This window comes from Gopherus evgoodei, chromosome 2 (assembly GCF_007399415.2).
Source record: "Gopherus evgoodei ecotype Sinaloan lineage chromosome 2, rGopEvg1_v1.p, whole genome shotgun sequence".
Classification (NCBI taxonomy): Eukaryota; Metazoa; Chordata; order Testudines; family Testudinidae; genus Gopherus; species Gopherus evgoodei.
This window is the reverse complement of record NC_044323.1, coordinates 63,715,737-63,959,529: the sequence shown is the minus strand read 5'-3', so window position 1 is coordinate 63,959,529 and position 243,793 is coordinate 63,715,737. Positions and strand designations below refer to the sequence as shown.

The 243,793-nt window shown below is 40.9% G+C and overlaps 1 protein-coding gene across 1 annotated transcript; it reads left to right on the top strand.

Annotated features, from left to right (window-relative positions):
• Window positions 1–324: 324 nt before the first annotated feature.
• HIBADH (3-hydroxyisobutyrate dehydrogenase) lies at window positions 325–129,149 on the top strand. The gene is made up of 8 exons (XM_030550847.1): window positions 325–506; window positions 10,121–10,281; window positions 18,707–18,816; window positions 26,356–26,477; window positions 110,652–110,770; window positions 111,372–111,466; window positions 120,796–120,952; window positions 128,124–129,149. The coding sequence occupies exons 1-8, from the start codon at window positions 425–427 to the stop codon at window positions 128,280–128,282; spliced, it is 1,005 nt and encodes a 334-aa protein (XP_030406707.1). The 5' UTR covers window positions 325–424; the 3' UTR covers window positions 128,283–129,149.
• Window positions 129,150–243,793: the final 114,644 nt, after the last annotated feature.

Below are 243,793 nucleotides of genomic sequence, written 5' to 3'. Positions count from 1 at the left end.
TGGCATGGGGGGGGGTGGGAAATGGGAGTAGGAGGGGATAAATTAAGGGTAAGTGAAGGAGGCACAGAGGGGGGTGGAGAAAACCTCGCCTTGTCCCCAGGTGCTTCAGCAGCAGCTGCCCACGAGCGGGCGCCGCCCAGCAGAACAGCCCGGCCCTTCTCCTTCGGTTTTAGAGCAGAGAAGGGAAGCAGGCGGCTCCCCTGTCTATCATGAGTCTGGAGGCGAACGCGGCGCGTCACCGACAGGGGGCTGTCCCCTCTCATTGGCGTGCGGCTGCCGAGGCCAAGCTGTGGTTGGCTACCTTGGCCGTCACTCGTCTCCTCTCTCTCCTCCCCATCCACGGTCACAGGCAGAGAGGGCAGCCCGGGGAGGCAGGGGTGGTGTTTAAGCGGTGGTCACGCAGAGTGGAGCTCGGGGAAGCGGCATGGCCGCAGTTTTAATGCTCAGAGGCTCCGCCAGGCTGTTATACAAGCACAGGAAGGTGCGTGCTGCCAGCGTTGCAATGGGTAAGGACCCGCCTCTCCCTCTTTGCCTTGGGTGTTTTGGTGACATTTTAACAGCGCGAGCTGGGGTTGCAAATCGTTGCCCAGTTGCGTTGAAAGGCTGAGGCCTCCTTGTTGAACCGGAGAAATGCTGCTGCTGCTGCTTCTTGCTGCCCCCCTCACTAAATTAGCGTGAGTCATTCAAGTGACAGCAGCTCCCTAGAACTTCTTATCACGTGAAAACAGTGGAGGTGGGGTTGGGGGGGTTGCAAGCATACAGGAGCTGTACTCGGGATTTAAGTGCAGTTGGAGGACTCCCCACCCCTGACAAACTTCTAATTCTTCAGATGAAACATGCATTGGGTTTTGAAACCCCCTGATAAATGTGCTTCATAGCACGAGAGGATTATCACTTGTGTTTTGCACCTTTTACAAGTATTGTGCACCCTATTAAAGCCATGTAGGTTGTAAAATTATATGAGGCTCATATCAATACTTACTTAATCTTGTGAGTACCTTAGTGTAATAAATATTTTAACATGTTTATTTAAAATATCATATGTAGAGTTTAAAACAGCCCACAGAAGTTTATGTGAAGCTAGTGACTTAAAACAGCCTGTTATTCATACCTGTAATCTGTACTCATACTTTGCTTGCTTTGTGATTTATATTTCATTATTTTTGAGCCAAAGCTGAATCCAGCAGCACTTTTTTATATTCAAGACCCTGTTACTGCATATATTTGCTTCACTTTACGCACAGAGGAAGGCCAGTTGAATGCAAAGTTAAGCAAGCGTATATGCAGGTTTAGGGCCTTAATTATAACCTTTTCCCTGTCTCCGATCTTTCCTTTTAAAGGGACACTGGTGATTTAAATATCATACTTTTGTTTGAAGTTGTTCTACCTTGTGTTGCTACAAGTAACACCTCAGATTACTATAAGTGAAATAAATTGTAGAATCTTTTTCTACAGTCTTTCTAATGTTTATTTTGTGCATTTGACAGCGCTTCATTTTATAGACAATTTTACTGTTCTCCTTGTGTAGCTCAGTCAGTTCCCCCTGTGTTTATTAGGGGTCTCTCGCATAGTAACAGAAGAGAAATATATGTGTGTGTTTTTTTTTTTTTTTAAAAAAAGGGGGGGAATGTGACTTTAAAACCACAAAATTTGACAGGGGACTCGGCAAAGGATGCACTTGAAACTACTCTATTATTTAAAAAGTATTTTTTAAGCTTCTAGTGCCTTTTCATTGATCTGTAAAATAAAAGTATAAAACAAATGTCTGACTCTTAATTTTATTTTAAAATGAACTTTTAGTGGCATTGTTTTGCTTTTAATACCTCTCTTCCACTAGCACAATCCATTAAAGCTTTTCACACTTCTGAGTCTGACTTTTAAAAAAAGGTTTTAGTTGTTCAGGTGGAATACAGATTTATGGATGCACTTAGTCATATGTTAGTGAAGTTAAATTAAATACACAAATGGTACAGAGAATAGGTCTATCTGGTGTTTTTTGCCACAATATTATCAGTAGTAATTGTCACTATGTTTCATACTTGCTGTCTATGCTACTCATAAAGATGTTTCTGTAAAAGCTTTGAAGTAGCATTATGATTTTGTTTACTGTCTTAAACATGACAGCTTGAATGTTGTCAACACATGCAAGAGAGAGGAGATCCAGAATGCAGTTCTCCTGAAGTACCACAAAGTAACTTTAATTGTTTCTTTGAGATCTATAATCTTTGATGGAGAAGGGAGAGAACAAACCATTACTTCAGGTTTTAAGGTTGGCGCAAATATGCTTTATTTTTGCATAGAGACCCAAGAGAGCAATGACTACCGTCTGAGCTGAAATTCTGGCTCTATTGAAGTAAATGGCAAAATTTCCACTGATTTAACTGAAGCCAGGATTTCACTCTAAGGTTATGTCTACTCTGCAATGTAAGGCGAGGGTTAGTGGGATTTGAGTCATCTGGCCTGTGTTAGGGAACTCTGAGCTTGAATGTCTACACTGTTTTGTTTGTTTGTTTGCTGGTTTTAACCCTGCATTAAGATTTTTCTAACCCGTGTTGAACCTGGAGTCTAGCATCCACACTGCAGCACGCAGACCTAAGTCAGACCAGCCATATCCCAGAGTCTCTTGCGCCCTCCTGAAATGTGGTTACTCTACCCTATGACTGTGATGTGCTGTGGGGAAAACTTTCCTGGCCACCTTGCATGTTACAGGAAGTTTGAACAGCCTGCCAGCACAGTCTGCTGAGCAGTCATTTTGGTCTCTGTGCTCCCAGCTACTGGAGCCAGCAGCATGGAGGAGGCAACTTTTGAAGAACTTGTCTTGCTTGTGTTTTCACTCTTGTGTCAGGAACTGGCATAGTATCTGTGAGGCACCGATGGACATTTTGGCGATGTTTTCTGCCCCACCGAAGGTACCTATTAGATTTCCTGATAGAGGAGGAGGAGGAGGTGGTGGCAGAAGAGAATGAAGAATAACCTGACATGGCATGATAAACTTACACTGACAGAAGCTGCTCAGTACAATTGGCATAGCCACGGATGCTCTCTATGTAGACTGGTGCTTCTGGTGCAGGGCCACAAACACAGACTGGTGGGAACACGCCATCATGCAGACCTGGGATGACCAGCAGTGGGTCCAGAACTTTTGCATGAAGAAAGCTCCAGAAATGTAGCTTTGTGAGCAGCTTGCTCCTACCATTCAATATTAAGAGGGACAACTGAGGTCAGCTTTGCTGGTCCAGAAGTGGGTTGCTATAAGTGTCTGGAAGCTGGCTACTCTGGACTGCTACAGGTTCATTGACGAACAATAAGCTGTGGGTAAAATGGTGGCAGAGGTATCTGAGGTGACGGGCATTAAAGATATTCTGGAGGTAACTGCTGGCTTTAAGAGAATGGGGGTTCCTAACTGTGCTGGGACCGTTGATGGTTGCCAACAGTTTGCCCTCCTCAAGGAGTACATAAACTGTAAAGGGTACTACTACATTATTATGCAGATCCTCCTGGACCGTAGGGACTTAGGAGTATCAATGTGGGCTGTACTGGAAATGTTCATAATGTCAGGTTTTTTGCCGCTCAGGAATCTACATTCGTGGACAGACTGACACTATTCCCACCAAATGACATTGACATAAACAGAGTTTCTGTCCCCATCATTTTTCTGGAGGACCCTGCATAACCACTTTTGCCTTGGCTTATGAAACCATACCCTGACTTCATAAGCCCTGATAAAAGATGGGTTTAATTACTCTCTCAGCAGGTGTAGAATAGTTGTTGAATGTGCTTTTGTCAAATTAAAATCACGTTGGAGATGTCTACAGACCTATTTGGATGCCAGTGTAATCAGTGCTGTCTCCTGACCAGAGATTAACCAAAAGCTGGCTGTGCTCCCATGACCGCAAAGCAGCATGCTTTGCAGAAGACTTCCTCTGCTCAGTCTCCATTGCAAACCCAGGAGGCTCACTAATCAGCTTGCAGCTCAGTGATCAGAAGAGAATGGGTTAACGTTGACAGGAGCAGCTGCCATACTCCAAGGAGTGGGCGTGGCTTCCGTTTTCAATGGAGTCAATTACAGATTATTGGGATAGAGACGACTAAGAAAGTTGGTCCATTGTGTAATACTTCTGGCAGACTCCCAGGACACGAGTCAAGTGTCTACAGTACAAAGCAGTAGGGCTCAAACCCTGGGCCCCGGCTTGACTCGTGCTTGGACCCTGGGTCAGAGCCCTGGGTTGGTGCAAAGCAGTGTAGATGCAAGGAGGGTTAGGCTTGAACCCGAGCTTAAGGGCTGTCTTATAGTGCAGTGTAGACATACCCTAGGTGCTTAAATTGATTCTGCTGCAAGCACTTGTATGTTATCATAAAGTCCCATTGACTGTGAGAAGTGTCTGCAGGATTGGGTGCCTTAAATGTAACATACAGTTGCCTATTAAAGGCAGTGCCAGTCATCCGTATGTTCTCCCCTTTTCTTTCTTTCTACACTCATATCAGTCTTGTCATCCTCCCTCGTTAATTCTGGTTAGTCTAAGGGTTTGCCTGGTTTTAGAGAGGTCAGTTGATTGTAATGTCCACAGTGTCATGACTGGTTCAGTCAACTCTGACAGTTCTCCGATCTGACAGCTCCCTCAGCCAGTGAACCTCCTTAGCACACTTGCTATGAGTTCCTTAGTGGCTTGTTTGCCAGCTGCAAGTAGCGGTTCAAACCACACTTGCATTGCTGACTTCGTACGTTTGTACAGGAGGCATAAATTTAGCTAAGAGAGAAACATGTAGGGAGAGTATTTGTGATTGTGGACATGTCTGTATGAGGGTATCGGATGGCCAAGGTGTGCAGTTCCATCTGGTAATTTCCAGATGGATGGATTGGGGTCGAGGGGAGAGAGATTGAGATTAAACTATGTAGGGTCATGATGGGGAGGGGGGAACCCTTCCTGGGAGGCACTTCTGGGATAGGACTGCTGATTGCTGAAGGAGGTATGGTGGGTTAGTGGAGAGGCTTTCTGGCAAAGCAAGAAGTTTTGCTAACTGAGGGAGTGCTGTTGTTTTTGACAAAGATGACAGCCCTCTCCCCATTCCCACTGAATCTGTGTTAGGCAGCCCTGTTGTGGACACAAACAAACCTTATATCAATTCAGGGTTGGTAACATGGACCTCCTCAACTGGTTGATAATGTGTATCTACCCAATTGGTTGGTGCTTCTGTTGATGCCGTACAGTTGACTGAAGCACCACGAACTTTAGTGTTCTAATGCAGATTAGCTCTATTAGCCTATTGACAAGTGGGATGAAAAGAGAACAAATCCAATATAGTATTTAATCACAGGGTCAAATATGAATTGTAACATTAAATGCATGTTTGGGAAAAAAAATTTAGGAGTTTTTTATTTTTATCTTTAAAGTACAAACATTGTTTATTAATCCTCCCAACAGCCCAGTGTCTGTAAAATAATACTTACCTTCATGAGGAAATTACCCATTGATCAGCAATTGCCTGTTTAATGTTAATCAAGGAACAGGCATTCAGAGATTCACTCAGTTTTATAGAATTCTTCAGCAAAACTGTGAAATCATATTTTAGTAGTTCTCTTATAGACTCATTTTAAAAGAGAGACATTTAAATTTATAGTCTTGAAATCCTTCTATTCTAAGGCCCTGATCCTGCAACTGAATCAGCACAGGTAGATCCTCGATGTAAACGGGCGAAAGGATCTGCCTGCACAGATTTGATTGCAGGATGAGAGTTTCTGTTTGTGAGTAAAATGAAGGGAAGGCCTAGCCAAGAATTTCTTCATGACAACAGAGCAATTGCAAGTATTTCAGGTATTGAGCCTGAAGACATTATAACCAAGCCAAGTTAACTTCTGATGTACGTAGGCACAATTCTGCCAGAATTAACAAAGTTATATCTATGCTTATGCAGTCTGACCCATATGCTTAACCAATGTTTGTGGTTCTATTCCTGATAAGTGAAGGGTAGATTAACTTGGTTAGGAGCTGTGTAAAAAATTTGCACAAATAGTTTATTTGCCAAAATCTGCAGTGTGGTCAGCTCAAAACTACACCTCTACCTTGATATAACGCTGTCCTTGTACCACGTTATGGGTGAAACCGTGTTATATTGTACTTGCTTTGATCCACCAGAGTGAGCAGCTGCCCCCTCCTCCCCCAGCGCACTGCTTTACCACATTATATCCAAATCTATGTTCTATTGGGTGGCGTTATATTGAGGTAGCGGTGTATTCACAAACTGGCCCTAAACTATTTGACACAACTTTTTTTTTCTTTTTTTTTTCTTTTTTTTAATTGAGGACTCAGAAGAGGAGGAAGTGGCCTCCCTTAAAACCTTAGCACAGTGATTAGAGCAGTCATCTGGGCTGTGAGAGACCTTTCTGTTTCTCCCTTTTCCTGATTGTAAAGAAGGGATTTAAATTTGAGTTTCCTCATTAGAGGCGAGTGCCTCAACCACTAAGCTATGGGGTATTCTGGGGACAGGGCTTGCTCTATTTCTCCTATTGAAGCTGTTCCACTTTCTAGGACTATCTGGTCATTAGAGCAGGAACTTGAATTTGAGTCTCCAGTGTACTAGATGAGTGCCCTAACCACCAGGGTATAGGTCCATTCTTTCTCTGTTTAGCTCAGGGCAGATCTACACTGCCACTTACCTCGATATAACTTGTGTTGCTCGGGAGTGAAAAAGCCACCACCCTGAGCGACGCAAATTACAGCAACCTAAGCACTGTCCGCACCAAGGCTGTCGGCGGGAGATGTTCTCCTGACCCCCGCTACCTCTGGCATTCCCCTGCAACTCCCAGCTGCCAGCTTCCATTCGCTGCAGGCAGTGTGGGAACCCCCAAGCTCCCAGCTGCCATGGGCTGTGGGAGAAACCCCAAGCTCCCGGACTCTGCAGGCAGTGGGGAACCCCCCTGCAGCTCCTGGCCATGGCGGGGTAACCCCTGAGCTCCCAGCTGCTGTAGGTCCCTGGAGCTGTGGGCGGCAGGGGCACCCCACACTCTCCGGCTGCTGCAGGCGGCTCCTAGCCCCTGTGCAGCTACCCTGCTTCTGGTGGTGTGGGGACCTGCAGATCCCCATTTTGTCACAATATTTTTAATAAAAGTCACAGACAGTTCATGGCTTCTGTGAATTTTTCTTTTTTGCATGTAAGCTGTCCGTGACTTTTTTACTAAAAATATCCATGACAAAATCTTAGCCTTAGTCAACAGCATAGAGACTGTCCTTGAATTTGTGGATGAGATTACCCAGAGATAATGTATAGCGAGAAAAGAGAAGGGGACTAGGGATAGAGCCCTGTGAAATCCCCACAGAAAGTTGCGGGGAGGGGGATATGAGGCAGATCCTTTGAAGGACATGCTGAAGGAGCAATTAAAAAGACAAGAGGAGAACCAAGAGAGGTCAGAATCACAGAAGCCAAGAGAGGACTAGATTTCAGGAAGGGTATGGTCAGGGGTGTATGTTGGCTCTTTGTTCAGTTGTTTACTATGTTTGGCATGTTTAACGTGTTTTATAGAGATTTGCTCTTTGCATACTTGGACATATAGATAGTAGAACATGTATATAAATTATAGTGTAATCTTCTTCTTTTTTTTTTGTTTTTAAGCTGACTATTTATTCAGCCAGATAATTGTTGTTGGCATTTGTGGAAACCAAGGCTTAACAGCAGTCCTCTTGATACACCTGACTTATAAAATATGATGCTAACAAAATAGTGATGTAAATAAGAACCTGACTGTTCTTAGCTAAGAAGGCACTTTAATGTCAGAAAAAAACTTTAAAATAATTAATGAAGTGTTTTCTGAACTAAGAAAAATTCTGCTTTAAGCAATGAGACATTTCAAAGGCGAAGTATAGGATATGCAATTTTGAGTTTGGATAGTTTAATTTGAATGAGATTTTCTCTTCGTTTCAAAGAAAAATTGTCTTCTGTAACTGGCAGTGAGACCTAAAAACTGGCGTCTGCCCTAGCATTGAGCTAGGATTATTTTAATTTAGAATGATTAGAAAGGAATTATTGTACATTGGTATTTATGGGAATTATGCATTGCCTGACCTTATATACTCATACACAGTAGCTTGTGCTAAAAATGGCTGAAAACTACATTATTTTCCATTTATCCATAAACTGCCATAGCACATGGTATTAGTATATTGTACATCATGTTATATTTTTGTCATTTTTTGTATTTTATGAAAGTTGTTCCTACAGTGAAGACTTTAGCATTTTATAAATAATCTTTGTCATTGTTCAAGGGACTCATAATGTGTAGTTGAGACTTTCTCTTTCAGTGGCTTACATTTGGCCACAGACAGTAGTGGCCAGTCACCATTTGATAGTGGTTTGGCAACCTATGTGAAATGAATTGGTGGTTTTCACAGAACCACAGGGTCTGGTCTATGCCCTAGCCTAACCAGTCTCTTGGGAGTAATCCCTTTAGTGTGCCAAGCCCTAGTGGTTCTCACAGTTCTGAAGGGGCAGTCCTGTGGCTTCCATGACTGGACCTTTCTGCTGTGAATTCAGCCAAGTTAGACATGTGCAGGAGGCTTGTACTGTACCCCTTCAGGATGCAATGCTCTCAGTGAGTATTTGCAGCTACAATAGGTAGCCTTTTCAAAACAAGGTAATATATTAGTCACCTGGCATACAGAATCTGAAAGTCCTCAGGTTAGCAAAGAGAGGCAAAGGTTATAGTCCATCCTGGCCAAGCCAGTGCACTCAGCCAACCAAGCTGGAATCCGTTTCTGGCTCCAGCTCTCCCCCTTTGTCCTTAATCCCAAGTGAGAGCCCTCTGTGTCTCTGAGAAGCAGGCTTTATTTCAGCCACCTGACACCTTTCCCCTTTGTTGTATGCAGTGGTGGTGTAGCCGTGTTGGTCCCGGGATATTAGAGAGACAAGGTGGGTGAGGTAATATCTTTTATTGGACCAACTTCTTTTGGTGAGAAAGACAAGGTTTTGAGCTACATGGAGCTCTTCCTCAGGTCTGAGAAAGGTACTCTGCGAAAGAAATCTTTCCTTAACCTCTTCTGACCTTCAAACAACCCGCCCAACCTAATCATCAGAAGCAGGCTCCCCACAGAGCAGGATATACCAACTCAGAGTGGCATCAGACCCTGCCACAATAACAGTTGCAAAACCAGCAAACATGTCTCTGCTGCAGTGATCAACACCCCCCACAAAATACCTTTCGAGATCCATGGGTCTTACACATTCCTATCACAACGTGTGGTGTACCTCATCCAGTGCACTAAATGGCCAAATAACAACTATGTGGGAGAAACCAGATAATCGGTACACTCTCAGATGAATTCACACAGGAAAATGACAAAAGACAAAATGCCAAATCATCTGTGGGTGAACACTTTTCAAAAAGTAATCACTCTTTATCTGATCTATCAGTCCTCATCTTCAAAGGATATCTGCACAACACTTTCAAAAGACAAGCCTGGGAGTTAAATTCATAACTTTTGCTAGATGCTATGTACCATTGTCTTAAAAAAGACACTGGATTTATGGTTTATTAAAACAATCTGTAATCCACTAACTCCTCTTTTTGTCCTGTGACTACAGGGGTGTTAACCGGCCATGCCACCTTGAACAGTCCTTTAGAATATATGCTAACTACTTAAGCTGTGACCTTATACTTAATACCTTTCCCAGGCCTGAGGAAGAGCTCTGTATAGCATGAAAGCTTGTCTCTTTCACCAACAGAAGTTGGTCCAATAAAAGCTATTACCTCATCCACCTTATCTGTTCTGTGGCTGAATGGGATTTCTGTCTCCAGGGTTATTGATTAGATATCATTCATTAAGATTCAATTAAAAAATGTCCAATATTTAAGCTGGAGAAATGTTTTTAAAATTAAATTAAAATGTAAAATTGCTTTGTCTCAGATTGAGATTATATTGGTAAAAAGTAATGGGACACTGTTTACGGTTTACCTGAATAGGATTTAAATCTGTCCACTTAATGAAATTTATATATAACTGGGTTTGAAGTTACTCCTCTTCCCCCCCCCCCATGTTTAAATGATGCCAGCTAAATTGCTCACTAGATTTTACTCTTTATGTTTTAAGGTGTATTTCTCCAGAATATTCATTTATTGTATTGAAATCAGTGTGTTCTAGGGCAATGGCCTCCAAAACCCCAGTTGGATTCATTGGGCTTGGTAACATGGGAAATCCAATGGCAAAAAACCTGGTAAAACACGGATATCCTGTTGTTGCATTTGATATATTCCCAGAAGCGTGCAAAGAATTTCAAGACTCAGGGGCACAGGTATAGTAACCAACTTTCTTTATTTTAATGTTAACTGTGCATTTGTTAAAATGATTTTCCTTCTTAGATGTTCTGACTTTAGTACACATCACTTAGTGATGTGATTATTTATTTTGATGTGTTATAGTGGGAGAAAAAGGAGGGAAGGAAAGTAAATGATGGATATGTGTTGCTAATTATAAAGCTAATATGCTGTTCTTCTCCCTCTCCCCACCTCGCACTTGTACAGCTTGTGATAGCCTGACCTGTTGCAGTCAATGGCAATACTCTCGTTGCTTTTTAATGGGCCTTGGATTCTAACCACTATCCTGCATGATTGTATGGTTTACACTTCAGAGCAAGTGTCAGATTTAAAAATTACAGGGCTCTAATAGTCTTGGCACTTACCCATTATTTGTAGGCGGATTAATGGGCACAGAAGAGCTAAAGACAAAAGATATTGCAAGAGTAATTGGAAATCAGAACAGAAATAATATTGTGGCTACTCAGCATGTGATATGATGAACAGTGGGGGAAAAATATTCAGCAGTTATAAGGGAAGTGTGAGTAGGTGTAGGGAATACAGTTCTAACTAAAGATCTTTAATTCTTAGAGCTGATTGTAATTGTATTCTTAAATAGTGAAAGTTACTATCAAGATGTTCTGCAGGGCAAAACACTCTAGTAAGTGGACATCTAATTCCATCTGGTTTTGAATAATTTAAAGCTAAAAGCCTGTAAGTGGATCAGTAACCTTTACAGCCTGTTTCTTGGCTTTTATTATTTTTGTTTTGTGATAGCACATAGGTACCCTATGCATGGAGCAGGGCACTATTGTACTAGGTACTATACAAACACACAACAACAAAAAAGACTTTGTAGTTGATTGTATTCTGGATATCCTTTGTTCAATGGGACTTGTCAAGGCTGACCATTCATACAGTTCATTGTAATAGAATCCTTGGCATCAGCTGCAAGACTTAACGTGAGATATTAAGTGACTTGAAAGGTGAGCAGAAATGCTTTTAAAAGTAAGTAAAGCCAAAAGCCTGTTTATGCTCCTGAACACTATATTTATAGTCTCAAATACAAATAACACACTTTAAAAAAAACCTTGAAAATAATTTCCTCCTTTTCTTCCATAGGTGTAAATCCTACACCAGCAGTTTTTGCAGGACATGGAAACTTGAGTCCAGGGGGCCTTGTAGAAGCTATTGCAAAAGGAACATTGAGTGGCAAGGGCTGCTTTTCCTTTGATCTGGGGTGTGGGGTAGAACCAGTAGGAGTGCCAGAGAAGAGAGCAGGGAGCCGTGAAGGCTGTCAAATATCTGTGTTCACTGCCGGTGGTTCCTGCTGCTGCTAGGAACTGTTCAGTGGGGAGGGGATGCTGTGTCTTTGCCTGTCCGCTGCCTCATTTGCCTGTCTGCTGCCTCATTCCCCAATTACTACAGTAGTCTCGGAAGCAGTCAACTGGGGAAGCAACATATGTAGGAAATAGGGTGGCCAATTACGCATCCTCAAAATACTGGATGTTCCGCTGCTTCCAGGAATGTCACACTGCTGGGGTACATGTGAGGTCATGCTGGTTGGGGGCAGAGCAGTGCTCTCTTCAAAATGGTGTCCCTGGTTGTCTGTGCTACCAGACAAAATCAGATGTAGTTTTGTCTCAGTACCAGACATGGGACGTGTATTACAATAGCAGGACTGTGTGGTTTAAAACTGGAAAAATGGCCTACCTAGCAGGAAGGTGGCCACCTTCCTGCTTGTGATGAATAGCAGGTAGTAACAGACTCTTTTTTTCTAAACGCAGGTACCTGTAGTAGAGGGTGAAAGGCAGATAGGTAAGGAAAAGGGCAGAGGCATCTGAGTGTAGGGGAGGAGCTACAAGAGACTTGGGAAAAGTGCTCTGAGGCAGGATGGCTTAGGATGGGCTTCTGTGATGGGTGGCAGAAGGAGTAATCACAGGAAAAGGCATATTTCAGAATGATTTAGAGGTGACCCAGTTGTGGGAATTTGGAAGTCTATCCAATTATGACTCCTTTTACATACCTTCTAGGACCTGCATTTGTAGGGGGTGTTCACTAAAATAGTTGAAGATGCTAGAGGCTCATCAAAAAGCCTAAAAAAATTGAGTTTTCCGTGCTGTTTTGGGTATATGCAATGGTGTCAGCCTTGCAGGAGAAACACAGAACTGTGAATTGAGTTATAATAGTAAATTTTTTTTTTAATTATTAAACAAGAACTTTAGAAGGGATGCAAACCTCCATGCTTCTGGGCATCAACCAACTTACAACCATTGGCTGTTGTTATATGATAACCAAACCCCAGAAAAGTTTCCTTCTAACTGCCTACTTCTGCAGAGTTTCTTCCAAAACATCTGGCACTGGCCACTGTTGGAGGCAGAATCTAAACTAGGTGGGCCACTACTCTGCTCCAGTATGGCAATTCCTATGTTGACAGTTTTTTTTGTTTTTGTTTTTAAATTAACTCTTACAGTATTTACTTGTACTTTTTAAAGTAAAGCAAGTATTCCCAATTACTTACAACTTTAAACATTTTTTATTTCTTTCAAAGTATTTTAGTTGACTTCTGACAGTGCAAATACTAAATGAGATGTATACTGCCAATAGAAGTGGTTTGTGCTGGAAATATTACGCAGATTTATTTTAGTGTCTGAGGGACAAGTGTGAGGGTTTCCCCTCTTTTAAAAATAGCAAAAAATCTTTTAGATATGTGAAGAGGCTGTCCACTCTTCATGATTGTGCATAATTTTCCTCTTCCCATTCTTTTCTGGATTTAAAGGAATGTAATTGAATAACTATTTCACATATACGCATGGCCAGTAGACTTCCAGCTTTTCTGAGGCTTGGTACAGTTTCTCCTGTCAGATCATATGCATTCTAGAGCTTTCTCCGTCAGAAGTATTTGATGAATTCTTGTCTTAGACTGCAAACTCTGAGACAGGGACCATCTTTGGGTTCTGTATTTGGATAGCACCTAGCACAGTGGGGTTGTGATCCATGAGTATGGCTCTTAGGCACTATGATAAATAATAATAGATTAGTGGCACTTGTGTTTCCCACTATTTTTGAAAAAAGAAGGCTTTTCCATGGACAGAATGAATAAGCACCTATAGAAAGAAATATTGTTCATCTGTTTTCTATACCTCTGTCTATCCGAATACAGGCTTTGTCTGCACAGGAAATATGTATTACTGGACCAGTTCTAAAACTTACTCAGGTTTTTCTGGATAGTGTGAGTGGGGGAAAAAGTTTTAGTTTTGGACTTTTATTTATTTATTGGGGGGGAGGTGTTTTTACTGTATCAGTCTGTCTTAACGCAGCATTGTTCTGCAACCATAACATCCAGGTAAACTATTAAACTGAAGTGATTTTAACTTATGTTCCCAATACAGTGTAGATAGTGACTTTATAATGTCTGTAAAAGGATGGAAATAGGCTGCTTAATTTTCAGCTGTACAATCAGTATAAATAACTGATATTTTCACCCCTATCAGTAGGGTTGCCAGTCCTCCCGGTTTCAGGCCCTATCTCCTTGGAGGCTACTGAAGCCAAATCAGGAGATTTTAGGCCACTGAAAGTCTGGTGGTGCTGCAGGGCTAAGGCAGGTTCTCTGCCTGCCCAGGTCCCGTGATGCTCCTGGAAGCAGCCGGCACATCCCCGTGACTGGTGGCAGAGGGGGTGGGGGATCTCTGTGCACTGCTCTCACCCCCAGCGCTGACTCCGCAGCTCCTGTCGGCCAGGAAGTGTGGCCAATGGGAGCTGTGGGATCGGCTCCTATTAGTGCGGGCAGCACATGGAGCCACCTGCCCCTCTCTGCTCCAGGTGCCGCAGAGATGTGCTGACTGCTTCTGGAATGGTGTGGGGAGCCCCCTGGCCCCGCTTACCTTGGGCGGCTCCTGGTCCGTGGCACAGTAGGCTCTGTCCCCGCAGCTCCCCTGGGCTGCAATTCCAGGCCAATGGGAACTGTGGCATTGGTGCTCAGAGTGGGGGCAGCACATGGAGCCCCCTGCCCCCCCCCGGGGGCTGCAGAGACATGCTGGCCACTTCCAGGAGTGACGTGGAGCCTGGACAGGCAGGGAGCCTGCCTTAGCCCTGCTACGCTGCGACCTGGGAGCCGTCTGAAGTAAGCACCTCCCAGCTGAAGCCCGCATCCCTCACCCATCCTGCACCCCAGCCCTGAGCCCCATCTTGCACCCAACTTGCTCACAGAGCCTGCACCCCGCATTCCCTCCCACACTCCAGTCTCCTACTCAGCCAGGAGTCCCCTCCAGCACTCAAACTCCTTCCCAGAGCTTGTACCCCACACCCCCTCCTGCACCCCAACCTCCCTGCCCCAGGCTCAGCCCAGAGTCCCCTTCTGCACTCCAACCTGCTGCCCCAGCCCGGTGAAAGTGAGTGAGGGTGGAGGAGAGCAAGCGATTGAGGGATGCGGGATGGGACTCTGGGGAGGGGCAGGGCAAGGGTGTTTTGGGTTTGTGTGATTAAACAGTTGTCAACCCTACCTGTCAGAAAACTGGAAATAGTTATTTAAAATAAGAAGCTGCATGCAAGTCCAGATTAAAATTCTGGCATAGCCCCCACTTATGTGATGGCTCTCATCTGGACTAGCACTGGGGATTGAATTGGAGACCCCCCAGAACTAAAAGCATGAGTTTCTACATCTTGAGGTAAAGAAGGAAAGACTGAAAGACTCCCATCATCTGGGGATTGGGCACAGAGGGAACACATCCTACATACTAATCAGTAGTAAGCCTTTCTGCTGATATTACTTCATTCTACCTAGTGTCAATTTTGTGTTTTGGAACCTGTCTACCTCCTTTCACCTTTTGCAACTTTGTCTTACCGCTCAGCACATACTGTATTCTGTATTTAAAACAAAAAGGGAAAAGAAAGATAATTATTCTTTTGGGTAAACCCAGCTACCCAAACTGTCCCATTTTTCCTCTTTCAACTTCTCTCTCATGGTCACTGTTTAAAAGCAAGGAAAAAGCCTACCATCCTAAATAAAAGGCGATGGGCTCTTTTTGAGGTTTAGAGCTTCATAAATACATTGTGTATATGAGAGTCATATTTATATGTCCTTTTATGTGTTTACTTATTGTGTAAACTCATAGATATCCCTTGTGTAGGGATGGTTGGACTGGTTTAGGGTCAAATAAACATGGACCCATATTTTCATTTTTAACCAAACTTTTTTTTCCCTTAACATGAACAATGCCTTGTGATGTGGAAAGCCTTAATTAATTTTTTTTTTAAAAAAAAAGGTCTAAAAAGCAAATCTTTTATTTTATGCTTTGTGATTCAGAGTTTATATGGAAATAGACAACCATACTATCAAGGATATTCTTTAGCATGAATATGTGATATTTAGGCTCTTGAATAGATGAAAAAATTATAAAAGATCTCCCTTCACCTTATTCCTGCAAGTGATCCTACTATAATCAAAAGAACTACTTGTGTGAGTAAGGTAAGCAGGATTGGAACCCTAATGGTTTAGGATTGGCTGAAAGATTAAAAATTGTGTTTCACAGTCTTTAACACATTCACTAACTCAAAAACGAAGATGATTGGATGTGAAGGAAAAGAGACACAAGTATTTTATCTTTACTGTTGTATCTCTTTTTCAAACTCGCAACTTCAGTTTTTAAAGAAATTTGAAGGCACACAGAAATATTATTGGAAAGCATGGAAAAACCTTATGGATGAAATTCCCCCCCCCCGCCCCCACTGAAATCAATGGGAGTTCTGCCATTGACTTCAGTGGGGCCAGGATTTCACCTGCAGTGTGTGTATTTTGTCTCCTGAAGATGCCATATCTCTGACAAAGCATGCTGTTGATGGTCAGCAGGAGCAGCGCCAGGGTTTTTGGCGCCCTAGGTGGGGGGGTCCTTCCACGCTACAGTTTGGCAGCAGGAGGGGTCCTTCCGCACTCCCAGTCTTCGGGGCACTTCAGCTGCGGGTCTCGGAGCGAGTGAAGGACCTGCCGCCAAATTGCTGCCGAAGACCTGGAGTGCAGAAGGACCTCCCGCCGCCGAATTGCTGCCGAGGACCGCAAAATGCCGCCCTCCCAAATCCTGGCGTCCTAGGCAACCGCCTAGGTCGCCTAAATGGAAGTGCCGGCCCTGATGGTCAGTCTGATATCTTTTGTAACAGCTCAATAATTAGCAGGGTGGTCATGTTTGAAACCTGTATAGCAGTTTCCGGAGAGGGGCATTTGAGCCGTTAACTTTTTACTTAAAAACAAAAACGGTTGTCAGAAATGCGTCATTTTGACTGTGCTTTTTTTTTTTTTGTTCCTTTGTAACAACTCCTTTCTGTTCATTGTTGCTGTAACTGTGCCAAGTAAAATGTGAGATTGTTGTTGTGGTCAGCAAATAAACTGTTGCCTTTGGACACCAAAACGTATTCATTTTTAGGTTTGGTGGCTTTGGCTGATTTTTAATGTTGCAACACTTCTCCAAAGATTAATTTCCATCCAGTCCGTCTTTGTGATGTAAGAAGCCTCCTACTATGAAAAAGGGAGTTAATGTATTGAAAATAAGCACAAGTCTCTTAGAACTTATTTTAAAACGTCTTTTCTCTCTATACATTTAAAATAATTTTATTAGCAGTTATCAACTGAATTCAATATTTAAATTGTGAATATTTTTTTAACATTTTCTGCAATGTTTCAAATGAATACAATGACTCAAATAGCAATGAAGTTTGTGTCATTTTTTCTCTGTCTTTTATGTGGTTTTGACTTTTATTGTTGTCTGAACTTGTGTTTTTAAGTGTGTGATACGTCCGTTATTTTTCTCATGTTGCTTTTCTCAAAACACAACTCTTAAGTTCCATCAGTAAGAAACTTTTCATGTAATAAATTATATTTTGAGGTTAGACTATATGAATGCAGCTATACTTATGTTAACTTATTTTGCATTATAATAGGTCATAACAATATCAGTCAAGCATATCTGTGCTGTAAATTTGATTTTTAATTAAATTTATTCTTGCACGCTATAGAAAACTTAAAGTATAATTTTATTTTCCTAATCTCTCATCTTGTCAAGTTTATTTTATTTTGCTTGCTGGCCTTAATAGGCAGAAGATATTTAGTGTGTTGCTTGTCCTTCGGAATATTTTACTTTTTCTCTGCAGCGTGCGTTATGGTTTGCTTAGTCATCTGGGCATATCTCGCCAATCAATTTCCTGTTATTTCAGGGGCCTCGGAAATTGGTAGCACCTTGGTCTCTCCTATCCTCTGCCTGTGGCACACAACAGCTTAGGGCTAGTTTACACTTAAAATGCTGCAGAAGCACTGCTGTAGCGCTTCAGTGAAAACGCTGCATATGCCAGTGAGGGGGGTTCTTCTGTCGGTGTAGGTAAACCACCTCCCCAGGAGGCAGTAGCTAGCTTAACACTGTGGGTTAGGTCTCAGTGGCATAATTATGACCTAATATAACCAGGCTTTTATCTCTTGAGGACTAAAGTCATGGAGGTGCATATAGAGCTATTGGGGTGAAATTTAGTGGCCCATGATGTAGAGGTGGTCAGACTACATGATCTGATGGTCCCTTCTTGCCTTAAAGTCTGTGTCACTCCAGGAATTACACTTCCCGTGACAGTCTTGTCCAGGCTGGTCTAGTCATTCTAATAGGTCTCTGTTTCTAATGTCTAATAATGTATATTGTTGTTGGCTGCATTTACCTGTTCACCCGACTTCATTTGTAGGCGACAATATGATTATGGCAAGGTGGAAACAAAAAGTCTGAAGATTTCATTCTTTTCACTGTGTGTATCAATTGTGCTGTTGCAGGTAATTTAAGATTGGCTAGGATGGCTTTGCTGTCAGAACTTTTCCAGGACCAACTGCTCTTTTTACAGAGGGCCTTGGCCTTTGGAAACCTCCCTGGCAGTCAGCCAGAACACACATAATGCTGCCAATATGTTCCTGCTGGCAGCATTGGTTAGCTTTAAAGCTAACCGCAGTATGTTGCTCTAAAATTAAATACATCTGTGGAAAGGGGGGGTCTTTTCCTGTCCCTCCCAGTATCTATAGAAGGGACCTAGGGGCAGTCATCCATGTGGGACTAATTCTCTGGTATTATGGGACCACCCCAGAGACAGTGTGGAGATGCATTTTGCATAGATGGCCTTGTGTTTGCAGTAGATCATTAGTTAGCCCTCAGTCTTGGAGGATCCATGGATAGCATGATGATCACACCCCGGGATGGAGAATTTGGAGGAATCTCTGTGACAGGATCCTCATCAAATTTTTCTCCCTGTGTCACTAGAGCTTGTCTAATGGTGTGGTCTGTTTCCTGTGTTTTCATTTTTGTCTAGCTGTTAGGGTGTGGTGCTTTACAAGTCATTAAAGAAGATGTATTTTCTTTCTGTCTTTCAACAGCAGCTATATTATTTATTTATTTATTTATTTTAAAGGTAATGGATTCCCCAGCAGATGTAGCAGAAAGAGCAGACAGGATTATTACTATGCTACCCTCCAGCCCCAATGCCGTAGAAGTGTACACAGGAGCAAATGGAATTCTAAAGTAAGAATTTGCTCTATGCTAATTAGTTGCCATTTATGATCAAGACAATATTGATTTTTATCAAGTGATTTTTCTATTGTTTTAACTAAATTCTATGCCAGACATGCATTTAACTGACTGGTTGGTTGTTTTTTTGCTAAATGTAGGATTCTTTCAATAGTAAATATTGGTTAAATGTCATTGACTAAAATAAATCTTGTGCTAATAAAAGATAACTTTATCTGTGAAGTTTATAGGAGGGACACAATTTAAACTTCATGTTTTTCTAAAAAGAAGTACATATTCCTATTAATATTAAACCTGTAAAAACAGCTATGTATCATAAGTACACCAGGTAAAGTGTAAAAGGATTTACTCTGCTCCTCTTATTGGGTATTTGGCAAATACCTTTGAAAATATGCATATCATTTAAACTGTGCCTTGAAGATGTTAAGATTTGGAGCCAGATTCTCAGCTGTTGTAAATCAGCACAGCTCCATCTGTCCTTCTGGTTCACCTATACTCCAATCCATAATCAGATGGCACTCCATTAGGAAAACTCTACCCCCTAATTCATGTGTGGACAAATCAGGGCTTTACTATTCAGGGATGCTCCAACATGTTGGTATACAAAGCTCTAGGCAGTCACTGAGATGTTGCTTCCTAATCCGTTTAGAGTTTTAAAGAGAAGGACCAGCACCTTCAAATGAATCGGAGATTGTAATTGTAGCTGGTTGGGTTCGGAGCACTGGTATGATCTGTTTTAATCAGGAGTTTGGCTGCTACATGCATAACTCTCTGAAGTTATTGGGTGGCCTTTAGGATCTTCCCCAGGCAGAATTAATTGAAGTTGTCTCATTTGGTGGTGGTTTGCTTATAGGTGACCATAGTTAGCTCTGCATCTGATAGGAAGACCCAGAGTCTCTTGGCTAGCCAAAGACACTTCTGGCCATTGCTGCAATGAAAACATCAAGGATTAGCATCATCCCTAGCAGAATTCCAAGCTTCTGCACCATTTTGATTGGTGGGGGAAACCCTTGGTGTGTGAGGGCAGGGGCGGGAAGGGGTGAGTTCTAGCCAGCTCCTTGAGGTTCTTCCTTTTTCTGATCAGTACCTCAATCTTGTTTTGTTTTGAGCTTGAACCAGCTATTTTCACCTAGGCCCTCAGTTTTGTCAGGCATTTTAACATGAATAGAGAATCATTGCTCTACACATGTTGAAGGAAGAGTGCTTGTCTAATATTGATGATATTAGAGTCCATAGGATATCTGTGCTACATCTACACTTGCAATTGTACATGTTTAGATGTGCAGTGTTGTGTGATAACCCTCCCCACTCCCTTGTCTATATTTGAAGACCTGAAGCACGTTCTTGAAGGAGAGTGCACAGCAAGAAAGCTAACACGCATGAGGGATGTGGTTATATACATGGCTCTGCTGTGGCATGGCCCATACGTGTTCTACAGTGCAGTATGGACAGGAAAAAGGGGCATGTACAAGGTCACGAGTCTCAATAGTCCTTCAGGGCCATTCCCACAATGTACTGATCCCTTTGCTGCCAGACCCTTATCTCCGTTTGCCGCCATTAGTAGCAGCCTGCGCTGAGCACTTCAGAACAGTTTTCTGGGGAACTGCTCTGTTAATCAGCACAGACCATTGTGGATCATGTTCCAAGAGCTGCCAACTGGTCTCAGGAGCATACCAGTGTGCTCATCAAGATGTGTTCAGAGCACACTGTCATCAGCTTCAACTGAAGTAGCAGGAACATACACCTCTACTGGTAGACTTCACAGAAGCTGGAAGAGTTGGGCATTCACCAAACTGTGTCCCAGTGCTGGGATTTCTGGAAGTGCCTGAGGTTCCTATACACGGAGAGTGATGGACTCGAACAATTATTCCAGGACCTAGCACATGTCCATGTTATGATGAGCTGAACTGGGTGCTACCCAGGGCTCCAAATACAGACTCTGAAGTGACTCGTGACCACCTTCTCAAACTCTCTGGCCTCATATGATGGCACTGAGGGGCAGGGCAAGAAGAGAGTGAGAACTGCTGAGGAAGCCCTGGGAGACCCGAAGTATGAGAAGCATGTGATTCTGTGCCTTTTGCCTAGTAGACCTGGGTGAGGAAGCCTTTCCCTGAAGAACCTGAGGAGGACCGAGAGCTGCTGCAGGAACCAGAACCTGAAACTAGTAAGTTGCAATATACCCCCGTGTTCCCCTCTTGCTCTGGTGATACATGCCTGAAGCTGCCCCACCTCCCCGCTCCACCTCGACATGGTCCCCAAGCAGGGCATAGCTGTAAATCAGTGATTACAGTGGTTCATGGGATTTCACTGAAATGCATTTAGCAGAAGCCATAACAAAAGATTATTAACGAGCAGTCCCTATGTCTCTTCATTTCACTGCCAACACTGTGAACAGTGATAGTCCCTGGGCCATATGAACTGGAGGGAAAAGGAGTGTATGTAAAGGGTCCGAGTGGGTAGAAGAACAGTTTTGACACTTATGGCTGGTCAAAGACCCCATATCATCCCTCTGCCCTACCCCCTTCTGCAGGCTCCCATTTGGAAAGGAAAGGGAAGTGGTTGGAGACTTGGTGCAGGCCTTGTTAGATCTGGAAACAGGGAACACTTTGGTTGTCCGAGGAATATCAGAGCAGTCCATTCTCCTGATGACCTTTTTCAGATGTTTATGACCGTTCCCAGTCTCCGGTGTGTGGCCTCTCTGGTGCTGAATCACTCTGCAGGAGCCGGGTGAAGAGGAAGTGGGTGAAGAGTCCTCTCTGGTAGTTGCACAAACACAATGCTGTGTCCTTTAGCAGTGGAGAGGTGACAGGCTTGCAGTGTTAATCAGAAAGTTCAGGGAAGAAAATACACTTGCAGTGTGACTCTCTTCCCCTTTCAGTGCTGTTTACTGGACACAGGGGCTGGACTTCCTAGTGCTGTAGAGTTGGCTAGGGGATGGGTGAACATTCTTAGTGATTCGTTCCTCTTGTGTCTGGGAACTGTCTGCTAGCTTGGAATATGGTCAATTGCCTCTCAGATTGCCTCCCAGTCCTATAATCATAATTCAACAAATTTTTCCTGCAGCTGAAATTCAAACTGGTTCTTCAGGTTTAAGGACAGGGCAAATGTTCTTGTTCCACCTTCATAGCTCACCAAACCCCTCCACTCAGCAATACATAGCTAGGTGGCCATTAGTAAAAACTTCTTTCTGACATAGCTGGCTGGAGCCCCTCCACAGCACTGGAAGTACACCTTTATTTTTTCATGTTGGTACCTTGAAAAGTACTATGTTCTCCAAATGGTGTCCAGCCTTTAAAGAACAAATAAATAAGCGGTGATGTACCCCTGGAAAGGAACTAAACCCCATCCCAACCAGCCCCTCCACGTATTGTAAACATTACAGCATTTTAATAATAGTACTGTAGGTATAATCCCATTATTACCCTTGGCACCTTCCTCGTGGGCTGCAAAAGTGGTCTGAGAAGGAAGGAGACTAACAGTTGCATTCCTGAGATGCTAAAAAGTATCAATATTGTGGCCTTTGGCAGCACAGTTATATTATGGGGGCAAAGGGGTTCCTTCGGTTCCTTCAAAGAAGAAATAAAATATGATGCAACCCACTCCACTGGGTTAGGGCAGGAGCAGTGTCCCAGAGATAGCAGATGATGGAGGGCCATGGGGGACCTGGTCATTGGCAGTGACAGAAGGAGCAGGAGCCGTTTGAGTTCCTTAGGGTGAGGGAGAATTGGACCTTTAGGCAGGATGAGGCACTGATGAACTGGTTCCTGGATCTGGAGTCACACCACAGTGAGCAGGAGTATGCCCAGAGAGAATGGGATTGTGAACTCGCGCAGCCACTAGAACAACTGGCGGCAGAACATTTTCGGGGCCTGCCCGCCTCTGTGACCACTGCTCCTCCCCAGCAACAGTCACTGCTCCTCCAGCTGCCAAGCAGGCTGCTGCTGATGTGGTAGATCCAATCCACTGGCCTCTCCTGATGGTGGGAAGGAGCATGCTGGACACCTGTCACAACATCCTCCATCGGCACTTGAAACCCCTTGCAGGGGAATTCCCCAGAACACGCCGGAATGGAACAGTGAGCATGAGCTGGTGGCTGTATCCCAGGAGTCATCCCAAACTCCACCCAGGAGTCATCGTTGTTTGCCCCCTTGCACAATATTCTGCATCTGTTTTCCCCTCCCCCCGCCCCTTCTGAGGGTGAGGGGGAATGGAAGGACAAGGAAATGGGTCCACAGACAGTAATGTTTGGGAATTTGATCTTTTTGTTGTTCATTTGTAATGCCTGTTAATATTGTAGTTTTGTGCTCCATGTATCTCTTTAAATAAAAGTTTCTGTTCACTTCACTTGTGTGTGCACTTGGTTTTCTGAGTATGGGATATTTCCCACACGTTTGGGATGGGTCAGTGGGACTCGCAGCACAACTGAGAGTTCTGTAACTGTGGTGCCACAGAAATGCAATTCATTCTCCATCTCTTTTTCCCCTAGCTGCTTTTTTTTTAAAGAAAAGCAGGGTTCGTGACAGTGAGCTAAGCTGTGAAATAACTGTTGCTGTCCAAAGCACCAGAATGGAAAACTGAAAACAGAAGAGAAGTTAACTGAAATGTCTTTACGCTTTTGTTGATAACTTGAGTGATAATACAAACAGAAGAAACCAAACTAAATTAACACTGAAGATATGACACTGAGCTGTGTTTTTATGACTCATCCTGCCTCACCACCTGCACCCGGGGTGTACTCATTCGTAAGAGCGAAGTGCTGGAAGCACAGCTTCAGAAAACATTGTGAAGAAGAAATGTGGGAAGCCCTCCCCCCAAAACCTTACATAACATCAGTTATTTAAGAATGATTAAGTGCTCTCCATAAAGCATGCAGTTTCTTGGTCAGCCATCTTTGGTGTTTCAAATAGTTTTGGATCCATTCCATCCAGTAACTGGTACTGCACTGCATGAACATTTGTCCTGCCAGCAGGAGCAGAACCACATCATCGTACACTTGCTCCATGCCTTCCATGCAGTTTGGCAGAGGTGAGAGGGAACTGCCATTGCCAAAAGTGTGACGGTGCCATACCATACCAGCAATTCGCAACAAGGTGGTTCCCAGAGTGTTTCCTGTTATGCACAAGACTCTGGGTTACAGATCCTGAAGTGGTAGCACTAACATTGTTTACCACAAAGGGACATTGTGGATGTGGGTATATGCCTGTCACAGTTTATACCCTGGCCAAGCGTAGTGTGTGTGGACACTCAGTGTGGGTACAGAGTGGATTACTGCACTAGGCAAGGAGGAGGAGAAACCATGGGGAAGCACTCTTTACCCAAACCAGAGAGAGGAGGGGGAGCTCCCCTCTGTGTTCAGCAGAGGAGTGGGACATTTTTCTCCCTGCATTCTATTGCCTTAATCACTGGCAAGATGGAAGGACAGACTAGGTCCTTGAAGGAATCTGTAGATTAGAACCTTTGGAGAAGAGTAGTTGCCCCATGGTTTGGGACCTGTTCAGGTAAAACCTGATGAGTTTACAGCATGGCTCTCTCCACAGTGGCTGCCTTCCGTGGGTGGATCAGTAGCACTTAATCATGTATCAAAGGCAGCCAGTAGTCTAAGAGTACTCTAACAGTGAGTTCAAGCTGTAGGGAACCTAGAATCCTGAAAGCAGTTAAACGCTGCTGGAATTTCCTTCTCTCCTGTTTCAAGATGTCGGTTGGATGTTTCACCCCAACCTGAAGATCTGCCTTCTCAATTCCTACACTCGATAAAGGAAAGCTAGAGACTAGCAGTAACTGCCAGATTGTGTGTTGGGTTTTTTTTGTATCATTTTTTTGATAATAGGTTGGACTTTGACCATTTTTAAGGATTCTTCACTCTTGTCAAGAAAGCATTGATCCCAAGAGCTTAAGAATGATCCTAGTCATACTCCAGAAGTTTCCATTTGCCAGAAGAGGTGTGGGTCTACATCAGTGGTTTGCAAACTTTTTTGTGAGCTGAGCCCTCCCCACTGAGTTACAATTTTTAGTTGTGTTTTCTCTGGGGCCAGGGCTCCTCTGTGTCATTGCTCCCCTCTGCCCCCCCCCCCCCGGAGTGTGCCCCACAGTTTGAAAACCTCTGGTCTATATTCGGTGTGGTGGCACAGACTTCCATCAGTCCCCTATTTGAGGGCTGCTTGTGAACCTGGAGGAAGGTAACCCAATCATATCTTCATAATTACTTAGCCTTTTGTTAGGCTGCATCCAATCTCCCCAGTCCGTTTCTTCTGTTAAGTAGGATGAGAACTTCATATGTTGGGTAATGTTTGAGTCTGGAATTGTAGTATGGGCTAGAAGTCAAAAATGTTTGTATCTGTATATCCAAGAGCAAAATTTAACCATTTATGTTAAACAACAAGATGTGTTTGTTTACTTGCAACAATGTTGCATTGATACAGAAATAACACATTGATACAGAAATACATTTAATTTTATTTGCACTGTACTCTAAATAGAAATTGGATGCAACATCATAGAATGGGTTTTTATTGCCTAATATATAGCTTTAAATTATCTTTTTTTTAATTGGAAGTATGTGCTGTGTGAGCTGAGTGTTATGGGTTGTTTGAGCAAGAATTGCATATGGGGTGGGGAGGAAGGAGGCAAAGAAGCAGTCTGAATTTGATTTTTGACCCCAATGTGGGTCGCTGCCATTTAAAGATATATTTTGTGTGTGATATCTACATTTTACTTTGTGTACATTTAAAGGTGCAATATGAAAAATGAACTTTTCCATGCTACATACATTTACCAGACCCCAGTAGGAAAAAAACCAACAACCCCACAACTTTTTTCCATGTTGCTTCACATTTCTCTTACCTATTTCAGTCTGCTGGATTTACAATTCGTAATTATAGTTTTTAGTTAGAGCAAGTTTGGGTGGGAAATAAAAGGAGGTTGCTACATTGAAAGGAATAGGTAATTGTCATCAGATACTTTTATATGAAAGAAATTGCTTATGGAAAAAAGGTCCGTTGTGTATGTAACTTTAAAAGTTTGAAGGGAGTTGCATCTATATACCTGTATACAATACTCTACCATTCATTGTATAAATGTATTTTAACTCTGCCACATATAGAACTATATATAATCTTGTTTGATAGAATTTGTACCTAAACAATGCAAGTCATCTTGATCCTTTGTGTTATAGCAGGGTTTAGGCAGAACATCCATTTTCTGTTCAGTTTCATAAGGGTTTTGTGTATCTGTTAGTCCATTTTAGGTGACTGGTTTTGGATTATCAAAACCAAACTTACAAATAAACAAAAAACCCCAAACAAACCCATAACTTTGTATAGTGAAGTTCAAGAGGAACAGGTTTATATGTTGGTACCTTAGCAGGTCTCACTCACTAGGATTTTAAGACTGTGATCTGAAAAGGATCGATGGCCACTTTTTTGCATGGAGTGCATTGGCTTTACTAGCCAGTGACAGGAGTCAGAGATGTCATCATGCAGTTTCTACTTAGCTACAAATATTTTATTTATTGATATTGTGTTTTTTTTTTTTTAGGAAAGTGAAGAAAGGTTCATTGTTAATAGACTCCAGTACTATTGACCCTACCGTTTCAAAAGAACTAGCTAAAGCAGTTGAAAAAATGGGAGCTGTTTTCATGGATGCCCCTGTTTCTGGTGGTAAGTCTCTTTGCTAAATATATAATCCTGTGTGTTGTACGAGACATTTCTTTCTTGGTGCATCCTATCCTCTCTCTTGCCTCCCCCCCCCCTTTTTTTTTCTTTCTTGTTATTGCTATGAACAACTTTGTGCCATATCCTGGCACAGTTGCTACCCCTTTTTGTTAATGTTTTCTTTTCCCCTCCTATCCTTTGTTTGTCCAGTTATATATTTTTCTTGGTTTTGTTAATTTTTTTTTATTGCTCTTGGGCTGCTTGCCTCCCTTAACACATGCACTGGCACATACAGTTGCTTCAGGGTATGGTGTTTGGCCCTCTCTAAAGGCTGAGGCATGTTACTTGTGCTCTCTTGGCTGAGAGGAGTTCTGCAGCAGCAGAGAAAGGTAGCTTGGGCATGTAGGCTTCTGCCTGATCTTGCAGCCTGGTACATTTCAAGTGTTTCCACAGCCAGCAGCATTAGAGTCTCCTGCAGCAATAGGGGGGAAGGCTGATGGCCTTCAAGAAGCTGCCTATGACTTTACCTAAAGCCTTAGCTGCACACTTTGCAGCAGTGGTTGTAGACTGGATCTGAACTCACAGAGCCTTCTCTCAGCACTCTGGTCCTTTCTTTTGCCCAAGTTTCCTAGGACAGCACTATTAGTAAGCAAACTATTTGCACACACACCCCCCCCCCCCCGCCAAACAAAAACCAAACCTGTTTGGGAAATATTAGCTTAAAGTTTAGAGCATCAGCTAAATGATTTAAAAATAAAAAGGCAGGACAATTTTTTAAAATGATTTTTCAAATGTTTTCAGTGTTTATGTAGAACATACTAAATGTATCCCATAATGGCTAACGGTGAGATGTAGCAAACTTTCTCCTGTCTCTGGTTTGGAAATGATTGGAATGTGTATATGTAATATTTGTATACTCTTGAAGTTGGAGACAGCTCTAGACCTTAGTATTGCATGTGTCAGGAGACACTTCTTAAAATATGCAAATCTTTTCCATTTTCTTGGGTAAAATTAGATGTAAAAAAAAAAAAAAAAAGTCTCACTAACGGATCATTATTAAAGCCTAATTCTTGTCTAAATTTTTTACAACCTGCAACATAGCAAAGGTGGTCTTGAAATTTTAAAACAAAAAATACCAGACAGTTTTATTGAACTATTTGGGACAATCATTCTTGGCCATCCAGAGTTTAATTGCAGTTCTACTCTAAAAATAACTCTGTAAATGGCATTGTGTGGTTTCATATTTATTATCTTTTACTGACTTCAGATAAAAACTTTCTCAGTTTACAAGTAAAAAGATGTTCCTTCTCCCTCTTCCTCGCCCCCCAACCTCTCCAAGCTGGCAGTCCTGCAAACTGGCCCTAGGAGCTGAAGTTCAAACTGGGTTCTTCTAATTTGTGTATCATGATGATGATAGAGAGTCTGCAAGGGCAAATTCTGATTCTAATCTGTGCAGTTTCATTCACTTCAAGAGCTAACTGAGGCTGAATTTGGCCAGGCAATTGAAGTTTGGGGGACAAGGTTTTTCTCTGTTTCTGTGAACAGAAGGTAGAAAAACTCCGAAGATACCAGCTGACAGGATGTGGAAGGAAAGGTTCTTACTCCACAGCCAAAATATCTGTTTCTGATTTGTAAAATTAAATTGTTAGCCTGGGAATAGATTCTACCATATTTTTTTCCTATAGCAGTGGTTCTCAACCTATTTACCATTATGGGCCGCATATGCAGCTCTCTTTGTGGTGTGGGCCGTATCCACACAATATATATACTACCTGTCTGGCCCTGAGGATGTCACATGGGCCGCAGCTGTGTGCTGACCGGGCCGTAGGCAGATTGAGAACCACTGAAACATAGTATGTCATATTTATCTATTTGGCAGCATTGAGACCTTTTATGTGGTTCCCTTTGTTACACCACTCCAGGTATAATTTCACAAATTGTTTGCCTGCTCGGATTGGTTATCTTCTGAAAGTGTTCCCTGTTCTCTTTCTACCCAGAACTCACTGAGTTAATTTATTTTAAAACATTCCCTTCGAACCATTGTATTGGCTGCTTTTTTGTTGCTTAGGAATATAAAATGGAGATTCGATTAAAGCAATAACAGACATAGTTGCCTTATCTGAATAAAATTCTCTCACTTAGTTTGTAATGCCAATAAAATGCAAAATATCATCAGCAACTTAGCATTTTGGGGGGAAGGGAAATCAATATTTAGCTTTCTAGTAGATAAAGATAACATTAACTGTACAAGAGATAACTTGTCCACTTTCATTTGGTTTAGTGCCAGTTGCAGGGTATGTTCTGTGTTAAGTGTCGCATTAGAAGAATTAAAAAGATAAAACATTCAGTAATAAAACATAACATTAAGCAGTAAGTCATAAAAGGATCTTTTATGTTTTGAAATGCAGTGGTGTGGGGGCTAGAGATGAACAATCATCCTTGTATCTGTACATTTACAGAGCATTGTTGACAGATGGTTACACTTGTGCCCAGAGTAATGCTGTTTCCTAATGGAAGTTAAATATTTGTCTGTTTTGTGAAAGCATATGTTTACATTCCAAATAATCTTTTGGAAATCATTTGGGCTGTAGAGCTCATGGAGAAAGTGCTGGCGTCCAGTGTATGAGGTTCATGGTTCCAAATGAAATGAATACATATGACCTCCAGTTTGCAACATTAATTTGACAATTTGCATTTTTTACTCTCTCTTATAAGGCTTATTTCAGGACAGACCTAGAATTCCATGGTATAATTACACCGTTTCTTGGTTGGTGTGAAATTGTCATGTTGTACACCAGTTATACACAGATCTCAGTGGTTCAGGAGCCACCTTGGCAATCAAAAGAGCCACAGTAGTGGTAATTCATTGTTTCATTTACTATAGTACTTTATATTGTAGTTGATACAATAATAATGATGATAATAATTGGGCAGTCAGTGTGTGTGAGATATAATATCGCTTCTCGGCTCTGAGCTAAGATGTGAAAAAATTATCTATATTAGAGAGAGAGAATTTGTGTACTATTCTCACTGCAGAATGACTCACAATTTTATTTTATTTTCAACTACAAGTGGTTAATGCAGGGGTCTCAAACATGTGGCTCGTGGGGTTATTTCCTGTGGCCTGCCAAGCTCCCTGTGACTCCCCTCGTCCCACCTAGAGTTATTTCCTGTGGGCTGCGTTGCTCCCTCTTTCCCACCCCCAGTGTGCCATGTCCCCACTCCTCTGCCTACCTCCAGGCACTTTCTGCTGCCAAACAGCTGTTTGGTAGCACTTTCCAGGAAGGAGGGGGGAGGAGCGGGGAGCCACGCACTCAGGGGAGGAGGCAGAGAAGAGGTGGGACAGGAGTAGGGATTTGGGGAAAGGGTTGGAAAGGGGGAAGAGTTGGGGTGGGGCCTTTGGGGAAGGGGTGGGAAGAGGCAGAGTAGGGATGGGGCTTCATGGAAGGGGGGCCCAGAATTGGGGGGCTTTTGTACCTTTATATGAAAAGGTGGCAGTGTTGCGGCTCTCAGGCCAATGTACTTGTCCTCATGTGGCCCTCCTGGTGATTCAAGTTTGAGATGCCTGGGTTAATGACATAATAAAAGCATCCTTATTGGTTAATAACTTAGAGTGGTTAATAATTAAAACACTGTGTGATTTAATATCTCGTGCTGCAAAGAGCCACAGGAGATGCATTAAAGAGCAAATTGCAGCTTGAGAGCTTCAGTCTGAGTATCACTGTTATATACACTTGTTGCCTAGATTCAGGAGTTTCTAATTGGAAATTAATACACAAACCCGCTACAGTGTTGTATTAACTAACTTTGGAAAATACTTCTCATTCCCACTGTTGCATTCAGATTTTAACTATTAATACTGTCTAGAGATGGCAATCACTTTACATTGGGGATTAGGATCGTTGGCAGGTCTATGTGAGAGAGTTTGTACCATCGTCAGCACTATATTGATGTGATTAAAAACAGGAGATTAGTTCTACTGCTTGCTCTTCGTGAATATAAATATTCCATGCCTAATGAGGATACAATGAAAACCAATAAATGTCTATTAAAATTAGACTAATAATAAATTGATCCTTTTTTTTGGTTGGATTCAGTTTTGGCTCAGCAAAAATTTTTGGTTTGGCAACTTTACAACAGCCTCCTATAAATACAAATTATCACACAAAGAAGCTTATATATGTAGCATATTAAAATTAACTTCCTTTGGAATCAGTGGGGCTTTGCGCAGGGTAGAATATCTCCTCATGAGTCAAGGAATAGATTTTGACACCCTAATAGGGATAAAATCCTGACCCCAATGACTTCAGTGGAGGCAAGATATAGTCTCGGGGTGTAATACTGATTTAACTCTAAGTAAATATTTTACTACAGTAAGCCACAGATAAACTCTTCTCCCATTGTGTCATATATATAAAGGAAAGTATTCAATGTATATCAGAAACAACAGAACAAAACCAAAATAGTTTGTTTTATGAAGTTACAGGATTCTGATTTGACTGTCATAGAACATTTTAGGCTTGCAGCTCACAGTAATACTTCTTTAATATATTGAATTTAGTATGTTTGCCTATTTTATGCTGTGTCTAAAATGACAGCTGATCTGTTCATGTAAAATTTTTTTTATAATTTTAAGAGCAATGTATGTTTCATTATCAGTGTTGTGAACCTTTACATTTAACTTTTGTCCTACAAGAATATAATTATTTTAAAGACTAGTGGAAAAAATCCAGGATACAATATCCATCAGCTCTTCTACTCAAAATACTTGGTATTGCAGTCTCTTAAAGATGGTATATAAAAACAAAATCTGTGAGCTTGTTTGGTTTTTAACTTCCCAGAGCTGTAGCAAAACTGTCTCCAGGAATATCTGAAGTATTGTCAGTCTGACTATGAGACTTTAATGGGTTTTCCTTCACCACATAATGCAGCCATGACATTTTTATGTGTCTTGTGAGACTCCGTGGAAGATGGTGGTCTGATGCTGCCTAAAAAGGGCTGTGATGTATAGAACAATTCTCGTGCTAACTTGGTGATTAAGGAGGGGGCAAACCACCCATATACTGGAACAGCTCATTGTGCATCTCCAGGCTGAAAATGGTCACACAAGGACAGAGTTCCTTTCTCCACAACCATCCCAAAATTGATGTTGTGGATTTCCCTTTTCTTTGCCTTCCACCAGCTTCTACTAACCATTAAACAATGTATGGTGCTCTTACTGCAGCACCTGAAATCTGAACTTTTTTACTTTATAATGCTTTTGCCAAATAGAAGAAGTTAATATTTATAGGGGATGGCATGATCATAGCATCCAAGGCAGCAGATTGGCATGGTCAAATCCAGACTAGCCATAATGTCAGCTGTAGAAAAGATCCAGTATGTATTTTTCCCAAGTGAAGCAAAGCTGATTGTACCATTGCAGTAACTGCTAAAAATTATGTGCTGTATCAGTGGATGCCAGAGCAGAGAGCCTTTGTGGTAGTGAGGTTAGCCCTACCCGAAGCAGCTATGCCTCAGTATAGCTGTCCAGTTCAGTAGTTGTGCAAGCTGTTGCCTTCATAAATGGCTTAGGGATATGCTTAATACAAGCAAACAGGCCAGCAGAGTATACTTCAAGAGGACTCAAAGCAGAACAAAATTATGCACAAGTTAAAAGAGAGATGTGTGCATACAATATGAAAGGTTCAGCAATATGTTTTGAACAACACTCCTGGTTCAATTTTTTGTTTCGTTAGACAAACTTCCAGAGATGTGATGATTTTTGTTTTCTAAAAACTAATAATTTTTTGAGTGCTTGTGCCCTATTTCTGATGCCACTGTCTACATATGGTCCTTTAAGCTCCATAATTTTTGGATTTGTCATTTCTGCTGTGAGAGAGACAGTACTCTTTGTTCTAGCATATGGAGAGGGGAGGCACTTCAGCTGTCTCCTCAGAGAGAGAGAGAGAGAGAGAGATGTTTGTTTTGTTTGTTTGTTGTAGAAACTAAGTAGGATCCTTGGAACAATACCCAGAAAATGGAACATCTTCAAAACTCCCCCCCCGCCCCCAGTCATGATCTCTAACCCTTCTACTCATTGGCAAGCCTATTATAAGATGATGCTCCTCTGCCCACTTCCACTTCTTGCACCACTGATATTTTTGGGTTTATGCCTTTTTATAACTCTCATGGACGTGCTCCAGCCCTCTTCACAAACCTTGCCCCTTATATAGTATAATCTGTACTGCTCCTGACATCGGGAAGAGCTTTCCCATCACTGTCTACTTCCTCTGCTCTCCCCTTTCCATTTCATGTCTTGTCCATTGTTTTCTTCCTTGACTGTACTGCTTGTTTTTCTCTCTCCCTATTTGTGTTAGTAGCTGAATTCTTTAATATAGTCTACATATATTGTTTTGCAATGCTGCTTTTGTCATTCAGACTACAGTATAGATCATTTTATGTGACTGTTTATATTAAAGATGGTATGCAAAACATTGTGATAGTATTCTGAAAGCCAAATGAGGTATTGATAATCAAAGAGGTAGGTGGTAATATAAAGGAGGTTTACAGGTGAATTGGGAGTGGAGCAGGCAGGCGTGAAGGAAGAAGAAATATTAGAATGAAAGTTGGGCCACTAAAATTGAGGGTTATAAATTATTTTAAAAGTTTCTGAATTACTGACTATTTCTGAAGTCTTTAACAAGAAGTAAGTGCAATCTGGACAACCAGAAAGTATTGAAAATCTTGGAAATCTAGCTATTTATAAAATGCAAGTTTTTGAACACATGAAAATATATAAACTTTCAGTATAAATATATCAACAGGCTTGGACAATATGCTGCAAAAGAATTTGGGTAACAAATTTACTCACCTGACTTTTGTTTTCTGGTTTTACATATTATAGAGTCAAAGACTTTAAGGTCAGAAGGGACCATTATGATCATCTAGTCTGACCTCCTGCACAATGCAGGCCACAGAATCTCATTCATCCACTCCTGTAATAAACCCCTTGTAGTAAGAGGAGGCCCTGGAGCATAAACCCTTGGTATCAGAGGCCTGGTCTGAGGCCTGAACTGAAGTAATGATCAAGACATTGCTAACATAAAGCAAAGTTAGGCTGTGAGCCAGAGGCAGGCCCTGTTCACAGACATTGGCAAGAGTGTATACACATGTAAGTACTAATAAGATGAACGTATGCCAGGATGGCACCCACACAGATAACAAGGAACAGGCAGACCCAGTCTAAAGACGACCATATAAAAGGACAATATGATGGATAAACAATACGAAAGAACAATGCAATGTATAAACAATATGCTGTTTAGACAATATGAAAGGACAATATGATGAATAGACAGTATGATGGATAGACTTATTTGTTAGAACCAATCCGCACCATGAGAGAGGCAACGCCGTAATGCATAGAAGAGATGTACCTCAGTGTGTTCAATGATGCAAAATTTGTTTGTACTTGTGTATAAGAACGCATCCCTGAGTGGATGTCTTTGTCTGGCCTAGGGGGCAGTGGAGAGTGCCACCACTGACTGAGCCAGTTGGAGAACTGGAGAGGTATTAGAAGACCGAGAATGGGTAAACAAAGTTTGAATCAATATGTTTAAAAAGGTGGGGTGGGGAGAGAAATAGGGATGGAGGGATTGATTTATTCAAGTTGAACATATAGTGTGGCTATAGTAGGAACTTTGTTTTTTGGCCAAGAAGTCACAGGTGTTCAGAGGGAAGTATTCATCTTCATATATTTGAAGGTGTAAATGATAAGGAGAGAAGAGAATCATTAGAATCATTTAGATGGTCCAGTGGGATAGAACTAGTAGTAATGGGCTGGAAATTTTTATATATATATATATAATTTTTTCTTAAAGAAAAATGTAGGCTGAATACACCAGGAAAAACTTCTTAACAATGTTCTTAATAGATTATGAAATGCTTTTCCAAGGAGGGATGGGAGATAGAAGCCAATCTTCTTGATATGCTTAAAAATAGACTGGGCAAAGCACTAGAAAGTATTCTGTAGGGAAAAATATTTAATGGGCAAGAGGATGGGTTACATGATCTAATAGCCCTTTTCCTATTTTCTACAATTCTATTGTGTTTTCACAAATGATGTTCAAAAACGGTTAAAGGAAAACTGTCCAGAGGGAAGTTCATGATCCCCACGTCACCCTTTGAAAAGAATAGGGGATAACCCTGGAATTATGCTCCATTTCTTTTCTCAATAAAACTGGTTCTAATGTGAGCTATTACTGAATTTCTAATGGCTGCTCTATTTGTCTGCAGTCGCTTTAATGCCAGTGTCTAACTCACCCCTTAGTGAAGTGCTTTGGGATACACAAAGTGAGAAAAAGGCTACAGAAATTCAAACTCTAGTCTATTGTAATAGAAAACCTTATTTCTTTTTAATTTATTCCCGTGATTGGCCTTTTATAAGTGCTTTAACTTTTAAGGGGATGCAGGTGGTGTAGGCTGGTGCCTCTGGAATGCAAAGGCTGCTGTGAAGCTATATACAATTGTTCGTTCTTTTTTATTTTTAAATGTTATGGGGAATTTTTTTTTAATGAAGCCTTTAGTTTAAAGAAAAGTATACTAGATTTTTCTGTTTCATCTAGCATACAAAAATAATGTAGTCAAAATCTTTCTCAAGTAAAAGCAATTACTGTGACTGAGAAAACCCATTAGATGTTTTCAAAGATGCTTCAAAAGAGACTTTAATTTAACATATGTATAACCACTTGTTCAACAAGACAATCTGCATTAACATTTTAAATTGCATTTGCAAACTTTGACCCTGATCCAGGAAGGTACTTAAGCATATGTCTGATTTTTAGACATGCAAGTAGTCCCATTGACATCCGTGAGACTATTGTACCTCAGTGCCTTGCTTCTTAAATACTCCAATCTTGTTAGCTCCTGTGCCTGTGTGCAGCCCCACTGAAATCTTATGCTATTTTAAAAAATAAATAAACTTTGAAGGTGCAGGGGTCCACCAGCACAAACATCTTGCAGAGTAGGGGCTTTGAAGCTCACTTCTGAAAATGTCACTTATTGATCTTTTAAATGGATTTAGTCAAGATCAATAGGTCTGAAACTGAACCTATTGTTGGGTCCTATCTGAATGATGTTTGCATTAGGATTCTTTCCATTTATTTCTTAAAACTATGAAGCTGGTTGGGCAAGGAAGGAGATTTTATTTTATATATTTAAAAATGCATCTGATTCCAAGAGACACTGCAAGAAGCCAATTTGTTTGAGACTACTAGCCCCATAATGGAGGGCACCTCTGTTTTTACTTTTCTCTTTTTAAGTGGGGCTTATAAAAAGGGAACATGTTCTAACAGAAGCTAAAAATCTTTATTTAAAAAAAAGAAGAAAAATAAATTGTGAAAGTAGTACAGTCTGCACTAATTATGTCAGTTTTTCATTGATTCAGCATCTTAGATCGTTCTCCTTGATCTTGGATTACCTGAAACTATGTGTGAGCTCTGGATTAACTTGATTAAATTTGTTCCTCTTCCAATCAGGTAGAAGTACCACTCCTTTGTATTAAATGAAAGTGCATAACCAAATGAAACTGCATAGCCCTGTACTGCTCATGAGATGTGAATATAAGACTTATGCCAAGGTTCGCACAGTCTGACAAGTAATGTTTGGTTTGGTGGACAGGAAGCATAGAGTTCACTGTAACACAGAGAATATGGAAGACTCATTTAACTCCATTCCTGGGTTAAAAGAGGATTATTGCGGTAACTAAGATTCCTCCATGCCAAGTATAATATAAAACTGAAATGAAAGCAAAATGGTTTGCTGCGTTAGAAGTTTGACCTGAGATCTTAACTCTTAACTGGGGAGGGAAAAAAAAACTTTGCATTTTTTACATTGCTTCATTAATCTTTGTAGTTCACTTAGCTTGGACGCTGAGTGTGGGATTTTATAAAGCACACCCAGCATTGGCTTAACTCTTCTCCTAAGACGAATAAAAGGGAATTTTACCATTGGCTTCAATGGAGCAGAGTTAGGCCAACATAGAGTGCTTTTGAAAACCATGCCCTAAAACTAGTATGTTTTGCTTCAAGTTTGTGTTTCTGTTTCTCAGCACAGTGCAGTTGTTTGGCTTTTCAGTACTCCAGGGGAATGTTAAAATAAAAATATCTCCACTGAAATGAAAAAAAAAAGTGGTGAAAACATTGTATAAAATTTTATTAAACCCTTTAGGTGTTTAAAAAATACTGATGTCAATTATTTGAGGATGGCCCTTTAAGTTGAGTAGAATGTCGGCAAACTTTTCTTTCTTTCTTCTGTTAATGTTTAGCTGCAATATTCTTGCCAATGAGATATCTGATGCTTAGTGTTGTGGGTTTTTTTTGTTTTTTTGTTTAAAAGATATGGCTTGCTGGATTCTGTACTTCGTTGTAAGACACTGGTTATTGGGTAACCACACAGTATGATGACTTGTGTGTTGTCAAAGATAACATGCATTCTTGCTGTCATATTGTCTTCAGTTTCTGTATACTTCCTCTGCTTCATGAAAAGCCACAGTTGTTGGGTATGTCTGGTCACACCCACCAATATGTTTGCAAACCCACAGATATTGAAGAATCCTTCTTTCGACTTTATCTTGTTCTGGCAATATTTTTGGATTGAGTGTACATGACATGTAAGTGGTTGGCAAGGTTGCACTATGACCTATGTTTTTATTTTTAAAAAATTAATTACATATCAGAAAGGAGTGGACATATAATTTGAAGCTTGGATTAATCTGAATGCATGAAGGGTTAGCTGTGTTAATTCATAAGGTTTACTGGTTTCTGAAAACTTGTGGTGAATAATGCAATGATTGCCTCCTATTACTAAAATTGCCAGTAGTCAAAAACACAAGTGATGATTTTGGAGACAACTGAGTGAAATACATTTGGAGTTTCCAAACAAGGCATTTGAGATGGAATACACTGGAAAAAATGTAGACTTTTCCAGGAGGAAAAAGTATTTTTCATACTAGCAACCGGTAAACCTTGTTAGATTAATATTTCAAATATTTCACAACAAATGAAACAAAAGCACCACCATCACCATAAAACCATCATCTGGCTAGACAACATGCATAAGAAATTTTGAGTAGAAACCAGCTTTTCGTGGAATTTAAATAGTGGTGGGGGGGAAGAGGGAGGAATTCAGAATCAAGCTAGTAATGGTTATGCTATTTACAACCTTAAGTGTGTCATGTTCCCCAGCAAAGGCATTTCTTGGCAGTTATTGTCACTTTTGTGATGACACACTACTTATTACGTCTTCTCTAAAAGATATACACACACCTCAAGTTAAGTAGAGTTCTGGCTACTGGAGAGAACCAAACTTTTAGTAAAAATTAGATAGTCTTTCTGTATCTCTAATGAATGAGGCATTCAAGAAAAAACACGATTATCACAGTAGACTCTTGCCAACTTGCACTGGTGACTGGGAGACTTACTGCTGGTAAATTAACACAAAACACAAAATCCTCAGCCTTTATTTTATCTGAAAATGTACACTGTTTATTTAAGATCAGATTGATTTGGACTCTACCTTGAATATGGGATGGTATGTTGCTTCAAGACCCCAGAAAAAAATTGTGACTCACTGAAAACTTCCTCTTCCCAGAAGCAAGAAGACAACATGGGAGGAGTAATTTATGTCACTTCCTCTTCAGAGTGCAGTTTCTCCTGCCCCTCTGGTGCTTTCCATGTGGCTGGCATGTAGAAAAATAGTGGCATGGCTCCACCATCTCCCTGTCATCTTGCTTGAGTGGGTATTGGGTGTGCAGTACCTGCCACTCCCACACCCCAGCTGCATTTTTGAATATGTTTACACTGCAGCTGGGACAGTGTTTCCCAGCTTGAGTAGACAGTCATGCGGTAGTTCTGCTTGAGTGAGCACTCTAGAAATAGCAGTATAGCTGGGTGTAGCCACTTCAGTACACACCCAGGAGTCTGGGAGGGTTTATACTCAGGCAACTAGCCTAAGCTTCTGCCCCTCCTACTCTGGTTACCTTGCTGATTTTAGCAGGTTAGCTAGAACAGAGCTAGTGCACGTCTGCTCACCTGAGCTGGGCAGCACGCTCCCAGCTGCAGTGTAGACATACTCTTTGAGTAAGCCATGTGTGGACAGTTTGGGCAGGGTTTTATTCAGTGTACTGGGGCACAATCTTGTCTTTTAGTTTAAATATAATTCAGTGTTTGTTTGTTTTGTAATACTTCTGGGTAGAATAGTAAATCTTAGTATACTTTGTGAAACTGTTCAACTCACTATAGCACTCTTACGGGTCTGCTGAGAGAATATGTGAATATTACCAGCTTGGTGGAATAATGAGCTAGTTAGGCTCTGGTCAATAGTGCCTACATCTGATTTTCTTTGGGATACATTCAGCCCAGGATACACCTCAGCAGAGGGTTCTGAGAGTGATCTGGTGTCAGAGTAAATCTGCTGTAACTATCACTTTTAGGGCAGTCCTGACTAGGAAGGCGGCATGGATGAGCCAACTAAGAACATTCACTGAAGTAGGGCATCCTCTTGGGTAGCCTCTGCTTAAATCCTGGCTGTAACTTAGAGCTCCCACATTCTCCCATATGGAAACTTAAATGGGGTGTGTTGGTGGTACCACTGGTTACCCCTCCTACCCATCTTGTCAAGGGCATAGGAGACGAGGCTGCCTTAAAGAGAATTTAGATTTCCCCATGCCAGCATGAGTATATCTGATCCTCACTTCCACTGAGACAAACTAGGATATGCCAAACCATTTATTAATGATGTAACAAGCACCAGTGTAAATTGAGTAACAAAGCAAGTGACTCTAATGAGACATTGTGTAGCCATCACATGCTCCTTTTTTTGCAGAAGGTGCTCACGTATATATTGTATTCAGCGATTGCTTGTGTCCAGTATGAGTAATTGTGCTTTATACTGTGTGTGCACGCTTTGAATTTTCTGAAGAGACAATTTATGAAAAGGTTGAATGGAGCTTTTTTGGTAACTTGCTTAAAGGATTCCTAGAAGATTGAAACAGTAGGCAGCAGAGCTTGTTAGAGAGCTGTTACTTTACAGGCTCTCAAGAATTTAGAACATGGCTTGCTTACTAAAATTTTTTTTATTCAACAGCCCCTTATAGACTTCATTTCAGAGCCAATGTCGTATCTATGCTATGCTTGTCTTAAAATACAAACATGCACTCTTGGTCTTTACTGTTTACTGAATCAGAACCCTACTGTTTCTACTAGCACTGTATCTAATTTATGGTGAGGTGACCACAAAAACTAAAGTTATTTATATGTTGCCCCCTAACAGCACTACTATAGTTAAAGTTCTGTTGGCATTTCCATTATAAACCTTCTGTTTGAGAGGTTTATAACTTGGTGATTTTAGTTTGCTTTGGGCTCAGACATGCCATTTCTTTCCAAGCACAAATTCTTTTACAGATTTCGTTTAAATCAGTTTGGCCACTGTTTATTAGAGAAAGGGAGTGGGAGTCTGAGTATTTGGAGTGGAAGGGAATACAGGGTTTAATTTTAGTTTCAGAAGCTTTTTGGTCAACCTATGTAATGAAAGAAAAATTGTGTTTTTATTTTATTTTGTAGTCGTTTAACCCTTCCTTAGTTATATCTAATTACCTAAAACCACTTTTTAAAGTTGCTGCTAACACTTTCTCTTCTGCCCATACCCAAAGGCACAGTTTGCTTTAACTAGCAGAAGAACCAGACTGGATCCCAGTAGTAAAAGTCCATCTTGGAGGGACAAATTGCCCAGCTCCACTTGGAGGTCTGAAGCTGGTCATTGCAATCCACAAAATGGGTGGAACTCACCAGGAAAGAGATGGGGCTAGGAGATCTGTCAGAGTAACTGATTCATCACAACCCTTGTGCTTGGTAAAGCTGCATTCCCCAACTGTCTGCTCTTTCCTGGAGGGTGCTTGTGAATTGCCTTTTTTTTGGATGCAGCTTGCCCTTTGAGTCAAGGTTGGTGTGAATTGCATTTTCCTCCATTCCAGCATGCCATGGTCAGAGTAAATTTAACTCATTTCATTCTCGTAGATTGCTCTACTGTAATACTAAGCAAAGTGAGCAAAGTATGTTTTACTACACATCAATATGTATGTTTTTGCTAGAATAATATGCATAAATAATACACATTGATGTGATGCATGGCAAGACCCAGAAATAATAGTCATAACTGTGAAAACAGTAGTAAAATAGCTTGTCTTTTATCCTTAGTTTTTCTAATGACTGGATTCAATTAGAAAAAAAGTGTAAACTACTCAGTGCAAAACTGAAAACAGAATAAACGATTTTGTAACTTTGCATAGAGTTTCTCTGGATATATTTTTGTTTTGCTCTAGGTCTGCATTTTAAAAAAAGTGTACCACCTTATGTTTTTTAAAAAGGTGTATTCTTCGACATGAAACCTAAACTAGTCTAAAGTAATGGAGGTGATAACGTATGAATTTCAGGATGAAAAGAAACCTAATTTCTTTCTTCAGACAGTGTTTCATTCTGTCTTTTTATGCATATCAAAAACCCAGTAAAGGGGAGGTTTTCAAAGGCATGTTTAGGGGAGATGGGCTCCCATTTGTGCCCTTGAAAATCAAACCATACATCACAGTATTCCCAGTCACAAGCATCCAAAACTCATGAGTCAGACCCCCCAAAATCATGAGATTGGCTTAAAAAAAAATCATGATTTTTTTTTTTAAAATACGCATTTGGGTGCTCTTTCTCTTCTTTGCTTTTTGAGCTTGTTAGGATTCTTGTTTTCAAGATTTTTTGCTCACGACTATGAGGGCTAGCATTTTTTTTTTTTTTAATGAAACCCAAGATCTTCACAAATGCATGACTCCAGGAGGCAGGGACATTAATGAAAACACTAAATATCAGAATAAAATTGCAAGGTTTGTTAACGCTGAAATCATTTCAGGCGTTACTGTCACTGGTATCCAAATATCACCAAAGACCAAGAAATGTATACTCAACTACACCAGGAAAAGAGAACCTTCCACCTCTCGTGTAAGCATACACAGGTAGTATGTGCACTCATTGAGGGCTCCAGTTCAGCAAAACACTTTAGATGCTTAAGTCCCATTGACAGCAGTGGGAATTAAGCATGATGTTAACATATGTGCTGAACTGGGTTTTAAGGCTATGATATTGCAATCTGTTCTGCATGTGTGGACCCTCATTCTCAGAAGTTCATGTATTCCTGGATTATAAAGACAGACAGTGATTGTGATCATCTGGTCTGACCTCTTATATAACACAAGCCATAGGACTTCCCTGAATTGGTTTCCTGTTTTGAACTAGACCATATATTTTAGAAAACCATCTAATCACTCCCTTGCCCCAGTCCCGAGCCCCCTCGCACACTCAAACTCGCTCCCAGAGTCCACACTCCAGCCCCTTGAACCAGCCCTGATCCCCCTCCCACCCTCCAACCCCTTGGCTTCAGCTTATAGTCCCCCTCCTGCAGCTCAAACCCCTCATCCCCAGCCCCACCCCAGAGCCTGAATCCCAATCCCTTTCCCCAGCCTGGAACCCCCTCCTGCAGCCTGAATCCCTCATTTCTGGCCCCATCCTGGATGGAGCTCTCACCCCCCATACCCCAGCCCAGTAAAAATGAGCGAGAGCAAGTAACAGAGGGAGGGAGGATGGAGTGAGGGGAGCAGGGCCTTGGAGGAGGGGCAGGACCTCAGAGAAAGGGCAGGGGCAGACTCTCAGGGAAGAGGTGGGGCAGGGGCAGGGCAAGGGTATTCGGTTTTGTGTGATTGGAAAGTTGGCAACCCCGTTGTATTTTGAGACTGTATTTGTCTATCTTCAATTTCCAGCCATTGGATCTTGTTGGACCTTTGTCTGCTAGATTTAAGAGCTAATTATCCGATTTTTGTTCCTCATGTAGATATTTAATCAAGTCACCCCTGAACTTTTTCTTTGTTAAACTAAATAGATTGAGCTCCTTAAGTTTTTTTTACTAAAAGGCCTGATCATTCTCATTGTTCTTTTCTGGACCCTCTCAAACGTAAAAAGAACAGGAGTACTTGTGGCACCTTAGAGACTAACAAATTTATTTGAGCATAAGCTTTCATGGGCTTCTTCGGAAATGGACTGTAGCCCACGAAAGCTTATGCTTAAATAAATTTGTTAGTCTCTAAGGTGCCACAAGTACTCCTGTTCTTTTTGCAGATACAGACTAACTCGGCTGCTACTCTGAAACCTCAAATGTATCCACATTCTTCTTGAATTATGTGTTAGTAATGCTCAATGAGGGCCTAGGGGTCCACCTACACTGAACAGTTTGCAGAATGGGTGCTCAGAGTTTTATTATTTAGCTATAGTGTTGTTAAACACTAAGACCTTCATCTTGTAATGAATCTCATGCAGGCACTGTGGTTTGCCTCACAGAACATCTCACAGGACCACAGGTATTTCAAAGCAGTGCAGGTGTTAATGGAAGATGTTTAGCTTAATCTCTTGCATTTCTTTCAAAAATGTCATCCTTTTTAGATGAAATTGTGTTTGAATTAAGCCTAAAGGAATTGGTGTTGGTATCAATTAAATCTTAGTAGCAAAGGGAGGTGTTACTTTCAATTTAATATCAAAAACCTCATTGGAAATATAACTTGAACACAAATTCAGACTGCTTGTTTGCTATTCTTGGAAAGGTAGTAATAAATTTCACTTATGTAATTGACTTCTGCAAATATGACCGTGAACCAATGTATGTATTTAGACTTCATAAACCGTAGTCTTTATTATTAGTATTGATGATTTTTCAAATGCAACTTTGACTGACTCTTTTAAATACTGCTCCTTACTTTTCAGTTCACTGACTGAGGCAGAAATGCTGTCCAGTTTTTTCCTCATTCAAGCTAGAGCTCAGATTGCTGTTTCCAGTGAAATCTCAGCTGGGAAAGAACTGCATTCTTGAATCCTTATCAGTTGATTCTTTAACAACTTGAATGTTTTCCACACAAGTTAATAGGATAAAAGATAATATGACCTAAATTCCCATTATAGTCTGGATGTCTCATGACAAATCCAAAAGTATAGGATTCTTTGGGAAGTGGGGGAAAGGGAGAGGAGAAAATTGGTTTATTAGCTGCTGTATAGTTGTCTGTAAGTACTTGACTAGGTAGTTTCTCTTGCTATTGCAGTCCAAGTGTTTTTATAGCCATGTGTTTTTAGTCTAAAATTCTAACTTCACATCCAAATGCTTATGTGCATTACCAATAAATGGGGATTGTCTTTAATACCATTTGGTAAAACACTTATGTGGCTATTCTTGCATTTGGATATCCACCTGATGTTTCACCACCTTCCTTTCCAACATATGCATTCCTCTGCATGACTATATTACACATTTCCCTGAAATACTGGAAGTGAAGTTTAATGTAATTCAGTCACTTTGCAACCTTGCAGTGAAATGCAACTCTTACGCACATGGATGTACTCTTAGCAATTCCCATTGAAGCCAATGGGCTAACCACGTGAATAAGTGCTCACCAGAGTGAGTCAGGCTTCATAATCTCTCCCCTTATAATTATATGTCTTCCTTTTTAAGTCATTTTGAGGCTGCCAGGCCACTTGGACATTTTGCAGGAGAAAGGAAAACTAGGCTGGAAGAGGAGAATTGAACTAAGGGATTAGGTTCATTTAGCAGTGCTGCTGTTGTTCAGTCATAAATGACTCACTGGAGTCCTGCATATACATTTTGTAGGCAAAAGATAAAATGCTAAATTAGGATGATGTAGTCTGGACAAATAGTTTTAATCATTAGATTTTTGGGCTCTGATCTTGCATTTGGATCCCTGTGGGGGGGGCGGGGGGCAGGAGAACCCCTGAGCCTATAGAGAATTTGATGACAGTGGGACTCTGTGCAGATGTAATGATCTTGGTATTGCAGCCTCTTGTGATTTTTATTGCAAACCTTGCGATAGTAGGTGGGATATTTGTTTGTCTGAAACACCTGCTGCTGGAATCAAGAGAGGACATGAAAATACCAGCGTCTGTTTAAAATTCTCCTAGCCTTTATGGTTGGAGAAAAGATTGAAAACATAAACGGAGGTGTATCTTAGAGACTCAAAAACTAGAAAACAAATTCCCTGCGCCCCTCCCCACCCCAATTTGGGGCTCTGTTCACACACATCTGAGTGCATTGTCCGGGTCTAAGTGGATGTACATCCCGTGTATGCACACACAATAGTGCACAAAATATATTTTCTACTAGAAATTTTGTGTGCACAACCAGAGGCTTCGTTTTGAATGCTTGGTTTGTAAACAAAAGTGGAATGGACAGGATTGACATTTTAAAATAAAAATAATTTATTTAATTGATGTAAGTTCATTTCTAAAAACGGTGAAGTTTTGTTCCGTGTATAGAGGTAGCTGAATGTCACTTTTAAAGTATTTACCTTATATCTATTTAGTACTGTCATCTTTTAGCGGTAGTCATATCACTTTAAACATATGACTTACTGGTAATATGTTTTGTGATCAGTACTGTGTCATCCAATGATCTCTTATCGCCACCTTTCTGAATACTTTTTGACACAGTAAACAAATTATTTTAGTAAATTGACATTGCAAAATGAGAAGGTATGTGAAGCTTTACATGACTTCTATGGAAAACAGAAGTCTTATTTATTTTGGACTTCCCTTTTCTTTTGGAAATGTAAATAAGAATTTAATTGCAGTCCATTCATTGCTAAACCAGATACTTGGCAGACAAGTGCAGTATGGGCTTCATTTGCTGCCTTGCAATGACCTTAACCTGACCTGAAATGACTCACTTCTGTAAGGGTTGCATTTTCTCAGGCTTTCTGCTGATGGTCTTAGATTGGTAACTGCTTGAACTGTGTGTTATTTTTTAAATTATCTGGATTATTGTCCTGTTTGGTAAGAACAGAGATGGAAAAACTCTTAAAAATCAGTTTGTTTTAAATTGTTTTCACAAATGTGTACAGCAACCCTAATAATTGTTTCCTACATCTTTTTAAGGTATGTAATTTCAAATATAGGAGGCCAGTCTTTTTTAGCATATACTGGAAGAATAATAGTTTTAAGACACTTGTCCACACAATGCAAATCCTTTTTTAAATGTTGATCATAATTCATTTTCCTCTCATTCTTTCCCATATTTAGGGGTATTACCTGTTTTTAGAATAGCCAGCTGTTTTAAATGCTGTCCTCATTTTAAAGGAATAAGAAAGTCTTGGCAGAAACTGGAACTATTAATTGCCTTTTTCAGCCAAGTCAGGTTAGGAAAGAATTTTGGGGGGAGTGTGGTGATGGGGAAACCGAACCTCCTGGTTTAAAGTGCAAGCTATATTAACCCTTAAGGGATGAAAGTCAGAGTGTTCCCTTTGCTAAGCATAACTGTATTGGTCTGTAGTACTTGTAAAATTTCTAGTAACCAGGCATTAAATCAAATTATGCAATGTAAAACTTACAGGTCTTGTTAGGAGGAGAGGGACCAAAATGACCATTGCTGAATCAGAAAATGGTTTGTATAACTTCATACAAACACCCTAAGATGAAATAAACATTTGGATGTACATGCCTACATCTACTTAGATTTCTTTTAGTATGCAGGTGATGAGGGCATAGAATGATTCCCTCTTTTCACTTCTCCATGATAGAAGTATTTTATCTTGGAATTTCTCCTGCATTCATCACCCTAGTTGGAGCCTCTCGGAGCTTTTACCAAAAATGCTTAATTGATGTTTATGCTTAAATTTGACAATTTGCTTTCCTTTGCTTAAAAGCTACAACTGGTACTGAGCTGAGAATTTTAATTTTTATATCTCTGTGTAAATATTGGGATTATACTTCAGAAATGTGTCTGAAGTAGTTGTGTTTAAAATTTTACCTTTCAAAAGTCTGCAGAGTTTTCAAAACTGAAAAACTGATCCATAGCAAAGAATTCCCAAAAGTTGTTGCATGTAGCATTATGGTGTTCTTGTGCAGAGAGAGAGGAATTTTTGTTTCAGTTGTCCTTTACGGATATATGCTACTTGTAGTTTGGACTGGAAACTGTAAAGTTAAACTTTTTGGACTTGTTACTGCTCCAAGTGGGAATATAAACCATAGTGAACAAAATTTATTTAGCCTATTAAAAAGTCAGCCTAAAACTACAGTTAATTAGTTTACACTATTACATCACTTCTAGTGGAGACTAAAACTTATGCAGAGTAAAAGGAGCTGTATCAGGTGAGCTGACTGTTGCCCATATGGGGCTTTCAGATAATGATGAGTTTAAATTTCCTCTTAGACCTAAGTGAGAATAAAACTGGAGGCAATAAATACTCTTGGCCAAAGCCATTAAATGAAAAAGCTGGGAATTCTCCAGCTCTTGACTTAAATTGTTTGTTTATCAGCTGGCGCCTAGTCTGGAGTCAAGAGCTGGAGATTTCTATCTGTGACAGAACTTTGAAACTTTTGCAGGACACTTTCATTTTAACTTAAGGTAACTTGAGTTTATAGCTTTGGCTTTAAAGATTACTAATGATTTACTCATTTCCTTACCATTTAACCAGAGTGGACTTTTTCCCAGGAAGGGATCTGTGTTTATTTAGGGCTTTTGTCTGCGGAGGGATTAAAAGGCAGCCCACCAGCATTGTGAACTTGATGGTAATAAAAGGTCACCAAAACACACCATAAAAACGTTCTTACTATGGAATTAATTATACAGTGTAATTTTACAAAGCAGTTCAGTAACCCTTCTTTAAGACCTATGCAGCATTTCATTTTTCCTCAGATGGAAAAATTCAACTTTTGGGGGCTACTTCTAAGAAGCCTGAAGTGTGTATACATTCTGATCCAGGAGTTCAATTTACAGGACTCAAAACAATTGTAAAATCCCAGTTTAGTTTGTGCTGTATGTATGCATTTTAAAAATTCCTCTAGAATGCAGAGCACTGACAAATCAATATGAAAGAAATTTTATACTAATAAATGCAAATGATTAACTTAAATAATTTTTTCTAGGTTTAGTATTTTATAGAACACTGCATATTTGCCAAACCATTAAGCACAGTTCAAACAGAATCTATTAGTTTTCTAAACCACCAGGTGGCATTGCAACCAAACTTGCTCAGAATAGTCAATGAATGGAATTGGAAATTTGGACAGAAGTGTGCATTTTCTTTTTATTATGTTCCGTAACTTTTTAAAACCTGTTTTAAAAACCTTTCTGGTAGTGGTAACAAATAAGATAAAAGATAACTTTTAAAGCATCTCTAGGAAACAGTAAGGGATTTTACTTATTTTATTAGGAGGGCCAGATAAAAATGTTAAAATTGCCAGGTCAAAGCTTTGGTGAGGTGGTGTGGTATTTGCTGTGGTGCACTGATAATACAGTTGAATGTATGAGTTGAACTTAATGAGTCAACTTGGATTCATTCATTCATGTAATTATTTTCTTAAAGTGTGTGTGTTCGTGGCGGGGGGTGGTGGTGGTGGGTGGTTGGAAGGGAAGTATGCATTTTCCTTTTACCAAGTGTAAGGGAGTCTGTCCATCCCTTCGACATTCTCTTCAATTCTAAGTGCAAAAAAAATGATGATTGGAAAATTTACTTCTCTCCTCTCTTTAAGGAGAATTTTAATTGACATCTTAATGATTCATTTGAAATTATTTTGTAACTTACTTTTTAGTTGTGTTTTTTTCCCCTTAACTAGACAAAAACGGTTTCTGCCCATTGTGTGACTATAAAATTTTCACCATTTAACAAAATGAAATAGCTAATAACATTTGTCATCTGGTCTGACAAGTTTTAATATAATTTGATAAAATACAATCAGAAAATCATAGAATAAAGAAGGCAATTTTTTTCATACTGTACCTTCTGGTTTTTTGAGTCTACCCATTGGTTTTATGCTTTTACTATATAGGGAGTACTTTAATGTGCTACTCTGGTAATTTATCTACAATTTTATGAAGTGTCACTCATCTTGTACCATTGCCCCTTCTCTTACTTAGATTATTTAATGTGCGTAACCTGTTTTAAGAAATCTATATGTTTTTAAAGTATGTGTCTGTGACCTCCCACCTTGTTGAAGTCCAAGTGTGTATGTTGTCTCAGTCTTAGAGTATCTGCAATACAACTTAACCAAAAATCTAAAAGCTCAAGTATTAAGAGGATAAAGAGGAAATATTATAATTTAGATAGTGTTTTACTATTTGTTTAAAACTGACCTTGATTTCCCTTGAAAATAGTGTTAGTATATGGTAATTGTGACTTTTGACCCTGGATATTACACTTTTAAACTTGATACAACAGTCTGCCTCTAAGCTTTGTTGTATGCTGATATTGCTACTTAACATCAAAAAGCTGTGGTAGTTTGCCTTTATAGATTGCGCCTGTGTTCTGGAATTGCCTCCTGCTGTCCTTGAACTGTTTCTTGGTTTAACGTGTTAGATTTTCTCATCAAAGCTTTTAAGCAAGGCATTTAGTTAACACTTGTTTTATCAAATCTGATACAGTAGACTGGTTTAGAATAACTGTTCTTTTCATTAACAAATGCAATAGTTTGATGGGCCTCTCTTCTAGCACATCGTGATTTTTTGTGGCATAATGATATGCACATGCAGATTTTACATTGCGTGTAATCTTTATATTTGCTCATTTTGCAATCATTGCTCTAGGACTGGAGTAAATGACTGTTTGTTGCCAAGATTCCAAAAGTAAACTAGCCTCATTAAAAATAATGGTTGCTGAGGGTGGAGGTGGTGGGAAAATCTCTACATGTTAAATTGTTCACTTATAGAACTATTTAATCATATCACAGTTTTGATTCTGGCTCTACTGATTTCAGCTAGGAATGGCACCAGTACTAGTGGAAGTAGCTGTGGGAACCTTGCATGGGGTGAAAAACAAAGAGGACTGGGTGAAAGCGAAAAAAAATGGAATAATCATTACCATCCTAAGACATTAGGCACTGATGGGAAATGGGAAGAAAGCAAACAACTTACTAAAATATGACTTTTTTTCATTGAGTTGCAGAGTCCTCTTTGGACTCTGCAACTCAATGAAAAAAATATAGTAATGTCTATATTAGTAATGTCTATATTTTGTCACACCCATATCAAAGTTGTATACCACATTGCTAATTTTATAAGCACCTGGAAAAATACATTTCTTTGTTAAACACCAATTTTACCGTGTGTTGAAATTGTTTAATTACTAAAATCTGTTCCAGTAAGCTACAATTTAGAATAAAATATCTGTAGAAAAGATGTCCCCCTCAGCCTTGCTGTAAAATTTACAGGATTAAGATTTATTTCCTACTTGGACAGTTTTTGACTTAACATTTTCTTTCCTTTGTTGTCCTGGGTCAGTGAAAATGGAAAAAAAAATTATACAGCATATAGTGTTAGCTAAGAGCTTTAAAAAACTTTCTACTATACATAATAGGATTTAAAAGATGCATCTTTACAGATGAAGTGTAGCTGTGTATGCAGTAGAGGTATACCTGTGTGCATGAGTGTTCGTGCACATTTGCTTCTTAATATTCTGCACTGGCCAAACATTAAGGTAATGGTTAAAAATACAGCCTGTTAGGAAAGATGGAAATAAAAAAAGGATTTTTAGTTTAAAAAACCCAAGCTAACTATAGATAGATATATTTCAAACTCAGATATTTATTTTTTTAAACAACATAAAAATATAACTTTATTAAACACAAGTCAATGCAGCAAAATAAAGACAAGACGCTACACTGACAATGATTAACATCATTTTCTGTAATAGATACAAATAGTGTATAACAATGTCTAGAAGGGCGGCATTTCAAGATCAATTTATACTTACCTTAGTAGTAAATATAGAGGAAAAATTAACACTGCCTCTGTGGAAAACACCCCAAAGCTTTTAAATTACAAACTCTTTGTAGCATTAGTTCCAACACTCCCAGGAATGATGAAATTTGAAATGAACAGAATGACTAGTGGAATTATACACTATTTTAACTCTTCTTGCAAACATAGCTGTCTTTTAGGATCATCAGTCTGTATATTAAAAAGAATGGAGAGAGAGTGTATACAGTAAAGTGTTAAAAGCCCCAAAGTAGTGTTTAGAAATGAAATCTGCAGAAATTCAAGTGATCCACTGTAGAATCTGAGTTCACAGCTGGGATGCATTGGGCAATAGAGCATAAGTGAGAACATTTAAGAACAATCATGTTGAAGGGAGGTCATTTTAACCGAAATGCAGCAATTTTTAAGGGTGCAGACATCTCTTCTATAGCTGTAATGTATTTCAGAAGGCTTATTCAAGTAAATTCATTTCCTTGTATTCTGAACTATATTTCATTGCAGTGTAAACTGTGGGTGATTTATGTGACGTCCTCCTGTGTTCCAAAGAAAATGAATAACAGTAACAGGAAAATCTTCATTCACAAGATTGTGGTTCTCAGGAATGTATTGTTCCTCCTTGATTCTGACAAATGTTAAATTTGTACTAATCACAAAATCCTGAGGTGAGGGAAAAGAAGAATTAAGCCGTGAAAGAAGGGTGTGTTATTGACATGTGTTTGTAACCAGGAAATCAGAAGAATGTTTATTCCTCTGGAGAAATAAAAAATGGAAGAAGAAAAAATACAATTGAAATAGCAGGGGGTAGCATGGAGAGTATGTGAAATGAATAAAGGGAGTGTGCATGTTGAAAAGTGAGATGAAGCATACATAGTTATTAGGTTAAGGGATTTAAGGTCCTTACTATATTTAGTTTCCTTATAGTTATCCTGTGTCTCTGTATGCTTGATAAAAAGGAGAGAGGTAGACATGGCAGAAAATGATTGGTAGAAAATGAGGGGTAGTCATATAGCTGGTTACTATTGGGCATGTCATTCAGTTAATGGATTAAAAATTATTTGCTAGAGCAATAGAGGTGTTCTCCCCTCTGTTTCCCTGAATCTCAAGTCATTTTTCTGCCATGGCTTTTACTATTTCATAATCAATGAGTCTAATCAAGAAGGTTTTTGATCTTTTTATTCCCTTTTAAAAATGAAACCTTAATACATCAACTAATAAACAAGATAACTGAATTAATGTGGTCCTAAGTTTTTCATTTTAAATATGAAACAAATCAGGGAAGGTGTACGTTGGGTTGAGGGGGATGAGGAATGACAAACGTTTTGAGGAAGAGGACAGGGCCCTGCAAGTATTTAGAACTCTCCAGTTTAGTTTAAAGCCTGCAGTATTAGGGAGACAGTGGAGAGGACAAATATTAAATCAAGTATTTTCTTTTTAAACCTCTTCTCCCTCATCTTTTTTATCCTACGGTGTCCTGTTTCTCATATCAGAGAAGTTCAATAAAATGAAAAACAAAAAGCTTTTAAAACTTGCTTACAACAAAAAAAAATACCCATTTTATAATACCAACGAGGCACTTCAGGGTGTGCATTATTGGGTAATAATCCATTATCTGATATGTTTATTGCACTCGACCTTCAGCCTCATGCCTAACAATGTATCACAGCCATAAAAGTGGCAGTAAAATCCAGTAGCACACCTCTTCTTTTCTTATTGCTTAATTATTTAAATTACATTAATGATTATTCTAATTTTGTTGGCAATGCTGCTGTAATGCAGTATAGAAAGCATTAATTCTTCTACTGTAAGAATTGAGTAGTTTTTCAACTTGTCTGAAATTATTAAACTTTGACAAAGGTTGTGAAAGCATGACAATCTGAAGCCCTTCAGAGACTCTTAAGTGCTGTGAACCACCATAGTGTAATGGCTGCGAGAGAGGGCTTTAAATCTTATATTTGGGTGAAATGATTTTTCTAATAATTTTTAGAAAAATTATTTCACAACTTTTTCACAGGAATTTAAGTACAATAATTAATAGGGCTGTCAATCGCAGTTAACTCACACGATTAACTAAAAAATTAATTGCGATTAAAAAAATTAATTGCAATTATAACAATAGAATACAAAATTTATTAAATAGTTTTGGATGTTTTTCTACATTTTCAATATTGATTTCAATTACAACACAGAATACAAAGTGCGCAGTGCTCACTTTATATTTTTGATTACAAATATGTGCACTGTAAAAATGGTAGATAAAAGAAATAGTACTTTTAGTTCACCTCGTACAAAGTGCAGTCTTTTATTGTGAAAGTGTAACTTGCAAATACAGATTTTTTTTTTTTGGTTACATAACTGGACTCAAAAACAAAACAGTGTAAAACTGCAGAGCCTACATGTCCACTCAGTCCTACTTTTTATTCTGCCAATCGCTAAGACAAACAAGTTTGTTTACATTGATGGGAGATACTGCTGCCTGTTTCTTATTTACAATGTCACCTGAAAGTGACAACAGGCATTCACATGGCACTTTTGTAGCCAGCATTGCAAGGTATTTACACGCCAGATTTGCTAAATGTTCATATGCCCCTTCCATGCTTTGGCCACCGTTCCAGAGGACATGCTTCCATGCTAATGATGCTTGTTAAAAAAAAAAAATGCGTCAGTTAAATTTGTGATTGTACTCCTTGGGGGGAGAATTGTATGTCTCCTGCTCTGTTTTGCCTGCATTCTGCATATTATCATTCATATTATAGCAGTCTCAGATGATGACCGAGCACATGTTCGTTTAAGAACCCTTTCACAACAGATTTAACAAAATGCAAAGAAGGTACTAATGTGAGATCTCTAAAAATAGCTACAGCACTTGACCCAAGGTTTAAGAATCTGAGGAGCCATCCAAAATCTGAGAGGGAAGAGGTCTTAAAAGAGCAACATTCTGATGTGGAAACTACAGAACCTGAACTACCAAAAAAAGAAAATCAACCTTCTTCTGGTGGCATCTGATTCAGATGATGATGAAAATGAATGTGTATCAGTCCGCACTGCTTTGGATCGTTATCAAGCAGAAGCCATCATCAGCATGGAAGCATGTGCTCTGGAATGGTGGTTGAAGCATGAAGGGATATATGAAGCTTCAGTGCATCTGGCATATAAATATCTTACAATGCCAGTTACAGCAGTGCCCTGCGAATGCCTGTTCTGACTTTCAGGTGACACTGTAAACAAGAAGCAGGCAGCATTATCTCCTGTAAATTGTAACCAACCTTGTTTGTCTGAGTGATTGGCTGATCAAATCCACTCAGTCCTATTTCTTGTAGTCTCGAATGTTTTACATTGTGTTTATTTTTGAATGCAAGTTTTTTGTACAGAATTCTACATTTGTAAGTTCAGCTTTCATGGTAGAGATTGCACTACAGTACTTGTATGAGGTGAATTTAAAAATTTTTTGTTTTTTCACAGTGCAAATATTTGTAATAAAAAAGTGAGCACTGTACATTTTTTTTGTATTCTCTTGTAATTGAAATTAATGTGCCATATGCACTCGATCATACGCCGGTTAGTTTATAAGCCAACCCTCCCCCTCCCAAGATGGATAAGTAAAAATGGAAAACTTTTATAACCTGTTCATAAGCTGACCCTACAATTCAGGGGTCAACAAAGTTTGGCTCCCAGGCCATCAGGATAAGCTGGATGGTTTGTTTACCTCGAATGTCTGCAGGCACGGAGGTAAACCTAAGTAAACAAACTGTCCCAGCGCACAAGCTGCTTACCCTGACGGGCCGGGACAGCTACTGGTGGGGAAACCTTTTTTTTTGTTTTGTTTTAGTTTGTTTTGGCGGTGGGGGGTGGGAAGCTGGGAGTCAGGGGAGTAACTCCTGTGACACCCCCCCAGCCCGGGACCCCCACATTCTCCCCTTCCCACATTATCTGGGAGAGCCAGGGGAAGATGTCTCTGGCCTGGCTGGAGCTGCTCTGGCGGGCCAGACCGGGTGGCGTGGCCACAGCCTGCTTTGGCGGGCCAGACCGGGTGGCGTGGCACAGCTGCAGCCTGCCAGCCCCGGATCTGCGGCTGCTTTGGAGGCTGGGGGAGCAGCGTGGCCAGAAGTGGAGAGACTCTGGCCCCGCCTCTTTCCTTCTGGCTCTGCTGGCTGTGTCCAGGGCCAGCTTTAGGCCAATTCCCGTGAATCAGGCCCTGCACTGCAGAGGGCCCCTCAAGCTGCTGAGGAAAGACCCTCTGCCTAGGGTGACCAGATGTCCCAATTTTATAGGGACAGTCCCGATTTTTGGGTCTCTCTCTTATAAGTTCCTATTACCCCCCACCCCTGTCCTGATTTTTCACATTTGCTGTCTGGTCACCCTACCTCCACTGAAGTACCACCGGAAACAGCGGCAAGTGATTGAGCTGCCGCCAAATTGCTGCCGCTATCTTTGGTGGCAGCTCAATCGCTGCCACTGTCTTCAACAGCATTTCGGCTGCAGCTCTTTCAAATTGGGCCCCGCATGTCCTAAAGCTGGCCCTGGCTGTAATGCCTCTCCTTGCTCCATCTGTTGGGGGGGGAGGGGCTGTGTGCCACCTCTTCCTCTTTATACCCATTCATACGTGGACCCTCTTTTTCTGATGCTTCTTTTTACTAAAAATATATATTTGGCTTATGAATGAGTATATACGGTACTTAAAAATGTAGTAAACATCCAAAAATATTTAAAATGGTATTCTATTGTTTAATGACACGATTAATCATGCAATTGTTTTAATCATTTGACAGCCCTAATAATAATGTAGACTACTTGTTTCCTGGATTTCCAGGGAGATTGAAGTGCTCTCCTACTGGTTTTTAATTGTTACAGTTCTTGATATCTGTGTGTCCATTTATTCTTTTGTGTAGAGATTGTCCGGTTTGGCCAGTGTACATGGCAGAGAGGCATTGCTAGCACATGATGGAATATATCACATTGGTAGATGTGCAGGTGAACGAGCCCCTGATGGTTTGGCTGATGTGCTTAGGGCCTATGACGGTGTCCCTTGAATAGATATGTAGACAGAATTGGCAGTGGGGTTTGTTGTAGGGATTGGTTCCTGGGTTAGTTTTTCTGTTGTGTAGTATAGCAAAAACCAGTAGGAGAGCACTTCAGTCTTCCCAGACACTCAATCGCAGACTTAGAAGTGGCCATTCTTCATTTAAAAAAAAAACAAACAAAAAAACCACTTCAAAAACAGACTTCAACGAGAAACTGCAGAACTGGAGTTAATTTGCAAACTTGACACCATCAAATTAGGCCTGAATAAAGATTGGGAGTGGCTGGGTGACTGCAAAATAATTAACCCCCTGTTGATATTCACCCCTTCCTGTCAACTGTTGAGAGTGAGCCACATCCACCCTTGTTGAATTGACCTCGTTAGCACTGACCCCCCACTTGGTAAGGCAACTCCCATCTTTTCATGTGCTGTATATTTATACCTCCCTACTGTATTTTTCACTCCATGCATCTGATGAAGTGGGTTAGAGCCCACGAAAGCTTATGCCCAAATAAATTAGTCTCAGGACTCCTCGTTTTTGCTGATGCAGACTAACCCGGCTTCCCTGTGAAACATTTCTTTCGTTTATTTTAAACGTGCTGCCTATTCTACATTTTGTTGGGTGACCCGTGTTCCTTGTGTTTATCTGAAGGGATAAATAATGCTACTGTATTCACTTTCTCCACACCATCCATGATTTTATGGATCTCTATCATATCCCCCCTTAGTTGCGTTTTTTCTAAGCTGAACAGTTCCAGTCTTTTAAATTTCTCCTCGTATGGAAGTTGTTCCATACCCCTAATCATTTTGGCTGCCTCTCTCTATTTTTCCAATTCTAGTAAATCTTTTTTGAGATGAGGTGACTAGAAGTGCACTCAGTATTCAAGGTGAAGGTCTTCCATGGATTTATATAATGGCATTATGATATTTTCTGTTTTATTATCTATTCCTTCCCTAATGGTTCCTAACATTATTAGCTTTTTTGACTGCTGCTGCAAATTGAACAGATGTTTTTAGGGAACTATCATGATGACTGCAAGATCTTTCTTGAGTGGTAACGGCTAGTTTAGACCCCATCATTTTGTATATATAGTTGGGATTGTTATCCAATGTGCATTAGTTTGCATTTATCAACATTGAATTTCATCTGCCGTTTTGTTGCCAGTCACCCAGTTTTCTGAGATACCTTTGTAACTCTTGGCAATCAGTTTTGGACTTAACTATCTTGAGTAATTTAGTATTATCTACAAACTTTGCCACCTCACTGTTTCCACCCTTTTTCCAGATCATTAATAAATATGTTGAACAGCACTGGTCCCAATACAGATCCTTGGGGGACGTCATTACTTATTTCCCTTCATTGTGAAAACTGACCATTTGTTTACTATTTTTTAACTAGTTACTGATCCATGAGAGAACCTCCCCTCTTACCCCATGAGTACTTACTTTACTTAAGAGCCTTTGGTGAGGGACCTTGTCAAAGGCTTTCTGAAAATCTAAGTACACTGTATCAACTGGATCATCCTCATCAACATGCTTATTGAAACCCTCACTAAAATACCATACATCATATCCTCCTTTCATCATATGAAACCACGCCTCATAGAATTCAGACCTTGCTATACAATTGTACTTCATTGCTGAATCATAAAAAGTCGGGCTAGAAGAGACCTTTAGAAGTCAAGTCCAGCCCCTTGGATGCAGCAGGACCAAATAAATCTAGACCATCCCTGAAAGATGTCTGTCCAACCTGTTCCTGAAAACCTCCAGTAATGAGGATTCGACAACCTCTCTTGGAAGCCTATTCCAGAGCTTAACTACCCTTATAGTTGGAAAGTTTTTCCTAATATTGAACCTAAATCTCTCTTGCTGCAGATGAAGACTGTTTCTTGTCCTACCTTAAAGATATGTCTGCATTGCAATGTAAGCCCAGGATCTGTGGGACTTGAGCCCACAGGTCTGATGTTTGTAAGTCTGGGTTTGAGGGTCCACACTGAATATTGACCCTAGGTTTAGGATTTCTGGACCTGGGTCTCTCACCTGCCCTCAGATCTCTAGATTATATGATGTAGATCTGAGTCAAACTGGCCTATCCCAGGTTTCCTAGCACCCTCTCCAGGTGTAGCCACTTCACCCATTTATTTGTGGTGCACTGTGGGAAATCTTGACTGTCCATCACACAGCACTTTACAGGAATTTGTAGCCCACCATGACATCCTGCCAAGCCATCTTTTGCATGCTTCTGGCAACAAGGAGGGAGCATTATTTCAGGAACTTGTCCTGCTTGGGCTTTCACTCCTGTTTCAGGAAATGGGCAGAGCATCCATGAGATGCTAGTGGGCCTTTTGGTGCCAGTTTTTGAGCTACTGAAGGCTACCTGTCAGAGGACGATACAGACATGATAAACTCAAATTGGCTGATGCTACTAATGACTTAGTATAGTGATTGATGCCCCCTACATTGACTAGTGCTTCAGGAGCAGGACCACAAGCACAGACTGGTGGGACCACATTGTCATACAGACCTGGGATATTCAGCGGTGTTTCCAGAATTTGCACATGAAGAAAGCTACATTTTTGGAGCTTCATGAGCAGGTTCTATGACTCTTTAGCATCACAACATGTATGTGAGGGTGGCCATGCTGGTCTAGAAGTGAGTTGCTTTAACCATCTGGAAGCTGGCTACCTCAGACTGCTACAGGGACCCATTGTAAATCCCTACTCCATTGTTAAGCAAGCATTTGTGGACCACCAAGGCTGATGCCAACATGGCAAAGTTGATGATGACAGGGTTTTCTGCTGGTCTACCTTCATGGGCAGGCTGGGACACTATTCCCACCAGAAAGACATTGTCATAAATGGAGTAACTGTCCCCACTGTTACTCTAGAGGTACCCCATATCCCCTTTTGCCTTGGTTTATGAAAATGTGTCCTGATCCAAGATGCTTTGGCAAAAAAAGGATATAATTACCTTTTGAGGAGGTGTAGAATGGTAGTTGAACGTGTGTTTGGCAGATTGAAATCCTGCTGCCACTGTTCACAAAACTGTTTGGATTCTATTGCAATCAGTGCTGTCCATGTTGTTATAGCTTGCTGGGTTTTTCATAATCTTCATTAATCCAAAGGTGATCCATCTACCCATGAATAGACCTAAACAGTAATAGATGGCTGAACACTCAGCAAGAAAATATCCCACTCATAACTGGAGCAAGATGCACAGGGGCAACAGAAATCATGCTTTGTGCACCCACATTATGGAATTCCGTGGACCAATGGAAGAGGGAGAATAGTATGTTTAGGGATGTACAGTAGAACCAGAGTTACGAACTGGCCAGTCAACCACACACCTAATTTGGAACCAGGATTACGCAATCAGGCAGCAGCAGAGACCAAAAAAAAAGCAGAGTACAACACTATGTTAAATGTAAACTGCGAAAAAAACCCAAAGCCTCAAATAAATAAAATAAAAAAGGAAAGCAGGATTTTTCTTCTGCATAATAAAATTTCACAGCTGTATTAAGTCAATGTTCAGCTGGAAACTTTTGAAAGAACAGCCATAATGTTTTGTTCAGAGTTATGAACAACTTTCATTCCCAAAGTGTTCATAACTCTGAGGTTCTACTGTATTTGTACAGCATTTTTACAGTAAACAAAGTACTCTTGCTATATGCTATGAATGGGGGATGTGCATAATTGTCATGAATTGTTAATTGTAGATGAGATGACTGCTTTAGAAGGGAGTGGACAGTAGTTTGTGCGACATGAATTGTGGACTTTCATTATGGATAGATCTAAATCGATGTATTGAGAAATTGTTTGGATATAACTTCCTAGTTCTGCCTTTATCTTTATTCTTCAAAATACACATTATATGACATTATACAGGATGGTAATACACTTTTTAATACGTTAAAAGTCTTTATCTGTGAACCTGACAGTATTTAACCCCCTCCTCTCAAAATAAAATAAAAATAAAAGCCATGACAGGAAGGTCCACTGCCATTACAACACCAAAACATCAGCAATAAACCTATATCAAAACCAGTAATAAAATGTGTATAACAGAAACACTGAACAGTGCAAAACAGCGAAACCACTGCAAACAAACAAACACACACACTTTTTACATGTCGCACTAGACCCCCATTCTCCTTTCCCTTTCTAGCACATTTAGCATGCACTTGGTGCCACTGCAGGGTGAAATGGAGGACTGCTGAGGGTAAATTTGCCCCCTCCAACTGGTGTTCAGTTCCGGTTGCATGGGCCACCTAACCCTGGTATTGTCCAAAGCACTCCTGGTCTGCAGGACATGATACTGTGGAGGGGACTCAGGACATGGTGCGGGTGGAGCAGAAGCCTAAAGACTTGTGCCATTCGTGCAAATAGCCTCTCAAACAGGTCTTTCTGCTGCACTCTATCTTTGTCCCTTGAGCAATGTTCCAGAAAGAGTGTGGCAAGTCTCTCTTCACTGTCAGTAATTCTCTCCTCACTCTCTGCTGCCTGACTGTTCCTTTCCACTTGCTGTCAATCCTTTTCCCTTTGGTAATCTACCTGTTTATTGGCCCTGTCTGGGATGTCCACCATAAATTCATCACAGAAACACTTCCTCTTTAACTGATCCTTGACCGTTCAAAATCCCAGGCTCCACCTGGAGTGTAGCTGGGCTGCTGAGGTAGAAGGGCATGAAAGCAGACCACAAACAATGAATAAAATCATCCAAAACAAAGGATGTGGTGATGATGGGGGACTTCAGCTACCCAGACATCTGTTAGGAAAATAACACAGCAGGGCACAGATTATCCAACAAGTTCTTGGAATGCATTGGAGACTTTTTTTTATTTCAGATGGGGATGAAAGCAACTATGGGAGAGGCAGTTGTATATTTGATTTTGACAAATAGGGAGGAATTGGTTGAGAATTTGAAAGTGGGAAGGCAACTTGGGTGAAAAATCATGAAATGATATATATAGTTCATGATTTTAAGAAATGGTAGGAGGGAAATGAGCCCAGTAAAGACAGTGTGTTTCAAGAAGGCATAGTCTAGCAAACTCTGGAAGTTGATAGGTAGTATCTAATGGGTAAAACAGTTTGAGAGAGTTGGCAATTTTTCAGAGAGACTTTATTAAGGGCACAATAGCAAACTCTTCCACTCCATAGGAAGATATGGCAAGAGACCATCCTGGCTTAACCAGGAGATATTCAGTGGTCTGAAACACAAAAACAAGGCTTACAAACAGTGGAAATTATGTTGAATTACAAAGGAGGAATATAAACAAACGACACACATATGTAGGGACAAAATTAGAAAGGTCAATGCACAAAATGAGATTAAACTAGCTAGAGACATAAAGGATAACAAGAAAATGATGTACAAATCAAGTGGAAGGAAGAGGATAACCAAGGACAGGGTAGGCTCATGTGACAGAGTGCTAAGCAAGAAAGGCTGAGTCAGCACTCTGTTTACAGTAGCTTTAATCAAGCAAGGCAGAATGGAGCTGACTAAGCAGAGCTGTGCCTAATTTGTGGGTGGGGCAGGGCAGAGGAGAATGGCTAATTAAGCCATTAGCCAGAGCCCACAAATAGGCACAGGAAGGAAGTGGAAAGGGGGAAGCGGACAGCAAGGGGAGAGAAAGATTGCTCTCCCCTGCTTGTTACATGAACTGTATGTTATGAAGGTGGTGGGAATCCATTTGTAAATGAACTGCACAAGGTGTTGGGCCAGCACAAGGGTCTCTGAGTGATTTGTGGACCGGGAGGCCCTGTTACAGCCTATTACTCAATGAAAGGAGAAGGATAACAAAAAATGTGGAAATGGCAGATGTGCTATCTGACCATTTTTGTTTCTGTTTTCACAACGTTTAGTAGCAGTTGGATATCTAACATAGTGAACACCAGTAAAAATGAGGTAGGATCTGAGGCTAAAAATAGGTAAAAACAAGTTAAAATTATTTAGACAAGTCAGATGTCTTCAGGTTGGTGGGGCCTGATGAAATACATCCTAGAATACTCAAGGAACGGACTGAGGGTATATCGGATCCATTAGCGATTCTCTTCAAAAACTCATAGAAGACTGGAGAGATTCCAGAGGACTGGAAGAGGGCAAATCCATAGAACAGGGGTCAGCAGCCTTTCAGAAGTGGTGTGCCAAGTCTTCATTTATTCACTCTTATTTAAGGTTTTGCGTGCTAGTAATACATTTTAACGTTTTTAGAAGGTCTCTTTCTATAAGTCTACAATATATAAATAACTATTGTTGTATGTAAAGTAAATAAGGTTTTAAAAATGTTTAACAAGCTTCATTTAAAATTAAATTAAAATGCCGAATCCCCTGGACTGGTGGCCAGGACCCAGGCAGTGTGAGTGCCACTGAAAATCAGCTCATGTGCCACCTTTTGGCCACAACCCCCTGCTCAAAGCATGACCAATCCCCAACTAAATCATTCCAGTGAGGGCTTTTTCAATATAGTGCCAATCTATGAAAAGGGGGATAAGGACCACCCAGGCAATTACAGATCAGGCAACTTAACTTCACTACCGGGAAGGATAATAGAACAATTAATTGAGCAATCAGTTTGCAAACATCTAGAAGATAAGGTAATAAATAACAATCAACATGGATTTGTCAAGAACAAATTGTGCCGGATCAACCTAATAGTTTTCTTTGACAGGGTAACAGGCCTTGTGGATAGGGGGGAAGTGGTAGATGTTATATATCTTGACTTTAGTAAGGCTTTTGATATTGTCTTGCATGACCTTCTGATAAACAAACTAGGGAAATACAACCTAGCTGGAGCTACTGTAAGGTGGATGCATAAGTGGTTGGGAGACCATTCCCAGAGAGTAATTGAGTGGTTCAGTCAACCTGGAAGGGCACATCAAGTGAGGTCCTACAGGGATCAGTCCTGGGTCCAGTCCTGTTCAATATCTTCATCAGTGATTTAGATAATGGCATAGAGAGTACACTTATAAAGTTTGTGAATGATACCAATTTGAGAAGGGCTGCAAGTGCTTTGAAGGATAGCATAAAAATTCAAAATGATCTGGACAAAGTGGAAAAATGGTCTGAAGTGTCATTCTTTAAAGACAGATACCAAGTACTTCATTTAGGAAAGAACAATCAGTTGCACACATACAAAAAGGAGTATTTACAAAAGGGATCTGGGAGTTTTAGTGGATCACAAGCTAAATATGAGTCAACAGTGTAACACTTGCGGGGGGGGGGAAGAGAGAGAGAGCATAATTCTGAGATGTATTAACAGGTGTGTTATAAGCAGGACACAAGAAGCAATTTTTATTTTCTTCTCCATGCTGATAAAGCCTCAGCTGGAGTACTGTGTCCAGTTCTGGGTGCCACATTTCAGGAAAGATGTGAACAAATTGTAGAAAGTCCAGAGGAGAGCAACAAAAATGTTTAAAGGTCTAGAAAACTTGGCCTATAAATAAAGATGTAAAAATTGGGCTTGTTCAATCTGGAGAGGAGAAGACTGAGGGGGGACATGATAACCGTTTTCAAGTACATAAAAGGTTATTACAAGGAGGAGGGTGAAAAATTGTTCTCGTTAACCTTAGAGGATAGGACAAGAAGCAATGGGCTTAAAGTACAGGCTTAAAAGGAAGGTTTAGGTTGGACATTAGGAAAAACTTCCTACTGTCAAGGTAGTTTAAACACTGAAACAAATTGCCTAGGGATGTTATGTAATCTGTCATTGGAGGTTTTTAAGAACAGGTTAGACAAACACCTATCAGGATTGGTCTAGTTATTACATAGTCCTGTCCTGCCTGTAGGGAACTGGACTAGATGACTTTTTGAGGTCCTTTCCAGTCCTACACTGATGATACTCTATCCAAAAAGCTAGCTGTGTATTTGGCTGTTGTATGGAAACAACATAAGATCAAACTCTACAGTACCAGTACAATAGTGCTTTCCACCCAACTATCTGTTGAAAACTATGGGTTTGCTACCAGTATAATGTGCAAACTCCCATATAAGATCTCTGTGGTCACTCTCAGTTTTAAAATGGCAAGATAAAATAACCAACACTATTCTGGAGTGAGCTAGTCTCACTAGAATGCAGGAAAGCTACTGAAATGCATCTTTGATGAAGTAATTGCATTCTCTGAATAGATGGGAAGTATAAGCGGCGAATCTCTCAAACTATTTTGTGAAAAATATTGTCCAAGAATGCTTAATCTGTGTGATAGTGGCAGTGGCCCAGAGCATTAAAATGCATAGTTGCTGACTGACTGAACTGGTGACAAATGATGAAATGGAGCTTTCTGAAAATAGGCTGGCATAACAAAGAGCCAGTATTTACAGCAGCCATAGTATCAGCCTTACCTGCGAGAGCAACATATTTTGCCTCTAGTCAGACATATAAGTCCTGTTCTGGCTGTGAACAAATGCATAAGCCATAACTTCCTTAATCTTGAATTATAGAGGGATGACCATCATTATGTGTATTCTTGTATTCTCTTTCCTCTCTCCATCATCTTAATATCCGAGCACCTCCCAAGTATTTAATAATAGAAATTGCAACTGTCTCCTTTCCTACCTATAAGAGAAATAGCTTGATTCATTTAAAGGGTTTTGTGCTTGTATTAGGGGATGTGTGAGAAATATACTGTAGTATACGAAACATATTTGAGTTCTAAACATGCTGAGTTTGTGGTCATTCTTCTCTCCATATAGGATTGAATTCCATAATTTAGGACTAGCTCCTGTGGAACTCCTGTTTCACATCTTTGTGCACCTACTCACACATTTGTGCACCTGTTGTCAATTTTGTCATTTCAGGGAACCATATTATTTGAAAACTACAGGCATATGGAGGGTGAACCAATCTCTTGATCCAACCAATCCATGAAGCGCTCTAACTATATCAGGACAGTGGATTCTGTTCAATGGGGTGTGTGTGTGTGGGGGGGAGACTAATGTAACTAGCAGAGAATTGGGATGGTGTACTCACGGTGACCTATATTGGTACATAGATAGGCTGCTATGGTTTTTGTACCACCTAGAGCTTTTTTTTCCAAAAGAGTGTGACTTCAGACCTGGATATGAGTTGTAATAACGAAACGTGGAATTCATAGAAACATGGATCACTGTCCAGCTTTGAGCCCAACAGGCCGGCTTGCAAACCTCTAGCTACTCACGTATGGAAGTGAGTATGTTTTGCCACTGTAGATATATGGGCTTTTAATACCATGGAGGAGTCCAAAAGGTCTCCATTGCCATATACTGACAACAATCTGACAGCAGATATCTCTTCTATAACATCCCCCATTGCAGAGGGCAGGTTCAAGTCACTTCCCTCTTCCTACCAGCATCCTCCGTCTTCCCTGAATTTAGCTTGAGCCAGCTGCTCTTCATTTAAGTACTGACTTTTTTTTTTAAAGAGAGGTTGCTGTTTATGCTTGATACCAAGCAATTTTAACTGAGTGACATCCATGCACTTCAGCCCATGTTTCGTCAGCTGTCCCATTAGCTTCAGAGATGTTGATTAACGTGTGGTAGATGACTGTGGTAGAATGAAGGCTTTGATATTAGTGTTTCTACAACCACTCCTTGACTAATGGCTAGTGCCTCATTAACCATTTAAGAGGCCAAAGAATAAAAGAATTAGTTTTTCTGTAAATTAATTTTGGACTTTAACAGGACGTAGGAGTTTCTGAGGTATAGACCATGGGGATGGGCTTTTTCTTGCCCTATGACCGGAGAGGTTGGTTGTTGATTTTATTTTTTTTTTTGTTTTATTTTTTATTGGTGGTGATTATTTCTGACGAGGGGGAAGTGCTCTGGCCAGGTTTTGGGGCAAGAGGGAGCAGTTCTTAAATTTATGTCTATGCCCTGCCCAAGATTCAGTCCAGAGTATGGCCACTGTATGTATTTATTATGTGAGAACTGTGAGAAACTCACAGTGAAGAGTTTGGACTGCCAGTTTTGGGCCACTGTTTGTATAACTGTTGAAGCTTCCCAAGGTGAGTAATCTTATGTATTTCATAAACATGTTAAAGAAAAAATCCCTGTTGTTGAGGCTTTGGTGTCTTGAGGGTTTATAGATAAGCAGTATTCTCAAGCTGGCCATTCTATCAAAAACACTATCATCCATGAAATTTAATACATTTTTATTGGGATGGCTATGGATCATTCTATTTCCCCCCGCACGCGCGCGCACACACTTTCCTTGGTGCAACTTTTGCCAGTGTGGCTCATTTCATTACCCAGGTCATCTCCATAGCTAAATAGGCTTCTCTAGTAATTCTCCTGCCTGTCAAATCACTGCTCTTTTTGATGATTCCACCTTACCACCAAGACCAGAACTTTCAAGTTTCAACCACAGGCTTAAGGAAAGATTTGCTTGGTGCTAGAGGGAGATTTGAATTTTTGTCTTTGATTTACATTTCTATTCCTTCCCATCTGTCTTTGGCTCATTCTTTGACCTGGGCAACCATGTCCCAGGAACAACTGCTTACATTGCTGATACTCTACACCGGCACCTGCTGCAGTAATCGGAGCACCCTACCTGGCCATGGGGAGCTTAGCAGAGGAGCAATTATTTTTAAACAGACCACTTAGCTGATATAGCAAGAGGGGGTACTCAACAAACAACCTGCTTAGCTGGGTAGAGAGCTGATGATCCAAGTAATAGGACGGGAGAGCTTGAATATCATGGTGATTGGTGGGCATACGAGTTTTTTAGGGCTATCTGAGTGGAACTGTCATGTTGTTTGTGGCACCTTCTGCTTTTGCCCTTAGTTGCTTCCCTACCGCACTGCTCCATGGCCCATTGTCTGATTCACAGAGTGGGAATTTTAAAAGAATCGGACTGAATGGCAGTGTTGGTGGCTTTGAAGCAAAGATGAACTTGTCAACACTTTAGTTTCACTTGGAATCTTATTATCCAGTGAGCTGTGCACAAGCAGAGGAGAAAGAAGCCAGGGTAGGCAGAGGAGCTGGTAACCTCTGATACAGAAAGTTTTAGAGTAGCCATAGAGGGGATCAGAAGGATACTGTTGTACCTGGGATGATTGAGAGCTGTAGCTAAAAAAAATTTTCTCAATGACATCCCACAAGGTTAAATTCTTCAATCCTTAGCTCTTTTGTTCCCCACTTACCTTCTCTCTCTTTGTTTTCTTATCTTATCTGTTACCACTTCTACCCTGATGGTTAATTGTATGTGTCTTTTGACCTCTGTAATGACAGTGCTCCCCCCCTCCCCACACACCTTCCTTTTATCCATCCACTCTTGCCTTCGTTGACCAAGTAAACATGTGGCTTCATCTCAACTTCCTTCAGCTAAGTGTTTCAAACAAAAGTGCTTCTCTTAGGCAAGAAAAACATCCTCAAATATAAATCTCTCTCCTTTCGTACTCAGGCCTTTTATCTGCCTCCTCTGACATGCTCCTTGACTTTGGACTCTTCTCCTCAAACTCTCATGTTTGTAAATCTGCCTATCACCACCTCCTCAGCTTGTCTTCTTTTGTCCTTGGTATTGCAGCTCCCTTCTCTATAGTCCCCACTCCAAAGCCCAGCTCTCCAGGTTCCAGCATGTGCAATATTCTACTGCCCATCTCTTTGTACATTCAAAGAAACATAACTACTCCACCACAGCTTAGCACTTCTCCAAGCAGATTTAAACTTGTGGGTCCAGTGCTAGATGCTGCAAGTTAAGGAGGAGTGGAAAAATTAAGATTAAACATTGTCATTAGTACAAGATGACTTGTCAGAAATCAGAAGTGAACCAATAATGCCTGCAGGTGTTTCTACTTAATGTTATTGATTCTACAACTGAACAGAAAATTCCAGAATATTATGTCTGAGTTGTTGAAGATGCCATCCAAGAATGCAGAGGAAAAACATGACCAGGATGTCCTTGCCATTTGCTCAGAAAACAAAACTAGAATTAAAGATGAGAGAACTTCTCAGGTTCAGTCATCCAAAGCTTCTTTCATATGCATGTTCAGAACAATATTAGTTAGTTATTCATTATAAGTTAATTATTATTAGTTAATAATGGTAACTCAGTCCTAAAAGCATATTGTGAAAGGTCAACCATATTTCTACATTACCATCAGCCTTGTGACTGACTGTCCAGAAAAACTTATGTGCCAGTGTTGCAGTGACACTCAGTGGAACTCAGAAATATTTGTCTCAATATCTCCATCCATGTACTCTAAATATGTTGAAGCTTCTACTAAATATGGGTACTTTGATAAAATGCATTTAACGCAAGGAGGCCCTAATTTACCAAAGCCACTAAAGGAGATTTCAGAGAGATTTAACGGGCTCTGGACATTACTGTCATAGTCTAAATGGAAATCTGATTTGATCTACTTAACTTTAAAACTGAAAAATCACAAAAGATTTAAAAGTTGAAAAGATGTGCACTCCTGTCCAGCCAGCTCAGCATCAATAGTATGGTTATGGCACTTCTGGTTGGTTTGGCTGAAAACACCATGGTAAAAAGTAACTGACCCAAAACAATTTTGGAGTGTGTGTGTGTGTGTGTGTGTGTGTGTGTGTGTGTGTGTGTGTGAGAGAGAGTAAAGTGCTTTAATCATTTTAATTGTTCATTTTGTGCTATGTTGAAGGAGATGTTATTAAGCAAAGAGGGTTGCTGCTTTCTTAACAAGTTCAAAACTTTGTCTTTCAGTTGGTTTATATGACATAATCACCAGTTTCTCCTTACCATTTTTTTGGGGTGTCCAGGGTTTGATACTCATTACAGTGTTTTCATTTGCACACGTTTTAGAGGTGTGTATATTGTAAGCTGTAGTGTTTTTCATTAATGGTTGTTTGGAATTTTTACACTATTCAAGTGTATGTTGCAAACATACGTTCTTTTTAGGCGGTGGCAGTGGTGCAGAGGTCCTGTTGAAATATGCCTAATTCTGCAAAGTACATGTTCGGTTTTTTTCAAAGGTGCTAGATTTACAGTTGGTCTTTTGGAGAGCTCTGTTAAGTATCCTTTTGGTTGGAGCAGATGTGGTAGTATATAATGAATTAGCTATGTTTGTGTTTTAGTATGTGCTGGACAGAAGCTCTCTATGTGGAAATAACCATTCCCATCTGTTTTCTTTTAGAATAAATTACTTTCCATAGTTTTGTTACAAATACTTGTCATAGACACCATTCTGTTTCTGACCTGACCGTTTCCGTTTTCAAAGACTCTGAAAATCACCCAATAATGACCTTTTGGGACTCTAGTATTAATCTATTGTGCGTACTCTAAAAGAGAGGCTTTTGAAGGAGGCATTGGCTTTCTTTCACTGTATCAATAATTTTATACAATTATCTATCTTATAAACTGAAATGGGTGGGCGTGCAGATTCTACACTCTCCCTTTTGGTTTTTATCATCTTCCTTTTGTTTTCGTTCTGACTGGAATAAAATGGGCAAGATCACCTGAAAGCAGCTCTGTTGAAGTGGCAATATTGCCATTTTTTGGACCCATAGAACTATGTCATTTCAAATGCCCTAAAGATTTAGGTCCCATTCTGTGTGGATTTTTTCCCTCCCATTTTTATTTTGCCCATCTTAATATGGAGTTTGGGTTTGAATGATTTCTACTCTGACTTCTCAAGGTCTGGGAGGCAGTGACTACTTAGAATGCAGGAGAGAAACTGCAGAGGTCGCCTCCTGACAAGATCCTCGCTGCTATTCAGGGAGCATGCTTTAGTGAAAAGGAGCCCTCATTTCCAGTATTTCAACAACGGGAAGGGAGAAACCCTGAATCCCAGCAATGAATGGCTGGAATAGCAGTAAGGAGGGCAGCCAGAGTGAATCCTTGCTAAAGGGAAAGGATGTAGGACCTGCTGAATGTCTGCCATTAAGAAAATACCCCAGGATTCCCACAAGAAAAAGAACTTGGTGCTGAGGTTCACAGTCCCACTAGCTGAGGGTGAGAAGAAGAGAGGCCTCATGGTGCATGCAAGAATCAGTGTAAGGTTGAGAAAGAGAGAGACCACTGTTGTCAGTGCTCACAGCAAGGGTCGTGGAGATACAGAAAACTCCTAATACACAGGAGGTTGAATTAAACTTTAAAATGTCATCTGAATCATTGGCAGTGGTTCTAACAGAGCAGAGTCAATTCACCTAACTAGAGATTTTTCTCCTCCCCATTTAAGTTCTAGTTTTATTTGCAAGGTGAAGAGGCTGTACGTGATATTGATGTTTTCCCGTACACGGCAGTAGTAGTATTACTAAAGCTAGGGTACCTGACGGTTTTGAACTAAGAATGGTGTTACTTAAAATGTTAATCAATTATCAGAAAAAGGACGTGAACAGTTAGGTGGCAACTCTTGTGAATGACCTAATGTTATGTAGATTACTCATGACTAGAGAAGACCATTAAGAGTTTCAGGAAGACATAACAAAGCTAGGTAGTTAAGCAACATGAGGTCAGATGCAGTTTAGTGTTGATCAATACAAGTAAGATATATTGGAAAGAAGTATTTGAATGGCTCCTATGTATTGCTGGGTTTCAAGTAAGTAGGGGCAGAGTTGCCTCTGTGCATCATTGTATACAATTCAATGAAAACACCTATTCAAAGTGCAGCAGCATTCAAACAAACAGTATTAGAGTGCATGAGGAATGGGATAGAAAATACTACTACTACTACCACCACCACCACCAGCCAGGGCCAGCTCCAGGCCCCAGCGTGCTAAGCATGTGCTTGGGGCAGCATGCTGCGGGGGGCGCTCTGCCGGTTGATGGGAGGGCGGCAGGCGGCTCCGGTGGACCTCCCGCAGGGATGCCTGCGGGAGGTCCACTGGAGCCGCGGGACCAGCGAGCGGCAGAGTGCCCCCCGCGGCGTGCCGCCGTGCTTGGGGCGGTGAAATGGCTAGAGCCGGCCCTGCCACTAGTAATAGTGCTGCTAATAATACCGCTGTTCAAATCAAGGGGGTGTCCTCACATGTAATACTATGTTTAATTCTGGTCACACTCCCTCTAAATTTCTTTAGCTGAAATGGAGAAGATATAGAGCTAGGTAAGCAAAATTATTTAAAGGCATGGAAAGACTTCATAGAAAGAGAGGCTGAAAATGTGGGGTCTTTAAAGAGGAGATGAATAAAAAGTAACATGACAGAAGCATACGAAATAATGGTGTAGAGAAGGTGATAGTACGCTCCTTGATTTGTCTTGTCTCATGATATGAGAGCAAAGGGATACTCAATGAAACTGAAAGGCTACAAATTTAAAACTCATACTACACTCTTTTTTAAATGCAATGCATGATTAGCCCATGGAACTCAATACCAAAAGTTGTCCTTGGAGCCAAGACCGTAGCAGAGTTTAAGGATTAAAAATGTGTATGGCTAATAAGAACATCCACAGATATTCAATTACATTAGATATTAGATTTTTTCAAACAAATTGGAGAGAGAGAACCTTTCATGCAACTTAGGGATTTTTGAATGTATGTGGGTATGTGGACGATAGTAAGCATCTGAGCCCATTTTAATTAGAACATTGAGAACTATCAGCTTTAAAACCTAGGCTTTCTGTGTGGCTTCAGAGCAGAAACTTGCATAATTAGTGACTTGTCATGAGTATTCCATGCATGGATTCCATGATTTCTCTGAGAACTGTAATATAGCTTTTACACAATTGTAACCTGTTACTTAAGTGATTTAGAACCTTGCAGTATTGGCAATTCCAAGACTTGTGTGATCTGTGACTTTTGGAATGGCTTTACATTTATGACTTTTACCTATTTTTCACACCAACAGGGGCTTTTTTTTTCCCCCTTTACCCCATTACAGACAACCAGCTGTAACTAATGCCCAAATAACATGTAGTGATGCAGTCTCCTGAAATGTGCTAGAGCATAGCCCAGAATACTCTTCAAACTTCTGGTGCTATGAATAAGCCACGTTTCCCTTACTACAAAGATGTGCAAGGGAAAGGATGCAAGAAGCCTTCCCTCTTCCTGATTCCCCCCCCCCCCCGCACATGTCATTGTCCAGCAGATATGTGCAGCTCAGTCCCTGGACTCTCAGAAGTGCAATCACTTGTGATTTCTCCCTCTTGAGGTCTGGACAGGATGGGATTGGGTCCTGCTTCCTTTAAGCACCAGCAAGAAGAACTGGATAGATGCACTCGGGCTGGCTCCCTGCTCCCCAGAGAGATGCTCCACCAGCTACCAAGCAGCGATAGGATTTATTTTGCCTCCGAGTCAAAATTCCTCTGGTAACTACTCCTAAGGCAGTGCAGTTTGGCTGTGCTCTGCCACTGACTTGGGGTACTGGTTAGGAGGTGTAACAGAACCTATCCTATTGTGACTAAGGAATGTAAAAAGTCAGATGAGCAGAATCAATATTGGGCTGTATAAAGACAGTTAATCAGACTAGTTCAGTTAGCGTATATTTTAATAAAATTTGATAAAATCTCTTTTCAGACTCATGATCTCGTGTGTGCCAGGGAGATGTGGGTAGTACTGTTTTAGTAGCGTCCATTTATTTGGACAGCTATTGTTTTGGCAAAAGTACTGTTGCCACATAATTATGAAATAAAATGCAGTGTTGCAGAGGTTCAGTCTAATAACAATATGAATCTCCATAATAATAATTTTTGTTATACTTTTATGGTAAAGCTTGCCTTGTTTAATTAGCCATAAATGATTGCTGGGCAATGTTTGATGCTTATTGACAAGATCATCTTTGCTGTTGTGTTGTTTTGTTTGAAAAGTATCATTCAGCATAACTTCTAAAATGGAATTTCACTAGTATGTTAACTTTACCATTGCTTAACTGCATTTGTAGTGGGTAGAAACTTTGTGTGTGTTTTGGATTATAAAAAACATTAGATTTAGAGCCTTTTTATTATTTAGACTCATCGTTCCTGGAAGTTGCAATATGACAGATAAACTTAAATGCATTCATTTAAACAAGAGGGTCTGAAGGGGAAAGGTAATTCCCCATACATCCTACTTCCATTTGAAGCCAATAGAAAAACTCCAAACATCAATAGGAGCAAGGCTTCTAATATGTCTTCAACAGCAGTGTTGCTGCATCAAAAACAAAGGTTGTAGTGATGTACATTTCCATTCCTCCCCATCCTACAAATCCTTTTTATTGTCTTCATTAACTAGCTCTGATTCAGTAAAGCACTTAAGCATATGCTTATGTCCCACTGGCTTTTAGAGAGCTTTAGTCTTAGTTTTAGACTCGGCAAGTCAGTTGTTCTATCACTTTCATAAACTCTTACACAAATGGTGCCTTTTCTGATACACCTGTGAAAAGAAGGATGTATTTTCTATTTCTAGCTTTAATTTTTAAAGATTTTTTCCTTATTTTACAATTGTATGCTTGTCATAAACAGATAGCTAAGGGTTAATGTCTCTTTCACCTGAAGCACCTGACCAGAGGACCAATCAGGAAACCGGATTTTTTCAACTCTGGGTGGAGGGAAGTTTGTGTCTGAGTCTTTTGTCTGTCTGCCTGCTTTCTCTGAGCTTTGGAGAATCAGTTTCTGCTTTCTAAACTTCTGTGTCTAAGTGTAAGGACAAGGAGATCAGATAGTAAGTTATATGGTTTCTTTTCTTTGGTATTTGCATGAATATAAGTGCTGGAGTGCTTTGATTTGTATTCTTTTTGAATAAGGCTGTTTATTCAATATTCTTTTAAGCAATTGACCCTGTATTTTGTCACCTTAATACAGAGAGACCATTTGTATGTATTTTCTTTCTTTTTATATAAAGCTTTCTTTTTGAGACCTGTTGGAGTTTTCTTTTCTGGGAAATTTCAGGGAAATTGAGTCTGTACTCACCAGGGAATTGGTGGGAGGAAGAAATCAGGGGGAGATCTGTGTGTGTTGGATTTGCTAGCCTGATTTTGCATTCCCTCTGGGTGAAGAGGAAAGTGCTTTTGTTTCCAGGACTGGAAATGGAGAGGGGGAGTCACTCTGTTTGGATTCACAGAGCTTGTGTCTGTGTATCTCTCCAGGAGCACCTGGAGGGGGGAAGGGAAAAAGGATTATTTCCCTTTGTTGTGAGACTCAAGGGATTTGGGTCTTGGGGTCCCCAGGGAAGGTTTTTCAGGGGGACCAGAGTGCCCCAAAACACTCTAATTTTTTGGGTGGTGGCAGCAAGTACCAGGTCCAAGCTGGTAACTAAGCTTGGAGGTTTTCATGCTAACCTTCATATTTTGGACGCTAAGGTCCAAATCTGGGACTAAAGTTATGACAATGCTCCTTCATTCTATGAGCCAATTGAATTCTCCTTTTCTGATCTGTCAAATACGTTCTCCTTTCAGCCAACCTTCCAACTCACCTAATATTTAACAAATTAGACAGATGCTAAAAAGATAGATCAGTGTTCTGTGACAAAGTTCCTCCTTTACCTTGGTGGGTCCTGCGCTTATTGGCAGATTTTGCTTACCTCAGTGATCTTCCCCACAGTCTGCATCAACTCCTCCTGTGTCTGATCAGGAGTTGGGAGGTTTGGGGGGAACCTGGGTCCGCACTCTACTCCGGGTTCCAGCCCAGGGCCCTGTGGATTGCAGCTGTCTATAGTGCCTCCTGTAACAGCTGCATGACAGCTGCAACTCCCTGGGCTACTTCCCCATGGCCTCTTCCAAACACCTTCTTTATCCTCACCACAGGACCTTCCTCCTGGTGTCTGATAACACTTGTACTCTTTAGTCCACCAGCAGCACACCCTCTCATTCTCAGCTCCCTGTGCCTCTTGCTTTCAGCTGCTCACACACACTTCCTCTTCTCTGGCTCTTCCTCGTCTGACTGGAGTGAGCTCCTTTTTAAACCCAGGTGTCCTGATTAGCCTGCCTTGATTGGCTGCAGGTGATCTAATCAGCCTGTCTGTCTTAATTGGTTCTAGCAGGTTCCTGATTACTCTAGTGCAGCCCCTGCTCTGGTCACTCAGGGAATAGAAAACTTCTCATCCAGTGACCAGTATATTTGACCTCTACCAGACTTCTGTACCTCACTGGTCTGCGTCTGTCACAGTTCACATATAGAAAGACAGTTTCAGTCCTATAAAAGTGGAGAAAACTCATCTAATAAGGCTCGTTGTCCTTTGTTGTGTTATCTGAATTAGATTGTAATATCTTTATCTTTCTTATTCTGTAAAACACAATGCACACCCATATGTAAAATAGCTATATGGTAAGTTACTTGTTGTTATTTACTTTTTGCATTTTTGAATCCAGGCAAAGATCTACCAATAGCTGAAGTGTGATCTCTTATTCTGGCTTTTAGGCTACAGACATCAGATGTACTTTAAATTTAGCATATATATGCTAGACACAGACTGTTACAATAGCTTGTTCTACCTACTAAAATTCTCTTCTTTTGCTTAGTTTTCTGTGGCCATGACCAATTATTTTTCCAAATATAAATAAATGCATTTTAAAAATGACTTTGTATGTAAGAAATGATATTGATATGCTGGGGGAATCACCTTGAAAGGCTCGTCATTTAACTCTTGCTTTCTAAATCTTGGCCAGATAGCTGTTATATATAATTATCATTGTATTTGCACGATGACATCCCTGAGTAAACCTTTTTGTATGTCTCCTCACCAGGCAAACGTGGACAGCTAAAAGATTGTTCGTAAATTGGATCCAATGTTTTAATGTGTTAGGGAAATGTAAGGCTATTGATAAAACAGTCTCATTAATGAAACAAATTTAAACGTCATTGTGATGTACAGTGTCTGACTAAAAGATCTTGCTTGCTTTACAGAAATCACTTTAGATGAAGCAAATGTCCAAAATACAGTTCACGAGCATCCTGACTATTGTTTCATGCTTTTTAAAATGGATTGTCAGACTAGCTAGACTTTTGTTCAGAGTTTTAAAATTCACATTTCTGGTAGTAAAATTTATGTCTGAAATTGTGTAGATACTGTGGCTTTAACAAGATCATGTTTGATTAGAAGGGTTTTTTTAAAAATTAATTTCTGTCCAAGTTCTTTGCAAGGAACAGTAGCCCACTGCAGAGAGGTTACAGTACTGTGGACTTTGGCTCTTCTGCTTTAATGATACAAGGGAATAGCTGAGCAAGAATAAATGAGGTACTTGCAGTGAGTAAAACTGTGAATGGACTGTCAGTATGAGATTGGTTCTAGGAGCAGTTAGCCAGCAGTAATAGGGCACACTTGAGTAATTGAATTTGCATAACAAGGCTTGCTGAAGAGATCTGACAGGCGTAGAGATTTGTCTGACTGGAGAGCTCCAGATGGACGTGACCACGCAGCAGCTGGGTGGCACGCTGCTCAGCATGGTCAGCAACACCCAGACTGTCAGCTGGCCCCTGCAATTGCACAGCCCTGGCAGGCCAGCTGGTGGCTTCTGACAGCCAATGGCCCCGTTAGAAAATCTTTTCATACTGCCTGTCAGGGTACTGGACCTGCAGGGACGAGTGCTAGGATGCCACAAGTCACCAGTGAGAGTTGTTCGGAAGCTTCAGAAATCTGCTTCTGTTTAAGTAGCTGCTGCTTCACTACTGAGACCAAACCTTCCAAAAGCCTTTCTGTTCTTGAACAAGGACGAGACAAATGTATTTTCCTGCAGTTTGTTAGGAATCTATCAATCTGAGATAGTCTCTGCATATTTAGTTCCAATACTAGTGGGGCTTTTTTCTGCATGCTTGGTTAGAGGTGCACAATCTAAGAGAATTTTTCGAGTGTTTTGTTACCTTTTCAATTAAACACCATAGCTTGTTTTCTTTATCCCTCTCGCTGGCAGGTTCTGCTACAGTGAGAGAGTCATAGAAATATGCTGCAAAAGGAAAAAATAACACAAGCAGTAACCTAAATAATAGTCCATGTGCTTAGACAACAACCATTTTAGTTACACACATTCCACATAGGTGAAAGATTAATATGTTTTTTGAAATTATATCTTGAGTATCGTTTAATAATGAAAACTTAAAACTCCAACAATAAGCAATTTTTATTTGTATTTGAGAATGCTTTAGAGCTATTTTTTTTAAAAGGGAATTGAATTTGGCATTTTATTATTCTATGTCACTTAGCTATAACGTCTGATACTTTTAAAGAAAATGTCTCCCAAAAACTTAACTAGAGTTTAAAAAAAAAATTTAATTAAATGCTTGTTAACTATGTTAAATGTGCAACAACAAAGTAAGTTGTGCAAGTAAGACGGGCACTGTTTAAATAGTATTTAAGAACTGCATGGCACTTGCGGACATAAAAAAAGTACTTCAAAGAGTTTAAAGCCAAGGGCCCTGAAATCACATGGGAACGTGTTAGCTGGGCTTGTATGATGGTTCATTGAAGTTGAGGACACAATGGGTCCAGCCCTGTTGGGGTCTTGTTCAGCCCCATGACATCTCCAAAAGTTTTTATACAGGAGACCTTTCCCCTCAGGTTTGGCTTCCCTTAAGGCTCCTTCAGACCAGTCTGTTCCCAAAAGCTTCCAGGGCTTCTCCTAAAGCTTGGTTCAGCTATCGCTCCTTTTGGGTCTTCCTCCATAGACAGAGCATGAGAACCACCTGTCCCATGTCTCTTCTAGACTGAGCAACAGGCCCTGCCTTTGTTTCCTGCCTTGCTCGTGTGATCAGTCATATGACCTGGAACTTCATTCTCTTGATCTTAAAGGGCTCAGGACCTGTAACAGCTGTGCCGGGCCAATCCTACCCTTACAGCAACAGAGCCATGTTACCAGGCCCATATTAAGCCAATCTGGGGCTCTAGGTGCACATCTCCTGGGAAGACTCCCATAGCCCCACCCTGGAACCATGGCTCTGCCTCTGGGTTTGTCAGTAGCAGGGGCCACCCACATAAGAGCTGTCCACTGATTTAATGAGGGAGCTACACTTCCCCTCTCCTTGGTCAGGCTGGCCTCCCTCTCTGGGCCATCGCACCCTGTTTTCAGGCTGGGGTCTCCCTCTGAAAAAGCAGGACTCAGCACCCATCTGAGCAGAGGTGCCTATGTTTAGGGTTGCCTTCCTGACAGCACCACAGAGTTATGAGGGGATGGCAGCAGCAAGGCCCCCTGAAACACACTCCTCAGCTGGGTGATGGTGTGCGGTGGTGCTCCCAGAGCAACACATTTCAGAATTAAGATGAATGGGATGCTTCATGAAGCTGTTGTTTCAGGCTCTCTGCACATTTAGGCAGTCATTGATTGCACTTGGGTCACATTTTCCAGCTTTTCTTTGCAACCATGAGCACTAGTGTTTTTTAAGAAGTGAAAGATGGATTCTGCTCTCATCATGTGACATAGAAACTGAAGGGCACTGAAAGTGTTAAAATCAGCTTAGAATGTGTTTTGCTTTTATTTCATTTGACCAAATCTGACTTGTGCTTTGACGTAGAATCACTTAAAATATAGCTTTTATAGTTAGTTTGTTTGTTCTACCTGTTAAATTTATCTGCCTAACAAGTTATAGATGTAACTTTCATAACAGTATGTTTCCCGACAAGGAAAGACAGTTGAATAAGAGTTTTATGTTCACGTTTGTTATTTCAATATTACCCATGCCTAAGATTATTTCCCTCAGGGAGAGTTCAATACTTCTCATTCCAATAATATTTTTAGTTTAAATTATTATTTTCTGCCAATCTGTCCATATTTTGGGGCAGAACCAAATTAGACATACTCAATTCTCTTTTCTGTTGCAGTTTGTCCCAAACTGCTTATGAAACTTATTAACATGGAAGGGGTATAAAATAATCTACCTAATATACATATTTATACTGAGTTTCCATCAATAGCAGTGCTTCTTGTGTATGTTGTTCTATGTTCATTCAACAACTTCCATAAGGAAGTTAGGTGATTTCCCCTCCATTTATCTTTTGATTTACTTTTGTTAATTTTGTTCAAACTGCGTAAAATTTTAAAAATTCTACTGGTAATTCATTTCCACTAAGAATCCTTGAATAAAAATTTTGTCCAAATCAACGTCTTTAGGTTTTGCTAATTTTCTGTGATGAAACTATCCAGAGGAAGTATAGGTACAGGAGGAAGGAAAGCTATGGAGAACCATACTTTTACTGATAATGCTCAGGGAATGAATTTTCATTCTGAAACAAATTACCATAATAGGGTAGACTGTTGTCTGCTAAACCGTAATTGGTGTTATCTTGTGTATCACTCCTAGTTTTTTCTCTTTTATATATATTTTATTGAAGCCCACATTTTAGAATTGTGATAGCAAAAGGATGCTTCTTAAGAATAGACTTCTTATCTTCAGACCACAATAAGCCTGAGAGAGAGTGAACCAATGCAATTACTTTTTAACTTTCATTCCAGTCTGCTGCTGTTCTTAAATTTGCTGCTCAATAACATTTAAAGTTTTGAAGCCTAATGCCTCCCTGTGCTAACGGCAATGGTTTTTAAAGGCCCATAAAAATCTAGATGCAGTTATTTTCGAACTTTTCAAAGAAGATCTTAGGTATTTTTATAGGGCGCATATAAAGCAAGTAGAAAACATGCAGAAATCAGTTCATACATGTGGCCCATGGTCTATCCAGACACATTACAAAAGGTTTATTTCAGGTTCTTGCTTCCTCCTGAAACTTTTGTGAGGAGGAGAAAAATTAGCCTAATGAGTGAGTCTATTGAAGTATTTTATTTTTGTAGACTCTTAGAATTATTGCCTGTCTGTTTTTGTCTTTGAATACCCACTTTGTAGCCCAATATTTGTTTAATGCAATCATCTTCTTCTTTCACATATCTCATTATCTGGGGTTGGATTGTCGTGCAAGTATCTGCCATCTTCATCTGTCTAAGGCAGCACATAGATCTACCTGCTTACCATCTTCTTTGACACAATCCATCCATTGCTTCCTCAGTTTTCCTCTGGGTCTCTTTTCTTACCACCCTCTCCTGCCATGCCATCTTCACCAGGTCCTCTTCATTTATCCTCTGTATGTGTCCAAACCGGTGAAGTTGTGTTTCCTGGGTTTTGTCAGCCACATTACAGACTTTGACCTCCATCCTAAGGCATTCATTTTGAAATCTGTCTCTTCGTATAACTCTTTTTATTGCTTGACGACGTCTTGGCTTGAAGACTGGTAGGTGTTTAGCTGTCTCTTTACCAACTATGCTTCTGCACCATACAGCATTGCAGTGCGCACCATAATTCTATGCATTTGAGCTTTCAGTCTCAGTAGCATATGCTTATTCCACATTCTTCCAGCACTCCCCAGTCGGGACTGTATCTCACTTTTAAGCTCTCCATCTTCCATAAGCCAGCCACCAAGGTACTATAACTGGTCTGTCTGGCTTAATTGTATTCCATTAATCTCTCTATCCAGTTTTTCTGCGACACCTCTACTAACTCACATGATCTCAGTATTAGTCATGTTCATTCGCAATCCATGCCTGCTTAGTTGGTCATACCACTGATTTAGTGTTTCCCCTAGACCTTCTTTTGAGGATGCCCTTATTGCTACATCATCTGCATACATAAGCTTCTCATCTTTTCCTGTTGAAGTCTTCCTGCTGACATAGTCCATCAGTATGATAAACAGTAGCGGACTGAGGGGCAACTTTTATGTCAAAGGAGCTTGTTCTATAGTTCCACAGTTTTAGGTGATTTATGTAGTGTATTCACCATATGACCCAGGAACACCTCAGTGCCAACTGGCAAAGAGGTTACAAGTATATCTTGACCTTGGTTTGTACTTTCTCTTTTCACCAAAGAATATGACTGACATCTTAAATGAAGCCAGGGTCACACTGGTCATTAGTACGGTTGTGAAATGAATGTACAGATACTGGATAAAGGGTGTGTGTTTGTGGTGTGTGTGTGTGTAATGTGACAGACCCAGACCAGTGGGGTACAGGAGTCTGGTAGAGGGCAAATATACTGGTCACTGGATGAGGAGTTTTCTGTTCCCTGAGTGACCAGAGCAGGGGCTGCGCTAGAGTAATCCGGAACCTGCTAGAACCAATTAAGACAGACAGGCTGATTAGATCACCTGTAGCCAACTAAGGCAGGCTAATCAGGGCACTTGGGTTTAAAAAGGAGCTCACTCCAGTCAGGGAGGGAGGAGCTAGAGGAGAGGAAGTGCGTGTGAGGAGCTGGGAGCAAGAGGCACAAGGAGCTGAGAGTGAGAGGGGGTGCTGCTTGAGGACTACGGAGTACAAGTGTTATCGGACACCAGGAGGAAGGTCCTGTGGTGAGGATAAAGAAAGTGTTTGGAGGAGGCCATGAGGAAGTAGCTCAGGGAGTGGTAGCTGTCATGCAGCTGTTACAGGAGGCACTATAGGCAGCTGCAATCCACAGGGCCCTGGGCTGGAACCAGGAGTAGAGGGCGGGCCCAGGTTCCCCCCAAACCTCCCAACTCCTGATCAGACACAGGAGGAACTGATCCAGACTGTGGGGAAGATCACTGAGGTGAGCAAATCTGTCAATAAGCGCAGGACCCACCAAGGTAGAGGAGGAGCTTTGTCACAACTGGTGTTAGGAGTGGGATTTGGTGTGCACAGCGTGGCAGAAGGAGGAGGGTGATTTAAAAAAAAAAAGTAGAGGCTTCTCAAGGCCAGGCTATGTTGCGGGAACTGGTAAACCAGGTAAAGACTCTTACAGGGCTGAACTGCGGCCATGATGGGACACAGATCATACTGGCCAGCCATTGGCCGCAGAAAATGATGTGGGAGGATGATGTGGAGGCATACCTTCTGGCCTTTGAGAAGACAGCCCTGGCCTTGAGATCAGTGGTCTGGCATCCTTGCCCCATTCCTGTGTGGGGAGGCCCAGAAGGCTTACTATGATCTGCCTGAAGAGGCTTCAGAAGACTACCCCCAGCTGAAAGCAGAGATCCTGGCCAGATCTGGGGTAGTGATCACAGTGCAGGCCCAATGGTATCACAAGTGGAGGTACCAGGAAAACAAAACCCCACGGTCCCAATTGTATGTCCTCATCCATCTCGCATGAAAGTGGTTACGAACGGAGTCCTGGGGTCCAGAAGAGATACTAGAGGTTCTGGTCATCGACCGATACATGAGGGGACTACCGCCAGACCTTCGTGCCTAGTAAAGCGAGAACGAACCCTCCACCTATGAAGAGGTTGTTACACTGGTGGAGAGGCGAAGGACGGCAAGGGAGCGGACCTGACCAGTTCAGGAAGAGGCACCCCGGGTTAAACTAGCAGCACCAAGCCCTAGAGCTTGGGTGACAGGGCCCAGGTGGAAAAAGAGAGGGGCTGAAGGCCCACCTGAGGCCACAAAGAGTCGGAGCACTGAGGGAGAAGTGGAGAAGTGGATCATGATGTTAGATTGCCCAGACCAAGAGACCAGGGAATGCCTAGGGCTCCATACAGATGTTATGCCTGTGGGGAGTCGGGACATATAGCTGCACAATGTCCCAATGTTGAGGAGCCAATGCAGTGTAACCTGGGGAACTGGGCAGACCCATGCTCCCTAATCCACCTTGTGGGGGTCTCACTAACCCCACATATGTATACCAGACCAGTGAAACTAAATGGAGTAGAAACCACGGCACTGGTTGATTCAGGGAGTGCTATCGCGCTTGTCTCAGGGAAGCTCGTCAAGTGTAGTCAGCTGCTGCGGGCTAAGCGTACATGCATCCAGGCATCCATGGGACAGTTGGTTATTACCCCACCATCCCAATAAAACTCGAGATTCAGGGGAACGCTACTGAGGTGGTAGCAGGTGTAGTCCCTAAACTCCAATACCCGGTGCTTATAGGGAGGGACTTCCCAGGGTTTCAAAACTTAGTCCCAGTAGGAGGATTGGAGGAAAAGGGGAATCCTGAAGTTAGTGAGGCATCCACAGTAGACCGTCAACCCCTAGTCTTCTCTGAAATATCCCCAGATTTATTTTCCATACCCAGACAGGGTAGAAAGTCAAAAAGGGAAAGGAGGGCAGCTAAGGCCTTGGGAACCTGAATACTGACTCAAAGCCAGAGGGTCGCTCTCGTAGGTAGGCGGACCCAAGCAGCTGAAAAGGAGGCCACTCAGGAAGGAGAAGCACCCGAGTCTGACCCCCACCCCAATGCTTCTGAACCAGTAGAGGCAACAGAGACTGGGCCCCTAGATCTTGGGCAGATTAGCCCCGGGAGAGGAAATTTTGGACGGGACCAGGCTGAAGACCCAAGGTATGACAACATTAGGAAGGAAGTGACTGAAATAGATGGGGTCCCCGTGGAAGGGAAAACCCAGGAACCAGGACCCTACTTCATAATGAAGAAGAATCTCTTATACCAGGTTACACCAGTACAGGAACAGAAGGTACAGCAGATCCTAGTACCTCAAAAACACCAGAACGCTGTATTAAGTCTTGCTCATAGTCATCTTTTTGGGGGGCATTTAGGGGTAGAGAAGACCCTGGAACGAGTCCTACGACGGTTCACCTGGCCCGGAGTACAAGTACATGAAGAAGTGCGGAGGTACTGTGTGTCCTGCCCGGAGTGTCAGCTGCATAGTCCCCGTCCCCACCTGAGGGCATCTTTAGTACTCCTTCCCATCATAGAAGTCCCCTTTGAGCGAATAGCCATGGAGTTAGTGGGACCCCTGGAGAAGACAGCTTGGGGCCACCAATATATACTTGTTGTTTTGGACTATGCTACTCGTTACCCAGAAGCCATCCCCCTGCGGAACACAGCCTCTAAAACGATAGCCAAAGAGCTGGTGGGGATCTTTGCCCGAGTGGGGCTACCAAAGGAGATATTAACAGACCAAGGAACCCCATTTATGTCAAAGCTAATGAAGGACCTCTGTACTCTGCTCCGTATACATACCCTGAGAACTTCAGTCTACCATCCGCAGACTGATGGGTTGATAGAAAGGTTTAACCGAACCCTCAAGGCTATGATATGGAAGGTGGTAAGTTGGGATGGGAAGGATTGGGACACCCTACTACCCTATCTTATGTTTGCTATCCGGGAGGTACCTCAGGCCTCAACTGGGTTTTCCCCCTTCGAGTTATTATACGGGCATCACCCCCGTGGCATACTAGGTATCGCCAAAGAGATCTGGGAAGAGGAACCCAGTGAGGGGAAAAATATAATAGAACATGTAATACAGATGTGAGACTGTATAGCCCGGGTCACCCCTATTGTACAGGAACATTTGGAAAAGGCACAGGAGGCCCAGAGAACCCATTGCAATCGCCAGATAAAAGTCCGACAGTTCCAACAAGGGGATCGGGTCATGGTGTTGGTACCCACGGCAGAAAACAAGCTTCTGGCCCAATGGCAGGGACTCGAAGCCAGGACGCCGAAAACAAGAACAGATTTATCACATCAACCTTCTGAAACCCTGGCATGCACAAGAGGCATGCATAACTGTCCAAAAAGACCTAACCTAGGAAAACAAACCTTCCAAACAGGTGAGAGTATCTCCTGATTTAACACCAGACCCAGAAGTATGAGGTGTCTGAGATGATCTTCCGGAACCAAGATGTGTTCCCGACAAAACCGGATTGAACAACCGAGACATGTCACCACATCGTCACGAACCCTGGGGCCAGAATAACAATGAGGCCCTATCGGGTGCCAGCGGCCAAAGGGGAGGAAATAAAAGCAGAAGTAAAGAAAATGCTGGAGTTGGGGATCATCGAAGAATCCCACAGTCAGTGGTCCAGCCCAATCGTGCTGGTGCCCAAACCTGATGGAACCACAGGGTTTTGCAACGACTTCCGGCGACTAAATGAAGTATCCTAGTTTGACGCGTACCCCATACCTCGCACAGATGAGCTAGTGGACCGTCTGGGTAATACCCAGTATTTGACTACTCTAGACTTGACAAAGGGGTACTGGCGGATTCCTCTTGTGGAAGACGCAAAGGAAAAGACTGCATTCTCTACACCAGAGGGTCTTTTTCAATATACTGTCCTCCCTTTTGGACTACATGGGGCCCCAGCTACTTTCCAGCGCCTCATGGACAAGTTGTTATGCCCGAATAACAGTTGTGCTGCTGCCTACTTGGACGATGTGGTCATTCATACCCCAGGCTGGGAAACTCACCTAGAGAAGGTGGAGGCAGTCCTTGAAACCTTCAGGCGAGCTGGCCTTACAGCAAACCCTGCCAAGTGCGCTGTAGGGTTTACGGAGGCCAAATATCTTGGCTACATTGTGGGAAAAGGTCTGGTAAAACCCCAAGTGAACAAGTTGGAGGCCATCCAAAATTGGCTCTGACCACATGGCAAGAAACAAGTCTGGGCATTCCTAGGTGTAGTGAGGTATTACCGACGATTTATTCCCCACTTTGCCACAAGGGCAAGCCCTCTAACAGACCTAGTGAAAGCCCGTGGACCTGATCTGGTGAGATGGTCTGACGCAGCAGAGGAAGCATTCACAGACCTACGGACTGCCCTCTGCAGTAATCCCGTGATTTCACCAAGGAATTTATCCTGCAGACAGATGCATCGGAAGTAGGGTTGGGGGCCATTCCATCACAGATGGTCGGGGAGGAGGAACACCCAATTCTCTACCTCAGTAGGAAACTCCTTCCGAGGGAACAAAAATATGCTGTGGTGGAGAGAGAGTGCCTTGCCGTAAAATGGGCCATGGAAGCGTTGCGCTACTACTTGCTCGGGTGCAGATTTGTCCTTGTGACCGACCATGCCCCTCTTCAATGGATGCAGCGGAACAAGGAGAAGAACACAAGGGTGACCAGGTGGTTCTTATCCCTCCAACCTTTTCAGTTCCATGTGCAACACAGAGCAGGGAGCTATCACGGCAATGCCGATGGCTTGTCATGTGTGCACTGTCTGGCTTCCCAAGCTGTCCAACCCCTTGGTGTTGAGCAGGGGGGAGAGATATGTAACAGACCCAGACCAGTAGGGTACAGGAGTCTGGTAGAGGGCAAGTATACTTGTCACTGGATGAGGAGTTTTCTATTCCCTGAGTGACCAGAGCAGGGGCTGCACTAGAGTAATCAGGAACTTGCTAGAACTAATTAAGACAGACAGACTGATTAGATCACCTGCAGCCAATCAAGGCAGGCTAATCAGGGCACCTGGGTTTAAAAAGGAGCTCACTCCAGTCAGGCGGAGAGGAGCCAGAGGAGAGGAAGTGCATGTGAGGAGCTGGGAGCAAGAGGCACAAGGAGCTGAGAGTGAGAGGGTATGTTGCTGGAAGACTAAGGAGTACAAGCGTTATCGGACACCAGGAGGAAGGTCCTGTGGTGAGGATAAAAAAGGTTTTTGAAGGAGGCCATGGGGAAGTAGCCCAGGGAGTTGTAGCTGTCATGCAGCTGTTACAGGAGGCACTATAGACAGCTGCAATCCACAGGGCCCTGGGCTGGAACCCGGAGTAGAGGGCGGGCCCAGGTTCCCACCAAACCTCCCAACTCCTGATCAGACACAGGAGGAGTTGATGCAGACTGTGGGGAAGATCACTGAGGTGAGCAAATCTGTCAATAAGCGCAGGACCCACCAAGGTAGAGGAGGAACTTTGTCATAGTGTGTGTGTGTGTGTGTGTGTGTGTAATGATGATGAAAATATATTCCCAAAGTCAGAGTTGTCAAACAGGTATTTTGTCAGACAAAAGATGTTTATCTACCTACCTCTGGGTCAGCATGTAAATTAAGCATCGTAAGCCAACCCAAACGAACCGCCATTTGCATACAAAGTCAACAAGAGTGTGTGAAATCAACAGGAAAAACAAACAATGGGGATTTTATGGTCTCTGAAGACTGGCAGTAAACTTTGGGGCTATAAGTTGAAGGTAAGGAGGCACCCCTTTATCCTGGACTTAAGGAGTAATTGGGCAGTATAGTTACATTCATGAAAATGGGATCTTAACCAGACTTGATTGAAAAGCTCCAAAGGACATTTGGGTGAGATGAGCTTCTTTAGACAGGTTAGATTGTTAAGTTTAGTCTTTAGAAATTGTGTTGTGATTTTTGTTGTATATGTAACCCTTTTGTTTCCATGATCTTTACTCACTTTCTCTTGAATCTCAAATCTTTGGTTAAAAAAAAAAATCTTATTAATGTTTTCACAAATAAATTTATCTCAGTGCTGTGGTGTTATACAAGGAGGTGATCCTGAGTTGAGTCATTCAAGCTGGGTGTCCACACTGTTTCTATGGGGACAGCAGACGTGGGATTTCTGAGTGTTCAGTGGAGAAGGGGCTGGACACTCCAGAGGACAGGGGTACACCTAGGCAAGGTAAAGTGAGAGCTAGGATAACACAGAGGAGATTATTTGGGTGGCTAACAGGCTGGTGGTATCAGGGAACTCACACCCAGTTAAGTACTCCTTTCTTTCTGCACCATTTTCCTGTTTCGGGTTCCATCCTGCACCTCATTGGGCCACAAACACTCCTCTTTCTTCCTCAGTTTTCCCCATCTGCATTGTCCACAAACCCCTTCTACCATGGCAATCCGTGTTTTTTTGAGGTGGTTCCACTCCTCTTCAGCTAATTTTTTTTCTGGGTAGTTATCCTATACTGCTTGCACAAACTTCCCCTTAATTTCCCATACTTGAATCTCAGTTCCCTCCTTGCCCAATGCTGTACCATACTCTTTGCCACAAGAGGCTTATGCTGCACCGTTACCATCTCAGTTGATATAACTTTGCTGTCTACAACTTAACTCCACTGAGATTTCCACACCAATATCATATCAGTCTGGACAATACAATCTCATTCCTGTCAAACTGTAGGTATCAAGGATAGAGGTTGTGCAATATGAAGATAAAGAAATCTCTCATCTTTTTAAAGGCTGTTCTATGTTTTGTGGTTTCAGTTATAAGTCCTGTAATATTTTCATTGCTTCTCATTTGTCTCCGCAAGTGATTTTGTTGCCAAAATACATTTTTGTGATGCTACTGCTGATATCCTTCAGTCCTCATCGAATGCAGGAACTAATAACATTCTGCTTTCTGACTGGCTACTTCCCCCCCACTGCCTTGATTGCTCTGTGCTTTACTTATTGCTCCCTATTTGAGACTGCATACCAGTGACTTATTATTTACAGATTGATTCCTCCTGCAGATGCTTTGTTGTTTAATTTATCTTATCCATAACCGATTCACTATACTTTAGTTCATCACTTAATAAATTCAAGTTTTGTTTCTTCAATTAACTGCATCTTGTCTATAACTAATTATACCACTTCCCTCTTCTTGTCTATAACTAATTATGCCACTCCCCTCTTCCCTTCAGTGCATTACCTTTGTCCTCTCCTTCATCTCCTCCTCCTCCTCCTCCTCCTCCTCCTCCTCCCTGCTACCTCTTCAGCATCTCACACCAGCTGTGCTATCTCCTTCAAAGTTGCCACCTGGATGGTTTTTGCCATGTGCTACATAATATCCTGCTTTTTACTTTTAACGGCACCAGTGTTCCATCTGTAAACTGCAGTGCGCAAACACAGTAGTGCCTGTGCAGCATGTACCTTCTGGCATGCACATGTTACATGACTGGGAGGGGAGCACAACTGGCACAGCACCCAGAGCCCTCTCTGCGTCCCAAGCACTCAGTCTTCCAGAGATGCAGTGGCTTATCTCAGCACCAGGGACATGGAAGCAGGATGGACCCAAAGCTCTCCAGCAAGGAGGGATAAAGAGTGGAGACCAGGGTGGGGGAAGCTGGGGTTCCTGGAAGGGGATAGTAGGGGCTCTCCCTCAACAGTTGAGTCTTCTGGAAAGGGATGGGTGTAGGGACTTATGGAACAGTAAGAGGCAAAAAACCCTTGAACTGGTTCCCCTCCCCCATTTGCACCACCACCTGCAGGAGAGTAGTAGAAGGCGGTCAGTCTGCTGATGGGGGGGCACCTGAGGGGGGAAGAGGGGGCATCATGCTGGTGGGGGGCAGTGGCCAGTTTTTCTGCATCTCTGAGGTGGCAACTCTACCCCCTCTCTCTTCTTCCTTACCCAATACCCTTGCCTCTAATTGTACCAACTCAACCTTGGTCCTCCTGCCATCCCCACCTTCTTCTCCTCTTATGCCTTTCCCCATCATCTGTTCTGCTTTAATGGTCCTTCCCTTTCAGATCTCATATCCCTCTCTCTAAGCTTCCTCTTGCACATCTGCAAATGGATGTGGCAAAGTTATTAGGTTCCTCCTCTTCTTCCTCCCTCTCCTGGCACTTTCAGTCCCTCCCTCGTTCAATGGAAATGGGAAAGCGTTTAATCAGTCTCCTCTCTCCCCTCCTCTTCAAGCTTTTGTCATCTATTGCCTTGCAGTTCCCTCTCATCCATCTTCATCTCTGATCTTGACTCTTCTTCTTCCTCTCATACCTCAGGGTCCTTACTCCACCCTCATCTTCCTTGCCCAACAGCTGGTTTTGCCACAGTTGATCATACTCCTTCCCTTTAAATCCTGTCAGCTCTTGAATTTTATGACTTCATTCCCACCTGGTTCTCCTACCCCTTTGATCGTCCCTTTGTTCTCTCATTTGTAGTAGTCATCGTCTTCTCTCCCCCTGTTGGTAGGGGTTCCTCAGGGATCCTTCCTTTGCACCCTCCTCTTCTCTCTTTATGCCATATCTCTGGGTGATTATATATGCAGACATAGCATTGACTTGAATTTTATGATGACTCATCTGTACTCCAGGCCAGTCTTCCTGCATCCAACTAATATCTCTCTGTGGATGTGCACCCATCAACAGTAAATTAATATAGCCAAGACTGAGCACCTGATCTGTTCCCTGAGGCTCTCACCACTCTCCTTTCTCTGTCATGGTCCGCAGCATCAGCGTCCTCCAATTTATCTAGTATAGGCTCATCTCAAGCCTATAAACATCTCTTTATCTTTGACTCTGACACTTTTTATTTTTCACCCACTTGTCTGGGCAGTGTCTAAATCTTGCTGCATTTTCCGGTGCAACTTGTCTAAGCTCTGAGCTTGCCTGTTTGCCCACTGTAATGAAACTCTTGTCCAAGCCCTAATTATCCCCCTCCTTGATCATTCAAGTATAGTCTTCTCTGGCATCGGCCGCCCCCCCAGGTCTACTAACCATGCTGCTGCTAAGATCATCTTCCTGGCTCGTTATCCTCCTTAAAGTCCATAGGTGCTAAAACTGGGGGTGCTGCAGCACCCTTTGGCTTGAAGTGATTTCCATTATATGCACGGTTTACAGTTTGGTTCAATGGCTCTCGGCGCCCTCCCCCCCATACAAACTGTTTCAGCACCGCTGTTTAAGTCCCTCTTTTGATGCAGTGGAAGGGGGTAAGCCAAACATAAACTTGTTCTAACCTTCAAAGCCTGCCACAGTTTGGCCTCATCCCACCTATCTGTCCTATTATTTTATTGTGAGATCATCTTCGGTCTCCACTCTGCCAAGGATACCAGCCTCAATGAGCCACTTCTTCAATTCTCCTGCAATCATCTTGATACTTTGTCCATGCTGCCCCTGTTGCAACAGAAAGTTTCCAGACAAAATCCATAAAGCCACCACCATTTCCTTCTTCAAGTCCCTCCTCACCTCTGCTATAATGCGTACAGAAAACAACTATCTGATTAAAGGCTAGGTAAGTGTTGGGTAATGATTTATTTCTACCAGTTGGTTAAAATTGTTGAAACAGCCTGTGCTAAAATATTCTACTCTTTCTGTTTGCCGTCGTCCTCCTCCTCCTCCTCCTCCTCCTCCTCCATTCCAGCCTGGACTACTTGTTTGTCTTTATTTTATAACTGAGAACATTTTGGGATGGGGACCATCACTTGCTATGTATTTGGAAAAGAGGAGACTAAGGGGGGATATGATGGAGGTATATAAAATCATGAGTGATGTGGAGAAAGTGGATAAGGAAAAGTTATTTACTTATTCCCATAATAAAAGAACTAGGGGTCACCAAATGAAATTAATAGGCAGCAGGTTTTAAACAAATAAAAGGAAGTTCTTCTTCACGCAGCGCACAGTCAACTTGTGGAACTCCTTACTTGTGAAGGCTAGGAGTATAACAGCATTTAAAAGAGAACTGGATAAATTCATGGTGGTTGAGTCCATAAATGGCTATTAGCCAGGATGGGTAAGGAATGGTGTCCCTAGCCTCTGTTTGTCAGAGGATGGAGATGGATGGCAGGAGAGTGATCACTTGATCATTGCCTGTTAGGTTCACTCCCTCTGGGGCACCTGGCATTGGCCACTGTCAGTAGACAGATACTGGGCTAGATAGACCTTTGGTCTGACCCGGTATGGCTGTTCTTATGTTCTTATGTACAGTGCCTAATACAATGAGGCCCTCTTGCAATGTTTGGTAGAACAGGAATGTGAGAGTGGGCATCCTTTGTCTGGATTTAGTTTTCAGGAGTATTTCTGTAGTAAGATGTTAGCTTCTAATGTTAACTGTAATGTATATATTTGTTTTCTACATTTCAATCCATAGCATTCAAGGCAGCCCACTAGGAAAGGCCAGTCAACCCACTCAAAGACCTTCTATATGTCAGGAGGTGACAAGGCAAATGGTTGCAGTTCAATGTGTCTCATAGATCGTTTTGAGGATGGTCTTCCAGAAATAACACTGGACTGTTTGGTATTGATCTCTTTAAGTCAGGGTTGGGCACATGTTTTTGGGCCAAGGGCCACATCTGGGTGGGGAAATCGTATGCAGGGCTGGGGCAGGGGGTTGGAGTGTGGAAGGGGCTCAGGGCAAGGGGCTCAGGGCAAGGGATTGGGGCAGAGGAGGGGTGTAGGGTGTATGAGGGGGCTCAGGGAAGGGGGTTGGGGTGCAAGAGGGGGCTCAGGGCAGGGGAGTTGGGGTGCGAGGTGCAGGCAGGGGTCTCAGGGCAGGGAGTTGGGGGGCAGGATGCAGGAGGGGTTCGAGCTCCATCCCGGCACCGCTTAACTAAAATGGCTCGGCGGTGACAGCAGCGCTCACCAGGGCTAGGGCAGGCTCCGTGCATGCCTGCCCTGGCCCCACGCCGTGCCAGTCCAGGAAGCACTGTGGCCCCCGGTGGTTCGAGGGTGGAGAGCTTTGCATGTGCTGCCATTGCTGTGCCTCTAGGTACCTCACCCGAAGCTCACATTGGCTGCAGTTCCTCATTCCCAGCCAATGGGAGCTGCAGGGGGCGGTGCCTGGAGGCAAGGGCAACACACATGGAGCCCTCTTGCCCCCTCCCTCCCCACCCAGGGGCTGCTTCTGAGAGTGGTGCTGGGCCTGTGGCACCACGGAGGGCAATCCTGCGGGCCAGATCCAAAGCCCTGAGGAGCCAGATCCGGCCCGTGGGCTGTAGTTTGACCACCCCTGATTTAAGCAGTCTTATTGTCTGTATTTTGGCATAATTTCTGATGTCAGTAAGGAGAAATGAATTGGCTCATAGCACAAAGAGAGTGTAGGTCCTATCAGTGTACTAATACATACTGCATAGTTTCCTGGAGCCTACTCTTTTTATTTCCGTAGAGAAGGTACTCGATTAAAAGGATTAATTTCTGCCCAAAAGATTTTAAAAGCATAGCAGTGGAGCTATCTTGCCCAATTTTAGGTTGTTTATATTATAGCCCTTTCAGCTTTAGCTTGGGATATTGGTTTCTCTATTTTAATTACCAAATTTCTGATATGATGGCTAGGTTTCTTTTCCCTAAGTAATGTTTTATCTGTTATGAGGAATTTACATATTGTGAGGTATAGAAATACTGAAAGGAGACTTAATAGTTCTACGTCTTTCATCATACCCCTGTCTGCTTTAATATGAAAGAGATCTTGGAAGGAGAGTTCATAGGAAGAATTAGCCAAATTATCATCAGCTTTATTGCAGTTTGTGGTCTTAAAAAAAAAACAAAACAAAACTTTTATCAGGGAGTGAAGTGATCCATAAAAATCTGCTGACTAGGGCTGTTAATATGGTGTTGCAGAATTGTGAGAGCAAAATTGACCATTGTGAGGTTAGAGGTGAGAGAAGAATATTTCTGTTAAACTCAATTCATATGAAGCTTTAGAGATTTCTAATCTATACCCAGTAAACTTGTTAAGCACTGCTTGGCAAAATTAACTTTTTTTCTATGGGCTTGGCTACACTGCAGAGTTGCAGCCCTGGTAGTGGCTTTACAGCACTGCAACTCACTCACCGTCCGCACTTGCAAGGCACGTACAGCGCTGTATCTCCCTGGCTACAGTGCTGGCTGTATTCCACCTCGGCCTGGGGAATAATGACTGCAGCGCTGCTCTGCTAGTGTGGCCACCAAAAGCGCTGTTATTGGCCTCCAAAGGTATTTGGAGGTATCCCAGAATGCTTGTTCAGCCACTCTGCTCATCAGTTCGAACTCTACTGCTCTGGCCTCAGGTGACCCATCCTTTAAATGCCCTGGGAATTTTAAAAATCCCCTTCCTGTTTGCTCAGCCAGGTGTGGAGTGCAATCAGAGAATCTTTCCAGGTGACCATGCCTCCATGCGCCAAACGAGCCCCAGCATGGAGCAATGGCAAGTTGCTGGACCTCATCAGTGTTTAGGGGGAGGAAGCTGTGCAGTCCCAGCTGCTCTCCAGCCGTAGGAATTACGATACCTATGGGCAGATATCAAGGGCCATGCTGGAAAGGGGCCATGACCGGAACACGCTAGAGTACAGGGTTAAAGTGAAGGAGCTGTGGAGTGCCTGTTGCAAAGCCTGCGAGGGAAACTGCCGCTCCGGCGCTGCCCCCACAACCTGCCGTTTTTACAAAGAGCTGGACGTGATACTTGAGGGTGACCCCACCGCCAATCCGAGGACCACGATGGACACTTCAGAGCGGGGGGAGGGAGGAGGAGGAGGAGGAGGGGAGGAGGAAACCGAGAGTGAGGGTACTGGGGTGGGGGGAGACACCCCGGTGTCCCTGGAGGCATGCAGCCAGGAGTTCTTCTCAAGCCAGGAGGAAGGTAGCCAGTCGCAGGAGCTGGTACTTGGTGGAGGACAAACAGAGGAGCGGGTTCCCGGTTAAGCGGCTTTTATTTTCAGGATGGAAATTTTTTGGGAGAGGAGGGAGAGTTCTGCATGCATGCATGCATGCCTAGATGTGGAATAACACATTGATGTGGTCTATCACATCGTGGTAATCGGCCTCGGTAATCTCTTCAGAAGTTTCAGCCAGAGCATGGGCAATGCGCTTGCGCACATTTACTGGGAGAGCCACTGTGGTCCTTGTCCCAGTCAGGCTAATGCGTTCGCGCCATTGTGCCATGAGGGTTGAGGGGACCATTGCAAGACACAGGCAAGCTGCATAGGGGCCAGGGCAGAATCTGCATTGCTGTAGAAGACCCTCCTGCTCTTCCCAGGTGACCCGCAGCAGCGAGATATCTTCCAGGATCAACTCCTGTGGAAAGTGTTAGGAGAGTGTTCAGTGTAGGTGCCCCCTGCAGCTGTTTGCTTTCCCCAATGCACAGAAACCCCGAGGACAGTACAGCCTTGAAGCAATCAGTCCTCCTTACTCACCATTTCGGGGCTCCTGTGGGTTATGTGCGCTCTCTTTGGTATGGGAAAATTATGTTATTGTGAAGACTGTAAACTCCTTAACTGTGTGGGAATAACTGTCTGATATAAACAATGCTGTCTCTGTTAAGTGTTGCCTTTTTTGCATTTCCACAAGCAACCTTGAGATCTTGGCTGCCCGTGTTATCAACAGCTCAAAGACTCCAAAACCTCCAGAAGAAGCCGCAAAAAAGCAAAGATGACCTGCTGCAAGCAGTTATGGATCACTCTGTCACAGAGAATCAAAAACTGCAGGACTGGAGGGAAAGGGAAAGCAGGATCTGCCAGAAAAACGCAGCGGCCAGGAAGAAAAGCACAAAGCAGCTGATAAGCATCCTGGCGCACCAAGTGGACTCTATCCAGGCACTCGTAGCCATGCAGGCAGAGCACTACCGCGCCATCGCTCCCCCCCCCCCAAAGCTCTTTCTCTTGTGCCCCAATGTCAGCTCAAAACCTCCTTCCCCAGCATGCAGGTTCTTACCACCACCAGCTGCCTCCAACACCTGTACGTTCACCAACCAGCCCTGAGAACTACGACCCTTACCTTGTGCACTCAACCCCCATCACCATGCAGTATAGGCATCCTGAAGTGCAGCAGTCATTGCACAGCACTCCAGACAGGACATATTCAAACCTGTGACTGTACAGTTCCCCACCCCACCCCCTGCCCTTTTAGGTTCCCAAAATGTTGTGTGTCTGTCAATAAAGTTATTTTCTTTTCAATAAATGAATTCTTGGCTTTGAAAACAGTCTTTATTATTGCAGAAAGTCAAAGATACCTTAACCTAGAAAAGAAACAGGTACTGCAAATCAGCTTAGGAAACACAGATTCCTACTAACATTGTAACCGCTGCACTTCACTCCTGTGCAAGGCACCAAACATTACTGTTGGTTTTCAGCCTCAAATTCCTCCCTCAAGGCATCCCTAATCCTTGCAGCCCTGTGCTGGGCCTCTCTAGTAGCCCTGCTGTCTGGCTGTGCAAATTCAGCCTCCAGGCGTTGAACCTCGGAGGTCCATTCCTGACTGAATCTTTCACCCTTCCCTTCACAAATATTATGGAGGGTACAGCATGTGGATATAACTGCAGGGATGCTGCTTTCCCCCAAGTCTAGCTTCCCATAAAGAGAACACCAGCACCCTTTTAAACAGCCAAAAGCACACTCCACAGTCATTCTGCACCGGCTCAGCCTGTAGTTGAACCGGTCCTTGCTCCTGTCAAACTTCCCTGTATACAGTTTCATGAACCAAGGCATTAACAGATAAGCGGGGTCTCCAAGGATCACAATGGGCATTTCGACGTCCCCTACTGTGATCTTCCGGTCTGGGGAAAAAAGTCCCTGCCTGCAGCTTCCTGAACAGGCCAGTGTTCCGAAAGATGCATAAATCATGCACCTTTCCAGGCCAATCTGTGTTAATGTCAATGATATGCCCACGGTGACCCACAAGTGCCTGGAGAACCATAGAGAAATACCCCTTCCAATTAACGTGCTTGGATGCTAGGTGGGGTGGTGGCAGAATAGGAATATGCATCCCATCTATTGCCCCTCCACAGTTAGGGAAACCCATTTGTTCAATGCCACCCACAATGTCCTGCACATTCCCCAGAGTCACAGTTCTTCTTAGCAGGATGCGATTAATGGCCCTGCAAACTTGCATCAACACGATTCCAATGGTCAACTTTCCTACTCCAAACTGGTTCCCCACTGATCGGTAGCTGTCTGGAGTTGCCAGCTTCCAGGTTGCAATAGCCACCCACTTCTCCACCAACAGGGCAGCTCTCAATCTCGTGTCCTTGTGCTGCAGGGTAGGGGCGAGCTCCTCACGCAGTCCCATGAAAGTGGCTTTTCTCATCCGAATGTTCTGCAGCCACTGCTCATCATCCCAGACTTCCATGACGATGTGATCCCACCACTCAGTGCTTGTTTCCCGAGCCCAAAAGCGGCGTTCCACGGTGCTGAGCATTTCCGTGAATGCCAGAAGGAATTTAGTGTCATACGTGTCAGGCAGCTCACTGTCATCATCAGACTCCCCGTCACTTTGGATCTTAAGGAATAGCTCAACTGCCAAACATGATGTGTTGGCGAGACTCGTCAGCATACTCCTCAGCAGTTTGGGCTCCATTTCCCACAGAAATCTTGCTACACAGAAACCGTTGAGAGAGTGAAGATGGCGCCAAACATGGATGGAAAAACAGGGATTGCTGGGATGTGAAGCGATGCATCATGGGGCGTTGGGACAGGAAGCAGAATGACCCGCACCCTCTGCCCCCTTCCCACAACCCATGGTGCCAAAATGGGACGAGTGCTCTGTGGGATAGCTGCCGATAATGCGCCACTCCCAACACCGCTGCAAATATGGCCACACTGCAGCGCTGGTAGCTGTCAGTGTAGCCGCACTCCAGCGCTTTTCCTGCACAGCTGTACGAAGACAGCTGGAACTCCCAGCGCTGCACACCTGCAAGTGTAGCCAAACCCTTGAGCCATACAGTTTCACTTAAATAACTGCTCCTTAAATACAGATTTGGATAGATAGATCTGTAATCTTTATCTTTTTTAGGTAATAATTTCTCTTTGCAAAACAAAAAGTCTGCATTTCAACATGAACCATTTAATCTCTCCTTTGTTTTTGGTAGAAGATATGGGAGCATATTCCTATCTTGTTTATGCATCCCCCAAATTAAAGGAAATAGAAGTAGAAAATTCTAATACACAGGCCAGAATTTGCACTGACTTGAATGTCATGCAACCTCACTGATTTCAGAGGAAAAATGAACAATTTCTTTTTATTATATCATGGTATTAATGGACAGAAGCAACTCTTAAACTAAACTCATAACTCCCCTTTCAAATGTTATTTTAATGTACAGTACAGAGCCTCTGTTGGTGAGAGAGACAAGTTTTCAAGCTTACACAGAACTGTTCTTCAGGTCAGTGTAAGCTCTGCGTAAGCAAGAGAGACAAGCTTTTGAGTTAACAGAAATTGGTCCAATAAATATTATCTCACCCACCTTGTCTCTCTAATATCCTGGGACCAACATGGCTACAACACCACTGTATATTTTAATGTATAGTGAGGGATATCTTCTAAAAGGTTGCATTGTAGTCTAGCAGATGAAATGCATGTTATTAAAAACATGTTATTTTGTGGCTTTGCATATTTTAAGGCATACAGCAGAGCAAAAGCAAATAGATTTTAATTTTAAAGATTTGCTTAATCAGATGTTTATATTCTCTGTGTATTTTTAATATATAAAATATTCTGACAATAAGGTGGGTTTTCTTTTCTGAGGTCAGCAGTATTTAGATTAATCAGGCTGACATTTCGTGCTGGTGGGTCATGAACTGTTGATAATAGCATTAAATGGTGATTCGTTTGCTGTGGGAAGCCCAACTCATTATCCAGCCACTATATTAAATCATAGTTACAAACAACTGGAATCTTAAGAACCGTCTACAGAAATGGCGAATCAAGGAAAGTGGGTTCCATTCCTACCCCCCGTCCTTTCCTCTCCCTATGCATGCAAAAATTGTTCAAGCTGACTGTGGTATATGAGGTCGAGAGAAGTATCCCCTATTTGAGAAGCTGGAATGGTCCTGGGTGAAAAATATCTGTTTTGTATGAAACAGGAACCTGTGCATTTTCTGCTCTTCCTAATTAAGGGATATTATTTTTATAGTCAGTCTGGGTGAAAGGCTTCACAAACAATCAAAACAAAGATATGTTTTCTTTTAGCTCTGGAAAATGCAACTTGATGCAAAACTAAAAACTAATTAAAAAGCTGTTTTTCCTATATGTTGTAGAATATACGTTCTCATAAAAAATAAATTTTGTTGCGGGCTTCTAAATGATTCTCTTGCTTGCCATTCACTGTTGAAGTAGATGGCAAAATATGTTTTTATCTTAACTCCATCATTGTTCTAGAGTTGAGAGAGAGCAACATATCATAATGGATAATTTAATAAGAGGTTTTATAAATGGCTTAACACTGAATTCTTAATTAAGGTGGCTGAAACAAATTCCATTCCTGAAGGCTTAGAGGATTTTTCAACTAAAAGGAAATTTTACTTGACTTTTTTTAGGAGGTGAATAGGGGGAGATGTGTGCTTTTGAAGTGCAGGTCAAATGTGTATTGCAGATTTACAGCTAAATGGATGCCTTACACCAAATAACCTGTGGTTATTCTACTCAGAACAGATCTGGGAGGCTTTTCTTTATATGAGTCAATCTTCTGGTGCTTAGCAGCACTATGCTCCTGATATCAAGGATTATTTAAAAAATGAGCTAGTCTAATTTTTGCATCCAGCATTAGATAACTGATTATTCTAATACTGTTGGAAGACATGCTGTCCATATGTTAATTGGTATATAAATATTCATTAATGTGAAAAACATATTAACCACAGTGCTGAATTCTTTCAGACTGAGTTCAACATTTCCTGTTCTTTCAGCTAGAATATACATTTGTATATTTTATAAATGATCACAGTAAGGTAAACATTTTTCTAGAACTATACTTTGCACTGTGCATATATTTTAGGGGTACAGGAAGAGGAAAAACTGACTGGAATGTGCAAGAAAAACATATTTTAACTCCTCAAATTAATTGCCTTTTAGGTTAAATACCAGCTGAAAACTGTCTCTTTAAGAGAACAAGAGAGCATGAGAAAGTCCTGGGCCACTAGAGGTCACTGTTTGGTAATCAACTTCTAATGAACCAGAACTGTCAGGAAAGCCCCAATAAATTACAGTGTGGATTTTTCTAATTATGAATTCCTATTTAATCATTCAATGACAAGTTAACTGTGGCAGTGGTTCTATGTACTTTGCATACACAGTTATGCTAATGTACTATTGTATTTCTTGGGATGCAAGTCCTCCATCATTAGAGCAGTTCATTACCAAAGACTCTCTTATCTAATCATAATTATGAGAAATAATTAACTTTGTTACCCTCTTAATTCTGTTAATAGGCAAAAGGCAATTTTCCTTTTTTTCCTTTTAAGTAGAAGAGCTTGGCATTTTATTTAACACTGTAGCAAACATTTACCTTTAAAGAAAAGTTGTTTGGAGTATTTGTTTTTTGCAAGTGAGTTAATGCAATAATGTTGGGGAAACTATATTTATTTTAAAAAGCTGACAGTTTTTTGTTGTGGGGCTTTTTTGAACTTTGATTCATTATATTAAACAAATTGAAAACATTCTCATTTCCATGGAAATAAAGTCTATGGAGTGTATAAAGATTTGTAAAGCTGCAGTGTATTTAAGTAGAAAGGTGAGATCTAATGATCTATTTCTGCTTTCTGCTCTAAGATTTTTCAGTCTACTTTTTATATTTCCATGTTAAACTTTATATTAAGAAGTATTTCAAGAGTTCAATGTGATTTTTTTAATTATACCCTTGCTGCTCAAAATTAATGTCATCAAGTCATTTTTGAGGGAATTGATGAATGCATTAAAGTTTACACTGAAGTGCAGTATCCTGAGATAGGGTTCTGTGAAGTAAGAAAACCTAACTATTCTGCAAGAGGAGTAATAAGGGAGCTGTGGCTAGAGGATCCAGGTAGGATATTTTTGGTAAGAGAGAATTTTATAATCACAGTCAAGTAATTCATCAGATGTAAGTTCTGTAATGTTTCTCTTCGGGTTGCTTTTGTAGCATTTGTTCATAGGCTTGCATTGCTACATCACTTGGCTCTTCCACTGCTGGATAAAAGCTTCTGTAATTTCCTTTGTTTGGTTAAACTGAAATTATTAGAGGAAAATATTTGATTGCATTATGGATACAAAATTAAGTGAAAAAGCACCTTGCAAGTAAATTTGTACTTAGGAGGAGAAGTTGAAAGAAAGAAAGAAAGAGAATAGAATGTGGATTGTTTACTGTACCTTGTAAAGATCAAAAGTTAAGATGGGTGGGATAAGGATAGCAGCGTCTAAAACACATTTTTATGGTGTCTCAGATTTTTCAGAAAGTACTAAATTGTAGCACCCTCTATCCCATTTAGTTTAGTATGACATAGTGGTTTGCAAGCTTATAATGTAACCAGCAGTTCTATATTTTTAAAAGCTTTTCCTTTTTGATCCAACAAAATTCTATTAGATATTAAGCCATAGACTACTCACAGTTAAAATTCAAAGTTTTTTTTTGCTGGGCAAGCCTCCAATAGAAAACATCAGCACTGGATTTCTTTTGAAGTGTATTATGTATCACTTTTCAGGTTTTATATAGATCTAAGGTATATAAAATTTGTTGTATCATTTGAGAATTTAATTATTGCTACTGTTGAATGCTCTTATTTTACTAAAAGCATAATTGTGTACATATGCACACTTTCTTCTCACATTTTTTTGCTCCTTGAAGTTGAAACTATAAATCTGGGAGCTGGGAGTCTCCCTCCCATCCCCCTCTCCTCTTAAGTTGTTCAGTGTTTTCTTTTAAAAAAAAAATTGTCATTTTCTGTTTGAATGATTTCCTTATTCCCTCCACACAATTATGGCTACAGATACCTGGGCAGACTTCAGGACTGTGCAGCTGCTGTTGTTGTTTGTTGTTTTAAGTGAGTCCGTGATTAAACAAAATACTTAAGTATAAACTTAATTCTGTCTCTGTTGAGGGACTTAAGCACATGCTTAGGACCTTTCCTATTCAACTGCATGTAGTTAAGTGTTTTGGTGAATGGGGGCCTATATGGGGATGCCTTGAGAGAGAAGGGGAAGGGCAAAGGCACCATTTCTGAAGCATAGGGAATAGTTTTGTTCTCTTGTTGGTATTAGACACATTCTTTTGCTGTATCTTTTTGGTATTGTGTTACTCCTGTCATGCTATTGCTGGAAAATATTTTAAAGTTAATAAAAATAGAAATTCTAAATCCTTTTTTCCTTGAAAGAGAAAAATCACTCATTTTCCTGTTCTAAAATTGAAGTTTAAACTCTTGAGTGGACACCTGTATTCTAAATGGTGTTAATGTATTTAAGACTCACAGAATCAGATAAAACAAAGTACAATCCAGTCCCAAAACGTGGTGGACTATGACCATTTGCGGACTATGGCCAATTGTTCCCTGTAAATGCGGAGAGGGATAAGTCTGTCCAACTGCAGATGTGTGTTGATGAACTTGCTATTGGTATTCATCAGTCAAGATAGAGGATAGTAAAAATTGTGATGTTCATGTTGACTCTTGGTTCTGTCATTTTGCTTTTGATACCAGTAATCATGAGATTTTGACTATTCATCTGTCATGAGAGATCTTTCTCACAGGGTACCTCCCTATGTCAGTACTGCTCTGTGTCTTGCCCTGGTTTAGTGTGGGGTCCATAAACCCCATCATAACTGCCTTAGTGCAGTATGATCTGTACTGGACTGTCCTTTAAGATGGCTCTGAATCTTGGCATAATTGATGCCAGAAACATATTGCATCAGTTCTTTGCCAGTTGTACCATGTTCCTGTTCCCTGCTGGGTAAAAGTCAAGGTGTTGCCTTTTGATTTGTAAAGCCCTAAGACTTGGGCTCTGACTTTCTGAGAGACTGCCTTTCTTTCCACATACTGCCAAGGCAATTGTCATTTTAATATTTTGGAATATATCACTGTAGGTGTGCATGAGGATTTGGGCGCTTGAGCTAAATGTCAGACATTGGAGGTAAGGCAATAAATTCCAGAATTCAAATATGAACACTAATATTTTTTGTTAGGATTTGTATTTGACCGGGGTTAGGGAGAACACTGGCATTACCTACTGATTTTTAAATGATTCTGTACAGGTTTTAGGCATTACAAATGTAAAGGTAAAATAATTTTCTTTGTCATCATAATTTATTTCCTTTCCTAGTGGAGCAGTAGTCTTTTTACCCTATTCGGCAGCTTTTCAAGCGCTGTAATCTCTCTCTGACATTACAGTGACCAGAACTGAACACAGTACTTTTTAAATTGCAGCATACAGAACAACCTTATCATAACTTGCTTTGGGCTTGTATTTTGTCACAGAAGCTATATTCACTTCTACGTATAGTTACCTTTTTGTGACCTGTTTTCTTTGGCTAATAATTTCTGAGGTGTCAATGACTTCTTGAAAGCTTCTTGTAAATTTGTCATGACCTATTCCTTTCATATTAAACTTTCTTGACAGTAGCTTCTGCTCCGTCTTTTGTACTATAATTAGTAAGAATGCATATTTTCTGTGTTTCAGGATCTCAATATAACATATCTAAATTAGTTGGAGGTTTTATTACTTTTTTGGTGTCCCTGACTAAGTTAATGTATGATCTGTACATAATTTCACTCAACACTCCCTTTCAAAGCGTAAATCTTCTCCTTAACCATTCTGATTTTGGTTTTACCAGTTTCTTATCCTTCCATATGCACCATGTTGGATCTCTGGTGATGTTTAAGTTAATTTCATCTGTGCCCTACAGGCACACACTGTATTACTGCAGCACCCATATGGATCTATGGCTTATATCCATATATCCTTGCGATGCATTCATGTGAAAGGAAATCCCTGAATTAGAATCCCTGAATATCTCTATTGAAGTTAGTGGGGCTCTGAGCAGGCACAGCAGTTCTTCACTGATTACGATGCAGGATTAGAGCTTTAGACAGTATACATTATTTAGGAGTGGGACTGTTGTTATCTTTTGTATTTGTACAGCACCTAACGTGGTTGAGCTTAATCCTGATGCAATGTTCACTTCTGCATGCATGTATCTCTTTTTAATATGCTTACAGAAAACAAAGTCAAATATTTTAATACTCCATCTCATGCTGGCCCACCCAGAATGGAGATGCTAACAGACTGAGCACCTCATCCACACACATTCTCCTTTTCAGTCTGCCCTACTTTCATTCAAGTATCTGGTTGCTGAGGATCCTGTTGGTAATGCATACTATCCAATCCGGTCTTCCTTTTTATACTTGTCCATACTTGGACGGAGGAGGTGGAGAGATTATTATTCTACTGCTGACACAGGAAGAATGAGAGTGTCTTGATGCAAAGGAAAATTACGTTCCCTGAGGATAACAAACAGGAGATAAATTAGGAGAGGGGATAATCCTGTGTGTATATATACATTCCTTAATTTTGATTCAATTTTGCAAAATATGCAAAACTGGGCATTTAGAAATACAATTAAACCATTCTAAACAAGGAGAAAATTAAAGCATTAAGATGTTTACTTTTCTAGACTTCAGAGTAATGCTTCATGAGTTGAGAATTCAGATGCACAAATTTTGTCATAAACAGGATTTATGGGCCATGGTGGGGAGATTGTGAAAAGAATCGCTTGCATCCCCTTTTTGGTTTTTTTAAAAAATACACCTATGTACTGTACTGTACTTCAGTTCTTTAGATTTCAACACAGTCTGATGGTTCTGAAGTCAGAGCAGCTCACCTCTTACAGTGTTCTGTTGCTCCTTTCAGCAGAAGCTGGGCCATTGTGATATTTATCTGAATTCAAACAAGGCTAATTAAAAGAGCTGCTGACAGTTGTTGTGATTTGACTTTGACTGGAGCTTGATGGTCATTATGGGTAAATAATGAACCAGTTCTGCAAATGTAGCAGCTGCCAACTTGGGATAGAAGAGCAGCTATTGCTTCCAATTTAGGGATCTATCGACCGCTTCCCTTCTCCCTGCAGATCTTCTGCACAAAATGAATGTTTTCTGCTGCTGTGTTTTGTGGTTTCAGCTATTTCAGATATAGCCTATAATTTCCTTCTTAAATATTTAATTTAGCCCATTATTAGCTTTCACAGTTAACAACTTTTCTGAATTTTTAATGAAGATTTTTTTTGTGCACAATATAACTAGATACACAATTGTCAGTATATAGTTAGCTGACATGTTATCCAAGAATCTGCTAGTTAATCTTGTCTGTGTAGACGTATTTCAATAAATCATATAACTAGATTATTCTGTAAAAAGGAAAAGAGTATATATATCTATATATATCTATATATCTATATATAGATATAGATATATAATTTATAAAAAATAAAAAATGAGAGAGAGATTACTGAGGCTTCCTTAACAAACTTTTTGTTAGGAATCAGAATATTGAGCACAAAGACATACTTCTTCAAAGCACTGACCTAACCCTCAGTTTTCATTTTTGTTCAGACATCAATACCTTATGAAATATTTTGATTCAGAGTTCTATTTGTCAATACAGAGAAACTGCAGTGACTTTCATTAAGGTGCACTTGTGAATACATTGTCGCTTCATCATGAGCTTTGCCTTGTCCCATTAGCAAACAGGAACGGGTGCGTTAAAGGGAGAAAAAGCAAATTGTAATTACAAATTAATATAAAATTCTTGTAGAATTCCTACCATTATAAAAATAACACAGAACTTTCAAAATCATGCGCTAGAATTTTATATACACTAGCACTTACTGCATCTATCCAGCATTTGTTCAGCTGCGATTAAAAGGGCTATGTGCATTTTGTAAAATGTCAGAACATTCTTGTGTATAGTGCATAATGCAGCAAAACTAGAGATCTTGCTGGGAGGAAATGATCCCAAACGTGCCCCCAAAAGACAAGTCTTACTTTGAGAAATAATGATGAAAAATTGTCCATTTATGTGTGTCTGTGTTTCAGCAGAAACTAAACTCTGTATTGTCTGTAGAACCACCTCAATAATTATTTGTGGGTATATTTTTATGTGTGCGTGCGCACACGTGTGCATGTTGTTTCCATCCTGGATAAGGCCAACAATACGGTAACAAGAGGTTATGTTATGCTGGTTTATGTTAAACCAGATCACACCCTAACATGTGCAGAGCCATTCATCTGTGTCACCAAAACCCAAGAGAACATCTGACATGGACTTTGAAACAGAAACAGTGATCACTTACAAATCAAACATGGCACGCTCTAAACCAATTGTGCACGGCAATCTTCTCTAGAAAGGACAACTAATTGAACATGATAAAGTGTAAAGTTAATTAACACCCTTAAATTTGTTGATTACTTTCACGGGATTATATTGTTCGTTGAGTAGCAGCTTTCTGTCCCAGCTGTCGCCTTTTTAGCGCATGTCGCTGGTAAACAATAGAGACACCATAACAAGTCGTAAATGGTCCCTGTGACAGCAGCCCCTTGTGAGGCTGCATCTGTAGAAAATGATTAGAACAATTGCATTTTAAAGACGGCTCACATTGCAGCCCAGGTCCCATCGGCCCTCTTCTTTATCTCTTTTGATGGCAGACTGGTTAAAACCTTTAAGTTCTTTTGAGTAAATTAAGTGATTTACTGTGTTCAGTTATATAGCCATAAAATAGCTTTGTATGGCTGCCTTAGGTGCTCATTTTATAATAATAAGAAATATACTTACTTTTGTTGGAATTTCTAGGAGCATTCTCCTTATTTTCCAAGTTTGAGACACCCTAAGTCTATTTTTAGCAAACTAGTGGAAGAAAATGGTTCCCTTATTGTCTTTGTATGATTACGTGACATTTAATCTGCTATTTACATATCATAATTTAAATAATTTGCTTTTAAATTTGATTGAGGTTTATAACTGGCATTTCCTCTAAGTGCTTTTTGTTTGGTTTGGTTTTGCATATAACAAAACAATGGTAACCTTCACAGAATTTTTCTACTTGTATCTTGGTGCTTAGTGTGTAACTTGTGCACTGCTTAAGACAAAGTTTTTCATGTGAGCTGGCAAGAATTTTAATAAGAATCACATAACCCTTAAAAGAAAACAAACACATGCAGCTCTCAAGTTAAGCCCATATGAAAGGCAGCAAAGAGATGACAAGAAGCTACTTGTTTTAGGGGATTATAGTCCTTTAACTGTATTTTTGCAAAAATACTGGAATAAGGCGCTAGTGTTCTCTTATATTTTCCGAAGCTTAAACTCTCACACTAGAAGGTACGGCATTGTAAAACAGAGGAGGATTAAAACTCTAACCCTGTTTCTTTTTAAATCTGTTTCAGATCATAAATTAGTTTTAAATACAGCATTGTTCAATCCACTGTATACATAATAGAACGAGGAGGAAATAGATATTTATACCTAAACATCTCACGGTTCTAAAAGGCAGGGTGAAGGTGGGAGCTGCAGTCTCCAGAACAGTCACAGGATCATACAGTTTTCATAATCAATGGATAAGCTAAATTTAGTTTTTCTTTCTAACTTGTCAACAATAAAATCATTTACAAAGTGTGTTTGTATGTATATACAACACACAGCAAGACTCTGATTATCTTGGTATATGCATACCCCCTAGGTACAGTGGGAAGCTTTGTGTTTTCAACAATGTAATTGGATAATGCACACCCTTGGAATGTTGGTGTATTTTTTTTTTAATGTACTACGTTTTGTTCGGGGAGAAGGTGAATGGTGCTCTAAAATAAGAGCAAATCATTTACATGTAAATGCAACTGGTTATTTTTTTTTTTTAGTGATTTTCAGTTCACATTCCTAAATAATAAACAAGCTGGGTATTATCAAATTGCTCTTACCATTGCAAATGTTTGGAGAGTGCTGGTTGTAAAAAGCCTAGCTCTTAGAGCTGGAAATACTGCCATACAAGTAGGCCTTATGCACACCTCAGGAGTTTTCAAGGTATAAGATGCTGTGAGGTTTAAAAAAATGAGGCTAAATTAATTGGGAGAAATAGATGTTTGGGAGATTACTGCTTAGGTACAGAGCTTTTCACTTGTAGGTCACTTAGCGCAAACCTGTCCCAAGTCAGTAGTGGCCTGACTGGCCCAGGTCAGTAGTGACCAGTTACCATCTAAAGGCTCTTGGGGCCCCTGTGAAATGAGCTGGTGTTCTCCATCCTGAAGAGGGGTTCCAAAGAGGATGGAGCTAGGCTGTTCTCGGTGGTGGCAGATGACAAAACAAGGAGCAATAGTCTCAAATTGCAGTATGGGAGGTCTAGGTTGGATATTAGGAGAAACTATTTCACTAGGATGTTGGTGATGCACTGGAATGGGTTACCTAGGGAGGTGGTGGAATCTCCATTCTCAGAGGTTTTTGAGGCCCAGCTTGACAAAGCTCTGGCTGGGATGATTTAGTTGGGGTTGGTCCTGCTTTGAGCAGGGGATTAGACTAGATGACCTCCAGAGGTCTCTTCCAACCCTAATCTTCTACGATTCTATGATTCAGGTTTTAGTAGAGAAGTGTCCATATCGCCACTTTTGACACTAATTGGCTACACCTCTGGTCATGGAAACTGAACTAATTCTCACCCCATAAGTGGCCCTTCTCTAGATATGGCTGAGGTACATTGCATAACAATGTGCTGCTGCTACTACCTAATGTTGTACCTGTTCAGTGTACAAATAGAGGACTTCAGACTCCAAAGCTGTCAGTCCAACACCTTACAGGCAGCTAGATAGAGAAACCCTGATACATACCTTTCTCCATTCTGCCAGGTTACACCCCTCTTCTGGCTCCTGCAGAACATCTTGCTATGGTTCTGGCTGCAACATTTTCCCACTTCTACTCTCTCTATGCACACCCCATCTTTGACTCTATGATGTTGCGAGACATCCCCATCAACCTTCAACTGGCAGTGGCCAAGATAGCAATCTACCAATTCAGGAGGTGGAAGCTTGATGGGGAGGCTCTCTGAGAATGTATGTCTTATTTTCATTCCCTGGTCAATTCTCTTCTCTGTGCAGAGTTTCTCTGGGTGACCTCTGCTCGTTCCTTGGATTCCTTCAGGGAGCAGTGAGTGCTGTGTGGGGTTCTCTGTTCAGTATCCCCATACAGTTCCCTCATTTTTAAACCTTTGACCTCCACCTCCATTGCTGTTTTATCATTTTGTTATTCCCAGTGTTTAGTTGATTCCCTCCCATGTTTAAGGGAGTAGGTCTTTTGTTCTAGAGGGCTCCACCTTCAGGACTTCAGATTGGCCCATACCTTCCAGCGGCAATAAATTATCTTAGATTTTAAATTTTAATTTGTTAATATTTTTGTTATAGGAAGAATGTTTTCCCTTCTCGCGCTCTCTCTCTCTCCGTTCTGTACTGTTATAGTCATGTAACTTATATGGTAAGAAAAGTAGAAAATGGGGCAGTGTACTAAATTGGTTCCCGATCCTGCTTTGCATTCTGCTATCAGGACTTCAGTAAGACTTCAGAGAGACAACAGAGGCAACTCTAGAGAAACCCAGTGCAGTATTGGGGCCTTGTGATGTTGGTTCGCTGGAGGGGAGAATCTTACAAGTGAAATCCTGTGCTGATCACAAATGTAATTTCTTATCAGCCATTCCCTGAGGACCAGTGCTCCTCCTTTAAATTCAAGCCACTATACCTCCTTCATACTCTCTCCTCAAGTAGTGTTAAGAAATATAGTGCTGACATTTTATTATACTCCAAAATAATGAAATCAAATTAGTGGTGTGCATGTCCTTATACCCTCTTGCTTCCATTTTGAGCTGAAGTAACGAAATCTTGAGGCTGAGTTAACCACAAATTACTAATACCGTGTGTTTGCTGGATTGCTTGTTTGTTTCTGATCAGTTCACTGACAGTTGGTGAGGAATCTTGATGGAAAAACCCATCATGATATAAATGGTTTTTTTGTTTTTAAAAGTAGATATTTCCAAGGCTTCCTCATTATAAAACAAACTCTTTTTCTTTCTTTTGCTTAACTAATTTAATTTTTTGTACTTGAAATGTAAGCATTTGAATGAGTGAGCAAGTGCAGCTGTCAAAAGCTTAACCAGGTGAAAACTATTGTCAGCATTAATTTTGCTCTAATAAATAACTCTCTGAAGCTATTTAGCAGTCTGTAATCTAGATACAAGGCTATTGACCTATGATGGATAGTGTTGGATTTTGTTTGTAAGCTTTGACTTAAATTGTCCACTTAATTTGCTGCAGGTCAGATCACAGGATTAGTAATAAAAGTTATGTGGTTTGTGTAAAAAAAGCTAGAGGAACAGGATGAAAATCATTGCAAAGCATTTATTAATGTAGTGATCTTTGCAGACATGTTGCATGGTAAATTTGTAGCCAACAAGATGACAATCATATGTTCACTTAGGCCCCAAATCCAGGCTCCTGTCCCAAATTTCTGGGAGTGAACATTGAGAGTTACATGAAGAAAGAAGGTGAGAAGAAATCCTCTATCCAATGGCTGAGGAGTGGTGGCTGCAATGCTGAAACTTTGGAGTTTATAGTGTTAGGAAGATCTTTACAGTGGCGGATACACCTGCAGTGCCACACTGTTAAAAAACCTATGATGCCCATCTTACCAGGGAGATGGGCTCTGCATACAAAGGCAGTCCAATCCCCTACTCCAATCCTGATCCCTTCATTGTGTAACAGTATAGTACAGGTTCCATTGCCTTGGGGCCTTTTGCACCTGCTAAGGTAGGGGCATGACTTAGTAGGAGAGTGGCTCAAAGTAATCCACTGCTACCGACCAATTCATCAAAAACCTCTGCATTGTAACTGAGTTGTCAGTTATTCTGGTGGTTTTGCCATAGATTTCATTGAGATTGGGGTCCAATCATACTCTTATAAAAGTGGCCTTTTTAAAAAAAGTCAAACGCTTCCATGTAGTAGGAAAAACTAAATGGAGCAAGTGTCCCATTGAATGTCATTTTAAACGAAGGATTTTTGCTCTGATGGCATTCTCAGGTCAGTTTTTACAAAGGTAGTGTTGATTTGCCTTAGGCTGTAAGAATTTTGGGATTGTATTTTCATATGTTACAACATCTAGCACAATGAAGCCCGATGCCAATTAGACCTCTGCTACTACTACCGCAATTCAAACATTTAATAATGGTGGTTGTTGTAACTAATTGGTTAAAAGCTGTATGGACCCTAACAGAAAGTTTGATTTTTTGCAGAAACAACATAGTTAAATGTGGAAGAAAAATGAATTCCCTCGTTTGGATTTTTTATTTGTAAAAACACTGGCACTGCTTGGATATGTTAAATTCAGAAGTAGGCCATTACTTGCAGCAGTCTGTTCTAATAAGCCAAGGTTTGATGCATAGGGTAGACAATTTATGGTGTCTAGGCTCCTAGCTGTATTGCAAAATGATTGTAAAGCTAAGTTGCTAATCACTTTTCCAAGTGGTCTCCTTGGGCCAAATTCACCTGGCAGTTACATCTGTTAAAATCCAGTTTTGGCTGGGAGAAGTGGTTGAAGAGGATGCAATTCACATCAGAATTGTTTATTTTCCCCTAGAACAAAAGATACTATAAGCTAAAACTTGATGTATTGCCATTTTGAAATTCTGTAGCCAATGAATTATCGTCTTTGTTTGCTGACCCTTCATAAAGGTGAGACAGATTTATAGGAATGAAGTTGTAAATATTTTGTGTGTTTAATCATTTTTTCCCCTCTGCCTGTTTAAACTTTTTTACATTGCTATGCAGTACATTTTCCACTTATAAATTATATGTGGGAAATTGGTCTCAAGTTCCCTTAATTCAGAGAAATAGATCTTCTATTTCTGATTAGAAGTATGCAAAATATTTGTAACAAAATGTTAAAATACTAAAAAAAAAAATCAGATCTTGAGCCTTTTTTGTCTCTGTTTTTTGGATTTCATTATAAATTTGAAAATGGGGCCAACTTTTCACAAAGTTTACTAAGTTATATAATAGTCTGATCAAAAATTATTTTGTTTTTGAGCAGAGAGAGCTTCCCATCAATAACCTGCAGGATTGTGTTTTTGATACCAAAATAGTCATTTCTTTAGAAACTTTAAAATAAAGTTAAATTCAGAGAGATACAGATTTGCACAAAATGGTGATTATTTTATGTGAAACTATACAAACTTAAATTTTGGAATTTCACGTAAGTTTGATGCATGACTATACTTTACCTCTCAGCATTAATACATTGTTCAAAAAACAACAACTCTCCATTAATTTTAGATGAATGCTTTGCTGGGTTTATATATATACCCTGATTAAGTGTTTAAGAATCAAGGTCTTGATCCTGCAGAAACTTAAACCCAAACTTAACTTTGCACATGAATAGTACTATTGACTTCCATGGGATTATGCACAAGTACAAAGTTAAGCACATGAGTGTTCTATCCTTTAAAGGCTGGTATTGAATTTAATGTTTTCCTCTCAATTCAGGTGTTGGAGCTGCTCGAGCTGGGAACCTTACTTTCATGGTTGGTGGAGTGGAACAAGAGTTTGATGCTGCCAAAGAACTGCTGACATGCATGGGTTCCAATGTGATCTATTGTGGAGAGGTGGAACTGGACAGGTAAATGCTTACTGAATGTTTGGTATTCAATCAGCCTGGCCTTTCCCTTTTGTTACCATATTTGTCTTCCATTTTAACCCAATTCCCTTTAATCTACCCCAAGTAAATTTATCTAGAACCAGAATCCACAATGAAATCCAGTATAAAAATGGTGGTATCAGCAAAAAGTGCAAATTCTTCTACAAAATATCTCATGGTACCATTACCCAGCATCTTGGCTTGGTAACCAATAATACACATCTGAACTAACATTTTCTCAGTTTGGCTTGTTAAGATTGTACTTTTCGGTGATCACAATTTTTTTTAAAATTGTGCAATAGAAATAGATTTATGGGATAATCTGAAAAAGTAGGTGGCCTACACACTCAAAGCAAGCAAGTGGAGTTATTGTGCTAGCAAAACAAAATATTTCACACTATCTGAAGTATTCATGGGTCAGCCTTCATTGACCTGATGCTATAGTACATTAGTACTTACAGGTGTTACATTTAGGGAAGGTTGTTTAAACATATACAGTCAAATCCCGTTGGAGCTGGCTGAAAAAAAATCCTATGTGATATCTATATGGAAGCAGAGAATCTTACTAGGTATTTAATTATTTTCAGGCTGCAAAGATCTGCAACAACATGCTCTTAGCTATCAGTATGATTGGAACTGCTGAGGCTATGAATCTTGGAATCAGGTTTGTTGGATTTTATGTGTTTTTATATTAGCAGTTTTTTATGTGCAGTGCCTGGTTGACTCTTTGTGGCTAGAGAATGATGATCAGAAGAATAGATGCGATTCTGCCAGAAAAAAAGTAGAAGTGTTTCATTATTAGAAGTGCAATAAGGCTTATTTATTTGACCAAGAGTGGGACCCTTGAGAACATGAATGTTCTTTGCCATGGCCATAAAATATTACAAATATCTAAAGTTACATTATATTTTTTCTATGATGTCTGTTTCTTCTGTTGTGATGATACATGCACTATAAAATGTAAATGTACGTAGAAAACATGGAGATATATTTGTTTGAAGCATTGGCTAATGTACCGTGTATCACAAGTGTTATGCTCCCACATGGCTCCATTTGGCTTTATTTGTCCCAAAATGTGCTGAAAAGAAACCTCTAGCATTTTTTCATGTCTCAAAAGAAACTAGGATGCAGTCATAAAATGTCAATTTACCCTCCTGTCAAACTTAACTACTGTTGTTTCTCATGCTCATCACAGATGCTTCCTTGTGAAAAATCCAAAATATATTCCATTACTTAGCTTTAACTATTTCCTGTTTTAAGAACAACATTTTTCTGTCACAGGTGATGTATCTGACTTGTAGGTAGCAACATTTTGAGATTTTAATTTCTAAAACCAATTTTTCTTTATTTTAAAATATTCACTTTGTTACACATTTTTACATTTCCAGTCCTGTGTGAGCCTCTACATGTTAGAAGCCATTTAATTAAACTCGCAATATTTTACCTTTGATTCCCTTGCCCAAGCTTACATCAATAGAAATACAGTTTGTAGATTTATAAATAGAAAAGTCTGTGCTTCTGAGAAGATTACCCTGTAAATGCATAGCTTCTTAGGGTTTTCATGAATTATTCATCTCTTTTTAGATACACCTTTACAACCGCCCACTAGAAACTACAGATACTGCAGATATTTGCAGTTCACTATTGCATGTCCACCTATGGTTTTTGATATAAACTACAAAAACAGTAAGAGGGCTTCAGAAATTAAATAAATAAAAAAGTGCATATGCACACACGTGCACGCGCACACCTCACACAAAAGGCAGAATAATGGATTCACATTTCCTCTTAATTACCATATCAAGATGCAGTTGTTTTATTGAATTGCCCTTGTCTCAGATGTTAGGCTATCTTGACCTATAAGTGTCATGTTGTAATTGAGATAAAAGAGGAATTTGCTTTGCCTCAGTGCTAATTGGTTTATCAATATCCTGTACCATTTACATTTTAAAATTGAGGTGTCTGTACGATAGATAGTGAAGCATATCAGTACCAAGCCATAATAAAATGGTAGGGTTGTATACAACTGTTATAATTCAGGATGGTAAAGCTGTATCATGGTCAGTTTTAAGTGTTGGTACACTTGATGAAAAATCAATTCCATAGGACTTGTTATATATTTGTCCACATTTCTAGGGATTATTTTACTGTTCGTGTGTTTTGTTTTATTTTAAGAGGCCTTGAACACAATTTCTTGGCATCAATCCCATGTGAAACATAATAGTGTTTGCAGCCACTATAGCCTGCAAGTGTCTGGATTGTCTTATTACAGGTTAATTTTTTCTCTCAGGAGTGTTGAGTGATTTGGGTTGTATGAAAGTAGCATTCTGCTCGTGCATGCTAATACCAGATTTTAGTGAAGGCAGGCATTGTGCAAGCTTCCACACCTCACAGCAACACTAATGCAGCTCAGCTTGAACTGCTATTCCTATACTGCGCATTGCTTGAGTACAGACTGTTCATCATACAAATAACATGAGGGTTTGTTATATAGGCCCTAATGAAAGAGCATGGAATAAATGCTAGTCCTTCCATGGGCATTAATGGGATTTGGATTAAGCTCATGGAGGGCACCTTTTCCCACTTTTAACAAAAGTAGGATTTTCCATAGGTGAAATTCTTGTGTGTATAAATCCATTGTGTGACCTAGTCTCGGTATTTCAAGTTACGGAGGTAGTGTCCTTCTTCAAAACAACTTGCCTGACTCGGTTTAATCACAGTTAATTGGCATGATGCTAAGTACAATTTGTTGCAGTCTATACTGGCCACTAGGTTGTGGTCATCATCATAATGTCATCTAACTGGATTATTCCCCACAGTGTTCAAACAGGAGTGAAGTTATTTGTTGTAGATGAGCCAAAGGATGGTAGTGGCTGGGGTTAGAGAAGTGGAAATCTGAGTGCAACTAATTAAGTTGATACGTGTCTGGCATTGAAAGTCCAACTTCTGACAATGGGGAAAGCTTATTGGTAGCTTTACTAACTTGAAACTGCTAGGGCTTTTTTATGTGTGTTGGGCAGGGAAGGTTGGCTATTGAGCAGGGTTGCGAAGGAACAAGGAAATGTCCAGCAGAAAAAGAGAAATTGAATAGCACATGAAAACATCCTGCAACCAAGCAAGGTAACTTCACTGGGTTTCTCTTTCCTAGAAGAAAGATACTTTATTAAAACAAGCCCTCATATTTGGGCTTGTGTTAATGAACTTCTGCTCCACTACAGAATTTGCCAATAGTGCTGCATCGCTTTCATTTTCTTACAGGCACAGGGTCTCTCTATATTAGTTTAGAATCACTAAAACAAGTACGTCTCTTATTTTCTATGAGATTTACATATGTATTTTTGAAATGACAGATTTGTTCCATAATACAGTATACTGAGAGCTTCCCCAATTGGTCAGGGGTGCTGGAACCATCTCTAGAGTTGGGGTGCTGAGTCATTGAACCAGACTGTAAACCCTGTATATGATGGAATCCACTTCAAGCCAGCACCCCTAGTTCAACCACCTATGAAACTGGTATCAGTGAGCATAAATTTCCCAGTAGAAAACTCCCATAAAAAGCAGTGTCCCAATCACTAAAGGACTGCTATATTTATATTCAATTTGCTCTTCTGGGTTTTGTTTTCTTTTTTTTCTTTTTTTAAATTAAAAGAAAGTGTGGGAACCATATTTCTTCTTGCATGATAACTTCATTTACAAATGAAGGTGACTAGTTTTATTAGAAGCATTTACTTATTAGCTAGTTTCAGATTTATAGTTTGGATTTTTAAGTGGCTTTTATTTGTTTTGATCATTGAGTTCTGGCAATTCTTAAAATTGTTGAATTGCCTTTTTAATTTATTTTTTTCCTATTCACTCCATGGCCCTTTATGAATGTTGATAATAAAAGGTAGTAGAAAGATGTAGGGCAAAAATACTGGAAAGTAACATACATTTTGATTTAGAGTTTTTCTTTTCCCATTTTAGTGCTGCTGTCTGATAGAGAAAGTGTCTAGTATAAGAGGTTTAGCACGTGTGTGTGGATGTGCACGCATGTTCGTGCATATGAGTGTATATGTATATTGCTTTAAGCTATAATATATTGCTGCCAAAGCAATAGACCAGAATGCACCTAAATTTCATTAATGAGAAATTAAAATATATATTGATACTGTCAGCAACATCAGTTTTCTTCTTCTTTCTGCTTGGGTTGCTGACCATCTCAGTTTCTAGTGGCCTCCTTTTATTGATCTTTGGGTTCTCAGGTTAAAAAAAAAAAAAGTATTAGCAAGATAAAGCTTGAAAATTTAAAGCAACTATTGTGGATATCTGACTTGCAACTAAGTCATGTGGAGATTGCCACTGGGGCTGCCTGCGCAGTCTTAGGGTATGTCTGCACTGCAGTTAGGCACTCATGGCTGGCCTGTGCCAGCTGACTTCAGCTTGGGCTAAGGTGCCATTTAATTACCATATAGATGTATTGGTTCAGGTTCAAACTCTGTGACCCTCCCACCTCACAACCCGAATGTCTACACTGCACCTAAGCAGCCCCTTAGTCCAAACCCCACAAGCTCAAGTCAGCTGGCATGGGCCAGTTGTGGGTTTTTAATTGCAGCATTGACATATCTTTAAGGAGAGACCATGTGATGGTGACGATAGGTAGCACAGGATTTTATAATTAGTTGGGAGCTAGAGAGCCACAAAAGAGCTACAAGGTTTGTCTATATCAGACGTCTTCCTAAAGAATTCCCTTTATATTTATTATAACCAAGTCCAGTCTCCTGTCTACCATGAGAGAGACTACAGTGGCCACCACAAGTGTAGCAAAAGATTCTTTTTTCTCCTATAGAGTTTTATTATGGGCCAGGTTGTGCCTGACTGCTTTGTGGGTGTACAGGTGGATCTGAGGATACAAGAATTTCCTCTTCCTTTTATGCCATTGTTTAGCAGCCAAGCACAGTTGTAGTCCTTCACTCCAGTCTCTGGATTGCTGTCTCTGTATGCATCTGTGGGGCACAAGATACCACAAGGTGGAGCTGAGGGGGTGGGAAGGACAATCACAGAAGAGCTGGGCAGGCATGCAGGAAAGAAACATGCTATGCCCCCCTGTGGGGATGTAGCACTGGGTGAACACTGGGAAATTTTGGAAGGAATGGCTGGAGACACTTAGGTCGCACTCTGGGGCAGTGTGACTGTGCTGACGTCGAAGTGGTTTTGTACCTAAATGGCATGATCGAGCCATGTGTGAATATTAATATTCCGTTCAGAGTACGTGGATGAAAAAACCACGCTGGTGTACACATTTCTACTAGTGATGGGTGATTCTCAAAAGCTTCTGTCTGAATAATTTTGTCTGAAGGATCAGATGCTGCTTACCCAAAGCACCTCAGGCTGGAAATTTCTCAAGAGTTATTAGCTACTTCCTAGTCTCATTCAGAAAATCCAAGAACTGCCTTTCTTGAGGGGCGGGGAGGGCGGGGGGGGATTGTCATGTCTGACTGTTGATTTGTTATTACTACAGACTGAAACAGGGAAGAAGTTTGTGAAATTTTTAAAATAAGTTGGTAAAGACTTTTTTCAAATTTCAATGAATGTGGTTGAGTTTTTAACGGTGCTTAGAAATGTTCTTATTTTTATCCAGATCTGTGTGTCCATCTTTATTTTCTTCCTCCCTGGTAGCTCATTAGTATTTCTGTTGAAGATACATTGATTTGCCACAGCAATTGTTTTTGTGTTACATTATTAATAATGTTGGGATATTGGCTGCTTTCTCTGTGTCTGGAAGAACATTTTGGCAATTGTAAATGCACACGCGCGTGCACATACTCTTGCCACGTCCAGTGGCAAGTTATTATGGGGACTGACAAGACTGTCATCATTTTGATAGTTTGAGCAGTATATCTCTGGAACAGCAATGGAGCTCTTATGCAGAAAGTATCATATGTTCCTAGCCAATTTACAGGGAAACAGCAATAACATTTTATCATGGTTGAGAGCCCAGTAGCTGCTTCCTATTAAACTTGCCCTTTCAGATACCTGTCTTGGATTAATTTGTTGATTTCAAATGGAAACTCAGTCTTCTCCACTGAAGCATGACTTTCTAGGATAGACTCTCACTGAATGACAATTACTGTATATTCTAGCTAGTTTCAGACCATTACAAGCTTTGAGTGCAGTGGAAGACAGAGGACTTCTTCAGTAACTGATTTTAATACATGTCTAATTTTAACTGACAGTTATATATGCACCAGTAGATGAATTCTCAGAAAGATGAAATGCAAAACACTTCTAACTTGCTCTTTTTAATGATACACTTGCTGCCAAAAAAAAAAAAAAAAAAAGGATTGCAGGTCTTCTGAAGTGATCTGGATGGTGCATAAGAGCATCAAAGTTTAGAAAATAGAGATTCACACTGACACACAAATCTTTTCCCCAACCACAAGCAAAAATCTTTTTACATAACCTTTCCGCATCTAGTGCTGAAAATTCATTCAGTGTATATTTACAGTGTTTGTATTTTTAAAATGTATTTTGTTCAAGGAACTGACTGGAATACTAGCAGGACAATACTCATTTTGGGAGGGAGGGATTATAACAAGATTATATATAACAAGAAGCAATGGGCTTAAACTGCAGCAAGGGATATTTAGGTTGGACATTAGGAAAAAGTTCCTAACTGTCAGGGTAGTTAAACACTGGAATAGATTGCCTAGGGAAGTTGTGGAATCTCCATCTCTGGAGATATTTAAGAGTAGGTTAGATAAATGTCTGTTAGGGATGGTCTAGACAGTATTTGGTCCTGCCATGAGGGCAGGGGACTGGACTCGATGACTCTCGAGGTCCCTTCCAGTCCTAGAGTCTATGAGTCTATGAGTCTATATGCATTTTAAGATTTTGCCTCTTCCTCTCCACCGCAGTCTTGCAGTGTAAACTCCATTGGAAGCTGTAGCTAAGGTCCAGTGGAGGTGCTGGGCCGCTGAAGGGACTTAGCCTGAAAACAGAACAAGCAAACTAGTGTTCTGTGTGGCTGAGAGTCCTATATGTTCTTAATATTCTTTTTAGTCAATGTTCCAATGTACAACTTATTTGGATGAGAACACTTCTAATAATAGTTGTATTCATAAAGAACTCCTTGCTGAGGCCTTTGATGCACTATAAAAAATAAAACATGATCAAAATGCAATCAAACCATAATGGTGGGGGGGAAACGCTTTCAATTTAAAAATCAAATGAAATAAAAACTGAAAGCTCAATTCAAAAAGGAGGGAGAGGGGAGTATAATAAGGCCCTGATGCAAATGAAGTCAATAAGAAACTATCGCACTGACTTCCATGGGCTGTAGCATCAGGCCCTAAATATGGGACTAACAGTGGTAATTCTAAAAAGCACCTTTGAAATATTGGGTATTTTTAAAAGGAGGGGGGAATATTTGAGACATATTTCCAAGGGAGCAGTATCCACACCTTAGTACTCGCCATATAAAGTGTCATTTTATATTTGAGAAGTTGTAACTTACAAATGTAAAATGTAACATTTATTTATTTTTGCAAATTCCACTAATAAATGACCCTTAATCTCTCATAAATTAAATATTGCATGCTACAAACAAAGATTCTTATGATTAGTTTGGATACAATGCTGATCTGTTGTTGCTGCAATTAAAGCATTGGTGCAAAGAGGAGGAATCTTCTCTTTGTGAGAAGGTAAAACCAGTGCAGGATTAAGGCATAAACTAACTAAACTACAGCTTAGGGCCTCACAAATGAGGAGACTCTTTTAAAAACAAAAACAAAAAAAACCAAAAAAATACTGACTCCATTTCAAATTTTATCAAAATTGGTTGATAAATAAAGGCAGTATGGGAAAAAGAAGATTCTCTCTAAATATAGACATTTTTGTTTAAATATGACAAAAATATACACATCTGGCTACACAAATACCCTTACTCTACCCTTATCCTTCAATGATTGTTCATTACTGACAGGCGGAGACCAGGCCTGAGAAAAAAATGATAATTGCACTTGTAAAATTAGTATTTCTACAAGTAAGTCTGCTATCAGTCTCCTAAGGCAGCGTTTTGTTGGCCAGCTGCTACTGGTAAAATTCTGATCTGCCTCCATAATTTATTTAAATAATAATCTCACTGCTGATAAATGGGAAAAATGTGAGGTTGGAGACAGCAGTGTCATGAAGCAATCCTGCCAAGCTCATACTCTGATGAGACTTGTCCTAGGAGAGACATTACGTATAGCGTCCCCCTTGGCTGGTAATAGCTGGAAGGCCGCCATCTTTAGTTCACGGTCCAGCACACTCAGACATATAGTGCCTTCGGTCCTGTTTTTCTTCGTTTTCTTAAGTGTTGGTGTGTTCTTTCTTCTTTTGATCTGTACATACGTACAGTTGTGTATTCTAGTGTGCATGACACTTTCTGCTTCATGCACTATCCGTTCTTCACATGATTGAGTTTGCAGGTGATCATCTTGTAGATCTTGAGGAGGATAAATTTTTGTTGGCTTCCCTCCGTCAGTTTCGGGGACCTTCACTGCATTTTTATAGCACGGCAAAAGAAAATCCCAACAATTCATTTTTTTTTGGTAGCGAAAATTAAATTGGAATAAACATTTGTAATATATTTTATATTATAATCTGGATAAACTTTGTATTTCCCTATCAAAATAAATCATTTTTTTTTTCATTTATTCATATGAAAAGAAGGATACTTTTCCTTATTTATGGCTTTAAAAAAATATATATCCTCTCGTTTTCTTGTGAGAACTTTTGTGTCTATATATTCAGTGTCCTTTTTATGAACAAAAAATGAATTTATTATTTATGTTCTGGAGCTGCTTACACTTGACATAGCTTAGGACCTCAGAATGTCATAGTCCGGCCTTGGGTAAAATTGACTTGGAATTATGGTATGAAACATATTTTATATTCAGTCTCGTCTGTTTTCCTGCAGGAAGTATATGACTATAGTAGGTTGTGCAGTCTCTTTCAGAAATTCTTGTTCTGCTTTGCATTAGGAGATACAGGAGATAATTGTGTCTGAATTCTTTTTTCATGGAGAGTGCAACTGAATATAAACAGAACCTTTAAAAAATATTGCTCCCAATTATTGATATAAATGCAGTTGGTGTAAAATTACATTTGCAACTTGATATTCAGCAAAAACGCAAAATAATAACAGGTCTAACAACTCAGTGTGTTAAAGTAATATCTTGACTACATTTCTTTGAAGTCCACAATGAACAGCAGCTTATGCCATCAGCTCAGTGATAGAACAAATGATGTTTCTGCTTGGACAAGCTTTGTTTTATCAGGATCAGTAACCTTATCAGCAGTTGACCCAGAACTATAATGCATGTCTGTGAACAGATAGAGAGCATATGTCACAGTTTCATGCAGACTTGCTTCCTAAGCAAGAGTGTATAATGAAGATTTAATAATACTAAAAACTAGTTTGCAAATGTGAACAACAGTAAATTTTGTTTTTTAAAGGGGATAACATCTTTCAGTCTCCTTATTGATAATATTACATTGCTTACATTAACAAGTAAATATATACCTATAAATTCACCAAAACATACTTCCATAATGCACCTTTTATTTGCCAATACTTAGTTTTGAAATAGTTCATCCAGGTTCAAAGATTATCCTTTGGCTGCAAGGGTATGAAGCACAGGTATACAGTAGCATATGGAAGAACTGAAAACTTCTTTTGGTAATAGGCATACAAAAACTGCTATTCTCAGAGGGCCTTCATTTTGCTTGCATTTTCAGGTGAAAGGTCTTTTCATAGAGCAGAAGGCTGAAGCTTTGAAAACGTTTGCTTAAACGATAGCTTGATGCCCTTTAATTTAAGATGGGGATCCCCTCCCCTATATCAATACTCTATCATTTTTCTGGACTTATAATAAAGGGAGAGAAATGATAGTGTGGTCCTAGCATATAAAACAAGTCACCCATATCTTGTGCATTTTGACATTAATACTTCTCTTCCTTGACCTTTGACAGGTTAGGGCTTGACCCGAAACTGCTGGCTAAAATCCTAAATATGAGTTCAGGCCGTTGTTGGTCAAGCGACACTTACAACCCTGTTCCAGGAGTAATGGAAGGAGTACCTTCTGCTAATAATTTCCAAGGTGGCTTTGGAACAACGCTCATGGCTAAGGTATATAAATATAATCATAAGTTTAGAAAGAACTGTTTTATTGTTCTTGAGTGCCAGAATACATGAGAAATCTGTCTATGTTGTGAGTGTGGTCTCTCTGAATATCACTGATCGCTTATACCACACTTCTAACGGTGTACCACGTTTCCAGCGGACACTGGATGGAATGCAATGTTCTTCCCTCCATTAAAATTATTAATGGTGTTTGGAATTATGTGCAGTCCTGGAGAGGACCACACATTACTGTAGCTCTGAATTATCAGCTGAATCCTTGATAGGTGTGGTTGTAGGGTTTCTCTTAGTGTAGGATCAGTGAAGATTAGTGTTATGACTCTGTTCCAAAGATTGTCAACAAAGCCACATCCTCCCTCTTCGCTGCTGGAAGTCCAACTCCAAATGCTCCTGGTTAGCTAGTGGCTATATAGAACAATTCCTAGCAGTTGTGCAGGATTCGATCCTCAGATGATATAAATCGGTGTATTTCTATTGACTTCAGTGGAATTATCTGATTTACACTAGCCTAGGATTTGGCCCACAGTGTCTTCCAATTGGCAATCTCAAAGGGCTTCACAATCATTGATTGACTTAAACCTCTCAACACCCCTGTGGGGTAGATGTAAGTATTATACTTATTGATGTGGACATGGAGACAATGAGATTTAAAATTGTGACCTCTGTATTTAATTAAGAACCCTTAACCAATGAGGAACCCTAACTGCTTAGCTGGGCTGTTCCAGGGTGGATTTCAACCTTGTACTTGTATCCTACAGTCCTGAAGGTGGGTATGAAGGAAGTATCCCTCTATGCTCTGAGGCCTGCCCGGGGATCCTGGCTGGAAGCCAGAGTCTCAGCCCATTTCCCTCCTCCATGCAGGAAGTAGGAGAGATGTCATGAGGGGAGCCATATGCTGCATGAGACATGCAGTGTCATGCTCTGGTCCCATGACCAGGCAGCCCATTGTGTTATAGGGACCTTGCATCAGACCTTTTAAATCCAGCAACTACACTAGACCCTGCCAAAGTTGTGACTGTAATTTAAACCCTTAACCGCGCCCCCCTGAAACCAGACCTCTGAGATGCTGGGTGGCGGGTGAGAAAATCCACACAGCAGTTTGCCCCATGGGAAAATTCTCATACAATTGGCAACTGGCCTAGCCCCTGGCTTCATAAAAGATCCAGCTCACTAGGTAAGGGTGAGCAAGATGGTGATGGAATGGAGCCCAGTTGGCTACTTGCCAGCTGCAAGAGCAAACAGGGCCCAAATGGCCACCCACCAGCAGCAAGGGCAAGCAGATGCTATCCCCTTCCCCTGGCAGGCAAGAGCCATCAGCTGGCCCCTTATGACAGGCTGTATTACGTGGATACCCCCTGTGCCGTACCGCCCAAGGAAAGGGGAGGGAACAGCAGAGAAGCAGTACTCTCCCCCTCTCTCTCCCACAGACACATATTCTACAGGGAGATGGGATCTCAGGGAGCAAATGTAGCACTGCCCCAGCCAAATAGATAGATAGATGACTAACAGGTCAAATACAGATACAAACAGGCCATATTTCCTTGCCTTCTCTCTATTGGAGATGCAAAAGTGATGCTTTCATGGTGCATAGAGGGACAGTAATCTTCTCTCTCCTGTAATATCTGATGAAAGAGGTGGGAGAATGAAACTTACAGTATCTTCCTTATTATTGCAACTGCCTCCTCTCCTGTCCCTCTTGAGATCCCATATTGCTCCTTTCCAGTGCATCCACAATGCAGTAGCTAAATAATTTCCTCACTTGATCGACATCCCATTGTGTCATTATCTTCTCACATCTGTTATCCTTGCTCTTAAAGTCTTTGCACAATGCTGATCCCTTCTCCTCCTTTGCTCTTTTCTCTTATTATTTTCCAACTTTCTCTCTTCCATCCCCTCTTGTTCCCTTCTCCCTCCTTGCTGTTTGTGCCTACCCTTTATACCTGAAGCTACTTTCCCATCAGTGCTCCAGGCTCCATTCCTCTTTTCATTCTATCATCATCCAAAATCCCACATGGTCCTTGTGATCTTTATCTGTCTTTATAGAATAAACTCCCCAGGGCAGGAATTTACTCTGTGTGCTGTGCTGCACAGAACACTTTGGTTTGGAGCTTAATTTTCCTTTTTTTAAAATAAACATTTGGAGCTTGCATGCCACAGGCCTCTTCACAGCATCTTCACTTTCAAGTGGAGTAGAAGCTACAGAAAGGAAGTTGTATGTGGGTTCTTCCTAGTTTCCCAGCCTTTTCTTTATTGACTCTAATACTTCAGAGTTTAAACCAAAAGCTGCAAAAAAAAACAAAACAACCACCCAAAACACTACCCTCGCCGCATGTGCGTATGTGACATAGACGCACACATCCTTGCTCTTTCATACTTAAGCTGCAAACTGATTTATGTGGGTCAACCCTGATGCCTGCGTAAAACCTCTGAAGGGTGGGAAGCCTTCCAGATCAGCGTGCGGGATTGGGACCTGTCTAGGATTATATGTGGGATTTGCAGTGTGCAGAAGGAAGTTGGACTTTTTGCTGATCTTATTTTTAACTATCTCAAAATATTTCATTGTATATTAGCCTGTTAGTATTTTTCACTTGTCTTCCCCATACCAAGATTGTTTTCGGTGAGGCTCTGGACAGATGCAGGAGTAGCTTGCAGGATCAGGGCAGTAGTTATGTTAAAATGAGCACCCGCTTATCCAAGAGTCTGAAAGTGAGCAGATACAGAGCAGTATAAAACACAACTCCTGCCTCCCTCCTCTTGTCCTTTAGTTATGCCATCCCTAATATCCCACAAGGTCAGGTAAAAGGAAAGAGACTGGAGCAGAACTAGAAAGTGAAACTGATGGGGCTAGGGTTACTATCTTTCAGGTTCCCCAAAAGAGGATGGTGGAAGGAGCTGACGGGGGGTACAGTTGAGGGGTGCTGAATGTGTACTGGGAGGGGAGTGTTTGGGGGCTGATGGAAAGATGTGTACTGGGAGGGGTCTGGTTCCCTGGTACTATGATAGGCATTTTTCTAATGTGAATAAAATAGAGCATATTGTGGAGCAGTAGGAGATTGGGGAGGGGTGTAAGGAAAGTTACTAGGGAACAGGAAGGAGGAGAAAGATAGAAAGGAGTCAATGGAAAAGGGAAAAATGGTAGAGAAAAAGGAGACACAGTGCAAAGGCACCTAATGTACGTGTGTGAACTGTTTTTAAAAATGATGTGAGCTAACTAATTTGGCTCTTCATTCTTCAAAATCAAAATTTAATTTTTCACTGATAAGGCTGCCAGCCTCTGGCTTATCAAGTGTCAAGGATAGCTAAGGAAAGGTTTCCTAAAGCATAAGAGTGTTCATAATGTAAATCATACAGTCAGATTGCTAGCTGTCCTCATCTGAGTTTCCTCCTCCTTTCTTCCAATGAGCAAAGCTGAAATTTCTGACTGTCGTCTTCTAATCTTGAATCTGCAGCACAGGAGGGAGGGACGGGCAGTAGATTTTTCTATCACTTCTTCAACAATCCTCAGGGGACACATTCTTTGATGCAGAGGGAACAATTACTTGAGTAAGCATTTAGCTAAGGCACTAGAGCTATTCATTACTGATACTTCCAGGTACTAAACAGTCCATTCCCTAGTCCAGGGGTCGGCAACCTCTGGCACGTGGCTCGCTAGGGTAAGCACCCTGCCAGGCCGGGCCAGTTTGTTTACCTGCCGCGTCAGCAGGTTTGGCCAATCGCGGCTCCCACTGGCTGCGGTTTGCTGTCCCAAGCCAATGGGGGTGGCGGAAAGCGGTGCGGGTGAGGGATGTGCTGGCTGCGGCTTCCCGCCGCCCCCATTGGCCTGGGACGGCGAACCGCAGCCAGTGGGAGCCGCGATCGGCCAAATCTGCTGACGCGGTAGGTAAACAAACTGGCCCAGCCCGCCAGGGTACTTACCCTGGCGAGCTGCGTGCCAGAGGTTGCCAACCTCTGCCCTCGTCTACGTAAAGAGATTTGTGAGATGAGAATTTATCCTTTTTGTTTGTTCCACCCACTCATACCATTACTCAAATTAGATTGTAAATTCTTCGGGCCGGGGACCTACTCTTTTATTTTTCCTCTAAACTGCACAGCCCATTTGCCATACAACAATAATGAATAATAAAAGTTTGTAGAGGAAGGGAGGGAGAGAATCGCTTGAAGTGGAGAAGATGACTGTCTACATAGACAATTATTTAAAGAATTATTTAAATGACCACAAGATAGCTGTTGCCCTAAGATGGTCATAAAACTTCATCTTCTCAGATGTCAAACATGGTGATAGTTGAAAGATTTATTAAAGTACTCCACCACTGATGGATCCCACAGACAAAGTTATAGGCTCCAAGTTTTTTGGCAGCAAACTTTCTACAAGACACCTCTCTGGAAATCACCTCTCTTCTGTCTTGAAGTCTGGAGTAACCTAGTGTCTAGACAAGCTCTCTAATATGAGCCCTGGTCTGGAGATTTCACTTCAAAGATCAGATTTATTGCTTTTCCCTTTTAAGGGTCAGAGGGTTATACAGAGAAGACATTGCAGATCAGAAGTCCTCTCCTCCCATTAACATTAAAGGTGTTGATAAGCCTTCCTTTTAGGATTCCTGGAAGAGCTAGATTTAGATCATATTAATCTTGACCCTTGTCGGGGGTGATTTATCCAGACAGAGTAGGGGCAGAAGTAGGGCTTTCCATTTCTTTTTATTGAAGAGTTTCTGATGCTAGGTCAGGACAGTCTTTGGGTTTTCCTTTTAATGGCAGAATCTGATTCAGGTCAGACTAGAAAATAACTAAAAAGTATTTCCTTAATAACAATAACAATTCTTTTAAAAATGTTAGCCACTGCTTCCCCATAAAAAACTGATATTTCTCCAACTCTATCAAAAATTGCTTTAGTTTCTGATAGTAAAACATCTGGAAGCCATTGTGTCAGTTCCCAAGAGGGGGAGAGGGGCAGGAAAGTATATTCTGATTCTGCCTTTCCCAAAAGGTCAGGAAGAGCCATATCCCAGTCAGAACAACTTTTGTCATCTGATGAAATTCAGAATATAAATTCTGAAGACAAGCAACTGTGCCCAGAAATTACATGTTTTTAATAACGTTATAGGATGCTTATTGACACACGGTTTCCATGATTGCATTGTTTTAAATAAATATAGCTCATTTTCTTAGGTCTTCACCCAGTTACAAAAGTGCTAGTGTTGCTAGCAGCTGCTTTAAGAGGATGCAAAGTAATCTTATTGAATGCTGATTAGTCAAAGTTGTCTTGTTCAAGGAGCTTCAAGCAGCTACAGAAAAGAGGCTGGAAACTTCACAATCTGCTGTTTATGATAATACTTAGCAGTCTATTGTTCTGTAACAGCATCTATGCTACTTCAGAGTTCAGCATGACACAGAAGGTGAGGGAATCGCATCCATCATGGGAGAGAAGAGCAAAATTGTTGCTCTCATTTCTCACACTAGAGTCAGAGAAGTCCTTCTCCATTTAGGTCAACATCTAGCAGCTCTGTGTTTCAACAGTCTTGGAGCAGGGACTCATTGACCATGTCGAATGATCAAGCCAAGATCTATGGAAATTCTGCCTATGCTAGTGAATGGTCCCTCAGAGTTTAGAGTGTACCATTGGAAAATTGTGATCCTAAACACGTTCTCAAGAGTTGGGGACCCCATTTATACTTCATGTCCATTCATAGAAAAAGATATCTCTACAAGAAAGCAGCATACTGGTTTTCTGCGGTTAGGGCAGTCTTCAGTACAGTACAGGCCAATGATGTCAACAGTGTGGTGAACTCAACAGACAGCATAGTAACAGCTTTTCTGTGAGGGTGGAGAGTTCCAGGGCTTGGGCTCCAGCCTGAGCCCATACATCTACACAGCAATTTTTAGCCCCGCAGCCCAAGCCCCATGAGCCCAAGTCAACTCACCAGGGAAGCCATGGCTGTACCACACAGGGCTCTTATCCCCGAGTAGATATATCCTATGGGTATGATCTACACTGAAGCTGAGAGTGAGACTACCAGCTTCGGTAGACAAAGTCGCGAGCTCCAACCTGAGCCACAACATCCAAACTGCTATTTTTAGGATGCTTGTATGAGCCCTGCCAGAGTGAGTTGTCTGCTCACTCCCAGCTGCAGCATAGACATACCCTTAGGCTAATATGCCCGGGAAAGTGGAGTGATACTAGCTGAGGAGTGGGAATGGCCAGGACAGCCCAGGAACCTGATTTATCAGAAGTCTACTACAGTCTCCGTGGACAGAGCTTTTGGTGGTATTTAAAGCTGTCCCAGCTGACACAAGGGAAGTCTTAACTGGTCCCCAGAGGAGAGTTATAATGGAAACAGAATGTGCTTTCTCCTGGTATAAACTCCTCATGCAGCTCAAGAGACCGGGTTAGTTTAGGAGGGTTTGAGGCAAGTAAATACTATTATGCCCACTTGAAGATGGTTAACCTGAGGCTCTGAGAAGCTGATTTTATGTAAGTATCACATCGTCAATGGCGGTGCCAGTTATAGAGCTCAGGAATCCTGACATTGAGTCCTCTGCTCCTGCCAGTAGGCATGCTGCCTCTACTTCTAAAGCAACAGTGATTGAGGGAGAAAGCTGAGCTCCAAAGTGATGCCAAAAATTGATGGGTCCATTTGGTTCTTCAGCATAAATTCACCATAAAATGCACTTTCTGTGTTGCTCAAACTATTCACTGAATATGTCAAATTTGGCCCAGAAAATAATAGGAAAATATCAAAATGTTTTGACTTTTTTTCTAAATGGTATTTCATTTAGAAATTAAACTTTTTTTTTAAGGTGAAAGAGACCTCAAAAATAAAGGAAAAAAGTTGTTTTGGGTCGTCCCCCTCCATTTCAGGTGTTTTTGAAAATCAAAATGGATTTTTTTTTCCTGTATTCATTTCATTTGAGAAAAACTGGAAAAAAAAATCCAGTTTTGGTTTGAAGTGAATCAAAAACTGTTTTAGACTTTCTGATTCAGCCCTGTCGCAATACCAAAAAATGAAGGCAATACCTGCCTTCTTCCAGGGCTGGAATTTTAAGGCTACAGTATTTCATTTGTTGGCAGTGGCTTCTCTTTACAAGGAAGCCAAATAGCAGGTAATAGTCATATGGCTACTTAATTCCTTGTTGATTCTTCCTATGTTTTTTCTGCTTTCAGGATCTTGGCTTGGCACAGATTACTGCTACCAACACTAAAACACCTGTTCCTTTGGGGTCTCTAGCGCATCAGATCTACAGGATGATGTGTGCAAAGGGCTATGCCTTGAAAGACTTCTCAGCTGTGTTCCAGTTTTTACGTGAGGAGGAGAACTTGTGAGCTGTTATTTTGGCAGTGGACACTATTAGAAACCAAACACCTTTTTTTGGAACCTCCGTGTAGCTCATTTGACAAGTGACCTTTTTAAACCCATATACAAGTCATGAACCCACACTGACCTGTCTGCTTTTGGTTGTCTAGGTCTCCGCAAACTCCAGGATTTTTCATCAATTCTTTAAAAAGCAGGCTGGGAGAGGGGTTGTTTATTTGGTCAAATAAAAAATACACTGATTGTTTAAGAACCATAATAGCATATTCACAAAATCCAGTTAAGTACTTTTTTTTTTTAACTAAGTAACCAATGATTTGCATACAAAACAACTGACATTATGGCTCTAAATTGTGCAAACTAAATTGAATCTTCAATAGTAATAACATAAGGTGACAAATCAGCTTTCATTAACTTTTACTAAAGATAAAGCCTTCATGGAAAAAGGGAAGGTTCTTATAATGAAGAAACAGAATGTGTTTTTTTTTCTTTTTCTTTTCTTGCTATTTATTTTAACTATTAGCTTGGGCCTGATAATCAGTGATGGATTTTTCCTGGGATTAGTGTTACAGATTTATGTTTATGGGTGTGTGTAAGTTAGTGGAAAGCTGTTACAGCATGTTTAACTGGTAGACTTAGTTAAAATAACATAGTATATGTCTCTCTTGTAAAGCTCCAGTACTATATTTGGCAAACCCAATTTTATATTTCCTTCTTGTACCCTGTCATATATTTCAAAAGTCAAGAATGGCACCTACTAAAAATTCTGACAAATGTACATTTGCTTTAGATAATTACTGCATTATTATAAATATAAATAAAATGAATCTGATTATTTTGAAATCCAATAAAAATCCATGTTGGTAAATGCCTGCTATAAGGCTGGTTTTTTTTAAAATGCAAGTTTGCAAACATACAAATCGCTGCAAATTTTTTGGTCTTCTACAGTCCATTTTTAATAAGCACTGGGTAGTTTTTATTGTCAAATGTGTAGGGTGGCATATTTGCATATTAATTTCCCTATCCATTCACCTACCCCTGATCTAACATTCTGAAGATGAGTATTCCTGTTGACTTCGGTGGGACGACTCACGTATAAAGTTATTTGCAGGATTTGGGTCTTAATGGTCATTATGTAGCCTAACCTCTCTATTTTCAGAATTTTGCATGTACAGTGGTATATCTAATAGGCGCGTGCAGGTAACAGTTATGCACAACGTAGGCACCAATTGTGCATGGAGAAAACTGAAAATTTGGGCATAGATTTTTATAGATTAGCAGCAACATTATACAAAATTCATTAATAATTTACTGGTGGTTCTGTTTATTCCTTTCCAAGCTTGTTTTGATATCTAAATAAAGCTCTGGGTTAGTCTAATGCCCAAACCTAGTAGTATTAAGAAAGCATTATACTGTTAAACAAGCATATGTTTCCAAATTATCAATCTGCCTATAACTAATTAGATAAAAGTAGTTCATCTGCTCAATTGCAGTGGTTCTGAATCTACCTGATATTACACACAAAACAAACTTCATTAAAAGAACATTATTAAGGTTGCAAATCAAGTCATTACTTAAAGTTAGGAATGCCAGAATTAAGATTGTTTATGCAACTTAATTTTTTTCCTCCTGTGCATATGCACTGTCATACAGTCTTTAATTACATGATCACATAATATTTTTCCACAGCACTCCTGTCTCAGTCAGTGAATAAGATGGACCTGCTCTGAGGAGGCTGGAGGGATAGCTCAGTGGTTTGAGCATTGGCCTGCTAAACCCAGGGTTGTAAGTTCAATCCTTGAGGGAGCCACTTAAGGATCTGGGCAAAAATCAGTACTTGGTCCTGCTAGTGAAGGCAGGGGCCTGGACCTTTCAAGGTCCTTTCCAGCTCTAGGATATCTGGGGGGAGGGGTAGCTCAGTGGTTTGAGCATTGGCTTGCTAAACCCAGGTTGTGAGTTCAATCCTTGAGGGGCCATTTGGGGATTAGTCCTGCTTTGAGCAGGGGGTTGGACTAGATGATCTCCTGAGGTCCCTTTCAACCCTAATAATCTATGACTATGATCAGGATTGGTAGTGAAGGGAGGCTGTTGTCTTTAAGCAGGGCTGGCCTTAGGGGTGGGCCATCTGGGCAACCATCCGGGGGTGCTGTGGTCAAGGGGAGCACCGTGTGGCAGCACAGAGGTTTTGCTGTCAATGTAGAGTCGGAAGCAGCTTCCAGCTGGCAGGGGAGTGCTGTGGGGAGGAGAGGGGTGCCCATATTTCTCCTGGCTTTGTCTGGAGGAGGAACATGGAGGAGGAGGCAAGCGCTGATGCACAGATACTGCTCTCCCCAACATTCCTCTGTGCCCCCTTAGGGGGCTGTGAGTGGGGGAGTGAGGAGCAATACCAAGTGCTCCATGCATCCAGGTCAATTTTCCTATGTGGGTGCAGGAGTTAGGGGTGATAGGGGCACAGTGCAGAGGTTAGGGTGTGGGGCCCACACCGCCAGGGGAAATGCAGGAGGCACACACATGGGCAAGGGGAATGAGAGGGCACTGCGCTCATGGGGCCAGAGGTGCCAAAATACAAGTTCACCCAGGGCGCCATTTTCCCTAAGGCTGACCTTGTCTATAGAACCCCTCCCTCATCTGTTGCACAGTTGGAAGATGTGCAGTGAATGAGGCAGGGAACTGCAGGAAGAACCTGGTCCCTCTGCATTTGAATCATACGGCTTCCTCCTCCTCATTGCCTGCATACCAGCAGGAGTGTCACTGACAGATTCCTTGCTCTTCATTTCTAGTGCATGGCTGCACACTGGCCTGGAGTAGCCATGTCTGGGACAGCCAGGCATTGCCTCTATAGCCCTGGGCTGGAAGGAGCATGCTCAGTTGCTCTCTGTGGCTGGCTAAATGGTAGTTTTGGTCACAGTAGGATCTGAGGGGTTGGAACATGTGTAGTCTGTTCAGCAGTAAGAGCTGAGAGGCTCAAGCATGCTCACTGAGGACGGACTCTTCAGAGATTTTAATTGATAAAATTGAAGAAGTCTCTGCTGAGCATATGTGAACTGCAGTTTTTCAAAGGCTTATAACTTAGGCAAATGTGGGAAGATTTTCAGGGCAACAGAGAAGAGAGAGTGATTCCTGACACAATAGCCACCCACTTGTTAAATTTCAAGTCCCTGCTCCAAAGAATTGGGGTTAACAGAGAAAAGGTTGCCATAATTTAACAAGCCCAAAACTGTATTTTCCCCATCCTCATTTTTGTAAGCAGCTGAATTGTTTTGGATGGGGGAAAAAAATTCAGCCTGAGGCAGACACCCAACCTGGAAAGTTTCAGCCCAGACAATCTTAAATCTGGCAAAGTTTTATAAGCAACTGGAAAGACGGTCTTATAATGGGAAGTGTCTGCCAACCTTAATCAGCCCTGCCAATAATAAAATTTATATTAGAATTTATATTTTCCTATTTCTATAGAGGAAAATTAGATATACATATCATATTGGTATTCATATTAGAACTGTATGTACAGTATATAAAATTGTAATTTCCCCTCTGCATGGGGTTTACTACTCTATGCAAGTTAGCGAAGTAGTAAGGCTGTTATCATTTTCAACATCTGTTGCTGGCAGTGACATCTTGTTGAGCAGAACAAAAAGCATGTAAAACTGTTGAATTTCTACACTAATGACCGAACCCTATATACACCCAAATTTAGATGCAACAGATTAACTGCATACTATGTAAATGTTCCAAAGGGAAACTTTAGGTAACTTATTTTTAAATTACTTTGAATATTAAACTGGCCCTTCCATCATGCTTGATGAGAAACTGCCTATATCTAATGCTTTGTGCCTAACAGGAAACCACTATTAACCACTAAAGTTGTAGGGGGGAGTGGTTAATAAAAGTATACCTAAGCAGTCTTATTCATACTCACTCTGCCTTTGTTTCCACCTCCCCTTCAAAGATCAAAGATCTAGCTCATTCTCCCCTCGTATCAGGGGCCCATGATTCGAATTAGTGCCTCTCCCCATACACAGCCTGCCCCAATCGCTCCTCTTCCTGCCCATGACAGGCATTTATAGCCTCACTTTTAGCTCTGCCGCCGTTAAGTGGCTCAGTTGGGCCCACTTGCTCTGACACAGGGAAGCAACAGAGACCCAACTACCCTGTGATAGCCAGCAATCATTGTTTGGGATACTCAGCAACTGTAGTTGATATTCCTGATATTTTGCCATCTTCAAAATGGAGATATAAAAGATATGCAGTAGACCTGAATATTTTCTGATGGTTCCTAAAAGGGAAGGCCTGAGTAGCACCAAAAGGGGGTGGATTTATCTCTGTATGCAAGGTCTCTTCTTATCCCCAAAAAACTTTGTTACAAACCGGTTAAGGTTGCTTAAGGGTTTTTTTTGTGACGGGGTGTTCCCTTTAAAAGTAAAGGAATGTCCTGTTAAGGTACCCTTCTTTAATGTTCATTATCCTCCACTCATCGCTTTCACTGACCATTTGTCTCCATTTATAGAGAATTCCCATATACCTCCAACGTATACAGCAATTCAGTACACACATCACATTCCTCATGATCACACTGTATAAGGCTGTAACTCTGACTGCGTACTTAACCACGAGAATACAACACATTATGCAATTCAACGTACATTTTAGAACTCAACACGCTGGATATGACATGTCTGTATGTGGTATTTCCTATGGGGAAGAATGAGGTGGGAGTTAAGGTTTTCCACTATAGCATGGTTGTCAGGCATATATGTATTGCCACTGTATGTGCTGGAGGTGTGTGGGGAATTGATTATAGAGGAGTGGAAACTTCCGTCCAGATTTCAATCTCCAAAATGGTACTAAGAAAATGAATTTACTGGTTTTTTTTTTGATGTGATGAAACACAACTGTCGAGCTAGGTTCCTTTCCATATTATGGATTTAGGCACTGATTATACATATAACATTGATTATACAACCTTAAAGTCAATGGGAGTCTTTTCATTGACTTCAGTGGCAGATGGATATGTTTGTTAGTGGAAACCATACAAAACTGAAAAGCTATTATACAATATTGGGGTGAATTTAGTTCAGTGTCCACAAATTACCACAAATGCTCTCAATCTGACAGGCTCATACCTTCAACAGTTGAGACTTTCTCTTTTCTGTGGAATGCAACAGCCTAACAGATGTGTAACCGATCTTTTAAAATCTGGTATTTTCAGATTTGGAAAGACTTGTCACTTTCACCTGTTTTATTTGGCAGAGCCTGACAAGTTTGTAGTATGGCTAGTAAAAGTTGTATAAATAAGGAAACTCTGAAAATTTTACTGTTGTTGTTGTCAGGCTGATCAAGAGAATGAATTTAATTATATCACATGGTAGAACTGGAGTAGATTCAATATATTGAAAAGTATTTTAAACCTTGATCAATGTGTACATATGTCAGTTATTCTTGTGCATTATTCATGCATTCAGTGAATATTTGTGGTGTATTGAAACCTGTAAATTCTAAAAAGTAATAGATTTCTAAATATAGTTTCTATGTAGTTAAAAGCAGTTTGAATATTCTGTCTCCTGCCCTTTCACTACTGAGCTTAACCCTGACTTGGAGTCTTCATTCTCATTAGGGGTCAGAGGTAATTTATTTTCTCTGCTAATTTAGTTTTGGGTTTTACTGAGTCCAGAAGGTAGGATGGCTGTTTGTGGTGGTGGTGGCGGTATAACAGTATGCTGTTAATCACCAGGCATTCCCTTGATTTGGAAATAGTAACACATTGTCTTGCCATTTATACAACACCTAGATTTCAAAAGATCCCAAAGCACTTCACATGTGTAACGGTACATGACTGATACCTGTATCACTTAATTGACAATTGGAATGCAACCACCCTGAGAAATTCAGAAACTGTTACAGTGCATAGCAGCACTGCACAATAATTTAGAGAAACAATTTAATCATATTATAGCCAACTGTAATTGCAAGGTGGAACCTGGGTGAGCAGAATATTACCAGAGTTGAAATTTAGCCAGGACAAACTTTTTTCTCAAAGGTGAACTTATGCTTACAGACACTTTGCATTGGTCTTACACATGGTATAATTTCTGGAAAAAAGTATTTATATATTCGATACCTGACAGTTGGTCAAGGTAGGCACAGACTACTCACATATGGCACCAATATTCAGAGGGAAAGACAAAAGACGGCAACTGAACTAAAGATAATCTGACCCAGGTAGTACTTTTTAAAATTCTCTTCAGGTTGGGTACCTAGTTAGTGCTTCCTCTTAAGTCTTTCTCTTTTGTTCCAAGAAACTTGCTTTCTCCATGACTGTCTAGTTTGCGAACACATTGTACAGTACAGCATGGCAGGCTGTCCTGTTATCCTAGGTGTTTTACAAATACAGACTAAAAGACAAGTCCTTACCCTGAAGAGCTTACAGTTTAATAGAAGACAGCTAAACATGTGTACACACACTTCTAAATTCTACGCCACCTTGCCCTCTTTAGCTGCTGTGCTCCAGATCTCTTACCTCCATGTCCTGCTGCTTTATTCCTATGACTGTCAGCACTGTTGCATAGTTGGCTCCCCCCCCCTTTTGTGTAGTAAATCTCATCTTGCTTGGAAGTGATATTTTTTTATTGTCTTGGGGGCATGTCCATGCTGCATAACTAAATTTTGCAGATTTAGGACAGTGGTATGTTACCTTAACTATAAATGTAAACTCTTAGGCTGTCATTGTATCATGGTGGTTGGGAGGCCAACTTAAAGGTCCATAACCAGTCAAAGCACCTGAACACCTACCACAGAATATAGCCAAAGAATATGTCAATGTCAGCATAACCGACTGTTCCTGAAGATTGACACAGTCGTCAGTATCATTCAAAAGGGTGCTTATCAGGACTGGCACTGACAATAGTATCAACAAATGTCTAAGGGTTCTTGGGTGCCAAATAAGAGCAGCACCATTTTTGTCAATCCTGATCTTATCAACACAGCATTTATGACTAATAATAATGGCATTGAAATCCTGACTGTAGGCATTGGTGGCATTTCGATCACGTCTGTCTACAAACCACCATGCAAACAATTCAAGTTCACTACCCCACATAAAGTGTTTTATCATGTTCCAGGTTAACAGTTACAGCATCAAATGGGGCTACAGTGTAACTGTTGAAAATGGTGAATTAGTTGACTCATGGGTAGAATGCACACAGCTTGAGCTAATTCATGACCCCATTCCCCAATTCCTTCTACAGCAGCTAGTGGAAACAGGACTAGAACCCTGATCTGGCATTTGTGAAAACACATAGCTGGTTTGTGTAACAAACTTAGTTTGGGTCTGATTCCATGTTTGCAGCACTCGTCCATCCAGATCTGTGAAGATATATCACCGAATTCACTCCCATTCCAGCACCACTTTAATTTTAAGAAGGTGGAATGGAAGACTCCACCAACAACCTCAATGACATTGTAAGAAAGAGCGAATCAATACCAGAAAATTATGATCAGTTTGTCAGTGCAGTACACGCTGCCTCAAAGAAGCATATTCCACAAGGCTGCAGAACAAATTATGTACCAGGACTAACAGCCGAGTTACTAGATTGGTATGCAAAATACATGCAGAAGTTTGAAGCAGATCCATTTGCTGAGGATACTATTGCAGATGGTGAAGAATTGGTTTTTACGCTAAAAGAGGAAAAACAGAAGTCCATGGTAGAATCTCACTGAGTGCATGGATGTGACCCACAGCACCAAGAAAACATGGATAACCATCTGGATGCTTAACAATGACCCAAGGACGGCAGAGCAACACTGCAACATTACTGCAGACCAGAGTGCACACCAACTCATAGAAAATGGCAGGGCACTGAACAAACAACCCTAGACATAGCTTAAGTGGCAAGAAGATAGGAGACTTGTAATTTTAGGGCAGAGTACGTAATGACCAAATTAACCTCTGGAAGAACACCCTCAAGAGTCGTAAAGCTGCCAGTCGAGATGACATTCATACTAACCAAATCAAACACTTCAGACCAGCACAAAGAATTCTTAAGTTGTCTAACACATGCTCATCCAGTTAAAAAGTAACCAATATCTGCAATGAGCATGTATTGCTGCATTCCTGAAGCTGGGGAAGAAGGCAACAGAGCTGAAGATCTTCAGGCCTATATCATACAATGTCACCTCTGCAAACTGTATAAGTGTCTCGTTTTAAACTATTGGCACTTGTTGAAAAGCACCTAATCCCAGAGCAAGCTGGATTCTGCCCAGGCAAATCTTGCACCAGTCTGTATGGTAACAAACTCAGTGTTTGTCAACCTATTAGCAGCATATGACACATTGAATCACTGAAGGCCCTTCACTAAAATACAACATGATGAAAGATACCATCTCATACAACTGAGACAATGTCTACTAGAGAACTGACTTTTTTACGTCACAACTATGCAGGAAGCAGAGTCCATGTGGCAACAGAAAAACAGCCTACCACAAGGGAGTGTACTCTGACCAATACTCTTCGATGTGTACCCAAATGATCAACCAGTCCATCTCAGCACAAAAAGTTTTCTATAAGCCAAAGACTTACATATTGCTGCCCAAGCCAAGGATCTCTCATATTGAAGCTATGTTAACATCAGCACTGTCTGTGCTCTCTCTATTACACCAAGATCCAACTGCACACCAACCCAGCCAAAATGCAAATGAGTATCTTCCATTTTCTGAATCATGAAGCTAGTAGACAACTCAACATCATCTGGAATGGGGTATCACTTGACCACTGCTGGAATCTTGTCTACCTTGGAGTGACACTGGACAGCACTCTCTCCTTCAAAGTACACGTGGAGAAGACAAATGGCAGTGTTAGCACCCAGAACAACATACTCAAGAAGCTTGCTAATTCAAAATGGGGAACCAACCCAGCAACCATAAGACCCATCACCATTCAACAGCTGAATACACATGTCCAGTGTGGGAAAGATCAACTCATGCAAAGAAGCTGGACCCTGGACTGAATGACAGCTGCCGCTTCATCACAGGATGTCTAAAGCCAACAAATGTGAACAGCCTTAATCTGCTTGCCAGAATCACTCCACTGGATATTAGGAGAGTGGTCACAAGCAAAATGGAACAATTATGACAGGTTGAAGACAGCAGACTTCTGCTATATGGCCACACTGAAGCAGTTAGCCACCTGAAAATATGATAAATCTTCTTAGCTGCAGCAGGGCCACTTAAAAAGTCACCAGTGGCTTCATGACTGGAAATGTGGTGCGCACAGCTCAGAATATTTGAGACAAAGATCAACATGCCTATTGATGTTACTGAAGCCTTCACCCAAGGGTGGAGAAGGATTGGTTGAGTTGGAGATGTTTAAATTGTTGCTGAAGGAGAATTGGCAGGTAGAAAGCCAATATGCAGAAGTAGGGCCAGGCACATGTGACTGTGGTAAAACACAACACAAACCATGGCAAATCTATTGGTCTGCCAACTGATGGAGAAACTGTGCACCGTGGAAGCTCTCGCCAGGGCTACAGACCAGGCTGCATCATGTTCCCAACACTGGAAAAACCTCTGATTGTGGTGGAAGGATATTTGAAGTCAAAGCACCAAAAAGGGTAATTTTGCTTGCCCAATTCTAGCCAAGAAATGTGTTCCAGACATGTAGACTTAAGACATTCCAGGATATCCGTGCAGTCCTGGCCCTTACACAATATCTGACTCAACTTTGATTGAACCTATATTGCACAGAGCAGGGCTCTTTGAAAAAAAATTTTAAACTTTTCGACAAAAACTCCTGCACAGCTGTGAATTTCTGCTTCTAATGTACTATATGTTCTCAACTAGGTTATAACATCATATATTAAACATATATATGTAATTACATCATATAATGTTTGTACAGTGCTGCACGCTCTGTGAGTGCTCAATGATAACTATGTGCCCTGCCAGAATTAAAAGCATGTTAAAGGAAACTAGAGCAACAGCTCTTCAGCGCCTCCAGGAGTTACTACACAACAAATGAGCCTCTCTGAAAAGCCATTCAGTTGTATTTCCCAGCCTCAATTGTGGGACCCAGGTTCCTGCACCTACCCCCATATTATACAAGGCTAGTTCACATGAGGGGTGGGGAACAGTTCATTCCATCAAGAGTAGGCAGGGAAGAATAGCAATTGTCTAGCACTGGTGTGTCTTATCTGTGGAGGGATATTGGGGAATAGTGGATGGGAGGTTTCCTCTTACAGGAGAATAGGGGAACCCACAATTTGCCCAGCCAGAACCTCTAATAAAGAGGGAGGTATTCTGAGTCCACAGGGAGCTCTAGGTCTTGCTGGAGGGCTCTCAGGAAGCAAGAAGCAGCTACTGCTGTACCCCACCCAGCACTAAAATCTGAGCAATAAACATCACACCAGCATTTCCAACCTCTCCCTGGGGCCCTCAGCACAAGTTTCGCAGAACTGTCTGTCTTGGCCCTGGCTGCCTAGAGCCTACTTATGGAGTTTCTCTTGAACAGCCAGCTTTTGTTTCTGTAACCTTCTAGCTGTTGATCTCCAGTTTGTGTGGAAGTAAGATGTTAGCTCTTTCTTGTTTTCCAGGTGCTCACAATAGTGCTAGCAAGTGCACAAAGTGTCACTCAATCTAGAAGAAACGAGGGATAGTAAGTAAATATGGTTACAATCTGTGAGCCAAAATGATGGAGATGTGGAAAATTCCTCATAAACTGGCTACATAAACAAAATTGTAACATAATTTTGAAATAGATTTTCTCATTGCAACTTTTACATTTACCAGGAAAATGAGAAACAGCCTTTTCCATATGTAGCTGTGCCAAACTACATGCTATCTTTTAAAAATTCACAATAAACTCTTGAGATTATACTCCAAATTCCTTCTGCCCTTTATTCAGTTACATAGAAATGTGTGTTTTGATTGATTTGTTAATGTAGGTATTGGTATCCATCTATCTGATGGACTACATGTTATTGGCTACATTTTTTGTTTGTTTGTTTTGTAAAACATAGGTAGGGATCTATTAAGGAATGGTTGCATTTTGATAAACTAGTAAGTCTCAAGGCAAACCTGCGATGGTGCTGTTAACACATTACAAACAAGAAAGTAGTAAGTGGAAATAATGCACTCATTTAGAAGTAATAAAGCTTTTGATCTTTCTTTGAAGAAAGAGTATATGCTTAAACTACCTATTCAGGGACAACCAGATGCCTGTAAAGAAGGGTAGTTTGCTTTGATAGAAAATCACTGAGGCCTGCCGGCAGCTCTGGTTTGTAAACAGATTAGTTAAGTGCTCATCAGCACTGATTTGCATAGGACAAACTTTGAAATAGGGCTAGTGCACAAACATTAATGAGCTATGAAGCCTCTACTCTCAGGAAAGCTACCAGGTTCCTGTTAGCTAGAAATCTCAGTAGATAATTATTTTGTGGGGAGAGAACAGTCATTATTTAGAAGTGAGGGCCCTTGCACCGTTCAGTAGTTGATAGGGAATTGTGAATGACAGCTTGTGTTGTTTTCCTGAAATCTTTAATACAAGATAAATGGGGGTTGGGCAAAATGGGTCATAGATAGAAAATTTGGAAAGAAGGTGTATCCTTTTGCTCATTGTTGCATTGGTCATCAGTTTAACACAGAATGTGCAATGTTGCTCCCATGACTGATAAATGTTGAAGTATTGTGAAATGGACCTATGTTTGGACTGTGCTGTAAGATCCATGATCTAAAAAGTTCATGGCTGGGGTTGGTTAGGCAGTAAAATATCTGTCACTTTACAATAAGAATAAGTGAGATGTGTGTGCTTGGAGGTCTGTGTGTGGAAGTTGGTGCCTGCCTGAAAACTAGGCAGTTACACTTTGTCTACTTAAGCATCATTTGATACAAACAATTACTTTTGTTTAAAATGAAGACAGAGGCTCAGTCTTTCTTTGCAACAAATACAACAGATGGTGAGGATCGCCATTTCATAGAAAGTATAAAAGAGCTACAGTAGTTCAGTGCCTTCTGCATTGTTAAGGATACTCACTTCTCATTTGATTTCTGACTAGCCAGTGATTTGCTATTCCTCCCATTAACAAAGCTACAGAGCAGCAGTTATTCCCAAAAGAGAGGCGGAGGAAATCTAGAGAAAACATGTCAAATGTCACTTGAACCATTCTGAAAATTTCAGAGCAAACTTCTTGTATCTAGAAACAATATTATAATGACTCTAAACACAGCTGGCTAAGTTCTTCCCTTAATATCCACTAGCACAGTGGTTCTCAACCAGGGGTACGCAGAGGTCTTCCAGGGGGTATGTCAACTCATCTCGTTATTTGCCTAGTTTTACAACAGACTACATAAAAATCACTAGTGAAGTCAGTACAAACTAAAATTTCATACAGACAGTGACTTGTTTATACTGATCTATATACTATACTCTGAAATGTAAGTACAATATTTATATTCCAATTGATTTATTTTATAATTATATGTTAAAAGTGAGAAAGTAAGCAATTTTTCAATAATTCTGTGCTGTGACATGTTTGTGTTTTTATGTCTGATTTTGTAAGCAAGTAGTTTTTAAGTGAAGTGAAACTTGGGATTACACAAGACCAATCAGATTCCTGCAAGGGGTACAGTAGTCTGGAAAGGTTGAGAGCCACTGCATTAGCATATTGACTTCAGGAGTGGTGCGAGAAAATGAGAATAGGGATTCAGAGTGTGTGTTAACAGAGAGTCTATATGTTGGACACAGTTGGGCTAATCGTACCACTTAAAATATACCCCCACCTCTTATACTAACTTTATCTTACTTTGTGTCATAGGTTATGTCTACACTACCATGGTAAATTGACCTATGCTATGCTACTCCACTACGTAAATAATGTAGCTGGAGTCTACGTACCTTAGGTTGAGTTACCGCAGGGTCTACACTGCAGGGGGTCGACAGGAGAAAATCTGTCAACTTACCTTACTCTTCTCGTCAGGGGTAGAGTATAGGGGTTGACTGGAGAGCGATCTGCAGTCAATTTGGCTAGTCTTTACTAGATCCACTAAATCGACTGCCAGTGAATCAATCTCAGAGCATCTTTCCCCGCTGTAGTGTAGACCTGCTCTCAGGCTCATATCCTGTGTCTGACATCCGGCTACAACCAGACTCCCATGAAGGCTACTCATTGCTCCATGTATAATACCAACAAAATCCATCATTTCACTCTATTTCTGCTAATAAAAATCTTGTTCACACCTTGGTCATCTATAACTTTGTTGTCTCTAGCCTTTCTTATCCCTCTTCCCTGCACTCCAGTCCTATCCAGTTTTTTGCTGCTAAAGTTACCTTCCTCTCCCACAATCATGCCAACTACAGTACCTCAAATAATTTTGCTGGCTTTCTTTTATCACATATGATTTAAACTCCTAATTTTCCCCTTCCGAGACCCTATTTAACCTCTCCCCAGTCTAGGTCTCTTTTCTCTTTTCTTCCTACTTACTTACTTCCCTATACTCTTCTGTCTCCTTACTGCTCCCTTTGAGCCCAATATTCTCTATTGCCGTGCACCTTATGTAGTCATTTACAACCATGTTAATGCTGCCAATGAGAATGGTAGCATTTTACTCTCACTTGGCACTTGGTTTACAACTATGCAAGACTCAAGGTAGTGGAGAATCAGGATCTTTGTCTTCAACACTCTAATTCGAAGCTTGCATCATATCGTCTGCTATTGAAAGAGTTTCCCCATTAACCAGCCAATACATACCCTCTCCCTCTTTATCAAGCCTATTTTCACACATGAATCTTTCCTGTGTGGGCCACCTCAACAATAGTTTCTTTCTACACCCTTCCTTACTTGAGCTGTTTATCTGACATGAGATTTTCTATAGTGCCTAATACCTAAGCGCTGCCTGCATCTTGTCATGCTGATGTTAGAGTGCAAGTTCTGCAGGACAGAGACCGGGGGCCTGACTCATTTCTCTTTACCATTTACACCCATGCAACTCTATTGACTTCCACAGGGGGTTCTCCTGATTTCATACCAATGTAAGTAAGAGCAGAACTGAAACCCAAATTGGATCTTATTCTATATTTTGTAACATGCTATGCATATTTAATTTACTGTCCTATGTAAGTACTGATTAGTATATTCCCCTCTGGAAAATATAGGAATATTGGATTAAGGATAAATTTAGTCTTAACTTCTTGAATTTCCATGTTCATGTTGGATGTAAGCAAGAATTGTAACACTGATTTAGTTTGTATTCTTTATGAAGATGATCCGTTTTGTATTCAAGAAACCATATAAATAAGCTTGAGGCAATGAGTTGAAATCTATTTTCTTTTGACACTGCTTTTACAATCCTGGGTTTAAACAGATTTCAAAATTATTTACTTTTTTTACTGGGAAATTAGATTTAACAATGTAATGACTGATGTTGCTGTATGGATGACCTAGCTAATTACAAAGAATACTTTGATGTTAGTTCTAAAAGGGCTCATTAGCAGATGTTTCAGGTATATAAGAAAAAAAGCCTTACTTTACTTTATCTGAAGCATCACCTCCAAAAACACTAGGTGAAATAAAAACTGATGATCAATGTTGAGGTGATTCTTCTACTTCCTTCTCTCCCATGTAGCTGTTAACAGTAATTACAGTTACACATTTAGAAAGCCGTGATCTTCCTACCTGAAGTAATAAATATCAGAATGGGTGCAACTAGCCTTTATGGCATGCAATAAATTAACAAACTGTGCTGTACTAAAAGACCATTGCCAAAGTGATTACCAAAAAATATATAATATTGAAGAAAGATCCATTTTCCTTGTACTTCCTCATGTATACAGAGAAAATTATGATAAAACTAAGCATATTTGTTAGTTTAATTGTGCCATTTTCTTTATCGATAGAACTTAAATATTGTACTTTTATGGCTAGAAACATAATGGAAACCCTATTCTGATTGTTTTTTAAGTACATGCCTTCATTTCTGTTCTTTGGATCTTTACCTGGCTTGATGTATATTACTCTGAGCCTGTTTCTTCTCACAGTTATATCAGCGTAGCTCAAGAGCGACTGTGTTAAAGTCAGGTTTCAGAGTAACAGCCGTGTTAGTCTGTATCCATATTAAAGTCAGTGAGTGAAATCGTGGCTCTGTTGGTTGAACTGGGAGGTTTGCCATTGACTTCTGTGGGACGAGGATTTCACCCAATGTAGTTAGTCCCCTGTAAACAAAACGAGAATCAGGCTCTTAGTGTTTTAATGAACAACAAGGGTTTATAAAGAGCCATTTTTTTCAGGAAACTAGATTGTTTGGGTACATTACAAAATTAATGGATGAAAAGATGCAGTAGATTTCTGGATTTATTAAAGTGTGATGGTATGTCTTAAAAATCTTATGCTCAATATTATTCAAATTGACTTACATAGGAGTCACATGCATTGATAATTCGCTAATGGACCACACAAAAATGTAATGATAAATGGCAATGTACTGTGTGGTAGGAAGTTTTGTGGTGGAGTGTTGCGGTTAAATCTAGTCCTAATGTTTTCATTAATGATGTGAAAGAGGGGATTAACAACCCATTATTGAAATTTGCAGATGACAACACATTGATGGCATCACTTCATGTATACAGAAGATATCTCTTTGACAATCCACAGGTGACCACCTTTGAGGGATTAAAACAGCAGCTTGTGTTATGTAAGTGGGTCAACAGCACCTTGGTCAGCTGTCTCAAAAGTTGCTGATAGGTTGAGTAGTCTGAATATTAAGATGTGGCCAACTTCACTACCATTTTGAGGTTATCTGTTGGTACCACTCAGGTTCTTTCCATGTCATGCTCCCATCTGAACCTGATTGCAAAGCATCCAGAACATTGGCATATGTCACACATTGTTATTTAAGCTAGGTTTCCGCTACTTGCTTAAAGTTTTTGCCTAGAAATGAGAGGTTGGAGGTGGGGTGGTAGTTGGAAAGGTTTTCTGAACCTTATGTTGTTTTTTAGACCTCAAAATATAAACAAGTTCACTTCTCTGAAGGAGATGTTCGTGGTTTCTATAAAAGGTGTTCTTTGCTGGTTTTCACCATTATAATGGGAGAGAACTTCGGATTCCAAACAGAAAGTGGCTGGCAACCTACCACTCTAAGAGCTATTCCATCCTAAATGAAAGCATATATCAAAACATCTCCTGAGGGTCAGGACTCTTACAGAGTATATCAAAACAAGGAGGGCACTGGCTCTGTGTTTCTTGAAGATATCTGGCATGTCAGTGCTCACGGTGCTAACAGAAGTAATGGATGTCCGCCTAGCCACTGACAATGAGAAACACCAGTGTAATCAGATGTGTCAAGCAAGCAGAGTTCTAGAAAATGTCTTTATTAAGCAATGCTGAATGGCCAGTATTACATGCTGAAGTTCTCAAGTTTGATTGCAGCAGCGTGTGTCTCAGCTTGCATTCCTGCACCGTTGGTGCCACACCGAACTTATTCCTCCTTAGCCTGACCCTCTTTCTTCAGTTCCACTAACCATACACATATTTACTAGTTTATAACAAACAATTAAGTAACTTCTAATCCCACAGAACACCCATAGTTTTACTATCACGTAGCCTAGTCCGAATTCTGACTTTGCCATGAACTCAAGTAGACACTTAATTCCTGATATAATGTGGTTTCCTCAATGGGTGACTGCACTGCATTACTCCTGCCTTTATCCCCCATTTTCAAATTTATTAACCTTCTCTCTCTAGAGTCTCTTCCAAGACTGCAGGGCTAGCATCAGGATTATTCTCTGGCACACTTGGCATCTCACAGACTCACAATGGATGGTTTCCCATTGTCCCACTGTGTCTGTTGGCATATTTACCGGCTTCATCATAGCCAGGCCCTACCAAATTCACGTCCTTTTGGTCAATTTCACGGTCATAGGATTTTAAAAATTGTAAATTTCATGATTTCAGCTATTTAAATCTGAAATTTCATGGTGGTGTAATTATAGGGGTACTGACCCAAAAAGAGTTTGGGGGGCTCATAAAGTTATTGTAGGGTGTGTTGCGGTACTGCTACCCTTATTCTGTGCTGCAGCAGGCGGTGGTGCTGCCTTCAGAGCTGGGCAGCTAGGAAAGCGGCGGCTGCTGGCCAGATCCCAGCTCTGAAAGCAGAGCCGCTGCCAGTAGCAGCGCAGAAGGAAGGATGGCCTGTTATGGTATTGCCATTCTTACTTCTTCACTGCTGCCTGCAGAGCTGGACCCTCAGTCAGCAGCTGCCACTCTCTGGCCACCCAGCTCTGAAGGCAGCAATGCAGAAGTAAGGGTGGCATGGTATGGTATTGCCGGTCTTACTTCTGTGCTCCTGCTGCTGGGGCACTGTCTTCAGAGCTGGGTGCCTGGTCAACAGCTGCTGCTCTCTGGTTGCCCAGTTCTGAAGGCAGCACAGAAGTAAAGGAGGCAATACCATGACCCCCCCTCTAAAATAACTTTGTGACACCCCCCTCCCCCTACAACTCCCTTTTATATCAGGACCCCCAGGATCTTGAGTCCTTGGTGTCTGACCAAACTCTGTTCATTCAGAAACCAGCCTCTTGTTCTTCAGTTCCAATCATCATACTACAATCTAGAGCAGCAAAACCAGGTTCCAGGTGGAAGATCCATGCCAGCAGCCAAATAGGGCACTATAAAAGGAACAATTTGAAGAACAAAAAGTGGTTATGTCCTCAGAAACTATTGCAGTTCAGAGACGGTAACTGAGAGATGTTGAGTAAGAGGCAGAGAAATCCTCTTGTCTGTCAGGAGGTTCAGGTGGTCTAGCCAGGTCTTTATCATAGACCTCTTCATTTGTGTGTTTGCCTGTATTTATTTGTGGTGATTATTTGTATTTAGTAATGTTTTATTTGCATTTCATTTTCAAACAATGATGAAGTTGTAAAAGCCTTTGGAGTCAGTAGATGCTGACCCTTGTCATGTGATGGGGTGTATACTTTGGTAACCCTGATCTGTGTCAAGTGAATAGGACTGGAAAATAAAGTCCATCCTCATACCAGCATGCCCGTGTGTTGCACATTTATTACAGTTAAAGTGAGGTTTAGTTTTCTTCCTCAGCAAATTCCTTGTGCATGCATTTGATCTTTTCTGTGAAATAGGATGAGACCTCTTCGCACTGGTGCGTGCTTATGTCTGATGCTTGTATTGTACAGTGTGGATGAGACTGTTCACTCTGGGGTAACTCTGTTGGATGTGATTTTCTGGCTGTCAAGGCAAAGGAGGGACAAGCTTGCCTTACACTCCTTAACTGCAGTATGATAGTCCTTCATAAAATCTTTGTGCCATTGGCAGTTGAATTCAGAATACATGTTTACACTAGTGGACTTCTATTCTTCTGCCAATTATTTCCTCGATGTAATTCATAGACTCATAGACTCATAGACTCTAGGACTGGAAGGGACCTCGAGAGGTCATCGAGTCCAGTCCCCTGCCCTCATCCATTAACCTGGGTGGTTTTGTGGGCAGTAGCTAAAAACCTTCCATTGATATGGGATAGCCTACATGATTTAATAGTTCTTTACTATTTTTAACGCAAGCCTCTGTTCCGAGTAGCTGTCACAATGCCGAATTTGGCTTAGTTCAGTCTTCAAAATGGGACTGCGGGGCAGCAACGCAGATGCTCAAACATGTGGTGGAGCAGGAGTTCATAATTAGAAGATTACAGTGTGGACTGCAACACCTTGCTACACTCATTGATGCAGCAGTTAGGTGGCTGAAAAATCTAGATCAGGGGTCGGCAACCTTTCAGAAGTGGTGTGCCAAGTCTTCATTTATTCACTCTAATTTAAGGTTTTGCTTGCCAGTAATGCATTTTAACGTTTTTAGAAGGTCTCTTTCCATAAGTCTATAATATATAACTAAACTATTGTTGTATGTAAAGTAAATAAAGTTTTTAAAATGTTTAAGAAGCTTCATTTAAAATTAAATTAAATGCAGAGCCCTCTGGACTGGTGGCCCGGACCCGGGCAGTGTGAGGGCCACTGAAAATCAGCTTGTGTGCCGCCTTGGTACCCGGGCCATTGGTTGCCTACCCCTGATCTAGATAGACTTACTTTAATTTCAAATTTGAGAAAATAAACAAATAGCAAACAGGGTAAAAATTCACTTGTGTTTTGCAACCTGTGTTGGTCTCTTTAATTCTTTCAACTTTATGAACAACATTTGGATTCTGTTAACTATCAGATAAGGAACAATCCTCCTAAATGATTTGCTTCACCAAATAAGTAAATAAATAAGTAAAATAGAATAACGACAAAACCCCTAACGCACTGGCTCAAATGAGAAACTGAAAACGGTGATAGATGTGACCTTTGGAAAAACAGTCTATTTTGTTTGTCATTGTTTGAAAATAATACAATGTACCTAACAGCTGGTAAGACACACACAGCAGGAATGTCAGTTTTTTCTGCCAATAGCCTATGTGCTGCGCTAAAGCAATTTAAAAGGGCCAATACAATTTAACAAATTCCCTGTTTTCCTTATGCATTCATAGAGCTCTAGTATGTGGACTCGTGAAGGGCTTCTTTGTAATTTTTTTTAATTGTTAGGTAGCATTATGCCAGACTTTGATATTGCTCTAATGTGTGTTTCATTGTTGTGAGTTTATCCCTGTTGTCAGCCATAGGCAACTTTTCAACAGCTTATCTTCTGAATGACTTTACACTTCACTCTAGTCAAATCTGCCTCACAATAATTTCCACAGTTAGGTGTTCTTCTGTAGTGCTGTGAATTTATACCATAAGCTTTAAAGTGGAATACTTGAGCCTTTAATGTGTTGATTAGCTGGCCTTTCACCTTGTTATGTCTGATCTAGATCAAAAGGGTAACTGCACCTCGGCATACCCCATTTAAAATACACTCATAAAATCATAAAAGGTGCCATGCAAATGAATTTGATATTGTTTGGATAAAGGTGTGAAAGTTAAAAGTGGGGGAAGGTTTCTACAATCTTTGCTCACAAATTGCATAGGAAAAAACTCACATCACACTAAAACATGCAAAAATCCTATCCTTTTTCAGATATCAGCATTGCTGACATCACTGTAAGCTGGGACAGCATGCTGTGTATTGACATGCAAAACCAAGCCAATAAAAGTCCTACTGTGCTTCAGAAGTCCTATATCCAGTATCTTTTCAGCTAGTGTAAGGTTTAACCAAGATTTGGGTATGCCTGATTATTTGCATGTCAATCCCCAGAACACTCTTCCAGCTCTTTCATATCAGTGCTAGTGTCTGAATTTTGCTAGTAGACTGTTTCTCGTGTCCACACTTTAAAAAAAAAAAAGTCAGAAAACTGGAAACAGTTCAAAAAAGAGCTACAAAAATGATATTATGTCTGGAAAATACACCTTGCAGTGAGAGTCTGAGAGAGCTCAATCTATTTAATTTATCAAAAAGAAAGTTATGAGGTGGCTGGATTATTGTCTAGGAGACCTACGCAAGGAGAATACTGACAGTAGTCCCTTTAATATAGTAGACAAAGGCATGACAAGAGCTAATGGCTGGAAACTGATGTTTGAAAAATGCAAATAGAATGTAAAATGCAAATTCTGAACAGTGAAAGTAACTAATCATTGAAACAATCTACCAAGAGAAATGGTAAATTCGTCTACCTTGTAAGTCTTTAAATCAAGATTGGATAGCTTTCCAAGAAAAATGCTATAGTTCAACCACATGTTATTGGGCTTGATAGTAGAGAGCTCTGAAAGAATTACTCTGGCAGGATGTCAGATGATCATAGTTCCCTTTTGGTCTTGAAATCTATGAAAAACCGAAAGATTTGGGCGTGTCTGTGATTCAGTTCTTTTCTATAAAGTTCTTTGATGATAACTTTAAACTGAAATCCTGCCCTAATAAAAGTTAAAGATCCCATGATTCCAGTGGCAAATATATTTTTCAGATCTTTATTGTAGCACTGCTTTAGATGACACTGAGGCCAAAGGATAGGTGTGTTTGAGATAACGGTGCATTCCTTTGTAAAGTTTTTTTGCATCAGATGTGAAGGACTATAACATAGAAGTGAATCACAGCTTGATTTTTCATGCCAAGAGAGTCCAAAACTCTAATTGACTTCCATTGTATCTGTGGGTGCTCAGTCTTCTTCAAAATCCAGTTTTTGATTGTTTTACTGTACATTATAAAAATGGGGGGAAAGCCCCACCCCAGAATGATGTAGTGTTATTTTTATTATTTATTAATATTTGTGCTCCTGTAATTTAAAATAGCTTTCTTTTCAAATTAATTGATAGTTGTGCAGCAGGCACTTCTTGTTTTGAAGATAAAATGCAAAACTATCAAGTTCCATACAAATAAATGATGTAATTTATTTCAGAGCAGAGTGATCATGCCTGTAGTAATGTTGCAAGAGTTGACATGTACTCATGTACCATAGTAATCTTTTAAGGAAGCATGGTCACTTATAGTAATAAATATGTGTGACCTGAAGGAAGTAAAGTTAATGTCCTGGCGTCCCAGTCATTGGAGCTGAAAATTGGATAAAATGCTGGCCCTTACTAGCAACCGTATGTTGTAACTCAGATGAGCTTGCCTGCAAAATAAATTGCAAAAGAAGTCAGCCCATAACCATTATTTTAATGTAGGTTTTGGTGATTTAATATGAGTGGTGTTATTGTTTCAGTTGTTACTAGGCAAGTGTGCTATCCTTAATCCCAGTTGTGTTATATGAAGAACAATGATCTTTTCAGATTTCTGAAAACTTTATATGTCCTTTTTAAAAAAAACAAAACAAAACCCGGGGGGAAACCAGCCATATAGTCCATGCTCAAGATGCATTATCTCCAATTTCCAAACTGTTTTTTTAAAGCTTTCAAACAGTTTAGAAAGACTTTATACTTCTTCCTTTTTTCCACACCTGCAATGGGTAACATAACTGGAGTGGAGGAGAAGTTCATGAACTCCGGTTCGTGAATTCCACTGATGATACTCTTTTTTGTCTATTCCAGGAATCTTGGTGCTGGATTAAATTAGAGGAAACTAGTCTTGTTTGGAAAACAGAAGTGAAGATCTTAGTATTGGAAATTCTAATAATATCTTGCTGCAAAATGGAGTGTTGTGGGTGTTCACTGCAAATAAAATGCTCCCAACACCAACCAAGAAAGCATTAAGCTTCCAACTGGGCTTATTTCACACAAGCACCCTTCAAATATGAAAATACATCTAACAAGAAGTTTATTTTTACTTCTCAGTGTTTGGTTACTTTTGTTGTATCTAGAAAGGGGGAGGACAGCAAATAGCACTATTCAAGACAAGGAGAAAAGGGGTGAGGAGGGAGCTTCCTTCTTCCTCTCAGAAGACTTCAAAAAGCAAAGATTTGTAAGGATTTCAAGATGACTAGACAGCATTGACTTCTTGTTAAATCAGATAGGGATCTAATTAGAGATTTATGAAAGCAACAAAGTGCCCTGCAGCAGGCAGTTTCCCTGCTGGGAGAAAACTCACTGAAACATGAGGCTAAGGCTTAAAGTAACAGAATGGAAAACACTCAGACAAAAGAAAAAAGCATGTCCCTTTTAATCACTTCAAGCCCTCCAGCAATCAGATACTACTGATCAGACCTTAGAGGGGATGGCCTCACTTGCTTGATGTGTAGGCAGGGCTTCATGAAGAGAGAAGAGACAGAGATCTGTTGCCAAAGGCCATTGAGAAGGTTTGCAAAAGGCTAAGGCAATCAGCAGATGAACAGACATCACACCTACAAGTAGAGGGATAATTAGCCTTCTAGTTACTAAAACACACAGCAACAAATCTGCCTAAAGACTTGCTTCCTCATTTGGGAAAATCACCTTTGAATGGATCTCCAGAGCAAGAGAAAGAGATCAAGGAAAAGTATCAATTTGGGATAATAAAGGAAACAGAAGGGTCATAAATTAGAAGGCAGATATGCATTCTTGGGCAGCAGCCACCTTTTTATGTAATTGGCAGTGGCCCTCAAGATGCTGTAATATGTGAGGTATTCAACAATTTGTTACAACAGAGCTCTTTTCAGAGACTGGCTACTGCATTTTCACTCATTTCCATTTACATAGTATAATTCTTTCATGTTCAAAGTCTGGAGAATGTTGTGATGGAAAAGTTAATGCATGGAGACACATCATCCGTGCTCTTCAAGCAAGAGAGACCCTCTGATTGGGTGCATTTAGACACAAATTGTTTTTCATATACTAATTTCTATCACACCTATAAGTGTGGCAGCAAGGTCCTGCAGTTACAAAGACTAAATCACGAATTAAATATGCCGTTCCTCTCCACTGAAAGCAAAACAAAACCCAAACGGACTAACAAAAAGAGTTTTGCATTATGCATGGCAAGCTGCTAGTGGATTGCCAAGGAGAGCAATTCCAAAGGCGGGGTCTTGAAACTAAGATCGCTTGAGGGCTAGCATTGGAAGAGCCAGACAGAGATGTTCTCCAATAGAAATAGATCTTAAACCATCCAGAGCTTCCAAGACCATAAACAACCCCTCGAATTTTATCTAGAGGCAAATAGGAGGCTGGTGCAGAGAATGGAGTCAAGATATAATGAACTCATGGCAGCCTGCAGCACTCAGAAGTCAGGTTTCTGTGTTCATCATGAGTCATAGCTTCTAGTGTGATAGACCACCTGAGGTTTACAGTATTGCCAACCACAAATGTTCACAAATCATGAGTCAGGCTCACCAAAAATCATGAGATTGGCTTTAAAATCATGAGATTACGTAAATATAATAGATTGGTGTTTTTATGTGCTTTGTGCTTTTTTAGCCTTTAGGTGCACTAGGGTCTCATTTTGAAGCTTTCTCCACAGACATAAGGTCACTTACTTTTTCTTTAAGAATGAAGGCTGGAATTATCACATATCCGCTTGACTCCAGAAGCTGGGGCTTTAAGGAAAACAATAATTTATCATGAGACTCATGACGAAATCATGAGAGTTGGAGTCCAAAAGCAGTGATGAAACCAATGGAATCCTGAGGCTGGGAACTATTTTGCTAACGGTAAGAATACACTCAGTAAATAATGTAGACACTACTCCATCATTCCTTGGCATTTCTTGCCATCCAACTTTAGTCTTGCATATATTTTGGTTGAATCATGGGCAGTTTTCATCCATATCTCTACCTCTGCCAGATACTGTTAGGTTAACAAGAGTTTTATCTGGGTTTGAGGAAAAAGAGGCAGAGCTTCACAATTTTGATGACTTCGTAGTTTAATCCATATCACACTCTCCCCTTGTGGCTTTATATAAACATTGAACAAGAGGGTTGACTGGAGGCTGAAGACTTAGCCAATAATTCCATGACCTTTTAAAGATAAAGGAGCAAATCCAACCCCTTGTGGATACTGCAAGGGAGTCCATAGCACCTCATGGTAAATAGTGTACCTGGTTTATAGGCCAAAGTTAAACTTCTGCCTACCCTTCTTGTGCTGCAGTTTATTGTGGGTGCAAAAATACTGGCACAGATATTTGCATGTGCAATATTGTGCCTACTGAAACAGAGACCAGTACTGAAAATCAGGTCCTGACAGTTTTCGTGATGAGAAAGTAGTAAAGATGAAGACTGATGTGCAGCTTGATACATAGCTTACTTCAGTAGCGCCAAAGTGATAATGGAATTGATGCTTGTATGCATCATTTTAGACAAAAACAAGACTTGCATGTTTTGTCTCTAGTAAATTTTGAATACTTAACTAATAGCTATATGCTTAAGTGATAGAAATGCACGCTCTACTAGTTTAATTTTCATAAACTTAGTTGATTCAAATGTAGCATTAATTACCATAGATTTTATATCCTCATGTAATCAGACTGCATGTTTATTTCAATTTTACATATTTTAGTAATTGTATTGCGTACCTTAATAGTACCGTACATTATTGTATACCTTGCTGATCAAACTGCTGATGTAGCACAGTTTGTCTTACTTAATTTAATGCTCTGGTCTTATTAAGTTTTTCTGGGCCAAGCTAAGCTATGCTGATGTTGGCTGGACAGAAGTACTTCTTATTCCATTCTTACTTAGAGCTTGTGAGAAGACTGGAAACGTGACCAAGATTAGCTCTGGTCAGCTGCCCTCTGTCCCATTTTTGGGAGGTACAGAATCTCATCTTAAACTTCTTTGGTGTTGGAAAGGAATCTTTTGCTTTTGTCATATCAGTCAGGCCTTCCAATTTTTCTCTCTCTGACATTTAACTGCTATCTAAATATATTGGGAAACATCCTCTGACTGTGTAAGTGGCGTAGCTCCATTGACTCCAATAGAGTTATGTTCATGTGCACCAGATGAGGGTCTGGCCATTTTAATTACATTTGCCTCACATAGTTGTTGTGGAGTATCAGAGGGGTAGCCATGTTAGTCTGGATCTGTAAAGTTGTTGTGGCTCACTTGTTAAACACTGGCATGAGAGTGGGCACAACCCTGCCATCCTGCTTATGACCTACTACTTGGAAAGTGGAAGAGTGTTTGTAAAGCACAGGGTTGGAGTTGTAACGTGGTTGAACCATGACAAGAGTACGGATTTGCCCTTTTTGGTTCAATGTTGGTAAGACATAGCCTAAAATTATGCACAGTGTTACTTTAAAAATTGTGCTTCTGGCTCAGGCTTCTTCTGGAGGGAATACATCTGTAGACAGTTTCTGTGCTCATTCAGCTGCTGCTTGATGTTGGTTCAATCATAATGGTGCATTCTGTCAGTGTTGTTAACTCTGATAGGAGCCAGTTCTTTCCTCGAGCCATTGTCTTCAACCTTCCACTTTACTTATGCAAACAGTTGATTCTAAATCCTATGTCTTTGTCCCTTCTCTATTCACCAGGCCCTTCCATTATTTCTGTACTGGATTATAGTCCACAAGAATACTTTAATCTTTCCTACTTTTAAATTTTACTTTTCAACCAAGATTACTCAAAGTGATTAGTGATTTGAGGTGATTAACTTGAGATACCATAGTGAAAATCCAGAAGACCACTTTAATGTGTTTCAGGTTGGACATTCAAAAAATGGAGGCACCCAAAATCACTATTCACTTTTGAAAATCTTGGCCTCAATCTTTACAAGTTAAGGTCTCTGCTCTTTGAATGTCCCTTATCTTTGCATGCCATTTCCTTTTCTGCCTGCGTGACAGTTCTACCCATCTCTATAAATCAAACCTTTTTCTACCTCAACATTCCGTGATAGGAATGCTATACAAAAATACTATCATAGAGGTTTGGCTTTCATTTAGTAGCTACATTTTAAAAGTCCCAATGAATATTAGTAAAAACACAGAAGACTGAATTTCACCCCCATGCGGAAGATAGATTTTTTTTATAATTAGCAAAATATGCACATTGATACAGTAATGATACTATGGTAATGCGCTAATGATACAGTAATTGATACTATGTAATTGATACTATGTGAAATGCATCTAATCTCAGAGAACTGCCTTCTTTACTGAATGAGTCATGCATGTCTGGATAGTGCAGTAATTCAGTTATAATTTTAAATCTATACTTTCTTAGTTCATATTTTATATCACTGAGCGAACTGCTATACTATAAAAAGTAAGATCATATAATCAAATGTATTAATGTAATTTATTGATCAGGCTTTCTGTGTTAATATTTTATAATATGTGTTTGGATTTTAAGCTTCAATTATAGTTGTTTTTAGCAAATTTTGTATATATATTTTAAACAAAATGATGACTCAAAATAGATCTGATGGGTTAATTTATATTTTGACAAGAGTAATGAGTAGATTGGGTGGCAAATGTTTTTCTAGTCATAATAGATGTTACTTTTGTCCTCCCCACAACCATCTAATCAGTGGATTAATGAGCTCCAAAGGGGTGAGGTGGAGAAATTTCTCTTTTTATGTGTATGAAAAGGATGAGGACTGGCTCCAATGGTGTCCATTTCTGCCAAGGACAGGCACTGACTCTGCTTCCTCTCTGCTCGAACATTTTTAGTTTTATAGAGGGAAAATAGAAAATAATAAACATTCACTTCCTCAGATGAACGATAAAAATTCACCTCCCCAGATGAACAGAAGAAACAGCAGCAAAGCAAGCCACTTTGCATTGAATCAGGTGGAAGAAATCTGTCTGGAGTTGCAGCTGGGTTTGTGTGTGCTTGCCTTGTGTGGTGGTCACATAATTGGTTCAACAACCTCTCAATCATTATCACTTTGTGGTGTATTCATATTAGATCTCACAAGCTAAGCAGAATTTGAGGTAAGTCTGTACTTGGCTAGAAGGTCCCAATGAATATGTGGTGCTGCCATAAGAGTTGGTAGTGATTTAGTACGTTGCAAGGCTCCCTTTGCAATCAGAACTGAACTGCTGACCCCAGTCTGCTCTTGGGGACTAGGCTGATGGAGTCACCACATTTTGGAGGAAACTTAAAACCAAGGATCTGTCCATTGTGGTCATTAAAAAATCTCCACATCCTCTCCTAACTGCAGTGTAGTGTTGCTGTGAAACACAAGGAGATGCATTTTACTGGTTGATGAATGATCCCATTGTATAGTTTCTAAAACACGCTGGGATGTTTCAGGATGCTATATAGAAATGTAAGTTACTATAACATAAAAAAATTAAAAATATCTGCCTTCCTCTTTCCAATGGGAGCATATCATCTTAAAAATAACATAGCCAATCTGATGTTCTTTTAGCATATGAGCTCAGGATGGTGACCAGTTGTGGTTTGAGATCAGCTTTAAAATCAGGAATGGATTTCAAGTTCCAGGCTGAGTTTTGATAACGGTTCAGGTTCTGATTTAATGACAAAGAAATCTCATAAGGTGTTCCTGAGAGAACATGGTGAAAATGTCATGAGATCACTCATTCTCATGAAGTTTGTCATAGTGGCCCTCATCTGCATGCAAACGTCTTCTAGTTTTGATCCAGAATAGTAGGGGTGGATTTGGATTTAACCCTTTGAATATGATTTAGTTCCAAAACACTTTTAAAATGTCACTTGCTAAGCAAAAACGTATAGGCACACTATTTACATGGTACGTAGCTTCAGAACTGAACGATCCATGCATTATTTAAAAAATATTCACTGCTAGCAGTCTGGGAATCCATTAAAAATGCATGTTTTGGACACATCACTTTCTAATACTGCAATAATCCATGTTGCTGAGTAGTTAACTTATCTTTGCACAACTCAGCATATTTCTGTCATACATACCAGCTGTACTGATTGGAGCAATGTAGTAGTGGGTTTGTGTTGTCTGGCCCTGTGGCCTAAAACAGTGTGCGTTCTGTAATTCTGCATCTGCCTCATCCCTCCTGGGTCTGTTTTGGAACCTTTGGCAGATGCAGTTGAAATACCACTGCGGTAGGTGAGTATTTACTATCTGTAAGTCATAATAAAGACTAACATTAATTCTAGGATGGTACAACTAAAAAAAGTTTCCATCATGAGGTTAGAGAGCACATGATGGAGAACTTAATTTGAGGATAATCCCAACAGCTGTAAAATAGTCTGTTTGTGATGTGCAAATGTTGTAGAAATGCTCCATTATTTGAAAATATATCTGAAGAGTTAATCAGGAACTACAGTAGGCAGCTTGGTAAAAATGTGTTCAATAAAGCCAAACAAATGGCAGAATTTACCCCACATGAATAGTACAATCAGTTACGTACCCTCAACCTCATTGTAGTGAGTAGAGTTGAATGAGTGTAAATAGATGTCAGAATTTTGCCCACAGAATGTAATTAATAAAGTTTGGGTAATAGATTAAGAGTAAAGTAGAAAACCTAGTTTGGTCCTAATTCTTATCCAAAGCCCACTGAAGTCAATAGGAGTCTTTCCATTCAGGCTGCTCAGGCCCCCTATAAAGGTGCTGAGGGGCCTCAGCTCCCACTGACGCCATTCAGAAACTTGCAGTGTTGCCCTGTATCCGCTGTGTGTATAATTTGGGACCTAATCTTGCACTGTGCTCATTGCCCTTACATCCCATTGGCACCAGCACATCACAGGACTCGACCCCTCTGTGTCAATATATGCATGTAATTTAAGTTGTTCCAGCAAACTAAGGGGAGTTCTCAGAGAAGGGCTGTATGTAACTTGATCTGAGTGAGTTTTCTGATGCAAGGACTTTATCACTTTCATCTTCATGACAAATGAATGCAAGTGCGTCAACAGATTTTTGCTAGAAAAGTATGTCAACCTGATACTACACTTTGTTTAAAATGAATAATGAATGAATCTATATAAAGTTTTATAGCAAAAATAAAGTTGATGCAGTTCAGCCATGAAAGTCTATTGAAAAATGAATTGGTAAAACAGTATTTTAATTCAACAGTCAGCAATGCAGTCAGCTTGTTTCTTTCTTTTTGATTAAATACAATAAAAATTGGCTGTTGAAATCCTCTAAAGAGAGTTGTTGTACTATACTGACTGGCCCTGTTATACTATACCACATACGTCTGGTTGTAAAGCACTCGCTTTAATACAGCTAATGAAGGCATCAGGAGAAATTCTAAAGCAAAGAAACAGATGATTACTGTAGCAGCTCTTTCAGTTAACAGCTATTTCATAGCAATGATAAAATAGAAAGATGTGAGTATGTGTTTTGTTGGTGCACAGAATTCTTTTCTATAGTGTTTTGGCAATCACAATTTTCTTTTTAAAATATTAGCAAATAAAGCATATACTGGGTCTTCTACATTTATACTTCTGTGATTCTATGAAAGCAAACCCCTGGCAACTGCAGATGATGATTATAAAAGGCTAGCATAAAGGAATATGCTTAGCATATTTACATGCTCATCACCTTATCCATGTTCTTTACAAAAATATCAAAATTAAGCTCCACCCTACCCAAAAGGGTAGCCTAAAAGCCACAAGCATGCTGCCACTAGGAAACATCTGCAGCCATATTCCCCTCTCATTGTCAGCTGATGTATTATCAATTAGCTAAAAGACTGGCCAAACACATGTGCCTTACAACCTGCCCTGAAGATTGCTGAATGGGAGCTTTACCAGACTGCTTCGGGCTTTGATACCACGGTGATGAATGTCATATAAATGCCAAAATAGACAGTGTTCCTTAGGCAAGCACTTTCTCTACTGAGAAAGTTCTGCCAAGGAGCAGTGCCCAGCTAATCAGTACAATACTATACCCCAAATCTAAAAGTGTAGGAAGATTTCAAAGAATCTTTCCAGGCTGTGAAGAAAGTAAATGATACTTCTCCAATGACACCATTTCACGACTGTCAGTCGTTTCAGAATTCTCATTGCACTGGTGAGTCAAAGAAGCCTAATAAATAAAGTTGTATAAAGTCAAATACTGAGGGATAAAAGTTTTCAGAATCACCTGTATTAAAATGACCCAGCGCAATAGCTCACATTTAATAGAAGTAGGAGACTTAGATGAGAAATTATCTCAAGGAAAATGTAAAATCTTTTAGGTGAAAAACACACGTTTGCTTTGGCTTAGAGACAAAGATGAGAGACAAATGGACCTAACGTTTATTTTTAAGTGCACTCATCTTTGGCACTGCTGTATATTTGCCTCCGTACATATATATCATGATTCATATGTTTCTATATGGAGAACTGCACCAGCATATCAAGAAAGATGAATTGACATTAAGTGCTGACTACAGAACAGGTTGGAAGCGATAATTATTATCGGTGATCAGTCTTAGCATCTTTTGTAATGTTGGGAAGGAATAAAGCACTGGGAGAGTTCTTTACAGTTCAATTCTAAAAACGCTGATTAGTGGGTTTACTGTGCGCCCATTACATCTATTGGAATAGAAGAGCCATCGTAGATTTGTGTTTGGTGCAATATAGGCAGCTGGAGAACAGGAGAAGACAGTAAAAGTGAGTATTTGCACTGTTTCCATCTTGGATATAAGGGGCCAGAACCATTAGTTGTTGATACTGGTACATTAACTAATGGTATTGTGTCAGTGGTGCATGTGAGAAAAGAATTTAACACACTGATTTTCCAAATGTTAATAGGACATTTCACTTAGGGCTGATTTGCTGTATCTGTTGGCTGTTTTATTTTACTCCTGGATTCAGTGGTACGTATATGCTGAGTTTCTAAGCAGCACACACTCTCTGACATCGGAAGTCAAGGACAAGTTTTTTGTTTCATTGCTGACCTACCAAATGTCCTCGGACTGACTATTTATTCTTCATGTTAGCCGAATTAGATAAGCAATAGTTGCGCAAAAGCCGGAAGCATGTTTATATATGAATTTATATACACAGACTCAGTGATTTCAGGGACATACTAAAATAATTTTCAAATCGTTTTAATTTTGCCTTAATTCACAAATAAATGGTTTATGTTATATACAGATATATGGTAATTATCGCTTTTGTCTTTCAACAAAAAGAAATGAGAATAAAAACAAAACCACCTCTCTGTTGTAACTTTAAGCAGGGCTATACCCGGAACAAAGTGCTGAAGACTGCAGTAGTTAAATGGATGACATTCTTGTAGTTTAAAGTTTAAACAAGAAAAAGTACTAACAGCTGAGGTTAGGGGTTAGAGTGAAGGTTAACTCTAATTCAGTCCTAAAATATTTAGTAAAATATATTCCTCTGATTATGATGGGTACTTAATTTTAATATAAAAGGGGCTGTTTCCAGTAACATTGCGGGAATAAAATTAACAGAAAACTTTGTGTATCTATCAGGAGGAGGAAAACTCAATCAAAAGCCTCAATACATCGGAACAAAAAAAAAATGCCATCTAGGTGGATGAAATGTTTACTTCTGTGATCAAGTCTATTTTGATGATCAAAAGAGAAAGCAAAGAACTCAGAGGTGTGGACATTATTCTTGAATTGGTCTATTTCTTGTATTATAGCATATTGTCTATGGTCCTAGCCTCGTGAAACTCTTCTGGTTTGTATCAGGCTGTGTTAAAACTGACCATCCTTGTGGAAGGTCCAATAGTTAGGAAACACTAGCCTGGTAGTTGGGACACCTGAGTTCAAGTCCCTGCTTAGCCACACATTTTCACTGTGGCATTGGGAGAGTCATTTATTCCTTCTGTGCCCCATCTGTAAAATGAGGGTCATAATACTTCCTTATCTCTGTATTGTGAGGATAAATACATTAAAGACTGGGAGGAGTTCAGATACTATAGCAATGGGTGCCATATAAATAGAGTGCCCAGGTTTTGCAGTGTGATTTTTTTTTAACATGCTTGTTGTACATAGAGAAGGATCTGACTCATGAAGTTAGGCTCTCAACTTTGATCTTACCCTGCAACTTCCCCAAGGTTTGTGGTTGCCTGTTTGGCCTTTTTCAATGAAAGACCTGACTTGCAAAGTTCAGTTCTAGACCTGGAATTTAAGCTAAACTGCTCTTGTTTGTGGTGGGAGGGAAGAGGGTTCAGATTCACTGCTCTGATTTTGGCTTCCCTCTACTTCAGGGGTGGGCAAACTACAGCCTGACTGTCCTGCCCAGCCCCCGAGCTCCTGGCCCGGGACTCTCGCCCCCAGCCCCTCCGCTGCTGTCCCCTCTCCTCCGCAGTTTCAGTTCGCTCACTCTGCCACTGGCGCAAAGCTCTGGGTGGTGGGGCTGTGAGCTCCTGGGGCAGCGCAGCTGCAGAGCCTGGCCTGATCTGATCTCTGTGCTGCATGGTGGCAGTGGCGGCATGGCCCGGCTCTAGCTGGGCGGCGTGGCTCCAGCACTGCCAGCCACTGGTGCTCCAGGCAGCACGGTAAGGGGGCAGGGAGGGGTTGGATAGAGGGCAGGGGATTTCAGGGTGGTGGTCAGGGGGAGGGGATGTGGATGGTGGTTGGGGGGGAAACAGGAGGTTTTATGGGGGCAGGGATCCCGGGGGATGGTCAGGAAGGAGGGGGGATGGGTGGGGATATGGAGGCAGTTAGGAGACAAGGAGCGGGGGTGTGTGGATGGGGCAAGGGTCCTAGAGGGGCTGTCAGGGAACAGGGTGGTTGGATGGGGCAGGAGTCCTGGGGGGGGGCAGATCGGAGGTGGGGGCTGGGCCAGGACTCCCTCCGCTAACCGGCCGTCCATACAATTTACGAAACCTGATGCAGCTATCAGGCCAAAGAGTTTGCCCGCCCCTGCTCTACTTGGACAAAGTGAAAAATTTAAACTGGCTTTTTAAACTGTATTTTTTGGCTGTCGTGGCCAGTGCCAGAGAATGAAGCAAAATTAGCAAAACTGACGTTCCTTTTAGCTGCTTTTCTCATTGTAGAGACACTAGACTGATGAAAAATAGTATATCAATCAAGTCAGCAAAGCCATGTGGAGCACTTCCTTTGACATCAATGTGGTCGTGACAGGTGTAGAGTTAATGCATTCCTTCTTAATGGAATACCATCAATCTAGATTCAACGTACCAAAATAATAGCTGCAGTTCTTGCGGAAGAAGTAGAAACTCTCTTGAGCTTCCATAGGCCTAAAAAGGATCCTTAAGCTATGTCTACACTACAGTTTATGTCAGCCAGTGGTGGATTAGCCACTGGGACAATGGTGCCAGTGCCCAGGGGTCCTGGAAAAATGGGCGCCCCAGTGCCCCGACCTGCTCTGGCTGCCTGGCGCTCCTGCTGGGGAGTGGGGTCAAGGTGCTGGGGCTTGCACCCAGTGTTCCTGCTGGGGAGTAAGGGAAGCCCGTACACCCCAATCCCATTCCCCAGCAGGAGCACTGGGGTTGGGGACGCCCCTGCAGCACGACCCCCTGCCCAGCAGGAGCACTGGAGGGGGGTGGGGAAGGACTGCAGTTGGAAGGGGTTGGGAGGGGTCCCCACTTGCTCTGGCCCAGAGCCCCACAAAAGCATAATCTGCCTTTGATGTCGGCATAATGTGTCACTCAGGGGTGTGAATAAACCATCTGCCTGAGTGACATAAATTACAGCAACATAAGCGTTCATGTGCACAGTGCTGTGTCGGCAGGAGAACACTTTGAAAAGTATCTACGGGCAATGTCTACACATGCAGCACTGCAGTGGTGCAGCTGTCCTGATGCAACACATCTGGTGAAGATGCTCTAGGCCAACAGGAGAGAGCTTCTCCCGCTGACATACTTCTGCCATTCGTGGAGGTAGCTTTATTATGCCAATCAGAGAGCTCATAACTGTGTAGAAAAAGGGCAGGATGTGAATAAAATATGACCAGAGGGCACCCTAAAAGCTGAGAAACCAGAGGACAAATAAAAAGGAACCCCACATGTATTGCTTTGGTTTTTTTAATCTCATATATATTAAGCAAATTTCAAGATTTTCTGGGGCTGACTAGTGATTTTTTGTACATTGAGGGTGTCTCTAGACAGTGGCTGGGAGGTGCAGTTCTCAGCTTGGCTGGACATACACTCACTGGCTCTGCTCGAGCTAGTGTGTTACAATACCAATGTGTCTGCGGTGGCATGGGTGGCGACTTGAGTTAGCTATCCAAGTAAAATCCCACCTGACCCCAGGAGAATATACTCAGATGACTAGCCCAAGCTGCTGCCTGTGCCACCATGGCCACACAGCTATTGTTAGCATGCTAGCTTAAGCAGAGCTAGTGCGCATTTGTCTGCCTGAGCTGGGAATCTGACTTTCTAGCTGCTGCATAGACATACCCTTAGCATTGGTAATGCAGAGTAAATTAACCCAATATATGCATAGAAATTATTTCAACACTGATATTCTGTTGGCATTGAACCTAGGAATCTCTCTGTTGGTCCTCCTTTGGTAGTGTATAATAATTGCATGTATATGAGGAAAAAGTCAATGGGAAAGGTTTTGGAAAGGGAATTCATGCTGTGGGCCATCAGAAGCTTGATCAAGGTGGCTCTCTACCTTATGTCTTAGTCTGAGCCCAGTTCCATTCAAGAGATGAACTGCAACAGCAGTGTGTGCATTTTTATTGCTCTATGAAACATACAGAATGTTGTTAATCTGAAGAATCTGCTGCTGTTCAACCGTTGCAAAGTTTTAGGTGCCACTAAAGCATCCAGGCATTTCTGATTCTAATTATGCCATTGATATGTTGTCACTTCAGGTCTCACAAACTGTATTTACTTACACAAAAGCTGATGGTGACCTAGTTTATTGGACTATAAAAATAGGCAAGTTTTCAAGAATCACAGAGAGAACAGTATGTGTGCATGTAATTATGAGAGCTGAATCAATCGACATCCTCCCAGTATATCCATGTCTCCTCTTTCTCTTTTTCCACAGCTAGTTGCAGAGCAAGTGCAGACCTCATAAGCTTTACATTTATAATTGATTTAATTTACTTATTTTCAGTTAGCACAAGAGGGGATCACTTAGAACTTCTTAGCAGGAGGAAGGCTTGTCTAGGGGATAGGACATTAGGTTAGGACCTGTGAGTCCTGCATTCAATTCCCAGCTCAGCTTTCTCTTGTGGCCTTGGACAAATCACTCAATCTGATTTATATCTCAGTTCCCCATCTGTCAAAGTGTGGATAGTACTTCTATGTCCTGAGGATATAAATCTATTAGTGATTGTGAAGTTATCTGATGCTACAATGATGAGGACCATTCAAATACCTCAGTAGATTCCTGGCTTTTATTCTCCGGTTTTATTCTCAAGATTTTATTATAATCTTGAATCGAAGAACAGAGGCACAATAGAAAGGTATGTAGCTATGGCCTTGATTCAAGAAAACTGGGAAACACATTCTTAAGTCCATCTCTAGTCAGGACAATTCTTAAGTATGTGAGATATTACCCAGAGTATAATCTGGACTGTAGAACCCCTCAGTTCTGCAGTCTGGGATGCCTTTTACACTGCTTCACTGTGAGAGCAACCACTCCTGGTCTGCCCACACACAGCCTCCAGCGTATAAATCATTCCCAGCTATACTGTATGAGTGCTATAGCTACGGTGACCAAACAGCATATGTAAAAAATTGGGACGGGGATGAGGGGTAATAGGAGCCTATATAAGAAAAAGACCCAAAACCCGGAACATCTGGTCCCGCTAGCTATAGCTAGCCAGCCACCCACACATGAATTATATTACAGAATGACACCTGAAAATGCCCAGTCCCAGACTTGTCCCCAGAAATGTGTGTCTTGTACTGCCCAGTACCCTCCTGAACGATACAAGCTCATAGAAAGTCTGTCATGTCATTAATAGAAAATGATATGCACATATCTTGTTATCCCAAATGAATTATATTACAGAATGACACCTGAAAATGCCCAGTCCCAGACTTGTCCCCAGAAATGTGTGTCTTGTACTGCCCAGTACCCTCCTGAACAATACAAGCTCATAGAAAGTCTGTCATGTCATTAATAGAAAATGATATGCACATATCTTGTTATCCCAAATGAAGTTCCCAAACACTTCAATCAAACAATTGTTTAGATAAAACCATAAAACAAGTTTATTAATTACAGAAAGATAGATTTTAAGCGATTACAAGTAATGAGGCATAAAACTCAGAATTGGTTACAAAGAAAAAAAAGGTAAAACACAAGCTAATACCTAACTTAACACGCTAAGTGAATTTAAAGCTAAAGGGTCTTTCTCACCACATCTTCTAGCAGTCTTATTGGTTGAATCTTTCAGCCAGGATCCCTCCCCAGTCCACTGATGTTTCCTGTGTCTTTCAAATGTTGTTGATGCCCTGAGTAGAGATGAAGAAAGAGAGAATCTGAGGAGTTTGCTCCCTCTTCTTATAGCAATTGTCTTCTGTGAGAATCATCTCAAGTCCGTTTTCATGGGAACCTCCAGCTGTTCCATTGCCAAGATGTAAACTTCTTGCTCACCCCCTTCTTTCTGCCAAAGAATGGCCGCTTAACCAAGTGACAGTCCATTTGATTATGTTGACACCTGGCTGAGGTGTTGGGTAGCCTTTTGTTTCTGGGCAACTGGTATGAAGCTGTTTCCCCAGACTTGGAACATGTTTTAAATAGCAGAATGTTATAACTTTACATACAGTGTTGCCACACACATTTTAGCATGTAAATAATGTTCAGCAGATTGAGTTTTCAGTTGATACCTCACAAAGCATACTTTCTATTAAATGTATCATAGTCTTGTAAAAAGTGTGAACATAAAGGTACAGGCTGTCATGGTATTTACTTAATTTACAGCACATCCTTACGTCCCATTGGACTAAACTATTATGATACCATATATTGATTGTTTATTTTAAATGACCCTAACTAGTTGTTCACTTTGCAACATCTCCGTAACTACAAAACAGATTTTGATCATAACTTCAGTCGCTCAATCTGCTGTAATGGGAGCACTAAAAACTGAGCATAGAAATTTAATGGTCCCTCAAGAACTCTCACACTTAAGAATGGGGGAGGAGAAGGAATATTTTCACATACCTATATTCTGTTGCATCAATTTAATCATTTCTGTTTACAGTTTAAAAATATAGCCGTACAGTGCAGGCGTTTGAAAAGCATGTACAATGTGACAGATTAAAATTACTCCAAGTGGTGCTTCCTGGGGCTCGTAGGGACTGTTACACCAAAGAAGGGTTTCTGTCCTGCAGGTGCAGAGATGGTGGTTGTACTGCCATCTTTGCTTAAGGATTTCATCCGGGGGTGGCAGATTTAATTTGAGGACAGGTGCCTGCTACAGGAAGCTACAAAGGGATGCACTGGCAACTTGGACCATACAACCTGTGGCCTTGTTTTACCATAATCTCCTTCCAAATATGCATTCTGCCACCGGCTGTCCTGTGCACTGGGTTTTAATGGCAGAAGCTGATGTAACCTAGAACCGAATGTCATCATCTGCTTATATTCCTCTTTGACTGTACTTTTTTTTTGGTGAATTCAGCCAAGGTATTGTTTGAAGACATGTTACTGAAGCTCTTTGGGATGCATTGGCTTGCTTCACAATAGCTGAGTCAAACACCTAATAATTTGGATCATGGTCTGAATGCCCGAAAGGTGACTTTGCTTTAAGTGGATGAGAATCCAGGAAGCTTGCATGGATGTCCTTTAAAGGTTTCCATCTGCACCTTGAAGCCAATTGTGAAATGGACATGGGACTGGAACATCTAGAATAGAAGTATTTGATTGCTCTGACACATACAATTTTCTTTCTGTGTCTTCCATCCCTTGGGCCATTTTAAATTCAGCTGTGAAAAACCTGAATTATCTTTATCCTTCTCAAATCACTTATCACTGGCAAGAAGCTCCAGTTCCCATTTTGGATTGGGAGACATTTGCATAGCTTTTGGATATCTGCTTATTACTGTGGTCAACTTTCCATTCTGGGGTAAGCATCTGCCATGCTTAGGGAGGAGCTCCTCCTTCTCACCCCTCTGTGAAGAGTTCACACTATTTTAAGACAGAAAAGCACAGCATAGCATTGACTTGCCTCCTTTATTTTTTTTTAAACTAAGAAATCAATTCTGATTTAAAAAAACTTGTGAGAGTAGCTATCAGAGAATAAAGTTATAGAATCATTTAGAATCAAATATGATATTGAAATTCAAGGAAAATGGTGCCCAATAACTATTCACAAATATGCAATCACAAAAGTTGTAAGGCATGTATTACCCACATGTCCAGTCCTTTTACAAAGCATTCCTGGAAGTTATTTCCCATAATGAACTATTATATTTATTGCTCTACTAATAGTTCTTCTATTTAATCCTTTGCTGCTGATTCCTCAGCCTATCATCCATTTCCTTTCCATTTAAACCGAATGGATTGTTAGGGCACATAGTCCTATAACTTTGAATTAGATTTATATTATCACTGGGGATTAAGACTAAACGGGGCCTAACTCCCCCCCAAATCTTTTGCGTTGCCTTGAATTACTTGATATTCTTCTCCTAGTCTATTAAAATGGACTCTTCCTCCCAGTGCCTCTCTCTCAATTAATTTCTTGATCTTTCCCTCTTAGCTCAGTGTCTCAAATTAGGGACCCAAAATCAGGAGCCACTTTTTGAATATTTTGCACTTAGTTTCTCTCCGATTCACTATGGGGAGTCTCCCTCAGATCACTGGAGTCCATATCCCTACGATTCTACTACAATTGTCTCCTCATGCCACTCCTCCTATAGACAATTGAAAGATTCAGAACAACAATTTGTCAACGTTTCTCAAAATGTCTTTTATTTACTTTTCTGGTTACAACTATAGAATGACCACTAAAAAAATTGCTGTAGAGAAATACATGGTGTTGATGCTTCTGGCCCAGTGAGTGAAGATCTAATTTCTGTTTAACTGAACAGCAGCCAATTTATGGTTGGATCAAAGTTTGAAATGTTGGTTGGTTTCTCATTGGGATGATCAGACTGTCATGAATGTGAACCAGGGGCCAATCCTCTGAGATGCTGAGCATCCTCCTGCATGGGAGTAGAGACTACTCAATACCACCTGCTTAGTACCTTCCAGTATCAGTTCCATACTGCCCTTTAAAAGGTCTTCTGGAATTAATATACTGTCAGCATATGCAATTCCATACTGCAGCTGGAAGAGTATGCACAGAGAAGTCATCATCATCATTGGCAAGTCACTAAAAAAAGCAGAAGATAATTACATACATCCTATACACCACTGTATTACTCCAGATTCAAGTTAATATAAATCCATTACACTAGCCTAAAACTGGAATAAACCAGTGGCGAAGCAGGCCCAGTAACCTCAGTTAACTCCAACAACAGTCATTTAGAAGTGGCAAGAATAAACCAAATAGCTTTAGTTAGATATTTATGAATAAATCTAAACTAACTTATTCTGAGGAAAAATCCCTAGGTAAATTTAATCAGTATTAAAATATTACATGAAATGACTGAGCAAATTGTTGGAAGACAATAAAAGAAGACAATAGAAGACAATAAAAACAGTCTGTTAAAGCTTTATAGTAAGTTACTTTGAAAAGGGAATTAAAATTGAAGGAAATGGTTGTAAGATCAGGATCAACAGCTATTTCATATGTAGAACTTTTTCAGTCTGATTATCAGTTATCTTGAATAATATGCAAGACTCAAAGGAGGGTGTGTGGTGGGAAGAAGATGGAGTTTTTCAGGGTAAAATTGTACAATTAATTTACTATCCAGCATATGGGAAATTAACTGACAGGAAACAGAATTATTCTTTTTAAGGGCCTGCATCTGAAGTCAATGGGAATTATGCTATTGAGTGCAATGGAATTGCGTAGAGTCTTTAATGTATACCATTGAGTTTCTGACTGATGACTCAATTCTGTAAAATCACCATGTGTAGAAAACAATGCAGAGATACAGTGGGAATTCCATGAATAGGGAACCACTTCTGTTGACTCCAGTGGGCTTTGTATCAGGCCAGAGAGGTCAAGAAGAGGCAGAGTGGTCCAGAGGATTGAACACCACATTGGAAGCCAAGTCTGATCCTGTTCCCATCCATTGAAGTTCATGGCAAAACTCCCACTGAATCAATGGGAGCAGGGCCAGCTTTAGGATGTCCGGGGCCCGATTCAAAAGAGTCAGCACCAAAATGCCGCCGAAGACAGTGGCAGCGATTGAACTGCTGCAGAAGATAGTGGCGGCAATTCTGCAGCAGCTCAATCGGTTGCTGCTGTTTCCAGTGGCACTTTGGCGGAGGGCGTGGGGCCCCACTTCTGGACACTGCAGGGCCCTCTTAGGCCCTGGAATTGGTGGAATCACTCTAAAGCTGGCCCTGAATGGGAGCTGGATTATGCTTGAGGGAATGCATGATTGGTTCATATATGTTTTTCCACAACATAGAAATGATGTAATTAATTCAGGTGATGCTTAGGAGCTAAGTGAAGTTAAACTTTTTAGGGTTTGTCTACATGCAGAACTGAAGCAGTTTTTAACTTAAGCTGTGATTTTAAAACCAGTTTTAAAGAGGTGCAAAAGGCTGAATCTCAGTTCAGTTAATTTCAAGTCAACTGGGAACAGGTTTAGGCTAAACCAAAGTAAGACCTGGACTGCACTGAAAACTGAGGTCAAAATAGCTACATTGCTCAATCCACACTCCTAATTGCTGTAACTATCCCAACCTAACCGTCAGTGTAGATGCAGCTAGATCGATGGGAGAATGCTTCTATTGACCCAGCTAACATTGCTCAGGGAGTTGGGAGAAGGAGCAGAAAAACTCCTTCCACTGCTGTAATCTGCATCTACCCTACAGGGTTAGAGTGGCATAGCTACAGATATGTAGCTACGATGCTGTAGCAGCCATAGTGTAGTCAAGGGTTAAGCCACATTTCAACTGAAATAAGTGTGTCCACACAGAGTTTGCACCAATTTAACTAAACTGCTGCAAATTGGCCTGTAGAAAAAGCCTAAGCACTTTTGCTGCCAGTATTCAGTGCACTAAAGGATATTGCTCTGTACTGAAATGTAGGCATAACTCACAAAACTCCAAACTGAAATGTGTGGGAGCCACCTTATTATCCAGGCAGATTTTAATTCACATGATCTTTTCTCATAACAACTGTGATAACATGGTCACTGGGGAAGCTGGGAAAGAGGCCTGTGATTTACCATAATGATTAAATTAATTCACCCATAACTATTACAAATTACTAATGAATGTGTATTATGCTGGTTATGGGATCTTGGGCATCAGTTAACTGAAGTTACTTGAGTTTTCAAACTCTATTTTAGTGAATGTTGCAACCAAACTGTTTTCTCACTAGCCTCTCTCACAAGTAGTGATTTTCCTGTATTTCATATACTATCTACTCCCTGTCCCTCAAATGCTGCCCAGCCCACATTCTTTTATCCTTCAGTATGTTATATTCTCAATACTAAATAAGCACCATTTATATCTGGTGGTTAGAGGAGTTAATAATAAATAGAATGATACATCATCTGAAAGGGTTAGCTAATCAGAAATCACTTTTTTCTTTGTGTGTGAAGATTTCATCATTTGTTAACTGCTTCTTATACTGTATGGTTAGAAATTTGGAGGTGGATACAAATCTAACCTGCTTTCTTTTAGTTTCAAAAGGGATTGAGTGCCAAGGGTGACATCCTGGTCCTCTGAAGTCAATGGTGGGTCGTGTTTGAGGATTTTCACCCAAGGTGTTCTGAGCCCATATACCCTTCCTACCACCAACCCATCCACCTCTTCTCAGTGGTTAAAGTAGACCAAAACAAGAGGGAGAGCTCTGACTACATCAGCCAAGGAGATGTGGTGCTGTTGAACCAATCCAGGGAGAAAAGGGAGAGCTCCTTTCTTCCTTTGGTAGAGGAGGTAAAACTATGTTCCCCCTGGCTTCTCTTTTATTTTGACCGCTGTCTTATGCACAGGATCTGAAACACATGAAACAACCATGGAAGGACTTCTGTGAAATCAAAGGTGAAGTAGGAGCATGGCTCAGAGCTAGTTGTCTTCTATGGTCTCTAAGCCATATCCTTGGTATCAAGCTCCCCTCTGCTTGTGTAAATGGAGGAGTCCACTTCTCCCCTTTCCATTATAAACTTTAATAATAAAAACTAGAAGAGAAAATAAAATGACACTTTCTCCTAATGTTCTACTTTCCCTTCCTTTCCCTGTCCCTGCCCCCGTCAGTATTTTAACACAGTCACGACTTTCAATAGTTCTTACTGCAATGCCAGCTTTCAGTTTTTATTAAGAAAGCTTAATCAGGAGTTTATAATAGCCCTTTTATAGTTTCAGTGTTACCCATTTTACTGCTGCATTTAACATTCATTGTCCAGACGTGGCTTGTATTCCATGTTCCTAGGTCTTAACGTCAGAACACCCCTATTAATTTAAGTGTGTCATTTCTATTCTGATATATCATAGGCAGTACAGCTGTGATTTTTGTTTCAATTTACCTCTAGACCTTAAACATTGTTTCAGTCCATAAATGTAATCACTGTGGGGGAGAATGTCAATGGGGGAATTCAATGTTTTCTACTCCTCCAAGAACTCAGCAACTGTGTACTGCCATTTTATCTACGGTGGGGAAAATGTGAGCTGCACTGGAGTGTAAGTAGACTGTTGGGTGCACTCAATGACTTGGCATGCCGGAGGCAGGACTGACTAAGGTGTATTGATGACATAGGTGAAGTCTTTGGTTTTTTTCTTTTTCTTTCTTTCTTTTTTTATTTTTTTTTGTATCAACTCCAGTCAAAAAAGCAGATCTTCGTTCTTTTTCTCTCCACAGTTTCCCCTGCTGACCACAATATCTTCTGTCTACCCCAGACCATGCAAGGATCTTGTCTCCTCCTACAAACTATTTTTTCTAAGATAGGATCCCTTGATAGTCTTGTAGCTGTCCTCTAACTTCCTGCCCCCTGGTGTGATGTACTTATGGACAGAGAAAATCTTCTTGACCTGGCTAAACCCTTTCTTGCTTCTTGTGCTCCAGAGATGGAACACAAGAATCTTCTGATTACATAGCTTCTTCCTGCAACGGGAGTTAAGGATCTAGGTGCTTTTGAAAGCCGACTAGGTACTTATCTGCATCTAAATGATCTTTTAGTAATAAATCCCTTATACAGTGCAATCCCTGCACATACAGGATTAAGACACAAGTACCACCTTGCTCCTAAGTGGCAATATATTAAAACTGTTATTGTATTTAATATATTCAGAACTAGCACTAATCAGAAAAACTAGGAGCAATGTTATATTCCTTCCTTAGTGGCAGGTTTGTCAATAGAATAAAAAAAAATTCAGTTGAGGCATGTTAGCATAAATAATGGCGCCTTAATGGATTAACTAAAATAAACAGAGAGAGACAAGGTGGGTGAGGTAATATCTTTTATTGGACCAACTTCTGTTATATTACCTCACTCACCTTGTCTCTCTAATATCTTGGGACCGATATGGCTACAACTACACTGCATAAAATAAACATAGACAGAAAGGAGATACTTTTTACCTGGTAAAAAAATGTTAAGTTACAGACTTATTTATTGTAAATCTGTCTTTCTCTGTCTAATCAGTTGATAACAATCGAAGGCCACTGACCTGACTTAATAGAGCCTAATTTACCTGGGGCCAGATCTTGCATTCCTTGCACAGTGCAAACTGCCAGTAGATACAAAGAATGAAGGACAGGCCACTAGAGGAAAAACAAGAGAAGTTATTGACAATGAAGATCCTTTTTCATGAAAAAATTCAAAATTTTATACACACACTTTTTTTATCAACATTAAAAGTTTTTGAAAAATGTTGACTACTTTGTACATTGGTGGAATGAAAGCAAGATATATTTTTTTTTAATTGCAAAAAGTTTGTTGAAAATTTTAGGAAAAAAATTCCAACCATTTCTGAACAACAGGGTGATCCGGTGTCAGGGTCTATACCACACTCATTGCATTCTATACATATCTTTGATACATTCTTTGGAGTATGGACTCTTGCTACTTTTTGGCCTCAGAAAGGATTTTGGAGAATTTTGACCTGGCAGTGTAAAACTCTGTTTAGTCAGTGTAAGAAACAATGGTTTTGTGGAACAGACTGTACTCTCCCAGGCAACAAGCTTCCGTCCTGGTACCAAGAAGGATCTGGTGAGAGGCCACTAAGTCTGCTGCCCCTCTGCAGGAAAACCTTTTGTCTTACAGAGTCTTTAACAGGCTCCCTCTTTCTTCCACTGCCAGAGAGGGGGCTCCAAGTAGGAGACTCGCAATCTTATTTTTGACTGAAACTAAGTCTTTGGAGTGATTCCTGGCATATGTGAAAACTTTTGTGTGTAGCCCTGAGACCCCCTACTCTGGCCTAATGAAAGACTAGAGCTGGGTTTATAATTTGATTTTGTTTTAGTTCGGTGGCCAAAACAAGAAACTGAAAAAATGTCATTTGGTGTTAAACAAAGCATTGTGTTCAACCTGAAATTAAAAAGTGTTGTTTGGCTTTAGGATGGATTTTACTCCTTTAGTTTCTTTTTGTCAGTTAAATCTAGCTAAATTTCAGAACAAAAAGTCAAAACATTTTGTTTGCAAAGTTTCAAAATGGAATCATTTTGACTTTTTCTGAATTTTTTTCTCACTTTTTTGTTTTGGCTGCAACTATTTGATGAATTCAACCCTAACTTGCAAATAGTTTCAGTTGACTTGAAACTGCATTCTTGGACAAATAATTAACTGAAAAAAATTTCCCCTAGCTTGTCTCAGAGTATGTCTATACTACAAGTGTTACAATGCCACAGCTGCAGTGCTCCAGCTACTACGCTGTTGTACACTGTAGTGTAAACACTTGCAATAGTGATGGAAGGGGTTTTCAACTATCCCCATATTGACTGGATATATGTCACCTCAGAACAGGATGCAGAGATAAAATTTCTAGATACCATTGAAGACTGCTCCTTGGAGCAGCTAGTCCCTACAAGGGGAAAGGCAATTCTTGATTTAGTCCTAAATGGAGCACAGGATCTGGCCAACAGCTGAATATAGCTGAACCACTTAGTAATAGCGACCATAATGTAATTAAGTTTAACATCCTTGTAGGGGGAAAAATACAAAGAAACCCACCACAGTAGCATTTAACTTCAAAAAGGAGAACTACACAAAAAATGAGGAAGCTAATTAAATGGAAATTAAAAGGAACAAGTGGCATAGAAACAGCATGCTGCATGGAAACTATTAACGTCATAATAGAGATTCAAACTAAATGTATACCCCAAATTAAAAAACAAAACAGTAAGAAGACCAAAAAAATGCCAGCATGGCTAAACAGCAGAGTAAAAGAGGAGGTTAAAGGCAAAAAAGGTATCCTTTAAAAACTGGAAGTCAAATCCTAGTGAGGAAAATAGAAAGGATCATAAACTCTGGGAATTCAAGTGTAAAAGTGTAATTAGTTAGACCAAAAAAGAATTTGAAGAGCAACTAGCTAAAGACAGAAAAACAAATAGCAATTGTTTTTTTTAAGTATAGCAGGAAGTCTGCCGAACAATCAGTGGGGCCACTGGATGATCAAGGTATTAAAGAAGCACTCAAGAAGACAAGGCTGTTGCAGAGAAGCTAATTTAATTCTTTGCATCAGACTTCACTGCAGGTGATGTGAGAGAAATCCCCACACCTGAACTATTCTTAGGTGACAAATCTGAGGCACTGTCCCAGATTGAGGTGGCAGTAGAGGAGGTTTTGGAATAAACTGATAAATTAAACAATATAATTCACCAGGACTAGATGGTATTCACCCAAGAGTTCTACAGGAACTCAAATGTGAAACTGAAGAACTACTTAGACTGTGGTATGTAACCTATTGCTTAAATCAGCCTCTGTACCAGATAACTGCAGGATAGCTAATATAACACTAAATTTTAAAAAAGGATCCAGAGGCAACTACAGGCCGGTAAGACTAACTTCAGTACCAGGCAAATTGGTTGACTGTATAGTAAAAACAGAATTATCAGACACAACATCTTTGGGAAGAGTCAACACAGTCATGCCTCACCAAACTGTTAGAATTCTTTGAGGGTGTGAACAATCATGTGAATCAGGATGATCCAGTTGATATAGTATAGTTGGACTTTCAGAAAGCCTTTGACAAGGTCCCTCACCAAAGACTTTTAAGCAAAGTAAGCTGTCATGGAATAAGAAGTAGGGTCCGCTTATGGATCAGTAACTGGTTAAAAGATAGGAAACAAGAAGTAGGAATAAATGGCCAGTTTTCACAGTGGAAAGAGGTAAATAATGGAGTTACCCTAGGATCTGTACTGGGACCTGTGCTATTCAAAAAAGGTAAACAGTGAGGTGGCAAAATTTGCAGACAATACAAAACTACTCAAGATAATTAAGTCTAAAGCTGACTGTGAAGAGTTACAAAGGGATCTCACTAAAAGGGGTGCTGGGCAACAAAATGGTAAATGAAGTTCAATATTTTGAAGTGAAAAGTAATACATGTTGGAAAAATAATAATAGTTATACATACAAAATGATCACATCTAAATTAACTGTTAACTCCAAGATCTCTTTCTTGAGTGGTATCATGGATAGCTCTCTGAAAACATCTGCTCAATGTACAGCAGCAGTCAAAAAAGCTAACAGAACAGAAGGATCCATTAGGAAAGGGGTAGATAATAAAACAGTATTAAAATGTCACTATATAAATCCATGTCCATCCACACCTTGAATACTGCATGCAGTTTTGGTTGCCTATCTCAAAAAAGATATATTAGAATTGAAAAACTTACAGAAAACAGCAACAAAAATGATTAGGGATATGGAACAACTTCCATATGAGGAGAGATTAAAAAGAAAAGAGACACCTAAAGGGGGAAATGATGAAAATGTATAAAAACGTGACTGGTGTAGAGAAAGTGAATAGGGAAGTTTTATTTCCCTCTTCACATAGTTCACAAACCTGGGTCACCTAATGAAATTAATAAGCAGTTAATACATTTAAAAGGAATGTAAGGAGGTACTTCTTCACACAATGCACAGTCAACCTGTGGAACTCATTGCCAGGGGATGTTGTGAAGGCCAAAACTATAAATTGGTTCAAGAAAGAATTAGATATGTTTATGGAGGATAGGTTCATCAAAGGCTATTAGCCAAGTTGGTCAGAGATGCACCCCCTTGTTCTGGGTGTCCCTTGACCTCTGACTGCCAGAATAGGGAATGGGATGACGGGGGATAGATCACTTGAGAATTGTCTTGTTCTGTTCATTCCCTCTGAAGCATCTAGCACTGGCCATTGTCCGCAGACAGGACACTGGCCTCAATGGACCATTAGTCTGACCCAGTATGGCCTTTCTTATGTTCTTACGTTAAAATTTTTTTTAAATTTAATGACAAATGCTGCTTATGAGAGTTTGCTATATCAGTCAGTACTAAATGATCCATTCCATTGCAGCACTATAATTGTAGAATGAGGCATACCATTCATATTACAAGGGCAGCACACCTTATTCGCAATCCAGTTCCCCCTCAGCCTAGATCGGATCAGGCCCCATGTTAGTCAAAGCTCTGTGTGTATAGAAGGGCCTGAGTTTGGGATGGGCGCATAGAATATTTTCTGAAGTGCATGGATACCAGCAGTATTCAGGTTCAGACAAATACCCTGAACATACTAGGTCTACATCATTTGCAGATTCAAACATGCTGAGGAATCCTCAGCTGTCTGGATCTACCGGGCTTATTATCCTGCTGATTAGGCAGATGGATGCAAAGTGGCAATAACGTGGGGGAGAATCTCCCCCATAGTTTTCAGCCCAGGGCAAATATTTGAGAACAACTTATGCTTATACAACTAGATTCTGATTTTTGTTACTCTCGTGTAAATCTGGAGCAGCTCCACTGAAACCAGTGAAGTTACACAAAAGTAATGGAGATCACAATCTGGCCCATGAACTCAGGAAAGTGGAGGTAATTCTGGTAGAACAATAACTAGTGAGAACCGCTGCTATATACAGAAGGCTTCATGTCTCTGCTTTAGAAAATTATCAAAGCGTAACTGAACTATAGCTAATCTCCCTCCTTCGGTTATTGCAAATTCCCAGTAGTAGAATGGGAACAGGTATTTATTTCTGTGCTACTTGCGAAACAGTTTTTTAAAAGTACTGGAGATGTTAGGGCATTGGAATAATCAAAGTCATGCTCTTTACTGGCAGAAGTGGAATCTCCTTGGTCACAATGCACCAGCATAACCTCCGTTATCCTACGTGGGAAGGCTACTTTCAATGGGGAAAAGTCAATTGTTACATTTTAAGGCCACTTCCTGTCATATGCCTCTGTAATCTGGCAGGAAAGAAGTTTAAACTAAACAAATGCTCACTTTCCTTCACTTCCCTCTCCACATCAGTCATTGTCAGCTTGATCTGGAAAATATGGCTGTTAATAGCTTGCAGCGGAACAAACATTTGCATAACTGTTACCTCAGAGCCCATAACTCTGAGCTAATTGGCTGATGGTGATTAAAATGATTAAGTGACTGTAATTTATATGATTAACCAATTAAACTATTCTCCAGTGATTGGCCCAAGGTAGGCTCTGAGATGTGAGCTTGTTTCCCAGCATGCATGCTGGCAGTATATGGTATTAAATATTCTTTTAAATACTTGCAGTTGTTTCTGCTAACGGCACTCAAGGTGCTTTAGAAGTAGTTTAATCACTCCAGATCATTTGTGTAATATAGAGACTCATAAGCTGAAGATACTACATGAATTATTAAAAAAAAAAAATTCCAGTGCCTGCTAGAATAACACAACACTGTAAACAGTAAATAGAACAATGAGTGTAAACATCCAGGGTCAGATCCTTAGCTGGTGTAAGTGGACGTAGCTCCATTGACTTGAACAGAACTAGGTTGATTTATATCAGCTAAGAATCTGGCCTTCACTCATCTCAAAAGAGAAAGGTCATCCTCAGGTCTTCATAAGAACTGGAAGGAAAAAATATAATTCCCTTCATTTAAAATAAAGAAAACAGGCTTGGTTAATTTGTAACCACTTACATTATAAGTAAATTTGCCAAGGGAGTGAATGTTATTTGAGTGAGTCCTGGTTCTTGAAGGAACTAGGCAGGTGGGCAGGAAGCAATAATTAAGCATATTCTTTGTTAATCTCCTGCTAGGTACACTGAAGAGAAAACTCGTTGTGTGCCAGCCCCCCTTATTTCCCTCACCTTCCTGTGGGCTGTTGTTGCTGAAGTGAGGGACTGCTGCTGTTTCTACCTTTTTTTTTTTTTTTTTTTCTTCTTCCTACCAGCAGACAGTTTAATTCCAGCTTTCCTGGGGCTAAACACATCACCTCCATTCACATTACATTCAGCTTCAGCTGCTGTGTGATCTAAAATCTTAAGTCCGCTGCCAGTCAGGCTGGGCTATCAGGGCTGGTACCACAATTTGTTAGTTTTTAAGCATAGGAGATAATTCGTTTCTCTTTTCAGTAATCTCCAGCAGGGACTACAATTTGCTTTGTGCTTCTCATTTTTTTCAACTGGTTATTAAACGTCAACATAATAAAGATCTCCAGTGTTTTACCATCACAAGAGTTAAATAGTGACATGTGCAGTTGTGCACTAAACAGTACCCTTGGCACATTAACAAATACTGCGTTTCTTTTTTGCTACCACTGCAATTTAACTGTAGTAAACTGGATGGTCCCAGTATTTGACTGGATGATTTCTTAGTTTAGCAGCCATTGTGTTTTTAGGGAAATTAGGTTTATAAAGTCAGCTGTCTCGTGTAAGGTATTAAAATACATTCTGAACTATAGTTCTAAGCCTGTATACAGCACTTCTTATCCACAATCTCAAAATACCTGTAAGCATAGGGGAGTATCATTATGCCTATTTTACAGGTGGGTAAACTGAGGCACCATGTAGTTGAGCAATTTGTCCACAGTCACAGTGTAGATGAGTGGTAAAACCAAGAATTATACTGAGGGTTTCTGGCTTCCAGACCCTGTGCCCTGTCTGTTGGACCAAGTTTCCTCCATATTGCTAGCTGAAGGCATCCAATACAACCATCCTAAGGTAGATCGGTGGGAGAGGGGTGTCATAGAATTTTGGTTCTGGAATGTTAGCTCAGGAAAGAAAAGGTTTCATCTCAAAATGGACTGTTTGTAATTTACAGTTGAAAGAAAATGTCTTCTTTTTAATTGTGTGGGCTTAATGCTTGTGAAAAGTACCAAGTTATTAATATTAGACGAAGAAAAGTGTTTAAGATCCAGTGGGCCAGATCCTGTGAGGCACTGAGAGCCTTCAACTCCCACAGAACTGGACCCTTGATTGGCAAAACAGAGGGATTTGTGGGGAAGGCACAAAGGATTCAGGAGGGATAGCTCAGTGGTTTGAGCATTGGCCTACTAAATGAAGCTTCGTGAGCTCAATCCTTGAGGGGGCCACTTAGGGATGGGGCAAAAATTGGTCTGGGGATTAGTTCTGCTTTGAGCAGGGGGTTGGGCTAGATGACTTCCTGAGGTCCCTTCTAAGCCTGATAATCTATGATCTGGATTTTTATTCTGTCACAGATCTATGTGACCTTGGGCAAGTGATCATTTCATCTCTTTGCCTCAGTTCCCCATTTCAAAACAGGGTTAATAATACTTCCTTAACTCACAGCATATAGTGAGGGTAATTCAATTAATAATATGCATGGTCCCCCAGATACTCCAAGGCTGAATCCTGATTGGGCTTCAGTGAGAGCTGAGGGTGCTCAGCAACTGGCAGGATCGAGTCCTAACAGAATGAATGTGTAGCCTTAAAAGGACCACACAACCAATGCATCTTAAAATAGAATATTTGAAGATCATAGCCTCCTGCCCTTAGCTGTCAAGACCTGACCTGAGTCTTTGCCTGCAAAGTGATGGCACTTTTGATGACATCAACACTGTACATTCAGGTTTTGGCAGGTAATAGCTGTTCATTTCACCTTGAAAACTGTTCACCCAAGAATTTCCTTGGAGCCATGATTGACTGAGCACTTTTATGGCAACTACCATTTAGTTTGTTAAAAAGTAATCCCCTCACTCTTGCTAAAAATCTGCTGTTTTGATACCAGGAGCTGAGAAAAGCAGAGTCCCTAACTGATTTTCTGACAGGTTATAAAATATTAAAAGACAGTAAAGGTTTAAAACTCATTTTTAAGTATCTTTCTAAAGCCAAATCCAGCTGGTCTAAAGAATCAATGAAGCAACATTACATAGAAATGCTGAATTCATACTATCCTGGCTAATCTATATTTCAAAAATGAGATTGAGCTCTCAAATGACCTGCACATGGATTTGATCTGCTTCCTTCTTAAACTGCACTTTTGTATCCCAGCTTCAAAAAAAATTAACTGTTTCAATAGTGTGGGAGCCCTCTCATTCCCACAGCTCATTCTGATTAGCTCCAATAAAACTGGGCAGCAATAAAGTTAAAATCCATTAGTGGGTACAAGACACCCAACAGAATTTGCAGGGGTATTTTTAAAAAAAAAAAAGATAGTGCTCATTTTTCCTGAGGCTCAACTGATTTTAGCCCAGTGATTGAGAACATTGTGCATTTTCCACTTTCAAGCTACATCATACTGGGTTTCATTTTACCACACAATCCCTTATGAAATATTCTACAAGTAGTCTACAGTAAGGTTCAAAACACTAAAGCACCAGGATAGAAAAACTGCAACTGACTTCTCTGCAGCCCATCTCTTGGCCTGCCACTCATCATGCTCACAGTGTATTGGTTGCATAGTTTTGATCATTGCTTTAAAATATTTTTATATTTTTAGGTGGCAAATTATGAGGCACATCTAGTATAATTGTGAGGATTGCAAAACCTCAGTTATTTCGTAGGGTTGACACTACCAGATCCTGGTCCCATAGAAGAGAATGGGAGTTTTTACATTGCCTTCAATGAGTGCAAGATCAGACCCTAAACGTCTATTTGAAATACCTACTCGTAGCCCAAAAGGTTATTGTTAAGTTACGTAATTGTTGCTAATAATCAGTAGACTGGTATTATACCTCACATAGGTCATTGAAGAAGCAAGTACCCTGGCATACCTTTTAAAAACTACTTAGACCTGAGAACTCCTCACAGAAGAAATATTAGATTCTCATCCTCTGAGAAATAGTAGGAGATAATGGCAGGTGTGTCTGACGTAGTGCCTAAAATAAAAAATTCCATGGTGGTGCTCTTCTCTGAAGTCTTCTGGTCCTGGATGAAAAACATGAACTCTTCCCTGTGCCCTGAAGTTAACAGAAAGAAAAGAGATTAACAGCAGGAAAAGAGACATCAGTTTTATTGTACAGGAAAGAGGATTGTACATACCAGACCAGACCAGTCTAGTAGCCAGCTTCTGACATTTAAACCAAAGCACATGTTTAAAGTGAAGCATGTGCTTAAGGGGTAGATTTTTTAAGGCACAAGTGTAAGTTTGGCACCCAGCTCCCACCAGGGCTGCCTGGGGGAGGCGGGCAAGTGGGGCAATTTGCCCCAGGCCCCAGACCCCGACAGGGGTCCCCACAAGAATATAGTATTCTATAGTATTGTAACTTTTTGTTATGGAAGGGGCCCCCAAAATTGCTTTGCCCCAGGCCCCCTGAATCCTCTGGGCAGCCCAGGCTCACACTGCCTTGATGTTTGTGTCTTTGAAAAACCTCTCCTCTACATGCTTTGCTGAATAGGGATGGACTACTGATTCAGAGCCTTATGCTTCTATAGATATTCTCTTTGTCCATATAAACATCTGATCTTTTTTCCAAACCTGGTAACCTCTTGGCCACAGTTATGTCTTGAGTTACACAGGTTAGTCACTGTGTGATTAGAAAAACAGAAAAGGCTTTCCTTAAACAAGTTTTGTTGCCCTTTAATTTCATCAAACGTCCCCACATTTACGAGCACCCAATTTACCTTCTCTGTATCAGTCATCATTTTGTATACCTTTATCAACTCCTTTTATTCATCCGCTCTCTAAACTAACTCATCCCAGTCTTTTCAATCTTTCACCACTTGGAAGTCTTCCTATGCCTCTAGTTATTTTTGCTGCATGTCTTTGAACCTCTCTTTTTTGTTTGTATTCTTTGTGAGTCAGGGGGCCAGAACTAACTCAGTAGTTCATGTGAGGACATACCATTGATTTATATCATGACATTATAATATTTTCAATATTATTCTCTGTGGTGTTCTTCATTTATTCTAACATTTTGCTTGCTTTCTTGAATGCCACTGCATATAATGATGCCCAGGTCATGTTCCTGAATAATTACAGTTAATTTAGAATCCAGCAATGTATATGAGTTGTTCAGATTATTCCTTCCAATGTATGTTACCTTGCGTCAATCAACACTGAATTTATTTATCAACCTATTTATTCACCATGTTGTCTATTCACCTAATTTGACTAGGTACCTCTCTGAAGTTCCTCACAGTCTTCTCTATTATTTACTAATCTAAATAACTGTGTCTCATCTACAAATTTTGCCACCTCATTACTCACCCTCATGAGGAACAACCAGTGTCCTCAACCCTTTTGGAAGGTGGGTCCCATCCAAATGCCTTCCACTCCACCTTGGTACCCTCCTGTCTTATGACCAGCTTTCTCAACTGCATGACTAGGGCAGTCAGCTCTGAGTTGTGCCTATTCTGCAATGTCCATATAGTGACAGATTCAGAGCTTTTAAGGTCAGAAAGGACTATAAAGATCATCTCATCAGACATCTTGAATAACACTGACCACAGAACCAGTGTTTTCTGCATCAAACTCAATAACTTCTGGTTGAACTACAGCAAGTGTTTTAGAAAGACATCCAGTCTTGAGTTAAAAGAGGCACATGAAGGAAAATCTTCCACTTCCCTTGACAATCTGGTCCAATGGCTAATTGCCCTCACTTTTAAAACTTGCACATTCTTTCTGGTTTACATTTTTCTATCATCAGCTTCTGGCCATTGGATCGTGTTATGTCTTTCTTTGTTATTCAAGATCTGTAGTAATAGAAATCTTCTTTCTGTGTAGTTACTTGTGAATTGTGATCAAGAGTTCTTCTCTTTTCTTCATTAAGCTAAATAAATGGAGCTTCTAAAGGTTCTCACTGTAAGACAGGTTTTCCAGATCTCAGATCACTCTTGTGTCTCTCTTGGGAGCCCTCCCCTATAGTTTGACTTTCTTTTTAAAGCATGGACATCAAAACTGGACTCAGTATTCCAGTATTTCCACCTTTTCATGTTCTCTGTATGTATAAATATCTTCTGTCTGTGTGTTCCATTCTATGCATCCAAAGAAGTGGGCTGTAGCCCACGAAAGCTTATGCTGAAATAAATTTGTTAGTCTGTAAGGTGCCACAAGTACTCCTGTTCTTTTTGCGGATACAGACTAACACAGCTGCTACTCTGAAACCGGTATTCCAGTAGTGTTCTTGCCAATGCTCTATACAGAGGTAATATCACCTTCCTATTCATGTTTGATATTCACTTGTATATACATCCAAATATCACATTACCCCTTCTAGCCATAGCACCGCACTGGGAGCTCATGTTCAGTTGTTTGTCTATCATGAGTTCTGAGTCCTTTTCAGAGTCATTCGTTTTTAGGATATAGCCCTCCATCTGGTAAATATGGCCTACATTCTTTGTTTATAAGTGTATGACCTGATAGGACTTTATTCATATACATATTGTTTAGCTGCTTATCAAATTATCCAGACTGCTGAAAGTGACCTATCCCTTTCAATATTATCTCCTCCAATCTTTATCAACAATGATTTTATATTTTCTTCTAGACCAGTGATTAAAGTATTGAATAGTTTTCTGCCAAGAACCAATCCCTGCAGGACTCCACTAGAAATACTCCCACTCATTGATGATTCCTCATTAAGAATCATTTAGCCAGTTTTTAATCCATTTAGTGTGTGCCACATTGATTTTGTACTATGCGAATTTTAACCAAAATAGCTTGTGAGTCTAAGTCAAATACTTTACATAAGTGTATGTATATTGCACAGAGTTACCTTTATCAACTGAATCTGTAATCTCATCAAATAATTATATTAAATTCATTTCACAAGACATATTTTCCATCAAAACATGTTGATTGGCATTAATTATACTTTATTCTTTTTTTTTTTATTGATTGAATCCTGTATCAGCTGTTCCATTATTTTGCATGTAGGACTAACAGGTCCATAATTACTCGGGTCATCCTGTTTATCATTTTAAATATTGATGCAACATTGCTTTCTTCTAGTTTTCTGGAACTTCTGCTTTTTTGCAAGATTTATTCAAAATTAACATGAACAATTCTGAGTACTCATTTGTTAACTTTTTTGTTTGTTTTGGGTGCAAATTACTTGGCTCTATATGCTGCCTCTGTAAATTTGGCTCTCTTATCTCATCAGCTCAACAACTCTGGCCTCAAGATGATGACCTTGGACAGGCCCAGATTAAAGAATTTTGGGCCCCTTGCCCCTGCATACCCCACCTCCCACAGATCCCTGAATGCCCGTCCCACTGACTCCACGATAGACACAGGTCCCCCAAATGGCCGTCCCATCTCACATATACCCCAATAACCCTACACCATCTCCCATTTATCCTGCCAGCCCCACACAATCCCAGCAGTCCTGACATACATCCTATGGACTGCAGCCTCCAGCACCTCAGCACCACTAGCCAAAGCTCCCAGCATCCCCCATTCACCCCCAACATGCCCCCTTTCCCATACAACTCACTCACGGATCCCCAACATTCCTTGCTTGCCCACAACCTCCTACGCTGAAGCCCCCCAATACTCTGCACTGACCCCATAGCTCATGAACAATTTGCCCCCAGCCCCTCAGCCATTGCCCCATGGACCTTCCTGGCCACTCACCAGCTCAGCATTCTGCTCACATACTAAGTTAGCGCAGTTCTGCACAGCTCTTCTTGCTCCCTTTACCCACCTCACACTCATACGTCTCCTTCTCTTTCACTGGGGAGGGTCTGGCTGGGCCAAATTTGAGCCCCACTCAGTTTTTTTGCAGGGGAGAGTGGGAGGGCTGAGATGGGAGCCCTGTACAAGTGCAATGAGTGGGCTTTGATTAATCGTGGCCTGATCTTGGGCTTTGAGGGCCATGAGCTGTTTGTACCTCAGTGACATTTTGGAATAGAAATTCTTTGGTTTTCAGCCAAAATTTTTCAATTTTCAGGTATTCAGTTTTTCAATGAAAGTTTGTCATTTTCTGAGGAAAGCAAGAAGTTGTCATTCAAAATACATTTGTTAAAACTGCCATTTTTTTATCATAAAATATTGGCCAGCCCTAATTTGCACATTCAGCACTCTGATACTGATTTGGCAAAGCATTAGAGCACATGCTTAAAGCTGTTCCTAGTCAGTGAAGCAAAACTTAAGCAAATACTTTAATGCTTTGCTGAGTAAAAATGCTTTGCTGAATCAGGGCTGCTTGGAATTAAACAGTGTGGCCCCAAAATCTATTGCTGTCTGGTCCTCAACTTTCAGAGCTGAACTGTGACTGGGTACAAAACTGAATTAGATTTTACTTCTATCTTTTAGTTAGTAGCTAAAGTCTTGTAGTTGTTTTTGATTTTACAGTTTTTCTTTATTTTCACCCACTAACAACTGATTAAGCTTCTTATTCCCACTCATTGCAACCTCCCCTATGCTCACTCTGTCAGTACCTAATTGAGTGGGGCCTCTCTCAGCTTGAGAAGCATCAACAGGATAATATTACCAACAATCCAGTCCTTCAAAGGCATGCATGCACAGCACTCCCTCTTTCCCTCCCTTGGTTTATCTTTTACGCAAGGCCTTTTAAAATACTTTTGACTTTATTTTTCCCTTTAAGTTTATAAACTGGGTCATTTGGGCACCCTTCATTATCAGCTTCTCACAAAACCTGGGGGAATGTGTTGTATTGTAAACTTGGACCCCATGGGAATCCTCTCTCTTTCTCCTTTCTTTTACATTTTTACACACACACACACACACACACACACACACACACACACACACACACACACACACACACACACTGTTTCCCTCTCATCTGAGAAATTCAATTAAGATCTCATGATGTAAGGGTACTTTTTATTGACTTTTTTTTAATTCTTTCCCAGCGTGCAGCCAGCAAACTATGCAGAACAGCTTCTTACAGAAGAAAAAACTCCCCAGCATGCACAGGGGACTGAGAGTTCACATATAATCTTACAGGAAACCAGTTTTACAATAAGCATAGTTCAGAAATTGTATTTTCCTCCTTTATACTTGTGTAATTTCCCCCACACACACACCCCATGGGAGAAAAGATGGGGCAAAGAATAAACTGGTAGAGCGGGATGAACTCCAAGATGGATTTCTATTCAGCTGCTTCTTAAGTGAGCCATAAAGTTTTTATATATATGTATGTATGTATATATGTATTTTATTTGGGCCAGATCCTCAGATGGCACAAACTGACATAGCTTCATGGATTTCAATGGGCTACATTGATTTAGATCAGCTGAAGAGCTGCAGCAGAGAAATTTTAACAGGGCCCAGCCCTATAAATAACAGGAGAGCCTCAGTCAGACTTCTGCTTAGACTGGATATCAGTTATCTCATTTGCTTCTCACTCACAAGAGTGAGTAATTTATCCAGAATACTGCCTACCTTAACAGTATTATTTCATTAGGGAGAAGGTTATTTTAAAACCGTGAGCTCAAAGAAAAGTGGTAAGAAAGTACATATCATACAGAGTTCAAGAGGCAAGATGCCAACTTCCAGGCAAAGTAACATGAAAGATAGATAGTCTCACAGCTAGAGATAGGAAAGGACAAGTAAAGGAAGCAACAAAACTAGATTGTTCCAGCCAAATAACATGGGTGGCAACTCAAGACTTCATTTATAATCCCGCTGTGAATGTGACATATTGCACAGGAGCAAAAGAGATGTTCTCCATACTGTTACATGATTTCCCCCCTGAATCAGTATTTTGTACGTCATCTCATTTAGGTGCTGCTAGCCAGATGTGTAATTCACCAGATGATTTCCTCCACACTCCACCTGGAATGGGTCCAAGTCAATCAGAAATATAAATCTAACAATAAAAAACCCACTTATTAATGGTCAAGCTCTCTCTCAAATGCTTAAAGCTTCCATGGTCTGAGTAATTATTTTAATAGGCCCAAACCATAAAGCTAGGGGTTCTGGTTGGTATTCTAGTTTATAAAGCTAGATGATTTGATAAAGACCCAGGTTTAAGTCCAGCTTTTTGTGTGGGTCAGAGTTTAGATTCTTATTCTGAGATTCTGTGAAGGAAAATAATAGCTTGAGTTGACTAGAAAAGAAAAATGAACTGACATTATCACCTAGTCATTGGGTTTTCTAACATAGCTGCCTGGAATGAGATAGACCAGAACAGATTCTCAGCCTTGCAGATCCTTTATAACCTTTGATTGTGTGGGTTACCAAGAGTGGGAAAGGAAGACAGCTTAACGTGTCACAACAAGGGAGTCAGATAAGCACCTCCCCATAGAACTGTGTGACTGACTAAGAAATTTCTCAGAGACAAGCAGCACCCCTTAATAACAACATGTGCTTTACTTTTTTGCAGTAGATTAATATCCAAGAGGTTATTGTGGCCACGCCTATTGTAGCAATTATTTGTATAGGTATGTATGTAGGGGATGAACCAGTAGTGGGGAAATAACACATAGTACCTCCTTGGCTTCCCAGCTGTGTCAGACTTGAAGGATGAGCGCTCTATGAGCTGGTGACTTCCTTGTGCTGCTTACATGTTATCCTCCTTGGGCAACAACCAATTTACGTGCCACAGTACTTCATTATTTAATTTAGCTTATTGCAAGAGTAATCATTGCCATCAGTATCAATCATCAGCAATATTTCCAATGATGGCTATAAGTGATGAAGGTTCTAGCTGACAATAAATGATAATGCTGCTGGCTTGAGCTGGCACTTCATTGGACTTTGCAGCCTTGCTCTAAATACTCATGGGCTTGCTACGTAAAGAACTATTTATCTGTGACAAAAGCCGGGTCTACATAATATTTGTTTTTGCTTCCCACATGGCTACATTCATAATGTTCACATAATTTATCCTTTGGTTATGACAGCCGCCATGTCTGAACCCATTTTAAAAGAAATTAGATAGGTCTTAGCCCAGGGCTGCAGAACCTTTTTGTCCTTAATGTGTATTAATTAAGTTATATACATATATATTTTTTTACTTGAACAAATGCAAAAAATAAAGTTGTTTTGATTGCAAAATTGCTCTTGCTGTTCTCTGTTTGCAGGAGAAGTTTGTTAATAGGGAAAAAAAATCCTAAGGGAACACATCTCCATTTCACGTTTAACTATGCTTCCTTTCCACTGGGTCAAGATATGGCTGAAATTCTTCAAAATGTAAGTAAAATTGTTTTTAATAACAACACTAGTACAGTTATTTTTGTTGTTACATTTCTATGGTTTAAGCATTCTCAGTCTCCTATAATTTATGCTGCAAATATTCCTAATTGGCAAAGAAATCCCTGACGTTTTAGAAATTGCATTCCATCTAAAGAACTCTGGAATTCACAGCATTTCACTTTCAGTATTGTGTGGGATTTCACTCTCTTTACTTTGCCTTAATATATTTATTCCTACATATATTATTTTGCAAACTTCAAAGGTAACTCAAGGTTCTCTTATAAAGGGGGAAGTAGTGGCTAGGACTGGACTTGGATTCAGGAAACCTGGGTTCTAATCCTGGCTCTGCCTCTGAGCTGTTGGGTTACAAGTCAGTTCATCTCTCTGTGGCTTCAGTTTCCTCGTGTATAAAAAGAGAATCATGATCCTTACCTCCTTGGTAAAGCATTTAGGAATATACATGTGAAAGGTGCTATATAGGAACCAGGTATGCTTATTACATACTGTATATAAAAGTAGGTTGTACGCAATAACTTGTAGTGGTAGTTTATATGCCCCCCTGCTTTACTATACAGGAAGAACAGGCTGCTGCCTACCAAAGCAAAACCTTCCATGACTTTAAAGTGTAATAGTCTATGGGTAGGAAAAGGTGGATATTTCCAATTTGGTTAGAGCAACAAAATCCCCTGAGCCAGCAATGGCGGTAATCCATGTTATTTTCCCTTCTGTTGCAATGTGTTTTGTCATGCTGGTGTTGGGTAACCAGGACCCAATGTTTCTCTATTAACTGGGAAGTGTTACTGTTTGTATTGTCACAAGAACATGAGAAGGTGGGAAGATATGCAGGAGGGCTGGAAGCTCTGCAAAGGCAGCCTCAGCACTGCGAAATGGGGTGGCTGCATTTACAGATGCACACCTTTTGACACCTTTTATCTGTTGACATCAAAGCCTGGGGATCTCAGCCAAAGCCCATTGCCATGGGGGGGTGTCTTTCCATCGACTGCAGTGGTCTTTGAATTAGTTCCCTCCTTAAGAATGGATCTAATTATTTGGAAGTGTCATTGCTGATAATTTATACCATGACTGAAGTGGAATGCAACTGCACCTCCAGAGTTTCAATCATTCAGACAGCAGTAAAATGAAAAACAAACTAGAGAATAATTGGTAGAAAATCCAAACTCTTTATATTTCAGTAACTGCTCAACCACTGAAAGTGAGGAGAAAATGCTGCCAGACACACAAAGATCTCTATGTGTGCATAGCTATCTGCATACTGTATAATAGTCTAGGTCCTTACAAGAGGCAAAATTCCCCATTATGATTCCCATGTATAAACAGTGTCCATTGAGTCTCAGCCATGTTCTCATTATAATAAACAATAGAAAATACAAGAGTACCCCTGGTATACAGGTGCAGGAAAACAGTTACAATTGCCTGCCAAAAGTAACTCTGCATCTAGTGAACGGGGGGAGACTATGGAAGTGAAAGCATTTGTTTTAGGTGAGTTAGAGAAGCTCATTAGTGGTGTAGTTTGTTAGGTTGATGCATCCATCATGCCTTCTTTATCCTACACATATTCCAGCAAGTAGATAACTACTATCTATTTTGTCCTAAATGTATGCACATATATTAAAACAATTCCTGGTAGTGTCACTGGACATTGTACATTATGAGGTTGACCTCAGGCGGCTTCCGTTGACCTACGTTTGTAATGTAGACCAGGTCTTAGTGATTTTAAGTGCCTTTTCATGACATTTCTTTTTCACAAAAAGAAAAGCTCAACATAGTAACTAAATGGAGATAAACCTGCTTAACAAGGTTGCTCACCACTCAGGACAGTTCCCCCTTCTCTTATCTCTGGTACCTGCAACGACATTAGCAGGCTGTAGGGAGAATTTACAGGCCTTCAAATAGCATGACTCATGTCTCATTCCTTCTGTCTTCCCTCAACAAATTCCCTTCTGTCTCACTTCATGTGTGTAGTTTTCCATTTCCATCTTCTCCAATGCTTTTCTGGCTTGTTTAGGGGTTTTTTTGTATTTATTTATTTAAATGGCTCTCTGCTTCCTGGCAGGCTGGGAGTAAAGAATTATTCTGAGGCAAGAAAATTTCTCTGGGAGTGCCAGGGCTGCTGCAACCCTCTTTTGCCAAGCCAGTGTGGAGAAGGGGTGGATCCATATTGAGCAGTGCTGAACAGGATAATCCTCCTCCAATTTAGATTTCCCCATATGCATAATTAATTCACCAAATCTGCTCTTTTGATCAACCAAACTAAAGTTGGGCACTTGCCCAAAGCTCATTGCTTTTCTGGTTTTCAGATGCAGCATTTTTGTTTGGGCCCATCTCTAAAACAGACATATTAAATAAGAGTAGAATCTTTTTCTGATCATAGACTCACCATCTCATCTGGGACTGTTTAAGGAAAAAATGTTATCATTGCTTCATTATTGCAAAGCTCCCTTCAACTGATAAAGTTACCTACTACCTGATTATCCACTCACTGAATGGAAGTATCTGTCTTTCTTTGGACTTTGGTTCTCTAACTCATCTTTACAGAGATGTCTCACTTTCCCAGGTTCTTATACTTACTAGTGTTGAATTTCCAAGTACCTCTTCCTATATATCATGTAACAGAGTGTCACACTCCTAGGGCTTCAGGCTTTTTTAAAAATTACATTATACACATCAGTAAACTTGTAATGTAGGAATGGCTTTCTTAGTGTTATTTATATCTCTGTGTTGCACCAGGATTTGTCAAGGAATAATATGAATGTTATTTATCAGACAGCTCAGCTTTATTGACTGTTACATTTCACATCCTTCAGTACTCTTTGGCAAAGAAGTAAATAACAGTGCTATTAACCTCTAACACCAATATAAAAATAGGCAGTTATTAAGGGGTAAATATTACTCTGATGATTATTGCCCCAGTCTGCTTTCTCTGTGATAAACAAGATCCCTTTGTGGGTCTGCATAATCCCAAATTGTATTAAGTTATGAACAGCTATTTTGACCACTTGAGCTAAGTTGTTTCTGGTACCTTGTACATCAGAAAGGGAATATTTCACAGTCTGGCTGCCTGGCTGGATAAGACTGAAATCAGGTAAGAAAACAATAGGAATCATGCAAATTAAACCAATGTGCTCATGGCTGTCTTAACAGCTCACTGCATTGTATCAATGGCTGCTTATTGTAATCTTTAATAGTCTCAGATAAATACCATATAGTCTTAGTGAGGACCCAATCCTGTTCCTATTAAAACTGATGACAAAACTCCCAGTCAGTTTGACGGTCATAAGGGATAAGGCCTAAACTGCCCCTTTCAGTGGGAGTTAAGGGATCTCAGAACCACACAGGGGAGTGTTCAGCACCTTGCAGGATCAAGGTCTTTGAAGGCAATTCTGTAAATTCCCTAGAGTAGCAACATTTCACTTCATAGACGAGGAAAACCAATATAAGCGGCATTTCTGTTACTATGGTGATTGTCGCTGCAAGAATCATTAGGGTTTGTTCCTCTAGAGAACCCAATACCTTCTGTCACTGAATGTTGTTATCCTTATAAGACCTGGTCTGCTTTACTTTAAAACATGAAATTGTTAGTAACATAAATGTATTTTAAAATAGCTAGTAAATAAAATATTTGTTTTAAAAGATACTTTTCTAAATAATAAGAATAAATCAACTAAGGAGTCAGTGTTTTAAATTGGAAGCATACTTTTTGGTGTCCCTCCTATATGCAGTTGTTTTTTTTCTTCTTCCCTAGCATTGACTTTGCTACATGAGACATCATTGTTGAATCAGACACATTAGTTTTTCAGACCATACAACATGTTGGATTTCTTCCTACACTGTAGCTTCATTTTGGTAGATATTTTTATCCTTTTAATTTCATTCTTCAAGTCATTGGTGATGGTGACCTTTATCTTTGTGCAGTCTAAAAACCAGTGCCTGTGTGTCCCCATGAATCACCGTGGTAGGGGGATCCCCATTCCTTCAGTAACTCGTGACAAGGTTCAGGCAATAATCAGTCCTAAGTCTGCAGGTAAAGGACCCAGTGTATATCAGGATGCATACCATGAGCTCTGTGAAAGCAGTCTTGAATCTGTATGGTGACCTTTTACTCATATCCTTTCCTGATGGTTCAGCAATGGATTTGAGGTTTTCAGGTCTGAGAGCAACAACCTCGTGCACTATGTAGTCTAAGGGATACGAGTAGTCCTTGGCTACACTGGTAAGCAAGGCTGGGGAAGCAACTATGACATAGGGAACCTCTTTGCCTTGTGCAAATGGCAGGACGGGATTTTGCCAAGGTGCTCAAATGAGCACGAGGCTCATGATCCACTACTCAGTGAAATCGGTGGAGTCATTGCTTGATTTCTGTGGTAGCTGAATTAAGCTGTAAGAGAGATCTCACTGACTAACACTCTGGTCAGTGTACCCTATACTCAGGGGTGAATGGTCTATGCTCTAGAGGGATGTCTAGGCCTCCCATCATAATATCACATATGTTGGAGTAAACAGCAAACTTCAGCCAGCAGATGGGAAAGGGTGCGCTCTTCTCCTGCTCATAGAAGGAACAAAATGTACCCTGGCTTATTGTGTGGAAGCCTGTTGTGGTCCGTGGGATCCTGGAGCAGAAAATGCACTGGGGAGTATCCTGACACTGTACTGATTAGAGCTTGATTTGGCCCTCCCTGTTATAAAGGGAACGAGGTGGAAGTTAAAGATCTTGTGAGATTTTAGAAAAGAGTTGGGGATATTGTTACTAGCATGATCCAAAATTGCCTCTTAATAAAATCACTTACAGTCAGCTTCTGCTTCCAGTTACACTGCTATAAAGCTGAAGACTGGTCATAATTACCCCACCCTCACAATTCAAACAAGTCATTTGAAAAAAAGGAGGAATGGCAGGAGAACTAGCTGAAGCCTTTGAAAGCAAAATTGTAGGATAAAGAAAACATTTTGAGGGGGGGCCCTTTATATTTGACCCAACTTACTGAATCATTGCAGTGAGGATGAGGAACTTTAGTACATATTGTTAATACATGCACACTCATTATGTGCCTTAGGAGCAGATAAAAGCAGATGGAAAAAGAAAACTTTGAAAGAGCATCAGCTAAAGCATCTTGTCCTCTGTACGCACACTTGCTTAATGAGGCTATATCTATTATGAGTTTACTTGCTGCAAATCCAACCCTCTTCCTTTCCAAAAAAAGATTAGTCACAATTAATAAGAACAACATATGTAGTTTATATTCTTATTGAGCCAGCCTGACCCAGAGAGGGCATTTTGCAGATTCATTGCTTTACTGATTAATTATAAGTTAAGCAAACCTATTCTCTGCTGTAGCCACTCCGTGATTCAGAGTTTAATATATATACAGTTTTTAAACTATTAAGCAGATATTTTTTTTACATGTTGAACTTTTCAACCTCTCCTAGTAAACAGGCAGGAATTAAACATCCTGGCAGATTTGTAGTGGAAGGAGATCGTAGAGAGACAGGCACTATTTAAAAATTTAATTTAAATGATTTTTATATGCAAACAGGAGGATGGTAATACTGGGGGCTGCATCTTTAAAAAAACACAAGAGATGTTGTCTGAATAATTTGGATACTTGTGCAATGAGGTAGGGCACTGATCCAGATATTTGTTTTGGGTATAAGTTTGTACCTGTATCATGAGCCATATGTACACACGTACATGGGTCATAAACCAATATTTTTGTTGTAAATAAGATAATAAGTAAAACTCACAATGAAGAATTTGGAAGGGCAAGAAGACTTTATTTTCAGTACATTCCTATAAGCTGGAGAAAGAGAGGGGAGATTTTTTTTTCTTTCTTTTTAGCTTTTATTAAGTGTTCCTAATCCAAGTTCCCATATCTACACTTAGAGTGCTCAGTGCTTTTTCTCTTGTACTTATCAATTGTAATTCCTTTGTTTTTAACACCTTACACGGTTAGAAGATGAAGAATTAATAGATATTGCTGAGTGAATTATTATGTATGTGTGCAGCTATAATACAGTGAGTGGCAGGGAACTGCAAAAGGCTACACGTGGGAACAAATGCCAAATTCATCTCTAGGAGTTCGTCTTTACTGACCTCACAAATCAGTGACATTCTTTTGAGGCTCTGAAACTCACATTCCTGCATGATGGCTTTTTGGCCTACAGGAAGGAAGCTGGTGAAGTCTAGTGTCTTATGGACTAATTTTGTGGATTCATCAAGTTTTAACCTCTGTTTTGGAAATGGTACTAAAGACACTTTGCCTTTGTCTATAGTTGTCTATACAGTTGCACCCACTGCCAACACCTGTTGTCAACACTGGGACATTTTTGTAGTGTAGGCCAGGCCAAAAAGAGTAAGTCTTGAAAGCAGTGAGAAATCTAGAGCAAAAGGAATGTGTGACAGGCAGAGGGAGGAATAAAGTTCAGAGAGAAGTTACATGGAAACTTTTTCAAACACTGCAGTTCCATTTTTGAGCAAGAGTGATCTTTGAGAGAACATCACAACATAGCTCCACACACTTCACTGGCACCCTGTTAGATCCTAGATACATGGCAGGGTCCTAGACCTGCTGTTTAAGACCCTTTATCATCATCCTTGAACGCAGACATCAGATCTCATTGTCCAGGTTCCATTACCATAGGATAACCTCTGTATCAAGGGAGGCTAGGCATTGTTATCTGCCCTCCAGATGTCAAGTTGGGCACTCCTCCACCACATGAGTCATTGTCTGCAATGCTGCTCCACAGTCAGTGTGAAGAGGAAACCAGGACAAGCTGGTACATGTTTGTGGCAACTCTAGATTAGCTAGCAAGTAGAATATTGAGCCTGGTCCAGGATCTAAAATCAAGTGAACAAGGAATCAGGAACAGCAATGGACTACTGAATTTACTTAGTGTTAGATTCTCTTTCCCACCAATGATTCTACTCTATAAGAACATGGTTTTCAGCTCCCTAATGGTGCTGATCATCCATGCCTGGTAAAGGGCCAGTAGTGCTCTTATCCAGGAGTGCATGAGCTGCCACAGAAGAGGGGTGTTGAGAGATCAGTCTTGGTGTCACATCCTGGTCTACAGAAGTGGGAGTCCTCCCCTGGATACAAGCAGACCTTCGAGTTGGCACTGTGTGTTTTTCCTATCTGAAAATGGAGCATTGGTCAACCAGAGCTATAGTAGGTTGGTTTCATCTCTTACAACTCTTCAGGAACACTCAACAGGAAAGGCATCTCACTGAAGGTCTGGCAGAGCTCTGTGTACTATCACATGCAAACTGGAAGTTGGTATATAACTCAAACAGCCGCTAATAATATAGTGGCTGAATTCAGCTTCATGTCAGCAAGCTGAGTGTGGTGGCCATGCCCTGAGACCACAAAGCAGTATTCAGAGGAGCAAACAGGGCCAGTATCGATGTTTGAAGAAACAAAGGGTTTGCTCCCCAGGAGTTCCTGATAGTTTATGTAACAAGGGGTTAAGGAATACTGGTCAGAATAATGACAGGAAAGAGGCAGAAGAAGAAGGGGGAAGGAAAGAAAGAAAAGAACTCTGGCTGAAGCAAGGAAATGGAGGAGAGGAGAGTCTTAATGGATCATTCAATTAAATGCTTAGTTTTTTATCTGGGGATCTGTCTATGATGGTGATTCAGAAATGTCATGGAATAGGTCAAATAGCAAAAGAGGAATCAAAAGACCTGGATAAAGTAGTAAGCTATAGAGAAAGTGGCCACAGAGTTACCTGGCAAGGGTAAGAATCTTTCATGGAGGGAATTTAACACACTAGCAATTCATCCAGCTAAAGGAGATGCATACAAAATTTTAAATTACCACTTTATCCAGCACACTCCACTATGTCAAGTAATCCATTTTCTCACACATTTTATTGTATTATGAATAATTTCTCTCTAAAACTTCCCAAAGCATGGCTCTAAAAATGTTTTATTCGAAGACAGTAACAACACAGTTCTAAGTACCAAAAATATTTCATAATTTTCCCATCTTTCTGAGCCTTCTCTCTGGGAAGGAATATGGAATATTGACACAGACAATCCATCTAATGAAGAATAATTGAGAAGAATACTACTTTGATTCCAATCTTATTCTCTATGCAATGTTTTATCACTACATCTACATGATATAACCACAGATTCACTTGGGAGATACTCAAGTGTTGATTGCACTGATACAGTCTACTTAATCTTCAAAACTTTGCATAACACTTTTCCAGTATGTCACTTACGATAAGAAAATGTTTTTAGACAGCTTCTTGTAATTTTTAAAGTTTGCATTTATCTGAATCAATACAGAAAGGTAACCAGAAATGCAATAAAAATATATAATTTCTAACTTCTCACATTTAAATATATTAGTCATACCTAGACATTTATTAAGATCAAGATATTTATTTCATACTCAGGATTTTTAAAGTCTGCAGAATCAGCAGTATGGAAAATAGCAATTTTTGCAATTGTTACATTAAACTGTACGTAAAGGCAAAGGCATGACTGTGATTCACAACTACACTAAGTCTTGTTTCTGTTATCCTGCTCTGTGGCTTAAGGGCCTGATCCAACATCCAGTGGAGCCAAAGGAGTCTTTTAATTGACTTGAAAGGATATAGAATAAGACCCTACATGTCTGTTGTCTGCAGCACGCATCATAGTTACATTTGCTAGAACCAATGTAGTTTAATTTGAATCACTATTATAATCTGCTATTTTCAGGGACTTGTAACTTGGATACAAATTCCTTTCAGGGTGGGAACTCAGCATATGGTCTTGTCCCCTGAGAATGTTAAAGTTTATTTATTTAATTAAGAAATGTTTCCGCTATTTCTTTCCATGTTTTAGGGAACTAAGAGAAAGTTATATATTTAGATCGCTCTCCAGCTATAATTCCTATACAGTTGAGAAATAGATTGCTGTAGAAAATATCTTTTGACAAATCAATAATGTAGACTAATCAATTTGGTTTTGGAAATTACATTAATTACTTTGTTTCTCTTCCCTCTGGAAGTTGTGGACCTACGCATAGTTACCGTGACTAGGTTCACAGGGCCTTTTTTTCCCTTCCCGCTAGCAGGACGTTAGCACTGTGCTTAAACCCAAGGAACGGGTGTACTGTGTTACTCCTTGGGGAATTCTGCACCTAAAAACTCTGTGCACACTATTTTAAAATTCTGCAAAACTCTGCATCTTTTATTTGTCCAAATAACACAATATAATCACGCCAGTTTCAATTATTTTGGTAATTTATTGCAAAATACCTGTCAGCAAGTATGTCTGTAACAATACAGACCACAAAAAAGATTCCTCCAAGAGTAGAGAGTTAAAGAAACCCCTACGACAACCCAGTTGCTGTTTCTCTGTTATGCTTTTGCTGGGCGCCTCAGTCTGGGTGTGTCGCACATGCCAGCTGGGCACACCTTGGGGGAAAATTTTGCCCCTCCAGTATTTTAGCAGTTGTTTTTTCAATTCTTGTTTTTTGCCCTGCCCCCATTGGGTTACCATATAGAGTTTCCCAAATAGAGGATACTAATGGGGAGAAAGGGGGAGCCGAGAGGGTACAGTTGACAGGCGCTGTAGAGGGTCTCTGGAGGTGCTGTAGAGGTGTGTGTGTGTGTGTACTGGGAGGGGGCATTTGGGGGGACTGTACGGGGTGTGTGCACTGGGAGTGGATATCTAGAGGATGCTGCAGGGGTGTGTGTATACTTGGAGAGGGTATCTGCAGGGTGCTGTGAGTGTGTGTGTGTGTACTGGCATGTGAGGGGTGCTGAAGGGGCTATTTGGAAGTTCTGGAGGGGTCTGTGTGTTCTGGGAGATGGTGTTTGGGGGGTGCATTGCGAACTGGTGCAGAATCCCCCCAGGAGTACAAAGTGGAATAATGTGCAGAAGACTGAGTGCTCAAACAGATTCTTAGAGGAAACACAGGACTCTTTCTTTTGGTAATCAGAAGGGGAGAATGACTTCAAGAAAGTAGGGCCTCAGTGCTTGAGTCTGGCCAAGTTCTGCTCAGTGTAGGACCCAAAAGGAGGTGGATGACAAGATGGCTTTCCTTCACCTTTGTTTTCTGCTGATCCTGGGATGTGCTAGGGACCAAACTAGGCCAACCTCAAGACTTACCCCTGCCCTTCAAACACAGTGAGAAATCTCAGTTGGCCAAGTGAGGCCAAATAACATTCCCTTTGTGCCAGCTGGGTTGAGAATCTGGCCCACATACTTTACAGTTGTGCTTACATAAGAAATCCATGCTGCAGTCTTGTCTTACTGAAGTTGACATAAACATATAAAAAGAACAGTGCAAAGTTGCTTGCCTGGATTAAAGCTATTGGAGTATGATTTTTTTTTTAAATAGATGCTATTTATGCCCACGTGACTCCTTTTGAAAAAAACATTCTGCTCTTTCAGTGTTTCTATCCACTCTATATTCTGCTTTCTCCTAGAAAATAAACCTTTCCATTTTGTTTAACAAATCACCAAAAAGATGTTCACTGAAGAGCACAGCCTGTGTTCCTACTGGCTTAACTATTGTATATATAAAATTTCATAACAAGATAATTGCTCTTTGTCTCTCCTCTTGTCCCAAGAAAATGCTGTATATGGTATTTTAAATTTGGACTTGTAAAGTTAATAGCATCAGGTTTTATATCTCTCCCTACCTACCCACTTGTGTCTGTGTGGAGAGTTCAGTTATGTAGTAGCTTTCCATCCTTTAAGTGGGGATGGCTGTTCTTACTCTATTGGCTACACATTTGATATGCAGGCTAAATTAGGTCTTTTTCTAGTGCTGTTATTATTGTTAAGCTGTGAGTTTTCAGCAAGAAAAGGTTAATGAGAAAAACATCAGAAAGTTGCAGATTAACATGTTTTTTGTCAAAATAAACCCTTTCTTTCTTTCTTTCTTTCTTTCTTTCTTTCTTTCTTTCTTTCTTTCACTATAACAGGGACAAAAAAAATCTCAAAATGAGAACTTTCTCCTGATTTTATTTACTGCTTAACCAGTTAAGGTTTGAAACTCCTTTTTCATATTTTATAACCCCAGATACACTTCCTCTGATCTCAGTTTCCCATCAGCTGCCCCTTGCATGTGTAACAGTGTAACAGTAAAAACAAACGAACCATAAACAAGCACAGCCTACCACAAACTAGAACACAGCTATTGTTATAATGTCTTTTATCATTTACTTGCATCATTATAATTTCTGGTGCCATAATGTGGTATGCATCAATGTTGGATAAACCAGTTGTGAACGTCTGAGATGTAGCAATTGAGAAGATGACAAGCATAAGAAGGGGACACTTATGAGACATCATTGTCATTATTGATTACTCATGGAGAAAACAATGGGGGGACTTAGAAGTCAACAAGTCAGTCTTGCTATATTCCTACTAAAGAAGGGTCCAAAGTGCCAAAAAATTGGTGTCTTGAATAAAGTAGAACTTATCTCCAAACCACCACTAATTTCATTACGATTCTACAAAATGAAAACGCCACCAAAAAGTTTTTGCAAAACCAAGCCCTGGCTTCTCTGATGTATCTCTGCTTTCTACTGAATGAGTTTGTACTAGTTGTTACTCTTGTATATGATAGTGCCAGATTTTCAGAAGTTAGACTTTTAAATGATGTTCTGCTCTTGCTAGTAACTGTGAAAAGGGCATTGTGTGGTTCTGTGTCCTTTGTTGTTTCTCATAGAGTCCCAGCAGGTTCTTTCCTTTTCATGTATCATCATCAGTAACACAAATTCTGCAGATCAAATTCTACCTTCAGATATCCATGCATGAAATAAGAACCCAGCTTGACTCTCAGATCCCAGGTTATATTTGCAGAGCTGCCCGTTAGAAGAAATATATTTTTTCTTATGAACTGAGCAAATATGATATGGAATAAGTGAGATGAAATGGGACCCTGCCTTGCCAGTGTACAGAGTCACTTCTTCAAACCAGTACTATACTTTGAGTAGTGTAGTGTTGGACCCAAGTCCAGACCTCAGACTTCACATCTTTATAAAGAGCCAAATCAGAACACTCTGCAATTTTGTTAAATTCCAATCTGGATTACAATTCAATATAATGACACTTTAAATGCATAACAATCTGTACAAATATCAAAATGTAGGATTCCCCCAGATGTCTGCCAAGGGTGGATACTGCCTACTCAGCCTGGATAGGGATACAATAGGACAGGATAGGATTGCAAACCCCAAATGTGAAAACATTTGCATCTGTTTCCAATGTAGAGGCCCAAGTATCCTCTTCCTCTGCTTTTAAACCTGTATACTGTCATTGACTTCAACAGGGTTCCTCCACATTTACACCAGTGCAAATGAGAGGAGAATCAGACACACAAAGTTCAATTCCACAGCATAGCTCCAGGATTTTAATTCAAGGAGAACTCTAACAGAGTACATGCACAGGTAAACGCATGTACAAACTCCACATTTCTGCATGCATTTAGAGTTGTCTGTTTACTTGTGCATACTTATCTTAGCGTTCTTATTTTGAAAGTTTAGTCGTATTTTTATCATTAGCCCTTCTGTAACCTGTTCAGTGTTGTTTTCCCAATTTAGGAACCTGTAAAAAGAGATTTTTTTAAAAAAAGCTTAAGCAAGAGGCTGAAAAAAGAGTAAGACTGGTGAGCTATAAAGGGTGTTGAGGGGATGGAATAATTGAAGTCATGAAGTCTTTGACAAAAAAATGATCTGTTAATAGGCACTTAAGAATTTGATTGATGATGGTAGAGGTCAAATAAAAATGGATCATCATAGACAGCCATGACAAAGCAGGAAAAAAGCTGAAAATTGTGAAACAGCCAAAACAAAGAAATTTTCCTAAAACTCTGCAGAAATAAAAATGAACATAAATGAAAATTTTAGATGCAAAAGAAACTCTCAGGAAAACATCTTTGTTTCTGGGTAGAATCCTAGAGCATGGTTTCTCAATCCAAGGGTCAGGACCCAAAATTGGTTCACCAGAAAATTTCAAAAGGTTGCATGGCAGCTCCTGTCCCACAGGTTTGGCTGGGTTTACCTCCCTGCTCCAGGCACTGCAATTTCTGGGGTCCCAGCACTACTCACGTTGGGCCCAGCTGTCATGATGATGGAAGACTGGGAAGGTCAGATTTGAGTGAGTGGCACTGCAACCCTATGAGCCAGGACACAACTCCACTCACACGAATTTGGTCCAGTCTGGGGCGGGGGTGCAAACCAGAGTGACACTGCAGCCCTGGAGGTTGCAGTGCCTCCCATAGCACAGGAGCTGCAGGAGCTCCCACTGGGGAGTGAGTGCTGGGTAGGACCCAACACCCGGGGGTGCAGGACCCAATCGAAACCACCCCTGGGACTCCACCCCCAGACTATTTACTGAGTTGTGACAAGCCATCAACATTTACAAATGTGTCCTGAGCCCAAAAAGGTTGAGAACCACTGTCCTAGAGGACTCAGTAGACTTAAGCCTCACAGAATAATGGTGGAATCTTTAGTGTTAGAGAGAGAAGAAATGGGGAAAAAACAGACATTAAACGCTGAAAAATGTTAATAATGTGTTTTACCAAAAATGGTTTTCAAATACTGAATTAAAAAAAAAAAGATGAGCTCTGCGTAAGCTTGAAAGCTTCTCTCTCTCACCAACAGAAGTTGGTCCAATAAAAGATACTACCTCACCCAATTTGCCTCTCTAACATCCTGGGACTGACACTTACATCTGAATTATAACAACACTATGCACAACTCTCTTACCTGTGATGTCACATTCCCCTGCGCCCTCTCTCCCCCCGCAAATGATAAGATTGAAGGATTTAGGACCAAATTCTTTCCCCAGTACAAAGACTACATAAAAGAGCTTTGCACTGGGGAGATCTGCAGGGGGTTGGTGGGATGAAATCTTTCATTCAGGATGCAGAGTGGCAATACAACCCTACAGTGACTAGTTTGACCTCCAGGCTTCTGTGCCTACTCTCTGCAGGGGGATTTGGTCAGTGTGCCTGCATAGTCACAGATCCACCAGCCTCATCCCATTTGCTGCCTACCTTCAAAACTCCCCTAGCCACAGTGGCACAGGGAGTCCCAATGGAAGCACATTCTCTGGTCTGTGGTTTGCAGGGTGTTTTGACTGTTGTATGTGCTCCTCTCACCCTCAACCTTTCCTCTCTCAGCTCTTTTAATTGGGCCATAAGGTGTGCCCCGCAGGGTCTGTTCTAAGCTTTTGTGTAAGGTTTATGACACTGGTCCACATGTTCCGTATTCCACTCCAGAGGTGCCTGCCTTTCAGTGATGAGGGAAGGGAGCTATTTATATTTACAGATTGTCTTCATGCCAAGAATATCACAAAAATGAAGGGCAGTTTTAACAGGTGTAAAGCCTGTCAGTTTGGTGTGTTAATACTCAGAAAGCCAAAAATGGTGGTTTCACACAATTCTTTTTGTATTTAAGCTGTTTTGCAGCCTAGTTGTCTGATGCAGAGAATAAGCATGTTCTGCCTGTCAGCTAGTGGCTAGATATTTCATCTGAGGTTAGAGAATTGGCAGATATCCCATCCTGTGGCAGGACTTGTGTGTGTGCAACACACATGCCTCCACAGCTGAAACTCAAGCTGGGCCCTTTATGGTCTGTAAGCAGTAATTCTAGCAGCTGAGCCAAATGGAAGCCTCCTATTGCCAAGTCTGCAGGAGCTGTGCTAAGCTTTCCTCAGTTGGAAGTTGTTCTTGTGTTATATATCACTCTACAGATGTAGATGCTGTAGTGCTTTAAAGAACACAGATCTGTCTTAACTTATAATCATTTCCTTTGAACTCAGATACCGCAAGAAATGCCAATAAGCCCACCAGAGAGTATTTCTTACAAGAAAGTTGATTGTAGAGGAGCATGGCCTTGAACAACGGACTCACAGATCTCAACAATAGGTTTACTAAATGGGAGAAAGGGGCAGATGCAGTATTTCAGTAAGAGATTAATTGCTCTTATCCAGATCACCAATGCTGTAAGTGTAAACATGTAAACATTAAAATGTATAACCACTACATTTACTTGACTTACCATTCAAATAACTGATGTAACAGCACCTACTTGGGAGAAACAGAGAGTTTAATCAGTGCTCTCTGCATTTTATCAGCAACGTAAGAGGATTTAAAATCACAACAGAGCAATAAGAAAAGGATCAGAAAAGCCTTTTCAAATATTTTCCTAATTTGAGTGGAAATATACAGAGGTTGGTCACCAAACACCCTTAAACTTCGAGAATGAAAGGGGAGATATGACTTTGGTGCCTGGGTGCTGTTTTAATTCTACTCCTGTCTCTTTAAATAAGCTGGACCAAAACATCAGATTTGAGCACCCCCTCAACTTTGAAAGGGATCTAAGACTGGATTCAGGTCTGAATTTTGCAACTCAAGCCCATTCCTAATATATCTCTGTATGAATTTGCAGTAGAATTGTATTGCTAGTGTTATCCACATGAGCAACACCTCATAGCTGGCTGACAGTTTAATGAGACATTCTGCATTTTACCTAAGGCATTCTCACCAGTAGGAAATCCTGTTAGATTTACAAGTGTCCATCTGTTAAAATTCTCTGGAGTCATTTTAGATGCTACACTGTTTGTTGGGTTTTGACCTCCTTTGCTGTGATTGTTCAATTAATTCTGTTGTGTTCAGTGCACACTTGTCCTATGCATTTTGGAGAGCATAGCTGGAAAAGAGCAGCACTTTCAAAAGCTCAGTTTTGAGTATTAACGTATGATCCAGTCTCTGGCAGAAGTTCTTGTTTACTTATTCATCAGCAGAATACATGGTGAAATGTGATGCGCACCTCCCCTTCCTTATTTTCTTTATGTGACTGATTAAATAAGCACAGTGAGAGTTGTGGTTAGGGTCTCTATACTGAGTTTGTGCTCTTGGATTAATCCTCTTTTTGTCCTATTATTTCATCTGGAAGGCAATGTGCTCAGATGTCTCTAGATGGGGATTAGATAGCAAGGCTCTTAGATTATCTTCCTCACTCTCATTGTGTGCCCTTGGGTAAATCCCTTACCCTCTCTGTGAATCAGTTTTACCCATCTGTAGAATGGGCAAAATGTATACCTACAGCCCATGGGTGTTCATAATTCGTTACTGTTTGTGCACTCCTTCGAAAATCCTGGAATGAAAGTGCAAAGTAAGAACCCCCTTGCCTTTTTTTACTCTGAGCTTCCCACACTGTCATGACTTAACCCTCCCCCATTCCCAAAAGAACCAAAACAAAATTCAGGCCCTGGTGCTTGGAGGGAAGAGAGATCCAGATCAGTATATCCTTATGTAGGCACGTCACACACCAGTGGAAGGAGGCAGTCAGATACCATAGCTGTCACAGTGCCAGAATGACTATTTTATGCAGAACATTCTATGCAGCAGTCTCGCCCAAACATCTCAAGAGCAAACACTGCAATAATAGAAAACACCTTCACTGTGTACTGCACATACTGTATGTGGAAATTGTACTAGGCAAAGGATATACTCAATAGTGCATCATAAAGTAATAATCATATAATTCACTGTGGCTAAATACCTTGAGAGGGATGTTCCACTCCCCTCCCCCATTGGAACAGTGAATGGAAGGGGCCCTTCATGCACATCTCCCCCTTTCCTCACAGAAGTCCTCACAGAGTGTCCCTGATGTAAGAAACCCAGACAGCATGGAAGGGGGAGCAGATACAGTACCCCACATTTGATGTGGGGGGACAGAGTATTGTGAAAAAGGCACTGATCTCGGAGAAGGAAATTGAATCTTCTAGGGATTTGGGGGTTCTCCCCTGTTCAGAACCTACCCCTGAATGGAACAACTTGTGGAAAGATCCATCTGAGGGTCCTTGTGGAGTTTCATCTTGTGGACTTTGCCCTGGAAGGGTAATCTCTCCATTTTATATTACCAAATTATTATGTAAAGTTTTGTTGACTCTACTGTATATGAGTTACTTTTGACTCTGAGTCATCATCCTCTCCCATTCATTTCTTTAAAGACACCCTGGATCAAAAATACATTATTTAAAGGCACTTTGAAGACACAGGACCAACTTCAGTGGTGAGGTTAAGAGGTATTCTAACCTGGTAAAACGTACAGCTTCTTCTGGTCTCCATAATGAATACATTATACTGACTTAGATGCCTTCTTGATTCCCTTAGACTGACACTTTACCAGCATGTAAATTATACATACACCCTTATACTTTTCCTCTGAATTTGGCCTGATGAATGTGTGAATGTCTAAATAGGTGCCAAGGGGCCAAAAGAGAAGAGTTTAGCAAGGAAACCTACTAACAAAAGAATAGAAGTAGAAATAAGTTAAGGCAGGGGTCGGCAACCTTTCAGAAGTGGTGTGCCAAGTCTTCATTTATTCACTGTAATTTAAGGTTTCACGTGCCAATAATAAATTTTAACGTTTTTAGAAGGTCTCTTTCTATAACTCTATATTATATAACTAAACTATTGTTGTATGTAAAGTAAATAAGTTTTTTTAAATGTTTAAGAAGCTTCATTTAAAATTAAATTAAAATGCAGATCTTATCAGTTTAGTGTGATCCTTGCTCTTGCTTTTCCTTGCTGAGTTTTCCAGTGTTCCCAAGCCGGCAGCAGGCTGAGCTGGGTCAGCGGATGGAACCCCAAACTAGCAGCGGGCTGAGCCAGGGTTCCATCCGCTGGCCCCTGCCAGACAGTGTCCCGGCAGCCGGCCCTGCTCAGGCTGCTGCCAGCCTGGGGTTCCATCCATCCAGGCCGGCAGCGGGCTGAGTGGGGCCGGCGGCTGGGATGGAACCCCAGGACAACAGCAGAGTGCCACTGAAAATCAGCTCGCATGCCGCCTTTGGCACACGTGCCATAGGTTGCTGACCCCTGAGTTAAGGGCTAGATTTTAAGTTTAGGCACAGTCTTGATTTAAGGGTGACGCATAAGGAACACCACCACAGAAGGAGCACCAAGAGACACTGTAAGTCAGAGACACACTTTTTCCTCCTTACTCGTGGGGGTAATAATTTACTGCTGGCCTGAAGTAAAATTATGCCTCCCACCTCGCAAACACTGGTTCAACTAAGCTGGCCTGTGGGTAGGTGGATGGAACCAATGCTCCAGCCATTTTCCACCCCTCCCTTCCTACTCCTTTGGAAGAAATAGATGTGTAATCCCACTTACTATTGTGCACTTGGACCCAAAGTCTGAATAATCCATGTAGGATTTAAAAGGGTATGTGAATTTAGATGCACTGTCCAAAGGAAGATTTAAAGTGTGACTGGATGCAGCGTTTGTTTTTTGCTTTGCTTACTTTCCATGAAAGTGAGGGTCAGGGATGTTAAAAAGCCTGCCTTGACCTTTAAATGTATCACTATTTATAATATTGCTGCTGTTATTTAATATTTTAAGGGCTCCTCCTTTCTTTTTCTCTTCTTAATTGTAGGTTCTTATCCAAGTCCCCTACCCAGCTAGAATCCTGATTCACTGGAGTGTGGTCAACTAGAGCCACTGGCAGACTGCAGCAGCTCTAAGAAGGCAATAGGGGGCAGACGGATACACCCGTGTCCTCTCACCACCCCTACAGAAGGATGCAGTGCAGCTTAAGGAGAGGAACAATTCCACTCTGCCACACAAAGGAGTCAGTGGGGAATGGGCAGGTAGACATGTGCTGTGCCCTGCCAAGAAACCTAGAACAATTAAGGGAGTGGAGTACTCTTCCAGCCCGCCCACCCACCTCCAGTAATGGGAGAGACAGAGGAGGGTGAAGGTTGGGGGTAGCACTTGTGATATCCCTCTAAAGGAAGCTAGGGCAACCTAATGAATAAGAGCAGAAAGAACACAGAGATTCCAAAGATGAAGAGAGAGAAGAGCAGGAGGGTACTGCTATAGGGGTGTTCACTGGGGTGGTTACCAAACCCAACCCTGAGTGCTGAGCTCCCCACCTCTTCCTGCTCCTCACTGCAGAGATACCAGTGCCATGTCTGCGCTTCCCTCCCACTCTCAGCAGCAATTTGATCTGCTTCCTCAGGGGGGAAGGACATGGAGCAGATGAGTTCACCTTTCTCTCCAGGGTGAGGTGGATGAATTCCCTTCACTGAGAGGGGGCCTGACTGCATGCAAGGGACGCTGAAAGGTGATGTCAATGGGATGAACTTCACTTTAAGGCCTGAGGTTCACATTAGTTGAGGCAGTGATTACCTGAAGCTAGACTGGAGTAAGAGTCACATTCATAAACCATATATAGGAGTAGAGAGGTTATTTTACCTCTGTATTTGGCACAGTGAAACCTGTGCTGGAATACTGTGTCCAGTTCTGGTGCCCACAATGCAGGAAGCATGTTGATACATTCAGGGGGGTTCAAAGAAGAGCTAGGAGAATGATAAAGGAATTAGAAAACATGCCTCATAGTTGCAGACTCAAGGAGCTCAGTGTATTTAGCTTAACAAAGAGAGGGTTAAGAGATGACTTGATTCCAGTCTATAGGTACCTACATGGGGACAGGTATTTAATAATAGGCTCTTCAGAGAAAGGTATAACATGATACAATGGCTGGAAGTTGAAGCTAGACAAATTCAGATTGGAAATAATGCATACATTTTTATCAATGAGTATAATTAACCATTGGAACAATTTACCAATGGACCTTGTGGATTCTCTATCACTGGTGATTTTAAAATCAAGATTGGGTGTTTTTCTAAAAAATATACTCTAAGAATTATTTTGGGTGAAGTTCTCCGGCCTGTGTCAGACTAGATGATCATAATGGTCCCTTCTGGCCTTAGAATCTATGAATCTATATTCACCCTTTGCCCAAAAAGGCTATTCATATTTTGATTGTATATGTCAGTCCTCCTTTCTCCTGCTGCACTCCCATGCACTTTATCTCTCAGGCAGTTGTGAATATATTCTTACACTGATGCAGCTGGTTGTTATCAGAGATGATTCTGGTTATGTTATTCTTTGCTGCCATTTTTCAGACTGACATTCACTGAGTACCAATAGCCTGTAGTATTGCTACCTCTCACACTTTCACTGCACGTCTTATGGTTGTGGTTATTTTTCTTAAAGCCCAGGCTGCTGGAATCATGTGATTGCATGAAAAACTCAGCTTTCATTTGAAAAAAAGTACGTTTCTATCCTCATGATGCTGGAGAAAAGCGTGAAAACATGAAGCAAGTGCACTCAGAAGGCTCAGAAACCAAAGGGCACAGAAAAAGAAACTGAAAAATATTATTTTAAAAATAAAACCTTGTGATTTTTAGGGGTCTGAGTCAATGTTCCCTCTAATTTTTTCCACCCATATGCAGAATAAATTTTGTTATGTGCACTGAGGTATGTAAGGCTGTGCATCACTAGGACAACAAAACACTTAGATATATATTTTTAAAAAGTTACCATAAGGATAATTACTCCATCCAGGACAGGTTAGGCATTTTAGAACTCACTACTCAAAAATTAAATTTAAGTGTAAGAGAAATAAAAATTATGAAATGCATAGACCAGTCAAAACACTAAAATAATGCACTTTGAAAGAATAAAATTACAGAGAATGTATATGCACTGCAGGAAGCACTAAGAAGTAACAACCACAATACAAGTATGTAATGGGAGGTAAGTGGGAAAGAGACTCTGTGTGTGTGTGTGTGTGTGTGTGTGTGTGTGTGTGTGTGTGTGTGTGTGCGCGAGAGAGAGAGAGAGAGAGAGAGAGAAAGCGAGCGTGCCAGCGAGCTGGCTGCTGGGGAAAGCTCAGAAACAGTTCACTGTATCTTTATGAAAAGCACTTGACTCTGTTCACCACAGCATCTCCGAGATCTGAGCCAGGCTGTGTCCCCTGCTCAGCAGAGATGGGGTACAGGGGCAGGCAAAGGGGGACACCCTGACATCAGCACTCTCCCTCCCTCCATCTCCCACACAGCCAGCAGGATGGTCCCGGGAACACCCCCAGGACGGAGCAATGTGGGGGGAGGGGCACCTGAACAGATGCTGCCAGCTGTGCATGCTCTGCTAATCAGCTGGGCGTCATTTGAATTTCTCCTGGGCAGCCATGTAAGTGCACAGTTTCCAGGGAATACAGACTCATTATTTTCAAATGCTGGAGTTGGCAATGCTGGGTTTGTATAGCCTCAGGACCAGAACCTCAGCAGGTATGAATGGTGTAGCTTCATTGAAGTCAAAGTTAATTGACTCCAATAGAGCTACGCTTATTCCAGCCCAGGATCTAGCCTTGAGCATTTTAGGTCACTTTGTAAAAGTTTGCACTCTAACTCTGTCATGTCCGGGGATGAAATCCAGACCAGTGAGGGGTTGTGCCACTGCCTCCCGTAACTCTGGGTATCTTAAAATGCTCCGCTGCTATAACATCCTTGTCCAGACACTCCCAGCCAGCACAGAAACATGCACTTAGTGTCTGTGTGATAAGCAGCTCTGGACCAGAAACTCTGACTCCAGCAGCCTGTCTGTTACACCCTGGCCACACTCTGGTATCCACCCACTTTTTGGTTACACTTGGCAAGATAACTCCAACACTTCCCAGTCCTGAATTTTCCCAAAACTGTGTGCTCTGCAATGTCCAACCCTTTCCTGGACCATTGAGAGGAATAATAAGGCTCATCTGCTCCTCTAATGAGACAAAATGCAATCTTATCACTTGCAGTTAACAGTCACTTCAGTTCAAACACAGCACCCGATTGGTTTAGATTATAATTAAGACAAGTTTATTAACAAAAGGAGATAGGATTTTAAGTGAGTTCAAGTATGAAGGGTAGAGTTAGAAATAGTTATAAGCAAATAAAAGAGGAAAATGATTTCTAGGGGGCTAAGACTTAAATTTACAGTCTTGAGTCAAGGTAAAAATTTTACCACACTATCTTCCAGCAAGATGGCTGACCTCTCCTCTGGTCAGGATCTTCTACAAAGTCCAAAGTGCTTGGTTCCTTTGTCTTCTGAGATGAAAAATAACTAGGGTTTTTTTACCCTGCTCTTTTATAGTCCAGTGAACCTTTGAAATGGTAAGTTCATTCAAGCTGTGAGGACGGATACATGGAGTCTGTTGGTGAAGAGAATTCCACGCTGATTTCTTCCTCCGCTTGTTTATTAAAGTGCAAATGAGTGGTCACTTGACATGAGATTGCTAATTGACTGCAATGACACCTGGCTGGCAGTGTCTGCCGATTCTTTGTCTGAGAGAAACCTGGTTACCCACTCCCCAGATTTATCTCGTAAACATATTTTAGTTCCACATTCCCTTCATATTTGTGTGGTCCCTTGAGAGTTTACCGTACATCAGTGGTCACCAACCGGTAGATTATGATTGACTGGTCGATCCTGGAGCCTCTGATAGTCAATTGCTATCTCCAGCCGGTAAAAGTCCAGCAGCACAGCAGGGCTAAGGCAGGCTCTCTGCCTGCCCTGGCCCCACACCATTCCTGGAAGTGACCAGGACGCTTCTGAGGCCCCTGTGGAGGAAGGCAGGGATTTCTGCGTGCTGCTCCTGCTTTCAAGCACTGACCCCCATTGGCAGCTCCCATTGGCCAGGAACAGGGAACTGAAGCCTATGGGAACTGCATAGGATGACCAGATGTCCCGATTTTATAGGGACAGTCCCAATTTTGTGGTCTTTTTCTTGTATAGACTCCTATCACTCCACCACCCCCAGTCCCAATTTTTCACATTTGCTGTCTGGTCACCCTAGAGCTGCAGGAGCAGTGCCAACAGAGGGGGCAGTGCACGGAGCCATATGCACCCCCCCAAGGAGCTGCAGGGAACAACATGGGGCCAGAGAGCCTGACTTAGCCCCACTGCACTGCAGACCAGGAGATGCCCAAGATAAGTGCCGCCTGGCAGGAGCCCACACACCTCCCGCACCCCAGCCCTGAGCCCCCTCCCAGAGCCAGCCCCCCATACTCTTCCTGCATCCCAATACTCTGTCCCAGTCTGGAGCTCCCTCCTGCACCAAACTCCCTCCCAGAGCTTGCACCCCTCACCACCTCCTGCACCCCAAACCCCTGCCCTAGGCTCATCCCGGAGCCCCCTCCAAACCCCTCAGCCCCAGCCTAGAGCCCGCACCCCGTCCTGCACTCCAAATCCTGCCCCAGCCCAGTGAAGGTGAGTGAGGGTGGGGGAAAGCAAGTGACAGAGGGAGGGGGGGGGTGGAGTGAGTGAGGTGGGACCTCGGGGAACGGGCAGGGCATGTGGAAGGTAGATCCTGCGTTGCACTTAAATTCAAAAAGTGATCGTGTGCTTTAAAAGGTTGGAGACCACTGCTATACATACACCACACAAGAATATTAATGACTGGTGTGTTATTAATTTTCCAATGATACTTTTCATGACACATACCAGATACAGTTTATGATATTAAATAATTGGGGCACATTGAACTCCCATTGAAGTCACTGCAAAGACACTCATTAACTGCAGTGTTTTGGATCAGGCCCTTTAACTGTGTGTTCAGAACATGATTTAACTATCTTTCACAGTTAGGTTGCTCACTAAGACAATTTTATTTTAGTTTTAAGAACAAAAGCAGCTAATCCACCCAGAAAAGGCATTTGATTCATTCATGCTTTTAAGCAAATGAAAATATCAAAAGAATGTAATTGACAGACGAAACAAACATGGAAACTGATCATGTTTTCAGAAATGTGTTAACTTTTGATCGGTCACTAAAGTTGAAAATAAAATACACATGGGGAAAATTTCAGTGTGAAAAATAAGTAAATGCAAACTAGGAAGTCGTCAAGAACATGTGAGACTGGCTGGTCAATTAAGTACTGTGTAAAGATTTCCAATTTTCTCGTAGTAAATTATTTATTTAGCCCTTGTATGCCATCAATATATTTTACAAGTTTAATACCCAAATTATAGCTATCCATCCATTTATGGCCCTGTAAATGAGTCCTGGCTTATCAATGTGAATTCTTGTTCGAGGCAATGTCAAATTTAGATTGAATTTGGATGTATTGCTTTTACCCTTATCAAGAAGGTTTGCTAGTCTGGTATTTTATTGCTATATTTAAAATGGAAAGTGCTTTTAAATAGACTTGCCTGGATAGCACAACTGATCACTGCTCAGATATGTCATTTCCTGATTTAAAATCCTGCTTGGAGGTGCAGCAGAACCCATTTATACTGAATTTGTTTCTCCACAAGTTGAATTCTCTTGTAACAAGGGAGGGCAATTGTGACAAGAATGACTTTCCTTTTAAGTAAGGATGGCTAGAAAATTTAAGTAATAAAACTGACTGGTAATTTACATGCTTGAGGCTTTATAAGGAAAATGAATAATAAAGAATGTAAATGAACCCAAGTAATTGTTTCTTAAAGTTAAAGGAGATTGAGTTAAATTTGGCTATGCTTAATGTGTTTATCTTTCACAATTTATTAAACCATGGAAAAATATTCAGAAAAGGTAACTAAATCAGCCAAGGAGAATAACAAATAAATGACAAAGTAATCAAACAGGTGCATGAAAATCAGAGTACAGTCATGTATAGTAATACCTAAATAACAGGAGTATCTGCGAAATAAAAATAAGTATGTCAAACCAAACTCTGCTCTCAGTTGTATTAGCCTAACCAAAATCAGGATTCCCATGTAGTGAGCACTTGGAATGTTAATAAGATCAAGGGAAATTTCATTCATAATGTCAAAGTCAGTTTGGGTTTGTAGAGTTTTTGGAGAAATTATTGGATGTTGTAATATGATATCAATGATAGTTGTGTTCTGATTATTTCACAGTATTGTTGTTGTTATGTTCTTCACCGTGCTCTTAATGTGCTAGGGATTACCCAATAACTAAATAAAGGGCTTATACCTTAAAAAGGCAAAACAAATATAGATGGGGAAAAGTAGGGGGAAGGGTAGAACAGTATTAGTAGAGGTCAGGTGGTGACTGGCCTTGTCCTATTGAAACAATTTTTCAAATAACAAATATTTTCCTTGTTAAATTATATAATCCATCCCCAAATTTCAGTGGGGAAAAGATAGATTGGAGAGGATCCAGGATGAAGTTGGAAGAGGGAAACTCAAGGCAACAATTGTAAATGTTGTGTGCAGTGAGGTTAGAGATAAGCGGAAGACAAGAGATGCCTAAATTGGAGAAGTGCGTGAAGTCAGGGGATGGGTTTGTAATGTCAGGGGTGGAGACAGAAGATAGTGAGAAGTTAATGAGGAAGACAAGACAGTGTGTAGGAGTGGGGGCAAGGGACCTTCAGAAGCAGAAAGGGATGGGGGGAGTGGAAGGATTAGAAGTGGAGATTAGGCAAGAAACCTCCATATCAGTCACAAGGGAGAAGGAGAAAATGCTGTCAGAGGGGCAGGGGGAAGACACTGGTAGAGTTAGGAAGTAGGTCATGGCAGATCTTGTTGATCTTTTGAAAATGTCTGCAAGATTATGCCTGGAGAAGGAGAAAGGTGGAGGAGCAGGAAATGGTTTAAGGAGGGAGTCAGTGATTGCGAATAGGCAAGAGGGATTGAAGGTGTGGACATCAGTGAGAGTGGACAAATAATGCTGTTGGATCAAGAAAATGGCTGAAGCAAAGGAGGAAAGAACAACTTGTAATGAAGTAAGCCTGCATGGCCAAAGGAATCAGATGTAGGGTGTTAGCCACAGATGATGGTTAAAGGGAAAGACTTTACAATGCAATAGGAAAGAATCAAGGATGGAAGAGAGAGCTGAGTGGAGGGAACTGACAACTGAATCTGTGGTGCTGACTGAAGTGAGAACTGAGAAGGAGGGACTGAAGTGAAACAAAACCAACCATTTCAGTGGCATTCAGATCTGATGCTCCAGAGCATATTCTGAACACACTGTTGAGATTCAACAAATAATAAATATAATATTAATTAATTATTGACAGTAGGCTTAAATCTTTCTTTTAGCTGTTGGAGGAAGCATATGCTTCTACATCATAGGCATCGTGATATCCAGGTACACACACACAAAAAAATGTGTTAGAGAGCTCAGCAGCTCAGCGCATGGTCCAGCAAGGCTACAGCATGGCCACATAAGGACAGAGGATTGGGAAAGGGATTGTCTCAAAAAAGAGCAATACAAAGGCCAGCGGATAATGGCTAGTGAACAAAACATTGACAACTGATCCAGCCAGTGACAGGGACTAGGAGGCAGTGTAAAGTGATAATATCAGCAAAACTGCACAGGGCACATCTCTGTATGGCACCTGTAACAGGGCTGTAAGAAGCCTGGAGTGGGATAAGTAGCCATGCAGGAGGCCCAGCTGGGAAGGTAAATAAAGTCTTGGGTCCAAGTGCATATCTCACTTAGAGTACGGAATCCATAGTCCAGTATTCATTAACAGCCAGCAATTGCAGAGATACTAGAAAAGGAAACTATTTGTTAGAAAGCAAGGCCTCTCCAGACAATGAGTGACCTATGTCAGTAGTGTCAGTAGAATTTGGATGATGTTGTCTATGGATGATGTTGTCTATGGTATGACTCCCTGGCACATACATACTCAATTTCCAGCACTTTACCGGGAACTTTAAAGCATCCTCTGGTTTACTTATTTTGAGTGCCGTTTTTATTTGTGTTTCAGGTGAGAAGCATACCAGGTTTGCTCAGCCGTAGTGTGTATACCTCCTTTTCTCATGTTCACAGTTCCTTTTCCTTTATTGCCCTTCTTGTGTGTGCCTCTGCTGTTGACCCCAGCCCCAATATGGATTGTGCTTTGCTGGAACATACCAATGCTTATAGTCTGAATAGGTTGCTAACTCTTCTGAGGGGATGCCAAAGATAGGACCCTCTTCTACAGAGACGCATTCGATGTTGCCAATGGTACAGTTGAATCTCATATAGTTGTGGTTTGTGGGTGGAGTGGAGGTGGTGTGAAACGCAGGGAAGGGCACGTTTTAAGTCTCCCTTTCTCTTCCCATCTTCCACACCCCAAGGCTTACAGACCTAGAGGTTTTAAAAGGAAGAATGGGATTTTTTTTTTTACAGCTGTCTTCTGTGGGAGCAGATCTAAGTCAGCACTGAGTGCTTTTAAAAATCCCACCCTAACTCAAGATCTTATGTTGGTAACCTAACATACCTCACAGCTATCTTTTATTTGTTATGGACACTGGCCTATGTCAAGCTGAACTTTCTCCTGAATTAACAAGTGCATTCTAACCCGGATGTCTCGGCCAAATTCCATATCTGATGATCATTTTCTGGCCTGTTTTGAGTCTTGAACTTGCTTCCATTGGCTTCAGTGGGAGCAAGCTTTGAGCCATTGATTTCTACTAGAATTTCAACTGGATAGTTATTCTCTGTTTACTGTCCTAAACTTGCGTCGGGAACTTGTAAACAGAAAGCATATTCCACCCAGAGGTGGCTGCATTTCAGTGGTGGTTCATTGAAAAAGAGTTTGTGGGTTCTGCCTCTCCTGGAAGAAGAGTGTGCTGTGTAAGTGGAAAGCATTGTTACTGTGCTTTTACTTAGTCCTTTGTATTTTATAAATAGCTTTTTTAGTAAATCACTCCAATTGACTGTAGAGGCACAGTTACATTTTAAGACTAAAATCATGCCATTGGTACACTGTGAGTTCAGGGAAAAACCTCCCATTGCACTATAAATAGCTCCTACAAAGTGAAAACAACCTAATCCTTGTTAATCACAAATTAGGAAGGAGTGTGCCAAAAGCAGCACCATCGTAGGGTGTCCAATCAAAAGACTTCTTGCAAGTCGTGTGTCCAGTACCAGGTGACTTTAACTGTTGTGGGAATATCACTGTTGGGCAAACAGCTCTGTGCAGTGCCAAGTAGCCATCAGTGACAGACTGTTTCACTCTTCCCTATTTGAATGCATCTCTGCAACAGAAATGAATGATATTCTCCATTCTATCTTCCTTACTCTGCTCTCAGTGGTGGGACAGTATAGTCTCTGTAATGTGAAAACACGCAGTTGTCTGAACATTGCCCAGCATAATATAAATCTAGCGATGTCCATGCCAGATAGTTCTCTAATTCTACTTTTGACTGCATTCTGAACATAGGTTTGTATTAATAATCTGCCATGCAGATTATGCTGAAATGTACACTTTCTGTGTGATATAGATCTGCTGAGATTTCAGACTCTTCGGTGGGGCTTTTCAGCTAGTGCCATTTGATCAGTTTATGTCTCTGCCCTTTCCCAATATTTTATAAAAAAGAACTGTATTTTTTACAACTCTTAGACTTCTGTCAATATGTGTATTATATTAGATAAATTACCCAAGCTTGAACTTTAGATGCCTTGGCTGACACTATGTTTTATCTGTTTTCCATAAACCCTTATTTACTAATGGCTAGCCTAACTTGTTAGGTTAAAGTCCTACAATAGACTTTCCTAATAGAGGGCACCTGATTCAAATCACTTTTACGTTACATTAAAAGAGGTGCATCATAAAACTGCAAAAATATTACATAATAGTATAATGTAATACTTGTAATCATGTAAATTTCTTTTAATAAAAATTCATTTTTCCCAGTCTTTCATCTAAGTGACTTTATTTTTTTAAACTATTTTTAACTATTAATTCAGAGTAGATAGGTAAAAGCTATAGAACAAAAGTAGGATCTTTGAGAAATGAACAGGCTGAATCCTTTAAGGACTCCAAATATGGACCTCTCATGGACTTCTACAGATCACATTGTCTTCAGTTGACACTAGATTGCTATCACTTCTGAAAAATTAGACTATGTTTATCTGTAAGTAGATAAAGGTTTCTTTGAACATACAATGTACTTAAGAGATATAAGAGCCCTGTGTAGCATTTTTAAATTTAATATTTTCAAGCTCTATAGAGCAATGAAAACAATAGATTTGGGGTCTAATCTAGCAAATCCTTATCCACGTGAATTACTCTTATTCACATGAGTAGTCTTGTTAGCCTTACTCACATGGGTAAGAGCTTGTAGAATCAAGCCCTTGATATCTGCCGTGCCCCTCTCCCGGGATCTTCTCTGTACTGGGAAGCAGTTTAAAATAATTCCAGTGATAGCTAACTAGTAGGATTTTTATTGGTGCATGTTAGGATGTGCTGAAGTATTTAGAAAAAGTCAGGAAAAAGCTTTCCACTTCATCACCAAGTGTGACTATTTTGTGCATAGGCCTGTATCTTAATACATTGGAAGGGTTACCTTACCAAAGACGCATTATGATGAGATCTCTTAATTATCTTAAAATACAAGCACAGGAAATGGTATAAGACTGTGATAGGCTTTGCAACACTGAATTCCTTCTTTTAAATGGTGTTAGTCATTTTAAATTCAGCTTTTTAAAACTCTTAGTAAAATTGCCCACTGGGAACTATAAAATGGCAATTATGTATGACAAAGGTATAGAATAGAAACAATTAATTATTACCATAGTAAAAGAAAGAAGATGGGACCATGAACCTATCAGGCAAACTCTAGAAAATGGAATAGGCTGCTTGACCTTAAGAAAAATATCTACATATTTGGAGTAGGTATTTTTGGCTCACTCACTGTAGAGATATTAGGCCATTTTATTTTATCATACAATTACACTACCAATACATTTGACATTAATTTAATGGCTTTGATCAGGCAGTGAGGCACAATCATCATTTATTTGCTTTCATTACAGGTCCCTTAATACTTTATCTGAAGGGGAGAATATTTCATAGGATATGCTGCAAGGATCCCTGCACAGGAATTACCTTACAGTGGCTTTAACACATTTGGCCAAATCCTGTTCACCATAGTCACATCCTCCATCAGAAAGAACAACTTTACCTTCCAGTTTTGGCTAGCTTGAGCTTTCATTTGTTGGGTGACTTTTTTACTGTGATAGAGTCTTATAAAACTGAATAGGGATGAAATCTATGGCGCTCTATAGAAATTATTCTAAAACATAGAATAATATTTTTCCACATTTTGTTTTTAAACCATCCTATGAAGTTCTATAGCAGGGGTAAAAATTTTTATGGAAAACCATAGGGTGTCTCAAAAATATACTTTTTAAAGTTATTAATTTTTCTGTTTAATTCTATAGGACCATTCCATAATGATAAAGAGGCTACAGCTTCTAACTCAACACTTTTGATATATTTTATTTGTTTATTCCTGTTAATATAAATCAAGACTGTCACTTTACCTATGGATTCACACAGGGGAATAATATACTCTGGGTGGCTTCCCTGCATCTCCAGTCTGTTCCTGACAGGCTGAGCAGGCTCCATGGACCTACTCCTGCCAGAAAATCAGTGGAGTCTTGGCTCTGCTCTCCCCCGACCCTAGCATAAAGAAGTGATTTGCTACTGATCTGGGCCCATAGCAGGTTACTTACCCAAGGGACCTGTCACTTGCTGAGTCCTGGGCAGCTCCTCACTAAATTCTAGGAACAAAGTTTCTGTCTAACCCATATTTATTACTAAAATGCAGAATAAACTAGATCACTCTGAAGTTGTGTAACAGCACTGGGCCTTGGAGCACATGTGCATGCTCCAGTGTGCCTGGTGTACCCACTGATCCTTTTAAACTGAGGTCTGTAGCTGCAGATCATATGCTTGCTCCTAGTCATGCGTCCTACATGTAATCACACAAAAGATTTCCTGCCTGCTAGGCAGGGGGCAGAGAGGAGAGACTGTAGGTCAGTGAAGGACCAAAGAAAAGGCTTTTGCTACTAGCCAGGAAGGGCTACCTAAGGGGAAAGGAAGGATTGTCCTTCCCTTTCCCAGCTATGGAAAGCAGGAAAGGTTCCTGCTTCTAAGTGTTTTGCATTATTTTGAATAATCAGCATTCTCCTGGTTGATTAATAAACCTACCCTGAGAAAAGGGAATGTGGCCCTATGTTTGAGTGTGTGGGCTTTATTTGGATTGCCCTGGCTGGTAGAGCTGCTCTTTGTTTTAAAAACTGATTGCTGGATTATTTTAAAAATAGCCAGAGCCATTTCTAAAGTAAACCAGCTTTGTCCCTGCCTTCCTTCCTTTAGCTGTTTAGTTACTTTTTTAATGCACCTGCTGAAATGACTAAGAAAAGTCAACTGCACATGCTGCAATAATTGTTGTAATGCTGAAGCCATGGCTTTTCCCCCAGTAGTGTGGTGTCTAATACAGCAGTATAACCATAAAATTCTATTGCCTATTTGAAGCAATTCACAGAACCTTGGGCGCTGAGAAAGGTGTTATTGTGGTGAATCAGCAGGGCTCTCTCACTGGCTATAAGAATAAAATAGATGATAGATAGTTCACTTATTATCTTTGTCTTCATTTAGAACATTTTGTCTGCAGTGCAAACAGAATAATCAGAGGGTGAATCAACAATGAAAGTCATTGTAGCTACTGTATATGATCGTAAATTCCTGCTCATTTGGTCTGACATTTTTTGACAGACAATTTTTCATGTATATTACCTTTGGTATCCATTTCTGTCCCCATCTATTGATAGATAATGAGTTCTCTGTTATTATTCTCTGTTGCAGATAGGTTATTCAGTAACAATACAATGATATAAGACATAAAGTATTAATAGCTAATTCATAAAAAGCATAAAATTTAGAATTCAAATGAATAAAAAAGAAATGGTGGGAATCTAAAACCCTCTAAACATGAAGAATTGGAAATGTGGGTGTAAGGGGAGGTCTGAATCAGAACCTGGCTCCCTTAATGAGCCTGGAAGATTATCCAAAAATTCTAAAAACAAACTCATTAGGTAGAATGGAAAGCAGAGTGGTGAGTGGCAATATAAACAATACATAAACTGGCATTTATGGGCCAAACGAATTGGTCAGAATGGGCTAAATCCTTTTCCAGGATAAACTTCCAATGACTATGGTGCGAATTTTGCGCAAGTGAGAGCTGAAAGACGCATGCTACCTTACATAAGCACTATAGGGGAGTGACAATGTTAGTCAGATATAATACTACGAGGATGATCTTCAACTGAGCCAGGCACACGCTTCATACGGTGGAGGGGAGGAGGTGACATAAGTGGGTGTAAATCACCATTCTACCTCCCCTGATCCTGGGTCTAGTTGACAGCCAAATTAACCTCCAGGACAAGTTAGATCATCCTAATGGCTACACCAGTGAGGATCACTGCACAGCGGTGTCTTCCAGTCACTGGAATAGGTCCGCTATGCTGCAGAATAGGGTGGGGTCAGGTGTAGAGCTGGTTATGCTTCCTGGCACCAGCTGAGAGTTCCCACACCCCAAGGGAATCCATAGCTGCCAATTTAGTTTTCTCAGTGCACTGCTTTGGTGATGCAACATGGGGCTGAAAATCTGCCCAATGGCTTTAATCTCATAGGGATTCCACTTCATTCTTCCAGCTCACTGGAGGATTTGCTCCCCACACGAAAGCTATGGACCTTGTGATTTGGGCGGATCTCCCTTATGGAGACCTCATGCCTCTGCATTGTCCCCAGCTGCTGCTTCTCTTGGGAGGAGCAGGAGCAGTGCAGAGGTGGAATCTGCACCTGTTATGGAAGACTCAGACTTCCTTTGTTGATTCACACACTGGTAATTCTCTTGGTGTTGCAGACTTATACTGAATGCTCAAAGGGGGAATCTAAATAAGTTACTGCAGACTTATCGAGCCTTGACTTTTCCCATTGCCTTATATGAATGGGGGCACTGGGGCAGAGCCTGCACTGATGTCTTAACATGGGTAGTGGGAGGGGTTGACCTTTTCTTCTGAATTACAACTGGGAAGGTGGAAGAAGATGGTAGCTCACAGCCCGCAACTGTCATTTGGAAAGGATGAGCTTATGAGGCCAAATGTATCCCCCAGAAAAATTAGGGTGGACAGGATGTATCCCCTTGGGGCTCACCACCATCCAAAAAGGATCATTTTGTCAACCCATTGCCAGCCCCATCTCCCGTCTGTGGAAGTTCTGTGGGGATGCCTGAGGGCCAGATTAACTCTCCTCTGGGCCCGGGGCTATTAGATTTTGTGGGACTCCTGCATAAGAGTCTTTTTCCTAATTTAAAACAAAATTATCACAATTATGGCATCGAGGCTATTAAGACTATACAAAACTTGCCTTTTAATTAACATAAAGCCGTTCTGTAATTAATGTGTTAATGTAGCGTCAGTGGTTATCTGTTCTGTGGTTACATGTAGAATACAGTTAAGTTAATTCAAAATAGCCTGCATCTTACCTTAGAACAGCTACTATATCAGTTTCTTTCTGGTAGGGAGTTTGGGTGCAGGAGGAACCGCCAGGCTGGGGCAGAGTGTTGGGGTGCAGGAGAGGGTGACGGGTGCAGACTCTGGGAGGGAGTTGGGTGCAGGAGGGGATTCTGACCTGGGGCAGGGGGTTCGGGTGCAGGAGAGGGTGTGAGGTGCAGACTCCTTCTTGGAGGAACTTATTACAGGTGTTCCTAGCTAGCAGTGCAGCAGGGTTCAGGCAGGCTGCCTGCCTGCCTGCCTGCTGTGGCCCCACGCCAGCCCTGGAAGCCGCTAGCTGTTGACATGTCTCTGCACACCCCTGAGGGGAGGGGGACAGAGTATCTCCATGCACTGCCTGCACCTGCAAGCCTTGCCTCTGCAGCTCCCATCGGCCAGTGCGCAGAGGCGCCTCTCCCTTCCCCCTCACGGGCTGCAGAGATGTGCCAAAAGCTGGCCTCTTCCAGGAGCGGCGTGGGGCCACAGCATGCAGGCAGCCTGCCTGAGCCATGCTGTGTCGGGGCTCCCCTTAGCCCGGGGCCCTGGGCTGCAGCCCCTAAAACCCCTGCGTTAATCAGGCCCTGGCCTGCAGACTCAAAACCACAGTAGCCACCACACTCATGCTCTTTGCCAGCTGTGTGGTCTCCTGAGTGTGGCTCTGCTCTGTAATCATTCCACATTCCCTTCCACATCACATTGGTTATCCCATGCCTGGGTCAGTTCCCATATGCAGGGAAGGAGCTGCCATTGCTCTCTCTTGCACAGGAGTTAGGGGAAAGATTTGATGTAGAGTAAGAAAGATTCTTAGTGGCCCTGATTCATCCCTGCCCCAATGCAGGTTGCTGTGCAGGCACAGAGAGGGGGTGGCTTCTGTGTCCTGTTCTCCCTTCCCTCAGTCAAAGGACTGTTGAGACTGGTTGAGTCCCTGGCACAAAAACCACTCTAGACACACTCTCTCCCACTCCTTTGACTGCACCCTGTATTAGGAATTTGTGGGGGTGGAGGGAGAACAAGAACCGGCTCTGGGTCTAGTGAGGAATGTCTTTTGCTCTAGGGGTATTCAGAGGAGTGGAGGAGGCAGCAATATGACTGTTTTGTGGCCCCTTTATATAGTCAGTGGAAGGAGGCCATGGGAAAGACATGAATCAACCAGCAGTATTTTTGGCCTTACTTGAAGCGGGAAGTTCTGGAAATCTCGAGAAAAAAAGCATTCTTTCAAAATTTCTTACTGTGGCAAATTGCCGGTACTGTTATGCTGGGTCTCGCGCTTTCTCTTCTTTGGGGAAGGTTCAGGGCCTCATTGCTTGCCGCTGAACTGGTATTTTAATTACCCCACTAGTGTCCTTGAGGAGGGGAGTGGAGAGGGAGGGACCTGGGCCTGCTCTCTTCTCCAGGTCCCAGCCCAGGGGCCCTGAGGTTTGTGGTGAACCACTTGAACTAATGGTTCCTTCCCCTGGGCTACTTCCCTCTCCTGCCCTTCAGCTTGTGAAGGGGCTTCTTGCCCTCCTTCTACACAAGCCAGGTGCCCCTTAACTAGGGTTTCTTTTGGATTTCTCAGCACACCACAGCACTCCTCCAAACTTTCCTTTTGTCTCTCTTCAATACTGTTCTCTTCTCCAACTCCTTCAAACTGCTCTCTGCTCCAACCAAACCTTCCTGCTCCAACTCCCACACTGTCTGACTGAGGCAGGGGTTTTTATCACATGACTGACTGCTGGTGCTCTAATTGGCTTCAGGTGCTCTAGTTAATCTGTAGCAAACCTTCCTCCTCTTGCAGGGAATAAGGCTCCCTGCTAACACTCTCCTGCTGCCCTCTGGCCATGCTGTATCACATATCCCCCACCCCTGCTCAACACCAAGGGGTTGGCCTACTTGGGACGAGAGGCAGTGCCGTCATGATAGGCCATCAGCATTGCCATGTTGGCTTCTAGCTCTATGCTGGACCCGAAAATGGAAAGGCTGCAGAGAGAGGAACCATCTTGTCACTCTGGCCTTTCTCTCCTTGTTCTTGTGCATCCACTGGAGTGGGGCGTGGTCTGTCACGAGGGTAAACTACCACCCCAGGAGATAGTAGCGGAGAGTCTCCATAGCCCATTTTATCGCCAGACATTCCTTTTTGACAACAGTGTACTTTTGTTCCCTGAGGTACAAGATGCGGTGCTCCTCCTCCCCTACCATCTGGGAAAGGACAGCACCGAGCCCCACCTCCAAGGCGTCCGTTTCTAGGATGAATTCCTTCTCGAAGTCTGGGGCTATGAGTACTGGATGGCAGCACAGGGCTGTCCGTAAATCTGCAAATGCTTCTTCTGTCTCATCAATCCACTTTACTATCTCGGAGCCCCGAGCTTTTATCAGATCCGTCAATGGCCCTGCTCTTGTGGCAAAATGAGGGATGAATCTCTGATAGTACCCTACTATCCCTAAAAATGCTCTGACCTGCTTTTTGCAGAATGGTCGAGGCCAACATTGTATTGCCTCCACTTTGTTCCTTTGGGATTTTACCAAACCTCTCCCTACTACATGCCCGAGGTATCTGGCCTCAGCTAGTCCTATCACACACTTGAGAGGGTTAGCAGTGAGACCGGCCTTTCGCAGGGTATCCAGCACTGCTTCTACTTTTTCTAGGTGTGTTTCCCAGTCAGGGCTATCTATGACTATGTCGTCTAGATAGGCGGCGGCATACTTGGCATGGGGTCGTAATAACTTATCCATAAGTCTTTGGAATGTTGCATGGGCCCCATGGAGTCCGAAATGGAGGACAGTGTATTGAAACAGGCCATCGGGTGTAGAGAAGGCAGTGTTTTCCTTGGCATCCTTGGCCAGGGGAATTTGCCAATATCCTTTGGTCAGATCCAGAGTGGTTAGGTATCGGGCCTTGCCTAACTGATCAACTAGCTCGTCAATGCGTTGTATTGGGTAGGCATCGAAGTGGGATACTTCATTCAATTTCCAGAAGTCGTTACAAAACCTCAGGGTGCCATCAGGCTTGGGGACTAGAACGATCGGACTGGCCCACTGGCTGTGGGATTCTTCAATTACCCCGAGTTCCAGCATCTTCTTCACTTCCATCCTAATTTCTTCCCTTTTACCTTCCGGTATTCGGTATGGTCTTATCGTCACCCTTACTCCGGGGCTGGTGACAATATGATGTTGGACTAGAGTCGTTAATTCAGAAGACATCTTTACCTGTCCCTGTGGGTCGTCTGTCTGAGATAGAGCTCCTTGAATGACCAGACACGTCTCTCTGTCATGCCAGGGCTTCAGTAAGTTGATGTGGTAGATTTGCTCTGGCTTTCGGCGATCTGGTTGTCTAACCTTATAGTTCACTTCCCCAATGGCTTCCACTATCTCATATGGTCCATGCCAGCTGGCTAGAAGTTTGCTTTCTGCTGTCAGTACTAACATCATCACCCGTTCCCCCGGCTGAAATCTCCTTACTTTCGCCCGACGGTTGTAATATGTCCGCTGGGCCTCTTGTGCTTTTTTCCAAATGTTCCCATACTATCAGGGTTACTCGAGTTATTCGCTCTCTCATCTGTGTCACGTGCTCAATGACATTCTTTCCTGGGTTGGGTTGTTCCTCCCAATCTTCCTTGGCGATATCTAATGTCCCGCTTGGGTGGCATCCATATAATAGTTCAAAGGGAGAAAAACCCGTGGATGCCTGGGAGACTTCCCGTATAGCAAACATTAGATATGGTAGAAGGGTATCCCAGTCTTTTCCATCCTGTGCTACCACCTTCCGGATCATACTTTTAAGGGTATGATTAAACCGCTCGACCAGTCCATCTGTTTGTGGATGGTAGACTGAGGTCCATATGGCCTGGATGCGGAGCAGGGCACATAAGTCTGTCATTAGTTTTGACATGAATGGGGTTCCCTGGTCTGTCAGGATCTCCTTAGGGATGCCCACTCTGGTGAAAACCTGTATTAGTTCTTTTGCTATTGCCTTGGATGTGGGGTTTCTTAAAGGAATGGCCTCTGGATACTGCGTGGCATAGTCAAGGATGACTAGTACATTTCGGTGGCCCCGTGCTGATTTTTCTAATGGGCCTACTATGTTGATGGCTATCCTCTTGAAAGGGATGTCAATAATAGGCAAAGGTACTAATGGGGCCCGCACGTAAGGTCGGGGGCTATACAACTGGCATTCAGGGCAGGAGGCACAATAGCGCTGGACTTCTGCGCATATCCCTGGCCAATAAAACCTTCTTAGGATTCTATCCAGTGTCTTGTCTATCCCTAGATGTCCCCCAAATAGATGACTGTGAGCTAACTCTAGTACTGTCCTTATGTGTTTCTGTGGGACGAAGAGTTGCTCTACTTCTTCCCCTCGTATTTGCTCTATCCTGTACAAAAGATCACGTTTGAGCACATAATATGTCCTTGGGCCTTTGATTTTTTCTTTCCACAGGCACGCCTTTACTTCCACTACCTCCTCCCTCACATTCGCATATAATGGATCTTCAGCCTGGTCCTGCCCAAAGGTCTCACGTGCAGTACCGAACTGACCTAATTCTAGGGGGCCTATTTCTACTCTTCCCCCTGGGGTGCTCCCACTTGGGCTAGGAACCACCTCTGAGTCCTCCTTCGCCTGAATTATCTCCTGGTCTCCTGAGCGGGTTCGCCTACCCACAAGGGAAGTTTTTTGATTCTCTGCTAGAATCCTGATCCCTAATCTTTTACCTGCCCTTCGTTCTCACCTAGACCTTCGAGGTTTTCCAGGGGATGCAAATAACTCTGGAGAAAATTCAGCAAACATTGGGGTGAGGCTATCTGTAGCTGCCTCCATCTCAGCCTGGGGGTTGCTATCCTCCCCTGGCTCTATTAGGGGTAAGTAAGCTCTCAAACCTGGGGAAGTCTCTCCCAATCAAAACAGGGTAGGGGAGCTTGGGGACCACCCCTGCAGAAACCCTGTTAGTATTCCCCTGGATCTCAATCCGTACTGGAATTGTAGGGTAAAAATTCACGGTGCCATGTACGCATGATACCCCTGTGTTTTTGGCCCAGGTTAGTTGGTCTGTTCCCACCAACTTCCCCGAGACCAGCGTGACAGCACTCCTGGAATCTATTAATGCTATGGTCTTTATACCATTCATTTTTACTGGTCTGGTATATCCATGTGAGGTCATTGTGACCCCTACCTGGCCGACTAGGCCACATTGCTCCCCGTAATCCCCCAGATTACACTGCATAGATTCTTCCTTGTTGGGGCATTGGGCTGCTATATGCCCCAATTCCCCACACTCATAACACCGCCCCCTTATTCCAGTTGTCACCCTCTGCCTGGGGCTATTTGGCCGGCCCCCCACCTCTCTTCCCAAACCTCCAGGTCCCTTCCTGGCCTCGAGCCATTCCTCGGTGTCTTTCCTCCCGGTTACAGTTCTCCTATAGTTTTCAGCAGCCCGGGGCCTTGGGTTTGGGGTTGGCTTCCTGGATTGCCGTGTCTCCCCGCCTGGGGTCTGGAACAGTTCGCGGGCTGCCAGCTGTCTTTCCAAGAGGGAGACCAACTCATCATAGGTAGAGGGATCATTCTGGCCCTCCCAAGACCTGAGACCTGGTGGTAGCCCTCTCATATACTGGTCCAATACCAGTACCTCCATCATCTTCTCAGAGCTATGGGCCTCAGGGCGCAGCCATTTCCCAGTCAGGTGGATCAGGCCAAACAATTGTGATCGGGGTGTCTTGTCCTCCGTATATCGCCACTCGTGGAACCTCTGGGCTCGCAGTGCCGTCGTTACTCCAAACCTGGCCAGGATCTCTACCTTTAGCTGGGAATAATCTGCTGCAGCCTCTGCAGCCATATCATAGCAGACCTTCTGGGCTTCCCCACACAGGAATGGGGCAAGGATACCAGAACATTGATCTCGGGGCCAGGCCTCCCGCAGGGCTGCTCTCTCAAAAGCCAGGAGGTATGCCTCCACATCATCCTCCCATGTCATTTTCTGTAGGCAATGGCTAGCCCGTAAGGTCCGGGTCCCTTCACAGTTGCGATTCTGCTCCATAAGGGCCTTCATCTGGTTCACCTGGTCTTTCAGCAGGGCTCAGTCCTGAGCAGCCTGACTCATCAACAGATGATTGGTCTCCTGCTGCATTCTAGTCGCCTCCTGTTGGGGGGTTGCTTGGACCTTCTGCTGGGCCACGGTGGCTTGTATAAGGGCCTTGACCACGTAGTCTATCTTAAGGATGGGAGGGTTTTGCCTAACCCTGGACTAAGTCCCCAGCGCGCAGATCCCACCCCTGACACCACATGTGGCAAATTGCCGGTACTGTTATGCTGGGTCTTGTGCTTTCTCTTCTTTGGGGAAGGTTTCAGGGTGCCATTGCTTGCCTCTGAACTGGTATTTTAATTACCCCACTAGTGTCCTTGAGGAGGGGAGTGGAGAGGGAGGGACCAGAGCCTGCCCTCTTCTCCAGGACCCAACCCAGGGGCCCTGAGGTTTGTGGTGAACCACTTGAACTAGCGGTTCCTTCCCCTGGGCTACTTCCCTCTCCTGCCCTTCAGCTTGTGAAGGGGCTTCTTGCCCTCCTTCTACACAAGCCAGGTGCCCCTTACCTAGGGTTTCTGTTGGATTTCTCAGCCCACTGCAGCACTCCTCCAAACTTTCCTTTTGTCTCTCTTCAAAACTGTTCTCTTCTCCAGCTCCTTCAAACTGCTCTCTGCTCCAGCCAAACCTTCCTGCTCCAACTCCCACACTGTCTGACTGAAGCAGGGGGGTTTTATCACATGACTGACTGCTGGTGCTCTAATTGGCTTCAGGTGCTCTAATTCATAGATTCATAGATTCTAGGGTCAGAAGGGACCAATGTGATCATCTAGTCTGACCCCCTGCACAAAGCAGGCCACAGAACCCTACCCATCCACTTCTATAACAAACCCCTAACCTATGCCTGAGTTATTGAAGTCTTCAAATTGTGGTTTGAAGACCTCAAGCTGCAGAGAATCCACCAGCAAGTGAACCAGGCCCCACGCTGCAGGGGAAGGTGAAAAACCTCCAGGGCCTCTGCCAATCTGCCCTGGAGGAAAATTCCCTCCCGACCCCAAATATGGAGATCAGCTAAACCCTGAGCATGTGGGCAAGACTCACCAGCCAGCACTCAGAAAAGAATTCTCTGCAGTAACTCAGATCCCATCCCATCCAACATCCCATCACCAACCACTGGGCATACTTATCTGGTGATAATCAAAGATCAATTGCCAAAATTAGGCTCTCCCATCATACCATCCCTTCCATAAATTTATCAAGCTTAATCTTAAAGCCAGATATGTCTTTTGCCTCCACTACTCCCCTTGGAAGGCTGTTCCAGAACGTCACTCCTCTAATGGTTAGAAACCTTCGTCTAATTTCAAGTCTAAACTTCCTAGTGTCCAGTTTATACCCATTCTTTCTTGTATCTACATTGGTACTAAGCTTAAATAATTCCTCTCCCTCCCTAATATTAATCCCTCTGATATATTTATAAAGAGCAAGCATATCCCCCCTCAGCTTTCTTTTGGCTAGACTAAACAAGCCAAGCTCTTTGAGTCTCCTTTCAAATTACAGGTTTTCCATTCCTCGGATCATCCTAATAGCCCGTCTCTGAACCTGTTCCAGTTTGAATTCATCCTTCTTAAACATGGGAGACCAGAACTGCACACAGTATTCCAGGTGGGGTCTCACCAGCGCCTTATATAACGGTACTAACACCTCCTTATCTTTGCTGGAAATACCTCGCCTGATGCATCCTAAAACCGCATTAGCTTTTTTCACGGCCATATCACATTGGCGGCTCATAGTCATCCTGTGATCTACCAATACCCCAAGGTCCTTCTCCTCCTCTGTTGCTTCCAACTGATGCGTCCCCAATCTATATCTAAAGTTCTTATTATTAATCCCTAAGTGCATGACCTTGCACTTTTCACTATTAAATTTCATCCTATTACTATTACTCCAGTTTACAAGGTCGTCCAGATCTTCCTGTATGATATCCCGGTCCTTCTCCGTGTTAGCAATACCCCCCAGCTTTGTGGCCCCCTGCGAACTTTATTAGCACATTCCCGCTTTTTGTGCCAAGGTCGGTAATAAAAAGGTTAAATAAGATTGGTCCCAGAACCGATCCTTGAGGAACTCCACTAGTAACCTCCTTCCAGCCTGACAGTTCACCCTTCAGTACGACCCGTTGTAGTCTTCCCTTTAACCAGTTCCTTATCCACCTTTCAATTCTCATATTGATCCCCATCTTTTCCAATTTGACTAATAATTCCGCATGTGGAACCGTGTCAAATGCCTTACTGAAATCGAGGTAAATTAGGTCTACCGCATTTCCTTTGTCTAAATAGTCTGTCACCTTCTCAAAGAAGGAGATCAGGTTGGTTTGGCACGATCTACCTTTAGTAAAACCATGTTGTACTTTGTCCCAATTACCATTGACCTCAATGTCCTTAACTACTTTCTCCTTCAAAATTTTTTCCAAGACCTTACATTACTACAGATGTCAAACTAACAGGCCTATAGTTACTCGGATCACTCTTTCTCCCTTTCTTAAAGATAGGAACTACGTTAGCAATTCTCCAGTTGTACGGTACAACCCCTGAGTTTACTGATTCATTAACGGGCTTGCAATTTCATGCGCCAGTTCCTTTAATATTCTCGGATGAAGATTGTCCGGGCCCTCCGATTTTGTCCCATTAAGCTGTTCAAGTATGGCTTCTACCTCAGATGTGGTAATATCCACCTCCATATCCTCATTCCCGTTTGTCATCCTTCCATTACCCCTAAGCTCCACATTAGCCTTATTAAAGACTGAGGCAAAGTACTTATTTAGATATTGGGCCATGCCTAGGTTATCCTTAACCTCCTTTCCATCCTCGGTGTGTAGCGGTCCCACTTCTTCTTTCTTTGTTTTCTTCTTATTTATATGGCTATAGAACCTTTTACTATTGGTTTTAATTCCCTTTGCAAGGTTCAACTCTACTTGGCTTTTAGCCTTTCTCACTTTATCCCTACATGTTCTGACCTCACTAAGATAGCTTTCCTTGCTAATCCCACCCTTCTTCCACTCCTTGTAGGCTTTCTGCTTTTTCTTAATCACCTCTCTGAGATGCTTGCTCATCCAGCTTGGTCTACAACTCCTGCCTATGGTTTTTTCCCCTTTCTTGGGATGCAGGCTTCCGATAGTTTCTGCAGCTGCGACTTAAAGTAATTCCAGGCCTCTTCTGCATTTAGATCCACAAGTTCTTCAGTCCAATCCACTTCTCTAACTAATTTCCTTAATTCTTTAAAGTTAGCCCTTTTGAAATAAAAAACCCTAGTCCCAGATCTATTTTTGTTTATCCTTCCATCTAGTTTGAACTGAATTAGCTCATGATCACTCGAGCCAAGGTTGTCCCCTACAACCATTTCTTCTATGAGGTCCTCACTGCTCACCAAAACCAATCTAAAATGGCATCCCCTCTTCTCGGTTCTTCAACTACTTGGTGAAGGAATCCATCAGCTATCACATCCAGAAAAATCTGATCCCTACTATTCTTGCTAGCACTTGTACTCCAGTCTATATCTGGGAAGTTAAAGTCTCCCATGATCACACATTTCCCATTAGTGTTTACTTCCTTAAAAACATTAAAGAGGTCTCTATCCATATCCAGATCAGATCCCGGCAGTCTGTAGCACACCCCAAGCACTATCTCAGGGGAGGCTCTAGTAGCTTTCTTTCCCAGTGTGATTTTTGCCCAGACAGACTCTGTCTTGTCCATTCCATTACTTCTTATTTCTTTACAGTTAACCTCGTCATTGATGCCACTCCACCACCTTTGCCTTTATTTCTATCTTTCCTAAACAGCACATAGCTTTCAATACCCGTACTCCAGTCATGACTACTATTCCACCACGTTTCTGTTATCCCTATAATATCTGGTTTTACTTCCTGCACCAGTAGCTCTAGTTCCTCCATTTTGTTCCCTAGGCTCCTCGCTTTAGTGTACAGACATCTTAATTTTTGCCATTTGGCTTCACTCACATTCTGTACCCTGTCAGGCATGGACATTCTACCACCAACATCACCTGTTAGTCTGTTATCTACACTACCCTTCCTCCTTATGCCAATTCTTCTGTCCATGGCTGTATCCCCTCTTACTTTGTTTACTTCCCTCTCAAGGTTAAATTCCGGCGTGGTTTCAGGTGCTCTAGTTAATCTATAGCAAACCTTCCTCCCCTTGCAGGGAATAAGGCTCCCTGCTAACACTCTCCTGCTGCCCTCTGGCCATGCTGTATCACATTACCAAATGTTTCAGACCTGAAAAATGTATTGATGTGGAGAAGGTTTAGACACACACACAAACTTCTGGGTTCTTATCTCAACCAGAACCCTAAATCTTCTGAGATTTCCCTATCACGAATTTGTAAACACAGAGAATAGTTGCTGACCTAACAACAACGGAGGTGTATGTGCTTGCTAAACATATTCTACTTCTTTAATGATGCACAAACACTTAAAGTCTCTTTAAAATGACAGAGTTTAGATTGGATCAAAGTTTTTAAAAGGGAAAGTGTGCTCTCCACTGACATCCTGCAGGATCAATACAAAATCAATATGAAGGTGTTTTATATTCCTGTTCAAATTAAAGGGAATTATTAACATCTGTTCACTTTAAAAGGAGTAAAACATGGTACTAGACTTTTCTTTCCCAGAATGCAATAGTGATAGCATTAATTATCTCTTCCATTATCTGTACTGTTCTATTCATGTCCCTGGAAATATTAAAAGAAATTATTACAATCTTACTCGTAATGTAAGTATACACTGAATTCCACTTCAAACTGATGAATTCTATTATTAAGAAGGAAGGTTTAGTACAGAATGATGGGAAAAGGCTCGATACCGATGTAGTAGCTATATGGGAAAGCAGACTGGTCCACTTTCACCATGTGATTTTTCCTTTTTATTTTTTTTTTAAACTCCACAGATCTCTCTGATTTACTTCGCTGCTGGGATACTGTTTTGAGAAGCTGATGTTGTAGAATTCTTAAGTCATCTGTGACCTAGGTCACTAACGACAGGAGCAATTTAGTAAAAGTATTAATTGAAACTCTTTTGACAAGCCTTCCTCCCACAGATGAAGTTACACATCAAACCTACACAGACTGCTGTGCACTTCAGAGCAGACTAAGAGTTTCAATATCTCATAAACAGGCTCCTCAATCACTAGAATCTAATAAGGCTATAATCATCATTGACACTATAATGATTAAAATGAATAAAACCCATTAAGAAAAGTCATGTTGAGTTATTAAAAGTTTCGCTCTGTGTGATATGTAATCTTTTATCCATTTTTTATGATGAAATCTGTAACCATCTATCCACAAAAGACCATTAATTTACTGCTCCGTGGATGTTACCATGCTCTTTAGTTTAACAGCTTATCATTGATTTCTTGAGGGAGATATTATATTTGGAGAAATACACATGGAACAAAAGCCAGAATGTTGCTGTAAATTTGCCGCTGACAGGATGATCAAAGTATTTTGGTCTAAGGCAGAAGGCTGATGAACAAGTTCAGAAGAGCCTGTGGTCATATCCCTGCTCTACGAGGCAAGGCAGCAGATACATGTTTTCAAGAATCACAAATGCTTGTAAGAAAAGGTCATGTGCACTGCAGGGGGGAAAATAATAAAATTTCCATTAACTAGAGCCTAGTTAACTTTCTTATTGGCATCTATTAGAAACAAATTGCAAACAAAACTGATCCTATTATAAACTTTCCCTTGTTCCTTCAGTAAAAGAGTCACTGAATGGCTCACAAAAGGCAGGGAGAATACAGTTTGGCAGATGACTTGCTTTATTTGCAAGGGAAGTACTGAGTTTCACCCAGTGAAGGGTCTGCTGTCATGACTGGCAGAAAGCTGCTAAGTTATGGGAATTACGTGAATCCAGACAGCTAGAGAAAGCTGGAAAGTGAAGTCAGTTGACTCCTGCTCACATTCTTTGAACAGGACTTTCTTCCCCACCCCCACCCCCAGGCAAACAGTAATAAAAAAATCTGAATGGAAGGATGTGTACACAAAGTGGTGAACTAAGTGGTGGGAGAGGACTCTTCCCAAAGTGTACTTTTGCTCATCATAAACTCTGCTCCCGTATCTTTATTACTCATCTTTTTAATGTTATTAACAATAAGGCCTAAAATGTTTTAAAGAAGTCAAATAAAGGGTGTTGTCTTTCTTTTCAGAGCATTCCTTCAATTTACCTGAGATGACTGAGAAACTGGCTTTCCCATCGTTTTTAAATACATGGGCCAGATCCACAATGGGTATAAGTCAGAATAGCTCCATTGAAGACGATGGAGCAATGACAATTTTTGCCAGCCTAGTCTCTGATCTAATACAGTGTTTGTTTAGCACTGGTTGCTGAGGTACCCCTCAGCACTCTCTATGCATATATATGATTCAGTTTCCAAATTTTATTTGATAAAATTACTCTAGTTTAGCTGAATAATTTGATGTAAGTCTTACACCATAGATTAGATGTATGAGTCACTTCACAAAATAATATCCCTCCACAAAATGACCTATATGAGTTCAGATTTTCTCCTATGCCAAGATAAGCTCAACGCAGGGGGATGGGGATCGGGGGACATCAGAGAGGTGGAAATGTCTTACTAATTTTCAAGTTGCCCCTTCCCTAGCTCTGTTGCAATGTAGAGCTGTCTAGGGACTGCTCTGCCTTACTACAGCTGGCTACAGTCTCTAAAAGAGATAACACCCTGCTTGAGAACTGACATAAGGGAATTCCTCTCCAACCTGCCCTGCCCCATCCTGGTCACTGTCCCTGCCTCAGCCAACACATCCCTTATGCTAGTGAAATGGGAAGATGGAGCCATCCTTCACTTTGGGAATTTTCAGCTGTCCAGCTGTGGCCAGATTGTGCCACCTTTGCACCACTCTGGCAGTGTAAAGCAAATGGAACTAGGGTAGAAAATCTGGCCCATTATTTTTTTTCTCTGCATTTTTAAATTGCAACAAGTTGCATTTATGGAACCAAGTTCTCACTGGTATCTGGAAACAGGTGTAAAAGACACTCAAATATGTGGAAACATTGTTAACATGAACCCAATGCGTACAATGAAGGCCAGCACCCCATACAATCCCCATTAAAGTACTTATCTGTGCTGGGGGCTATCTTAAGAAGACATTGTTTTGTATTATAATAAAAGTACATGCACTTTACGACGGTAAGCCCCTCAGCAGAGAGGTTACATAATAAATTGTCCCTGGTCCTAGTAACAGTGCATAGGTGGCACATAAGGAGATTTGCTCCACCTTTTGTCCCACTCTCATGTAAGGGCCAGAGACAACAGCAGACCCTTTGCCCTGTGGGAGTACAGAGGTTTCTCTCTTAGCTCCCCAGGGGTGCAAAACATCTGAAAGGGAGTGGGGAGGAGGTGGAGCCATAGTTCACTGTCCTGCTCTCCCTTTGCACCATCCTGTACAGGGAGGAGCATACTGTGCCATCCTAAGGAATAGTTTGGATGGACACTCCCTTTGTGGACTGAGGAGATGGGAAAGGGATTGGACCTCTGGGAAAGGTCCCTCTTGTTTTTCTTATACCTTCTAGGTTTCACTTTCCTCTTGTATGCTTTTCCTGCTACAACCCACTCTTCTGATCCCCTCCTCAATTTACACTTACAAACATACATGGGTGTGTAATTTACATTAACCTTTCCTTGGACCTATCACCTTTATACGTCATGCATGCCAATGATGCTATAGAAATGATGATATAAACTTCATGAATAAAAACACCTCTTAAGTGCCATAAGGTAGAATTAAGTTTAGAAAGACTAATTCTGATGCTTTTCACTGATCACTAGGTTGGGTTCAGGCAGAAATACCTGATCCCGCCAGGTTTAGTTCTGCACTACTGTTCAGGTGTACTATTGCAGGAAAGAGGAGTGGATGCCTTCCTATGCAGCACCTGGTATAAGCTACTGTTGGGGATCAGATACTGGCTGTGGTGAATCATCACTAGTCTATTGCACTATAGCATTTCCTTTGATCCTGCAGTGTTTTTATCTTTTGAGTGAAAAAGCTAAAGTACTATTTTATAGCCTCCATCAGATGTTCTATTCCTTAACAAATAGGCCATATCATTAAAGGATGATACTAATCATTACAGATTTAAGGTGGAAAAACCTGACATATAGAAGAAATTTGTGATGAAGTAAATATGCCGCAGTAGTGAATAAAGAAGTACAAAGGAAATCATCTCAATCCTTGAAGGAAGGCCTATTTTATCACAACTTAAGCAAATCTATCTTTTAAAAATAATTATTCATGAATTTTAATTCATCTTCATGTTATTAAAATATATATTGTTCCAAAATTAACTTTAACTCACCCATTCTCCCCTGGAACCAGTCTTTCCAAATCAAGCATTATGTTTCTCAACTTTCAATAAAATCTGTTTTACACAGAAAGCTAACTTTAATAGATGCAATGGTATCTGGCCAATTAGGAAACAAACAAATAATAATTATTTTATGTCAATCTTTGCAGACAACTTTCTTAACAAAAGAAGTTCATATATGTCATCCTGGGGAAAGGATCTGCATAGACAAATTACCAAAGAATAGGATATGATCTGGAAAAGAAAACCAGCAACCTCAGTCTGTAGCACAATAAGAGAAAATTTATTTAAGATTCTGTTTCAATGATACATCACACTGGTGCAGTTAAAAGTATGTAGAGAGATTGAATGGGGATAGATATTGGAAAATTTGTGGGGAGAGGAATTTTATACATACAGGGTGGACAAGTCCAGTCATTAGAGAATATTGGGATGCAATCCATAACCAAATATCACAAATTGTTGGATATTCATTACCAAATGATCCTTTGGTAATTTTCTTAGGGTTTCTAGTGGAAATGGTCACAGAAGAGGAAATGAAAAATTACTTTCTCATCTGTGAGTAGCTGCTCGGCTATTTGTAGCCTCTCACTGGAAAAAGAAAAATAACCCAACCATTGGGGAATGGTTCAAAAATATATGGGAGGTTGTAGGTATGGAAAAATTAACATATCAGTTATGTACCTGGCAAAATAGAGAGAAGACATATAGATACTTAGACATTTGCTTACCTTTTAATCAATACAAAATACATTCACCTGCAAAAAATCCAGCACACCGCTGTCCAATTGTTTTGAATATTAACATTTGATAGACATGCCTGGGCTGCTCAATATGTGCATATTGATATTTCACTCAATTTAATAAAAATCACTAGAAATGCCATATAATAGGTATTGTAATGATGCTCATGCTGTAATATGGAAACACTGTTAAATACAAAAAGCTGATGACTATATTCCTGTAAAATGTTTTTTTAAACAGAAGCAAACAGTTATAATGATTATTTTGTTTCTGATATTTACATGGCAAGGCTTTATAAACTTGTCAAAACTTCCTAAATAAATAAATAGTTTTAAGGAAATATATAGCTCTTTCTGATTAGCAAGACAGTGAAGAATATGTCACATGAACGTGTCTCTGGTGTTAATCTGGGTTTTTAATTTATTATACCTTTTGGAGAGGGCTCTTTTACTGGGGAAAAAAAAGGTTATGCAGGAAAGATGAGAAAACAAGTCACTTTACAAAATTCAGTTCATTGGTGAGCTATGATTATGGACTGATGAATCAGCTCTTCTGTGATTACAGGTGGAGAGAGCAATAAAATCTTGCTGAGTTTGGTTATTGAAATTATATGGATTCATAAATAGCATAATGTTGTTCTCAGCAGATAAATGTTATATTTTAATGACATCCACATTACAACGCATAGAGATTTCCAGTGACTGAAGGTCAACCGGGCCTTCTGCAAAATGGATAGAAAACCTCAGAGCTATTCAGTAGAAAAATTAATGCAGGTTGTGAAATAATTATTGACTGAGAAGGTCAGATCTGGACTGTTTTTTCATTGTAAATATTCACTATAGAAGCATCAAAGGTTTTGGTGTACATGAAATATTTTCCAGTTTCTGTAACTGTGCAAGAAATACCATATTTTATGCTAAACCACCAAAACTGGCAGGTCCTTTTCCTATTAGATGGTGGAGAAAAACATGGTTTCCCACCTTTCGTTTCTTGCTAAGTTTAAACTTTTTTATTTTATTTTGCCAGTCTTTGATAAGAAAACATGAGTGCAAAGTAACATGTCCCCGGATGAATCTGCATAAGGAGTGGTTTTGATCCTGCACAGTGAAGTTGTAAAGATTTGCCCATGCAAATCTGAGGTAAAATCTGAAAAGTACGAGGTAATCTGTTTTTGCATTAGTGAAAGCACTGTTGCAGGGCCACCAAAGTTAATACTGTCTAGTTGCAGAGTAAGGACAAAGGGGAAATACATAGCTAAATGCCATATCTGCATAGGGTCCCTAATATCATTTCTCCTCAGACAGCTCACTCTCTTTCCACACAGATCCCACTCTACTTTTTTTCTACCTGTGCTCTTTCAGAAAAGGGATTAGGTGCATGGGAATTTAAGACTTTACTCTGCTCAGTGTGGTGCTTATTTGTGCTCATACAGATCCCCTGCTCCCACTTTTAGAGGGACATGACAACTATGCAGCCTTTACTGCATACCACATGCAGACTTCCTCTCTCACACTCAAAATCAGCTCAACAACGTTTGCTCAAATGTTCCAGAAAGAGTCACGTTCAGGTAGAGATCAAGCCTCAAAACTTTCCACCATGAAAATGAAGTTTAGAAGCCACTAAAAACAATGGGTTGGCAAGCTTAACAATAGTGGTCACTGCCAGACCCACTATAATGTGAGAAATGTTTTTGTCAGGGCTGAATTGCAACACCCTTTTTAATTAAAAGAAGGAAATGTGCCTAACATGATGGTTAAATCTTAAATTCTAAGTTACAGTTCACTGCAAAGTTTCCATGTGGCATGTGACTGAGTTGCAGAGAAGTTAAACTGGGAAACATTTAGTTAACGTGTGGACAGTACAGAGTACTATAACTGTGGAAATTACAGCTGGTTGAAAAATATTAATTGATGTTTGTAGGAATTTTCATTCTTTTTTTTTAATTTCCTGTGAAAATTATGTTTTTGTTGAAAAATGGAAACATTTTAATATTTTCTGTGAAAATTTTCGTTTCAAAAATGAAAACTGTTGTTGTGGAAAATTTTGTGCTAGCTCTTCATACAATATAAATTGTGCATTTAGGTAAGATTTTCCATTGCCATCTGTTTTCTCAACATATCTGAGTCACAGACTATTCTGATACAAAGCATGATGAGACAAACCTTTTTTATAATCACTTTTTCCTTAGTGATTCGGGCACATACAGTGCACTTGAAAGGGAAGAGACTGGGGCATGCTGTTGCTTACCAGATACCCCCAGGTTCCTGTCCTGTATCTCAGGGCTTATGTTGATAAGGCACTGGCCCACACCTGCGGTGGTCTGTACTGCACTGTCTGTCAGTGCTCAGGGAGGGATTGTGCCTCAGTATGGTGCTGCTTACTCTGCCATAGAGAGGAGGGTGCGGCCTTTATCCTGACTCCTCCCCCATCTCTTGGGGCCATGTGCCTCTCTGGCAGTGCACTGTGCTCTCTTATGCATAAGGACTGTAATTGTTCCTCACTCTTATGGGGGGTAAGACAGGATGTCAGGAGCTCCTTCCTCCCTATCCTCTGCCCACCCACATAAGGGCCAGGAAAAATCATATTGAGTAGCACCTTAATCCACAGATAGTCCCATTGAAGTCAACGGAACTACTTACAGATTAGGGTACTTTTCAGGGGGAATAGATGTACCGCCATCTGGCACTAAGAAATCAAATGATGACTGCAAGTTTGTTAGTCAAAATACGACAGGCCTTGGGAAATCCTCAGAATATATAACTGTTAAATAGTTGCCCAGTAAGCTACAACTCATTTCTTGTAAGTAGGATGTAAATGTCATTTTGAGGACCTATTTGCAAAACAGCTTTTTTTTCCAGAGTAACATATAGAAAGTTAGCAACATGATTCTACAAATATACCATATCAGATCAGGTACATGAGATTAGTTCTGCAAATCCAATAAGCCATCAAAGATAACTAACCACAGTCTTGCCTGGAGTGTGCTTCTGAAAGCATGTTTTCTATAAAAAGACATTTTAATGGGGTCTAAGGAATGTTATCCTAGGAATCAAAATACAGTACTCAAACTCACAATTTTTTCTATGTGAGCAAGCTACAGTTCCTCGCAGGTTCAATTAAATATTCATACAGAGGAAGCACACGTGTTACAAAAGAAGTTCTCATATGAAGCAGACTTTACAAGATACAGTATAAAGAAGACAGCTGCTGTTCTCAGATAATATCACAGTGCTCACCGTCAATGATCAACATTTACCAACATTTTAAGCGATCAAACAGAAGGATGTTTCACAGACATAGTCAAGTATGAATGTTCATTTGCTGGAGTGTGGGAGGGCATAGACTGTCAAAAGAGCTGTTTGTAGTTGATTAAGTTCAACTGAGATATGCAAGATACCAGGCAACAATTAGTAAATAATAATAAGCGGTTATACAGTGCATTTAAAGCATTTTTTAAAAAAATATTACCTACATATTCATCAAAAGTTAATGATACTTAGCACTTACATAGCACTTTCAGTACCTAGATCTCAAATAGCTTTGCTAAAGTGCGGAAATATCATTCTTCTCATTTTACAAATGGGAAATCTGAGCCCCTCTCAGATTAAGTAACTGGCCTAAGGTCACATAGTGGAAAAGCCGGGAACAGAACCCCCACCAGCTGAATTCCAAGACAGAACCCATCACATTGCTTCCCTGCACAACTCCGATGTGGATAAGTTTTATTATTAAGTTAACGGAGAGGAGCATTTCACTGATAAAGTTACTATCTGAAGATTCAGTTTCAATAGACAAGTACATTAAATGGTAATATTTGCCTCATATCTCTATAGGGAATGGATATCTGACTAGACTTTTGCTGGTTTGAAGCTAAATTGCCTGTATCTTTTCTGCCTTTTTATATTTAGTGTGAATTTAGGTATTACAGCAATAACAGCGTATGTGGTAGCATATATATTATTGTGTCATCCTGAATGACTATAGCAACGGTTGGAGTCCTCCTGGACTATTAAATTGAAAGGTAATTTTTCTTAGATATGCAATGAAGTCTTCAATTTGACATTTGACCTCAGTTTGACCATTCATATTCAATTGGCATGGAAAAGTTGTCTCTGACAGAATTTGCTATTACCAGTATCACAAATTCCTAATAATCTCCACAAAAGTAATGTCTGGACAAGCAATATACAATTTTGCTAGAATTTTATTTATTTGCAAGGATACACTGCGTTAGTAGAGCTCGGTTTTAAAATTTCATCCGTTTTTATTCATTTGAAATGACCTGTTTCTGACATGAGTAACTTTACTAATTTATGTGTTATATTTTAAATATACACACACAATTGCATTCTCTTTTCTATGAGCTTTTTTTGCTCCTTTTTTAGCATGGATTTCTTCCTAGTTTAGATAAAAAAGGAAAGATATTTAAATTGAGGATATTTTCTATTCATTTGGCCCGTATTACACCTACCATATTACTGTCAAGACAGCTAATTTATACATATTTAAGTCGTGTTCTGTTTATTTTAAAATATTTACAATTCAGGGTGCTACAGATCCCCAGTTTAGCAAAACATGTAAGCATGTATTTAATTCCATCCCAATTCAGCAAAGCACATAGGCAAAGTAACAAGTCCCATTGAATTTTAACATGTGCTTACGTGATTTTTTGAATAGGAATGGAATGCTGCGTCAGAACCAAAATAATATTTAAATGGTTGTAGTACTTGAGACCCTCATAGTAAGCATTCCATTTGGAGGATGTTTCCCTGCCTTGTTTTTGCATAGAAATTTTATTGTGAGGAAAAAAATCTTGCAGTGATACATAACGATTTAAAGTATCTATGTGTAAGGCTGAATTGCACTATAGGATTTTGTAGTCAAAAAACTCCAGCAAGAAAACTAGCTTTCACATTTGATTAAAATAGGCACACTTTTTTCAAGCCTTAAATTTCAGAAGACATATTCTCTAGCTCTTTGGCTCAGAGACCATAGCTTTTTACTTTTGTATGCACAATGCCTAACACAGTGGAGCCTCGACCAAGTTGGCCACTAGGTGCTGCCACAATAAAAATGTTACAATATTAATAATAATAATAATAACAGTGGAATTAATTGCCAACCCCAAACATTCCAAAATATTGAGTTGAGTCCCTAAAAATCATGAGATTGTTTAAAAATTGTGAAATTAAAAAAAAAGTGCTGGTTTTAGAGACTTCAGGGTGCTGTTCGGTCACATTTTCAAGCTTTTCTCCACCATCATGATGGCTAGAAAATTACTTTTATCAAGATTAAAGTCAGGATTCTCATGTAATCACTTGTTCCCAGGAGCTTGGGCTTTAAATAAACCATCAAACATTGCAAGACTTGTGATAAAATTGTGGGAGTTGGCAGCACTGGGGTATCAAAAATTCATGATGTCTAGTGTGACTCTGTCAAGTATGTAGGTTTCCTAGCACTGAGCCTATGCAATGAAATGGTCTATCCCTGAGAATTTCTGAGCATCCACAAAGCCCTTGGATTTTAATGGGAGTTATGGGCGCTTAGAACTTCTCAGGATCAGGCCCTAAACTGCCATTGCTTACACATAGGAAATGTTAAAGAACCCAAATGATTGGGGAAAGAAACAGAAAGAAAATACAGTGGTTTTAACCTGTCCCATAAATATTTATTGGCAGTAAATCCAACAAAATAGACGATTAGGGCCAAATTTTCCAAAGTGGCCTCTAAACTCATAGCTGCAGTTTTGCATGCCTGGTTTTTATATGTAAACTTTGGCCTACACAAACACTCGTATTTGTGAGCTAAAAAACTTGCATACACCAATTGCTCATACAATTTCAGAGGCTATGGTGAGGTGCTTTTGAAAACTGAGCCTACCAGTTATCAATCTACTGTAGAGATAAAATGCTCTTTGCTGTCCCTTGATCTATCATGATTTTCACTCACTCCAAATGAAAATACATTTTAAACTTCTTTAAGTAGTTTTCACAAGGCACATCCGGTAAATCACCCACAAAATGTAAGTGAGTGCATCTGATAGTTGGAGACCCTTAAAGCTTCTATAATAAAACTATACTGATGAAAGACTTTTGTGTTGATTGCAATCATTATTGGCTCAACCTGCCTAAAGGAGAGTAAATATGCATTATACCTCTTGAGAAAACACATTTCAGAATTACACAGATTTTATTAGACAAACATGATAAAAAAAAGCATTTATTGCAAGCTGAATTGTGATCTCTTTCAGAAGGCCTGTCTAAACTAGCTGTAGGAGCCAGCAGCAGCTCTCTACATTATATGATTCAGCTGTCTCTATAGATAGTTCATATACATCACAGAACAATGTACTGATTAGAAGGATGTTACTAGAACCAAGAGCCCTAAATTGCTATTAGATACTGCATTAACATTTCACATTTATTAACTCAACATACAAACTATTGATCTAAAAATAAAATTAGTAGTTGCTCTGGCATAACAGTGAAGTATAGCACTGTATAATGAAAGAAATTCTCATACTTGATTGCATAATATAAATCATTAAAATTCCTTTTTATAAGGTAGCTAATTAGCAAAGATTTTCATGTTCCCCCTATACCACAGGGGGCCAATCACTATTCTGAGCACATATCACTTAGGTGCATAAAAATTTGCATTGTGCAGTCGGTTTTCCTTTAGAGACAATGCTTGGGAATATATCAGAATATAGATGTGGTACAAGTGTTTGGTACATAAAATTAAAATTTAGCTCAGTTGATACTGTGCTTTGAGGAAATATATTTGGGGTTTCTACTTAATCTGTTTGTTATTGCCTAATTCTTTACTGTTTCTACATTTGAAAATTTGTTAAAGGCTATCGTTCCAACAAATAAAATGTTTGCTTTTTTTCTGATAAGCAAAGTTCCAGTGAAGCAAATAAGAGATTTTAATAATGTTTTTCTTCCCTTCAACACTCTCTGGTTTCAGTTAAACCAAACAAATCCATCAGAAGCCATAATTTTTGAGAAGCTATGTGCACATCTCTCCAGGGTACCTCATTTTGAGGGACATTATGCATTTTAGACTAAAAGTTACCTAGGTTTTCCACAAATTAGCTCACTTTTCTTGTTGAAAATTATTTACACTGGAAATAAAGAATCAATGAAACTGAGGTTATAGAAAAAGAAAAGGATATTTACAGTAAAGGTACAAATCTCATAGCATTTGAAATATTCTGAATAAACAATTTTTTTGTGTCCTTATGCTGTATCCTGCATTTGTGCCTCATCGGGTGGAGGGTTATGGCTGTGTAGTATAATCTAATCTAATCTGGCATCTTTAACCTGTGCCGGCGCTTTGGCAGGTCTCCCACCTCCTGGAAGAGGGCCATGACTGTCCTGATTCACAAAAAGGGCGAACGAGACGACCCCAGCAACTGGAGACCCATCTCCCTCTGTTCCACGATGTACAAACTGTACGCCAGCTGCCTGGCAGCCAGGATCACGGAGTGGGCAACGGCCGGGGCAGCCATCAGCCCAGCACTGAAGGGCTTCATGCCGTCAGAGGGGTGCTATGAGCACAACTTCCTGCTCCAGACCGTTCTCCAGATGACCAAGAGGGCACGGAAGCAGTGCGCGATAGCGTGGCTCGACCTGTGCAACGCCTTTGGGTCCATCCCC

Bases quoted from the DNA above. Each gene is read 5' to 3' on its own strand.
- HIBADH (XM_030550847.1), top strand. From the start codon at position 425: ATGGCCGCAGTTTTAATGCTCAGAGGCTCCGCCAGGCTGTTATACAAG. The intron at 10,282-18,706 runs GTATAGTAACCA...TTTATTTTAAAG, and splicing joins TTCAAGACTCAGGGGCACAG to GTAATGGATTCCCCAGCAGA. The intron at 110,771-111,371 runs GTGGAACTGGAC...GAATCTTACTAG, and splicing joins ATGTGATCTATTGTGGAGAG to GTATTTAATTATTTTCAGGC.